The 278487-nt window shown below is 42.9% G+C and overlaps 5 protein-coding genes and 1 pseudogene across 16 annotated transcripts; 4 read left to right on the forward strand and 2 right to left on the reverse strand.

Moving 5' to 3' along the window:
• The first annotated feature begins 36447 nt into the window (after window positions 1-36447).
• On the forward strand, window positions 36448-172167 carry RAI14 (retinoic acid induced 14). Of its 5 annotated transcripts, XM_032851293.1 has the most exons (18): window positions 36448-36652; window positions 59122-59202; window positions 119062-119192; window positions 138934-139022; window positions 148820-148884; window positions 152428-152485; window positions 153208-153278; window positions 154625-154731; window positions 155479-155657; window positions 155910-155938; window positions 157010-157096; window positions 157993-158079; window positions 160669-160726; window positions 163681-163799; window positions 164467-166002; window positions 167125-167274; window positions 170324-170389; window positions 170979-172167. In XM_032851293.1, the coding sequence occupies exons 2-18, from the start codon at window positions 59167-59169 to the stop codon at window positions 171054-171056; spliced, it is 2946 nt and encodes a 981-aa protein (XP_032707184.1). In that variant the 5' UTR covers window positions 36448-36652; window positions 59122-59166; the 3' UTR covers window positions 171057-172167. The 5 variants fall into 5 exon arrangements, with proteins under 5 accessions (XP_032707184.1, XP_032707186.1, XP_032707181.1 ...); XM_032851290.1 differs by lacking the exons at window positions 36448-36652; window positions 59122-59202 and adding an exon at window positions 118811-118932; XM_032851292.1 differs by lacking the exons at window positions 36448-36652; window positions 59122-59202 and adding an exon at window positions 118811-118932 and having other exon boundaries at window positions 160672-160726.
• On the reverse strand, window positions 38310-38685 carry LOC116864399 (annotated as a pseudogene).
• Window positions 172168-179566: 7399 nt separating the features above from the next.
• TTC23L (tetratricopeptide repeat domain 23 like) lies at window positions 179567-223795 on the forward strand. 6 transcript variants are annotated; one of them, XM_032851298.1, is made up of 13 exons: window positions 179567-179598; window positions 181037-181111; window positions 184603-184783; window positions 186700-186823; window positions 198122-198278; window positions 199760-199885; window positions 202541-202718; window positions 204623-204731; window positions 211250-211377; window positions 211690-211839; window positions 213536-213618; window positions 221434-221540; window positions 223720-223795. In XM_032851298.1, exons 2-12 carry the CDS (start codon window positions 181044-181046, stop codon window positions 221513-221515), a joined length of 1386 nt encoding a protein of 461 aa, XP_032707189.1. In that variant the 5' UTR covers window positions 179567-179598; window positions 181037-181043; the 3' UTR covers window positions 221516-221540; window positions 223720-223795. The 6 variants fall into 6 exon arrangements, with proteins under 6 accessions (XP_032707189.1, XP_032707193.1, XP_032707187.1 ...); XM_032851302.1 differs by lacking the exon at window positions 179567-179598 and adding an exon at window positions 179647-179751; XM_032851296.1 differs by lacking the exon at window positions 179567-179598 and adding an exon at window positions 180018-180195 and having other exon boundaries at window positions 181011-181111.
• A 4044-nt stretch (window positions 223796-227839) lies between these two features.
• RAD1 (RAD1 checkpoint DNA exonuclease) lies at window positions 227840-234686 on the reverse strand. Of its 3 annotated transcripts, none has more exons than XM_032851304.1 (6): window positions 234559-234684; window positions 233835-234077; window positions 232881-232989; window positions 231304-231562; window positions 229299-229397; window positions 227840-228975 (listed from the first exon to the last, which is right to left on the reverse strand). In XM_032851304.1, exons 2-6 carry the CDS (start codon window positions 234027-234029, stop codon window positions 228792-228794), a joined length of 846 nt encoding a protein of 281 aa, XP_032707195.1. In that variant the 5' UTR covers window positions 234030-234077; window positions 234559-234684; the 3' UTR covers window positions 227840-228791. The 3 variants fall into 3 exon arrangements, with proteins under 3 accessions (XP_032707195.1, XP_032707196.1, XP_032707197.1); XM_032851305.1 differs by having other exon boundaries at window positions 233835-234098; window positions 234559-234683; XM_032851306.1 differs by having other exon boundaries at window positions 228769-228878; window positions 234559-234686.
• Window positions 234687-234774: 88 nt separating this feature from the next.
• Window positions 234775-243872, forward strand: BRIX1 (biogenesis of ribosomes BRX1). Its single transcript, XM_032851303.1, has 10 exons — window positions 234775-235030; window positions 237699-237810; window positions 239015-239058; window positions 240760-240830; window positions 241105-241154; window positions 241262-241335; window positions 241488-241538; window positions 241682-241783; window positions 243094-243222; window positions 243460-243872. Exons 1-10 carry the CDS (start codon window positions 234872-234874, stop codon window positions 243727-243729), a joined length of 1062 nt encoding a protein of 353 aa, XP_032707194.1. The 5' UTR covers window positions 234775-234871; the 3' UTR covers window positions 243730-243872.
• A 3544-nt stretch (window positions 243873-247416) lies between these two features.
• Window positions 247417-267971, forward strand: DNAJC21 (DnaJ heat shock protein family (Hsp40) member C21). The gene is made up of 12 exons (XM_032851307.1): window positions 247417-247656; window positions 253313-253406; window positions 255297-255420; window positions 255716-255838; window positions 256234-256538; window positions 257348-257499; window positions 259477-259564; window positions 262229-262387; window positions 262804-262846; window positions 265653-265825; window positions 266906-266981; window positions 267485-267971. The coding sequence occupies exons 1-12, from the start codon at window positions 247560-247562 to the stop codon at window positions 267647-267649; spliced, it is 1599 nt and encodes a 532-aa protein (XP_032707198.1). The 5' UTR covers window positions 247417-247559; the 3' UTR covers window positions 267650-267971.
• Window positions 267972-278487: the final 10516 nt, after the last annotated feature.

Below are 278487 nucleotides of genomic sequence, written 5' to 3' on the forward strand. Positions count from 1 at the left end.
ACATGACTCCCGGGGCCTACCTCTGGGATACAGGAACTTTCAGAGAAGAAATACAGGATTGAAGCCTAGGCAGATGCACTAAAGGTTGTTTTCAATAACTTTAGAGCCACGTGAATGTGTTGGAGGTGAGGGAAGAAATAATCAAAGTGAGCTTAGGAAGTTTCATCAGGGAGCAGAATGGGTTAGAAGGGAATATTCTGGAGACAGGAAGACCAAAGTGGAGCTATTTGAATCAAAGCATTGATATCTTGAAATGATGTGGCTATGGTCAACCCGACAACTACTATCTAGAAAAATATAGTTGGTTCAGCAAACGCACTCTACATTAGTCATGAGAGAAACATTTATTTCATAGCTCAGAGCTAAGCCCGAGTATATATGTAAGCTATATAATACTTACATGCTGGCTGTCAGTCTGTCTTTACCAAGTGGTTGCCCAACTTCCTGCTTTGAAGTTAGGACTTGGGGTAACCTAAATTAGTAGGGGGAGACCCATAAAATGCAGTAGGTTTTATGCTGTCCTATTCTAACTACTACCTAGGATGTTATAAATTCTCATTCCCTGAAGCCGGTCAAAATTTGCTTTTCATCTGTTGTTAGTTAATTTGCTAGGTTAGCTGAGGTCATAGTCATCAGTCTAAACCCCTACATGGACAGTTGGCTTCATTCTGTCCTCTGACCACTAACTATATCCTTATGAGGCTCCATCATCAGGTCCAATTATGGGAAGGTTGGGAGAGCAGAGATCAAACCCCTTTGCTGGCATTTGGGGAAAAATTAAAATACCACCACACCCCTGACATCTTTAGTTTCCTCCTGATCACTCATGACTTGCTACTCCCCATGTTTACCACAGTAAACAAGATGGTCTTCTATGGAGCTTTAGCCCTCAGTGTTAGATGTTATAGCTACATCTCCTCTCTTCACACTGGCTTCCACTGGCAATAGAAAAATATTGCTACAGGATCTTTCTAGTGTGTTTTCAACAACCCTGTTAGAACAGAAAACCTCAGTCAAACAAACAGAAAAATTGTATGGCCAAAGACAGGCCCAAGGAAGAGCAGTGTATTCGTTTACAAGGACTGCCATAACAAAACACCATGGACTGGGGGGCTTAAACAACAGCTGTTTTCAACAGTCCTGGAGGCTGGAAGTCTGAGATCAAGGTGTTGATGGTGTGGTTTCTTCTGAGGCCTCTCTCTTTGGCTCACACTTGCATCCCTGGTGTTTCTTCTGTGTGTCCTAATATCTAATCCTAATCTCACATAGACACTAGTCAGATCAGATTAGGGCCTACTCATCTGACCTTATTTGACCTTAGTTACCTCTTTGAAGGCCCTGTCTCCCAACATAATCACATTTTAAGGTACTGGGGATTACGACCTCAACATACAAATTTTGGAGACTGTTCACTCCCTCACAGGTAGCTCTGGGGTTGGTTAATTCCGTGTTTCAGGTCTGGCCTCAGACCCCAGGTGTTGCCATCTGTCTGCTCAGTCGTGCTCAACATGTGGGTTTTATCCTCAAGCTAGTTCCCCTCATGTTGCTCTTCCAGCCATCCCATCCAGAGGTGATGATGCCTAACAGAATGGCAAATTATCTTTCCCTATATGTGTCTGAACAATCCTTTTCAAAAGGACCCAGTGTAGACTTCTTTTCTTTTTTCTCACTGGCCAGAATCTCTTTGTGTGCTCCTGTGAAAAAGAGACTGCCGCAATTGATTTGAGCCAATCACAATTCATGCTCTAGGGCTGGGGCCAGCCTCCCTGGGAGCACAGGGGAGGTACCCACACAAATTCAGGGTCCTCTGAGGAAAAAGGAAGGGGATAAATGGAAACCAACAATGTCTGCTGCAACAGTTTGCCTGCTTGGTTCCCATGGATTATGTTCCTGAATTTCAAGATGACTGTAGACCCTGGTGCTTGCTCGTCTAGGAGCACCAGGTAAAACTGCTCTTTGTCCTGGCAATAAAGAGCATTATCAATAAATAGCACTTTCCCTGGGCTGACTCACTTGCAGTGAGCAGGCTTTTCCAGCTTATACCTTCTCTTCCCCATGCCCATGGCCCCAGCCCAAGTTTAGCTTTGGACACAACCAACACCTTCTACTCAACTAGCAATCCAGATCTCAGTTTCCCTGTACAAATGGTAACAAACCTTGCTCTAGCTATCTGTTTGGCAAATATGTATCATTGAGAACAAGATGAACTGACCAAGAGAATAGGGATCACTTAGCCCAAACTCATCACCAATATGAAGAGAATAACTTGAAAACTACGTCCTGCAACGGTAGGTTATTAGTTGGGACATCCTTTACTTGTGTTGCTTAATAATGGGTAGGTACCAATACCATTCAGAAACTATCCCTTTACCACTGGTAATTTAATTAAGCTTAGAAGGGCTTTCTACGTTCTTATTAGTTTCATTCTTGTATCGCCTACTTCAAGAAAGAAGAATCTGGTTCTGCTCTGTTTTTTCCACAGATCGTCCAAGAACAACTTAAAAATCTAATACCTGCAGTGAAAAACAAACTATTTTTTTAATCTTCCATGAGTCTCTTATTCTTTGACAGCTTATTTGATCTAGAGATGGCTTTGCTTCCAAAAATGAAGATTAATTTGTTTTGGTTTTTGATGAAAAAACAGCAATGTGTAAATAAATAATACAAAAATAAAGCTTGCTATCTTCTATAATTTCTATTTAATATTAACAAATTCTTTCTAAATACGAGCTTGCTGCATCCCTGATCATTTGTTTAAAATCACTTTCCCTACCCCAGCTCTCCTTCAGCAAATAAATGCTACTGGGGATCGAGCTCTTCTTTATGTGCCTATATTTATTTTTCACCCATGTCAACCAACACAATCTCAGTCTTCTGCTCTAGGCATTTGTCTCTGATAAGCATAGAGCAGAAAAATGAAAGGGACCTTTCTTTGGAATGAATTGAGCCAGGAAATGTCAAAGGGAGTTGGTCACAAGAAGCACTGGTCACTGCCCTGGTGCTGGTGAACTATGTGGCAAGCGAGAGAGAGAGAGAGAGAGAGAGAGAGAGAGAGAGAGAGAAGCCAGGACTGTAAGGGATCTGGGAACCAAGCTGTGAGTTTAAACAATGGAAGAAATTAGCCCTGAGAAGAAACGAAAGTCTTGATAGACTTTAGGTGTTTTTCATGAATTAAAAAAAAAAAAAAAGCCAATAACAATAACCACAGTAAGAGCTAAATTTTACTGAGGGCTTAATCAGATGAAGGCTCCAAAGAAGCAAATTATGCCTGATCATGAAAAACAAACATAGGCATCTGAGAGTAGAATGAATGGGCTCCCTGGCAAGCTAGTGCCCCTGGGGTATTCAAATGTAAGCCAGCTGCTCACATGTCAATAATGCCCTAGAAAGGACTTTCCTTTTGCCGTGGGATGTTGGACTAAATGGTTTCCAATTTCCCTTCATGCTGAATCTATGGACCCTTAAGAGTTAGGAGAGCTATTTGATTCATGGCATTTTAGAAAACATTTAAACCAAGCTAAGCTCCCCACCCTCCACCCCAGACGCCACCTTTCCCATCTTCTTGATGCGCCATGCCCAGCACTGACATCGAAGAGAAAGAAGGCTCAGTGGGGAGTCCTTGCCTTCATACACACAGAGCTTTCTCCACTGTCCCAGGCACAATGCCAGGACAAATTCTGTCCCTTGTAAACCTTGCTACCCCACCCCTGACATCAACAAGACCAGACTTTGTAAATAACCACCTTCAACCATTCTATGGATTTTCCTGGCTTTCACAGACTGGCCTCCAATCTGTTATTTCTCTGAAAAATAAATGCTACCTCATTTCAGGATATCTGCTGTGCCTCTTAGTGATCTGCTCTGTATTTTTAACGATAGCCAGTTGGAACAGAAGTTTGCCAAATTAATGAGTGTTGTTGCGTGCCTAGTGATTATGAAACGAAATTGAAAGAGTAATAGAAAAAGGGCCTAGAAAAGACTTTTACCTTGGCTCAGAATAGCTGGGTCAGGATGACTTCATGGGTTATTTCACTCCTAATTTCTAGATTGTTGGATAATTTCAATAAAGATGATGCTGGGCAATTACTGAGTCAGCCGCACACTTGAGTTATTGCCTTCACGACGTTTACAATGGAGTGGAGAGGTGAGTCACATGTTATTGCCGAGCCCTTATGTCTGATAGAACGTCAATCCAGCCTACCATGAAAAAGTCAAGCCCAGAGAAAAATATATCCCCAGGAAGATACAATAGAAGGAAAATGATAGAAGATTATCTTTCTCTCCAAGCTCTGTTTCATCCCCCAATTATTCTTACCTATCTATGAAGGTTTTAGACAGCAGAGATGATCTCAAAATGTGAAACATGGTGTTGACCTCATTTAATGGGATACAGTAAGGCATCTTTTTTTCTTTTTTAAACCGCCAAATCGTGTTTTCTAAATCTTGTGTTAGATCTCTCCATTGTGAGCAAATACATAAAAATAGCTTTCCACTGTGTAGTTGGGTCTAAACCAGTTAATGAGAACAAGGAAATGACTCAGTGGAGAGTCTGAGATATACTCTATATTTTAGAATTCACATTATCCATCCCCCCCCCATACACACAGGCTTATTTAAGAATGGACTTGAGCAAGACCTCAAAAAAGAAGACGGTGTTCCGTTCATGTCCAGTGACAAGGACACACAAGCAGAGTGAATTTTTCTCCATGCAAATTACACTTCCGAACAATTCACTGTTCCAGAATTCTTTTTCAATGCCCATTCAAGTTAATTTTATTCCACTAATGAGAAACCTTCTTGGGGTGATAATTTGAGTTTAATGCCTCTCTTTGAACAATTTTTTGGTTCCAATTGGTGAGCCTAGGCCTTCTAATTTCCCCTTTGATGAAAAGGGCGAACTCTCACTCAAAACATCCATCAATAACAGGGCAGTGAGAGAAGAAAGGGGGAAAACTGGTGATAAGGATGTTTCATCACGTTTAAGAAAGCAGCACTGGGAATTCAGAACAACAAATCTTGAAACTGCCTGTCTCTGCTGTGTTCTACACAGAGCATAAAGCTGTGCTTTAGTTGGACTTATAAAGGACGGATTTGGGGATCTTATTCAAGACAGGTAGTAATCTGGGATAAGCTGAAACTATATAGCAGCACTTTCCTTTTAGAGCAGGAGAAGAAAAGACTTTCTTCATCTTAATCATGCCCCAAACCTCAATTAAACGTGACAGGCATGGAGTGAAATAAGAGCATTGGGGAAAGAATGAAAATAAACAGGGTTTGGTGGAAAAAACAAGGGAGGAAAGCTAAGCAAAAATCACAAATGTAAAAAGAAATGTGTTGGAGTTGTTACAAAGAAAACTAAAAGGAAATGTGTGAGTAAGCTCTAAAAGCAAAGAAAATTAGTGTAGGCGGGCAGCTGGAAACAGAAAGCAGGGACATCAAGAGAAAGACAGAAGAGACGAGATCAGGAAAATAACATACACCATTATGAATGATAAATGGTCACTTCATTTTACATGCATTTTAAAAAGAATAAGCCATTGTATCCTGGGAATTCTAAGACTGCCCACTCCAGAGGTTATATAATCCATTGCGTTTTTGTGTAGAAAAGTAATCAAAACACACACCCAAACCACTAGTCACTGGACAAGCCTGCCTGGCATATTGGTGGGTCTTGGTTCTTCTTGACATGAAAGCATGTCCCTCGAGGACCCCCCATAACCCACAAGGGAGCTTTACCTTTAATGATACTCCACATCACACAGCCACTTGCTAGGCAGACCCTGTGTGAACTATAATTTTTGAGAATTCAGATTCTCTTCTGTATCTATCACCCCTATAGTACAATAATAAAATCTCTGTCGATAATAAATAAATATGAGGGCTGCTATGATTGACTGAGCCTCTAAATTCCAGCCTCACTTCTGGTAGATTTACTTGTGTTTCCCTCATATTGATTTTTTCCAGAAGCCTAGAGGCAGGCTTGTTTTGTGGAGAAAGATTATGTCTGGATTCCCAAAAGAGAAATCTGATACAAAAAGAGACTTGGGGATTAGGAGGCTCAGTGTTTATAAACACGAAAGAGATTTGAGCTGGACTTTTTATTTACAAAGGAGGCTGAAGTTTAGGGAACTCGTTTTTTGAATGGTCAGAATTACCACAGGACCTCTGCTTCAGACAAAAAAGAGAAGTCTTAAGGGTAGCTGGAAAGAGGGAAGGGCAGGGAATCCAAACTAACCAACAATTACTAATGATTGAATAAGGAACAAAAAAACACAAAGGCTTGTTTCGTTGGGCTTTGTTTTTCAAATTACAGGACATGGGTTTAGTGCAACTTTTATAAATCTTTGATTTTGCCTCATGTGATCATGCTATTATATATAATCAAAAGGTGTAATTATAGGCAAATAAAATATCTGGGTAACCTCTTGGCAGTCATCTCTTTAGGATAATTTTCACCTCACACTAGTTGCCTAGACTACAAATCACAAAAACGACTGTCATTTACACCCCCATCCTATCGACCCTTTGCAGCTCTAGAAATTCCACGAGAGTCCAGAAGGAGCCTTGGCTGGGTGTGAATCACCACCTCCCACCCAGTCACAAAACTGGGTCTCTGTAGGACTCTAAAAACACTTCCCAGTCTCGTAGACACTGCTGATGGGAATGGAGATCGGGACAACAGTCCTGCAAGGCAATTGGACAACCTTCTCTCAGTATGCTCATGTCTTTCACCCAGATAACTTATTTCCAGAAAATTATTCTAAAACAGTAGGCATGCACGATGGCAAAAATTTAGCTACATATCTGTTCATCACAGCACTGTTTAAAATAGCAAAAAATGAGTATCAATCTAAATATCAAGCCATAGAGTTTAGTTCAATAAACTGGAAATGTGATTAAAATCATGGTAGATTTAATGTGATGCAGTAGTAAAATATTTAATAGTATGGGATCATGTTCTCAAAATATTAAATGAAAAGAAAAACAACTGTTTAATTCCAAATACAGTGTAACCCCGTACATTTTCTTAAGCATATATATGCATATATGCATATTAAAACGTTAATGATTATCACTTCTTGCGAGTGGGACTATGGGTGATTTTTAATTTTTTTTCTGCTCCTCAGTAATGAAATATGTTTCTCAATGAATATTGCTTCATAATAAGGAAAAAAGTGAGAATTTTTTAAATAAAAATGCTTTCTAAAATAAAAGTTTTTTATCTTTAATTTTTAAAAAGATTTTATTTATTCATTTGAGAGAGAGACAGAGACAGAGAGAGCACAAGCAGGGGGAGAGGCAGAGGGAAAGGGAGGAGCAGGCTCCCCCACTGACCTAGGAGCCCAATGTGGGGCTCGACCCCAGGACCTGGAGACCATGACTTGAGCTGAAGGCAGACACTTAACCATCTGAGCCACCCAGGCACCCCTGAAAGAGTTTTTTAAAAATCCCAATGGTTGTAGCCCATTGGTTATTGAAACTGTTTCCCATCCGACCACGTCTGACACTCTGTTAAATAGGTTAAGTAGGTATGTTGGAAAAGGGCTGCAAACAAGAGACTAGTATTATATTCTAGACTAGTATTATATTCTACTAGTATTATATTCTATATAATTATATTCTATGAATTTTTCCTGACAAGGGGGAGGAACAGCACCAGGCCTCCATCTCACTGGCTTCAACTAAGGTAGAACCTTCTGCCAGGGGGTGGGCAGTACCCTCTGCCCTCGCTAAGGACTAGAAGCTCTGTGATTCCTGTGTAGTCTTTACCCCATACTTTTTTGGATTGGTCAGCAGTATGTTGGCTTATCCCCGAGTTCTTTGGGGAGACCTAAAATCTTGGCAGCACTCTGACCTGTCAGGATCACTATCTCTGAGGCTAATGTCCTGTGACACCAAGCAGACCAGCTGCATAATTTGAGGGGCCAAGTGCAAAATGAACATGAAGAGCCCCTTGCTCAAAACAAGGATTTCAAGATGGCGACCACAGAGCATTAAGCAAGAGCAGGCCTTGCTTAGCATGGGGACCCTGGCCCACTGCTCAGGTCGCACACCAAAGAAGATATCCTGGCACCAGCCTCCTTTCTACTTCTTACCAAGTCTGTCCATTTGCCAAGTGTGGACAAATGAGTTTGTACTTGACTCTGAAAATGGGACCCAGAAACGAAAGCATTTAAACAGGGACAAGTTACCATCCAGCTAACATAATTTATCTTCTAATATCTGAGGACTAAATTCTGTATTGTCAGAATTGTAATTCTGACGTGTTGTAATAATGGCCGCACTGTTCCAGAGTGTGTCTGTGTCTGTTCAGATTGGGGGTCAGGGGGAGCAGGGCAAAGAAAACCTCACAAGTATCAAATCAGCTTCCTTCTCTCCCCTAGCACAGCCAGGAGGCCAGGCACAGGTTTCACACATCCTTGAAATAAAAACAGCTAATTTCCAATTATTTAGCAGCTTTTATCTAATAGGAGGATTATCTTGGCCAATTCATTAACAAGTTAATTAGAAATTTGTTGCTAGGAATTTAGCTGTGATGAGGGCTCAAAAGTGATATGTCATTAGCATTTAGCATTTTCTCTTCTTCCAACTTGAATGTTGCCGAAAACTCTACTAAAAGGCTCTCACAGTGCATGACCGTGGTGGAAAGCCGGCATTGCAGAGTTTGAAATTATGGTTTGAGTTTTTCTGTTATTGAGGCATGGGGTGGTCTGGAAAAAGCTACTTAATGGCTCTGGGTCTTGGTCTCCTCCATTGTCAGCAAAGATAATGATGCTCACAAGGTTGATAGGAGAATAAAATAAAGTAATACAAAGAACTTTGTAATCTGTTTTTTTTAAAAGATTATACATATATCATAATTATTAGTGAGTTATTACCCTAAATAGTAGCCACTGGGATATATAACAAAAAGGAAGTGATTAGGTGCTAAATATGTATCCTGTGTTCTCTTAGAAGGAAATAGGTCGCTTTCCTGTATCTAGGCTCACATTATAAACGTGTACAAAATGTTTCTTTAAAAAGGAAAATATCATCCCTTGTATCTTTCTGCCAAAGGTATGTGATAGTCCTTTGAATTGGACAAGCTTAATAACCCCTCTGCTTTAATGATCATTATAATAAATCATGGGTTAGAGGAAAGATCGTCTGCCCATAGTTGTTGTAGCTCATTTATTTTAAGTGATGTTTTATATTCCAACTGCCTTGCAACAGAAGGTTTTGAAGATGACCTTGAGATATGACTTAACTTATCCTTGGCGTAATTTTCCCAGATACATTTCCCCAGTATAAACCCACATACCACATACTCAGACCCTATGTGCAAATCACCCCTGGGCCACCGAGGTGGTCCTAAAGGAGGGGGCTTTGGCAACATTTTGGAACCAGTGGGAGAAAACAGATCTGTCCATGATGAGCCTACACGGGTGAACTGAAGCATTAAGTTACATTGCTTCTGACTAGAATCTAATAAACCCCATATAAAAATGCCAGTTATCTAGGAGCTCCTGGTTGGCTCAGTCGTTAAGTGCCTGCCTTCAGCTCACAACATGATTCTGGGGTCCTGGGATGGAGCCCCACTCCCTGCTCAGTGGGAAGTCTTCTCCCTCTCCCACCCCCCCTGCTTGTGTTCCCTCTCTGACTGTCTCTCTCTGTCAAACAACTAAATAATATCTTCAAAAAAGAATGCTAGTTATCTAAAGAACATCAAAAACTGATTGGCCTTTGGACCCTTCTTGTCCGGAGAATCCATACTGGTGTGGGGGGGGGAAGAACATAGATTGTTATGAGAAAAACCTCAGAAACCTTGATGAAAAGAACTTGTTTCTTTGGCAGGTTGTGATCTGTACTCATACCTATGTTAACTCATCGTAATCAAGCCTTTTGAGGGTCATGTTTTACAGAGGTATTTAATTACACTATGAAAATTATATTGCGATGGTGATGAGGTAAGGGCCTCATCCTGGATATCTGGTCAATTGCGGACACAGTTCGGGGTTCCCAACGACTCTGAGCTGGTTTCCTCCTCTGTAAAACGGAAGGTCCGTTTTCCACTGACAGTTCCCCAGGTTGTGAGGGTTAAATGAGATCAATAATTCAAACGTGTTTTGCAAACTGTAAAAATAGGTACACAGAGGAGGGTTGAGTCTCGTATTCGATGATTCCAATAGCACCATGTGTGTAAAAGCAATTTAAATTCCTCTGAAGGTGAACTGTAGTTCTAAAACTAAGTGTTTCTAATAATAAATACCAGAAGAACATATTTTGGAATCCTAGGTTTATGTAATATCCTGTCTTAAGAACCACAAGAGAAGCCAGAAAATGAATAGTGAACTTGAGGCACACTTGGAGTCAATTATCTGAAACACACACACACACACTGAAGAAAGTTCCAGAATACATGTTGCTGCCTGTGACTTGACTAAGCAATAACATATGGATGCTGCAACCGGACTAACAAAAGGTCAGCCCTCCACGGCAATAAAATTTTCCATTGTTTCACATGTATCGTTGGACACTTGGAAGTTCTGGTAATGTATTAGACCCTGTTTAGAGCACAGCCCTCTCAAAAAAAAAAAAAAAAAAAAAAAAAAAAAACAAAAAACGAAGAAGGAGGAGGAGGAGGAGGAGGAGGAGGAGAACTGGTACAAATTACAGAAGGGAGTTCTGAAGAATGGGTCTGGAAGTGGGAGGGCGTCCCAGGAGGCATGAATTCAGAGTCAGATCCTGAAGGAGAGGGAGCAAGCTTGGCTATGGCCTGAGAGACACGGGGCCAACCAATTTAAGGACTTAGTTGCTCAGCAAGTCTTTATTGACTACCTGCGGCGCCCAGGCTTCATGCTAAGGCCACCAGGCTGTTTAAAATAAAGTCCCTATCCCCTTGTCCTTACATTCTGTCAGGGAAAGTAGAACAATAAGGCCAGAAAACTAAATAAGGGTAAGACTTGCCAACAGGGCAGAGAGGGATTGGGGCAGGGTTGCCGTCTCTGACTGGGTGGCCTGGGAGAGGCCCCTCCACTCCAGCTGACACTTGACGGATGACAACGGTGGTGACGTGTATGGTGCTAGTCCAGGCGGAGGGGACAACAAGGTCCCAGGCCCTGAGGAGGGAAGGTGTGGCATGTTCAGGAAAGAGATAGAGGTCACTGGCTGGAGCCCAGTAAACCAGAAAAAGGCTGGTGTGACATGAGGTGGAGGGGAAGTGAGTGGCCAGATGTCCGCAGGCCCTGTAGGCTGAGATAAGGAGTCTGAGTGTGATTCTGAGCGTGATTCGAACTATTGAAATGTCTGAAGCAGGAAATTGCTTTATGGCCTTCAAAGATTACTTTGGCTTTGCTGGTTGGGCAGGAGAGGGGAGTGTGCAGGGCAGAGAAGAGGGAGAGAGATGGGTGGAGCGAGCCCGCGGAGGCCTGGGGAGCATGGACAAGCAGGGGAGCTGGCCGCGTGGCCCTGAAACCCTTAGCCTGTAGGCATCTACGTTGATGCTCTCTCCACTGGCTGCGCAGTCTGCGACCCAAACATTCCACCCAGGAAGACCCCCTTCCGGACAACTTCCTGAAAACTGTGTCCTCTGGAAACATACGTCTGGAGGAGGCTGCTGGCGATCACCAAGAGAGACCGTTAGCAAAGAGGGTTGTCACAAGAGGTGCGGGGAGGCCACCGGCCCGTCCTAGTGTCCCCGTCGCTGATCTCGCTCCACACTGACAGACTCGCCAGCGACACCCGCATCACGTCCATTCATTGCTTTTACCTTCCTTTTTGAGGTTATGGATGGAAACTATTGAAGTTAGGCAAGTGACTGGAATAGTCATGAAATTAAGTCCTTACAAAAGCTCCACGAGTGTTCAGCCGCCGGAAGGCTCCCTGGGGCATGGTGAGCCTGTACCTACCTATTCGCTTTTAAAACGTAAGTGAGGAGGGTTCTTTAAATTAATTTCTCACTGCATCCAGAAATTTAAAAAAAAATAAAAATCCCACTTGTCGCTGATCTCTCACAAAATTTGGGAGGAGCTGCCTTCCTTTGTAAGGAGAATTCACATAAAACAGCACTCATTCCTTGGTTCCCCTGTGTTTGGTTGTAATTAAGTGTTTCATTCTTGAGGTTTCTTCTACATGGACTGTCCGTGTAGAAGAAGAGTTACTAGAGGCTTATTTTTTGCCTTTTTGAAGCAGGGGAGAGATCCCCCACCCACCTCTGTCTGAACATTAAATCACAAGCACTACAAGTTGGACTGGATCCCATTTCCCATCCTTTGATAGTCTTCCAAAATCTCAGTGTGCAAGACACCAAAACCAGGAAAACTATTGTAATTTTCTGAATTTCTGTTGTTTGTTTATTTGATTGGTATCTATACCTGGTATTTCTTTCTTTGACTTTCCTAATTCAAGATAGTGCTTGGAAGACAGAGCAGAGCCTGGAGAAGAGTATTGTGAGAAGAATAAGTAAGTCCCGCCAATTTGTATTTTTGGAAATTTTGGGAAATAAATAGAGGAGAGAGATAGGAGGTACTCAAGAATGAGAGCAGGAATTAAGATCTGGAAGAGGCAGAGGATTTTTCTCATTTAAGAAAACAAGATATCACAATGATTTGATGGGTTTGGTGACTCTTGGCTGTGAGATCCTAAGACGTGGTTGAGTTCAGAGCATGTGGATCCAGCTTCTTCTACAGGTTGGGGTGGATCATCTATGCAGGTCCCAACCTAATCCCATACATATGGCAGAAGACTCCCAAAGTGGGTGACTAGAGCCTAGAGATGATACAGACACAGTTTAAATTAGTACATCATGACCCCAAATTAGGATAGAAAATGAACTCGGGCAATCACTTAAGTGGTATGATTTTAAGGACTCTGAAAAGCAGGTTAGCTCAAAAATGTCCTCACACCAGCCCCAAATTCTTTTCAAGATCCTCTTCTGTGAGTTAGTTCCTTCCTATTTCCTTATAAAAAGTCATAAACTATCTGAGATGAGTAAACATGATGTCATTATGACTTAGTAGAATTTTAATAGGACTTGGTTTTCCATATCAAGGGCATTGTGGGGGCAGGTGGAGAATGTAAGCAAGAGAGACAGTGCGGTCTGACATTTTGACATGAGTAGGAGGGATGGTCAGAGAGTGGTTTTGCTACAGGAGAGGCCCTGGGACACCCAGGAGTTGTCCTACTCAGAACCTTGCACACTGCTGACCTGAAAGATAAATCCTCTCCCAGGATTCAGAAATCAATCATTCAGCCCTTACGGAGCACTGACTGTGTGCCAGCCACTATACTATGTTCTGTGGACCCAAAGAGTTATCACAGATAACATTCCTTGGGGAAACAGATAATGAGGACCCTGCACACCCCCCTACTCTGCATTCGGTGACATCGTGATGATACGTGTGGGATGCTAGAGGAACGCCAGGAGGGGTCTTAGCCTAACTCCAAACGATGAGTGAAAGATGGCTAGGAAAGACTTCCCAGAGGGGGTGGTAGCTGAGCCAAATTATTTTCTGCAATAGAGTTTCCCACTTTTCCCTGATTCTAAAGTGCACTCTTTTCTACATTACAACATCTCTGAAACTAGGATTTGTCCTATAATCCACGGAGCCACAGTAGTTGTGGGCCAACCAGGTTACTATGACATTCCTTGTCATTACCTGCACAGGAACAAACTTGCTCATTTTGACATCAGTTCATTTGAGCTATTTTCAATGTTTAATGTGGAGTTTAATTGCTGTTTAAAATGTCTTCAAGAAATTTTCTATGATTGAATGTGAAAGCAAAAATTTATGGCCTACACAGAAAAGTATGGGAACGGAGTGAAAGACCATACATTGGCTTTTAGAAAGCAGATATCACCAGAAGAATGTCCCCAGTTCTGTATTTTCTCACAAAGTGGCACGTATTTTCCTCGACTCAAGAAGATACCCGCAAGCAAATGAAGCTGTTACCTTTTGTTGCTAAGATACCAAAGAAAAACTCGCGGAGCACACACTTAGCAACACTGCTAAAGGCAGGATAAGTTGCTAAGCCCAAAGGAATAGAAACAAGAAAGTGTCAGAGGAGCAGAGGCTAGTGGTACTGAGTCACCCCCCAGAGGACTATCCTTAAGGCATCATGGTATAGTTTAAAAAGCAGTGTTTTTTCCTTTATCGTAACAAATAAAGTAGCCAATCAGCAGTGTTTTAATTTAATATAACACACTATTTGGTTGCAAGGAATAGGAGCCCATTGACTTAGCTTAAGCCCAACGCAGCAGAGAGCTAAAGCCGGCTCATAGAAGCTCACAAAGGGCATATCTCCCTTATTCTGCATTCACTAATATCATGACAGTTTGAAACAGGCCATGGTGGGCCTATTTATACCCTAGATATTGGCAAACACTAAAAATCAATGCTTTGTTGTCTGTTTGAAGAGCTGGTTTACCAGAACACCATTGTCAAGGGGAGACTCAGAATCATACCGGAGCATCTCATGGAAGCTGAGGGTTTGGAGACATGCAATGTAATATCCAGAACAAAGATAACTTATTTTTATATTTTCCTCAGTCTCTCTGGTGCCCCATGGGCTTTTATCTCTTCTTAGATCTACATATTTCTTCATTTTTCTCTGTCCAGATTTCATGGCCACATCTGGTAAAATCAGATCAGGTAAAGTCATATTGTGTGTAAACTCTTCCCCCCTGCCCGGCTTTTCTAGAACTATGACCAGGTAGGTTTTCAAGAATGTTGAGCATCTCAGACTCATTCTTAAAAAAAAAAAAAAGTTAGGGTGAAAAAAGTAAGTTGGAAAGATGTTCTAAACAGTTGTAACTGTGTTTAGAGTTGCTACAGCAAAAAGTAGAAACCAGCTACAGCGAAGGGGTGAGAATAAAGAAGAGACAGGCCTGAGGGCCTCATGCATCACAGTGATGGGCTTAGAGTTTTTTCTGCGCTCAACAGGGTTTCAAAGTCCCAAAGTATCAAGCCTGGGAGAACTGAAATCTAGATTGTTCTAATAGACATACAAAGTCCTGAAAGGCGTCAAGCTGCAGTGTCAAAAGCTGGGTCATAGATGTGTCTATTGATGGACTCCTTCCATTGCTGAAGCAAAGTTCCTAAAGCCTCAGTTTCTCCACTTACAAAGTGGAAATAAGTAATGCCTACCTTCTGACTACCTTAAAGAGTCATTGGGAAGGCAAATGACATAATCTTTGCCGAAAACCTTTTAGGACTGCAAAATATGGTCCAAGCATAAGGTACTTACTCATCTGTAAAATGAGGGGGTTGGTCTAGATGGGATCTAATGTTCTTCTAGTTCTAAAGCTCTACAACTCTATTATTATCCTTATTATCTGGCGATCATGCTAAAATTATGGGTTTTATGGATCTGAAACACCCTTCTCTCATCTTGCCAAGAAAACTTAATGCGAGGCCCTTAGCCTGGGAAATACCACTTCCTCAGTGGTTGTTTCCACAGAAACACCAAGAACCATAAAGTTGTGCAGGAATGTGAGCTGTCTGGGTTTGCATAGGAAGAGGAAATTGATGTATAAACCAGGAACAGAACCAACCCCCTAAAAAAGAATAGAGTTTCTTTCGGTACATTACACATGAATCTGTAACCTAATCCCCCATCTGAAAACTCTCTACTTTTTAAAATACTGCATATCATACTACCACTGAAATGTGGAATGCTTTAAAAGTGGTTTTAGAATCCTGTGATTTGACGTAGAGGTTTAGAACAATGAGGTCTAGAGATTGTTTCATTGCAAAATTGCCCTTCAGCCACAGAGGTTAGTGTTCAGTGACTCTCTGGTATTTTAGAAAGAAAAGAGGAAAAATAATCGTCTTCCTAGAAATATATCATCAGAAGGAAAGCAGTCATGATCTAACCGCTGTTGACAGTCGCATGGAGCTGCCTATGTGCCAGACGCTGGGGTGAGTGCTTTACTTGCTTTTTATTTAATCTTCACAAAATCCTCAGTAAGGCGGGTTCTCTTATTGGCCCCATTATATAGATGAGAAACTGAGGCTCTGGGAGGCAGAGACTTGCTCTGAGTCTTGCAGCCATCCAGTGGCGGGAGCTCTGGGATTCAAAGCCACCAAGCCTGGCTCCAGACATCATCCTTGTCAACACTTACGCTGTTTTGGCTCCGACTCCTTACTCTGAGTTCTTAAAAACAGTTTTTCCAAAGCAAAAGATAACATGATATGTATTGAGGGGCTTTGGGGAAAGGATCTCATTAGTAAGAGAGGCTCTGTGATACTTCATTTACAACAGTTAAAAATGAATAATATGTTGAATGTTCTCCTCAGCACATAAAAACGGTCCATGTTTCCCAGAATGGCCAACCTAAAACATCAGAGGCATCCCATCTCAGGAAAGGCTCAGACTTTCAAAATGCCTTTTGTCCCATAAATAAATAGTAGTCTTCTTACCCCAGCTAGCAAGGATTTGGAGAGGAGGCAGGAATTCTCCATCCCAATCTTGGTCTCTCCTTAGCGGGTGATGGAAACGTCAATTACGGGTCTTTCTTCTCCTGGTTCAGAGTGGTGAGACCATGGAAAGTGGTGAGACCCTGAGGAAAGGATTCTCTCCCCATCTTCCAAGCAAAACCCTTCAATTAAATATCTTTTTTTCTCATACATTTAAACAGACTCTAAAAATACACTTAGAGAAAAACCCAAAATGACAATAGATTCTCCTTTTCTTTGGTTAACCATAACTGTTTGTGAGGTATAAAAGCCTATTGTAGGGAGGGAAATGATCATGAAGCTCAGTAATATGCTACTTCTATTTCTAGAACATAATTACCAAGGAAAGTGATCGAATGGCATGCACTGATGGAGAATTTACTAAGTGTGTTGCTGTATGGGATAGAAGAATAAGGGTAGTAAGCTCTTCATAACAGACCTCTGGAAACCCAACATGGTAAAAACAAAGAAGCAAACAAAATTTCTGTAAAAAATGTGGCAGCAAGGCAGCCTAAGGTTAGGAGAAAATATGAAAGGGATGGAGAATTTGAGGCTATTCCTCTCTTGCCAAGTCTTTTTGGCGGTCTTTTCCTACTCAGGAAAGAAATACCCTCCCTCAAATTCTCTTCACTTTTTCTCACTCAAGAGGACAGTGTGTGGCTCTCTACATCCTGGGCGGGGAGCTAGGAATGCAAACATGGTCTGGACCCCCCTGATGGGCGGGCTCTGATTCCAGGCAGGAGTCACACAGGTTCTATCACTCTGCTCCTGACCCCACCTGGCCAGTCAAACAAATGTATGATGACTGGTCATTCACACCCAGGAATGGATTGGCCATTCACGCTAAAAGGGAACTCTACCACGCTTTTGCACTTTAAGGCTATTTCTTCCAGTTGAAGAAACGGAGTTTCAGATGACACTAAGCATGTTTTGGGAGAAAGAAGGGGAGCCGAGAACCACCTCAGTTCTGCTTATCTAGTTGGGCCTGGAGGTCCCAGCTCAAATGTCCCCTCTTCAGGGATCCCTTCTGTGACACTGGATCTAATGTTGGTCAGCTGTTAGGTTACGCCACCTTGTTCTACTCATAGCACCTACTTTTACTGCAAATTACTTTTTTTTCACTATTGTGAGTTACCCTGCACTTTCCTCTAAGTCCTAGCAGAGATCTTCTCACTTTTCTTTTCTACTCTGTCCCCAACACCTGGACACATCGGCTAGGACATAGATGGTTATCAGAGTACCACTGTTGAGGGAATGAATGAATGAATGAATGACTACGTAATGAATGTATTTGGACACCCGATTTAGATCCTCAGGAGTGGTTGAGAGGATATATACAAGCAGCTAATATTTGACAAGGGGACCAAGAATACCCAATAAGGTAAGGATAGTCTCCTCAATTAAGTAAATTAAATACATTTAATTAAATAAATTAAATAAATTTAGGGAAAACTTGGTAACCACATACAGAAGACTGAAATTGGACCCATATTGTATACCACTCACAAAAATTAACTCAAAATGAATTAAAGACCAAATTCTTTGGAAGACCCAAAACTGTAGAACTAGGGGAAAAAAAAAAAAAACAGGGAAAAAGCCCCTTGACGTTGGCCTTGGCAATACTTTTATTGGCTATGACACTAAAAGAAGAGGCAAAAGTCAAAAGCAAATATCGACAAGTAGGACTACCTCAAACTAAACAGCTTCTGTGCAGCAAAATAAATTCAACAAAATTAAAAAACATGTGGAATGAAAGGAATTATTTGCAAACTACACATCTGTAAGGGATTAATTTCCAAAATATATAAAGAACTCATACAACTCAATACCAAAAAATCCCAAACAACTTGATTTTTAAAAAAATGGACAGGGGAACTGAATAGACATGTATTGAATCATTACCTTGTATCTCTGAAGTTGATATAAGGTCAAGTGTCAATTACATCTCAATTAAAAAGAGACAAATGGCCAACAGGTGTGTGAACAGGTGCTCACTAGTATCACTAATCATCAGGGAAATGCAAATCAAAACAACAACAAGATACTGCCAAACACCTGTTAGAATGGCTATTATCAAAAAAAGAAATAATAAGCGTTAGCAAAGATGTGAAGAAAACAAGAACCCTTGTGCTCTGTTGGTGAGATTGTAAATCGGTGCAGCCACTATTGAAAACAGTATAGAGGTGCTGAGGTTCCTCAAAAAGTTCAAGACAGAACTCCCATGTGACCCAGCAATCCCAATTCTGAGCATATATTCGAAGGAAATGAAAACAATCTTGAAAAATGATACGTGGACTCCAGGTTCACTGCAGTGTTTTCACAAGAGCCGGGACAGGTAAACAACCTAAGTGTCCATCAAGAGATAAATGGATAAAGAAGATAGGGCATATATATGCCATGGAATATTATTCAGCCATGAGAAAGAAGGAAATCCTGCCATTTACAACAATATGGATGAGCCTTAAGGGCGTTAGGATAAGGGAAATGAGGCAGACAGAGTAAGACAAATACTGTATGATATCACTTACTTGTGTAATCTATAAAAGCTAAACTCACAGAAAGAGTAGTGGGATGGGACCAGTGGGGGAATGGGGAGATATTGGTTCAAAGGTGTAAGTTAGAAGATGAGTAAGTTCTGGGGACCTCATATGGTGATTATTGTTAATAATACTGTATTATATACTTAAGAGTTTACATGAGTAGATCTTGTATATTCTTACCACAAAAAAGAAACAACAATTATATGACACGATGGAGGTATTGGCTAATGCTATGGTGATAATCATTTTGCAATATGTAAGTATATCAAATCACTGTGTTGATTTGCATAAGCTCGCATAAAGTTATGTGTCAATTATATTGCAATAAAGCTTGGGAAAAGAGGGATTGGCAGGGATTCGGAGACCTGAAGGGTCACAGGCTGGTCTCTGTGCCCCAGGCCAAGGGTGGGCAAACTACAGGCCAGCTGCTTATTTCAATAAATAAAGTTGTATTGCAACACAGCCACACCTACTAGTTTATACATTGTCTACAGCCGCATTTGAGCTCCAGTGGCAACAGAGATCATATGGACAGCCATCTAAAAATATGTACAATCTGGCCCTCTACAAAGTTTGCGGACCCCCACCTAGATCTGCCCCAGGAGAATTGAACTGAGACAGTTGGATTTCCAATTTGTAAGGTATTGGGGGTGAAAGAGGTAGCACCTCTTTGTTATTGATACATCTTTGTTCCCTTTTATTAGTACACACAATTTTTCAGAATACAACTTTAAATAAAAGATGTTATTTACTTACATTGTTTTAATGTATAATGCATATAGACTATTTATTACATTAATCAAGACAAGCCCAGTAGTGTTGCATTTAACAAACAACCTGAAAGCCTCAGTAGTTTAAAACAACCAAGTTCATCTCCCACTCCCACTACATTTCCCATGGGGGTTGGCAGGGGTTTTTCACATTGTAGTCACACAAGAACCCAAGGCTAATGGAGGCTCATCTCCACTCTGCCTCCATGATTTCCAAGATGGAGGTGGGGATTTTGTGTGTGTGGAGGGAGGGAGAATATAGTGACTCACACACAGAGTTTTAAGGTTTCTACCTGGACGTAACACAGGCCACTTGCATTCATATTCCACTGTCCAAAACCAGGCTTATGGCCACATCTCAATTCATCAGGGTGAGGATACACAGTCTTCCCACAGGACCAAGCAGTGAATATTTGTGGGAACTTTAGAATTACCTTCTCTAAGTACTTGAGTTAAGAGGAAAAGTAGTGGGTTGGGATTAGGACCAGAGATTTTAATCCCAGGTAGAATTGGAGCCATAAGAGTTAAAGCAAGAATGAGGGGCCCCTCTCCAGAGTCCCAAGCCCCTGAGGTACCTTGAGAAACCACAGGCTCCAAGTACCATTGTTTAAAGAAAGAAACCCTAGGAATTTGACCTGGGCTGCAATATTGTATTAGATATGCTATTAACTTTAACATTCAAAATTCTATTGAGACCAAAATAGTCCAGCAAATAATATCAAAACAATACTCAGGAATTTAGAACTCTTTGAGTTATGTTACATTTGTCTTCAAGTCTCAAGGCTCAAAAAGCCCTTCCCATGTCTAGCTGCAGTGGGAGTGCCCTGCATTCCTTCACACTCTGTGGCAGGCCTCTGGTGCTAAGTGTAAGAAATATTTGTCTCCCAAAGTTTCCGTATCTGGGGTGGGGAACTGTCTGGCCTGGGCTTTCAACATCTTATTCATCTCAATCCTAAGAATCATTGCAAGCCCCAGGAACCAAAAAAAAAAAAAAAAAAAAAAAAAAAGTGAGCATGTGTGGTATGGATGGTGCAGGAGACAGAGATCATGACACAGCTGGGGAAAATCAATCTTCTGCCCCACGGGATTCCTGGGTTAGAGAAAGAGTACAAGGAGGAATTCTATAGAAAGAGAGTTGGGGGGAGATCTTTAGAGGTCTCCCTCGGCCCAGGACTGAATGTGGTTATGTCCAGCCAGCCGATGGGACTGCCCAGTTGCTGGTGCAAAGCAGAGCATGGGCATTCTAGAAGAGTCTGAAGGAGAGAACATCGATCTATTTAGACCATGTTATATCAGTTATCTAGAAGATTAATTTTGACCCAGAAAAGTGAAAACTTTGTGTTCAGTGACAAAAAGCAGAGCCTTTTGATAAGTACTGCCAATGGAGGGAAGGGGTACACCGAAAGAAGAAAAGTGGGCTGTCTTAGCTTACTTGGGCTGTCATAACAAAATACCACAGACCGGGCAGCTTAAACAACAGACATTTCTTTCCTTGGAGTTTTGGAAGCTAGAAGTCCAAGATCTAGGTGTGGGCAGGACTGGTTTCTGCTGAACCTCCCTCTTCGGCATGCAGATAGTCTGTCTGTCTCTGCACATAGTTGTCTGTCTGTGCACGCTCACCCCGCTCACCCCTGGTGTTTCTCCGTGCCTCCCCATCGTCTCTTATTATAAGGCTAGTAATCCGATTGGATTTGGGCCCACCCTAATGGCCTCACTTTAACTTACTTATCTCTTTAAAGTCCTATCTCCAAAAACAGTCACATTTTGAGGTACTAGGGGTTAGGGTGTCGACATATGAATATAGGGGAGACAAAAGACAGCCCATAACATGGATTTTTAGCACATATTAGAAAACTGGAAACTCCTTGGTCAGATCACAACAATGATTATTAAGTATGACTGCCTGAACTTTCTGCCCTTTACACATTTCTCCTCTGGAAATTTCTCCCAACACCGTATGTATGACTTTGATGTATTATTCAAAAAATGTGCCAGAAAGTGAGGGTACAAAATCAATAGCTTGATTCCATAGATAAGCACACAGTGTCATCTACTCCGGGTTTTCCTTTTCAGGAACGTATGCACCTGAATAATTTTTAAAATGCTGCCAATGTGATAAAATGTAGGCACAGCACTTTCTATAATTTTTATGATTATGGACATCTGTACAGAGACAGGCACTGAGGATCCCCTGAAGAGGCTTATGAGTTCCCAGAGTATGAGGATATCTTTCTACATTCTTTTGAAAATGCCTTAATTTTACCCCTTTTCTTGGATGATAGTTTAGCAAGGTATACAATTCCAAGGTAATTTATTTTCCTTCATCCCTTTGAATTGTTTCCCTGGATTCTGGATTCTCTTGTTGCTATTGAGAAGACTGGTATCTAATTATTGTTTCTTTTAGGTTAGGGTCTCTCTTTCTCTCTGGTACTTTTTATGATCTTCTGTCTTTAGCTTTCTAAAGTTTCATTATAATGTTTGTAGTAATGAATTTATTTTTATTTATCTTGGCTGGGATTTGTTGTATTTTTCCAATCTGAGAAATCATGTCTCTCACCACTTCACGTTTTTCATTTTTGCTTCGTATATTGCCTTTACTTCCCCTCTGTCTATTCTCTCTTTCTGGAACTCTAATTAAATATATTTTCAATATCTATGTCTTCCTCCATATCTCTTAGCCTCAATTTAATAGCTTCCATACTTTTATCTCTCTGTATGGCATTATAAAGTGATTCTTCAGTCTTTTCTTCCAATTTATTAATTCACTCTTTAGCTGTGGCTCATCTGTCTTTTAATCCACTCTTTGTATTTTAAATCTCAATTACTATAGTTTACATTTCTGGAAATTCTGTTTGGTTGTTTTCAAAACTGCCTATTTATTCTTGATGGTCTTTTGTTAGTTTTTTATGTCTACGTTCTCTCTCTTCATAAATATTTTAAGTATTTCATATTTATTTCTGTATTAGATAATACTATACTTGAGGTTACTGCAATATAATTCTATCTTTTACTGTTTCTGCTGAGCCCAATTTGTGGTGGCTTAATTTCTCGTGTGTTTCTAATTTTTAAAAAATTTTAAAAATATTTTATTTATTGTAGAGAGAGAGAGATAGGAGGGGTAGAAGGGGAGGGATGGGGAAAAAAGAATCTGACGCAGACTCCATGAGGAGAGCAGAGTCCCATGACAGGATCAATCCCATGACCAAGAGATCATGACCTGAGCCAAAGCCAGGTCGGACAAATAACTGACTGAGCCACCCAGACATCCTTAATTTTTAATTTTTGGTTCATATAAGTCTCCTCTTCAATGTAGGACCCTTGAAGGGTCTGGGTTAAAGGTACATCCCTCTCTATACCTGGTACCTTGGGGTGTTATAAACTAGGAGTACTTTTAAGATTATTTTTCTAAAAAAAAAAAAAAAGATCATTTTTCTACCTGGGGTATCCCAGGCAATCTAAGTGGAGCAAACACTTAACCTCCAGGAAGATAAGCTTGGAATTATGAATTCTCAGTAAAGACTTGTTTGTCTGTTTTTCATCTCTTTGACCCAGGCCTGAGACAAACACATTACCCTGTTGGTTTTCTTTTTCCAAAAGGATGAATTCTTTCCCTAGCCCAAACTTTTTTCTTGAGAGTATAGATGTTTGAGACCCCTAGATTTTCTCAGGATCTCGGTTCTCATTCCCACAAAACTTGAGTTCCGCCATAGAGAACCAAGATCCCAGGATCAACGATGCCCCCAAAGCAGCCCTATGCTTCAGGATTTGCTGACCTCTCTGGTTTCAACTTTTTTCTTGCCTCCTCTGAATCACATATACTTTCTTATAAGTTTAACTGGGCTTTTAACCAAGTGTTTGGTATTATTATTCAGTGTTTTTATGTGTTGGTAGGGGAACATTCGTCAGAATTTCCAGTCGGCTCTGTTGCTGGAGGGAGAAACATATTCCCAGGCTCTGGAGGCTGGGGCTTCTGCAACCCCTGAGGCCTTCTGTTGCATGGGAGGTAGCTGGGCTCTTGCTTCAGTTTAGCGGATCACAGAGCCTCCTTTCCTTTGTGTATGCGAGTGAGACTCCAATAATCCATAGAAATATTGTACTGTTTGCCATAAGTAATTGCACTGCAGCAAACAGATCGTGGGGCTGCGACTCAGAACACGAGGGTCCTAATTTTGGCCCTGCCGCTTAGACAAATCCCTAAAACTCTCTGTAACTTGGTTTTTCAAAAATCTGCAAATAGGATAGCGATTAAAGCCTTACTTGTTGCTTGTAACTGGGAGGTAAAATGGGATAAGTGGGTATAAAAGTGCTTTGTGGACTCTAACGAGCGGTATCAATGCAAGCCACTCTGTCATGCAAGTGCAGTAGCAAGCTCACCTTCGGAAGAAGGCACTGCCTAATGAGGAATCCAGGCCCATTTGCAAGGACTAAAAATATACTTTTTAAAAGTCATCTAGTACATAATGTATAACACCAGTCTCTTCCTTCCACTTATCAACAATGCAATACCAAGAAAAAACAAGGGTTGGAAGAAAACAAACTCTTGAATACAAATTGTATATTCTCGCATCTTATGAGTTGAGGCCCTTAAAACATCTGTGCTCATTTAGTCCAATTTATCTCACTCTTTGAGATTCTTCGAACTCTTTTCATAGAGCCCAAGATACCCAAGACCAGATTTATTAGAAAAACACCTTCATAACTGTTTCCTGTTGCACCTGCCCGTCTATCTCACTTTGACCTGGGAGGCCCTTTGAACATCGCTAAGCTCCCTCTATTGCTGCCACATCCTTCCTCTATTAGTGACCTGTCTTTTGGAAAGAGCAGTGACATTCTGTGGATGGCAGTGGGTCCTCTCACCTTCACTCCTACTGTCTATATCTGCCTCCAAAATTTCCAACCCCCAAAGGGTTTGTTCTTTCCTCCAATGTTTTAAAGCTTTGCTACTCAGTCGGCCTGGTTCCTCAGATCAGCAGCATCAGTAGGAACTTGCTAGAAAGGCAGAATCTCAAGGCTTTCTTCAGACCTACTGAATCAGAATCTGCCTTTTCAAAGAGATCCCAGGGATTCACATGCACATTAAAGCTTGAAAAGCACCATTTTTAATGTCATCATCCTGAAAGAACACTTTAAATCAGTAATTTGGTAGCTTATTGTATAGACAAGTCACTTGGGACGTTCCTTAAACACGCAGATTTTCTGACTCACCTACTGGTGATACTGAGTCATTATTTCTGCACATGAATTCATAAACCACACTTTGAGAAACACACTTTTAAACAAAGTATAGCGTCTGCACTATGATCTACATAAAGGGGAGGTGTTTTTAGAATGTTAGGGCAATTCGCCTTTGACACACTTGTCCAGGTGTTTAAGTCCAATAAACTTTAGCTTTTTTTTTTTCCCTTTCAGAATGCCTTCGAAGGATTCCTTAAACCAGACTCCTCCATGTCAAACTTCTTCCTCAGGTTTTCTTGAGGCCAAATGTAGCTATCCAATTCCTCCTGCCTAATGCGTGTCTTAACCTCTGTCTCCAGTTATGTACACTTCGTGGACATTAGATACCTGACAAAGGAACAAGTGGGCACCTTCTTGATATAGCCCTTCTGCCTACTCTGATGGTCAGGGATATCACACTTTTCTCTCTGTACCTGCTAAAGAAGAAGAAGAAAGACAATGGTATTTAAAAGCATGAAGAGGGGCGCCTGGGTGGTTCAGTGGGTTAAGCCTCTGCCTTGGGCTTAGGTCATGATTTCAGGGTCCTGGCATCGACCCCCGCATCGGGCTGTCTGCTCAGCAGGGAGCCTGCTCCCCCGCACGCCTGCTTGTGATCTCTCTCTCTTTGTGTCAAATAAAAATTAAAAAAAAAAAATCTTAAAAGCATGAATAAACCCCCCCTTTAAAAAAAAAACAAACAAACCTGGGTGGCTCAGTGGGTTAATCCTCTGCCTTCAGCTCAGGTCATGATCCCAGGGTCCTGGGATCAAGCCCCACATCGGGCACTCTGCTCAGCAGGGAGCCTGCTTCCCCGTCTCTCTCTGCTTGCCTCTCTGCCTACTTGTGACCTCTCTCTCTCTCTATGTCAAATAAATAAAATAAAATAAAATAAAATAAAATAAAAAATAAAAAATAGTTTTTAAATTTATTTAAGGAGGGGGGTGGCAGGGGAACACAAGCAGGGGGAGTGGGAGAGGGAGAAGCAGGCTTCCCACTGAGTCGGACCCTGGGATCATGACCTGAGCCAAAGGCAGATGCTTAATGACTGAACCATCCAGGCGCCCCGTGAAGAAACCGTTTTTAAAATAGCTATTTTATCAGATCCCTGTCATTTGATTTTCTGCTATCTCCCTGCAGCCAGACTGTGCCCCTAAACTGTCCAAGCTGAGTGTTCAGGTTGGGTTCAAGTCCCAGCCCTGGTGTTTTCTTACTCTGTGACCTTGGGCAAGTTTCTTTTTTTTTTTTTTTTTAAATATTTTATTTATTTGACAGACAGAGATCACAAGCAGGCAGAGAGGCAGACAGAGGAGGGGGGGGAAGCAGGCTCCCTGCTGAGCAGAGAGCCTGATGTGGGGCTTGATCCCACGACCCTGAGATCATGACCTGAGCCAAAGGCAGAGGTTTAAACCACTGAGCCACCCAGGTGCCCCTTGGGCAAGTTTCTTAACCTTTCATAATCTATTTCCTCACCTCTAAATGGAAATGAGTACGTACCCCCCCAAGGTTGTTGTCAGAATCTTCAGAGTTAATGCTTATTTGGCTCTACATTTGCTTCAAAATAAGCACTGATAAATTTTAACCCATTATCAAAAGATGCTTTGGCAGAGAAGGCTCGATGCCAACCCTATGGCATCCTGGTAGTTTGGTGGTTCCCAATGAACTGTGATTCCTGGCATTTATGATTTTGTGTAATTCCTTCCCACTTTGACTCTGGACTTGGCCATGTGATCAGCTTTGGCTAATGGGACAACAACAAGCATGGTGTAAGTATAGGCCTTGTACATTGAGGCTCATCTTCTTGGACACTCCTTGGAATGAAGCCACTAGTCCATGAGAAAGCCCAAGGAACCCTGAGAAGAACTGAGGTCTCATCCAATCCCTACCTGAACTCTAGCCAGGGACCAACACTAACTACCTGTTGTAGGAATGAGGCCATGTTATGTCCTTTGGCCATTCTGGTACCCCAGTCTATACCATATACCTCTATCACCTGGTCAACTCACAGAATCACAAGAAACAATAAATTAAATTATATTGTTGTTTTAAGACACTAAGTTTTGAGGTTCCTTGTTTTACATCAATAGATAGATGCAATATCTATTCTTCCCATTTCTTTTATCAGTAAAACCTTAATTTTCTTTGGTGTACAATGCACCCAGCTAAAAAAAAATCTATATTTCCTTTCCTTTCTTTCAGATGATGGTGACCATGTGACACAGTTTGGCCAATAAAATTGAGATGTTGGGGTGGCTTTCAGAAAATCTCCCTATAGCGTAAACTCTGCCAGCTGTCTACTCTTCCCCTTCTTTCTGCCTGAACACAGGATGGATGGTATAAGTGGACAAGCTGTCTTCTAATGAGGGAAAACGTAGAGAATCACAAAGACCTCAGACATGACCACCTTGAGTCACTGATCTAAAAGCAAGCGACTTTTCAAAATATGAGGGAAACAAGCCCTCATTGTGTTAAAGCCACTGTTATCTGGTAATAGGCACTGTTATCACTGGAACAGACAGCTAATTCGACATCAGCGGTGTGTCAGTCACATTATTTATTAGCATGGAAGCCACATAGCAGTCAGTGTTAACCCAGGCTGCATGTTATACTAGGAATCTCTAAGGGTAGGGATGGGTTACTTATATTTTGGTTCCCCTAACACATTGCCCCCTAATATTTCAGCAGAATAAAAAGGCTCATATTTCCAAGGGTACTTTTTACCAGGTAATATGGCTTGGCAGAACCACAGAATAGCATCAAAATACTAGAAAGCAATATGAACTCATCTTTTGTCTTCTTTTGGTGACTCTTTGTCCTTGTATGTCTATAGACCATCTCTCCAGATAGGTTGGAAGCTCCTTGAAGGTAGATAACACCTCATATGCTCATATGTTTCTTTTCTATGTGTGTTCAATCCTATACCTTATAGATTTGTTGACAAGATTTCCATATAAGACTTAGTAAATAGTACCATAGGAATGTTTAAACTATATGTGATGACATTAAAAAAATTTTTTTTCCTAAGGACTTTATTTATTTGACATAGAGAGAGAGATAGAGAGAGAGTAAGCACACAAGCAGGGGGAGCAGCAGAGGGAGAGGTAGAAGCAGGCTCTCTCCTATGAGCAGGGAACCTGTTTTTGGGGCTTGATCCCAGGACCCTGGGATCATGACCTGAGCCGAAGGTAGATGCTTAACCCACTGAGCCACCCAGGCGCCCTGGTGATGACAGTTTTAATAATGGTTGAATTGATTTTGATATACACCACTATTTTATTTTTCTTTGGGTTCAAAGAATCTCATATGCTTCTTTACATTAGTAATAATTATCAATATTATTTATTTAGCTCTTACTCTGTGCTAGGAACTGTTGTATATGCTTCATGTATATTAGTTATTTCATCTCCAAGATAACCCAAGAGGCTGGTACTAACATTACACCCAGTTGGGAGATGAAGAAACTGAGGCCAAGAGAGATTAAGTGACCTTCTACAAATTGCACTACTTGGAAGTGGAGAAGTCAGGGTTCCAACCCACTGCCTGACAGACTATTTATTCTTTGTTCCCGTTTTTAAAAATTCTTTCAATTTGCATTTTTACTCTATGTTTAAGAACCAAGAGAAAAGGGGCGCCTGGGTGGCTCAGTGGGTTAAGCCGCTGCCTTCGGCTCAGGTCACGATCTCAGGGTCCTGGGATCAAGCCCTGCATCGGGCTCTCTGCTCAGCAGGGAGCCTGCTTCCTCCTCTCTCTCTGCCTGCCTCTCTGCCTACTTGTGATCTCTCTCTGTCAAATAAATGAATAAAATCTTAAAAAAAAAAAAAAAGAACCAAGAGAAAATAAAAGGGAGGTCAGTCATGATTGCTGCCCAGAAGCTGCCAATGGTTTCTGGCTGGAGAAGCCTATTCTCTAGGCCATGCTGGGAGGACTCCTGCCCTCCTAAAGCTCCTCTGTTCTCACCGGTTCTTCTGCAGAACTGACCTCACACACTCCACTCTAAAATTTCTCCAAGGTGTCTCTCTAACCTCGAATCATTCCCACTTCTCTGAATCAAGCATGCAAGTTAGAATGCCCAGACTTGGAGCAGAAGGCAGGCAGTCAAGGAGGGAGAATCAGGATGAGAAGAAACACACTGAATGTTCTCATAATTTATATTTCTTAATATGAGCGAGTTATGTTGGATGAATGGAGAGTCCTCAAGGTCACCATTTAAATAAAAATGTTTCAAAATACTTCCCAGAAGCCCACAAAGCAAATATGAGACCGACTCAGATCTCCACCTCCTTTTCTTTGTCCATGACCCTTAGGTCTTTTGGTGGCAAATTTCCCAGACTAATTCAGTGCCAACTTAGTCTTCTGGTTCTTTCAAATGGCCTCCAAAGTTTCCTTCCTTTTTATATATTTCTAAAGAAGAAACTCCCCTCTGGGTGGCCAACAGTGACCTCGATATCCTTAACACCAGTACTCTGCTGTCCTCCCGTCTATTGGTCTATTATTGTGAAACCAATTTGTTTTCTTGGCATTTGTGCTCTAAGGGTTCTAGGAATCCAAGGGAGGAAGTCACCACGGCCTTTTCCCTGCTTTTACTGGCTTCTGTGGATTCTGTGAACCTTCCTTGTCCTACTTCATCTCTTTTGAGGGAGTGTTTACACTGTGATCTTTCTGGCTCCCCAATTCCATCCTTTTCCTCTCTTCTGGCATATCACAGGACAGTCCAAAACATTTTCATGATCTGAATCTTCTTGTTCTGAAACTCAAACAAGAAGTCTAGAACAATACATTATGGGGCTGTCTTTGAAAAAAGAAGGCAAAGGAAGAATGATAACTTTACCTCAGAAGAACCTCCATCCTGAATGCAAGAAGTCTGCTTACGGCGCATATTTGGATAGTGGAGGAATTTGTATCGAGGCAAAACAAACAAAGGACTTGTGGAATTTTGTTAAATATCTTCACAGTACTGTAGTCATATATCTTAAGCATTAGCAGTCTACTGTGGAAAATGAATCTTAAAAATGTGTTCACTTGCGTAGTTGGAAGACTGATCTTGAGAACAACAAACCATCTACTTCATCATGTCATCTACCAGGGATTTTAAAGAGAACAAACACAAATGCAAAAGTGAAAATGAATAACAGAAGCTAAGTGACCACAACGCCTTTGAAAAACACGAGCAAGAAGCTGTAACAGATGCCAAATAACTCATCAGCAAAAGTAGTACCCAGATTTATTATGGGTGCACCATTCAGATAAGGAAGGAACAAGAATGAAAACGTCTCATTGGCAGATGTTGATCTCAATGAACGCGACAAAATTCTTGGAGCTCAGGTTTAATGCCATAACAGAAAACAAGTGTCCCAGGCCAAGAAAAACAGTGGCTTAGTTTAGGATCACTCTGGCAAGAAGTCCTTCTGGAGCATTGACTTTTGCAAGGCCCTTTGCAAGAGCCATCCCACCCGCTTCACCTAACCTCATTTTTGTTGGTAATGCTAAACCAAGAATGGGGTGCTCCAGACGTGACTGTGACAGCCAGTAAAGCCTGGCCCTATGTTATGATAACCTAGGGAGAGAGTATAAAATACCAATGCCTGGGAGGCACCTGGGTGGCCCAGTCAGTTAAGCGTCCCACCTGGTTTGGGCTCAGGTAGTGATCTCAGGGTTGTGAGATGGAACCCTGCATGGCTCGATGCTCCCTGCTCAGCATAGTCTGCTTGAGATCTTCTCTCCTCCCTCTGCCTCTCCCATTGTGCTCTCTCTCTCGTTCTCACTTTCTCAATAAATCTTAAAAACAAAACAAAACAAAAAACACCCCAAAAAACAAAAACACAATGCCTGGGTCCCACACCAGGCCATTTTAATCAGTATCCTAGGGTATGGGGCCCAGGCAAGTGGTGATTTTTTTAAAGACAGGTAATTCTAACGGGTTGCCAAAGTTACAACCCAGTGGCAAGGAAGAAAGAAAATATGCACCCGGCAAACCCATGGATTTACATCCCATATTATTGCTTGTGCCTGTGGAAATTCATGAATACTTTTTCTCTTAGTCTTCTGCTAACTAAGTAACTGCCTTCTCAATGTTCTTGAATTCCTCATGATGTCCTCCTCCACTGCTTTAACGGGAGAGCATTTTCTGGAATTTCTGACATGCACAGAAGAACAACCAACTTGGTGGCATGAATGGCTATTTGAATTATCTTAAATGGTTTCTTCTCAGAAAGGAGAGACCACCAAGACTGAGCTTTTGGTGCCTGTTGCCTGTTCTAAAGTTGATCTCTCTTGGGTTCCGGTCCTCTTATCCAGGCCTCTGCCAGAATTGGGAGAAGTCATGAGATCAATACATAACTGGTCTATAAATTGACGTGGCCTGAGGGCAATATGGAGTAGTGGTTAGGGGGACCACTCTGGAGCTGGGCATCCCAAACTATGATTCTTTTTTTTTTTTTTAAGATTTTATTCATTTGACAGAGATCATGAGTAGACAGAGAGGCAGGCAGAGAGAGAGAGAGAGAGAGAGAGAGAGAAGGAAGCCGGCCCCCCAATAAGCAGAGAGCCCGATGCGGGGCTCGATCCCAGGACCCTGGGATCATGACCTGAGTGGAAGGCAGAGGCTTTAACCCATTGAGCCCCACAGGTGCCCCCCAAACTATGATTCTTGGTGTCACTTTTCTGGCTCTGTGATTTGGGCAAGTTACCGGATATGTGTGAAACTCAGTTTCCACATCTATAAAAATAGGATAATACTCCATCCGAGTTTCTGTATTAAGAAAAACCTTGCAACTGTTAAATTCTTGATCTATAGTAGGTCTTTATTTAGCGGGCAGTGTTGCACAGCAGTCAAGAGTGAAGGTTCTAGAGCCTGACTGCCCTAATTTGAAACTCAACACTGTCCTTAGCTGTGGGACTTTAGGAAAGTTACTTAATCTCTCTGTGCTCTGGTTCCCTTAAGTGCCCAGAAGGGATAATAATGGGACTTACACAGGATTGATATAACCACAGGGGCCAAGGACAGGCAGCCCTAAGATGGGGCACTTTGGTGTAAAGATTATTATTATTATTTTTTAAAGATTTTATTTATTTATTGGACAGACGGAGATCACAAGTAGGCAGAGAGAGGAAGGGAAACAGGCTCCCTGCTGAGCAGAGAGCCCGACACGGGGCTCCATCCCAGGACCCTGGCACCACAACCTGAGCCGAAGGCAGAGGCCTTAACCCACTGAGCCACCCAGGCGCCCCAGTGTAAAGATTATTTTGAATCAAAAGCAGTAAAAACCCAAAAACTTCAGGAGAAGCTCTTTACCTCCCCCTCAACTGCCTGCCTGTACCAGGAAGAGAGTTATTAACAGAGATTCCTCTTTACCTAAGAAAATTATCTGCATAAGAGGGCAACCTTGTTTTCAAAATGTCATCTCTCACGTTCCTTCTAGTGGTCTTCCTCTTTTTTGTGTCCTCAGACTCCTACCCCTCTCCTTAGCTCATAGAAGCCTTGTGTTATCTGGCTGTCTTGGAATTTTATGTCTGTGGGGGTTCTCTGTATTTCCAAAACTAAATGTGATTTCCTCCTGTTAATCTGTCTCATGTCCGTTTGATTCTTAGACTGGCTAGAAGGACTTTGAAGGGCAGAGAAAATTCTTTCTCCCCAATATAAAGATTAAATGACCTAACATTAGGGTGGCCTTCCATCTCAGTTTGCTCAGGACAATTCCAGTTTATGTTTTTTGTCCTTGTATCCTGGCAGGTTTGGAATTTTCCTGCCCCCTTTCATCTGAAAAGTGTCAAAAGTGGGGGTGCCTGGGTGGCTCAGTTGTTAAGCATCTGGCTTCGGCTTAAGACATGACCCCAAGGTCCTGGGATTGAGCCCAGCATAGGGCTCCCTGATCAGCAGGAAGCCTGCTTCTCCCTCTCTCACTTCCCCTGCTTGTGTTCCCTCTCTTGCTGAGTCTCCCTCTGTCAAATACATAAATAAAATAAAATAAAGTGTCAAAAGTGTCCCAGATTGAATAATTAAGTAAGTGGCCACCATAGTTCTGTAAATAAAGCTTAGAAAAATACATCATATGGAGTAGATGCTAAATGTGTCTTAGATGCTAACTTTAAACGCTTTAGTAGTTTTATCCAACAGAAATATAATACAGTAGTAATTTTTAACTTTCTAGTTAACCACATTTTTTAAAAAGTAAAACAAAGGGCACCCGGCTGGCTCAGTTGATGGAGTGTGTGACTTGATCTCGGAGTTGTGAGTTTAAGCCCCACTTTGGGTATGCAGATTGCTTAAAAATAAAATCTTAAAAAAATTAAAAAGAAATGAGTGAAGTTAGTGTTAATATATTTATCCTAATACATCCAAACTATTAACACTTCAATATGTAATTAATATAAAAATTATTAGTGAGATACTTCTGTTCTCCATCTTATGTCTTTGAAATATGGTATATATTTTGCATGTATGGCACATCTCAGTTTGGACTAATGACATTTCAAGTGTTCAGTGTTTCTAGTCTACTTTATTTTCATGGCCTTATTCAGTTATTAAGGTACTATATTAAAGTTGTTTTATTAATTTCTCCCATGTCGCAATTTCCTATTTGGAAACATCCCAAAGAAAATAAAAAAAGTGTTTTTTTATGAATATTTTTTTTTCTGTAGATCATCTCCTCCAACCTTCTGATTGTGTTTTTGTTCCACTCTCTGGACTGGAGCCAATATCGTCACATTCCTGTAAATCACGCTGCCTCTAACGAGACCCAGAAGTGCAATCAGATCCTGACCAAAAGGCAAGTAAAGCAAAGGGTTACTTTTTGGCTCTGGTGTGATACCTACCTCTATTTCCTCTGTTAGGGACATTTTCTTACTATTGCAACTAGTCTGAGTCCTGGTTCCCCAGACTTAAGAAGTTCCTAATGTGGGGAGAGACAAAAAAAGATAAAGGATGGAGCAGCAAGAAAGAGGGACGTGATTATTTTAATTTCACAAATGAAAATTTGGCTCTAGCAATCAATTCCTTTCAATGGGTCCTCCTAAATCCTGGATGGCAGGATTTTTACAATCTTGTAGGTATGAGAAGACTGACCTGCTAGAACAATTAGAGAAGGATGCTTTGCCATAAAATGTAAAGACAATACTGTTGGGATGGCTCCTCAGATTAAGAGAATGGGTTTAGGATGTTAAAGCTGAAAAAAATTCTCAGAAGCCATGTAATTCAATGCTGTTTTTTACTGATTGGGAAAATGGGACCAGGATTGATTCAAACAGTTGGTGAAGTTCAAATGGCAAGTTAATATAAGAGGGAGCAGGAAACATGGTCGCTTTGGTCTTATTTCAGTTACCTTGGTTTGACGCTAGTTCACCTATTAAAATACAACATGCTGTTACTTCCAAGAATGGTTTTAACAACTATCTTTGCAGTTTAGATGATCATTTTATTCTTGCTGCCTTCTCTCAAACCTTTTTATGTGGGCCTAGTCTCTGTTAAAGGGTGTGTTCAATGTATCCTGAATGAATTAGCATTTCCAAAAGGCCTGGGGAAAAAGCAAACCAAACCAATGAGAAGACTGTGTTCAGTCCTGCAGCTGACCATCAAGTACTCTGGCAGGTGGCACAACTTCATGTGAAGAAGATGTTTGAGTTTCAGGGAAGGAGGGATCTGGAAAAGAATCTTGGCATATCAGCCTAACTGTAAGAGTCCTTCCCTCCACAGCAGCCCCACACCCAGAGTTGGACTTGCTGATGTCTAAAGGTGGGATTATAAATTAAGGAGAATAAGCACACAAATCCACCACCAAGAGCCACAGAGCTGACACAGGCAGGTAAGTTCCGAGGTAAGTGGCCAGGACAGGGCACTGTGGTGGTGTAATAGCAAAAAAAAAAAAAAAAAAAAAAAAGAGAGAGAGAGAGAGAAAGAGAAAAAGAATTATTGTTTAATGTTGCTTGATACTAAATTCCTCCAACTAGTCAGGTGTTCCTATAAATACGTACATGTTCACTTTCAAAGGTGGCATGGTGAACCCTGTACCTGCTTGGAGACTGAGCTGCAGAACAGAAAACACACAAGTGGCCGAATTCGTTCCTCCTCAGTGTCACACCATTAATATGAACTATAGTGAAAACCTGTGTGGTAGAAATGGCCAGCATCAAACAAACCAGAAGTTTGGCAGCTCACATTTCTTTTTAGAGTGTCATTTTATTCCAGAGGCATAAAGGACAGGACAATTTGTCTGCTTTGCTCAAAATGGGCTATTCATCCCTTTTCAAAAGAATCTCTGATGTATGATTTGGGGAAGACCATGCTATGGTTCCTTCACAGTTCACAGTTACAGAGCTTTTCTCCCTGTTTGAGAATTTACCTGTTAAAGCTAAGACGGGTTGTTCTCTTGGGGAGGGGGGAGACAAAGAAATTCTAAGGAGGAGACCATCAAGATGCAGCCAAGACCTTAGACACTCAACTGTTAGGGTGAATTTCACTTCCGTTGGAACTGATTTCTTTCTTTTCTTTTTTCTTTCTTTCTTTTACTTTCTTCCCCCCCCCCCCTTTTTTTTAAGTTCAACTGACTTAACTGTGGATCCCACCAAAAAAGACTCATGTCATTTATTGTAAAAGGCTTCCTGCCCTGGGTAAGGATGCAGAGCTAACCCCGAGAAGGGAGGGGCTTTGGTGAATGAGGACTTTCTAAGCCTGAGCTGGTTAGCCTGACTAGAACGAATCGAAAAGCCGTCCCACATTAAAAGATTGGGAAGGTTGGAAATTTTGAAATCCTTGGAATCACAGGAGGAGTCCATTAAGATTCAAACCCCGGTTTTAGTGGGCTGAGAAGAGGGAGACGCCGCGGGGAGCTTGGGGGCGTGGGTGGGTAAGGCCTTCCCTCCCGGAATCCCAGACGCGACTTCGGGGGGCGTCCCCCATCCGTGCCTCTCGGTCCCGCGGTAGATTTCTCCCAGCTCCTGAGCCGGGCCACGCTTCACGCCGGCACTTTCTCTGCCACCTGATGCGTGCTAGCGGTCCCTCCCCCCGACCGCTCAGTCCGTCCGGAGAAGGAGCGGAATCTGCTTTACTTTCTGTTCAGTAATTCCGGAAAGCATAACCGATTTGGCTGCGGTGAAGAAGGCGCTCGGATCAGTGACTTTTTATAAAACACCCCGACCACCACAAACGACTTTGGAAGTTGCCCAGAAAGGACCAGTCTTCGGGATCGCACCGGTCCTAAGCCCTGGGTTCGAGCACGGGCGCTGCCCACTGACTTCAGGTGTGAGGATGCTGGAGCACAGCCGCGGGGAAAGGTCCCCGAGCCCCGGAAACTAGAAGTCAGCCAGGAACGGCCCGGGCGTGCGGGCGCAGGGGCGGCGGCGGCCGCCAGCACCTCGCGCAGGTCCCGGCCGGGCCGCGGGGCCGGGTCACCTGACTCGCGGAATTTGGGGCCGCGCGGGGTGGAAGGGGAGGGGAGAGGCGAGCACCTCCCTTCTCGCTCCCGCGGGATCCAGGTCGGCGGGGGCCGGCGCCGGGCGGCCACGTGGTGGTGCTGCCGCTGCCCCCGCCCCGCCGGCCCAGCCCGGGAGCCGCGGAGCCCACTGACCCCCGCAGCTGGGGGAGGAGGAGGGACCGAGGCGCAGGAAGCCGAGCAGGAAGCGAGCCCGGCGGCTGCGTTTTCCTGGGGAAGCGGCGGGCGGAGTGGCGCAGCCGGCGGGTCCCCGGAGCCTCCGCCTGGATGGGGTGAGTGCGCGGCGCCGAGAGTCGGGGAGGCTCCCTGGAGCGGGGTCCCGGCTCGCCGCCCCGCCTTTGTGTCTGGGGCGCGGGCGAGGGGCGGCGCGCCGGGCGCTGGAGCGGCTTAGCGGGCTGGCAGCGAGGGTCCCGCCACCGCTCCCTTGTCTGCCGCCGGCCGCCGACAGTCTGCGTAGGGCGGGGAGGATGTGGGGACCCGAGTCCGAGGGAAGACCGGGCCAAGTTGGGAGCGGGCTTTTCTCCTGCCCGACCCCCGCCACTCGCGGGCCGGCGGCGGCAGGGAGCCGGGCAGGGGCGGCGGAGGGAGCGCGGGCGGGAATGAATGGCCAGCCCGGCCGGTCGTCCTGGGGGGCGCGGAGTCAGCACCGGGTCCTACCTGCCTGGCCCGCCCCGCGCCGCCCCCCTCCCGGCACCGCGCTTTTGGGCTTGAGCCGCCTCCGCGCAGAACTTGGAGTTGCTGGTGAGGGAGGCGCGAGCGGGAGACTCCGGGTGGCTCCGGCGACCGAGGGTCTGCTTTTGTTCCTTTTCTGACTCTGGGGAGCTCTTCGGCGGGCCCAGAGGTGCGGGCCTGCTAGTGCCCCTCGCTCGTCGTGTCCTTTTCCCCGCCGCATTTTCGAGGAGGGGGGGCGGGATGCTGGAGTTCGGGCCGACTCGGGGCAGCTGGGACTTCGGGAGAGGGGAGCCCGCCCGCCCGCCATCTACCCCAGCCTCTGCCCAGGTGGGTGGGTATCCTCTCCAACCCACCTTCCCTTAGCTGCCGGCTCAGGCAGGTTGTGGCCGAGCTTTAGTTTCTGCAGTTTTTAGGGTTCGCCTGCTGTTCCCTGGTACACGCTCTCCTTTGCGTTTGGACCTCACACCCCCCTTTTGTGGAGGGGGCTCAAAGCCCAGGGAGGCAGCCGACTGACGGGACAGATGGAGACCAGTGAGAAAGGGAGGAGTTACAAGTGGCCTCCCAGGGACTGGAGCCTGGGCTATAGGTCCAGGCTGGCGCGGCTCCAAGGAACCCGGGTCCGCGCAACTTTATTTCCAGCAGTCAGGGCGTATCTGGGGTTCAAGGCCGCCCACCACGACCATTGGGTTCTCGCGGCCGCAGGCGCACAGGTGATTTGCTTGGGTCTCCGTTTTCCTTCTGGGAGAGGAGAATACCAAGCTGGCTGGGATAGGGAACCGTTGCCAGTTTTCTGGAGAACGTGATTTCCGAACTGTAAGGGCCTTACGGGGAGGAGCTGGTTTGTCCATCGGTCGGGCTCAGCAGAAGCTCATCTTAGAGAGGAGAGCCTCACCTTGTGGTTTGAACTAAGTTGGAGAAGAGCTGGTGTATCACAGGGAGGCTGGGTTTTGATTGCTCTGGCCTCCACCTGTTCACAGGTGTGGCTGGGAGTTTTATTGCTGATGGATGTAATCTGATCTCTGTTCTTAATGATTCCTAATCGGTGTCTTTTTTCCCCCCTTGGGTTTTTGTAAGAGCATAGACTTTAAAGTGAGGAAGTTTATCCAGTTCTTATGATTTTTAACCAGTGCTTGTGCAACACGAATTGGGAGAGGTAGTCCTGTGCTGGGGGATCCCGGGTTTTTTCATCTCCATTCATTGAAATGCTTCACTATTTTTTTTTTTTTCGGTTTTATACCTCTATTTGACAATCAGCGATTAGTTCTCATCCACCTTAACTGTCTGTAGATCTTTGGAAGTGGTGACAGGTGCACAGGTAACCAACCTGTACAGCTTGTTTGGTGAATCTCCATCCTCGTATCATTTTTCGGGGCAACCACAGATGGGTGCGGTATGGGATATTCCTTATTCCTTTGGCCCAGGCAGCTTTGTTGAGCCTGGGGTCCACGCACACATCTGGGATTCCCACCTCCTTCATGGCAGATTTCCTTTCATTCCTCTTGAAGCCGACTCCATGGATGCACTTGTGAATGTCAATGCTGTATTCTCTGGCAGAGATGATGGCAGAATGGCCCTTCTTGCCATTCTTGTTTGAGGGAGCTATTCTACCAGGCCCTGGTTGGAAAGGCTTCATTAATTTATTGTAGCATTTACATGCCTTAGACTTGTTTTATGGCTTTTTTTGGGGGGGCGGTTGTAACCCTATTGTGAAAAATCTTATTACTATTTGTGAAATTGAATAGAATGAGTGGATGCTGGGCCGTGGAGACTCTGTGGGGTCATCATAGTGCCCCGGACATTGAGGCGCTGTCTCCAAAAGCCTCTTCGAGGCAGGTACGCCTTGCATCACCCCCGTCTTACAGGTAGAGAAACTGAGGCTGAGGAAACGTGGTTTGCAGTTAATGGAATATGATGGAGGAAATTTTTCTCTTCCTTTTTCCTTTCAGAATAAAAATAAATATGAAATATTTCACACATGCATAATAGACACTACTTGTGTTTAAGAGTTGCTAATTTAAAAATAGTTGCTAATAGCTCCATATTTGCTTCATATCTCCCTTAATAAAAGTAAACTGCAACTGAAATGTTTTTTTCCATCCCTCCTCCTCTTCCTCCGTTCCCAGGTGACCTCTAAAGTGAAGTTAGTGCACAGTTTCCAAACATGTTTTGGTATTTTGGTATATTCTCTATTCATAAACAATATCTGTGAGCTTGTGTATTTCATATTCTAAGTAAAAGGCATAATTCTCTCTCTATATACTGCTTGCATTTTTAAATTTGTCACTGTTTTGAGGCACATGTAGCTCTTAATTTGTTTTAGGGGCTACAGAGAATTCCAGTGTATAAATAAATCCTAGTATATGGTTTCCTTTGCCAAGAGAAAATTAGAAGATTTCCAATTTTTCACTGTTACACTTTTTCCTCTAAGGACAGTCGAGGCAGTTGCTCTGTTTTCTGTTTTTAAAAATTTTATTTATTTATTTTATTTTTTAGGGTAACAGTGCTATTACAAACATCAGAGACCTGTTTGTTCTATACCTATCCCATTCATTGCTGGCAGGTGGGGTCTAGGTAATGCATTGTTTATTGTTTCATTCCTCAACTAAAATGTAGGGTGTACATAGGGTCTCTCTTGCTTACCTGTTGAATGAAAAAAGTGAATCTGATCCCCCCCCCTTTTTTTTTAGCTCTAAGAGTGTTAGTCAGATTATTTTATTTTGTTTTTACAATTTATATTTTCTTGAGTAAGAAAAGTGCCTCTTAATGGTAAAGGTGAAGCATGAGGTGGAACATGGTGCTTGGGATACTTGTTCCCAAGTGTTTTCTCAGGCATCACCAGCAGCATAACCCCGGATCACCCACTCAACCCTCTTTTCCTCATTTTGTCAAGCTTGGTGACATTAGTTAGAGCAGAGACATGCCTTTGTAAAAGCTTACTTGGAGAGTTTATGAAATGTGTTGACATTTTGCCCCAAATTGTAACCCCTAAATTGGAAGCAATTTAAGGCTTTTAAACACTCTGGCTTCCTCATTATTTCTTCAAATTGCCAGGCACATTTTTGCCTCAGCCCTTGGATTTGCTGTCCTACTGTCTGGACCACTCTGCCCCTAGATCATCTCTGTGGCTGTGTCCCTCAGTCCCCCTGGGCTTTACTCAAGTGTCTGTCCCATCAGCTACCCCTTCCAGCATACCTCGCCCCTCTTCTGTTTTTTTCCTCCCCTCCATGGCACTTAACACCTTCTAGCTCGCTGTATATTTTGATCTGTATTAGTCTCCTTAGTAGAATAGAAACTCAGCGAAGACAGGAACTCTGTCTCTCTTGTTCACTGCCATAGTCCTCATGCCTAGGGCCATGTTGACAAACAGGAGGTACTCAGATGTACGAATGAATATAATGCTCTTTGTGTGTTTTTCTACATAGAACTTCTCTTTCAGTACATTTTGGGAAATCCTCCATGTGCAGGTGGCCCTACAATTGTAAGGGAGTCCCCCTAAGAGGTCGTATTTACAGGTGCCATCAGGATAAGAGACAGAACATCTTATAAAGAAAGCACTCTATTTAAATGTGATTTATCCTACAAAGTACTTATCCATTTTCCTGCCAACACTTGCCGCCACCTGAATTCAGAAGATACCATAAGTAACACGACGCTTGGAAGCACACCCATCTTTCCTCTTCTCGATAACTTCGCTTTCCAACATTTTAAATGTGGAAGACTGTCTGCATTCCACACGGCATCTGCCCAGACAGCCCCACAGTGGTCTCAAGTAATGCCAACCACACTGAATTTCTAGGACTAGAGAGCATATTTCTCTGAACTGTTTGTAGGGGGTATACTCATCTTTGCTGACTGTACATTCATAGTGAGGTCTTTTTGGGGGGGTGGGGTGGGGTGGGAAGATGGTCTTAATCTGAAGATCAGAAGCAACCAGTATATAGTAGGGTCCCTAGGAATATTTTAAAAAATTGTCACGTCGTAAAATCCTTAACTACTGTTACTAAAAACATTCACTGTTCTAGTGTCATGTGTTATTTTGCTAGAAGCCAATTGAGTTTTCTGTACCTTGCATGATGAATATAGGAGTTGACAAAACAAAGCTAAATATATCAAAGGCCTCTTGGGTGTATTTTAAGTGGGTGGATAAGGAAAAGGAGTCTAGGTTTCTTTTCCCTATGAAATATATGGGTATATGATACTGATGGTATCCTTTTAAAAAAAATCACCAGTGTATAAAAGTACAACCATTGTATCCTTTGTAATAAAATTATATTGAAAGAAATCCGTTTATTTTGGACCCAGAGAGGGTTAAACTTTAAGCTGAGAACTGTAAGCTTACAATTATTTATTGTCAAGATGCTACATGATTTATCTTGTTCTTGGTTTATCACTACCCATGAACTGAAAAGTACAGGTGGTTTAATGAAAGGGAAGGATTGTTAATCAGCCATCAATTTCTCAACTCCAACCATCTGCAGTGAACAGAAAGCTAGTCTTTGATATCAGACTCATTGATGGGTATCAGTACATTTAGTATTTTATTTTATTTTTTTAACATTAATATGAGAGCATGCCTGTGTGAGTGCAGAGGTTGGGGCAGGGAGGAGCAGAGGGAGAGAGAAACCCAAGCAGATTCCATGCCAAAGGCAGGGCCCAGGTGGGGCTGGATCTCTAGCCCTTGAGATCAGGATCTGAGCAGAAGCCAAGTCCACCCTTTAGTCAGTACTTTAATAAGTAACTTTACAGACTTAACTATATGTTTCAAAACAAATTCTTCTCTTTGAAGGAGGGAAGTCTGCTTCATTCTTCAGCTTTGTGTTCCATGTGTCCAGTAGAGTATTTGTCACATAGGAAGTGATTAATGTTTATTGAATTACACACACACACACACACACACACACACACACGGGTCATAAAGCTTCCCCTGGAGGTCTTTAGATATTTAGCTGTCCTAGTCTAGAATTTAATGATCCAGTGGCAGAGGAGAGGCATGGAGGTAGTTAGCAAGATGCAGGTTGAAGTTCAGAAGATGTAGGTCTCCTCTTTCCCAAGGTAAAGACATTTCACCTCTCTAAGGCTTAGTTATCTCCCCTTCAGATGAGTCTGCACGTTGTGTTTTGACTGCTTCTCCAGCAGGGTATGGGTGGCAGGTCACCTGGTCTAACCGGACCTGCTATCTGGTTCAGTTTCTTCTGTAGGAAATGGTGTTCACTGGGTATACAGTGACATGCTATATAAATGCCATGACCGTTGGTCACCCCTGGGCAAGGGGAAGCCTTTGGAGTTGTTCATGATTTGTTCATCTCCTTCTAATGATCAGAATCTGATTGTGAGAAAAGCCTCTTGTGGTCCAAGAAGGTCACTTGTACAGTGGGTGAAAACACATTTTTTTCTTTTTTTTTCCTTAAATTGACACTTAGTGAACACAGAAGTTTATTACCAAGTAACCTAACATAAGCAATTCATCTTCTATTGTAGCCATTTCCCTCACAATCATTTATTTACTTTTTTATATTGCAACTCAACTTTTCTTATCCCTGTTAGGTATTGTGATTGGCAAGGAACAAAGTCAGGCTTCTCTTTGCTTTTTTCTTTTATGGTTTCTAGGTGAATTCAGTTTAATCCAGAATGTTTTATTTTTTTCTTTTTAAAATGCTAAGTGACCAAAAAAAAAAAAAAATGAGCCACAGCAACAATCTACTAGACTCTGCTCACTACATCTGTCCAGTTCTTTTTGCTGGCTGCAGCAATAGAAATTCGGCCAGAAAAAGAAACTCTGGCAGAGCTCACTGGTGAGGAGTACAAGGCTGAGCGGCTTCCTTTCGCTCTGGGCAGCACAGAGTAAAGTGTTTTCCTCCAAAAGGAGTCCATTTTGCAAACCAGGGAAGGCCATTTAGCAGTGATTTCTAATGTTTTTGAATCAAAGGTGGACAGTTGCAAAACTGACAAAAGGTTTTGGACCGTTTTTCCTAGGGAGAAATTTGCTCATACACAGTGATGCTATACATTCATAGTCTTTTGTCAGTTTCAAGAGCACAGAACTCCCTGTGTTAAAAGCCCATTTATGAACCTCTTTGGTCTCTCCAGATTAAAAGCCCAAGATCTATTGAAAAAACTTAGAAAATCTTATCAAATGTATGCTGTTTACCTTTAATAGCCATGTCTTAAGCATGAGCAGTACAATTACTAGGAGTCTGTTTTCTGTCACGTGTCACCATATGGGGATGATCACTATATCTGATAACCTGTCGTACATGAGTGTGAAGTATTATACCCTCAGTTGGAAAACCAGTCACTGCCGACCCTCTGACATACCACTGACCAGTTTTAGGAACTGTTTCTACTGGATGCAACAGAATGGCATTCAGAAGTCCTGTGGGGATGGGTAGTCTGACTATTTCACAGAGATCTGATGAATTCTAAGGATGGGTCTTGAGTTTCTCACCCCAAGGACAACCTGTTTCTTGGTCTAGGGCTGGGCCTCCACTGTCTTCTGCTTTCCTGTGGCAATAGTTTCTTTCCTGGCTGTTGTAGTGGGGAATGAAGACGTCCCGGGGCTCTGCCTAACAATTCTCCTAAGCTCCCAGGATAAATCTGGGGTCTGTCTGGTGGAGGAAATCTTCCCAGCATGCTCTGTTCTCTCATCTTGGCCTCCTAGCTTGATGGGGCTGCCTCCAAGAAACCCGAGGGAGACAGGGCCACGTTTCCTAATTGGGAAGCTGACCCTCAGCTGGAAGCCTGCTCTTCCAAAGAAAATTCTTCCGTGGGAGGTAGCAGACGCTGGAAGGAGGTCCTGCCATTGTTAGCCATGCACAGGGAGCTCCTTCAGTCACTCTCCACCTGAGGTGATATCCTCAGTCTCTTCAGTCAGAAATTGGGCCCAAAGGGATATGTACCTGCCTTTAACTGGGCAAGTGATGCAATTAAACCAGTCTGTTCAATTTAATTGAGTACCTTCTCTGCTCTGCACTGTGCTCCTAGGTTGCCCGCTTCTGGGGGTCCAGGCTGGTCTTACTCATTGTCCCATTTCCTGGGCGCAATCCCTGTTGATGGAAACAGTGTTGGAAGATCCGTGGGTGAAGGGTGATAATCTGCCGTCCTGGAGCTTCCCGTCTGAACCAGGCTAACACATTCGCATTGCACTATAGTAGAAGGCAGAGGGTTAGTGATGGGGGAACTCATTTCATAGCTGGACTGAGGCCTAGGGAAGAGAAATGACCCCTTAGAAAGTTACACAGTGAGAGGCAGAGCCAGATAAATCTTCATTCTGGCTGCTTATGGCACAGAGCTTCTAAACGTCCTTTTCTATCTTTCTCTGATGCAGACCGTAACCTTGGGAGTCCTCTGTGTAGCTAGTTCTGGTTTTCTGGTTGATCTCTGTGAAGAAGACTGGTATAGATTTGGATAAGCTGGGTTGGAGACCAGTGGGGAATCCCAGATCCAGCAGATGGCATTGAGCAGGGATCTGAAGGTCAGAAGGGACCAGAACCCAGTCCCTTAGCATACTGCTGAGCGAGAACCCCATGCACAAATGTTTGTCAGGCTTTGTCAGTGAGTTAGTGTCTGTGCTGAGTCTCTTAATTGGACAAGACTGCTCATGTAATTTGACCATCTCCTTCTATAGAAGTTGACACGTTGGTGATGGATCATTTTTCAAAAATGAAAGAGCACAAACCGGCCATGGATGACCATGACCTGTAGTCATTCCACGGCTTGGAGTGGTCTCTTCCCAGCCACCCAGAGGATGCGGGAATGTGTGAGGCAAAAGCTCATGGACAGTGGAGTGCTTCCCCCAACCCTGCCCCCAGCAAAAAGGCAGCCAAAATTAAAAAACAGGCCCTGAGGTCCTGCATGAGCCACCTTGGGTGGTGGCGAGTAGCTTACCATTCTCTCCAGTCGAATTTCCTTTCAGGCCCACCCAGTCCACATTCATCATGGGAGCAAATTGCTTCCAGGGCTCTCAGAACCTTCTTGGATCTTTGTTTCTGTAGACTTAGATTTGGGGCAGGGCAAGGAGCTATATCCTCTCTCTCCCCTGATTAAAAAAAAGTTTCACATTTCTTTCCTAGGAGCTTTTTTAAAATTGGAAAAACTGTTTAAAATATAGGCAGAGAAACTATAACCAATCTCCATATACCATTTGGGATTTCCTAGGACATCTTTTAAAGGAAAAACTCATTTCTGCTGCTAACATCCTAGAGACATCCATTCAGCAATCTTGACCACATCCTCCCTAATTAGATTCTTTCTGTGCTGTGCTACTTTACACCATGTTTGGTGTGCCGTTTGTTTACTTTTTCTATCCCTTTCCTCCAGAGCCTCAGGAAGCCAGAAAGAGAGATCTCCTCAAAATGACTCCTATCCCCGCCTGTCTCCCGGCCCATCTGTTGATGGCTGTTACTGTTTGTGTCTTGTTTGGCGACAAGCTTGCTTTTTTCCTCTTCTTTAAACAACCCCTGATTATTTTAAGTGCATACCCCTTGGAACAAAGAGCATTTGATTCCCATTACATGGCAAGTGGGTGTTTATATCCAAGGTGGCAGAGGGAGACAGAGCGGACTGCTCTGCCTATCCTGGCGATATCAGCATCGGGCTGGGGTGGCAGTCTGCTGCTGGCCACGCCTGCTCCTGGCTTTGGCTTTCAGAAGAAATAGCACCTGTACTCCCTGCCTCCTTCCTGGTTGGCTGGCTGATGGGTGGTAGGATTCTGCTTTTATTATGATATTGGTGCTTTGAATTTTGAAGAATTGCCATATTTCATTTCTGTGTAACTTGGCAAGAGCAATTATACAGGATATTAGAATAATTTCTTAAGGAGCAGAAATGACCTAATCCTAGAGAAGCATCTAAGTATCCAGAAATTCTGCTTTTCCAGATTGTTGCCAAAACAGGGAAACATCCACCCAAAGCTGTAGCTGACCAGCTCAGCTGAGTATAAAAATAGCCATTTCTCTGGTCTGTAATCATTTTTACATTTTGTCTGTTACTGACTTGGTGTCTTTAGGAAAGCTGTATGGAAAAGGACTTTTTTTGACTGGTGAGTTCCTTAAGTGTACTTGTCACGTATAGGCTCTGCAAATGAAAAGGACAAAGGAATAAAAATGCTACCCTCCCCTGGAATGAGGCAGGGGTATGTGTGTGAGGGCCAACAGCCAGAAGAATGCCTTTTTCAAGGCAATCTATTCAGACTTCTTAGAAGGAGCTTTGCGAGTGCCAGCAGCAGATCGGAGAACTGTTCCATCTTTAAAGACAACTAAATTTTTAAGTAGTGAAAAGGTTGTCTCTTGGCTCAACTTTTTTTTTTTTAATTGTCATTTTTACTAGTGTTGCATTTAATAGGCAGCCCAGTGTCTTGGGCTCAGAAGCGGAGTTGAAATCCAGCCTCCGTTTATAAATTGTGCTGTTTTAGCCAAATAAACTTTCTAGGCTAATATTTTTAATATTTATTTTTAGCCAAATAAACTTAACCGGCAATAATGACAATAGCATCTAATTCTGAAGGGGTAGAAGCATTAAATGAGAAAAGACTCATTCATAATGAAATAGCAAAAAAAAAAAAAAAATTTGCGAAGTGAAAAAATTTTGCAAAGTCATCATTTAAGTAAAAGAGAGTTCTTGTGGCTGTTACTCTGCCTCCTAGTGTTAGCACGTTCCTTATCCACCTGCCTTTAAAGAAGGGCTGAGAGACTAACCAGTAGGATTATAAGGGCCCTTGTAACCCACAGCAGGGAGGACGGGTTGCCCTGTCACAAAGACACACCTGCCTGGCATTTTCTGTTTCATTTACAATGTGTCCCTGTATCCTCACCCCTTCATGTAGCCCTTCTATTATTACATCACCAGGTAATGTGGACAAGATGAAGGTATTTTTCCTTTTGTAGTGACTGGTCTTATTCCCAATTGCATTAACAAGTTCCTCAGTCTCGGGGCACCTGGGCGGCTCAGTTGGTTAAGCAAATACCTTTGGCTCAGGCCATGATCCCTCAGGGTCCTGGGATTGAACCCCCTGTCAGGCTCCCTGCTCTGCAGGGGGTCTGTTTCTCGGTCTCCATCTGTTGCTCCCACTGCTTGTGCTCTCTTTCTTTCTCATCTGTCAAATAAAATCTTCAAAAACAACAACAACAAAAAAAACCCAAGTTCCTCAGTCTCTCCAGACAACTTGTCTGGTGTCCGTCCTAATCCAGGCACAGAGCAGTAAAGCTGTGGTTCCAATGAAGATGGTGGCCCTCAGAAAGAAATGATGAGTGAGTTAAATCCCCTGGGAAATGCTCTGCAAAAGCGTCCAGCTGTTGCTAGAGAAAAATCTAGACCTCTTTTCTGGACCGTTGGAGCCGAGTACTCCTTGAGTTTGCCAGAAGTCCATCAGTCTAGAGTGACATGACACCGTTGGTTCATCCTTCCTTCTCCATGTGGCAGAATGAATCTTTTTAAGTCAGAACTTGGAGTATTTACTAGATCTGAGTTGGAGATTTTATGAAATTAAAAGCACGTTGAGCATGATGACATGGTAACATGGGAAGACCTCAGTCCTCACGGCCTGATAGCAATAGGAGCAAGCCACAGGGACAAGCCACACAGGCCATCTTCAGCTTTCTCATGGCAAAAGAAACAAATGAAATGAATTGTAATGAAATACGTGATTTTACCCAGTGTATCCAGAATATTCTCAATATGTATTTGGTGTAAAACTTCTTAATGATAGAGTCGACATTCTCTTTTCAGAGTAAGTCTTGGAAATCCGTTGTGTTTCCCACTTAGCAAGTACACCAGTTTGCACTAGGCTCATTTCAGTGGCTCAGTAACCACATGGGTTGGATGGCACTGATCGAAACAACATGTCCTTGTGTGCTTCCTCTGACCCTAGTACCACCTGATCCCGGGGATGCCCTCAGAAAACACACTGAAGCTTCCCTGAGTCTTTACCCAGTTACCTGGGAGTTTGTCCTTAGCTTCTAGCATTTCTTTAGAGAAACAGAATAGCTTTATCAAAAACTGATTACACGTTGACATTTGTGTTTTGGGTTGACAAATCTGTATCTCTCTGCTTTTGTGCAAGGGCATTGATCTGCATAGACCTCCCCCCGCCCACCTCTCTTGTAGGTGGGTTTGGGTATGAGCCACATTTCTCCATCCCTATGTCCTTGGCCTATAGTTGCTTTTCAGGGCCTATGAGCAAGTAAGACGGTATAGGTTTCTTATTTTTCTCCTTAAATTGCAAGTTCTTGCACAGCCATGACATTTTCCCTCTGTAAACCTTCCTAGCATCATGTACAAAGTACGTGGCTCTGTGGACGTGTAGGGCATGGGGGAACATGTTCAATCCTTGTTCCTTTTCATGGAAGCATTCCCATCTTCCATGTTAATGCTGTTTGTTCCTTATCCCTAAACACAGAAAGTAGTTGGAAATTGAAAGATAAAAGGTCCAGGGTATGGCATTCAGCCTTCACTAGGCAGGTGGTGCTAGCCACCCCCCACCCCGCCCCCTCCATCCCATATGGCACAGGCGTGGAGCCGGCTGGGACTGCTGATGAAAAAAGATTGCAAGGGCTTTTCCATGTGCCCTCGCCGGGTGTCGAAGTGGGGCAGATCCAGGCGGGCACAGCCCGTGGGGTAGGGCGCCTCCATCCAGCCACTGTGTTTGGCTTTGCTCGCAGGTGTCGTGTTTAGACTACATTAGGGTGAGTGACAGCTTGTTTGCCTGCCAGATCTTCAGTATTCAAGGATTAACTGCCTGGGGGATTATCTTTGGGCCTCAAGGCCTCCTGGTCCAGCTGAGCCCCAGCCCTGCACCCCTTACCCCAGGGCAGCTTCCCCATTGTCTGCTCCCCTCCCCTTGTTCCCCCTGTCCTGAAGGTTTTCTTACTCATCCTTAGCCTCAGCTTCCTTGTCTCCCTCCCGGGTCCACCCTCAGTTCTGTGGAGCCAGGTCCCCTGGGGAGCAGAGGGGTAAGGTCCACCTCGTCAGCAGCGTGGGGTCCCTTTTGGACCCAGCTGGTACAGTGGCTTTTTATTTCATGAGGGTTTGAAAATAGTTTTAATGCTATGCATTCACAGGTCAGGGTGATCCTTTCCATTGTGGGCTGGTTCCTGTAGGAGGGTCAAAGGGCAGCATGCTGTCAGAATGGAAATAGCCCAGAAGATCCACACTGGGCCCCAGCAGAGGTCTTCTGGGGGTGACTGCTACAGCAGAGGTGAAGAGTGGAGGGAGTGCATCGGGTAGGGGTGGGCGGGGCCTGCCGCCTGAGGCATAACAGCAGGGAGCAGCTGATGGCCAAATGAATAATAAAAATGCTCTTCTTTACCGAGGGGCTCGAGGGGGGACACGTGGTAGGTCATCTGTTGTGTTCAGCCCTTCTGTAGGTCCCTGAAGTGAATTTAGCTCCTGATCAGAAATGAGCTGATCAGATAGAGGTACAGGTCACCAGAGGCTGTTGAAGTTCTAGGCCCCCTTTGCCTGGGGCATCTGGGATGCCAGCCTGAGCAAGATACAGGAGGTGAGAAGGATTTGTCTCTACTCTTAGATGGCAAGTGACGGACACCCAGCTTGGGCTAGAAGGAGAGTGTCTTGGCTCATGGGCCCCCAGATCCTGTGCTTAAAGGGGATGGCTGCTGCCAGACCTCAGGGATCACTGGAATCAGGGAGCCTCCTTGGTTCTTTTTCTCCCTTCCCTTCCTCCTTCCTCTTCTTCCCTCTTCTTTCCCTCCCCTTTCCCCTTCATCTTCCCTCCTCCTGAAAATCCCAGGGTGGGGGTCTCCCATTAGCCTTGCTGAAGACCCATTCCCATCGCTCGGGGGACAGCTATGGCCAGAATATAGCCTGGCCAGAGGGACAGTGTTTCTGCAGAAGTGGGGTGTGGTTCGCAGAAGAAGGTTGGGCACTGAGGGTTGTAGGCCCACTGCAGCACGCAAGGTGACACCATTCTGTCAAAGGGAATGAAGAGCCTTGCCTTTGAGCGAGCAGACACCCCCTCTCTGTTGGACGAGAGATGAGGAGCATGCTTTTTGGTGCAAAAGGGTTTTGTTTTGTTTTGTTTTGTTTTTTAATGAAAGCACAGGGATGGGACTTGTGGGCAGAAACAGCTGCTGAAGCATGGAGTTTTGAATGCATGATGTTGAAGCAGTGTTCAGACATGACAGTTGGGGCAGCAGAAATAATTCTGTGCTCTCCATCTACCCTCTACTCCTGCTCTGAGGCCCCTAGAGTTCACAGAATCTATATTCTGAGAAGTATTTGTGGCACTGGATTTAATGGGTATAGAAATTCGGGTCGCTCAACAGAGCCATTGTGATCACTGCAATGACATTTTCAGCATTCCAGAATGTGAAGAGTCTGAGTCCTCCCCATTTTGAAACCAATGAAACAGGTGGTAAGTCAATGTTTGACAAGTCTTTCTAGAGTAAAAACACAAATTAAATATAACCATGGATGGAAGCTACCCTCTCAATTCCTCTAAGGATTTTTCACTCTTTAAGTTTACAGATGGCCCTCCTTCTCACTTTTTGTATCTGACATTTAAAAGACCGCATGAGTGTATTTCATAAAATTTACCAGTTTCAGTCCACAGTTGAATCATTTTTGGAATCGTATAGTTGTACAGTCATTACCACAATCCCGTTTGAAACCACTTCCCTTCCCCCAGTGAGTTCCCTCGTGCCCATCGGCAACCTCTGTTTCCACTTCCAGACGATCCCTAATCTCCTTGGTCTCTATAAAGTTGCCTTTTTTAGACCGCGTGCTACAAATGGAATCTCACAACATGTGATCTTTTATGTGTGACCTTCCCTTAGCACAGGGTTTTAAGTTTCATCCATGTTTCAAGGTGTGCTGATGTTTCATTCCTTTTCTCAGCACTGGCTAGCATTCCATCCTGTTGGAAGGCCACATTTTATTTACCTAGCTGGTGGCTCTTTGAGTAGTTCCCACCTCTTGCCAAGCACGAATACCACTGCTGTCACCGTCGGTGTACAACTTTGTGTGGACATATGTTTTCATTTCTCTTGGCGAGATCAAGGAGGAGTAGAATTGCTGGGTTGTGTGATAACTTTTATATTTAACTTCGTAAGAAACTGCCAAACTGCTTGCCACAGTGACTTTTGGCTTTCCACGTTTTCTATTTTTACCAGTACCGTTTGAGGATTGGACCTGTATTCTTAAACTTGATTGGTTCTTTTGGGTTTCCAGGTGGGTAAAGCCCCAGGCACGGACTGGAAGAAGCTAAGGTGCGTAACATGTGCTGTACCGCTCGTGGTTGACGTCAACACCAAAGATTTAGGAACATGGAAAAGAAAGGGCATTTGAGAGATCTAAAAATAATCTCAACGTGAGGGATGATCTCATGGAGTCTTTTTGCCGTAGCATGATTTTTGTATTCCAGAAGTAGTTAGTGTTGATTCAGCCTGTGCTTTTTAAATTGGGTGGATTTAGGGCTTGAGGTAACTTTGGGGCTTTTCCTTGGGTGGGCTTCCCAGAGCACGTGAGTAGCAGGTTTGACCAACTGGACAGTCATGTTGCCAGGGTCCTGGCCGACTTTGCCTCGGTGCCGCTGGCCTGACTCAGTCACGCACCTAGATTGGTTTTGGTTGACAGCAGGTGTGATTTTTAAAGAAGAATGATGTATTTGTGTCTCTGGAGAAACGTCATCCTCTGGATATAGGCAAGTTGTGACTACGTTAGGGGAGATTAACGCTCTCAAGAGAGTTTTACCACATGACTATTACGATACAGTATCCGAATGACATTTACAATTTTAAAAGAATGTGGTCATTCATTTTCTTGGGAAAAAGTGAGATATTAGTGCATTTTAGAAAGGATTCACTGCCAAAATGAAACTATTGCTTATGTCTTTTTCCTTCTAAACTTTTTTCTTTCTTATCATCTGGGCACTCTTTTAACAAGCCTGCACCTTAGTTCATAAAAAAGATGACATCTATAAAATCACCTGGTCCATATTTAATGCCAGGTAGAATTTGTGTGTTTTACGCATTCCTTTATTTATTGGTAAGTATCTGGTTTGCTGAATAAATAAGCCTCCTAAGATATAATCCTTTTTTTTTTGAAGATTTTTATTTATTTATATGACAGACAGAGATCACAAGTAGGCAGAGAGGCAGGCAGAAAGAGAGAGGGGAAGCAGGCTCCCCACTGAGTAGAGAGCCCAACGCAGGGCTCGATCCCAGAACCCTGGGATCACAACCTGAGCCAAAGGCAGAGGCTTTAACCCACTGAGCCACCCAGGTGCCACATCCTAAGTTGTAATCCTAAAGCAGCTTTCTTTAATATCCCACTCTGAATTTTATTCTTTAAAGGTAGTATGTCCCTTGTCTCTGTATGAAATCTAGGACTTCAATTTTAAAAAATTCTGCAATTTCAACTGCAAAGTACCCCCCCCCTTTTTTTAAATTGAGGTATAATTGACTTACCTAATATTGGTTTTGGGTGTGTGGTGTAATGATTCGGTATTTGTATACATTGCAGAATGGTCCCCACCATAAGAAGATCTCTCTCCTCACTTTCTCCTGGCATCTTGCTGTCAGGCCTTGTGTAACTCCCAGGGTTAGGGTGGTGGACTGGGGGTGAGAGGGGTGAGCATGGTGGGGGGAGATCCTCCCCAGTCTCCACACAAGCTGACCCTTTCTGTTACCAGTTTTTGAGCGAAATCCTTTGAAAATCTGCATCTGGTCCTGGCCGCTTACTTTGGAAGGAAATCTCTTCTGTATCTTCATGTTTCCAGTTTAGCGCTTAGTGTCCATTCATTCATTGACTGTTGACTTGTTCAGCCATCGTGAACTTGAGGGTTGACTGGAGAGTCTTGCCGAAGTTGGAGTTGAAGGGTTGCACCGATTTAGGATGGACTTTTTCCTTATTGAGCGGCTCTTTGAGTGGACGTGGTAGAATCTCAGGCCAAGTAACAGAATGGGGGGTGGGGGGCGGGCATGTTGGTTTGGGAGGAACCTTGGCCTGCCCCTTAGGCTCTCCTAAGAAGCTGATAAAATCTCTATCCTGAGAACTTGCCCCAGGAAGTTCTGTCTGATGGTCCTTGTTCTCAGTTGACTGTCACATTCCATTATTCAAAATGGGGGGTTCTTTGGGCTAAGATCTGTGGTTGGGGGGCTGCTCTGTGAGGAGTGTAGCCCAGGAGAGGAGGGCAGGCAGGGTGGTTTAAAAAGGGGCAGCCTGGTAAGACTTCATTGACCAAATGTTGTTTTTTCTATTCTTTTCTTTTTTCAGTTTAGTATCTTTCTGTGTAGTGGTGAAATCTAATCCCGTTGCCTTCACTCAGATCCCAGTGCCGCTAATCCAGTGCATTGGGACCAAAGAGGGCTTTGCCGAGGTCAAAGGAGTGAAGTCTAATGGCTATTCAGGTGCCTAACCCGTATCTTTGTTCTACATATTCATTCATGAATCATTTATTGATTGTACGCTGACGGCCGATGACAGAATATAAGCAAAATGAAAATCCTACCCTAAAAATCCTCCATCCCAAAGTAAGTAAGCAGCCTGAGATGCACATTTTCAAATTTGTGGAAAGCTGATAATGGGAGTCTTGAACCCCTCATTCACATCTAGGTTGTAAAAGGGTCAGAGTGTGTGGAGATTGGGAGAAGATCTTTCCTTGGAAGGACCATACCATGATTCCCACTACATCTACTCAACGCCCCCCTGTCGCCCCCAGAGAAGCTTATAGGACTGCTTAAAGAGATTGGACCAGTGTTTGACCTTCGCAGATCTGAGATGGACATGTCTGTTGTTGGAAAGCTTAGACAAGATGCCCTCTCCTCATCAGCTTGCCCAAACCCTGAGTTTCCTTTAAGGCCATGTTACAAAGATGTCTCTGATTTTTTCCTAGCCCTTGAAGATTTCCACTCTTTGAATTCCTGCAGTATTTGACACTGAATTACGAGATGTCATACCCTTGGTGGACTTTGAATCCTCCTCAGTGTCTGCTGAGCTCTCTCAAAACCTAAATGTGTGTTTAAAATTCCGTCTTACTGGGATAAGCATGTATCTGCTGTGGAAGAAGTCAGGTGAGGGGGAACAGTACTTACTGGCTCCTGGTTCCCATTTGATGTTCTTTATTCCGAAGCCGTGGATAGTCGTAGGCACAGGCAGAGACTTCAAGATCCTGGGAACCATTTGGCTGGCATGAGGTGCTGTGTGTGTTGTCAAGGTCAACTTATGGGGAAAGTTGACCCGGAGAGACCTTTTATAGAATGTGTTTGTTTTGCCAGACTGAGAGGATGGAGTGTTTATACAGCTTTTGGTTGAAATTCCTTTTTTGTTGCAGAGAGATTATTGTCTGAGGAAACCAGCACTTGAGGGGGAAGAGGTAGGTGCTGGCCAGCCGAGAAGTATTTTAATTTTAGTTCCTTACATTTGTTCAAGGTTTTATTCAGTGCTTTGGAGGGTGAATCTGAATTTTCTCAAAAAACCAAACCAAACCCTGAAGCCAATCTTGGAGGCTTAGCATGGGGTAGTGTTACCGTGTTGCTGTAGAAGCCTCTCCACATTCCGTGGTGGAAGGAGTCCGCAGGCAGAGGACCTTGTTCTTTATTCTGCTCCTCTGGCTGCCCCAGTGATTCCCAGGGACTGACCGTAAACTGCTGCCCTTGTGCCTGGTGTGTCCTTGTGATGTGAGAAAACGTACCCCTGCTTGCAGCTGCCATTTGCCTTTGTGCGTTAATAGTACTCCCAGTGGCCATGGGGAGCCAGCTTGGTGCTCTCTTAGAATTTCCAGTGTGGAGGGCTCCCGTCCCCCCGACCTCCGTTCCCGACTGCTGCACACCCCAGGACTGTGACAGATTCAAACACATCTGAGGCTTGATGATAATGATCTCTCCTACCTCCTTGTACCACGTCTCTAGTGAAAGTGTCAGTTATAGGTCTACTATCCCTGGTTCTAGAACAGTGTCTCCCCAGTCGAATTGAACATCCGAATCACCTGAGGAGATTAAAAAAAAAAAATGACAGATTTCCAAGCCCTACTTCTGATTTTGGGATCAGAATACCTGGCTCTTCCAAGAGGACTCTCCCGGGCTGACAGAATTGGCAGCGTCGCCTTATGAAATAATCCGTGGGTCCTACATGGGGGTGCGTGTGGGTGGGCGTAACTTGAAGATAGAGGAGCTTCTTTCTGACCACTTCATTTGGGTGGGTTATGGTAGGGAAATAGCTAAATAAAGAAAATCTAGGAGCAACCACATTTTAGCATTAAGGTCATTGCTTGCTAACCTTTGTTCCTTTGAAGTTCTTTTTTAGTTTGGTCCAGAGATTTCTAACCTGGAATTTTCCTAAGGCTAAGGATGAGGGAAGGTAGTGGAGATCATATCTGTATATATATATGTGTGTGTGTGTGTGTGTGTGTGTGTGTGTGTATGTGTGTGTACGAGAGAGAGAGAGAGAGAGAGAAAGAGAGAGAGAACGAGGGTAAGAGAGAGCGCATGTGTATGCAAGCATGCTTTGTTGAGATACTATTCACGTTCTTTTCACTTAACCCACTTGAGTGTACAGTTGAATAGTTTTGGTATGTTTCCAGGTTATGAAGCCATCACGACAATAGATTCAGCATCTCCCCAAAGGAAACCCTGTATGTGTTGTAAGTCATTTTTAATACTCAAAGAAATCTAACCTTCATGATAAAGCTGTATAGGCTAATATCAAGGTTTTTTGATTCAGGCTAGAATTATAGCTGATAGAGGTCACTCATGCTTAGCTTTGATTGAGAGTTGCATTATTTTTGAAGGGAAAATGGGTTTATAAACCTCGTTTGTTGGATGTTGGCTTTCAGGTGAGAGGGCAACAAGGTTGTGCGTCTCTGCACTGTTCCATCCTAACCAGTTGACTTGATGTCACATGATGACTGGTGACCAGCAATGGAAGCCATGTTTCCAGGACTTATTAGGTTTAAAGATTTTATTTATTTATTTATTTTAGAGAGAGAGCGTGTGAGCAGGGGGAGGGGCAGAGGGGGAGAATCTCCAAGCAAACTCCCTGCTAAGCATAAGCCCCGCCCGCCCTCCAATGTGGGCCACAATCTCATGACCCTGAGATCATGAACTGACCTGAAATCAATAGTCAGATGCTTAACTGAGCTACCCAGGTGGCCCCAGTGATTTCTTCTGGATTCAGCAGGCAAATATTAGTAAACTAATATTTCTGCGCAGTGCGTAGATGTGCTTTATTCTTGGAATAAGAGTCCTTACAACTTTTCCCATATATATGTGACCCTTCGCCCTCGTTTTGTACTATCCTGGTTAGGCTGGTGCACAGCTGATTCACCCTCACTGCAGCTCTTTTGAACTGAGTTATCTTGACCAAGTGACTTGTCCAAGGACTGCTATCAGTGTAGCCAAAATATACTGATGTCACTTGTTGTCAAGACAGGCTATCGCCTAATCTGGGCTTTGGAAGTTTGGATTTGGGAATTGGGGCTATGAGTTTTCAGCAGACCCAAGGAAGTTCAGTTCCTGATTTGCCTGTGGGTCTTCTTGGGGAAGGGAAGATGCAGGGGCACACAGAACCCAGCATCGTGTCAGGGGCAGCTTGCTTCCCATTGGTCATGACTTCCAGGTGCTAGATCCTTCCATGAATAGCCGGAAAACAGTGACCTTTTACTAACTTTAATTACTCCCCGGCTACAGTTCTTGTTTCTAAAAATTACTATTCTGTAGGTTTCCAGAACCTCTTTACCCTTGACCTCTACCTCTTTCATCTGGGAGTTGTACCCATGGACCACCCAGCTATCACACACCCAGACCCATGACTCCAGGAAGACCTGCATTTCACAGCTAATATCTGCTCCTGGGAATTTTGGGAATTAAGTGCTTTATTTACTTAATCTTCTTCAAATAGGAGTTTGCATATTCTCACTGCCCTAATTAAAAAAAAAAAAAAAGACAAAACAAGCACATAGGAAAAAGCACAACACCCACAAAAACCCCCATGACCTCAGATAAACATCTTACCCACCATTGCCTAAGACACTGTGTCCTACAACCGAAGGAATGCTTTGGGTTCTCCCTTGGTGGGCTACCCAGTTTGTGGACTCTGAAAGCCTTGGCTTCTCTTTTCTCCCTTTCTTGTTACATGGATTGGGCTCCTTGGTTATTGACCCTTCACCCAAAGGTGGAAGGAGTTGAACTCAAAGGCTGATTGCTGTTTTTGTGGAGAACCATGAGCCCGTGGTGGTTTGTGAGTGTCTGATTACCATGATTTCTGCTTGGATTCATCAAAAGGTGGTTTGCTTTGACATGAAAAAGGTCTGTTGTATAATCCTGCACTTTGACAGTTGGGTTCCCTGCCTTGTCTGTCTCACTTCGAGATTCTCAGACCTCACTGTGCAAAAGATACAAACAGGGAGATGCCTGGGCCCTGCTCCCTGAAGTTGTTTCCACAGGATGTGGACTAGGATTTTGCATTTAGGATTGTCCCCGGGGCCTTCTGATTCGGATTCATACCTACTAGCCAATAGCGAGAAGCTGTCTTGGAGTTTGTGCTCCGCTGTTCAGGTACCAGCCCAGCCTGTGGTTAAATGCTGGGTAATTAACAAGGTCTAATTACAGCATGTGTGGTTGCCAAGGTAACACAGTCACGCCTGCTCAGGCTGGGAAGATGGAAAAGGACCCCAGTGAGACTGCAGTGGGGTGTGGCCTCCAGATTAATGTCATCTAAGTGCTTTATGATTGCCTGGGTTTGTGCCCCATCCGTCCCAAGCCCTGTTTAATGACAGCGGCAAAAATGAAAGTAAACAATGTTAGAATACAAGCCAGAAAATCGCTGGACGACTTCTGGAGGCCATGATGAGGACCCGAGGAGGGATGAGTGTAGCCATTCAGTTGCTTGTATTTTTCAGTTTAGTCGATAATAAGTTTAGTCTTTAGTCCAGAATAAGATGGTGAAGGAACAGGAGATGACCTTGAAAGGCTTTTGAAAACGAAAGGCCAGCTGCGGTTAAATATTGGAGTGCTCTTCCTTGGTGCTCTAATGGCTCGTACGGTTCAAGTTCATCTGTTCTCACTTTGTCATTGAGGCTTGACGTGACATTTATCGAGTGCTTCCTGTGTGCCGGGAACTTGCACCTAGATTTTCTTGCCCTTTTGGCCTAAATGCAAAGGTTCCATGATCTGTAATTTTCCAATTTTTGAGGGTGGAAAAGATAGTCTATACTATATTTTAGCACAGGATTCTGTGTTTTGGTTTTAGTTTTGAACCTGTAGGGCAATGGGAAAGGCAGTCCGCTGAGCTCAGGTTTCCTAATGTCTCTGAGGTTCCATCGCCACCTTGGGACTTAGCTTGAGAATCAACCATCTTAACTTCTGAAGGGTGACAACCCTTTGCAGAATCCGGTGAAAACTGGGAACTACCTTCCCTGGGGGAAAAAAGTACATATGTATTTTTTTAAAAAATTACATTCATTTTCCAGGAGACATCAGACCTCCTCAAGGAGGTGATTTCCTAAGAGTTTGCCAGCCTCAACTGGGAATCCTTGGGTCCCTCGAGACCTTGGGGTGGGGGATGGGAGCCCTTTTCATTGTTTAGAGTGGCTTCCTGCAGAATGAGGTTTTTGAAGAGGGAGGTTTTGTTGTTCCTGGCATTTTTTACTAACTGCCCTATGAGTGCATTTGGGAGGGAAAAAAAAAAAAGAAGCCACGCTGAGAAAAATAAATAGGGAATGAATGGCATCTGGAATATGAACTGTTTTCCTTGTCACTCCTTAACTATCGTGGCCCTTCAAAAGGAGGCGATGGAGTGATCGTATCATGAACCCTTGCGGCATACAGTTTCTCTTATACAGTGACAGGAAAACTCGTTCTACTTTTAACCTTGGGGAAGCTGAAATTTAATAAAGTTTTGGTGAACTTGAGAGTGTCAGAAGGTTCTAGGGACTACAGGGAGGGGAAATAACATGTTCTTTACCACTTCTTAGCTTCTGATTCCGAACATCTTCCTAACTCAATCCCGATGGCCCGCGGCCAAAAGTTGTCCTCTCATCAGGAGGGAATATCTGTGGGGTTTATTTGGAAACCTAAAGATTTAATTTTTTTTTCTTTTTTTCCCCCCATTCTCTGCTCAGGTGTTGAAGAATCTCTAGAGCTTGGGAAAGCTGACTGGACTAAACATGAAGAGCTTGAAAGCCAAGTTCAGGAAGAGCGACGTAAGTAGGCGGTGACTCACCGTCTGTCAGCTCCACGCTCCCTCTCCTGGGGCAGGCGGCACAGCTCTCCACTCCCACCGTGATAAGGCCCTGGGTTAATCAACTACAGGAACCAGAAGTGCTCGCTGGCCCTCAGCTCTGGGTGGCTCTTGTGAATGGCGCGCTCTGGGTTCCGTGCTGTTTGCGTCAATAGCTTTTGAAAATGACTTCTTCAGTCCTGTGGTCTGCGTCTTGTAGAGAAAGAAACAGTCCATTCCAACATCTTAAAGAAAAGAATTGGTAAAAACCTTGGCATTTCTGAAGCCCCCCCAAATCTGATTCAGAATGTCCGTTTTAGGGAAAGATGGTCTGGTGAGAGTAGTTAAGGAATTACGTGTTAGCTTGGTTCATCTTTGGCTTTAAGAAGGTTTTTGTTTTTGTTTTTTCAAACTCTCTATTAAGGCTTTTGTGGTAAAACAATAGTATCTCTTGCTGCCTGCACCTTGACTCCCCCTGAATTCCTGGGGTTCTTACTCATTTGTTATCCATCGTACAAGATTTTGGGTTGGAGGAACCAGTTCCGATGTCGGGTTATGAAACAAAGTCTCCGAGAGGAGAAACTGGAGAAAAATAGCATAGCATTCTTATACACGTGGTGTCTTAACGCAAGGTCACCTCCGAAACCCTGCTGGGACTCTGGATGCTTTGGGCAGAATTGTTGAACGGGAGAAATTCATGGCAGGACATCAGATGGAAGCTAAGATATGTCAACCCTCATCCAGGGCTTGCTTGGCTCTCCTTTAAGATGAAGTAACCAGAGGTGAACCTGGATTTTTATCGTTTTGCCATGAATTCTAGGACAGGTTGACAAACCCCCATTTTTGTTTTTGTTTTGTTTCGTTTTTTAATTTTTTAAAGAAGATTTTATTTATTTACTTGACAGACAGAGATCACAGGTAGGCAGAGAGGCAGGCAGAGAGAGAGTGGGAAGCAGGCTCCCTGCTGAGCAGAGAGCCCAATGTGGGGCTCGATCCCAGGACCCTGAGATCATGACCTGAGCCAAAGGCAGAGGCTTTAACCCACTGAGCCACCCAGGCGCCCTGACACACCCCTGTTTTTAAAATAAATGGAGGCTGCACTTTTGATGGCTAACAGGCCATAGGCGTACAGCTCCTTTTGGCTGAAGCTTATCTTTTGTGCTGATGGGGCCCAGACTAGTTGAGATGCCTGTGGGATGGTTGCAAATTTTTCTCTTGCCTAGGGGTTAGAGCTAGAAAGGGATTTTAGGAAAAAATTGGGTTTTTTACCTTCGCATTCTTGAGATAAGTTAAGTGGAACTCAGAAAATGTGAAGTGACTTGGCCAGAGGCCTCCACTTTGCCCCTGGCCCCTGAGAGCCTTGGTCATCTGACTTCCTTAGCCTCTTGCCCGTACTGCTCTCCTGAGAAACCCCTTCAGCCTCCCCATCTGCTGGCCCCATGATATCCAAGCCAGCAGAGCTCCTGTGGCTTTCAGTGAGGAGGGAAAAGTCAAGCAGCGGATATGGGTTTGTACGTCGTGTGACCAGGTTAACAAATGTCTTTTCCATCCTAAGGAAATTTGGGTAGCTTGCATTTATACAACCTGAGATTATTTTAGCAAAATTTAATCAGTCTAGAGTTCCGGGATATATGAACAGGGGCAGGGGGGAAATGACAGACACATAAACTCTGGGTTTAAAAAATTAAAAACTGGTGGTAGGAGGGAGGGTGTTGCCGGAATCTAGGTTTTTAAATAAAAATGGAACTATTTGCGCAATTAAGAATCCGCAATAATAACACTATTAAAAGCTGCTGGGATTTGGCAGCAAGAGGACTGTACTTTTGGAATTTGGTGCTAAGAGAAGAAATGTTAGAGGAGCAGCTCGGGCTCCTGGAGCAAAGGAGATGGTTATCATGAGGCCAGACGATATCAAATGGCTTTTCATATTTGACCAAAATATCAAATTTGGGGTCTGTGTATCAGTTTGTTCATCAGCCATGGGATAACTAACCATGAGGAAGGACTGACGTCGGTCAGGTACAATGCAAAGCTCATTGGGTGAAATTCATTGAACCTTACATGTTAGGTATTACCATTAGACTCATTTTACAGTTGGAGAAATGGAGACCTAGGAAGGTATGGTAACTTGTCTGGGTTCTCAGAGCTCTACTTTGTACCATCCATTTTTCTGCCACGGCAGCCCCATTCCAGAGCATAGGTCTCCTAAAAGGAAATCTGGATGGAGAGTTGACTTTGGAAACCGTTGACTCCAGGCAGGAGCTTGGAAGAGTGACTTTGGATCCAGTTTGGTGACCTTGGGCAAGTCTCTTACCTTCTTGACCCTCAGGTTCCTCACCTGAAGAGGGGGAAAATCATGTGAACCTTACCAAGTTGTCATGAAGGTTAAACGTGCTGATGTATGTAAAACACACAGCATAGGGCCTGGCATTCAGGTGATGCAGGGTAAATGCTGATTCCTTTATCTTAATCTGAAATCCCTGATAAAAAAATAGGGTTTGGAAAATGTCTGTGGTCTGGAGGGCAGAATAATCTGGTAACGATTGCTGCCTCGAGGGGGGAAGCCTCGAGTGGAGCAGGTAGGCTTGGTTTTCAATGTGTGTCTTGTGGTTTGAATTTTTTGGCATATGTATGTGCACATACACGTCACTTATTAAGCAAAAAACAAGTTTCAAATGATTTATATTTAGTTAAATGAGCCGAACTGGAATCTTCCTTACCGGAAGTGAGTGGTCTCTCTGGAATAACAATCCTAAACCACCAGCCATCAAATTTTCCTGCTTGTCTTTGTATGAGGCTGAAGGGAGTAGAGGGAAGAAAGGGTTCTTTGTATTTCTGGGAGGTAGGAAAGAAGAAGGACAGCAGATCATGTTTGTGCTTTCATCAAGAGAAGGCAGGTGACCCAATGGTATGATCGCATTTCAGCCGGCCTGTTCCTGGGAGGTCTGCAGCCGATCAGTTTGAGGCCATTGAGAGCAAGGAGTGAGAAAGGACGAGAGTGGCCCAAAGGAGGCCCTCCTGGATGGCCTTAAGGTCACTGTGCCACTCCAGGACCATCATGCGTGTAGAGATTTAATCCTGGAGTCCTTCCCGGAACACTTTTGACTCAGCTGTCTACCCGGTCAAGAGCAGGTTTATGTGAGTATAACAGGAGGACGAGTCCAGTTCTCTGGGCCGTGGTTAGGTACTGTCATTGTCCCGTTGCTCTCCATGCTCACTTGGGAGCCTGCAGTAATCCACAGGAGCCAGAGAAAATTAGGGAGCTCAGTGCTTGCCCTTCGGTGGATGACGTCTTTCACTTGACATGTATAACTTTATTTTGGGCATCCTTAAACTTGGGTTAGATTCTAGAGAACATAGAGGAGAAATGTGAGGTGCGTATCTTGTCTTGAAAAAGCTCACAAACCAAGACAGGAGGAGAAAAAGTCCACGTAGGAAATAACCAAGGTAAAATACAAACCGGATATAATGCAGAGTGTAAAAGGGGCCTTCCGCAGTGATGATACAACCAGTTGTCAGATTGCAGGGTCTGGATGATTAATGCTATCCGTTTTCGGAGGGGTTGAGTCATTGGAAATGGAGAGATTGGGGGAGCTTTACAGAGGGGGAGATTTTTCCCCCCAGGCCTCCAGGATTTGGAACACTGGCTGGGAATGCAGGGGGAGGGGAATGCTGAGGAGGGGAGTGCTGGGGGAGCCAGGCCCAGAGCACAGTGGGGAGGCTCCGTTTCAAAAACTCGCCCTTGACGTGCAAAACAGTCATACTTCAAGAACCCAGGAGAGAGCCCATGGCATGGCTGAGTCTTTTAATAAAAACATTATAAATTTTCACTCTCGTTTTAAAAATGGACATGCTTGACTTTTATGCTTATAAAATGAGCACAGAGTTTTAAATCTTCATTATTTATATCTTTTATGTCTAGAGTTTGAAAGTGGCTTCTTTACCTCTTTAAAAAATTTTTGCAGCCACCAGTACTCGGTTCCACATGGAAAAATGAGCTGTCATCATGAGAAATGAGGCCAAGAAGGTTGGGATTTCTCTTTGTTAATAAAATGCTCAGGCTTCTGGAATTTCTTTGTAAATGCCAATTTTTGATGCCTTGAGTGAAATGGGTGGAGCCTGAGGGATGGGAAATGGGGTTGAAAGATCTTTGTAACGAATCTTGAGAAATGCCTCTTAGACATGACTGAGGCCTTCAAAGTTTACATTGGGGGCGTGTGTTTAATTTTATGAAAGATTTGTTCCTAATTACGTTTTTCATTGTAATAGGGAAGCAGCGGACATTCCATGGGGAAAAAAAAAAAAAAAAGTCAAGGCAGCCAGTTCAAAATGGCTGGCTCCGTGAGCTATGAAATCGGTGGTATTTCTTTAGGTAGTAGCTACTAATGATTGCAGCTTTCAGCCAAAGAAATGCACACAGCCTGTGAATCTTGAGGAACCAGATACATCCTGCTCAGACAGGAGTCTGAATTTGTTGCCCGTTGAGAGAACTATTCTTATGAAGGTCGATCGTCCACACCTCTGCCAAGATGGTTTTCTTTTTTTCCCCCCAGGGAGTTTTTGGTCATTTATAATAAGGTTTTACAGATGCCCGAGTCTCCCTCCCCACCACGTATGCGCGCGCGCACACACACATACACACACAATGGGAATATTTAAAATCCAAGTCTCTCTGTTGACTGAAGAACCTTGGCCAAATCTTTTGTAAAGCTAAGCCTCTTTTTCAGCAGACATAATGTCAAAATACACCAGAGATGACCTTTTTGGGTGGAGGTATGAGTCTCTTGTAAACTTCTGGAGAAAAATTTGATCAGGTTTGTGTCATGCTACATATTTTCCAGGTCTTGTGAGCCCTTCTGAACGGGGAATCTGCCTGCTACCCCGTTTCACCTTGTATTAGTTTCCTAGGGTCGCTGTAAACACGGGCCCAGGGCCTCAAACAACTGAAATGTCTTGCCTCCCAGTTCTGGAGGCTGCAAATCTGGGCTCAGGGTGTCAGCAGGGCTGGTTCCCGGGAGGGCTGTGAAGGCCAGTTTTCTGGCAATCACCGACTCATAGACACATCATCTGATCTCTGCCTTCCTCTTCACATGGACTTCTCCCTGGAGGCGTGTCTCTGTGTCCAGATTTCCCCTTGTTGTAGGGACACGATTCTGTGGGATTAGGTAGGGCCCGCCCTCCCGACCTCAGTTTAACTTGACTCCCTACCTCTGTAAAGACCCCATCTCCAGATTGGGTCCAGTTCTGAGGTGCTTCAGATTTCAACGGATCAGTTCTGGTGGGGAGTTAGGGAAGGGGCGGGGGGCAGTGGAACACAATTCAACCCAAAGCATACCTCCTTGCTTTTCCATTTAAGAGAAGATTCTCTGAAGCTTTGCTGCCCCCGCCACCCGGCAGGCATGCTCGTGACTTCAATGCCATAGTTTCTTGCAGATTATGTTCAGTGTCTAAGAGAGGGAGGCCGGAGTGTCCCTTTTTTTTTTTCTTTTTGTTAATGTGCCTAATGCATAATATGCATTGCAAGAGTAAACATATGGATTGCTGACCAAGGACAACAGAAATGAGGAGAAGAGTTCTCCTTTATTGAATGCTTGCTCCATGCCAGCCACTGTACTGAGCCTTTCACCTGCTCTTTTTCGTGTAACGCTTACCAGACTTTTTCCAGTAAAGACCATTGTTCTAATAACATTTCACAGAGGAAGAAATGAACGTCAGGGAAGTTAAGTAGCTTCCCCAAAGTCACCTATTTGTTGCATGGCAGAGCTGTCTGAACTCTTGCTTTTTCTGGCCGCCAGAGTTTGTGCTGTTGACCGCTACACACACTTGCTGACCCAGGGCATTCTCTTTCCCAAATTCCAAAGCCTGAAACTGCATGAGATGAATTCTGCTCTGTCGCCCTAAGCACGAAGACCCAGGCAATGACTTTGCATCCTGCGAACACTATCTGTAGTGGCAGAGCTCCCCAGCGTTCATGGCATTCCCGGGGCAGAGGAGGATCTGGGAAAATCTTGAGTTGGTTGTTTCCTGGGAGGCAAATACATCGCAGCCTTAACTTTTAAAGCAGGAGAGAACGGATGCTACTTCTCCTCTTCTACAGGAGCTGGTAAACATGTCGATATCACATAACCAAACCAAACACGTCAATTTCTAAATAGAGCTTCCTTGCTGGCTACCTGGTCACAGCTTCATTCTAGCTCCCGCAGACTTTAAGTCCAGGAAATCTTGGTTAAACCTGATCCGTTCCAGATGCAGCTGGAGACGATTGTGAAACTCCAAATCTGGCCCCCAAACTTGGGGAAATCTGAGAGTCTACATAAGCAATGAATCATGTAGGTTTTTACTTCTTATCGCTGTATTCAGAATTAATTACCTAATCATTTGGAACTCTTGCTGACCTCGATGTTGTTTGTGCGACAAATTCTTATATGTAACTTTGCCTTGGGAGTGAAATAAGAGTTGCTTCTGGATTCTTCCTGTGGTGCTTTTCCGTTGAGTTTCCACCCAGAAATCTTTGCTGCGTAGAGGTGGTTATTTTCATTTATACGGCAGTCCGTGTCCGCATTAGCTAAAGGCCTGACATAGTGTATAAGATGAGGCGACTAGCCTTGACTTCCCTTTTGTTTGAGTCCCTGCCTCCTTTTAAACAAGGAAAGTGCTCATGTTGTGATCAGCTTGATGGCCCGGTTCTTAGGGTGGTTTTTATTGCATTAATGAAAAACATTTTAACTTTTTGGACAGTATTTTCTGAAAGGATTTGATTTTGATTTTCTTGGGAAGCCAAATGATCTGATGTTCTCCACCTCCTGCTTTTCCCCTTGGGCTGTCCTGTAGGCTGGGGAACGAAGAGATTTATAATGTGGGACTAGAACAAGAGACACTCTGAGGAACCCCATGTTTTCCTTGGATGGGTTTATTCTGAGATGACTTTCCCAATGCTGACAAGGTTGCTATGGCAACTTTTCAGACTGGGGCTACTTTTTTTGGTGGGCTTTTCATAGGAGTCAGTGTGAATTCATGGAGCTGTCCATTCTTGGAAGGATTGTTTCCTAACTGAAAAGCTCCAGGGTCCTTCTGTGAGGTCCAGTGGACATTTATTATTGATATGGGATAAGCTGTTATGACACAATGTCCTGAAATCCAATGAGATAGAAGTTGTTTTCCTAAAGTTTCAAGGACTCCAGGGCCAGCAGGATAGTGGTGCCCCATAGATTCATCCAGGGACCCAGAACTTACGATGTCCTTTTGCCACCCTCCAGAGCTACACCGTACATCGCAGTAGCCAGTTGCCACATGCGGCTTGTGATCATTTGAGATGTGGCTTGTCCAAATTGAGATATGCTGTAAATTGTAAAATGCACACCAGACTTCAGAGGCTTAGCACCAGAAAAAGCACGTAAAATATCTCAATTTTTTTTTCATTGTTCTACTACTGAAGTGCTCATATTCTGGACATATTGGATTAAGTAAATATATTAAGATTCATTTCATTGTTCCTTTTTATTTTTATTTTTTTAATTTTTAATTTTTTAAAGATTTTATCTATTTGACCGAGATCACAAGTAGGCAGAGAGGCAGGCAGAGAGAGGGGGAGGAAGCAGGCACCCTGCTGAGCAGAGAGCCCAACGAGGAGCTCAGTCCCAGGACCCTGAGACCATGACCTGAGCCGAAGGCAGAGGCTTAACCCTCTGAGCCACCTGGGCACCCACCCTTTTTATTTTTTAAATAAGCCTCCCAGAAGCTTGAAAATCTTGCATTATAATTCTTCTGGGCAGCCCTGGTCTAGGGTGTGCTGTTTGTGTTGCATATTTCTCTGGCTCCTTCAGACTTGGATAGAGTGAGAAGGGAGCTTAGGCATTTTCTTTTTTAAGGGCTATGACTCTGAAGGTTTGCACATCCTTGCCCTCACATGGAAGCGACTGGAACTTAGTCACATGCCCTTGTCTAGCTGCAAGGGAGGCAGGGAACCTCTCCTCCAGCTGGCAGCCACAAAACTGGCTAAGTCCAGAGAGGCAGGTGGAATGGACACTGGGGAAGATGAACTCAGGGCTGTGGTTGAGTTGCCTGCTTCCCCCCCGCCCTGCCCCGAAAAGATATATCGAAGTCCTACCCTTTTTGGAGATAGGAAATGAGACATTTTTGGAAATAGGATCCCTACAGAAGTAATCAACTTAATGTAAAAATGAGGTGATTGGGGTAGGCTGTAATCCAGTATGACTGGCGTCCTTCTAAAAAGCAGAGATTTAGACACAGAGACAGACGTGTACAGAGGGAAAACTGGGAAAGACACTGGGAGAACACCGTGGGGATATGAAGGCAGGGATGTGGGTGTTGCGGCTTAAAGCCGGGGACTGCCAGAGATTGTGGGAAAACCACCTGAAGTGCGGAGAGAGGCATGAACAGCCCTCAGAAGGAACCAGCCCTGCGGACACCTTGATGTCTAGCCTCGGGAACGTAAGACAGTACATTGCTCGTGTTCCAACCATCCGGTTGGGGTACCCTTTTGAGGCAGCCCTAGAAAAATGAGTCTACTGGGCCACAAGCATTCTCCATGGGGAACCTCATGTAGGAGTTGGATAAGAAGGGTGTGCTGAATGTTCTTCGTTTTGATTCTTTTTTACCCCAGAAGGGAATAGTGGTTGCTACTTGCCGATTCCCCATTGTCCTGTTGGTGCAAGACGCTTGCAACATGTCGTTTCAGGGAAATTAATGACTTTTCCATGTTAGAAATGTAAACTGCCCTGAGTGCTACCAGCTGGTGACATTAGCTTATCCATCAGACTTCTTCTTTTGGGTGGGATCCTGTGTCAGGTGACCTGCCTTGATAAGCTCTGGGATTAACGGGATCCTGATGAAGAATGCTATTTTTCAGCTAGCATTTTGGGATTGCTTCTACAGATAGGAACTGTCAAGACCTGATCCACACCTTCGTAGGACAGTCTGGGAATGCTGTCAGCCTACAATTAACCCGATACAAACTCGGTTTTAGGTTACACTGAGCACATGCATTCAGAAACAGAAAGCTGAGGATTCTTGTTTTGATTGATTTCCTCTACCCGTCTGTGCCACTTGGAGTCTTAAACTGTGGGGCTTAGAATTCTGAGCAGAACTTCAGATTTGTCCCCAAAGAACTTAAAATAGTGGCATTTCTATATCCCAGGCATATAGCTTGCTTGATATAAGCTACGATCGTGTTTTTCTCTGCAGCTGCAGTCCCCTCTTGATTCCTATCTGGTTTACTTTTTATTCTTTTCTACTGCTTTTGCTTGCAAAGCCCTATCTTTCTTTTCATGGGCTTGTCCTGTTGGATATTTGAACCCAAATTCAGGGCACTATATTTATCCCAGTTAAAATTTATTGTGTTTGGTTAAGTCTGTTGCTCTAAGTGTGACTGCATCATTTGAAATTCTGATTCTTATAATCACACCACACTGAGTACTCTACAGACTTGGCCGGCATGCCTCTTTAAGTCATTAAAGTATTGAACAGCTCTGCCTTCAGAGATACAGATCTATACAGACATAGAGTTATATATCCAAATAATGGTGATTAAGGCATTGTCCATTTGGAAGGATGTCAATGTGTGTGTGTGTGTGTGTGTGTATACACATATACTTAGTGCTGTATATGTGATAATTCTTGACCTCCTTCCAAATGGACAATGCCTTAATCCATATTTTGTGGCTCTGGTTATAGCCGACCCATTGTACTATTTCTCAGTCCTGTCTTCTATTTTGTCCCAGTTTTGTTTCTTATTGCCTGTGTGATCTTGGGCAAGTTATATCATCCCTCTGATCTTTGGTTTTCTTATCTGTAAAACTGGGTGGTGCCAGCCCTACCCTTAGCATCATCATGAGGATTAGGATAAAATCTGTTAAGTAGTACGTTCTCAGTAAATGGTTGCTAATGTTACCAGTTACCCCAGTGTCTGGTAGCAGTGATGTCTTCAGTGGTGTGTGATGAATGGTCTCCAAAGTTAACTCTCTAGACAACCCCAGGACTCATGTGCATGAAACAGCTGTACAAGGCTTGTGTCCTTCACAACAGCAGGAGTGGCTGAATCAGAAGAATGAAGCTTAATGAAGATTGCATTTTGGGCAGAAGGACAATGGGTGTTTCAAGAGATCAACCAGAAAAAAGGGCCAGGATGAGGGCCTACGCTGGGGTAGGGGCTATTGTAGGGGTAGGGAGGAATGTGGTGCTTTGTGTGGGTGTAGATGAAGAGCGGGGAGGAGATCTGGACTCCTTTACTACACCAGGGGCCACACCCTGTTCTGGGTGTGCCAGCCAAGTGTGAGTGACCCTCATCTCCTGAGAAATCTGGTGTGGGCTTTTTATTGTACTTGCATTTCACTATGCAATTTGGTGGGAAGAGATGGTAGGAAGCTTTAAAAAAAAAAAAAAGAATCCACTTGATTTAAAAAAAATGGAGACTATTTACTTAATATTAAAATGCACTTCTGTGTCAGGGGTTATCTAAGCAATTTAACAAATTATAATTTATTCCTCTTTGTTAGTGAATGGCCATTCATTTCCCCATTTTACAGATGAGAAAACTGACCTGGTGACTTGCTGTGTTAGTTTGCTAGCAAGTAGTACCAATGGATCGTCTTGAGCAATAAAGAGGCTTTGTTTGCACAGTTCTGGGGGAGGGACAGCTGAGATTGAGGTGTGAGGCTCGAGGGAGATACCATTCCATGCCCCTCTGCATGCTTCCGGTGGCCTGCTGGCAGGCGCTGGTGTTCTTGGCTTACGTCTGCCTTCTTCTTCCCATGGTCTCTCTGTCCCAATGTCTGCTTTTGAGAAGGACAGCACTCCTGTTGGGTTAGGAGCCCACCTTCCTCCTTCCAGAATGACTTCACCGTAAGTAATTACATCTGCTACAACCCTTGTTTCCAAACAGTTGCAAGATGTACTGGGTGAGGGTTAAGACTTAAGCAGGAATGATGGAATTCAACCTATAATTCAGTTTCTAACACTTGTCCAAATCCCAGAGGGAATGTTGGGGGGGGAACTTCCTGGGTTGCTGGCAGCAGAACCCCCCCCCCAAGAGGGGGTTGCTGCCAGAGATTCAAGCAAGCAAACAAACAAACAAAAAACAACCCTGATCCCAGCCAGCCAAGTGAAGCCTGTGATTGGATTTCATGGTCTTCCCTACAATTTTCCAGTGGCAACTGACAGGTGATAATCATGGGGAAACTTTGACCAAACCCTGTTCCAGTGAGGCCCGTGAGCCAGACTCAGAGGATTAGCCAGAAAGCCTTTGGTGCCAGAGATAAGAGCTGGGTGGAGAACAGAGAAAGCAAAGTGGTTAGACTTGTTTTAGGGAGGGATGGGTCGATCAGAGCCGGGAGGACCTCATGCAAATTGGACCCTAAGACTTAAGGTTTGTATTGTTTTCTGATGGGAAAAAATCACAAAGGGTATGAATTAGACAAGGCTAGTTGTGGTTGTGAAGATCTGGGGCACCAGTGGTGACCCGGGGTGGTTCCAGGGCTGGGACAGGTGTTGGGGCCCTGGCTCTGCCCTGCCAGTAGTGGGAAGTTGGATGGTTTTGTTAAGCTCTGGTGTGGGTGAGAGTGTTTGGTGAGTTAAGTCCCACGGTTGTGGGAGTCTGGTACTGTGGATTCCTGCCTTTTTGAGTGTAAAGCCCCATCTGCCCTTCCCCCACAGGGACCGTGTGGCTTTGAGTGGCGGGTGGCGTCTGGGTCATGATAGGATGAGCTCACGGCCCCTTCTGTGGTCAGCGGTCTCTCTCCCAGTTCTGGATAACCAGGCACGGAATGAATAAGAGCAACATGAGAATACCCACAGTTCATCATCACCCCTCAGTCCCCTGGCCCCTCTGCTCAGTACTTACTACTGTCCCCATGTCATGGACCCGAAACAAAAGGGCAGGAGGATTTTCTGCATGGGTGCCCTTTAGTATGGTTTGAATGTCCTCTTCATGACTTTTGATTGTACTTGACATTGGCGAATATTATTGGAGAGCCTGGCTTGTTCTGTGCAATGCATTTGTGGACTTGTTTTGTATACAAACTGCGAAATGATTTTGTATCCCTAACTCCTTAGCTCAAATGCTTTGAGGGCTGCGCTAAGGAGACCAGTCAGGAACTTTGGGGTAGGCTCATTAACTAGCCTGTGTTCCATAGGCAAAAATGATCTAGGTTTAAATCCAGTTTACTGACTGCCATCTGTGTGTTTGGTCGCAAGAGAGTCTGATATTATTAAGAACAGGGCTCCTTGTTACCGGAAACAGAACAGTGCTTGGGCCCTGGTTATGATGGGGCAGCTGTTTCGACCTCATTTAAAGGATGTTGGGATTCTTATTCAATTTTTATGGGTCAGTGACTCAGTTTATGAGTCATTTTTGCTAACGTTTGTCAAAAAGATTCTGGAGAGCTTACTCCTAGTTTTGAAAGAATTCTTCAGACGGTTCAAGTAAACCCTCAAGACAGAGTTCTCCCATTTAGGCCCCAGGTAGAATGTAGTGACTGTTCCTTATCTTTGAGATTCTGATACTTTCCAGCACCTTGTGAACCCTGCTTACACATTTCACTTTACCACAAACCTCTGTTTTGTAAACAATACTATTGGGTTAGCCCTTGTTGCAATTTTTGGCCTGCTTAAGGGAAACCATGTGAAGGAACTCATGGGAAACGTGGAGTGTTTTTGTAGTATTATTTAAGAAAAAAAATGGAGAATAACCCATATTTTGCAAATATGGAGTAGGCAAATACATTATATTACATTCATGGAGAAGAATGTTCTAGAGTCCTTAAATGTGTTAAGCTTAAATTATGTAGCAACTGGGAAAGTGCCTATGATAAGTTAAGTGGAGAGAGATTCAAGTTATAAAATTATATGACATTATAATTACAACAAATGAGAAACAAATGCATATGGTATGTATCAACACTTCTACTCAGAGGAATACTAAGGAAATAGGAAAGGGCAAAAATATTTAGTTCTAAGGCTATTTACCAGGGCGATACTTTTACATCCATAAAAACTGGAAATCACATATTATAATAAAGCTGCTGGCTGAGTGTCTTTTTGGAGTACATATTACAAAGCTATTAAAAAGTTGCATAAATCTATTAAAGCAGTTTCATATGTTAAGGGATAAAAGCAAGTGCTAAGCAGATTTGTGATGTTTAAAAAATCTTAATATTTTTTCTCTTCCTAGGAAAATAATCTGGAAGGATATGAGTAGGGATAAGTGGTCTCCAAAGGCAGATCCAAGTTTTGGGGAACCTATAGTTTATACAAAAATACACGGGACTCCTTGTTTATAAAGAAATACCAAAAGTGTGTGTGTGTGTGTGTGTGTGTGTGTGTGTGAGAGAGAGAGAGAGAGAGAGAGAGAGAGATAGGGAGAGAAGAGAGAGCGCACATACTTCTAGGCCTTGGAAGAACCTGTACATGTGAGGGGCCCTGAGGTTTCAGCATCAGTAGCTTAAGGTAAAAAGGTCTAAAGGGTTTAGGTGTACATGTTTGCGTGTCCTGACCTGAAAGTAAGAGGAGGGGCTACAACCGGTGGCATCCAGCACATCTCTGATCCCATCAGTTACTTTTCAGGACTAGTAAATTGCCCTAACAAGGAGATTCTTAAAGAGAATTTGTGTGGTTCTTTTCTTTTCGCTTACATACATTTATCTTTTCTATAGTTCTGTCATTCTCCAAGTGTGATGCTGGAACCATCCGCGATCCTGGAGACCTTGTTAGACGTATACATTCCTAGGTTCATCCCAGATCTACCTCCCCAGAAGTTCTAGGAGCAGGGCCCAGCCAAGCCCTCCCCATCCCCGGCCAGGAAATTCTGGTGCAAAGCAAAGATCAGGTCTAACCTGGCCCTGTAGTTGTCAACCTCACTATAGGGGACTGTCACCTGCAAAGCTTTTGCAACTGCTGATCACTAGGCCCCACCCCCAGATTCTGTATCCTGTGAGAGAGACCTGTGTTTCAGGTGAAGGGTTTCAAGATCATGGCACTTTGAATAAAAATAGATGGGTGTGCAAATGCATACTCCCATTAGTATGCTTTATCTATCTTCTGACCTCTCCTAGGGAGGCAGGATCCAGAATTACTTGACTGGCTGGGCTGGGTTTTGCGAACAAAATCCAGGATCTCCTAAAAGTTAGTCTCTTTCATGAGTTAAGCTGATTCTGTGTGCCCCACTTAACTATCTCTAACTTTCCTGAGCCTGTTTCCTATTTAGTAAAAACAAGAATTTTAGAAAAATACCTCCCTCCTAAGGGTATTGTGAAGACTAAATAAGACAAAAATGCACAAGATACTCATTTCCCTTTCTCAGATACTTTCTATCCCTGGTTATAGAGCTCATCCAGGAAATCTGTTTCTTCAAGAGCTAATATTTGTTCTTTTTCGGTATTCCATAAGCTGGAGTTCATAAAGGTTTTGGGTAATGAGGAAATTATTTTTATCTTCCTATGGACTGACTTTGAGTTTGTTTTGTTGCCTGACTTCTATCCTGTGGGAAGTTGGAAACTGAGATGACTTCTGAGAGGGTGGGTCACACTAGTGTTGTCCATGCCCGTGGCCACCTACACATGTGTCTGTTAAGCACTGGAAATGTAGCTTGCCTGACCGAAAAAGCAAATTTTAAATTTTATTTATTTAATAAATGAACATTTTAGAGTACTCAGTTCAGATATTGGAACACTTGTGTTTTTTTCATATTGGGAAACTTATTATGTTTGGAACAACAACTTGAGTGTGTGAAAAAAATTTTTTTTTTTTGAGGGTCAATCTCATGAACTGTAAATGCATGTCAGGTATTTCTGATAAAAATGTAGCATCGGAATTGAGATGTACTTCCTGGAAACGTGCAAGATTTTGATGGCGTGGCCTGAAAAAAAGAATGTAAACTATCCTGTTAATCGCTTTCATGTTCATTTCATTGTGATTTCATGCTGAAAGGATAATATTTTGGTTTTATTGGGTTTTATCAAATGTAAGTAATTTCATCTCTTTTAATTTTTTAAAATATGGCTATCAAAAAATGTAAAATGTGGCTTACATTATATTTCTTTTGGATAGCACGGTATTAGACCCTGAGAGGAGAACCAGAAATTGAAAAACGACAGCGCTCACATCTGTAGGACTGGATGTGACTGGACACTGGTCACCTGAGCTCTCTCCCTTAACACTGCTGGCTCCTTGTCTTCATGGTCCGGAGCCGACCAGTCCACTGAGGTTCTGCCTTGTGGGACCAGTTTGTGGCCATTTTCCTTTTTTCTTTCTATGTGTGCAAATAAGTTCTGTGTTTAAATAACTGATATCCTGCCATTTGCTATCTGAACTCAAGGGACATTTGAGCTGTAGCTGCTGGTTAAGCCATACTCATTTCAATATGGAGCATCTCAATGAAACACATTTTTTTTAATGTGATTTTAGCCTTTGTGTGTGTGTGGTTTTGTTTTGTCTTGTTTTTTTCTTCTGTTTCAGTGTTCTCGTAGCATAGGAATGTAATTGTTCTATCCCACTGTTTTTCTCTGTCCATACAAGGGAGTTACCATTCTTGGAACTCAGATTTATGACCACTTCCTTATTTTTGTTATGCCTCCTAATATACTTTTAAAAAAGGGACTTGACCTTCACATAATTCATACTTTTCCTTGAAATGTTAAATCGCCCACTTCAGCAGCCTTGGTTTTCTATGACCCGTGGAATGCGTATATCTTCCCATATTAAAAGTTACTCATTAAACTGGACACAATGAGATATCTGATAAAGTAAACATAAATAGAATGTCACTTAAGGATTTTTTTTTTTTTTTCCTGGCTTTATAGGACTTTTCCCATATTTGGTGGACCCTTCCTCAAAAATGTCTCAGGCTGAGTAATGGATTCGAGGCTGATATTTAGACACGGTGTTGACATTTTAAAGCTGGTGCTTGAGACATGGAGTCCTGGATTTGCAGAAGGGATTTTCATTTCAGAACATCATCCCGTTGGTGTTGGGCCTATTGTTGGTGATTCTGTGTCGCCAAGTACCATGAAGCTCTTTACGCCTGACCTGTGTTGCTTGCTCTCTTGCTGGCTTCTATTACAGCAGCAGTGTTTTTGTTTGCGTGAAAGTCCAGGTTATCTGTGCCATTTTATGGGTGCAGAGGTTAATGCTTGTGACCCTCTGGATGGGCCACATGTGGCTCTTTGACCTTAAACTTTGTGCTGTGGATTGCATTTCGTGAGAAGTATCCTCTTTCCACTCCAGAAAAAACTTTCCCTCTTTTTAACAAGAGGCTTTAACTCAATCAAGACCTCCAGCTTTCACCATCCCCCGTCAATTACAGCCTATTAAGACATGATAAATATGTAAAACACGAGGCCAGAGAGGCAAAGAGGCTGACTCCGCCTCTTGCTGTTTCTCCCGGATGGCATCAAGAAAAACTCGGGCAGGCGGTTTTGGGGTCAGAAAGGCGGGCTACGTTTACTGTTCTCGGCTCTGCAAGTCAGTGCCCCTCCCTGGGTTTCCACGTGGGTAAAATAAGGTGCTCTCCTAAGTCTCATTAAGCTTTAAAGTTCTGTATTTCCTGTTCAGGTCTCTTTGTAACCCCCTCCGCTCCCATCCATCTCTGAGTCCACTGGTAATTGCTTCTGTAAATGGAGTCCGAAAGCAGTACATTTATTTTTACTGGAGTTGTGCAAAGTCCCACGGGCATCTGGAAGAAAGGATCTACGTCTTATTTGGCGTGTGTTCAAGGCTCCCTTGGTACCTAGTCAAAGTGTATCCTCCTCTTCCTCTTGCCCATGACATTTCTTGTAATCTCTACGCAGGAAGGACAAACAGGGAGGAAAGAACACGATCCTATTGTATACAGTGGTTCTAATGACCTCCTTTGAAATATGCGGGTCTTTTTTCACGTTTCCTTAAGCAGAAAGCAGAGCTGTAGACAGGAAATCTCCGTCTCTGACCTTCTGTCAAAGGGGAAAAAAAATCAAAGCTTTGAACAAATGTCAAGAGGAGAGAAGTTGAGATAGAGGCAGGAAGAGAGAAAGAGGAAGGAAGGAAGAAAAAGGCTCTTGATGTCTTTTTTGTCTACTGTATTTACGAATTTGTTTGGTTTCTGAAGTGGAGGAAAGAAAAGTTAGCTCATCAAGAGATTAGGTGGTATAAAATGGCTAAGCTGCCTTCTGAGTTTTACCTACATATAACTGAAGATATAATTTAATATATTCTTTAGAACCATATTTAATAAAACAGTTATGAAAGATAATGCCAGTGTTTTTAAGAGGTCTGCAGAGCACTGACCATATAATCATGCCAGCTGTTGAACAACTATCAAGTAATTACCTGGCCCTTTCTACCAAAGCAAAAAACTTTTCTGAAATTTACTTAGAACCTATTTCAGTGGTGGTGGATACGTTTGGATATAGATAATTGGATGTCTTGCCAAGTTGCAATAGTGAAAATATCAGTAGATTTTTTTTTTTAAACAACAATAAAATTTCGTGTTCTATTTAAACTATGGAGGGGTAGGATTGAATATAAATGACTATTATGTCACAGATAAAATTACATGCCTGAGAGCTTGTGTGGAGTCATTTAGTTAAAACATTGCCCATCAGATAGCGGTGGAACAATTATATAGAAATTTGATTTCTAAAGTCAGCTTTCAAAGTCAATGGCTACTTAATGTCAATTTCACAGAGGATGGGTTTTCCTAGTATTTCTGAGTTAGAGGGTTATCTCTTCCCTCTATTTATAAACACACACATACAGCCTTTTACCCATATATTCTTGGGCAGTTCTTAACTCCCTCCAACAGTAGACAAAAAAGACATTCTGGCCTGGGTATTTTTAAGGCTCCTCTGAAGATTGTCCTGAGCAGAAAGTACTTAGAACCACCCATCCAGGATAAAAAGCTGTCCTATAGGAAGGAAGCAATGTTGTAGATCTTCCTGATCTGAGAGGCCTTATAATAGTGCCCCTCCCCCCACCCCACATTGATGGTAAGTGGAGGAACTTGGATTTCAAACCATCCTGGAGAAAGTAAATGCAATTTAAAGCCTACATTTACATTATTTTCAAGTGGTCTTGCATTTGCATTTCTTCTGTTCTACATTCAGAGTTGTGTAGGCAAATACCATCAGTCTTAGACCAGGGGTAAAGAATTTGACCTTGGTGAGGAAATGTATCCCCTATGCCGACTGTATTCATTTACTAGGGCTGAACAAAGTGCCATAAGCTGGGTGGATTCCATGCAATAGAGATTTCTTGTGTCACAGTTGTGGGGGGTAGGTCTGAAATCAAGATGTGGACAGGACTACGTTCCTCTGAAACCCGTCTTCCTCACGTCCTCCTTGTGTCTTGCAGTGAGCAGCCATCTTCAGGCAGTCCGGTCTGTAGATACCTCACTCCAGTCCTCCATCTTTGTATGGCTGTCTTCCCTCCATACGTGTCTCTCTGTCCAGATTTCCCCTGTAAGGACAGCAGTCTTTGGAATGATGCCTACCCTGCTGACCTTGTTTTAACTTCCTGTGCAAAGATCCTATTTCCATGTAAGGTCATCTTCTGCGGTCTTGAAGGTTAGGACTTCCTATCTTTTTTTGGAGAAAATTCAAAACATAACACCAGTAGGTGAAAGACAATCTCTCTTGAATATGTTTCATGCTTTGATTCATTACATTCCGAGGGTTTAATTCTTCACTCATAAAGAAACCTCAAACCATAGTTTGAAATCTTCCATGGAAAGGTCATGCCAGATATAAGTGGTTTCTGATATAATTAAACACCACCCCCCACCCCCACCCCCCACCCCAGCACACACCAGATTTTCTTAGTTTTAGCCTGGGTGTGAGAGCAAATGAAATCAAAACCCCCTGCAGTCCTAGAGTTCATCCATCACATTTGTCCTGAAGCCCTCCTTGGTTTCAGAACTGCTAGGATGGTTGGAGTTAGAAGTAACCAACATGTCCTCCGTATCTTTGTTTGGAGGAAGGATGTCGCAATGGACAGGGGAAACAGTACAAAACGGTTGACTTCTAAATGTTACCAAGGGCACTGTACCTTTCCATCTATAACTTTAATCTTGAGTCCTCAAAGAGAAACCTTTCTATTCATAGGCTAAAGGCCCTCAGTCCACTTCAGGCCACCCTGCTGGAGTGCTGCCTGACGCACTGTGGGTGCTAAGGAGCCTGAGAGACTCTTATATTTGTCACACTCATGTCCTAGTTGATAAAATAAGACTGAAAAATTGGAAAACAATCCTCCTAAAGCTTTCGGTAAGGAAATGGGCTGATTTTATGTGATCTCATTTGTTCGTGTGACAGATCTGGCTGGTGAAAGCACTTGGTTGCTTGATTCATAATTGCTTTTGTAATTTCTTTATGGTGAGGCACCGTTGGTCTCTGTCCCAGGGAGTAGGCCCTCTGATAGAAGTTGCCTCACTATAAGAAAGAACATCAACGTCTCTTGCTGCTCTAGGGAGGACGTCGTGCCTCCGAGGCCCCAAAGCTCAGGAATTTGCAGAGACTGCCCAGTTGGTTGGAAGATTAGATTTCATTGTTTCCCATACTTGCTTGATGATAAGAATCACCTAGGGTGCTTGCTAAAAACAGGGAACCCCAGGTCCTCTCCCTAGAGATTCTGGTTCAGTAGGTCTGGGTGGAGCCTGGGAATCTATATTTTAGTGAGGATCTCCTCTCCCACCCCTTCACCACCCATCCCTTGCGGGTGATTCTTATCAATGAATGAGCTTGAGAAACACGGGATGAAAGGGCTTCTGACCAGTGTTTGAAGGTAGTAGGATTCTAACATCTTTTTCCTTATGGCAGAGATTGCTAGTAGGCTACCCGATATATTTTCTCCTGTTCTTTCTTAGAAATAGGACTCCATTAAAAAAATTGGGGATGCAACATACTCAACTAAAAGACCATATTTTGCAGCATTCTCTGAGCTGGTTTTGGCTGTGTGACCAGGTCCTGGTCAATGAGATGTGACATGGATTGGAGAAAGGCTCCACAAAGGTATCTTATCCCTCTGCTGAAAGCTATATATTTTTTGCCTAATCCATCATCTTTTTCTCCCAACTCCCCCTGCCCCCACCCTGCTTCTTGGAATGAATATTTGACAGTTAGCATTCCAGCTGCCATTTTGGACCTTGAGGTGATCTTAAAGATGGAAGCCTTGTATTAGGTTGGTGGAACAGTTAAAGGGAGACCCAATCTCAGATGTCCTTGGAGCTGTCCTGTCAGGTCTGGGCTCCTCTCAGACTCTGTTTTAATATTTATAGTCAGTTTATACTTCTGTCTTGTTTAAGCCACTATTATTTTGGGTTTTCTTTCATATGCAGTCAAACCTAATCCTTATTGATACAGCTGTAAGTTTGGAACTTTGAGTTTCCTTCAAGCTAAAGTCTTATTAATCAAGTGGCGTCTGTGTCTTCAAGGTAGATTTCCTGACCCTAAAACCTACCTTCCTTACCCCAAGAGTACGATTTGGAATTTATACTTACGGACCCTCTCAGTTCCAAGAGACTGGAACAAGTCCCTTGAAGGGAAGAAGACGCTGAGTCATCTTGTATATTTAGTGTCTCACAGGAACTAAAGAAAAGAAATTTTCAGTTGATTTCATGTATGAACAAAGGAATGTTGAGTGAGAAGTAGAGGGGATTGGAGGAAAGGAAGACAGTGAGATTTTTGCCTTCCTTATAATTTTCCTGCATATGAGTCTGGTTATTGAGGGAGTGCAGTTGTAATAATGTGTTGAAATATAAAATATATATAAATATAAACTATAAAACGTCTTATGTATGTTATTCACTGGGCACTTAGTTATACATAGGTGTTGCCTCAGATGCTTTAGGTTGATTTCTCCAAGTGGCACTGCTGGATGTTAACAGATGTATCAGCGGGAGAAGTTTCCTTGTGTCAAGTAAGTTTCAAAAATGTCCTGTTTCGGTTTCTTTATTACAGGACTGCTCAGTCTCTTTGAGACTTTAATGTACACTGTAAGTCTCTAAGAAGAGAAGAGTATATGTGGGGGGAGAAGTTGTGTGTGTGTGTGGTGGGGGGTGATATGATAATATTTTTTACTATAAAACCCTGGAGTACATACCTTGAGGAAGAGAACAACCTTGGAGAAATGCAACTTTATTGGGGGAGATCACACAAATATTATAAGAACACATATTTAGTACCTTCGATGCAAGGTCCATATGTGAAAAGTGAGACATGGTCTTTGCCTTCCGAGAACCTGTACTTTTCACTGGGGATATGGGATAACTGCATATGGAAGAATTAATATTCAGGGCAGAATCTAAGTGCTGCATAAGTGATATAAGATACATGCTTTAAAGGTTCAGAGGAAAGCATCATCTTTGCAAAGTGGCTTTTCAGATAAATCAAAGAAGCATTTTCTGAGCACTTCCTGAGTACTCTGAGAGATGCCAGGGTGAGCAAGACCCAGTGTCTTTCTTCTGAGAGCCTACAATGCAGGTGGTGATGGAGGTAGGTCAGGATGAGGGAAATGATAACAGGGAATGAGATTGGAGAACAAGGCAGTGGCGAAGGGGTTCCAAGAAGATAACTCCTACCCAAAAGAAGGGTTAGGAAGGGGAAGGACAGACTCACTCAAAGGAAGGATCTTGCCAGATGGGCAGAATTCCCAGAGAGGTGGGACTGAGGTCATTCTTTTTTTTTTTTTTTCCTGAAGATTTTCTTTATTTATTTGACAGAGAGAGATCACAAGTAGGCAGAGAGGCAGCCAGAGGTGGGGGGAGGGGAAGCAGGCTCCCTGCTGAGCAGAGATTCCCAATGTGGGGCTTGATCCCACGACCCTGGGATCATGACCCGAGCTGAAGGCAGAGGCTTTAACCCACTGAGCCACCCAGATGCCCCTACTGAGGTCATTCTTGGTAGAGTCCACTCTAGCCTTCCCAAAGGTGTGGAGGTGGACCGTGTGAGATGTGTCTCCTGGTCCACTCTGTCTGTAGTGAGGTGGCCTTGTGGGAAGATAGTGGGGGAGAAAACGGATTTGGGGGCATCTAGCTCCATGAGTTTCTGGGGTGAAGTGATTGTGTTTCACTTCTTTAGCTAGGGGGTCATTAATGGCTTTTAAGTAATGTCCTGGATGCTTGCCTTTAGGAAATTTAGTGTGGGAGGGGTAATGTAGGTGACTTGGAGGATATTAGGTCTGGCCATAGGGAGAATAGATTAGCAGGTGGTTACTTAGGTGAGAAGGGATAAAAGACTAAAGGAAAAGAAAACTGCACATGGACAGAAAGGACCAGATAGATTCAAGAGGTTTTCAAGTAGACTTGGAAACCCTTTGGACATCCAGATGAGAAAGAGATAAAAGATAGTTCCGTTCTATTAAATGGGGGCAAATGTTAATAAGAGGCAAGAGGAGGAGAAGTTGATTCTTTTGATAAGTTAGGGATGGCAGAGCAGGGTTTGACTGTGGTTCATGCCTTAGGAATGGGCAGTGAGTATAGCAATTGAAGCTGATGAGTTTTGGCCACAAATCCTACAGTAAACTTGGCTTTGTGACAGTATCTCTGTGCCTGCCTTGTGGGTCATCATGAGGTTAAAGGACATGATACGTGTCTTTTGGTGCATGTGAACTCTGGTGGCTGCCATTTCTATTCAGAAGGGAGGGGGGCTTGTGTGAACACATTGTATTCTGAAAAAAAAAAAAACATATGCAAAGACACTGCAAAGAAGTACTGTCTAATACTGGTGTTAAAGAAAACTTATTTTTGTTTATTTTTTAAAGGTTTTATTTGAGAGAGAAAGCATGCATGAACAGGGGGGAGGAGCAGAGGGAGAGGGACAAGCAGACTCCGTGCTGAGTACAGAGCCCGACGTGGGGATCCATGCCACGACCCTGAGATCATGCTCTGAGCTGAAACCAAGAGTTGGATGCTTTAACTGACTGAGCCACCCAGGCACCCCTCCCCGCCCCCCAGAATAAAACTTTTAAAAAGGAAGACACTCAGGTTTGACTTCTTTTTTCATCATCATCATCATCATCAATGATCTGTTTAATAGGAAAGTTTAGATGTTTTCCTTGGGTATAATTTCCTGAGATGATCCTACTCTTCTGATCTTTATTGCTCTATTTGAGTTTTCCTTTTGAATAATGAGGTGTAGTTCTGTTAAAACTGTGTTTGAATTCTTGAAGTAGATTTCTGAGTTTCAACTATAAAAGCTCTATTATCAGATTTCTCTATCATTTTTAATCATCTATTACTGTCATTTTAAACCTCCACTTAATGGTTTCTGTTTCTTAACCCATTGTTCTTTAGAAAAGCTGTTAAGTCACATTAAGCACAAATGAGGTTTGCAAAATAATTTCAAATTTTTAGGGAGGAAACCATGTCCATGTGACATTGGGTTAATTGGGATGGAGAAGGGGAGGGAACACAATTAAGTGTATGTACACAATTCTACTGGGCATTCTAGCCAAGAAGAGAGAATGATTTACTCTTTGATTTTCAGGGCTGAGTGGTTTCACTTCTAGTTAGTTTCAAGGTCATGTGATCTTGCTCATATGTTGACATAAGTTAGAAATACTGGCTTAACTGTAATTATTGGACAGGAAAGGAGGCAAGAACTCCCAGCTTTAAAACGGGTAGTGTGTGATAATAAGTAACCCTCTTTTGTTGAGTTCCATAGCAGAAGTTTTGAACGTGCAATTAGAAATACTATTCCAAATACCTTCCTGGCATTGTCAGAAATTCTTAGCCCCAGGATTCTGTTTTGCACTTACTGCCTGTGTCCAGCTCTCTGATAAGGGACATGGGTGGTGGTTCCTGATTCTATTAAGATTAGAAGTGTAAGAACCCAACCTTGAAAACAACAGCTGGGCTGAAAGGATAAATGTGTAATGAAAGTTAGCTCTGGCCATCAGAGAAAGGGTAGATGGGAGAAGGGGATCTTGGGACCATGAAAACTCTCCTGACCTCTCCCTGCAAGAATGTTGTTTTGTTGGGGTCAGAGGTTATTTGGGTTAGAGATAAAAGTGGATTTTTTTTAAAGTAGTACCCAGGTGTTACAATAGGTGCTTCTCTTTAGCACTTCTATACCTTTGTGGTGAAAGTGGTATTATCTCCATTTTACTGAAGAAACCGAGACTCAGAGAAGTTAATGCCGTCCCCCTGAGGTCCCACAGCTCCGGTAGGTGGCAGAGTCGGGATTCGACTCCAGGCTTGTCTGTTTCAAATACCTGACATCTGCCACAAGAGCAAAACCTAGTAGTTTTGTCTTCAGAATAGGTCCACAAACTGTCCCTCATTGTCCTGTTAGCATCTGGTCCAGGCAACACCCATGTCTTCCTAGGGATTGGGCCTCCCTGCTTTTCCTTTTGCTCGCAGTGGCTAGAGAGATCCTTTTGGTCAGTACCGTTTCCATAGTCCTTCAGCGACTTGGCTTCCCATCCCAGGACCACAAGCAACCCACCCCCACACCATATACACCCTGCCCCCTCACATCCCCCACAGTCCCCACTGACCTCAGTGGGGCATTTGCAGGGTGAAAACACTCATTTGCATTTCCTTGTGCCCTTCTTAGCCTCAAGGCCTTTCCTTGCTGTTCCCAGCCTGGAATGCTCTTCCCCAGGCATCTTCAGGTCTCCCTTACCTGGACCTTTGCTCAGACCCCAGAGAGGTCTTTCTTGATGTCCCAACTTCTCCATGTAAAATTGTATACTCTTGTCACTTCTTATCTTCACTTACTGAACGTGTCTCACCATTGACATAATCCTTGTTTCTTTGTGGTGCATGTATTTGTTTATGACCTGTTTCTTCCCCTAGAGCAGAAGTGCCGTGAGGACGCAGGCTTTGGCTAGCGCACTGCTGAATCCCTGGCCTGGCACCTAAGAGGTGCTCAAGAAATCTTTGTTGAATGAATGAATAAATGGATGAGTGAATCACAGTTACCTCAGTTCATAAATTAGGATTTTCATGAGTCTTCCCAGAATCCTTACAAGGCCAGATACTTTGAAGGAAATGAAGTTTTTAAAATTTTTTTATTTTTTTAAAGGGACTTCCTGGTAGAAATTTATGTATTTGTATGTAGTATTTGGGTAATTGCAGTACAGTACAAGAAAAACAACCATATTTCCTGTTCTCTAGGAATCTGAAGTCCATAAAGAACTCTGACCTTGGAAAGGCCTGATAACATACATCTGGACTTATTTGTGGCAAAAGATGAGACAAATAGGCAGCAAATAGGATACAATCTCTGTATTACAGGAAAGGCATAGGGTTTTTTTGTTTTGTTTTGTTTTATTTAATATGTTTTGGTGGTTGTTTTTGAGAAAGTGCATGAGTGCCTACAGGGGAGGGGTGGAGGGGGGAGGGAGAGTGAGAATCCCTTGCAGGCTCCATGCTCAGTGTGACCCAACAGGGGGCTCAGTCTCAAGATTCTGAGATCATGACCTGAGCTGAAATCAAGAGTCAGATGCTTAACCAGCTGAGCCACTCAGTCTCTCACCAGAAAGGCACATATGTGTGGATTCCCACGCCCCCGTCTTTTGAGATAAGTGGGAATTTGGATATGATAACCCCGGTGAGGCAGAGCCTCCTTGGACGTGATCCGTTCCAGTGGGGCTATCCCCTTGTACCTCTTGAGTCCACATTTCTGCCTCCATTCAGAAAAGACTCCGAGGAAAGTCAGCAGCTCTTCTCTTGTGGATAGCTAATTATACATTTGAAGTTAATTTCTTATAATATCTGTTCTCCCACATTTTGTGACCTTCCACTTCCTCCTCCTGCTTTCTACATCCTTTTTCTTTAGAAGGAAAGAGAGAGAGCCTGGTTAGACCAGAGATCCATGAGACTTGTTCTCTTCAGCCTTCCTCCATGGTTGGGAGGTTGGTGAGGTTCTAGGGAAGGATGGGGGACTCTCAGGCTAAAGCTTCCTCCTCGTCCTCTGCCCAGCCATATATCCCTTGTAATTGGGGCAATGCTTCTTCTCTAGGATGGGGAAAATGTTCTTTGACTGCCTGTGGCTAATATGTGACTCTTAAAAAAGTTCTACATTTATTATGTGGGTGTGTAATGGAGTCTACTCATGTACTTAGTAAGATGAAAGGCTTTTCCTTCACTTACGAATTAAACGGTGGTTAGTTGTTGGGTTATTTTTAGCCTGTATATTTTATTTTATTTTTTAAAGATTTTATTTATTTGACAGAGATCACAAGTAGGTAGAGAGGCAGGCAGAGAGAGGAGGAAGCAGGCTCCCCACTGAGCAGAGAGCCCAATGCGGGGGCTCAATCCCAGGACCCTGAGATCATGACCTGAGCCGAAGGCAGAGGCTTAACCCACTGAGCCACCCAGGCGCCCCTAGCCTGTATATTTTAGAGTTACCCAAAAGAGTATCTTTAAGTTGTTTCGCATGCCTAAAATAAATAATAATAAGACTTAAGAGTTTTAAAAGCCCATTTCTTGTTTTCTTCTCTCCCCACTTCACTGGAGCTGAACAGCTTACAAGTAGAAATCATGGGTTTTGGAATGTAGGCACCATAGATTTAAAAAATCTAGGTGCGATTTTTTTTTTAAAGATTTTATTTATTTATTTGACAGAGAGAGATCGCAGGTAGGCAGAGAGAGAGAGGAGGAAGCAGGCTCCCTGCGGAGCAGAGAGCCAGATGTGGGGCTCTATCCCAGGACCCTGGGATCATGACCTGAGCCGAAGGCAGAGGCTTTAACCCACTGAGCCACCCAGGTGCCCCTAAGTGAGGTTTTAATGTAGTTTTAGGAGTTGGAATTTCTTTGCTGTTTTGACACAGACCAACTTCAGTAGGTATTTTAATTCTCCTCTTTTTTCTCCCCCATTTGGGGAAGAAAAAACCTTGTGGAATGCAGTGATTTAAGAGCTTTGTGGTAGCAGGAGGAGCCTGGGGTTGGTCACATGGTAAGACTTGCATCCCCAAGCGAGGCTTTCTGAAGGGTGTGAGCTCTGAGGAGCAGCCTGGGAAGGGACTTTATCCCACCTGCTCCCCTCATTCCCCTTTGCTCAGGCCAGGAGCGGCCCTCTGCATTTCACTAGGCTTCCCCCATGACTTTGAGAGCAAAGGACTGCGTGACTTTGAGAGCAAAGGACTACGGTGGAGTTGTCTGTCTTTTGTTGAAGGAGGCTTTTCTAAGGAGCGTTAAATACCAGCATTCTTGCCTCCTGCACACAGATCTGATCTAAACTGGCTTCCCTGTCTCAGGGAGGGCCGTGAACTTGCTCAGCATTCCTGATGGGTAATGTAGTTGTTCCCAGATCTCTCACCACCTCCTTCCAACCCTGCAGGAAGTGAATGCTTGCTTAGTAGGATATCCTGAAGGACAGGGGCAGGGCTGGGAGAGGATGGAGAAAGGCTCATTCTTCTCTGGTCGCCATCCCTGTCACTTGCTGCCATGTGTGCAAAGTGGAAGGGCACATACATCACCGGGAGCTGAGGATGAATGCTGGCCAGTGCTCAATGGGAAGAGCAATTAGCAAATTAATGAGTTATGGCTGAGGGGACCTCTCCACTCAAAGCCCACTATTTAAGAGTGATCCCTTGGTAACCACCTTTATTAAATAAACATGGATGGAATGTTGGTCATTAACAGCTGTTTTCCTGCGGTAACAGAGTTTCCAATTTACCAGGCATGAATGTTAATCACACACAAGGAGGTGTACAGTTGGTGGTTCCTGACATATTTAAGCATGAAAACCCTGTTCTGATACAAATCTAGAAAATTCATGGGCCTTTAACTTCTAGCAACTATTTTATTATTATCTGTTGGTCAAGAAGATGTATAACCAATACCAAGATCATAATGAAAACCAAGATCAATAATGTGACATGAATTTGAATTGTAACTATGAAATTTACTGTATTTGCAAATTGTATGTGGCTGGGGACACGTTACACACGATGACTAGTGCTCATGGATTAATGGGATTTTCTCATTCCCCACCCGAGTGGAGCTCTACTGGGAGAGTAGAAAGATTTAAGCCGGGCAGATCATGGGTTCAGACGTCCCACTCTACCACTTCCTGTATGATTCCTGGATAAGTTACGAAAACTTTCTATGCCTCTGCTTCCTCCTCTTTAAATGGACGTCGCACTTAAACCTCGTAGGCTTTGGGAGGACTTGAAGTTTTCTTGTACCTCCCGGCATGCCTGGCACAAGGAAGGGGGCACTTAAGTGTGGGTGTTTCACCTCCTGCCTGCTCATCCTTATCTCCAGGACAGACCCAAGGCCAGAAATGGTTACAATCACATGATTTTTGCTGCCCCTGTATTGAACATTCCAGTTACTAGGTCTGTTTAACAAGTGACAACTAATCTTAGTGGCCTGAGGCAAACATTTATTACTGTCACAGATTCTTGGGATGGGTCCACGGGGTGGGAATCACCTGACGGCTGACTTGCTCATTGTCTATTGCTGATGCTGGCTCTCCGCTGAGACCTTAAGCTGAGGCTTTTGGCCCAAATGCTGACATCCCCTGTGTGGCCTGGGCTTCCTCACAGTGCAGTAGCTGGGTTTCAAGAGAAGTGTCCTGAGAAAGAACAAGACAGAAACCATGTCACCCTTTCTAACCTAGTCCCGGCAATGACGTGGTGTCACTTCTGCCACCTTCTGTCAGTCGGAACTGTCATGAAGTCCTACTCAGTTGCAAAGGGAGGAGAAACAGACTCTGCCTCTTGCATGCAGGTGGCGAAGTTCTGGGAGCAGCTGGGAACAGAAATCTGGCTAAGTGCCATAAAGTGTGCCACAGTATATGAACAGTCTGTAAGTTTATAGGCAGAGGAGCTTCCAGAAGTTTTTAGCACGAGTGTTCCTTGGGTTACTGCAGTAGCATGCCAGCAGATGCACTTAACCAAAAGCCAAGACCTTAACATAAAGGCCTGGAGTACAGGGGCTTGAACTCTGTCCCAGGACAGATATCACTTTCCAGCTTTGAACCTGAGCCTGGGTTTTCAACTAAAAGCCACTGAAATATGTCCGATTGGTAACTGAACTCAGAGGTGCTGGACACACACAGGAAGCCAAGGATGGACTCCTTCCTTCTTCTAGTGCTATAACCATATTTCGCGACAGGAGCTGTTTCCTGTACCTCTCATACCTTGCCCCCGTTAATGAACAGTCAATTACATGTTTCCCTGTGATTTATTTTTTACCTCTCATCATTCTAGAAAAGTTGGAGTGTGTGGAAGTTCACCTCTGGAGAGGAAAAACTGGCTTCTCTGGGATCTGGGTTCTTCTGGTATTATTACTCTCATTTTTCTCATTTTTCCCAGTAAATAATCATTTCTCCACCACCTCTGCCTGCACTTGCTTGAAGTGAGATACTCTTAAAGCTAAACTAAACTCTTGAGGATAAGCCAGAAAAAGAAATTTTGTAGACAAAGAGTGAACACAGAATTTTTAAAATGCACATATATCCCCTAGTTCAATTATGTATGAACCAGGAAGTCGGAGGGATGGATGGTGGGGTAAAAAGAAGCTGTAGTTCTTCTCTTTTCTGTGGGGTACCGTTAGCCTATAAAACGTTCCACTGCTTCCAGACTCTGCAAGTACTTCTTTATGACTGCCTCGGGTTTTTAATGTCAAATAAAAATAATGCTACCTCTGTGAGGTCTCACCAAGCTGTTTGGGGTGCGTGAGGGATAACCGTGGCAAAGAGTCTTGGCCAGTGTGCACGTGTACTCACGGTTGAGTTCTGGCACTTTTTGCCATCAGTCAGTGGTGGGACTCATGTGGTGCAGTGTCACTGAGAAAAGAGGGACAGAGACCTGCCTTCCCAGCCTTTTCTTAAGATTTTATTTATTTGAGATAGCGCATGAGTAGGGAGGAGAGGCGGAGGGGGAAGCAGGCTCCTTCTGAGTGGGAAACCTGATGCGGGACTCGATGCCAGGACACTGCGATCATGACCTGAGCCAAAGGCAGGTGCTTAATGGACTGAGCCACCCAGGTGCCTTCCCTCCATCCCGCTCCCCAGCCTTTCCTTTTCTATTTCTTGTCTTCTTCCTCTTTGGGTCCTCTCTGTCACCTCTTTTCTATTTTCTTGTCTTCCTACTGCCTTGCCCTTATCTTCTTTCTCTGTCTTTTCCAAGGCCTGCAGTGTCCCTTGAATGCCCGCAGATAATTGCCTGTCAGAGCTGGAGACTGAACAGCTCATGGTCAGAACTACATCTTTAATCTCTATTTACAAGGATTTTACATCATGCCCCGCTCTGGACTTAGAGAGGGGTTGGTGGCCGATTTCCTCATTACTGCAGCCTGTGGGGAGGATCATTAAACAGGCTCCAGTACGTCCCTTTTGCTTGCTACACCTCAGCAGGACACAAAATATTGTCCACATGACAAATCAGTGCCTCAAATGAAGAATGTCTGTCTTTATGCCTTGGGTTTAGGGCTGTTATTTAAATCATCTCCTTACTTTCTCTGCTAAAGTTTGTGTTTTTCTTGACCGGATACTTATGACTGCTCTGGAGGAAAGCTGTCCTTCCCCAGAGTAAGTTTCAGGTATGCCATGGAGCATATATGTTAAATCAGATTTTTCCAAATAGGCACAATGTTATGGGCCAAATTTTAGACACCACCCCCCCAATTCATATGTGGAAGCCTAACCCCTGGGGGTGCTGAATATGACTGTATTAGCTCGGGCCTTTGAAAAAGTGATTAAGTTACAGTGAAAACTTTAGTGCAGGCCCTAACCCAGTCCTGCTGGTTTCAGAGATGTGGACACACACACACAGACACCAGGGCTACCCAGGCTTATAGAAAAGACCATGGAAAACACTGTGAAAAGGTGGCCATCACCATCTGAGTGGAGAGGCCTCAGAAGCCACCAGTCTTGCTGGCTCCTTGATCTGGGACTTTCCAGCTTCCAGAATGGTGAGAAAATTTCTGTTGTGTAAGCCACCCGTCTGTGGGATTGGTGGCAGCTTTGGTAAACTGTGCCCTTGAATTTTAATGAAAATCTGACTATGCTTATAAAATGTGGAAACAGCCAGATAAATACAAACTTAATTTTACTTTTATTGGACAGCTGTCCAGTGGTGGCGATGGTCTGTAGGAGTCAGGGCTCTCTAGAGAACTAGCAGGGATAGCACCTCTTCCTGCCTGTCTGCCTATCTGGATTCTGAGGGGTTGGCTAACACGGTTACGTGGCTGGCGAGTGCGAAACCTGCAGGGCAGGCCAGCAGGCTGCAGACCCAGGGAGGAGTTGAGAACACATTTTCAAGTCTGATGTCAGAATTCCTTTTTGCGGGCATCCCAGACTTCTCTTTTATGGTTTTCAACTGATTGGATGAGGCCCGCCTATATTAGGGAGAATAATCTGCTTCATTCAGAGTCTACTGATTTGATTGTTGATCACATCCAACAAATACCTTCCCGGCAACATCCAGACTGGTGTTTGACCCAATACCTGCCTAGCTAAGTTGACATGGAAAGTTAGCCATCACGCGGTGTTAATGCAAATGTGGTAGCCTGGACTTATTTTGGAAGTGAGAAAAGTGGGATTTCAGATGATTTAATAAAAACACACTTTCACATGATTTTATTAATAGTGTTGTGTTCTTACATGGATAGCCTCACTTGATTTTTCTAACCAGCTTTCTGTTTTAACATAGGAGTGAGTTTTTTTGTTTAAATTTTATTTATTTGACAGAGAGACAGCAAGAGAGAGAACACAAGGAAGGGGAATGGGAGAGGGAGAACCAGGCCCCCTGCAGAGCCGGGAGCCCTATGTAGGACCCTGGGATTGCAGACGCTTAAGGACTGAGCCACCCGGGCGCCCTTAGGAATGAGTTGACCACACATTCAAACCTAGTGTGCTCATTACGTCTACGTGTCTGTTCATGATACAAGTAGTAATTGTGATGTCCAGTGTGGGCTAAGTGCTGTTCACATCATGCTTCAGAATCTCAACACTTGCTACAGTTGTTTCATAAGTCACTTGGGCTATGCTTTTTTCGCCTTGGTATCTTAAGCAGAATATAGGAAACCTATGAGACCTGTAGCTTAGTTTTTTTGGGGGGAAGGATTTGCTTCATTATCCTACTTTGCTACCGTGGGAATTCCTGCTTAAAAATCTAGGCCTGTAGTTGAGGTAATGTTTGAATTTTACTTCTGTTCTACTGTCCATTCGATTGAAGCTCAGAAAAGTAGCCATTTATTAAATTGAAGCTGCCTTTCTGAGGCAACAGGCTCTGGTAGAATGGAGAGGTGGGGGTCTCCTAGGTAACCATACTTAGGCAGCATAAATGCCCTCCTTTTAAAAGGGCCCCGGTCTATTTAAAATGTGTTGGTAACTGTTAAAGAAGGAACCGAGAAACCACCCCTCCCCCTACCATCTTCATTGTGATTTAAATCCATCGCTGCTTTTCTTTCTTGCACAAAACTAATTAACACCCTAATTATTTATTTAGAGTGCTTTAAAACTAGGTGACAGGGCTCCCCTTTCTCTAGAAGGGATGGATATTTTTCTTTAGGAGCAAGTGAAAATCTATAGATATTTTGCAAAAGAATTCAAATCATTTAAGAATACACCACTTTTTTGACCCTTCCCCTGCCCCCTTTTTTTCCTAGTGTCTGCGATTTAAGGATCATGGAAGTAAATTCTTGGTTTATAAAAACCAAATAGCTTTCTAAGGATATAAGACTGGAATGTACTTAACACAGATTACTTAGAAAAACTAGAAAAAAATGGAGTTGAATATTCATTATATCTTTGAAAGAAGGAAGGCATTCTGAGCACAGAAGCAATGGAAAGAATCACAAAGTACACTTAAATTAGCTTTAACTTCCTTGGTATTAGATGGATGGGAAGGCACACTGCCCCTCCCCGCATCCTATTAGTAGGCAAATAACAGACCCAGAAAATATTTGTGGCAGAAGTGGCCATCCATCTTTATTATTGTCAAGCCATCAACTCAATTCAGAGCAAGCAGAGGACATCAGAAGACAATTCACAGCCAGTAACTGACCACATTGAATGGTGTTTTCACTTGCCAGTAATCAAACCCTGCAAATTAAAATAAATGAGACAAAAATGTCTTAATCAATGGTCAGAGAAATGTGAGAACTGGTCAGATGTTTGATGATATCAGGAAATTATTCTCAAAAGTCTTAGGTGTAGGTAGGGGCACCTGGATGGCTCAGTCAGTTAAGCATCTGCCATTGGCTCAGGTCATGATCTCAGGGTCCTGGGATAGAGCGCCACGTTGGGCTCCCTGTTCACTGCGGAATCTGCTTTTCCCTCTGCCCCTCTTTGCTTGTGCTCTCTCTCTCTCAAATAAATAACAACTTAAAAAAAAAAAAGTCTTAGGTGTAATAATAATGGTATTTTTTTTTTTAAATCCCTGTCTTTTAATTTAAAGACTTTATTTATTTGAGAGAGAAAGAGAGCGAGAACTTGCGAGTGCCTGAGCAGGGAGAGGAGCAGAGTGAAAGGGGGAGAGAGTCCTAAGCAGACTCTGTGCTGAGCCTACTTCAGGGCCCGATTGCTGGACCCTGAGATCAGGACCTGAGCCAAAACCAAGACTCGGGCGGTTAACCGACTGCGCCACTCAGGGCCCCAAGAAGCCACTGTCTTTTAGAGATATATGCTGAAGTATTGAGAGATGAAAATATACAATGTTTGGAGTTTGCTTCAGAATGGTCTAAGTTGGGAAGGAAAGGAAATGAGTAAAGGCATGGATAAAATAAAACAAGGGGGAGGGAAACTAGTTGATTTATTTGGTAAAGCTGACTGATGTTTATATGGGGATTCATTACATTCTTTCCTCTTTTTTGGTTCAAATCTTTAAAAAAAGTTTGTAATTTTTTATAATAAAGAGTTAAAAATACACAAAACCCAAAGACTCCACTAACTTCAAAAAAGAAGCAACCGATATTTTGTGCTTTCTGATGGAAGTACACGGCCCCTTCCATGAAGTATTTATTGTTGCCCCAAAATTGAATTCAGAGGAAATCAGGACAAAGAGAAACATGTTAAATGTTTTTATGAGATTCAGTCAGCATAAACTCTGTAGGGCAGTGACCTCATTTCTTCAACAAGTAAAGAAAAACAGGGTAGAACAACAAAAACAAAAAAACGGTTGGGAAGTGAGGTGAACCTACAGATTGAGACTGAAGAGACAGAACCACCATTTTCATTGCAGGAAACGTGTTTGTATTCTGATTCCAACAGACCAAAAAAAATCTGAGACAATAGGGAGAATTTGGACATTGACTGCATATTTGATGTATTTAGGTATTGTTATAATTTTCTAAGATATGATAAGGTATTGTGCTCATGTTCTAAAGAAAAAGTTCTTATTGTGTAGAGACATGTTGAAATACTTATTGAAGCTGTGCTGTGTGATCTGGGATTTACTGCAAATGATCTAGGGAGGGAGGTATTTAAAAAATGGGAGTGTAGGAACACTTGGGTGGCTCAGTCACTTGCTGGTCTGCCTTTGGCTCAGGTCAGGATCCCAGGGTCCTGAGATCAAGCCCTGCATCGGGCTCCCTGCTCAGTGGGGGAGCCTGCTTCTCCCTCTTCTTGCTTCTCCCACTTCTTGTGCATGCACTCTCTCTGACAAATACATATTAAAAATCTTTAATCATCAATCAATCAATCGATCAATAAAATGGGAGTACAAATGAAAGGAGACAGCTACCAGTTGGTAGTCACTGAAGAAGATGATGTTACTTTCTTTACTCTTAGGTATATTTAAATATTAACATAATAAAAAATAACTGCTGGTTTTTGCCCATTGTTCTATCATTGTGAACATTGTGTACAGTGATAATAGCCAGCGCTCTCATACTTTTCTAGTGTCCTTTTATGGAAAGCAGTTTTATCTAAGATATCTTTGAAAATGATATGCACAGATACGTTTCTGGCTGTGTGCTTTATATTCCCCCCTTGAAAATAACCTAAATGTTAGACAACAAAAGAATGTGAATTTTTTCAAAATAACGTATGGAATTTTACATATCTTATAAAATAACAATTTATGGCCGTACAAGGCTGCTTTTCTTTTTTAAAGTTTTTGGGTTTTGTTTTTTTTTTTAACTTAAGTAATCTCTACCCCAAACATGGTGCTTGAACTCATGACCCTCAGATCAAGCGTTGCATGCTTCTCCGTGTGAGCCAGCCAGGTGACCCAGGTTGCTTTTAATCATGTCAGAGTGGAAGAAAGCAGGGCAAAAGTCAGTTGTGCTAGAAAAGAAGTACTTAGGAAAGTTGGCCAAAAGGAAATAAAGCTAAGTGTTCAACTTTGTTTTTAGGAGAGTATCAAATTATGGGTGTGGATTTTCCTCTTGTCTCTCTTTTTGAAGTTTTCTATTATGTGGTTATATATTTTTAAAATGTTCAACATGAGGGGCGCCTGAGTGGCTCAGATGGTTGGGCGTCTGCCTTCGCCTCGGGATATGGTCTCAGGGTCCTGGAATCAAGCCCTGCGTCAGGCTCCGTGCTCAGCGGGGAGTTTGTTTCTCCCTATCCCTCTGCTGCTCCCCCTGCTTTTGTCAGATAAATAAAAAATTAAAAAAAAAAAAAAAGAAACTATGTAGTGTTGCGAATTGAGAAAATACACGCAGGTATTTTTAAACTACATTATTTATCTTCACCTAGAACAAAGAGACTTTATTGAACAAAGTAATATTTGGGGGGTTAGTTTCATTTTAAGTGAAGGGTCAGTTATTTTGTAGTTATATGGTCCAGATGAATTCTTGTATAAGCCATTTCTTTATTTGCGTTTTTATACATTTACTTAATTATTTTAGAAAAAGTAAGAGAAAATAGCTTTGGTGCCTTGGAGCCGTGGGCAGTTTTGCATTTTCTGACCTGGCTACGTGGAGGTCACTGGCAGAGTTGTCCTCCATCTTGCTTTTCCATTATCCACTTTCTTGGCACTGAATTACCTAAGTGCTTCCTTTCTTCAGGACTCAAAAGAAAAAGGAAGCGAGAATAAAGAAGAGCAAGCAACATTTTGGGAAACAGTTTGGGAAACCTGAGTTAAGGAAAGGACCCGTTAGGTTGCAGATCCTCTGGTAACCTTTCCTTGTGAACTTTGTTGTCTCCTGTGTCGACAGAAGGCACTTGAAAGCCTGGACATGGCATGGGCTGGGTGAAGTTTGCATGTTTTCAAAGCAGGGAAGTTGAGGATTAACCCAAGTGACGAATGGCCTGACCTTCCAGAAGTCCAGACACGACCCAGGTGGCATGTCGTGCTCAAGGATGAAAGATTGGGGGCGGGGAGAGTGCATAGTGGAGGGAGCGCCTCACTGACCTGCTGTTTTCTGTCTCTTAAATTTGTGGCAAGGAGAGCATCACAGTCCCCACGTGGAGGTGCCTGGGAGATGCTTCGGTGAGACAACGTGCAGGTCCAGCACAGGGCTTAGGGACCGTCAGCCTTCCAGGGACTGACCCAGAGAGGCCTGTCGTCAAGGAAGGTGGCATTTGGGCATGGAGGCAGGGGTTTGCAGTCTGCTGTGCAGTGATGCTAAGCTAGAGCCTACAGACTGGGGTCTTACTCTCTACAAGTAACCAGAAAAATGTGGCCCGTGGATTTGGTGATATACATAGATGGTGACAGTAGTACTGGGTGTGTTGAATTATTGTTCCTGACTTTACTGAGACCATTCTTCTGGGTCTCTCTCACCTGACAAAGTACTTACCATTTAGTTTTACAAAATGTTTACCCAGCTTGATATTTTAAAGTCTATTTAGTATAGCCTGTTTTGGTACTTAGAAGATTTTTCTCCCTGATACCCAAAAACAGTGATAATAAGGCTATAATTGGTGCCCAGGCCAAGCTATTATTGACTTCATCCTCAGCCACGTACCCTCGTTTGAGTGCCTGGTGAAGCTCCTCTGTGTTTGGAAGCTTCCATGTGGTTTTGGGATTGAGTTTCTGAACCACAGGCTGTTCATTTCAGTTTAGTTGTCTGGAGTGTATGTTGCTTAAAAACAAAACAAAAACAACCCAGAACAAAAGCAACAACCCTATACTTAATTTCCAGGATTTTTAGAAGCCAGTCAGTGGGCAGCGTGGAGAGAATATGAGAACAAGTAGCCATAAGGAATCTGAGGCTGAAGAACGTGAAGGAAGTTTTCCAGAACACACAGGTGGCCGGAATTTAGCTTTCCGGAGCACAGGGCCTTTGTCACTCTGGTTCATAGCTCTGTCCAGGGCACAGAAGGTGCCCAGCAACTATCTACTGAGTGAATGAATGAATGGGCCAAGCCAGATTCTGAGCCCAGGCCTAACCCAGTGCGATAAATCCCCTATTGAACACATGCATTTAACTGCAGTCAAGTTGTCAGTATCAAACTGTCTCACGTCTGAGAGGTATAATTTTGGAAAGGTTATTTCTTTAGTCTTTACGTTCAGCCCTGCCAGGCTGAGTCTCCCATTCCTCCCTTCATAACGTGCAACTTCCATAAACTTCCAGAGATGAATCCAGTTTGAAAAATCAATCTTAAAACTGATTTAAATCTTCTCCTTTTTCCCCAGGGCAACTTGACCCTGACTCACAACCTTTGAAGTGAAGGGAAAGTTGAGATATCTTCTTCTTTTGCTCATTCCTCCTGTCACTCATCTGGGGTCTAGCATCCCTCCCCCAGGCTGGGGACAGAAAAGAAGCTCTTGGAATAAGGCAGGGAAGGTGGACATCCCTACACTTCACTGCCAGCAGATGCTGTCTCTTCATGCTCCTCGAGTCTGTGTCTCTGGCTAGCAGCTGGCTCAGCACATCCCAGGTCTCTGCTCCCTGATTCGGGGTCTCTGCCTCTGGTTGGACCCTTCCTAACACCACTCTCTGTGATGGGGACCTCTTACCCCATGGCAGCCATCTTGGTTAGGTGTGAGCAAGATGGCTTCAGGCAGGCGTTGTCACATGGTACTCATTTGAGTCCTAGGAAACTCACTTGACCTTGTCTCTCCAAACTGGATGTGTTGGCTTCTTCCCTGGTGTCCCCTCCCTCCCCTTCTATCTTCCCTCCTATCTCTCCAGTTCCCTTCTCTTCTGCTCTGAAGGACACAGGGGGAATCAACCAATCTCTTGCCTAAGTAAATGGCAACCAGTAAGAGATGTTGGTCTTTCTTCTTGTAGACACCTTCCATCTCTCTGGATGATTCACTTGATATCTCCACAGATTTGTGGGGAGGGGAATGAGCTGGAAAGGTTGTGGAGCATGGAAGAATACGGCCCCCAAGTCCTCAAGAAACTCTTCCTCTCCCTGTCCCCGGTATTCTGAGAGACCAGGAAGCTGCTATTAACAGGGCTGTCTCCATTACTCTGGAGGAGGTATAAGACCTCAATTTAATTAGAAAATTGGGTCACTTAGTGGCTGCTGTCCTCAGCAGTGGGCTTTCATCTCCACTTCTGAGGCAGTGGAAGAGATTATACCAGGATTTTCACAGATACTTAGATACCAGAGGCATTTTGGCTGAAGGAAAAGCACGTATGTTGAGTTACATCATAAGTGGTCTGAAGGGTTAAAAAAAAATTGTAATCTTATGAATTGGGGAGATTAGCTGGCAGGCTGAGAATATTCCAGCAGCATTTGTGCATTGTCTCATTTATTTCTGAAATCACTAATTGGACATGAATGTTCAAAGTTGTTCAAGACAGAGCCGTGAGCCATGTAAAGCTGGTAACAACCTAGGTGCTCATTACCATTTTCACTGTAAAACTTTTGACAGAGCTCCTTACTGTTAGCGGAAAATGTTCAGCACATATTACCTGGTGAGAAAAGTAGCTTATAGGGCATAACATTTGTTATATGCGGAGAAATAAGTTGGGCAAATACAAAAAAATTAACAAAACATGATTCTATTTTATTTTTACTTTTCTGTGGTTTTTGACCTTTTAATAAGAAATCTTTTTACATATGTAAAAATATTTTTTTAAGACTTTTTTACTCATTTGAGAGAGGGAGCAGGCATGCAAGTGCACGGGGTGGGGGTGCCGAGGGAGAGGGAAAGAGAGAGTCAAAGCACTCCACGCTGAGCAAGGAGCCCGACGTGGGGCTTGATCCCACAACCCCAAAATCATGACCCCAGCCAAAACCAAGAGTTGGATGCTCAATGGACTGTGCCACCCGGGCTCCCCCATAAAAATATTTTTGAAAGGAATTGTACGATTAATGAAAAGTTAGAATATATGGTTGTATCCCCTCCTTCATCTTTTTAGATGTCCTGTGTCCTTAATTACAGATGATTTTTTTGGATATTTCATAGTTTCCGAACATTAAAGCTTTTGTTTTTTTTTTCTTACTTGGCCTTGTAAGTAATACTTTATTCCGCAATCTGGTTTATATTTCAACAGCTGGACATCCTAAATATTATTTGGCATTTATAAATGCATGTGGTAATTTGGAAAAATTCCTTTATTACAATATAAATCTTCTGAGTAACTTTAAAATCATGTTATAGCCTTCAGTTTGAGGACTAGAAAATGTGAATACTCTTAACTCGTAGCAAGAGCCTCCAAATGCTGTCTTATAGCCTGACTATTTTGTAATTTAATGGAATCACTAAAATGTTTCAGGGAAATTATTTCCACAGGGTTTAAGTGCCTACAGCTTCATAAATCAGAATGGAGTTTTAGCAGGCAGAGAAATGGTGGCATCACAGATCTGTATCTCTCAGTCTGGACAGTTAAATATCAGCCTATCTGCTCTGGGGGTTAGGAACCTGCATTGGGGTCTAATTTCCTGTGGTACCTCTAGGCCTGGCACAAAGTGAGGTGATGATACAGGTAATTATGACAAGAAGACATTTATTTAGGACTTAATATGTGCAAGGCACATTGTATGTGGTTTTCCTGCATTATCTTGTTTTAGCTGCACAATGGCTCTTTGGGACAGGTGGCTTTTAACCTTTTCTGAAGGGACAGGGACAGAGCTGGATTATGCATTGTAATGTGGGAGAAATCTAAGTATTTTTGTTGCCAAGCTGGCCTAAAATTCCGTAGTTATGGACTCACCTTGGGAAGTCTTTTGATTAGGTATATTGAAATTCAGGTTAAATTAGAGTATTTACATGAAAGTCTGTGTACAGTGTGGGTGTGAATAAATTCAGATAGTGGTGAGAAAAGGCACAAAAAAGTTCCTTAGTGTTATATGAAAAATTTTTTGAGAATTAACTTTAGTTCGTATATTAAAAATCTTACATATGTATTTTTAAAGGTATATTTACTTGAGAGGGAGAGAGTGTGTGCACGAGCAGGGAAGGGGCAGAAGGAGAGGGAGAAACAGACTCCTCGCTGAGCAGGGAGCCCCATGTGGGGCTCAGTCCCGGGACTCTGGGGTCATGACCTGAGCCAAAGGCAGACACCCAACAGACTGAGCCACCCAGGCTCCCCATGAAAAATTTTATATTTTTTAAATTTAAATTTTAGTGAACACACAGTACAGTATTGGTTTCTGGAGTAGATTTAGTGATTCGTCACTTATATAAAACACCCAGTGCTCATCATAAGTGCCCTCCTTAATTCCCACCACCCCTCCAGCCCATCTCCCACTCTCCTCCCTCCGGCAACCCTGTTTGCTATCTGTAGTTATGAGTCTCATAGCTCTTTTTTCTTTTCCCCTAAAAATTTTTTTTAACTTTATTGTGTAAAATCTGTAGAATCCCATTTATGTTCTAAGTATTTAATTGATATAGTCCATACAAATAGAACAATTCTGAGGTAGCATAAGCAGGGAAATCATTCTAATAAAGGGCAGGATGTGCTGGGGGTAGAGGTAGTGGTATTTAAGCTGGACTGCTAGGATTTTTGATAACTTCAAGAAAGTAGTAGTAGCCTAAAATGTTGGAGGCAGGTCCTGAAAACGGTTTGGCTTTTATAAATACTAGGGGGGAAATCACAGGGTTATCTGAATTAATCCCTGTCATTCATCCCAAGATCACCACCTTCCAGCAGAATGCCCTTTATGTAAGGAGAGGGTATTGGTGGAACATATGGCGGTCTGACATTTTGAAACTTCAAGTCTAAAAGTCTGGTCTAGAGTGATGGCAATCAGCCTTGCATTCCTGTTTTCAAGTTCCAAGTGTAGTTTACATCTTCATTGTTTGATAGTCACATGAACAACTTTCTTCTTTGTTATATGACATTTATGTCAACCAAAATTTCTAGATTTTTGTATTCTTATTTTATTCATATCTTGGCTAATTGGACCATGTCTTTGAAAAGTTCTACAGGAGCATTTAAGTAAGGATATTCTTGGTCTTTGCGTGTTTAAGAACGTGTTTCTGCTTTCTGCACAGCTGAAGGAAGGTTGGTTAGATAGACTTGCTCTGTGATGCTTGATTCCTTTCAGAACTCTGTTGGTGGTGGTCCGTTGTCTTCTGGGTATTCAGAGTTTTGGAGAAATGTGAGCCAGCCTGATTTGGGAGACTTTGAAAATAAGCAGTTTCTATCTGGATACCAATGGTTTTTTATCTCTATCCTTCAAATTAAAAAAAAAAATGTCAACAAAATGTGTCTTCAGATACTGGTCTCTTCCCTCCCACCCTCCCCTCTCAGCCTCCCCTCTCACTAATTCTAGCTACTGCTTAGAGACTCATTTCATTTTCTTGATAATCTTTTCTTTAGCTCAGGGTAGTTTGCTTTTATTCTCTTATTTCTTAACTTTGTTCAGATTTCCACGTCATACATTATGTTGCCTGGATCCTTTTAAAATATTTTTTCCTCTCCTCCTTACTGTCTTTTTTCCTTCAAGTTATGTTTGTCCTTTCCTTTAATTTCAAATCTCCTAGATTTCTCTGTCTTCTCTTCCCTGTTTCCAACCCATTTTAAATTTGACATCTCCATGTAGTCTTCTTTGATTCCAAATTGTTCTATAGAGAAATTTTATAGACCTATTTTTCTCCTGAATCTAGTTGAAAGCACACGTTAGGAAACCTCTCTGGTTTCTTAAAGACTCATTCTGTCACAGGAATAAATGTGCTCTGATTCTCAAAGACATTCTCTTCCTTTGGACTGCGGACTGTGGAAGCTTTACTTAGGGCCTGTGCTGTTTCTCTCAGCTAATATTTATAGAGTGATGGCTGTGATCATCTGGAACTGAGGGAAGAGGTGGGTTCTATCAGATATTTTAAGATTCCTTTTCAAATATTTCAGTGTCCCGTTACCCCGCCCCCCCACCCCGCCACCGCCCCAGCCCCGGCCAAAAAAAAAAATAAAAATAAAAAGACAGAAAGGAAACTTACAGTTGTCAGTCTACACTTTGCCATTCGGAAGTCTGGTAGCCTAAGGAGGTTATGGATCAGCTGACTGCAGCAGGAAGCAGGTCTATGCCAAGTTCACTGGCAGTGGAGGCTTGGAATTCACTGGGGCAGCATCCCCTTCTGGGCTGGGCACAGTTGCCTTCCTTAGGCTCTGGCCACACATGCCTGCGCTGCTGGTCCCTTGTGCTTTTTCAGTGTCTTGTTAGCATGTGGTGTACTCCATGGTGGCCCACCCCTGCCATCACCCGTGATCCCTCTGAGTTGGGCACTAGGAGTGGTGTTTTTCTGGGATATCTTCCAGGCATCTACAGGGCAGACAGGCAGCTTGTCATTGTCCTTGGTCCTCTTTCCTTAGACTTATCCCATCTGCCTAAATCTGTAAGAAATGCCCTGAAGTCCGGCTTGTGGATATCCTCTTTCCATAGTTTCCTGTGCAGATACAAGCTTTCCTTTCATTTTAGAGGCTGCAGTTCATTCTAACGGGACACTGATAAGCCGCTCAAGATATTTAAGGCATTGACGCATTTTCCCAGGGTCCAAACCAGGTTGGTAGCTTGGCTTCAAGTAGAGCTGCAGCTGGAACTCCTGGATTGCCTACAGTCTGCTGCGGATCTCATCTGTGCTTTAGCCAGTCAGGAAATCTGGGCTTGGCCTTGGGCGTATACTGTGAATGTGAACATCAGCCAATCCTAGAGGAAAAGAACCACTATTGAAAATAACGGAGTGGGCATTCCCTGAGGAGTGTGAATAATAACCACATTAGCTAACACTTACTGAATGCTTACCACGTGCCAGGCAGTTCTGAATAGTTAGCAGATATTTGATTCATTCAGCTTTCCCGACGACTCTATGATAGAGGTTACTCTGATGACTTCTTATCTTACTGTCAAGGCACACAGGGCTTAGGTCACTTGCACAAGCTCTCAGAGGTGGAACGGAGCTGTTCTGCATTTCAACAAGTGGGACTGAGATTGGAGATCTGATCGTGTAAGGAGTTTGGATTTGTTGGAATGGACAGAAGGGAGGCGGCTGATGGCTGGCAGTGCAGGGAGGTGTCAAGAGGAAAATGTCAAGATAACATTTAAATTGTCACAGTGGAGAAGAGGAAAGACTGCCTTGAGGGAACCATGAGGGCTGGCTACTTCCTTAGTATTTTTACTAGCAACATTATTTTTGAAAAAGCTCTGGGCTTTGCTGGTATCTTTTACTCAGGCAAACACTCATTCACTTGAGAAGCATTTAGTCATCGCTGGCCACATCGGATCCTGTGCTAGATGCCTGGGATACAGATCTAAGGCCTGTGATCCCTGTCTCTGAGCTCACACTCTATGGGACACCAGTAGAGGTACACCAAGTGACTTTTAGTAGAAATTATTTTAAGTGGTAGTAAGTTGTATGTAGCATATCCTGGAAAATGGAGCTTCAAAATTTCAAAAGCATCTGTGTTTTTATTTAATTTTTTTTAAGAGTTTATTTATTTGAGAGAGAGCACAAGCAGGGGGAGCAGGAGAGGGAGAAACAGGCTCCCCGCTGAGCAGGGAACCCAACACGGGGCTCCAGCCTAGGACCCTGGGATCATGACCTGAGCCAAGGGCAGATGCTTAACTAACTGAGCCACCCAGGTGCCCCATTATTTCATTGTTTTAATAATAAATGAACTCATTTATTTTTGGTATATTTTCAAACTGCAGATTCTTGACCTATATGTTAAGGTCAAAATCCATAGCCCAAGACGACACAGTAGAATTCCAGTATTGCATGACTAAAGTTTGTCCCTTTTGGTGATTTTTCTGTGCGTTTACTTGGCATCTAGCTCAGTAATAAAATTCTAAGGCAAGACAGTTCGGGAGAGTCCCTTGTGGTATCCAAAAGTGTAATGAATGAGGCTTCACAAATAGAAACATTGTTGAATTTTCCAAAGTTTTCTGTATTTGCTAGTGTCCTTAGTTTGGGTTTCTCTGTTTCTCTTACCAAGAAATGCACAGTTCCAGAGTCACATGTTCTTGGGCTTTCCTTGGGGGCCCTATGTCTTCCAGGGACTGGGGAGACAGCAGTACAAGATGTCCATCTAGACACAAGCTCGTGTGATGCCTTAGCGAAATCAGACTGATAATAAACATCATAACCCCTCATCTTGTGCTCTTAAAAAACGCTGCCCTCTGCCTTTAGATGTCAGGAAGAAATAACTTCTTGGAACCAGATATTTTCCCCTGTGGGTGGATATTAGAGTTTATTTTGGGCTTGCTATTATTGGAGTGTAGAAAGGCTATAACAGATAGGCCCTTTCTTGAGAACTATGTGTTTTGGCATAAATAAATCAGTGGTGTCTCTGGCCTCAAATATATTAAAATATCCAGACTACTTAAAATTAACCTCTGATAACATTAGACAAGTGTGCTTAGATGTCTGTAGTATTTTGACTATTTAAGTCACTTTAGAAATTTGGAATAGTAATGATGAATTTGGAACAAATGGATGGTCCCCTCCAGTTGGAGGAAAGTTCTCTTTTAATTACTGAGTCATTAAAGAATATTCAGAGATTTACTAGGGGAGTCATTTTGGAAGACGATAAAAATTTCTGCCTTCAAAGATGATCTGTTCAGGGAGTCAAATATTTTTAAATGTACTGCTATCTTCTCTTTTACAAATGAGGAATCGGAGATGTACTAAGTTAAGTAACTTCTCCAGGATCACACAACTAGTAAGTTGTAGAGCCAGGATTTGGATCCAGAAACTCAGAATGCAAGCTCTTAGCCTGGTGCCGTATTGTCTCTCTGTAACAAGAAAAAATTGGGAAAACTATATGCTTTGAATGCTTGTGTAAAACTTTGTTAAAATGAATGGTAGGGAACAACATTTGGCCTTGTTAACAGAGATATGGCAAGGTAAAAATGAGAGAGGAAAAATTACTTTGAGTAGTTACAATGTAGAAGAGGATGGAACATCTTGGATCCTGGAGCGAAGAACTTGGCTAAAGCTCCAAGCTTTAGTGTTGGGGTGTGGCAGGGGCTGGGGCGGGAGCAGGGCAGAGTGGAATTTAAGATTTGAAACTGGATTAAGAAAAGTCTTCAATTGTGTGTAGGAGGGTGCACTAAAAAACATGGGGTCTCCTGTTGGCCATGGACAGCCATAGCTGACTTTATATAGGAAAGTGAGCTAGCGTGGCAGGCAGAAGGCTTTAATTAGCAGGGAAGTGGGAGATAGGGATGGGAGAGAGGAAGGAGATGGGAGAAAGGAAGTGGGGGTAACTGGAAACAGAAAGGCCAGTGAAGAGGTTATTGATGTTCTATTTAAAAAAAAAAAATGTATACCCCTTTTACCCATTTCTCCCCCCCTCCCCCAAGGAGTAAGGAGGGTATACATTTTTTAAATAAGAAATAAAGCCAAAACAAAGCATAGTTTACTCTCATACCTCATCAGGTTAAACAAGCCAACAATTAATATGCCTGCTTTCTGGATGGGGAAAGGAGTCCAGCATGGCGAGCCGGCTTGCCTGCAGTCACGCAGTGAAAGCTTCCACCACGCAGAACCTTTTTTTGGCGGTGGATGACTACAGACAGGAGGAAGAGCTGGGATGCGGGGCCATGGTACCCCGGTTCCTTCTAGTGCATCGCTTCTCCTGCCTTCGTGCTCATTAACTTTATAGATGCTCTGGGCATCGATAGTTTCTTCATTTAGACGTTTTAAAGCAAACGAGTAATGTGAATCCGCTGGAATCTACAAAAACAGGCGGGTAGCTAAATCTGAGTATAAAAGAGCCACGCAAATCAAACAGGGCCTAGGCTGCTGGGAGCCGGCATCCCGATTTGGGAGAACTTCTCCCTGTTTATAAAAACTCTGAGGCAGCCTTGGCTCTGGGGCAGGGTTCTAGGAATCAAGAACCTCGAGAGTCCTGTTTATTGGCCCGCTTTCCACGTAGGAAAGAGAGCGGGAGACCAAAATGGAGGAGAAAGACCCATTACACCTCCTCCGAACTCGCAGGAGCAGAAGCATGGTTAAGCTTCGAACTTAGAAGAGAACTAAAGAACCAGGACAGGAGTCCAGGAACTAAGGATGAAACCACAGTTTTAGTACAACACAGCTTGGCTGCTGGCCTAGAAATAGCCTTCTTCTGCTTAAATTGGAAGAATATTGGACAAAGAAGGTGTCAGTTACTGTTGCTGTGTCACAAATGACCTGGAAATCGATGGCACAAAACATTTTTTGTGTTACGTGCACAGGTGATGGGTCAGGTGTTCAGACAGAATGCCGGAGCGGCAGTGGGGGAGGTCTGTACTTGAAGATGTCAGGGACTCAGATGGGAGGGTTGAAGCCTGAGGGTCACTCGCAGCTTGGGGACTAGAGTCATCAGGATGGATACTTCTTTACTCATATATATGGCAGCAGGGCTGAGATGGTCAGATGGTGCACTCAACCTGGGACGTCTGCATATGGCTTTGCACTTGGCTTTGGCTGCCTCACAGCATGACAGTCGGCAGAGAGAGAGAGAGTGTCCATTCCCAGAAAGCCAGCTGGAAGTTGTATGGCCTTTTCTGACCTATCACTGAGAGTCAGAGAGTATCATCTTAGCTATGTTCTGTTAGCAAGTCAGCTCAGAGTCAAGGAGATGGGACACAGATACACCTCAAAGGATTGACATCCGTGATTTGTTTTCTACAGGCAGTTAGAGAAATTAAATCAACAAAATCTCTCTTGATTATCTTAAATTCAAATGTAAACATTTATTTTAATACCTATAATTAGAAAGACAAATGTTTTATTAAAAACACCAATAGCTAATGTTCCTAAACTGAAATGTAAAGAATTCAAGGCTACTAAAAAGGGCTCATTTTCTTTTTATAGTATTCTGCTGGGAACTTTTTTGGTGGTGATCTGGCTTCACTCCTGCTCTCAGACTTTGATCCAGTACTTTCTGTTAACTCGACATCTGTGGGATCATCTCAACAGAAGGATAATCTTCTGAAATGGCTTATAAAGAGCCCTAAAGGAAAGGTGGGGGGAGGGGAAGGCTACTGGTTTATCAGAGATACTGATAAACCAGGATTAATGTCAGAACCTCTCTCCTGGTGCTCTGTACCTGTATGGAGTATCTGAACCTGTCCATGTGCCCCAGGAGCTTGGGAAAGAGGAGAGCCCCATCTAAAGTGTCTAGCATGATGCCTGGCAAAAGTCCGAACCAAAGGGGTATTGAAGTGAAGCAAGTGCAGTGAAGGCATTGGCCATAGGGATGGAAAGCAGGTCAGTGCAAGGGAACCAGGAGAGCAGCAGTAGCAGCTGATGGACTGGAGAGGTGGAGGGAGAGAAGAAGGGCCCTATGGCTTTGGTGCCTGCACCGCTAACCGAGGCAGGGGCATCGAGCTGAAGGGCTCATCTGAAGGAGGGTGCAGGGAGCTTGGTTCAGGCCCATTTCTCTCTTCAGGAGGGCATCTTGATTGCCCGTGGATGCTTATTAAGAGTGTACATGCTGCAAGATGGGACTGTTGATTCACCGTCTTGTCTAGCTCAGCATTTTAACAGATGCCAACTTGGTTAGTATCAGGCAGGTTTGTCATCTTTGTTATTGTCACAGGAAGAATAATTCTGGCTGAACAGAATCCCACAGAGCATTTTTGAAGTTTGTATTCGTATTTTTTCAAAGAGACCTGGGGGAGTCTGATGTGTGGCCGTGTAGACATGACACCTGGGCATGATCAGGGCCAGAGATCACCCTGATCCTCTACCCTGGCCGTTCAGATACCTGAAGTGCATCTAAGCGTCGGACTTAAGACTTTGTGAATGAAATCATTTCATCTGTGAAATCTGTCTGGTTCCACTTGGGTAAAGAGCAAAGCTCCGGGGTTGTGGCTACTTATCAAACTCAAAAACATGCGAAAAGTACTTACGATGTTTGCTTGAATTCTAGCCACACATATCTCCAAGCATCCTGTTGCTCTGGCTTTGAGATGGTCATTGTTACACATGTACTGCCCTTTAAGCAGTGAGTATTTCTTTCCATCAATCAAATCCCATTTATGTGTGTGTGTATAATACATACACCCCTATACCTATCCTGTATGTGATTATAAAATAGACCTAGACCTGTATTATATATGATTATATAATAAACTCTATTAAAATCATGAAAGAGCTTACTATTCAAGGAGGCCTTTCTGTGAACATGCTTCCAAAGTAAATAATCCTCCTTTAAATGCTTTTGTAGGACTACAGATTTCATGTCTAATAATGTCTGCTTTAGGGGTGGTTCCTGCATTTACAAGGGACTCGGAGCACAGAGTTCCTGGTCACAGTGTCACCAGACTCTGGTCTTGCCCTGTAGCCCATGCAGCCCACCACACTGTGAAGTGTGTTCTGCCTGGTCCTGCTCCACATGATGGGCATCTGCAGGAGGGGGGTCGGGGGCGGGGGTGAGGTACAGCACTGAAGTAGAAAGGGCACCGAAGGTCTGGGCTTTGAATTTTGACTCTTACTTTCTGGCCTTGTAAATTTGGGTGAAATTCTTCTGTTTTCTGGACTTCAGTTTCCTTGTCAGTTAAATGGAGGCTGGAAACCCAAAATCAAGGTGGCAGCAGGGCCGTACGCTCACTAAAGGCTCTGAGAAGACGCCTTCCTTGCCTCTTTAGCCCCTGGTACTCTCCAGCAGTCCTTGCTCGATGGCACCAAACTGCGATTTGTGTCTCTGGCATCACTTGGCCTTCTTCCCTGTCTCCTCTCTGTCTCCATCTCTCTTTCTCCTTAGAAAGACACCTTTCACCAGACTTGGGCCCCACCCTAACCACGATGACCTCATCTTAACTAGATTATGTATACAAAGAGCCTATTTGAAAGTAAGGTTCTTATGTATATAGAAAATCACCGTGTACGTGATTTTTATAATGACTTAAATCCGTTCCTTATGGGACCTGGAAGGGAGGGGCACATAGCAGAAACTCAGCAAATCACATGAAGCCGTTTATACGGTGAGACCCATTCGCTCTCCAACCTCGTGACTCCTAGACCTCATTCTTATCCCTGATCCCACAGTCACTTCACATATCTGCCCACTGGCACCCCCTGTGCTCTTGATCCCGGAATGTCTGCTTTACCCGTCTTTCCAGTTTTCAGTCATCAAGCTAACCACCCCTTGTTTCTGTTCTTCCCAGGGCTTCCAGGGAAAAATCACACAACAGTACCAATTGGTTTATGCATGGAGTTGCCATTCCCACTCTTGGCTGGACTTCCGGGACTGCTTGAAAACCCCTTTATTCATTTAAAGCGGGTTTTCTTTCTCATTCAACAGTCCCCTCAAAGCTATTGGGAACATCGTTCCAGCTTTGTAGCCCACCGTGGACCCCACACACTTCACCTCTTGGTTCCCCAAGAAAACAGAAGCCAGAAAACAAGTCGAGTTCTTCTCCCACCGCATCTTGGTCTCTCTCAAATTAATACAATTGTTTAAAAAAAAAAAAAAGTTGTGAACTCCTTTAGAGCTGAGGTTACTGCATATCCATCTTTCTCTGCCTAGGACTTCCCAGAGTTTCTGCCTTCTCGCAGTCCCCCAAACACCAAATAAATGAGTGCTTCAACTCCGTTGACTTGGGTTAGAATCATTTTTTCCCCTGAAGGGTAAAGGTGATTTGACCTATTGCCAGACTTGCCTCTACCCCCATTAGACTGCTTTTACCTCTTGTGGCATGATTTTTTTTTTTTTAATTAACAGATAATGTATTATTTGTTTCAGGGGTACAGGTCTATGATTCATCAGTCTTACACAATTCACAGCGCTCACTATAGCTTGTGACATGATTTTTAAATATAACATTTTAACATTGGTCAGTGTAGTCAAAGAAACGAATCTGATAGGATTATGGAGACTTTCAGTACCTTTGTAGACTGGGACAAAGGCATCAGTGGAGAAGGGTTTAATCTATAGTGGCTCCTAAGAAGTAGGTGGAAAACAAAGCTGTCAACAAACAGCTCTGAATTGAGCCCTTACCATCTGGCAGGCGGTGGGTGGGCAGAAGGCCAGGGGTTTAGTGGTGAACAAGACAGATGCTGGCCATTGGCCATGCCCTGGAACTCCTACTCCGGTGAGCGGTGGTGGGGGGGCAGTCTGCAGACATCTAAAGATATTTCAGAAATACTACTTAATTACAGTTCTACTGAGTGCTGTGGAAGAGAAGCATGAGTGAGCCTAACTAGGCGAACTAACCTGGTACAGGTTGCTAGGAAGAGCTAGGGGCAGTGGGAAATGGGAGTAGGGTACCTGGTGAAGGGATGGGGCAAAGAGACCAGCCTGTTTCTGGATGGAGGTGCTTAGAATTATGCATTATGTCCAAGACACAGAATTTAGTGTTTGTGTGAAAAGACCTCAGGAATCACTGACACAGTCCATTAAGGGAAAGGGGATGGATTTCGGGATGGGTGACAGAGACGTGTGACCTGTGTGTGTGAATAATCTAAAGTAGAGGTGTGGGGAGAGGGCCAACCCATTTTAGATGAACTTCTTCTTCATAAGTATTGGTCTGAAGTAATTAATATAATTGGAAGGTTCTTTATGAAACTTCTGGGCTCTGTGAAATGGTCTAGTGTTTATGTCATGATGGATTGGAAATTTTCTTGCTGTTCCATTGATTCCAAGGCCTCTCTTGGATCAACTCACTGTTTACTGAATATCTCTTGTATTTTTCAATCATTATGTCTTGTCTTCTCTCCATTAACCTGAATATTACCCACTGCAAGGCATAGTTCATTATCCAGTTAAAAAAACCTTCCCTATCTGCCTACATGAAGTTGACCCTCCCTTCTTTTGTTGTGATTCACAGTGTGGCTCACTTTATCATTCTCATATCCTTTTTTTGTCTTGTTGGCATATTTCTCACATTGCTTTACTTTATCTACATGGAAAATTCAGGAAGGACTATGCCAACTATTTAAAAAGTACAAAATAGTTGTTGGGTGAATGAATGAATGTAACAGCTGTGGAATTTTCTATACTGCTGATGAGAAAATATCATTTGGGCCTGTGGCTTGCTGGTTTCTTGTCCTCTGTCCTAAAATATGAAGGTGTGCTCTTTTTCTCCTCCTCCTCCTCCTCCTCCTCCTCCTCCTCCTCCTCCTCCTCCTTCTTCTTCTCCTTCTCCTTCTCCTTCTCCTTCTCCTTCTCCTTCTCCCTTTTTTCCCTCTGGATGGTACTAATCTGAAAACTTTCCAGTGAAAACACGGTCTACTTTGTGTAACTTTCATCTTCCTGATTATATTGGCAAAATAGTCTGCACTTCGTAAACTAGAGGGAGAAATGCATCATTTCCAAAGATAATCTCTCAAATAAGCTCGTCCAGATGGCTCCCAAAGCACAGCCATACAACAGGAGCTGTGCTAATTGGTGATGATTAGGGTTTTAGTGTTTTTCCTACAGAAAGTCAAAGAAACTCTTTCTCTTCTGAGATTGCTCTGTGCCCTGGGATTATTTTGGTTGGGTTGACCTATTCCAAACGCAAACTTGCCTACTAGCCAGATGTCTGTGACCAATGAGTTTCCACTGGTTTTTCACTTCCTAATGATTAAACCAAAATAAAAGAAGGTGATGCCATGTCTGGCCGACAGCAGACACTGCCAGTCACCAAAGCCTCAGCATTCATCACGCGGTCAACCTGATGTCTGCTACTCTTGCAGGAGGCAGGCAAGGCTTTCCAAAGGCCGAGCTTCAAGGGAAAACTCGTAAGCAAGTAGTGTCATTTGGAAATGATTTGATGAATAGGAAACTTAGAGGCCAGCCATTGAAAATCTCATTTGTGATAAATTAGCAGGAATGTTTGGAGCTTACACTGAAGGTAAGGTCTGCCTTTCCCACGTGCTGCCCTTCATAGCTGACACATTACACATGTCTCCGGAGCATAACATATGGCTTCCTGATCTTGCAAATGTGGCCTAAAAAATGTGCTCTGTTGAACCAGCATCTGTTTAAACAGTCTCCTGGAAAGCTGAGCCATGTTCAATAAGATAGTTAATTTCATGTCTGCGAATGTTTTCTCTAGGGCCCTTTAAAATGTTATTTTTAGGAACTGCAGTAGAAAATTTACAAATTTAAATTTGCACGAAGGCATTACCTGCCTCTGAAAGGGTAATGGACCATCAGTTCTAAGCTGTAAATATTAAAAGATTCATAGAGCATGAATCACGAAGAAACAGCACAGAAGATCTATTTCAATAATAATAGTCACCATTTTTGGAGTGCCTAGTCTGTGCCAGGCCCTTCATGTACATTACATTTAATTCTCGGGATAATTTGCAAGGAAGCGAGATCCTCCCATTTTGCAGATAAGGAAACGCCCATAACCTGCTCAAGATCACTTAGGTGGGAGGTGGGGAGCTGGGATTCCAGCTCAAAAGCACTAACCTCTGAAGCCGTCTCTCATTCTACACCAGCAGTTCTTGGCTTTCGCTTATGGGTGGACTGGGGATAAGGGTTTAAACCAGAGACCCTTATGAATTGTGTGCAAGCTCTGGCGTGTTTGTGCCTTATTCTGAGAAGAGCCCGTAATTTGAGCAGATTCTCAAAGGGATCGGAGAGACCTCTTCCAGAAGCATATTTTGGCTCCAGGCTGCTGCCTTCCTTTTTAGACACGAGGAAACAGCGTGTGTAGAACACAGACTGTCCAGAGGCACTCGGCGCTCTGTTGATTTGGCCAGAAAGTGAACTGCAAGCCTTCTTTCTAAACAGTGCACGTGCGCGAGTGTGAAATAAATCACATATAGAGATAAGTGCACGAAATGAGAATGTAGCATTTAACAAGTGCACCTCTGTGGAACCACTAAACAGGTCACAAGCTAGAGCAGAGGACCCTAGGATACTCCCTGGTGTCCCTCCCTCCTCAGATGGCCTCCCTTCCAACCCCTATTCTGACTCTTAAGGCAGACTCGTCCTTGCTTTTCTTCATCAGTTTACCCTTCAAGCACGCATCCCTAACCAGAGGGCTCTGTCTTCCCTGCTTTCACCCACGTCTCCGTATAGCGGACTATAGTGTTCTATGTCGTGCTCTTTCAGCCATCTTGTTTTTTTTCTCCGTCCCTGTTGTGTGCTGCTGTACTTTGTTCCTTCTGTTGCTTGATAGGTTTTAATGTTTCTTCTGTTATTGGACATTTGATTATTTTTCATTTCTGCCTGTTATGAGTAATGCCTTTATTAAAATTCTTCTACACATCTTAGACACAAGTTGCATGTACGACTCTCAGGGAAAGCATAGTATGTATTAAGCTTTTGTGAGAGACAAAATAGTTAGTCCTACAAGGAGAAAGTAAAGAATTCTTTTCGTCTCCCACCCCCTTCCTTCGTGCTTCTGTGGGTAGCCTTTGCATAATTTCCACGTGTCCCCAGACTTGGACTAAGAATCAAAGAGCACACTTGAACCTGAGTTCAGGAAGCTGACTGAGATCTTGGGGATCAGAGTCTCCAGGATGAGGCATGGGTGATTCTCGTGACTGGGAGACAGTGGGTTCACCCTGATGAATTGATAAGACCTGGCTCGTGGTTATGAAGAGGCTCGGAGAAAGTGTGCCTATGATTAAAATATTGGACAATTGGCTTTAGAATATTTAAGGGAGTAGAATAGTTAAGGGAGTTGGATTTATTTAGCCTATTAAAAAAATCAAAACATGATTAAATAGTTGTTTGCTAAAGAATGAAAGTTTAATAATTGCAAAAAAAAAATTGCTAAGACAAGAGAGATTTAGGTTAAGGAAGAGGAGGGTATTCCAGCTAAAATCAGCAACAGGTACCGAGCACGTGTTAGGTACCAGAGGGGCAAGAAATAAAGGCTGTTGTCAGTGCCTTCAGGGAGCTAAAGACAGGGAAACAAAAACAAGCAGGCACCGAGCTCTGGAACAAAAGACACAATATTTCACCGAGTCTAGACTGTGGGCTTCAGGCAGCTGAGTAGGTGGCCCTCTGAGACACCATGGAGGAGAGAAGCAGACAGAGGCTACCACCTAAGGCTTGAAGAGCCTGTAGGGCTCCGGGTAGGCTTTAGAAGGAAACCTTTTCTTGGGCAGATGGGATGACAGAGCATTCTAAAGCAGTGGCATCCGATGTGTTTTCTCGGGAGTCTCCAGTAAAAATATACATTTTATGTCACCACCTAGGGTGTATACATTATCAAAATCTCATAAAACATTTAACTTTATTAAATATGATAGCATCTGAAGTTTGCTGTTTTTCTCCAAGCTCATTTTTTGTAGATGTGGGATGAACCTGCTTGCAGGTTGATAGCACCATTCTGAGGGGACGGGGAGCCCAGTGTGGATGGAGGCAGAGCTAAGCGGCTCTATGGGAGGGAGTGCCATTTAAAGGAGGGAATTTCCATGGGAAGTGGTGTGGGGGGAATGGGATGTTTGTGTGGTGATGGGCTCTAGAAGCCTGTCCTGATTCTAGAGTATGAATGAATTACATTGGGTTGTTATGGCAAAATTTCCAACTTCACCTATCATATCATCTGCTTCAGACACCAAATGGTTTTCTCTGTACCCACAACCAATCCTCCAACTGTTTCGGCACCAACAAGGTGTCCCACCGGTGCACTTCAGTTCTGACACTAATGACCTTACGGTATCGTCAGACCCCAAGTTAAGGGGCTCAGTCCCACAAAATTGCTCCCACTTCAAATACCGTTTGCAAGTCCCGGGCCAACTGGACATCTGAACAACTAGCTATAAAGTCGGTGGTTGTGGGGGGGGTGTTCCCACAGCCCACTCCTCAGGTTTGATCATTTGTGAGACTGCTCACAGAACTCAGGCACTTTGCTTAGTACTACAAAGTTTATTATAAGAATACAAATCAGGAACAGCCAAATGGAAGAAATGCACAGGGCAAGATAGGGGATGTGTGTGTGGGTGCGTACGTGCACCACTTCTACTCCCTCTCCAGTGTCATCCTCCCCCCAGTGCCCTGATGTGTTAACCAACCTCGAAGTTCAACCCTCTGGTTTCAGAATGGGTTAAGTCTTTATGGAGGTTCCATTTTATAGTCATAATGGATTAAGTCATTGGCCATTGCTGATTGACTCAGTCTCTAACCTGGAGGTGGAGTTAGAGCTCAGAGTTCTAACCCTCTAATAACATGGCTGATTCCCCCGCCAACCAGTCCCCATCCTGAAGCTAGTTAGGGGCTTCCAGCCCCTAATACCATTAGCTCATGTAAGGGGGCTTATTATGAATAACAAAAGATACACTTTGCCCCTATCACTTGGGAAATTCATGGATTTTAGAAGCTCCAGTGCTAGGAACCAGGGACAGAACCAAATCTATAATTCTCATATCACAATATCACAACCTTACTCTGGCCAGCCCTCCTGTGAGACAGTAGATTGGCCAAGATAACTTTTGATGCTTGGTTTCAGTTTAGTACCACTCAGCAGAGGAATAGAGGGAAGAGAAGAATTTGCTTCTGGATTCTCACAGAGCACAAACATTAAAAGTATTTATTAAACATCTGTTTTATCTCATCTTGCTATGGCCATGGAATTTTTGGTGTGGAATGCAGCACTGGGCAGAATGGTTTTATGAGAGAAAATACAGGGATGATCTCCACGGACGGGTTTAGGAGAGGAAGGTGATAGCACCTTGAAAGCCATGCTTTCTGGAAGAAACATGGTATAGCCCGTGCATATCAGAATGCTTACAAGTATCACCGCTTGCCTGGCCCAGAACTAGAGAGCTCAGTCATGTTAACATCACCTCCTTGTGAGTGCTGGCTGACAGTCTGGGTAATGTCATTTCAGAATCTGGATTTAGAGATTAGAGAGAGGTTAGAGAGAGGGTTAGAGAGAGGTTAGAGGGTTAGAGGACAAGTTTGGGATCCTTTTTGCCTCCACTTTTAGCATACTTGGGAAAATTTTAACAGTAAACTCTTACTTCTTTCTCATTTCCCATCCAGTGGTCTATGTTCTCCCCCAGTTATTCCTCAGGTTTGCTCCTGCCTTCCTGGTTTGTTTTGAACTGTTCTCTTGGCTCAGACTCTAAGGCCAATATATATAGCACCCATCTGTTTCCTTCCTGCCGCTTACCATGAACCCCATCTGCAGCACAGACAGGTTGAATGGTGGTGTGGATTATTTATTAAATCTTTGTGCGTGGGTAGCCCATGTTCTGTCCATCTCATCTGTTCTAACAGACAAGTAACTTTGGGCCTGCAATAAGGAGAAACTAGATAAAAGAGAAGCATTTTAGATCTCAAGGGATGTGCCGTTGACCTTGTCCTCCAGTGGTATGTTGGGGGGCATCTTTCTTGCTGTGCCCTCTAGAAACTGAACTCTCTAAATATCCACATGTAACTAATTTTAGGGAATCCGTAGAACCAGATTTTTCTTTACCCGAGTTGAGTGCCTTAGCAGCACTGAAAAGGAAAATCCTTTCATGTGGCCTTTCTTTGCTTAAGTACTTTTGGTCATATCCTCTGAGGCTTAATATCCTTTTGATCTTCCCAATCCAGTTTTAATTTGGTCAGTTGAAATTAGGGAAGGATTTAAAGACAGCACTAATAATGTGGCTTTGGGATAACGTAGATAGGAACCTTTGGTTCTGAATATACTTTGATGAATTTTTTTGTTTTGTTTTGGCTTGTCAAATGCTGTCTGGGGGAAATAAACTTCAATCTGTTTCTTGGTGTTTGCTACGTTTTGTTCTTAAGTAAAACTTCCCATTCTACCAACAAATGCCTGTGCTTGAGGCAGTATATGTTTTGTGTTCTTCTGCTGTAGGATGTCTGGTTTATCATTGAAGATAAAACCTAACGTCGTCTCTGTGAGTGTATTGATAGTTGCAGAAGTGTGGATGACATTGGCATAGATGCGTTCTTAACTTATTAAAAGTATTTAGAGAACTGTCATGTAGAGCTGCGCTGTCCTGTACGATAGCCTCCAGCTACTGGCACTTGAAGTCTAAACTTAACAATTCAATTCCTTAGATACACAAGTCACATTTCCACTGCTCAGGAGCCATCTGTGGCTAATGTGATATTGACCATTTGGGCCTGATAATTCTTTTCTGGGGTGGGGTGAGGGGCCGTCCCATGCCATGTGGAATGTTTAGCAGCATCCCTGGCCCAACCTAGTAGAGGCCAGGAGCATCTAGTCACAACAATCAAAAATGTCTGTCCAGATTGCCACATGTCCCCTGACGAACAAAATCCTCTCTGGGTGAGGATAACTTGCTTAGTTCATCTAGTACAGATATAAAACATTTCCATGAACCAAGACAATACTGTTCGAGAATAATCTCCAGCAAAGTTTGGTTGGGGGGCATTTATAGATTAAGCATTTTGAGCTTTAGAGGAATCAGATTAGTCATCTGGTCCAAAGCCCTGGGAAACTGAGGCACTAAGTGTAAAGTTTCGCAGGTGAGGTAAACACAACACCAGGCAAGGTGGGCGCAAGGCAAGATTTATTAAAGGCACTTTCTGGCAAAGTTTCAGGGCTCGGGAGAAGGGAAGCCAGGAAAGTCACGCCGGGAGGAAGTGGGCATTCTCGGGTGAGGTTCCACGACTGGGAAAGGGGAAGTCGAGGAAGTCGCATTGGGAGGGAGTTGGCGGGGGTCTTTTATCAGGCCAAGGTAGGGCATGGGCTCACATCCATATATGGTAGGGTATTTGGTGATTGGAGGGTATGGGGTGGGGGTCCTGATACTTCTGTTTCCTGCATAGGTATCGGGTTACCTATGGAGATGTGACCTGGGCATACATCCTTTTGTCGGGAGAGTCAGGGGTTAAGGAAAAGGGCTGGGGGGTGGGGGAAGCCTGGAAGACAGCGGGCTGGTGATCCTTTCTATTGTTCCTCCTGCACTCCCTGAGCCCTCAGACCCAACACTGAGAGGTTTGGGTGACTTAATGTCCATAGCATGGATGTATCAATCTAGACTGCTAGAATTCTAGTTCATGCAGCCTAGAGGACAAACTTCTGATTTTCATATCAACCTATTCCCTCATTCCTATGTTCTCGCACTCAGTGGTGGCTCTGGGGAGGACGGAGTCCTGAGAAATGGGAAGGGCCCAGTCCTGAGCCTCGAAACAAATTCCTTACCTTAACCTTGTGCACCTCTATTTTACTCCTCCATGACCTGTGGCTTTCTCTAAGGCTGGGGTTGGAGGGGTGTCTGGGACATCTTGTAGACCCAACTTTGCTATCTCAGGAAGTGGAGCCCTGTTGGGTTTCCCAGTTATGTCAGTGCAGAGAGATTGGGAACATGCTGCTTGGGCCATGGAATGTTGCAGTCCTGTAAAATTTCCTTTTTGTTAACTGTTAAATTTCCAGTATCTCCTCTGTCGGCTTCCATGCAGTGGTCCATGGACAAACCTTTAAAAGGAAATGCCTGGAGGTTTTTGATCTTCAGAGGTCACGAGGAAGCAAGAGAGCCCTGCAGAATGTTCTGGGGAGGGTGAAGGAATCTCTCTAAGGGTGCTGGTATCCACAGAAAGGGGCGCTGGAAAGTAGGCTTAACTAGGAGAGATCTGGAGGGCAGGCCGGCCCGCAGAGTGACCCAGTGACCCCAGGATGTGCCCCAGGATCTCATCTCCCTGAATTAATCCTGTATACCTCCTTCACCTCCCCGTGACTCTTCTTCAGTGACTGATTTTATTCTCTCCTCTGTTCCAAAGGCTTCAGTGGCTCACTGCTTCCTTTTCACATGTGAAACTTCTTGGCCTTCTTCTACTCAAGGCCCATTTGCTCTTGTATGGAGATCTCCTTTTTTCCTTTGTAAGAGTAAAAACCAGTTTTTATGCACATGAAAGCTTTATTGTTGCTGTGGTTCACGGAATGATTCTGTCTGAGGCTTGGGCTTGGCATTGGTGGAGGCTTTGCTCCAAGCCGCTTGATGTTTAAGAGGTCACTCAGGAAGAAGTTTTGTTTCTTTTGTTTCTTTCTTTCTTTTTTAAGATTTTATTTATTTATTTGACAGAGAGATCATAAGTAGGCAGGGAGGCAGGCAGAGGCGGTGGGGGGGGGGGTGGGCAGGCTCCCCACTGAGCAGAGAGCTCCATGCAGGGCTTGATCCCAGGACCCTGAGATCATGACCTGAGCTGAAGGCAGAGACTTAACCCACTGTGCCACCCAGGCACCCCAGAGTTTTGTTTCTGATGATACTGTGTTGAGTTGGTAGCCCGGACAGCTACTTAAAATCATTACGCAGCTCAAAAGTCAAGGCCCAGGGAATAGGCCAGAAAGAGTGGCAATGAAAGCAGGTGAAGAGCTGTGTGTAAATAAACCCTCGAGTAACCTTGGGCTGTGGGCCGGTTTTGTTCTGTAACACCATGGGCCCAGTGAGCTGTGGCCTGGGTCAAAGGCCAGTATCCTGAGGAGCCAGCTGTCAGAGTTTAGCTGCAAACAAGCTAATGTGTAAACTTGCCTCCAGGTCTTTTCGAGTGGCTTCATTTTCCCAGCCTCACTGAGAAGAAGGCACTTTATTTCAGGGTTTGCTGACCAGCTGCTATTCCACTGAACTGTTGATGTTTTCCTTTGGGAAACCGGTCTTCTTGAGTGTCTCCCCAGTGAAGGGGAAGGTATCCGATTTGGGGACAGCTTTTGATTTCAGTGATGGGAGGGTGGGGACCGGCGACCGGGGTCCTGCTGGTCATTGTGACTGTGGCCACTGTTGTTCACCAGCTCTGCGTCTCCCCTTTGCTCCACAGACCAACGAGTGGAACAAGAATGATGACCGGCTGCTACAGGCTGTGGAGAATGGAGATCCTGAGAAGGTGGCCTCCCTGCTGGGCAAGAAGGGGGCCAGTGCCACCAAGCATGACAGCGAGGGCAAGACCGCGTAAGCTCAAAAGATTGGTTGCTAACTGTAGCAATTCTGGCTTCTCAAGAGTGTTCTCTGGAGTCCTTGGGATCCATGAGGGAACTTTACAAATGCCTTGAAGGAGACTTTGTGAAATGACTGTCGTCTCCCATTCCTACCCTTCATGTTAAAATGTGTAGGAGGATATTTTCAATTGGTTCCTGTCTCTTCAAGTTCCAAATTGCACATTGGGCTTTACCCTCAGTGGCTGTATTTGTTTTCAGGTGTAACCAAAGATTGCACCAGAGACTAAATAGAACCAGATTGCAACTAAGTGATACATGGGGAAGGAATTCTGTCCTACATTAGAAACAGCACAAAAGAGGGTTAATTTTTTCATAACCCTCAGGCCTTACTATTTATATTGTTACTTCTTTTAAAACCCCTTCCTTAATGTTGATCAGTGATTACATGAGTGTGTGAATTTTGCATTATACTTTGCCATTGGTGGTACTCTTGCCTGCCATAATTAGAATTATAGATTTGATTAAGGGGTGTGTGTGTGTGTGTGTGTGTGTGTGTTTATTTGTATCCATGCTTACTCTGGTCATATTGTAGAGAGGTCATTGACTTTGTAGCTAAGCAGACTTCTAATCTGGAATTTGTCACTTATGAGTTGTGTAGTCTTTGAATCTTAGTTTATTCAGTTTCAATGGGAGATGATAATATCTAACTACTAGGGTGATTCTGAATATAAAACAAGATCCTGACTTTGGTTAGGCACCTCCAGAAGTAGGTTCTGAGACAAAGATTTGAGTGTGAGCTGTTTCTCTAGCCAGTGCTCCCAGGAGCACAAGGAAAGGCCTGAAAGCCCAATGGTTTGTTACTGACGGGCTCCTGCTATGGGCAGCTGGAACCCTATGCTGCTAAGACCTTTGGGAGTCTCTTTTTAGACTCAGAGGAGGGGTTGGCCACCTCTGGCCCACAGTTTTTGTAAATAAAGTTTTTTGGGGGGCGGTAGAGCCAAATCCATTACGTAGCATTGGCCGTGGCTTCTTCTGCCCTGCAAAGGCAGGTCGGAGAAGTTAAGGCTTACAAACCCCAGCATACTGACTCTCTGGCCCCTTGCAGAACTAGTGTTCGTACCCCGGGTTCTAGGTATGCCTGAGAGTTACCCAACCCAAGGGGTAAGGAAGCAGGGGTTTCTGTTCCTAATCACTTGTCCCTCCAAGGTGGAACGCTGCTTCTAGGGCCCGTTATGATCGCGGGCGGAACGGGTCCAAGAGATTAGAAAAGGGGCACCTTGTAGCTATAGGCACCCTATGTAAAGAGCTGGCGATAGCCCCCAGTAGGAACCTGATCAAGCCAGTTCCCTTTCTTTCTTCTCCTCCATGAGCGGGTTCTCAATCCTGGCAGCTCCTGGCTGAGACTCATTGGGGTACTTTAAAAACATACTGATGCCCTAGGCACTCCAGATGTTCAGAAACATTTCGTCAACGGAGAGGCCCAGTGATCAGTAATTTTCAAAGCATCCCATGCCAGTTCAACCAAAGAGCACCATCGTCCAGAGACGAGATTGACTCTAGATTGGTTGACAGATAGTGAGAATAAAAGGCAAATTTTCAGGAGAAGATTGAGCCTCACATTTGAAAATTTTGTCAATGAAACCCTCTTCCTGGAACCCGCTGAATCCCACAGCCTGGACACCAGTTCCGTTGTTGGGGGTCAGGCTCGGTGATATGCAAGGGGAAGAGGGAAGTGTTCTCACTCGGATTGGAGTCTGGTTCCCTTAGAGCCAGGCTCGTGCTCTCCACTGAAGCCCCAGGTTGAGCTCCTCGCCGTCAGCCTGAGTTTGACTTCCCAACTTTGCAGAGCCCTGTGTCTTGGGTGTGGGGCCCAGGGCCAAGTCCTGGTGGATTCTGATGTGGGAGGCAGGGTGGGCCAATGATCCTGTTGAATGAGTTGCCTACTCAACCTTACATAATGCTTTGTTCTTAACCCTCTTGCAGCCTAGATTGTAATTTCCTTGATAAAAGGGTCTGTTTACCTTGTAGCTCATCCCTATAGTGACACCACCTAGCCCCCTGCTCAGCTTACAGATACTCAAAAAAGATTTCTCCAACGCGTATTACCCTTTTCCCCCAGGAAGCCCCATTTGGAGTCCGGGCTTCTGAGCGTCAGCTGCAGAGGCCACACTCCTAAACCTGCCATGAGAGTTTTGGACTCTTCTTGTCTGCTTCTTGTCCCGCTCGAGCTCCCTGGGCTCCTGTGGATCCCAGCTCCCACAGTCTCCTACATCCCTCCAAGAGAGACAGCAGGTAGATGTTTCTGATAGTTTTGTTCAAGACAATACTCACGAAAAAGAAGGTGGAAAATTTAGGTTAGCAGCTCAGCCACAACTGTGATCACATTAATAAATTTGTACCTTTTGTTAATAATATGTTAATTATGGGTCGAGTAGATGGCCAGGTAGTTAATTTCTCTCTCTTGTGGGAAAATATACATAACATCAACCTTACCATCTTAACCATTTTAAAGTGCTCATTTCATTGACATTAAGTGCATTCCCAGTGTTGCGTGACCATCAACCTTTAATTCCAAAAATTCTTCATTGTCCCAAAAGGAAACCTTGTGCTCCCTAAGCAGTGACCCTCCTCAGCCTGCCTCCCTTCCCCTGGCAACCACTAATCTGCTTTCTGTCTCTGTGGATTTGCCTATTCCGGAGATTTAATATAAATGGAATCATACTATTGGCCCCCTTGGCTGTGTTTTTTTTTTTTTTTTTAACCAATTGTAAGGTTTTCAAAGTTCATCCTTGCTGTAGCACAGATCAGTTCTTCATTCTATTATCTTTTTTAAAGATTTTATTTATTTGAGAGAGAGAGCGAGCACAAGCAGGGAGGAGAGGGAGAATAAGGCTCCCTGCTAGAGCCTGATGTGGGGCCTGATCTAGGACCCCAAGATCATGACCTGAGCTAAAGGCAGATGCCTAATCGGCTGAGCCACCCAGGTGCCCCATTCTCTTACCTTTTAATGGCAGCAGTGAGTACGACAGACCAAAATCACCCCCTCTGTTTTGCAGATGGTAAAACCAAGGCTCACGGGATCTGCCTCTCCCTGAATTAACTCCAGAACCAGTTCTAAGTTCTACCCTTGCCTTCGTTATTACAAGTCTGCTTTTTTCTTTTTTATTTCTTTCTTTTTTTTTTTTTTTTTTGCTTTGGTGACTTCTGTGTAGAAAGAGGAACTATTAAAAAAAGGAAGAGAAGGTCTTTCATTATTTTTTCAGTGGAAGATTTTTCATAAATAATCATCTGTTATTTTTCATAAATAATCATCTGTTAATATTTAACTTTTCTGCTTGGCATAGTCCTTATGATGATTAAAGTTGCTAAGTGATAACTGCAAGGGTTGAATTGTCAGAGGCCCAACGGGGTTCAGTCTGTCTCGCTTCATAGTTTCATTCAAACCTGGTAGTTCTGGTATCCAGAAGAAGGGGGCGCTGTGGGGTTGGACACCATGCCTCCTGTCCCTTTGGTGGCATGGAATCATGCCTGGCCCAGAGCTCTGTTGTAACAGGAACCCCAAGCGGTGTTGTTTCCTTGGCTTCTGTCCCCTCGCCTCCGGAGGTCTGCACTTCCATATTTGGGTTAGTCGAATCCATGCATTCCTGCCTGAGTACACCTGTGTCTCCCTCATGTTTGAAGATTTTTCTCGAGCTGTGGAGACTTCTCCTTTGTCGCCACATGCATTGGTTGGGTAGCATGCAGGCTAGTAACTGAGTCTGTGGCGGAGCGAGGCAACGCGTCCCCTCTGCTGAAACTCTTGGCTGCACTGGCCTCGTGGAGTTTGCTGGCTTAGCATTCGTTTGTGGTTGTGTACGGAGGGGTTGGCAGCTGTCTCCAAAGGGTAAGGCCAGGCACACACTTGGTTAGGTCCTTGTCTCATCCTCTGCCTACTCGTTTGGGTTTACTCTTTGACTTACCTACCTCCCCGCCCAATTAGGCTGGAGGCCCCTTTTCTAACAAGCTTTTAATACTAACCCATTTTATAGTTCTGTTCAGTAATGGACAATGTTTCCCTTTTGCCAGACAACCTTGTCCTGATTTGGGCTTTCCAGGCCCTCCCACTGGCCCTGCCATGACTCCACTTGCCTTCTACTGCCATTACTCTTGTCCTTGACCTTCTTCTGGAGGCAGGGCTGTTGGCTCCCTGCCGTCCCCTCCTGTTTGCCCAGGTTCGGTGTCCAGTCCAGAAGGCCTCTACTCTGATGTTCTCAGTCCTTTTTAAAATTTTTCTTCTCTCTGAAATCCTGGAATCTTGATTACAACTTGACTTATTCTACGGAAAGAACAAGAACAACAGAAAAGGCTCTAGAGCTTTAAAAAATCCCTTTGTTGTCTGAAAGGCTTGAATCCCTTATAACACAGTAAGCTCCCTGAGGACAAGGATCACATGATTTTTGTTGTTGTGTTGGGCTCTCCCACAGTTCCGGGCAGAGAAGAGGCATTCAGTCAGTATTTGTGGATGTGTCTTTTCAGCATGACACTTATGGAGAAAATACTCTTTGTTAGTGATACCTCATGGGTAAATTGATTAGGAGTAGATTAACTTGGGGTTCAAGAGGGAAAGAACTATTCCGGTGGACAGCAGAACCTGAAGCTACCCTTCTCCCCGCTTCCAGTGCAATTGAAAGAGAGAAATACTCAGCCTTTACTACCTAGAGAACCAGCTAGCCCTGGGAAATAATGAAGTGGCAACGGCCGCCATCTTGGTGGACATTCTCCAGAAGCCTCCATAACCCAAGGTCAATGACCAGAAGGGTGGTTTGGTAATTCTTCAGACTTTGAGTTTCTTTCTGCCACATTTCCTTTAGGGAAGGCGAAGAAACTTTGTCTGAAAATTTTCTGCCTCTAAAACTCATCAGAGAGGGGTTAAAAAAAAAATGAAAGCAATCGAATGACTGGAATTCATTTAGGAGCAAGTAAAAGAAGGGTGCTGTCTGGGGTCAGAAGAGAACACAATAGAGCAAGGCAGAGAATTATAGCTGCAGCCTGTGTTTATGGGGTCAGGCTTGGCTTCCCTGACCCATCTGTTCTCTCTCCATGGTGGAGGTGAGGAAGTGGCAGGATATCATTGCCCTAAAACCTCTTACCATAGAACAGCCTAATTGCTTCAAGATGCTTTCCCCCACATTTAGATATGCATTTAATGAAAGTTACGTATGTTTGCCTTAGGAACAACCAGACTAAATAAAATCACTGCTGGGACTATGGTATTTGAAGAAATACCACCCAGGCATGTGTGTATAGACATATATAGGGTGTGGATACGTGGTCCACATTTCAGAAACCTGATCTTTTTGTTTTGAAAGCAAAAACTTGTGCTTGTGTTTATAGAGGACTCTGTGGAGCTTAAATATAAAATAGGGGAGGTAGTCTTTGAATTCAAATCAGGACAATAAAGGGCTTCTCTGTCTGGAGGCTGGTTGCATTGTTTTCCTGTTTTCTCAGAGTAGGGATACAGCAGTTCAGTCATGGACAGCAAATCACGCTGTCTGGGCTGCCTTCTCCAGCTCTCACAGAGGGCCGCCAAACTCATTTACCTAAAACTGCTACATACTTGGTGCCTAACCGCAGCCTTCTTCCCTGGGAAGTCGCCTACATCGTTCGTAAAACCTGTTGGTATCTGACAGAGGGATAAACTGAAGGGTTTAATCACTCTATTGCATATCAACTTTGCTTCGGGTCACATAGATTTTTGAAGGTGATAAAACTTCTGTTCCTACCTGCCACTGTGCCCAAATGTTTGTTCAATTAACCTACCAGTTGGGAGGTACTTACTCCCTTTCCTGCATGTAAAATGTTCCAAACTCTTGTAAGCGTACACAAAAGAAGGAAGAAAAGTCACCTTAGCCCACAAAATACATAGCATCTACGAGAAGACAAGACAAGTGTCAGAGAAGACAAGACGAGTGAAAACATGGGATGATGATTAGGTGTTGAACTACAAAATACTAACTGTAAGGGGTTCGAGCTGGGAAGAGACGGTGCCTCACCGGAGTAGCCCAGAAACCTTTCCTGCCTGAGGTGCGATGTCAGGTGGCCTTGAGAAGTGGACGGGGTGGACTGCGGTGGGTATGGGGTCAAGGAGGACAGTGTAGGTGTTGATCATAGCATGAATAGAGCCTTTCCCACATTGAAAAGGAAAGCAGTGACACCACAATTACGGTTTCCTTCCCTTCTCTAAGAGCTTATTGGAGTTTCAGTGCCATCAGAATCACCGGGACAGCTTTGAAAATGCTGACGTCACCCTCAAACACACCTGTGTGATAGGTGGGGGGTTCAGAAGGTGTGGAGTTTTTTAAAGCACCCAGGTGACTGAGAACTCCTGTTTTAACATTCCACACGGAGACCCCAGGTTCTATAGCCCCCAGCTTCCTGACAGGCTTTACCCAGTGGTGGGTTCCAGGTGGGTTGGGGAACGCCCAGGGAGCCATGGTGATCCCCACCCAACCATCCCCAGCAGGCACACATGTACATATATGTATAAAAATGCTTGTGCACAAAGTAACATGACAAATTTGGGCTTAAGGTCAATTATGTTAAAATAGCATAAGACACTGGGTGTTTAAAGAGAAATAGTATATTGTATGTTAAAGCTGAGCAGATCTTAGTGCAAAATTGTGCTTTGGAAGGAAGACTTGAAACCACAGTAGTGCGAATTGATGAGAATAGACTTGGAAATTAAGAATTACATTGATAGGGTGTCCTGCAGGCTCAGTTGGCAGAGCATATGATGTCAGGGTTTGGAGGTTGGGCCCCAAGCTGGGTGTAGAGATTACTTAAAAATCTTTAAAAAAAAAACAAAAACGAAACTCCAACGTTGATCAAGTATGGGTAGGATCACAGGATTTTTCAGTTTAAACCTTTCCGAAGCTGGGTTAAGGATATTGAGAGTGAAGGACTTCAGACACACAAATGGGTCATTGTGGCTCAAGGTTGAGGGAGTCTGGCTTTACCCTTCCCTCCATTTCTCCGGCCATATCCTCCTCCGGCTGGATGACCCCCACACTCAGAGGTCAGGAGAGCCTGGGAAATCTGGTTCTGTGTGATAGAGAGCAGAGCAGGGGCGGATGGGCATGGATCTCAGTGCGTGCAGTGACTTCTGCTCATTCTAAACCCTAGAAAGAGAGAGAGAGGTGGTGTTGGGGGGCCCTCCTGGAGCAGAAGGTTCTCATGCTGACAGCAGCCAGGCACCTTACAGTCGGAGGCCTGTGAGATCCCTTGGCAAGTGCCCGGCCTTGAAAAACATTTGCACTTTATCACCTGGGGCCCTGAAATTCACGCTTTCCAAAATCCACCCCCAACCACCACTCATCCACCAAGCCTTGGTACCATTCAAGGCCCAGTTTTATGAAGCCTTTCCTAATTTCCAAAGTGGCTGAGCTTGCTCTCACTGTTGCCCTCTTAAACCTCCAGGGATATGATGGGCCTTGGTTACCTCTGTACGAATCTTATCCCTGTTGTTAGACTATCAGGGTTAGAGCCCAATCTTATCCAGTTAATAAGAAAGGAGATGTTATTAACCATGTTAATATTGTATGTCCCACCGCCCGGCTAGGGACTTTTCTGTGTGTCATTCATTCAATAAACAGTTCATTCCTTCACCCATTTTAAGGACCCTGTCAGTTTCCCATAGGTTTTTCTCGTACGATGCTCTCAGTCACCCTGGTGTACTTTATGAGCAGAGAATGTGGGTCAGAAAGCTTTGGGGATTAGTGCAAATCACCCCCATGCTAGGCTCTAGGTTCTAGAGTCTGGGGGTCTTTCATGAATGTAAGAGACAAATCATTGTCCTAATGGAGATTTCATAATGCCCAAGTGCTATTTCCAGACCACATTTATGAAACCAAACAATCCTGCAGGAAAAGAACCAATGCCTAGCTTAAATGTCATGGCGTTTCTTAGCTCTGAGTATGTGGCCTTTCGTCTCAGTACCGCCCCCACCCCACCACCCCGTGCCTCGCTGCCTTGTCCCCAGGAGAGCTCTGTCCCGGAAGCCCCACTGCTGATTCCGTTTGCACATGGTAGGCACTTAAAGGACAGTAATCCTATTTTTATACCCTTTATTTTCTTTATGCCAATCACCTTTTATTATATCTATCTGAAACATCGAGCGGGAGAAGGTAGCCAGTGTTTGCTTTCCTCAAACTTTCTGCCACATCAGTTGCTAACAGAGGCGGTGAGCAGGTCCTGTGGGAGCTGCTTCTGAAATGGCTGGGAGCCACATGGTGGCAGTCCCCTGCCTGCAGGCGTTTGTCTCTGTTGCCTGTAGAGTTGATCGCTGGGATTGGGTAGAATTCTGGTTTTCAAGGCTTTTATAACTAGATGCTCTTAGACAGTCCTGCCTTCCTAACCCTCGGATTATAATCTGAAATGGAGATCCAGATCTTGTAGGATTAAGGATTATCCCCCCGTAGTACCTAGTGTGAGTTAAAACTCGTTAGATCATAGGGACCAGATGAGTACACTGAGGCCAGTGAATTTGAATCCGTTCACTGTGCCATATTTGAGAATGGCAGAGTAGAGACCCAAACCAAAGAACACTGACTTTGAGTTCACACTTCTTCCTGTCATGCAAATATTTTAAAAATGGAATATGTCCCGGAATCACCTGGGAAGGACTTCTTAAAACATATCGCTGCCTCCACCCCAGGGTCTGGACAGGATCCCAAGAATCTGTATTTCTAACAAATGCATCAGGTGATATGATCCTGCTGTTCTGCGGACCACGCTTTGAGAATCACAGTATGATATGATGTTGGGAGACAAAATCAAACTTCTTATAACCTAAGTGTTGAGATTACCACCTGAGAAAAACACCGTCCTGCCAGCTTATGTGTGCCTTGGTTTAAGGAAACACAGCAACTTCAGACTGGAAAATCAAATTCAAAACTAAAGATTTGCATTATCAAAAAAAAAAAAAAATCACATCTATGTGCCATGAAAATTGCAACAGGCAAGACAAAGTCTGTGCCTGCATGGAAGGTGTGGTCAACTGGGGCAGACGACGCGTGCTTCTAATGTAATACCGGGTGTGCTGAAGAGAATGAAGGGGCCGGAGGCCACACTGAATCCACTTGGAAAAGGAGGGCCTCTTTGAGCAGACCCCTTCCCCAGAGCGGATTGCTGAGTGGAATCAGAGGTCAGGCCATGCACTTTCCTGGAACTGGTGTTCCGGGACAGGGCACAGCAAGGTGCAAAGCCCTGAGCTGGGAGAGCATTTGATGTGCCCAGTAAACGGGGAGAGCTGCAAGGTGAGGTCAGAGTGAAAGCCAGGCCCCCTCAGGTAAAGCCTGGAGGATCAGGGGAATTAGGATGACATCCTAATTCTGAATAACTTAGCTTCCTTGATTTAATATGACTTAAAATCCTTTCTTCCCCCTCCAGAAATAGGTCTTACCAAAAGAATGCAATTAAGGGATAGGTGATTTTTAGGTGTTTGGGAGATGCTGAAACACTCTAGGATGATGGAAAGCTGGTTATTATTGCCATGAAATGTTTCTGAACCTCATTGACCAGAGCAACTCCTCTCTGGAAGATAAAGGTTTTGGTTTATTTATTTATTTATTTGGTTTGTTTGTTTCTCTTTTTATTATGTTCAGTTAGCCACTGTATACTACATCATTAGTTTTTGATGTGTTCAGTGATTCATTAGTTGCATATAACAACAGTGCTCATCACATCATGTGCCCTCCTCAATACCCATCACCCTGTTACCCCCACCGCCCCCACAAAACCAGTTTGTTTCCGAGGGTCCATAATCTCTCATGGTTCATCTCCCTCTCTGATTTCTCCCCCTTCAGATTTTCCTCCCTCCCCCAATGGTCCTCTGTGCTATTCCTTACATTCCACGTATCAATGAAACCATCTGCTAATCCTCTTTCTCTGCTTGACTTATTTTACTTCACGTAATCCCCTCCAGTTCCATCCATATCAATGCACACGGTGGGTGTTCATCCTTTCTGATGGCTGTGTAATATTCCATTGTATATATGGACCACATGGAAATAAGGGGTTTTAAAAGGAAAAAAGGAGATGTGGGTTTATTCCAGAGAAACTGCTCTTCGAGCCAGGGCTGAGAATTCAAGTCCTGCTCTTTTACATATTTTTACTAACCTCTCTGAGCCTCAGTGTCATCATCTGGGAAATGAGGATGTTGGATCAGCCTATCCTTCTGGAACCTCCTAACACTCTGGGACTCTGGGTGTGGCTCGTGCCGGTACAGTTTGCTATGTGGTCATTTCTTTGTGTGGGCATGAGGGTTTGCTTGATTTGAGGAGTGAGAGTCGGTTGCAGAGGCAGTGGGAGGGGTGGGAGGGCTGAATGAAGTGGCCCGCCTGTTGCATTCTTGACCCGACTGCCGGCCCCTTTGGGATCGGGAGCTGGGGTTGCAGTGAAGGGAGCAGTTGGGTTTGAGAGAAGTTCTCTATGAATGAGTACACTGAAAAAAACTGGAGTCATTCTAAAAGGAGGCTTGTGAGTTTGTATTTCCTCCAAATATATGCTTCAGCCAGCAGTCAGAAACCAGAAGAATTGTTTATTACTTTGGAAGATAGAAGGAACTTTCCAGGCCATCACTCATGGGCTTCTGAAGAGCAACAGCTCAAATCCTCTTCGGGTTAAGAGACTGGAGAAATATTCCAGCCTTGTTCCAAGGCATTTATTTATTTCGGGAAGGTTTGCACAACTCGCTGAGTGCTTTTGTAGGAAATGGAAGCTCCGTGGCGGGCTGTGTTTGCTTCAGCACTGAGACCGCATTCCCAGCCGTCCAGGAACACATGCAACCCAAATCTGTCCCAGTGAGGAGACTGTATTTGCTTTTTTTGGTCAAATACTTCCATTTTTTTTTTAAAGGATCAACATTGTTTTTCATCATTTTAAAATTTTCATTTATTTATTTTTTTTAAAGATTTTATTTATTTATTTGACAGACAGAGATCACCAGTGGGCAGAGAGGCAGGCAGAGAGATAGAGGGTTACCCGCTGAGCAGAGAGCCCGATGCGGGGCTCAATCCCAGGACTCTAAGATCAGGACCTGAGCCGAAGGCAGAGGCTTAACCCACTGAGCCACCCAGGTGCCCCTCAACATCGTTTTTTTAAAGAGCAGCACAGCTGGTAAATTGCAGTGTTTCCCAGTTTGCCTGTGATTTAACATACCCCGCACGGTGATAACATGCCAGCCGTAGGGGCAGAATGCCTCGGTTAGTTCCCCTCCCTCGTAGTGCTGGGACTTGGGGCAAGTTACCAAACTCCTCTGCGCTTCCGTTTCCAAGTCCTTCTTGGGGGAAATGGGGATAATAGTTATCCTTCCACTGGGCTGGCTGGGGGATGTAATGAGTTAAAGCAGAACTCATTGTGGAGGCCAGGGGTGCTCCAGGTGGCGCAGAGAGAGAGAGAGATCGGGAGTCACAAAACTCATAAGCACAGAAACCTTGGGAACTTTCCAAGTGACAAATGCAGAGAAATTCCTGGTATCAGTAAGCAGCAAAGGGATCAAAGTGGTATTATGTAAATCTTCAGGCTGCTCTGTGTGTGCTCCTTTCAGTTACTTCTCTGTGCAGTGGCCCAGCGGAGTTGTAGAAGCACCGCGGAACATTCCCTATTATAATGAAACTTAAAAGAGTGTAGATTCCTTTTTTTTGTGGAACATACCCACAAGATTGGTTTTAAGCCCAAGGGGATTGTGCCTTCCCAAGAGCTTTGAAACAATGGACAATGTGACAAAAATGGTGGTGTAAGGTTCTTAACTTGTCCTCCACTTAGAGTGGGGGTTCTCCAACTTGAATGTGCAGGTGGATCAGCTGGCAAGTTGTAAAACACGGCTTTGGACTCAGGAGATGTGGCATGGGGACTGAGAGCCTACATTTGTAATGAGCTCCTGGTCTGTGAACTTGACTCTGAGTAGCTCAGACTTAGGCTCTTGGAGAGCCTACCCTGCTGTGTCCCTGGGTAGTGACGAGTGTCGCTGTCACCGGGCTGAGGGGTGGGGGTCAGAGGAGCAGGTAGAAAACTTTTATACCCTTCCTTCCTCTTCCACTGAATTCTTGACCTGTCTGAAGAGAGAAACAAGCCAACAAAATCTCTCTCCTAAGATTCTTTGCTATATGGACTCTTGAATGACGTTTCTTGTCTTCAGAAAGAACGACCACACCTATTTTTAATGAGGAGTAAAAGCCCACGTGGAGACAATGCCAAAGGATATTCTGAATTTGTTCTGCATTTACTCTTTTATATTCCTCTAAGAGGAAATTTCAGCTGATAATTAACTGAAATAACTACTTCAAAGGGTTCATTAAGAAAGACTTAAACGTTGCTTCTCTGGAAAATTTAGGTTGTAATTAAATTCCCATCTCTTAAATAAAAATTTGCCAGGCAATAGCAAGTCTTGGCTGGAATGCAGAAGGATTGGAGCCCTCCTGTATCGTCACTGGCATTGTGAAATGGTGTTTCTGCTTTACAAACTAGTCAGGGGCTTCTCACTTCAGCGCGGGTGCCACTGGGCCAGCAGTTCCACTCCGAGGTATATACCCATAGAATTAAAAACTGGTTTCCACACAAACGCTTGCACAGGAAAGCTCTAGCGGTACGATTCATCGTAACCGACAAGTAGAAACAACCCAAATGTTCATAACCATCAAATCAATAAAGAAAATATGACCTGTCCATACAATGGAATATTTTTAAGAAAGGGATAAAGTAGAGATACATGCTACAACATGGATGAGCCTCGAAAACATGCCAAACATAAAACAAGCCAGACATAAAAGGGCACCTATTGTATATGATTCTGTCAGGCAGAGCCATAGAGCCAGAAAGTAGCTTAGTGATTGCCAGGCTTGGGGGGGACATGGGCATAGGAAGTGACTCCCAATGGGCATATGGATTTGTTTAGGGCAGTGAGAGTGTTCTGGAATTAGATAGTGATGATGGTTGCACAACAATGTGAATATACCGCAAACAGCTGAATTGCACATTCTAAAATGGTGAATTTTATGGTATATGAATCATAGCTCAATAAAAAGATTAAAAGTGACTCATGTTTTCTCAGTCTTTAATGTGTTTTAATAGAATTATATTTTAGCATTATACATTTATTTTTTATGGTTTATCAGAGTTTCTCAACTTGGGCCCTGTCGACATTTTGACATATTGACATTACTGGCATTTTGGACTGGATCATTGTGTTTGGGAGCTGTCCTGGGCATTTTAGGAGGTTTTGCAGCATCTCTGGCCTTTATACATCAGATGCCAGTAGAATACGTCCACCACCTACCACCCACCCCAGGAATGATCAAAAATATCTCCAGACGTTGCCTGATGTCCCTTCGGTAGGGCAGAGTCACTCCCAGTAAGAACCACTGGTTTCTCTTTAGAGATCCATGACGGCTTTGTTTATTTGCCATGTGTTTCTCGTGCTCAGCACACTGTCTGGCACATAAATACCCTGGTATCGTAGTATAAATATATGAGTGAGTTGATTTATTTAGCTATAGCAGTACTTACAAAAATATACAACTCTGGAAATATGAAAACTATCCAATACTTGGGTTAGCTCCACGGCCTGAGAATTAACTTTGTCGAGACTGTTTTGGCGTGAGAGGGTGGCGTTGATCACCTATACAACTTTGCCTCCCCCAACCTCCCCCAGATCTGCAAACTCTCTTTGGAGGTGTTTTCCATTAGCAGCCATCCAGGACCCAGGACATTAGAGGCTGCCAACCACGTTCTTCATTAGTTGTCTGCTCCCTAAGCCTTCAGTAACCCCTAGATGCCCACCTGCAATCCAGACAGGGCAGCCCCTAACCCACCAGTCACCTGGATGGCCGCCACCCAGGACGCCTCCATTTATCAGTCACCAGGTAAGAAAAGAAACCTACTCACTCTCATTTACAAATCCGGGTTCTGCCAGTGACTAATCATGTTTTTCCACCCAACTGAACCCAACTTCCCCCTTGAATATCTTATTAAAAATTGGCCCTGCTTTTTGTTCCCATTCAGAGGCTAAATGCTAATGACTCGCTGCTGCCAAATCCTGTTTTGTGGATTATCACTTCCGTGAAAGGTGCCAGAATGTTAGCAGCTCAAGTGTAAGCTTCAGACAAAGCTGGTCTTTGGATGGCTTTTTTTGTCGTCTACAACTTTGTTCCTGAGTGTCCATTCAGTCAAGAGGCACATCAGTTTTATTCTTTCCCTTTCCTTCTTTATTTCCTAAGCAGTGGTGGTTCTGATGTAACTTCTAGCCCATCTTTTCTAGAACATTGAAACAAATCCTTTTATGAAGCAACACATCCTGGACTCTTAGCCTTGCCTTTTGCTGATGAGATCCTAACAAGTGGTGGTTTGGGGGGGTGGGGGGCGGGCATTTACCACGTGCTTCATATTTTGCTAAGTGCTCTTCCATGTAAGTCATTGATCCCTCACAGCCCATTTTACACATGTGGAAACTGAGTTATGGAGACCTCTTGCCCAAGATCACATGCTAATAAATGGCAAAACACAGACTGAAACCCACTCAGTCTGAGCCCTTAAATATTACATGTCTTACCTCCCCAGTATCACATTTTTTGGTGATCCTTTCTCATCTGACTGCGTATATTTGTCATTCCTCTAAGCTCTAGGAAAGCTGTAATGTTAGAAGGTTTGTTTAATTTTCAAAATCATGACTATTAGGAGATTCTGAAGTTAAAAACCTTAAAATGACTGGTTGTCCAAATTAAATACACAACAATAACAGCAATGTGATTTTCCCATCTTGCCCTTCTGTGTAGTGGCATTTACTCCACTCCTGATTAAGAACTTCTTTCTAGGGACAGGGATGGGGAATGAGAGAAAGAAGACAGGGCTCTATCTTCCAGCCGCATTCTCTCTAAAGAGGATTAAACACAATGGCACAGCTCTTTTTGCTGGTAGTTGGTTGCTGTTCAAGGGTAAGGCAACTAGTTCTTAGTGCTCCCGTGTATAAGAGATGGGTTGCTGGGAGGTTGCTGACAAAGTCATGTCATTGCCTCATCTGTGCCTTATTTCTCTTGCATTTGTACAGCTTACATAAAAACAGGACAAAAGCTAAGGGCACCTGGCTAGCTTAGTGGGTAGAGCATGTGACTGTTGATCTTGGTGAAGGTTGTGAGTTCAAGCTCTGTGTTGGGCATAGAGTTTACTAATAAAACTAAAAAATAAAAATAAAAAAATAAAAAAACTAAGTCAGTACACTGGTCATTTTGGTCATTTTGGTTTTCTTTTATGTGGTAGTTGGTTTAGCAAACTCATGCTATAGACCCTATGTCCCAAGTCAGGCAGTAAAATGATTTTCTGACAAATTCTATGGCAGCGACACATTAGATAAGAGGGAGGTTATTTTAAGGAGTTAGAGTGGTCAACAGATACCAAAATAGCTACATGTCTTGATGGTTGTATTTCCTCTTTCTAAATGTAGCTCACAGATTATAGTGCAGTAGAGTAGTAGATACAGTTAGTATATACTGTGTAGAATACCATACAGTATATAAACAGAGTATAGAATATAGCATATGGTATTGAAGATTTTACTAAACCTTTTTTACTTCCAACTCACTACTGAAGAAATGTTATTCCACAGTGTATGTGCATAGAACTTATGAAGGCGTTCTCAATTTGAGAACCTAGTTGTAGCCCGTACAACTATATGTGCTCATATGTATTGTGGATAGTCTTTCAAAACCAAATCCAGTTTAAAATCTCAATTTTAGCATTTCTTTATTGCACGGTGGGGTATTCTGGACTGCATGTGTTGTTCATTTAAGTCCATTGTTTTCCTGATCCTTCCAGAGCTGTACTTTTGAATGTTTTAAACTGATTTCTACTTTGGCCTGACACTATATCCGAAAACTCTTTTGAAGTCCCATATCATATTCTGTATAATTAATGTGATTTGGCACATTCTCCCATCAAAGCTTTTTAGCCAAAATGCCCGACTCTTTTAAGTAGTGAATTACATGTGGGGTAAAACCTTTTTCAAAAAGCCTTAGTTTGCCCCAGTAAATATTTAATCAAATAATGTCCAGAGGAACCTAACAGTTCACCCTGTGGACGGTCACACACAGAATACCCTGGTGTCAGTGGTGTCCTCTAAGGTTCCAATAAGAAGGAGCACCCTCAGGTAGGATCATTGATGACCCTTTAAGAAAGGAAGTATTTACAAATTTGTGGTCAGGATTAAATCAGCAGGGTTGGGGAAGGAACCTTGAGCCAGTAACAGTGGGAATTTGTTCCAGCATTCTCTCCTCTCCTTCATGCCTCTCTCCCCCGACCTGAAGGGACCGAGAGTATGAGAGAGAGAGAGAGAGAGAGAGTAGTTCCCAAAACCAAGAGAGAGCTACAGCTGTAGCTTCAGGGCAACTGGCCCACAGAGCTGTGAATTCTAGTCTTGAGAGCCAGTGTGTGTCACTTGGCAGGGAAGGAGTAGAAAGGATAATGCCCTGAACTCTCCCTTCTCATCCTCCTATCTCCCATAAGTGCCTCCCATTAGTGGAACCCAACCAGAAGCCAGAGGATAAGGCAGCCCATTGAATGTAGTCCATAAAAGGAGTGCTTCCGGGGCCACTGACCCAGGGGCTAAAGGTGGAGGCCAAATTTGGAGGGGCAAACAGATGATGCACAGCATTAGTAAATATTCCCTAAGAGCAAACTTACATGTTGTGTTTCTTAGCTTTGTGCGCATTTCCTGGAAATACGTACTCAGAATGATGGTCCATAGTGGAATTCTTTGTCTGGAAAAATGAGTTAGAAACTTCTGGCTAAAGTGATCAACTCTTCCCTTTTCTGCTTTTCATGTTCATCCCTTTTCTCTGAGAAACACCTTGAAATCATGATATATTTAATTGAATCACAACAATTAAGAATGATTTTACTAGCTAAAAACATCATGCAGTATAAAATTATAAACATGAATACCTGTCCTTATATAATCTATTTCTAATTATTAGTACTTTGTTCATTTTATCTATAGAGGCGTGAGTGCTGAAATTTTAGGTCAAATATATGGGGATAAAGTTGTGAAAGGATCTCATTATTCTGTTTTCTCAGTAGGACACAATATTCTGTAGGAGAATAGATGGAGGGTTCCCAGAATAGAGGGAAAAAATCACTCCCTGATCCAAACTGTAATGAGAGATGGTACAATGAAGCCATGCACACACACACACAATTTATTAAATCATATGCAGTGAAACCTTAACTAACTGGATCCCTCAATAAAATGTGTTATAGCCATCAAAGATGGGTATAAGGGCTTTTATTTTAAAAAGAAATGTCTAAGAAAGGTTCTGCCTAGGATTGAATTTTGAGCCCAACTTCCTAGCACCTCAGTTCTCCTGCCTTGTTACAATTCTTGTTACAATTCTTGGCCTTCTAAATAAAGATCCTGAACCCTACATCTGTGGAATAGTATTGTACCTTCGTCAGAATGTATAGCAGAAACTTACAATCATGCTTCCTCATCACATGTGTCTGTAATTTCAACCCCCTGGGAGTACTGTATGCAACCCAGTGACACTCCAGGAAGCCTCAGAGTAGGAAAAATACAAATAACACATGCGCTGGGGGGTCAGTAACTAGAAGGGACGCGTGGAGAGCTTTCGGGAGTGCTGGCAGGAGATACAAGAAGGACTTCTGGGTCTCTGGCCATGTCTGTGTCCTTATGAAAATAAAATGGGTATATTCCATTTGTGGAAAATGAGCAGGCTCTATAATTGTGATATGTGACGTTTTCTTTACATATGTTGTACTTTAATCAGACGTTACATATCCGTACACATGTATGTATATATTGTATGTTTGCATGATAATTACTTATCCTGGTACTTTTATCTTTAGCATAGGATAGGGCTGTCTTGCTCAGGTAGTTGATTTAGTTCTCCCCTGGTCATAGAAGATGGCAGCGTGAACATCTTAGAAGCAAACACACAGACATGAAGAAAAGAAGAGAAATATTAATGAATATTAGGGATTAATAATCTGGGGCATGCAGATTAAGAGCCTTAAGAGGGTGAGATCAATAATTGAGGTTCTTAATGGTGACTTCATGTCCTCCAGGGCAATTAAATTATGTAACATACACTGTTACTTATGCTGAAAAAATTTTAGAAACCTTACAGCCAGATCAGTTAAAAGAAACTTTGCCTGAAGGTGAACTTGACTTACTGTAAATTAGGTTAGCGCAACAATGCTGAAAGCAGGGGTTTCTTTTGGTTGAGTTGTATTTAACCAGGAGTTCCATTTAAACAAGTTACCACGGTCCCACATCCCTTCGTATGATCAAAGTTTGACCGTACTGTGGAATCACCCACGAAGTCAATTTGGCTGGAAGGAAACATGACACATAAATTGCTACACAAATGCAGAAATGGTTGGTGTGATTAGAGCCAACGAAGCTAAAGTTTTTAGAGCTGGAGGAAGCAGCACATATCACCTGACGCAAACCCCGCACTTGATAATGATGGAAATTTAGAGTCAGAGAGTCAAGTTGACTTCTCCAAGAAACATAGCTAAGGTATGGCTGATTTGCAACCAGACCTGATGTGTCCTCTTTGCTGATCTGCCCACCTTCACTCAGCCTCATGCTTCAGAGCAGAGGCATGGGGTCAAGAGGACTGGGGTTCTGCATTAGTGTAGGTCATGGATTTGCAATTTGGGTGGGACTCTTGGCCCCAGTTAAAGGTCCTGTCCCAAATACAACCTAAGAGTTAACTCACAGGTAAAATGCTGCATGGCAAGTATCCTGAGAAAGTAACTCCCACAAATAGAACTGAGGCAGGGGAAGAAGTGGAAGGTTCATTAACCTCCTTCTATAGAAAGGAGATCTTCCCAAGGTTTTGGCCTTCTCAGCCTCTGAGCCCGAATGCCCAGTGGAATTGTGCTTTACTTCTGCCTGTAGAAGTGCTCTTCACCCTTGGGATCCTCAGGGATGATTGGTGTGGCATTAGGATGCAATCCCTTCACTAAATGGTGAGTCTGTACATGCCGAGCATGGTTTGAACCCCCAAGTATCAGTGAATACTGGAGCCCAATTATGGGCTTTCCTTTATGCTGTTTCCACCTGACTGAGTACAGACACCTGCCATCTAATGGAGACAGTGACAAGACTCACCCTCCAAAGGCTATTATGAGAAGGAAAAGAGATGATGTATAAAAATGAGAAGGTGGTTGGTACATACTAGCCACTAACAAAAGTTGTGTACAACTGCCATCATTCAGCTACAGCACGACAGTGGATTTGACACTGATGTTGTCCAAGAACCATGACCATTGTTCGGCTTAGGTTTCTCTTTATAGAGTATGTTACTTAGAAATAATGGCTTTGGTGAAAGCACTAGACAACAGAAAAAGTTGATAAATTACTTATTGTTTAGGAATTCACTCTAATTTGGACTCTCATGTTTCTTAAAGAGATGAATGATGTAGTAGAATCTCATCTCTTTCAAGCCTGGTCTGTAGGTTGGAAAACCCAAGATCTAGCTCCTGCTCCCTTACTTAATAAAAAGGGTCACTGAGCAAATTATCAGACCCCTTGGAGCCTCAAGCTTCCTCGTCTTTAAAGCGAGGTCGCTAATAATACCTCCTCACTGGGGGGTTGTGGAGCTCAGGTGAGAGAAAGTGTACATGAAGAGGCAAAAAGTATTATTGGGGTTGGACTCCCGAGAGTGGAGGTCTTAAGGCGATTGTGTTTACCTCTCTTCCAGCTTTCATCTTGCTGCTACGAAAGGGCACGTGGAATGCCTCAGGGTCATGGTGACACATGGTGTGGACGTGACTGCCCAAGATGCTGCCGGTATGTGGTCTTTATCTCTTAAACCAACAGGCCAGCACCATAGTAGGTATCACAAAGGTGAGACACATTCATGGTGGAGAATTTCCAGTCTGCAGATAAATGCCAAAAGAAGAACCTAGAATCACCGCTAATGACTAAGCTCTGACGTGGTTTCATCATTTGTGCCTTTACAAGTGTTTCCATCTTGTATGTGATCAGCCAACTAGAAACTATATGCTTCTTATTCTGTGTTTTAAAATATTATTTTCTATTATTATATGTATGGACGAGGCAATATTTTGTAATTTTTATTCTTTACGAATCATCGTATGAGGTGATGAAATGTGGTGTGTTGTTTAGGAGCTCATTTGGTCAGCCAGCTGAGGTGAGCTCTGTGGATAGAAGCCATGGTCTTCCTCTGGACCAGCTGCCCATGGCTCCTCACCCCTTATTGTGCTTCAGTGCCTCTGAGTCACCCGGGAGGGCGGGAGTAAACCCCCACACATATATACCCACGCTCTCTCTCTTCTGAGATTCAGATTCCATTGTCAAGGTTGCTAGCCAACTGGGATTTTTTATAAAGCTCCCCAGGTGATTCTAATGTCAAGCCAGTGTTGCTCTATGATGAACGAGGCAAATGGAGAGAGAAGAAATTGTAGTCATGTCTTTTATGAACATTGTTCTACAGGAAGGAGCCCCTGGTGTCTCCAGCCTGGAGTTCTGCCCCTGCTGGCTAGATCAAAGCGCCTACTGATGGCTTTTCATTTCTCTATTGTACTTCAAAACCTCTGCCTTCTGATAGGCCTTTGTTAGTTTTTACTAGAATATGAAATCAGTCTATTTCCATAGTCTTTATCTAGGCTTTGCATTCATCGGTAAAGGATCCCTTCCTCCCCACCCCCAACACACTGGCCACCTCAGAGTAGTCATTTGGAAGGGAGAGGTCAGTCATGTGAGAATGCTGGTAATACTCAAAACATGGTTGGAGGACTTTGTTTCAGAATTATTTTCAAAAAGTCTGTGGCATTACTTTTATTTATTTATTTATTTATTTTTTAAATCTCAGTGTTAGGGGATCTTTATCCTTTGAGGACAGATCTGTTTTTTTAGGACAGGCTAAAAGCCACTTAGTCAAGTCAGGTAACTGAGGTATCAAACTTGTAAAACCATTTTTGGTCAAAAATAGGGAGTGATTGAAGCAACAGAATGCTTTTCCTGAGCAGTACCACAGAAAGCTCCAAACAAAAAAAAACCCCCCAAAACCAAAAACAAACCACCCAAAAACCTTTGAGAGTTGTCAATACCAATGAAAGAATGAATGGTTTCCTTAAGTAACTACTTGAAGGGAAATGTTAATTTATGTTGCACTTATTAAAGTCATCCTTAATTTTGTTTGTTTTTAAAGTTAATTGTTATAACCTTTAAAGTCATGCTATGTACAGGCAAGGGCAGTGTGATCGCCTAAGTACCCTTGATGAGAAGTGTATCATTGTAAGTAGATGGAGTTTTCTAAGAAAGTCCTAATCTAAAGGAATTAGTTTGAGTGAATAAATCAGAGCTATAATACAGATTCGTTTCATTGCATTGGATGTTAAAAAATAAATTAAGGTGCACCTGGGTGGAACAGATGGTTAGTCATTGGACTCTTGGTTTTGCTCAGGTCGTGATCTCAGGGTTGTGAGATCAAGTCCCATATTAGGCTCCACCCTCGGTGCAGAGTCTACTTAAGACTCTTTTCTCCCTCTCCCTCTGCCCCTCCACCCCATGTATGCGTTCGCTTGCTCTCTCTTTCTCAAATAAATAAATAAATCTTTTAAAAAAAGAATAGGTTATCTAAAAAAGAAATAGGAATCTAGTTATCTCTATCATAACCAAATATCTCTTCCCTTGTCTTTTTGTAATAGGGAAAATATGTTTCTCTAATGCTCAGTGTAGAAGATTAAAGAAATATAGAAAACTATAGAGAAGTTAACCAGTGCTTCTACTTTTTTTTTTTAAGATTTTATTTATTTATTTGAGAGGGAGAGAGTGCAAGTGGGAGGAGGGGTAGAGGGAGAAGGAGAGAATCTACAAGCAGATTCCCCGCTGAGCATGGAGCCCACTATGGGGTTCAATTGCAGGACCCTGAGACCATGACCCAAGTTGAAACCAGAGTCAGTTGCTCAGCAGCCTGAGCCACCCAGGCACCCCTACCAATGCTTCTACTCTTAACAAGAAGAGAAAACTTTTACTATTTTTCTACATTTCCTTCCAGATTTTTCCTGGCACAGTTTTACATAGTTGAGATCACATTATATAATAAACTCTACAGGTTGCCTCCCCTGCCCTCCAAAATTCCACCAGTATCATTTCAGACACTTAGAGCTCTTAACATTTTTGTGTCATCGTATAACACATTGGGGAGAGTCTGTATTTCCTACCAGAGCCCTAACTCAGTTTTTAAGAGCCTGATGAAGTGTCGGTCTTTGAGACCTGGACACCCTAGTGTAGCGCCCACTGCCTTGCTGACTGAGATGACACCCCCTCCATAAGCCAACACCAGAGGGGACACTGCAGACTCCTACTGGCTGCTCTCTGTGCCAGTCAGTGGGCACTGCCACACTCCCATCGTTTTTTAACCCTGGTAGAAATTAGTGGACTCCACGGCACTGTGTGGGCCCAGAACATTGTCCAGACATTCGATGAGGTAAAAATGTCTCAAACCTGCCAGTCACTTCCCTCCCCACTAATATTTTTAGCAATGAGGGTAGCACTTCGATCTTCAGGCTATCATTTTACTTTTGTCTGAATGAGACACTGACCTCTCACGATTTCTTTGGAAGCATGCAGAGAAATGTAGGAACAAAAGAAGGAAAAGGCTGCAAGGAAAATGTACAGGGCAACAACACTCCTCAGACTTTGTCCTTTGCAACAAACAAGGTAAACGTGACAGCTTTTACTGCCCGTGCCTGAGTCCTTCCAGTTGCTGTATCACCTACCCCCATCTTTCTCTCTCAGGAGAGAACAGCACAGGGGCACCTAGGTGGCTCAGTCATTAAGCGTCTGCCTTTGCCTCAAGTCATGATCCCGGGATCCTGAGATCAAGCCCCACATCTGGCCCTGCTCAGCAGGGAGTCTGCTTCTCCTTCTCCCTCTTCACCTCCCCCTGCTCTTTCTCTCTCACTCTTTCTCTGTCCAATAAATAAATAAAATCCCAAAAGAAAGAAAGAAAAGGAAAGGAAAAAGGAAAGGAAGGAAGAACAGAACAATTCATTAGTCACCGTGCCTCAGTTGGCCGTCATTCATCCAAAACACCTTTTATGGTGGTTGAGGGATGAACTAAATGGCTCAGCTCTTAGAATTGTTATCTTTTTTAGTAAACCTGCTTAAACACTGCCACATTATTAATGAGAAATGGCCAACTTCAATCCAAACACCCACTGAGAACTGGTGTAGGAATCTGTTAACTGTACATCACACTGCCCTGTAACAATTTTGGGGGAAAAACCTTTCAAAATATACTTTGCTGACCCTTTTTATTAGTGTTATCTACCAAGACTACTGGATGACTGAACTGGTATAATTTCCTATTTTTAAAACCAGTGACTAGATTTGAAAAGGGATTTTAAGAAGCAAAGTGTTCTTAACATCTTTTTTTTTTTTAAACACCTATCTTTCCACATGAAACTTTTAGAAGTCTGACCAGAGAATTTTTATGGATGCTTTACAAGTGATCTTACGAGCAAAGCACTGTCAGAAGATAAGGCCTTGGGTATGGTTCCAATACAACAACAATCTTATCATTTTAGATGAATGGCCTTTGAGGCTTCAGTGAGATGGTCAGTGTGGCCATCCCAGTGCCCAGGACACCGTGAGGGCTCCCAGCATTTGGCTTCTAGATGATCGTGATTACTCCCACTTCACCCACAACACCTTTATTACCTTATACACGTGAGACTTTTGAAAAGGTTTCGCATCTTTATTTATGTTTTTTACAATCACCGAGCCAGCTGCTTTCATGGTACAAATCAGGAAAAGAAAACCCAGACTGGTAGAAGCTCGTGACTGTACGATTTTTGTTTTGGAGGTTCCCCCCATTCCTTACTTGCCTGTTTGCCAACACCACCACAGGGGTGTGTCCTGATCACGTGGGGAAAGCCGGCTCCCGAGCTCACAGCGCCATCTTTGAAGTGGATCTATGTTACTTGTCTAGCATCTTTTATTTTGTTTGCTCTGGTTCTTCACCAATGTAAGGATTGGCATTTCTGTCTGTTTCCTTAGAAAACACTTCTCCTGGATAAATAGTAAAATGGGCTCTTGGGATTTTTTTTGAGGGTAGGGAGTGGTGATGCCTGCATTTAGCACCCTGGAGGAGGAGGCAGGATTGAACAGAAGCATGAACAAGAGATTGAAGAAGACCAAAGATTCTTCTGTTTGTTACCAGTGCTTCCCTAAAGCATTAGCTTTCAGACACCCTGTATTAGTGAGTGCATACATTTGGCACAATGGGAGAGGATACCGAAGTAAGAGTGGTTTAAACACATCGAATTTTCTCTCTCTCAGTTGAAAGTCCCAAATGGGTATGGCAGCTCAGCTCTGCCCTGTGAAGGATTCACATGTGGTTGCTCTACCATCCGGGGTGTGGCTCTGGTCCTTGTGGCCCAGGATGGCTTCCCCTGAGTCTGTGTCCCAGTAGCTGCAAGGGTAAGGACAAACACAGCACATGAAAGACACACACTTAGATCTCATTGGACAGAGTGTGATCTGTGGCCATACTCAGCTTTCTCGGAAGCCGGGGATTTTGGGCAGCATTGTGCCCAGTTAAAAATACCAAAGGTTTTGTTACACAAGGAGGTAGAGGCAGGGGTTAGAGGATAATGTTCATTTTGTATCTCATACCCATATCTGAAATTTTCTCTGATCCCTTTGCACACTTAACCTTCAAAATAAAATGTCCTTTCTCACAGAAGAAGAGCGATTTAGGAGAGTGAGAACTGAGGTAGGCAAACCTCAGAATGCATAGTTTTGAGAAGGCGGAATGCTTGAAAACCCTGACTTTTCTCTGGGGTTTCCAAGGGCTTGTTGAGGTTTGGTTTTGATTTCCAGGTGGACTTTCTTGGTGCCCCCCAATCCCACTGAAATTTGATACCATGTAAAGACACACAAGGTAGTATCTATCCATCTTAGAATTTAGGCATTTAAGACAATGGGTTGTTTAAACTGTAAGTGCAAATTATAGCCAAGGAAGTATATTTCATATTTTCATTTGGAATAAGGAAAAACAAACAAACAAAAAAGGATTATATTCTGTAGTACTTTACTTGCTATGGACCTGTGTATGGGCAGTCAGAAAGGTCAGCCATATACAACCATCAGCCTAACCTCACTGTGAAAGTATTTCAGATGGTATACATCCATGCAAGGAAGTCTTTTAATTCCATATGGAATGCTATACAGATCTATACTGGGGGGGACTAAGGGATAATCCCATTAACTAATAGTAAAAATAGTGGTTATAAATACATCTTTCATATTTGGATCCTCTCCTGGGGATATAACAAGGTAAATGGACCTGCACGTCAGTGATGAAAATTTGGTGAAAAGATGAGGATTACTAAGACTAATGATGCTTAAATATATTTAAAATTAGAAATAAGAACCAGATTTATACTTTTGTTGTTTAAGTATAGTCAGCATTCTGAAACTCTGATTTCTAAGAAAATATTTTAAATCTTATCTAGTTGAGTATTATTCTCTTTGTTTTCTTTTCTTTTTTTTTAAACATTTTATTTATTTATTTGACAGACAGAAATCACAAGTAGGCAGAGAGACAGGCAGAGAGAGAGGGGGAAGCATGCTCCCCGCCAGAGCAGAGAGCCCGATGCGGGGCTCGATCCCAGGACTCTGAGATCATGACCTGAGCCGAAGGCAGAGGCCCAACCCACTGAGCCACCCAGGTGCCCCTCTCTTTGTTTTTCTAAAGCTTTTTATATTATCTAAAACTATGATCTTTCAGACTGTGCCCTTGTTAGCTTATCTGTATCTTCTGACTTCATTAGTCTTAAAATTTTTCACATATACTTGAAGAGTACATTAATAATTCCTCTGTTAGTTAATTCTTTTCTGTTTTCTCCAGTGATCTTAAAGAATTGAGTAAATGGTTATTGTCTGAGGTCATTGGGGGGAAGGCGTTCCATGGAGAAAATGGCTGTGCCATCCATTTTACTTTTATTTTTATTTTTTAAAGTCATCTCTCCACCCAGTGTGGGACTTAACACTTATGACCCCAAGTTCAAGAGTCACGCGTTCTACTGATGGAACCAGCCAGGGGCTCCTGGGCCATCGTTTTTAGACTTCCTTTCATTAATAGGATTTTTATACTACCTGTAATAGCCTGCAACTCTTGACTTACAAATAACACTAGTCTTTCTACTTACAGGCAGAGTTCTGCCAGAATGTCCTGGATTAGGGTTGCCATGTTATTTATTTTTGGGATTTTGTTTCCTGATATTCCAGACAGATCCACAGCTGAATGGGGGTCAGACTTAGACACTGTCTCATTGCACTGAGATTCTGTCGCTAACACAATGTATTCTCTCCAGAAAATTTTGCATTTGGAAAGAGGATTTTGTTTTAACCATAGCAGTGAGGGACCTCTTACTTCAGTGTAACGTCCAGAGAATGATGTATTATTTGGATTTTGAGACTATTTGAATTGAAAAGACTGCTGTGCTCCTGGTTTAGGAAAACATGACACGGGGCCAGGGAATAAAAGAATTGTGTTTCTTTAGAAACACAGCACTTACTTCCAGGTATGACTAGAACAGTTGGAGTGCAGTGAAGCCCTGTGGTGTATTTTATTGCTGAGTTGCTTAAATCTCCCTACCCTCTTGTCTCTGGAGAATTGTGTCTTTTTCCAGTGGGTGCTCCTTATGTAGAATAGCTTCTGTCCACCGCACAGACGAAAGCTCACACACTTTACACATGACATAATCAACCTTCTACTTACGGTCAGGAGGGCTTCCAAAAGTTCATCTGCAAGGCATGTGTTTAAAACTCGGGATGTGTTTGTCCTTAGAAACACTACAGATGACAGTTGGCTAGCCTACCAAAGCCTATTTAATGCATATTGTTACCGAACTCTATGATGCAGTATATATCCTGGAAGGAGGGGGTCTCATGCAGTGAAAGGAGGAAGAGGAAGAGAAGAGGTTTGTCTTCCTACTTCCAAGGGTCTCCATTCCTGACCTTCCTCATCCTCACCTGTTTGGGCGGGGTTAGAGGGATTCCTGCCTCTCTGTGTTCTGAACCATCTAAACAGCTCCCCCTCACAATACCCTTAGAATCCTTTAGTTCAGCTGGTCTCAGAAAAGAAGGAATCTGATCTTCTGACCTTAAATGTGCTTTTGTACAGCTCACTGGTGTCCTAAAACCCTTTAATTTTTAAATATGTATTTCCTTGCAGTTTGATTCTCTAATAATTAAAGATTTACAGTCAAGGGGAGCCTGGGTGGCTCAGTCAGTTAAGAGTCTGCCTTCAGCTCAGGTCATGATCTCCACATGCTGGGATCGAACCCCACATCGGGCTCCCTGCTTAGCATGGAGCCTGCTTCTCCTACTCCCTCTTCCCCTCCCTTCCCACTTGTGTGCACACACGTGTGCATTCTCCTTCTCTCTGAAATAAATAGAATTTTTTTTTTAAGATTTCATTTGTTTATTTGACAGACAGAGATCACAAGTAGGCAGAGAGACAGGCAGAGAGAGAGGAGGAAGCAGGCTGCCTGCTGAGCTGAGAGCCTGATGCGGGGCTCGATCCCAGGACCCTGGGATCATGACCTGAGCCGAAGGCAGAGGCTTTAACCCACTGAGCCACCCGGGTGCCCCTGAAATAAATAGAATCTTAAAAAAAATAAAAATAAAAAAATAAAATATTTTTAGTTAGAGTTACAGAGTTAAGACTGTTTTAAAAAGTAGAAATGATATTTGGAGCCTGGACCACCCTGTAAAAGAAATTGTTTTCTCTAAGCCAGTGTTTTTTACCTAGGGTGATTTTTGCCCCCAAGGGGTATCTGGCAATATCTGGAGACATTTCTGATCATTAGAAATGGACATATAATGGGTAGAGACCAGAGGTACTGCTTATTACCCTACAATGTATAGGACAGCCTCCCTCCCCTCAACACACACAGCTTGAAATATCAATAGCACCGAGGCAAAGGAACCATGTTGGAAGCACGTCCCAAAGCATGCGTTGTCTACAGGTGTTACATTGGGCATATCTTGGCCAAAAAGTTTGGGAAATGGAGGATTTAAGAGTTAACTATGTGGGGCGCCTGGGTGGCTCAGTGGGTTAAAGCCTCTGCCTTCGGCTCAGGTCATGATCCCAGGGTCCTTGGATCGAGCCCCGCATCGGGCTCTCTGCTTGGCCGGGAGCCTGCTTCCCTTCCTCTCTCTCTGCCTCTCTCTCTGCCTGTCTCTCTGCCTACTTGTGATCTCTATCAAATAAATAAATAAAAATTAAAAAAAAAAAAGAGTTAATTATGTATGCTGGGTTGGCTAGCAGTGATAATTTTGGTTCCCTCCCCCAAATCACCTCCCCAGACATTTGGAAAGAGTATACCCTCTAATTCAAATTAACAAGTGTGTATTAAGAACCTACTAAGCACCGTCAGTGCTGGACTAGAGATAACACCGGGAATGAGATAGAACTTCCTGTCCTCAGTGAGTTCATATTCTAGTGGGGAAAGAAACACAGGGATCTCCATCTGTGTGTGTGTGTGTGTGTGTGTGTGTGTGTGGTATGTATGTGTTGTGTGATGTGTGTGTTGTGTGGTATGTGTGTGGGGGGGGGTGGCAAGGGAGTGTGGGCCGGTGCTCAATGCTCTGAGGAACAGAAATGAAGCAGGGAGTGAGGATTAAAAGGGCGGAGGAATGAGAATTTTGAAAGCGGAGGCCAGGGAAGACCTCATTCAAAAGCACCCTTTCGGGGGCGTCTGAGGTGAGAGAGTAAGCCGTGTGGTGATCTGCAGGAAGCCATTCCCGGCTCAGCACAGAGCAGCGGGGCAGGGTCTTGGGTGGGAGCCTGCTGGGCTGGGAGCCATACCTTCTGCCCGGAGGCCACCCCTCAGGCCCTCTTCCACAGAAATTCTGTGGCCCATTAGACAGTGGCGAGAGTTGGGTCCAGCATGAGGATTTCCCGAAGCTGACCGCTGAGGCATCGGAGTGCCTCATGTCAGACTGACGTTCTGTGAAGGGAACGTAAAGAAATACCACTTTCATAGCGTATTACTGCTTTTACAACTCTCTCCCTTCTTCCACAGAAGGATTTTGAGTGTCTGAAAACTCCAGGTAATTTCCATGCAGGGGCTGGAGCACATTCGGAGGAGAGGGAAATATGAAAGGTCCAAAATCGGGATTTAAGTGTGTGGGCGTTTCGAATGTTCTCAGCTGAGGTCCGGGTGGCTTCGCCTGGGCTTCTGGGCCTGTGTTGGTCCTAGCCCAGTGCGGACGCAGGACACACTGACAGCCGGAAACAGAGCTGAGCTGCATATCATGAGTTGCCTGCAAGCTTCTAGCCCAGATTTAATGGCACCCCGAGAGAACAGCTTTGGAGTAGACCCTGAATATTAGCCAGTGGGCGGGATACTCTGTGTTCTCCATTCTTTTGTCACTGAACTTTACAGATAAGAAGCTGAGGCCTTCCCCTCGAGAGTAACAATCCCGTCTTTGTTGGAGACCAGTTTATTTCCTCATAGTTGTCTTCCTTACAGGGATTAGAAAGGGATTTAAAATGTGTGACCTTTTTTTCCAAAAAAAATTTCTTTTTATCCTCCATTTAGGACACAGTGCTTTGCACCTCGCAGCCAAGAACAGCCACCATGAATGCATCCGGAAGCTCCTTCAGGTAACAGGAACACCCTCAAAGGATCAATGTTTAAAATGATGCCAGTTTTTAAATTTAAGAGTACCCTCATCTGTGAAAGAACAAACGTGCGCACGCTCCTTTAAATACCATCAGACTCTGCGTGTGTATTAGGCATCATTCTTGAAATGCTAACCAAGGAATGCGTTATTCCCATAGCACTTGCACTGGGAAGAAGTTGGAGTGTCTTCCGGGGATCCAGCCTTTTTCTCTCCTTTATTCAGCTACCCATTTTCTTTTCTGAAAGCCTTATGTCCTTCACACAGTCCATTTTTAAAACATCTTCCTTGCTCTTGGGGATTCTTGCAGGACGGGATTTCCAGTCTCCTGGTAGCCTCTCCTTCCGTCATTGGTAGAATGCAACTCTCGTTGAGAAACAGAACCATTACTTCCATCTGTGTATCTCTTAATGAGCTCTCGGCTCTTAGTTTTTGTTTAAGTTCTTGGTTTTACTTTTCATTATGATTTGAAGCCAACTCCCTGGTTTGCCAAGCTTGCCCATTTCTGATGATCGTGGAGGGGGACGACGTCTGTAAATCTTTAAAGATGAATATTTAATGAACTCCCGATCGCAGTCCATACCGTAACATCCAGTGGTTGCCAGTCAGAATGCAAGCTGGTGGTTTTCAGGAAGGGCACAGAGCAGTAAAATCTGCGCTTGGAGGACTGTTCTGCTGTGCTGTTGTCTCAGCCTTCGTGGGCGCCGTGTGGGACCTGGCATCGTGCTTTAATTTGCTTGGCAATTCTAATGCCTAAATGTGGTCACATTCTTCAACTTGTCGCGCTCTGTTGATCACACAGCTTCTTGTCTTGCATTAATCATGATGCAAGCTACCACCAATGCCGGAAATGCATCACCTTAACAGGTCTTTGAAGTGAAATTCAAAAAATAGATCAACATCTGGGATTGTGATTATTATTTTTGTGTTTATTATGAGGCATCTCTCTGGAAACGGTTCACATAGGACTTCTCTGAGACCCGGCACTCCGGATAAATGACAGATCACTGATTTGTCCCAGCATCCTGCCTCCATACCCTTGGCCTTCCCTTAATTTCTTCTTTAACTTATTTGTCTTTTAAATCTGCATTCCCAGTCTGGCTTGGCTATCCAGACTTTACATCTGGCTCTGATTTTCAGGAAGAATGAACTTGACAAGCTAGAAGTCCTCATTGGCAGGGAACAGATATTCTAGCCTCTAAAGTAATTTTGTATCTGGTTATGCAAATGGATTGGTTTTTCTCTGGAATCTTTGAAGCCTTTAAACACTTCCTTGTGCTAGTCTAAAATTAGGCCAAAGCATGGTAAGTCGTAACTTGATCTCCATTCTTCTTACCACGGAAGGGCAGACAGACATTTCACTCTGACATTGCCTGTTCTTGCCCCTAACTTGCAGACTTGCTGGTCTTCTTTCTGAATAGTTGCTAAAACCTGAGGCTTTGATGTCCTACTAATGGGCTGCTTTCCTTGTGTCCTGGACCTCTCTGGCCAATTCTTCACATGTGCCCTGGCATCCCCTGCCCTCTGTGAGGGGACTCTTGTTGTTACCTCCTGCCCTGCCTTACCCTCTGCACTTAATCCCCTCTAGGGTCTCTAGGCATCTCTTCTCCAGTGGCTGCCATTTTAAAGTTCTGAGCACAGAGGGTCTTGTGAGATTCTTCAAATTCAAATGAACTCTCTCCCTCCCCCAAGAGCCCCCTAGTCCCCCCCTCCTTTACAAGTGCCCCCACAGGCACGATGCACTGTGTCTAATATCGAGTATATGCTCATGAACAGAGAACAGTGCAACCCCTCTCCCGGTGGAACTGGCCATCTTGTAAACAAATCCCCAGGGCACATCCCACAAATTGTACATCATGAAGAAAACTAACAGAGAACTGAGGGAGGGGAATGTTGGGTGGATATTCAGGGAAGGCCTCCTGGAGGAGGTGATATTTAAGCTGAAAATGATGGAAAGAGTCAAGGGAAAAGCATCTCAGGCAGACAGAAGAACAAGTACAGAGGCCCTCTGATAGGAGGGGCTCTAGTCAGGGAGCAAAGAAAGCCTGGGGCAAAACACGTGAGGAGAAAGGAGGACACAGGGAGCCGGCCTGTGTGGCTTGATAGACGACTGTAAGTCATCTGACCACAGCATGGAACTGTGGCTTTTAAGGAAGGCCTGATGATATTCACAATTTTAAAGGATCACTCTAGTCCTACAGAGAATAGGGCCAAAGGCGGAGCTGTGGAAAGCACTGGGAGGTTGCCACTGCTTGTCTGGGTGAGAGGGTGCTGGCTTGGCTGTGGTGGGGGGTGGGGTGGGAAAGAGAGTGGAGAGGGTGTACTGAGAGCACAGCATTGACAAGACATGGCGGTGGAGGGAGGGAGACGATCCCATGGTCTCTGGCCCGTTGACTAGTTCTGTGATGGTGTTGTTGACAAAGATAGGGAAGTGTCAGGGAGAGGAAACCGAAGTTTAGGCTAGGCTTAGGAGGTTTAGTTTAAGGTGCCTACACGAGCAAGAATGTGAAGTAGCCAGTGGGACGTCCAGCTGGGGTCTGGGAGCTGATGTCTATTGTGTGCAGATAAGATCACAGGCTCTAGCCCAGCGCCGTTTGGGAAAGGGGTTTGAATTCTGGCTCTGCCACTTCCTGTGACTTGAGCAAATTATTAACTACTTTGTATCTCAGTTTCCTCAGATGAAGATGCGAGTGTTAATAGTATCTACCTAGGGTGGTGAGGATCCCAGAGACGGTTCTTTGAAGAGTGCCCAGCCCACCATAGCTAATACATGCTATTGTGGTGGTTATTGTTACAATTTCCATTTGAGAGTCATCAGCCTCTAGATGGGTGTGGAGGAGATCACGAAGGAGGAGAGCAGCGAGGAACCCCAAGGTTCTGTTTGGCTAATGGAGGGGGAGTAGCCAGAGCGGGGGGCTGAGGGTTTGGGGGGCAGGCTAGTGTGGGCTCTAGGAGCTGAGAGGAAGGAATCCTTGGAGAAGGGCGTGGATCGCAGTAAGAGGAGGACACAGATGTTTGTTGTCATGGGAAACATGAAGGTCAGTGGTGACCAACTAGGGCCATCTCCATGGAGTCTGGAGAAGAGCACGCAGCTGCCCTGGGTTTGGAGGTGAATGGGAAGTGAGGGAGCATGGGTTGCACATGGGCCGTTCTTGACAGAAAGTTGGTTTTGTGAAGGGGGATAGAGAATTAGGGCAGGAAATGGGGGGAAAGATGGGATCAAGATGAGAACTCCTAGAGCATATGTGTTAGCTGGTGGGAATGGTCTGCTGGTGATGGGGTGCCAGTGTGAGAGAGAGGACAGGCCGGCCAAGGCAACAAAGAGGTGACCTTTTGCCTGGGTGACCATTACGTGGAAATGAGTCCCGTCTCCCCGCCCCAGTAGGAGACTGTAGGCCAGAGCACAGCAATCGGGGCTTACTCCTATTTATACTTTTCCTAATAAGACATATCATAACCTTGCCAGAAAAGGATGAACTAAACAACTGAATTTTGTTATGTGTATTTATTTATTTTTGTCTTCTAGTCTAAATGCCCAGCCGAGAGCGTTGACAGTTCTGGGAAAACAGCTTTACATTATGCAGGTGACTTTCAGTCTCTTATTTATCTTCTGCCACAAAAAAATATATATATACTAAATTTTCCTTTTCCTCAATCAACCCGTGGTCTTTTACCATTTTATTTCTGATGCTGTTGTCTGTCCGCATTCCTAGAATTTCCATTTCCCTCAATTTGTGACGTGTAGAGTTTTATCAACGAACTCATCTAGAATTCACTAGTTGCCTGCCAAACTGTCAGTAAGAATTGTCATGGTTATTACATTTTAATTAACGCAAGCTTCTTATTTAAACTAAGAGGTACTCTTAAGCATTTGCAGATTTCATGTAATGTGTGATACAGACTTTTTTGATTTGGGGCGCAAAAGAAACCCCACTTTTATTTATCAGTGTTCTGTCTTACTATCTATCATTATCTGTCAGCACAGCTCCGAGTACTAAAACGCTGACACCGAGCTCAGGAATGATGACATTTATAAATTTCCATCAGTGCTAGTCATGGACAAGCTAAGTCCTACAAAACGCTAAACCGAATATTTGCGTGAGGGCAACTGGTCTGGAAATATGGAAATTTAACAATAACTGAGAACACCTTACTTAACCTTCTTGATACCATTTCTCTTCAGCGCAACTAGAGTAACATAGGCAAACTGGGTGGGACACGAACGTTCCGTCCTGAAAGTGTTTGATGCCCTTCCTTGTGCCAGCAGCATTGTGATGGGCTGTGGTTGTTTGCTTCCTTTCCCCAGCGGCGCAAGGCTGCCTTCAAGCTGTGCAGGCTCTTTGCGAACACAAAAGCCCCATAAACCTCAAGGATTTGGTGAGTATTGGGCAGCTCCTGGAGGTGGAGATGGACACGGGTTTCTAGAGTGCTCTGGGCTACTCCTGAAAGTCACGAAAACGTTTAGAGACCTAATTGTTTGGCAAGGCTAGTACTTTCCAACCTGGGTCCTCTTCTGCCAAATGGATTCGATTATTTTCCCCATCAGTCCCTAAATCATTAATAAGACATTTTGAAATGTGCATATCCAGATGTATATATTTATTTCTGAGCCTGTCTGCCATCAGCCTAAATATTAATAAGGCTTACTTTCTTGGTTTGTAGAAATAAGAAGTAAGTCTAAACAGAAGTTCTGTTAGTTGTGTTCTTTCCCATGGATCATCTTGGGTACTCTCTTGGTTAGGGTTTCCCAATTTCAAAGATTGCTTCTAGCCTATTTTAACCCTGTTGGGCTATTTTGAGAGTAAGTTTACATGCCAGTCATTCCTGGTTAGAAAGTTAAATTTCCTGCCATAGAATGGGAATTGACATGCATGCATTATACCTAGTGGGGATAGTGCTAGGGGAGTATATAGAATCTGCAGATAAATTCCCACTCCCTGAATCTCAGTACTTCATAACCAAAAAGTATTTTAATTTCACGGAGATAACTTTTTAGAAATGTATCTGAAATTCAATTTTAAATAGAGACTCAATCTTTAAGCAGCAATTATATTTTTTAAAATCCTCATGTTAAAACCACTGGCTATATTTTATTTTTGTCTTTTTTATTTTTTAATTTTTAAAAAATTTTAATTCTAGTGTAGGTAACATAGTGTTACGTTAGTTCCAAGTGTATAATATAGTGATTCAACATCATTTTCTTGTTTTAAAGGAATGCCAGTTGTCATCTTTAATCACTCTTTCCATTGATCTTTTATCTAGTCAGGTGTCAGGAATAGACAGACTCTTAATTTATGTTCTGTTTGGTACCTGTAAGGTCATGAAAGCATGTACCCTCTGAGAAGCAAGTCGTGGGAGGAATGGTAGGAAGCGTGTAGTTGGCTTGGAAGGAGCTGCCACCGCCCTGTGGAAACAGAGTCATCCCTCAGTAAACACGAGATACTTGCCTTGAGACTTTACATACTTGGTGTTCCCTCTCTCTCACATCATCGCCAGACTGAGTGGTGGTCACCGAGGCAACAAGCCACCCAAGAGGCTGAGGTTCCTGAGGAAAAGCTGACAGTTGGTGCCGCTCCCTAAGAAGAACTGTGCCAAATGGCACGCAGTGGGGACACAAACTGTCACAGTGGCAGGACGGCTCAGCAATAAATGTACAAAGAACAAGGGCCTTTGCCTTCTGGCATTGGTGTCTGAGCTACAAAACGTCTCCATTTGTCTCCTAGGACGGGAATATACCACTGCTGCTTGCAGTACAAAATGGCCACAGTGAGGTCTGTCGCTTTCTCCTGGACCATGGAGCAGATATAAATTCCAGGGACAAAAACGGAAGGTACTACAGAAATAGAAATCATGGGATTTCGGTGATATCCACATTCTGGGAGTCTCAAAATAACATAGCTTTCTTTTGGATCATTTGTTAGAAAGTGGTTTTAATTTTTTCATTTTTTGCCTCTTTTTTTTTTTTTAAGTAAGCTCTGTACCCAGTGTGGGGCTTAAACTCACGACCCTGAGATTGAAAGCCACGTGTCCTACTGACTGATCCAGCCAGGCACCCCCTCCTGCCTCTTCTGATTATCCGGAATCTGTTTTGACTTAAAAAAAATTTTCCCTCAGACCACTGGGAACATCATTGAGTCTATGATGAAATTATTGAATACTAAAGTGACTAGGCCATTTCCAATGGCTTTTCGTGCAAAATTAAATAAGAGTAAACATATCGGCTGCTTTTAAAAATAGTCATAATGACTTATAGGTATTTTAAAATGCCTGAGGAGAGAGGAGGACATGATTTGTGCCAGTCATATTAAATTCCATCATATTTAGAAGATTATGTTTAGAAGATTATGTCTATGTTATTTGACCTAATATGGTTTAATGTTTTGATTTAATCTGAAGTTTTAAAAAAAAAAACCTGATTTCATCTTGCTAGCACTAAATTTCAGATTCCCTAGAAGATTAAGTGTATATGTGTTTAACTGCACTTAATCTCTTTCCCTTGTTTTTAAGATAGATGACTTCCCAAGAAAGTCTTTTCCCATTGTGTTAGTACTAATTTGGTGTCTCCTTTTCTCTTTAGAACTGCTCTCATGCTGGCCTGTGAGATCAGCAGCTCTAATATCGTGGAAGCCTTAATTAAAAAGGGTGCAGACCTAAACCTTGTAGATTCTCTTGGACACAATGCCTTACATTATTCCAAACTCTCAGAAAATGCAGGAATTCAAAGCCTTCTATTATCAAAAATCTCTCAGGATTCTGGTATGTGAAAGAAAATAGCCAGTGTTGTTTTAAATTTATCCACTCCATTTTCCCCAAAGGGTAAAGGAATGTGTGCAATATGATCTATTCTATTATTCTTTTAAACATATTCTTGAAGAAAAATGAAGTGTTAAATATTGTGTTTGTTGTATTATGGGTGTGAGTGTGTATATGTGAGTATCGCCCACTGAAAGTGGAAGTGAGTCATGGTTTTTACAGTTTTTTTTTTTCTTCTCATTTTTTCCTCTACAGATTCAAAGACACCAACAAAACCAAAGCAGGTACCTATCTTTGGGGGAGAGTATTTTTTTGGTCATCATAGCTTGTGGGACTTTGAAAATGTCCTGATTAAACCACTCTGTAGTCTACTAGAAAAGTGACAAAAACTATGTTGAAAATACTTAAGGAGTAAAAAAAAATCTTCAGAATAAATGATTCATCATTAGAAGATGGTAAAGGTTTCCTTAATGGTTTACCCTGTTGCCAAAGCATGTGACTTTAAAACTTGCTACTTATATATTCATCTTTTTCTGAAATGTACTAATATTTTCTGTCAGTGTAAAAATGTTTGGTTAACTCTGTGAACAAACAACGATATTTTAAATATTTGTGTAGCCCATGGATTTTAGACCTCTGTCCATGGCAGTGTTACATATTTAATGAACATAAAAGGTTTAGCTTGTCCTTTCATTTTAATTGGAACTTTTCTAAAATGCCATTAGAGTTACAGACAGAAATTGAGAAGATTGCCCTGTGATTTTGGAGTTTTCTCCTAAAAACATCATTAATGTTGTTTCTTTTTTGATGAATTGTATAGTTGGCTATTATATTTATTTACTTATACATCAAAATTCTTGAGAAATTATCATCAACAGGAAATAGTCAATACTGAATTTATTAGGTACTAACTGGGTTACTTATTTATAACCTTCAGAGATGACATTTCCCCTTGCTCCCATATCAACATTCTTTAAGAAAAGGAGTGGAAATAATGCAAAGTGGTGGAAATACCACCACTTTGCATCAAGATGGAAGCTAGATGAGGAATGTATCCTGGGTTCTAAACTAGGGCAGACAGCTCCCCATCTTCCACTTTCCCAGTTCTCTACACCAACTTAATCTGGTTTTGTCTTGTGTTTTATATTTTCTCGCTATTAAAGCATGGGCTGCTGGAAGAACACTTGGAGCATGCATATTACTTATTTTTATGTTGGTAGCAGATGTCAGATCTTGATAAAGTAAGAAATGCATGAACTGTTGAGGTTTTTCTCATTTGTTTGATGAAGCTGTTTGTTCAGACTTTACTAACCGAACTAACCCACATCCGTTCTTTGGACTGTGATAACTTCCAGCATGATCAAGTCTCTAAAATAAGCTCAGAAAGAAGTGGAACTCCAAAAAAACGCAAAGCTCCACCACCTCCTATCAGTCCTACCCAGGTAAAGACAAAAGCAAACCAACAGTGAACAAACCTTAAGCCAACAACAACCAAAAGCTGTGATTTTGTCATTTTGTGTTTAGGCCCCAAAGAAATGTTTTAGAATTGACTCTTAAATGCACATTTGAAGTTTTCCATACTGGTTTTAAATCACAGATAGCGGTATAAAGGATTTTTATTAGTAGTAGGGAAATAATGTTGATTCTTATTTATTGTAAGGCTGAGGAATTGAACAGTGTCTTTTTTAAAAAGCCTCAAGGAAAAAAAAATAAAAATAAAAACCTCAGGGAAGTTTCTCAAAATTTATGACAGAAACCGCTTCCTTAAGTAAAGCGCAGTCTACTTTTAGGACCTCACATTAATAGCTTAAATAATGGCAGGGAGAGTGGGTAGCTGGTGAGGCAGTTAACTGAAGATGAATTTTAGTTTTCTTAAAACACTGCTAAAATATATTTGCCTTTCTAATTACATGCAAAGTTGGCTAATATTAAAAGGGGCTTTCATTTCTGAGCTTATAGTGACTGTTGCCTAGAGGAGGAAGCTCAAATGTCTGTGAAATCTCTCAAGTAGTTGAGAGGAATATCTCCTCTGATAAGTTATAGTAATTATGTGAGCATAGTCTCTGATAATATTTTCAACATGCCACAGAGGTTTGATAGGTTTTGAAAATTGCTTCTTGTGACTATAGGAGCAGAGTTACTTAGTTATACTCTGCAAACTTTCAGAAAGTCTTTGAGGGGCTGCATTAAATTGAAAATACCCTTGAATTCATTGAGACTAAGGACGGTTACTGTTGGATTTATTTGCATTGGTTAAGTAGGTGAATTCTGTGGCACTGGAGAAGAAAAGACCTTGAAGAAGCATTCTTTATCTGTGATTTTCATTTTGTTTTTTAAGTTGAGTGATGTGTCTTCCCCAAGATCAATAACTTCAACACCACTTTCGGGAAAGGAATCCGTGTTTTTTGCCGAACCACCGTTCAAGGTAATTCCCTTCTGTGTCCAATTAATTTTGAATCTTAAGATACATAATAGATGTGATTTAAGTGGTACAACATTGGGCAAAACAGAATAGACTTCCCAGTGATTGGTTCACCACCTTTTCATCATAAAGCACCACTCAAGTTATTTCTCCTGGCCTGGGCTCCACACAGAAAGAGTAGAATGAGTAAATTACATTAATTAAGTAATAACTAATTTTCTTCCTTTTAAAAAAAGGGACAAAGATAAAAACTGATAGCCCGTCTTCTTACTAAATCTAGTTGATATAATGCCAATCAAAAAAGAAAGACATGTTGATTATTCTGTGATGTCTTATTGACAAATAATCATATATTTTTAATTGTTTTTTTAAACTAATGTGCATTAATTTTAGAAAATCCATTCTACCTGCTTCTCTACATTTGCTGTTGGAAAGTATTTTTAGAATTGGGAGGATATTTCAATTTACTATCTGTTTACCTAACCATCCCTAGGAAATTGGGCTTGGAAAGAAAATAAAATTTGTAATTGTTAAAATGAAATTGCAGTGGTATCATTGTATATTGCTTTCTCCCATCTAAGAATCACTAAAGATAAATTTTCTTTGAACTTGGATGCACAACAATTTGAAAAAGATTCTGTCAACATGACATTTCCCCCACTTTAGAGTTTATTAATAAATTCTTAAGATGAATATCTATACAAGGAAAGGAAAGAAAGTTATGTTCTTACAATTAGTACCTTGCTATCTTCTAATATAATTTGGCTCAAAGGATGCAACGCATTCCAAAGAACAGTATCACAAATTATAATTTTCAGAAGTAGAGTGTAAAAAGACTCATTTCTTTAGCTGCTGCCTCCCCGCCCCCTGCACACACACAAAAGATAAAAAGCGACACCATTTAGAATGGCTAAAGTTTAAAAATACCAGATGTTGGTGATGATGTGGAAGAACTAGAATTGTCCTACTCTGTTGGTAGGAATGTAAAGTGGCAAAATCGGGAAAGTGACAGTTTAAAAGTTGATCACGCACCAGCATATGATCTAACCATCCACTCATCGATGTTTAACCAAGAGAAATTAAAATTGTGTCTCAAAAAATTATATACACAAATGTTTGTATTAGCTTTATTCGCATATCCCAAAACTAGAAACAATCCAGATGTCTGTCAGCAAGTGAGTAGATGAGGATAATGATATATGTCCATACGATTAATTATTCCCTAGCCATAAAAAAATGCAGAGCTGTCCCCGCAGCAATGTAGGTGAATCTGAAAGTCATCGTGCTGATTGAAAGAAGCCTGACACAAATTCATACCCATGACATTCCATTTACAGGAATTCTCGATCATGCTAAAAGGCGAGCGGTGGTTGCCTGGGGATAGGTGGGCAGGGTCTGGCTGTGTTGGAGCAGGAGAAAACTTGTAGAGTTGATGGAAACATTCTGTGTCTCGATTACGGTGCTGGTCCCATGGGTGTGTATCTACCAGAACTCCTCACACCGTAAACTCTAAGTGGATGCCGTTTATTGTACCTTAAGGTGGTTAAAAATTAAACATCTATTTTTATAAAGTGAAAAGACAGCTTTTTGCAGAGAAAAGCGCTTGCCAAAAATGAGCCACTTTATTTTTAGCATTTGGGCTTTCACAGAAGTTCCTTTTTGAAAACTTCTCTCTCTTATCAGGTCTATGGCTCATCGGAATGAAACATAGTAATTTCTGGCAACTCCTTGTGTTTTGTTTTGAAATGAAAGCCTGGCTTTGAAGTTGCAAGAATTTTTGCAATGTATTTACCAGACAGATATTCAGGGATAAAGGTTTAGAGGAAATCTTCAGGGGATTGTCAATCCATGACTGTAAAACTTTTTATTCCCTTATAAAATTATGTTTACCTTCCCCGGGGGGTCTTACTTACTCCAATTTCTCTTAGAAATATTAATAATCATACATTAATATCAGTTAATTTATTAAAAAAGTAAAGCTAAAAAAGTACTTCTAAAAGTATTTATTTTTTAAGATTTTATTTATTTATTTGACAGAGAGAGAGAGAGAGATCACAAGCAGGCAGAGAGGCAGGCAGAGAGAGGAGGAAGCAGGCTCCCTGCTGAGCAGAGAGCCCGATGTGGGGCTCGATCCCAGGACCCTGAGATCATGACCTGAGCAGAGGCCCAACCCCCTGAGCCACCCAGGAGCCCCAACTTCTAATGTATTTTAATCAATATATTACCCAGACAGGTGAAACTTGTATTTGACTTCATTATGAAAGTAATTATTTGCCATCTCAAGTTTTAGGACACAGATATAAAGGTATTATAATATTATTAAAAGATATTTGTACTATACTTATTAAGTGAAATTTCCGAAAAATATTTTGAGATTATATGCTCTGGAACCTAACATTTTGGAGATCATATCTCAGTAGATAATTGTCACTTTTATTCACTTATATTTTAAAATATTTTCTTTCCTGGGGATGTTCTCACTTTTTCTAGAAGGGTAACTGTTCTGTGTCAACTCAGGGAGGAATATTTGCTTGCTTCTCTTGTGGAATACTGCAGTCAGGAATATTCTTTTAAGTCATTTTTGCGTTCCAGCAGGCTGAGATCAGTTCTATACGGGGGAACAAAGACAGACTAAGTGACAGCACTACAGGTAAGATGAAGGGGCAGCTGTTTCTGTTCCTTTGACAGGTCCGTAGTCCATGGCTGTTTAAAGAGAGCAAAGGCCAAGCCGGGAGGGAGTGCAGGGAGGTCGGAGAGCCCTGGGGTGCCTCCCAGCCCACAGCTGCCAATACTACACAGACCGACACTTTCTCTACTTCTGGAGGCTTTCACCTGGATTTTAAGGAGTCTCTAAGCGTGGATGTGAAAAAATATATATCTGTTTTCATTTGTCCATCTCTCCAACAAGAGAATTCACAGATAATGTCATGTCACCTTACAGTTACTGCGGGTATCTGGAAATATCATTTACTGTCTCATTACTAGAACTACGGCAGTTATTAGACCTGCTGCCACATGTGGTTATTTGTGTATTACAAAATCAGCTCTGAAATTACAATAGCCTGGGTATTCTCTTTTATGCATTTTATTTTATTTTAAAGATTTGTGTATTTATTTTAGAGAGAGAGTGTGTGCATACGCAAGTGGGGGTGCAGAGGGAGAGAATATTCAAGCAGACTTACAGAGTGCAGAACCCAACCTGGGGCTCAGTCCCACGATCCTGAGAACATGACCTATGTGCAAACCAGGAGTCCCTCGCTTATCAGACTGAGTCACCCAGGCACCCCCCCCCGCTTTTATGCATTTTAAATAAAACACTGTTTTGCAGCACTCCTTGCCAGTGGGCAGCAGGTTATCTACTGAAGGGAGAGCCAGCTGAGCCCCTCCATGGCTGTACAGTCTAACTTTCCTACTTTAGTTTTTAAATAGATATACACAAAGACACAGTGTTAATGAATTCACACACAGTCATACTCTCTTCACCAAGACAGGGTTTAATTCATTGCCTTAAGAGTCCATCCCAGGGGTTTACTCTCCAAGAATGTAGTGCAGTATCCCCAGAGACCATTTAAAATGTCACGTAAATGATTTCAAAAGCTCCTTTGGCTGCAGCCTTCACTTTCTTAACCCTATCATGCATTTCATGTGTTTGGCACTTTTAGCTTACAGAATTTAGAAATACTCATCCTGGCACTGATCCATGTTAATTGAATACTTGTTACATTGGATTCTTTAAAAACCATCCATTTTATTTTATTTTATTTTATTTTTTTAAATTTATTTTAGGGCACCTGGGTGGCTCAGTTGGTTGGGCGGCTGCCTTTGGCTCAGGTTGTGGTCCCGGATTCCTGGGATCGAGTCCTGCATTAGGCTCCCAGCTCCATGGGGATTCTGCTCCATCTGACCTTCTCCCCTCTCATGCTGTCTCTCACCTCTCTCTCTCTCTCTCTCAAATAAATAAAATCTTAAAAATATTATTTTAGAGAGTCTGTGTATGCAAGCAGGGGGGAGGGGCAGGGGGAGAGAGAATCTCAAGGAGACTTCCTGTTGAGCCCGGAGCCCGATGGCAGGGCTTAATCTTAGGACCCTGAGATCATGACCTGAGCTGAAACCAAGAGTTACACACTCAACCAACGAGTCGCCCACGCGCTCCTCCATTGTATTTGAGAAGTTCTTTCTGTAGCTTAGAATTACCGTCATGCTCTCAGTCCTCTGGTTTATTCTAAACTCACCATACATTATGTCAAGGGGACTCTTTAATAAAGCTGTGGTTTAGGCACCAGACATTGAAGTAAGCATTTCTATGAAGAAATGTCTTTTTGCGTCCTTCCATATTAAGATTAAATTTTTCATCTTTGGATTAAATGGCTGTGAGAAAATAATAAAATAACAGTGAAGAATGTAGGTCAGCACCGTTCATACGGTGGTCTGTAAACTGTTGCCAGTCTACAGGAAGTAAGGAGTTTGCACCAGAAAGCCATCCAGCGATACTGCTAAGCACACTGTTTTGTCCAGTAGTCTTTTCTTCTCCCCCATAGGAACACTGCATGAAGGAGGCGGTGTGCTGAATGACATTTTGGAACAAGGTTCTTGTCTCAGTGAGCACGTTGAGTAGCATAGCTTTGGATGCCATTTCAGCATGATAATCAGGAGGATGTAAAAAAAAAAAAAAATCCTACCAAGAGTAGGATTGTGGGATTCAGAGCAGACCGTTTCATGGTGGGGCCCCCAGTCATCGGGTCATCCAATGCCGTGAGGAAGAGGCAAAGTTTGACGTGGGTCCTGAAAGATGCCTACAAGTGACCTTGCCAACAAGTGACCTACCCAAAAGAGATGCTGCAGGGGCAGTCATGTGCAGGAAGAATTACAACAGCAGGTCTTGTGTTAGAATCTAGAGGGGGATGATGGGAAGTTTGAATCTGAGGAAGATGTGTTATTAGAGATCATGGGCCATATGCCTGAAAAAGTACGCTGGCACCAGATGATGGAGACATTAACCCAGAGGAAGGAGTCTGGAGATTAATTCTGGAGAGAGAGAGAGAGTGATTAAAGCACTTGAACCACAGGACTGACCCTATCAAAACATGTTTCAGGAAGATTAGCCTGGGCAAGGCTCTATTTTTACTATTGGGTGAGGGGACACGCGAGAGCGTGCGCGTGCTTTGTTGTTTCTCGGCTGTTTGCAGGGCTTTCGAGCCAGGTGATAAAGTTTGAACTAGAGGAACAGTGGTAGGGATAAAAAGTGACCCAGGATATTTCTGAAAGGATTCACAGAAATGGGACTTACTAGGCATGGGAGGAACAAAAAACAACCGAGATATGATGCTTAATCAGGTGAATGGAAAATGTATGAGCAAATCCCATCAGTTTTCAGATGAGCTTATGATGCCTCCAGGCATCTGGTCCTGTGCTGGGAAGTCCCCAGGAATGAAAGCCCAGGACCTGAGAGTTGCTGTTCATTTACCTGGAAGCTAGGGGCTTTCATTCATCGTCAGGACCAGGAAGAAGCCCTGGATTAGGTAGAAAACCACTTGGTTAAAGGTTAGAGAAAGACTGGTTTGATTTTTTTAAATATTATTGTAAATTGCTTTTCACTTTTCCAAGGTGCTGATAGCTTATTGGATGTAAGTTCTGAAGCTGACCAACAAGATCTTCTTGCCCTGTTGCAAGCAAAAGTCGCTTCTCTTACCTTGCACAATAAGGAATTACAGGATAAATTACAGGTGGGTACAGAGATTGCTACACGGACTCTTTGTAGGGTCAGACTATGGGTTTTTTTCAGGTTAGTCCGATGATACTTTGTTTTAAACATCTCCAGTAGTTTCTTCTTTTTTTTAAATATAGTTAGCCTCAAGTATTTCATAGTTTCAAATTATGTCTTTGTTGAAAGAGGAGGTATTCATTAAGTCCCTTTCTGTAAATTGCTAAATTGGTCAATTATATATGATTATATACTTAGTCTGTTTTATAGATGACATACATGTCTATGTGTGCTTGTGCACGTGTAATTACCCATTCATGTAGTAGAGCTGATCATTTAGCAGATTTAAGATCTTCAGTAAGAACGAGCTGTACTTGTGCCCATTTCCCCTTTTGGTAACTGCAATAATATGAGAAGCAAAGGAAAAATTATGAGTCAGAGGCTTTAGAGCCAACACAAATCTTGTGTTTCGAAAGTGGCACACATCAGCAGTCCTAATAGAGCACAGAATAAGCTTAGTGTCATTAATCTGCCTCTCATGTCCTGGACCATATTTTGTCACGGGGCACGAGTACAAAAGGGACCCTGCGGTTCTCCCATATGGAAGCTCTGGATTTGTTCTCTCCTTCCCGTTGCTTGCTTACCTGACTCCATCTTTGGTGCCATGTCCTTCTTGCCTTTTTTCCCAGGCCAAATCACCCAAGGAGGCAGAAGCAGACGTGAGCTTTGACTCCTACCATTCCACTCAGACGGACTTGGCCCCACCCCTGGGCAAACCCAGCGACACCTCTCCCTCAGACTCCAAATCATCTCCTCCTGCCTTACCACAGTCTGCGAGTAGATCTGCTCTCGACGGCGATGGCCGAATTCAGCAATTACAAGAGATCCTGCAGGACCTGCAGAAGAGGCTGGAGAGGTCCGAAGCAGAGAAGCAGCAGCTCCAGGCCGAGCTCCGGTCCAGAAGGGCCGAATTGGTGTGCGTCAACAGTGCGGAGATTTCCGAGAACGGCTCTGACCTCAGCCAGAAACTGAAAGAAACCCAGAGCAAGTATGAGGAGGCCATGAAAGAAGTCCTCAACGTGCAGAAGCAGATGAAACTGGGCCTCGTCTCACCCGAAAGTGTGGACAGTTATTCGCATCTCCGGGAACTGAGGATCACTGAGGAGGAAATAGACATGCTGAAGCAGGACCTCCAGAACGCGGTGGAAGAAAGTGAAAGAAATAAGGAGAAGGTGAGAGAGTTAGAAGAAAAACTTGTAGAGAGGGAGAAAGATATGGTCATTAAGCCTCCTATAGAAGAGTACGAGGAAATGAAAAGCTCATACTGCTCTGTTATTGAGAACATGAATAAGGAGAAAGCATTTTTGTTTGAGAAGTACCAAGAGGCCCAAGAAGAAATCATGAAATTAAAAGATACCCTGAAGAGTCAGGTCACCCAAGACGCTGGTGATGAAGCCGGGGACATGAAAGAGGCCATGAACAGGATGATAGATGAACTCAACAAACAGGTGAGCGAGCTGTCCCAGCTGTACAAAGAAGCCCAGGCCGAGCTGGAGGATTACAGGAAGAGGAAGTCTCTAGAAGACGTGACGGCCGACTATATCCATAAAGCAGAGCATGAGAAACTGCTGCACGTGACGAACGTATCCAGAGCTAAGGCGGAAGAGGCGCTGTCCGAAATGAAGTCTCAGTACTCAAAGGTGTTGCATGAGTTGACCCAGCTCAAACAGCTCGTGGACGCCCAGAAAGAGAACTCTGTCTCCATCACAGAACATTTGCAAGTGATAACCACGCTGCGGGCGACCACCAAAGAGATGGAGGAAAAAATCAGCAGTCTTAAAGAGCACCTTGCCAGCAAGGAAGGAGAGGTGGCAAGGCTGGAGAAGCAGCTCCTGGAAGAGAAGGCCGCCATGACCGACGCCATGGTGCCCAGGTCCGCCTATGCAAAGCTCCAGTCATCGTTAGAAGGCGAGGTGAGTGTGTTGGCCTCAAAATTGAAGGATTCGGTAAAAGAGAAAGAGAAGGCCCATTTGGAGCTCACCCAGACGAGAAGCGAGGTGTCACAAACGAAAAGGGAAAAGGAGAATATTCAGGCTCTCTTAAAGGCCAAAGAGCAGGAAGCAGACGAACTCCGACAACAGCTCCAGGACGCTCAGGAAGAGCTGGCAGAAAGGAAGAGACAGTCGGAGAGCTCTTCCAGACTGGAGGAGGATAAAGACAAGAAGGTTGGTGAGATTCCATTGCTGTTGCGTTTCTAGCTAGCAGGCCTTTACCCTGGTTAATGTTTTTAGTGTTGGTTAGCACCGACCTGTTGCGAAGGCACAAAAGCTCTACACATGACTCCATTTGTCCCCATGACCACATTAAGAGTAGTAGGTTGGACATTTCTATTTAAAAAAGCAAGTCGTCTGTCAGTCTCCTTAGTTTAAAGCGTTTCACCTATGTGGCACCTGTTTTCCCTTTTAAAATTATTTTACAGAAACTTTGCCTAGTGGCAGGGCTCATGGAATCCAGACATGTTCTTCCATCATATAGAAACCCAAATACTCCCAGACTTCATCCTGCTTCCCTAAGCCCCGGGAGCTTTCCCGAGTCAGTGGAAGAACTGCCCTCCTTGGCTCTCACTGGCAAAGGTGGACAGGAGGGGGTGTGTGGGGAGCAGGTGATTAGACACCAGCTGGGTGTGTTTGGAGGAAGGAGGAAAACAAAGGGGGACTCGGAAAAGAGTGCGGAGCCTGAATGCCCTCTGCATCCCTGGTCCCCTGGGTGTTCTTAGGGGCACTGGTCAGAGCACTGGGGATCATTTATTCCTTTAATATAATGAAGATTTCAAAAAGAGCTTCCAAGGCCAAGGAGGCAGAGGGTCGGAAGGCAGAGGCCGGGTTGCAGGGAGAAGTTGTGACTACTTTGAAGGAAGATGTCCAGAGAAATCAGGGCTCCCAGAACTGCTTCCTGACTGCCTGTGTCAGTGCTACTGAACAAGACATAGCTGTCTCCAAATAAAGAATGCCCAACATTCCTGTTTCTGATTTCTTTTTTCAACAATACCCCCTTTCAGAGTCAAAAAGGAAATGAGTGCCATAGCGTTTGTTACTCTCATGTCTCAAAACACAAGATTTAATCCGGGGCCCTTATTTGAATATAATGGCCTTAGAGGGCCATGTGGGGTTGCTGATTTTGTTACCGATTTCCCTTTATGGACTTTCCTTAAAAAATAAAAAAGAAACTGTTCCAAAGTCTCGAGTCCCAGAAGCCAACAAGAGGCCATTGTTGAAGGCTTAGAATTCTCTGGAATTTTGCTTCGGCAGGCCCTTTCTTGCCTGTTGATAGTTTTCCTTTCTCGCCAGATCAGTGAGATGTCGAAGGAAGTCACCAAGTTGAAGGAGGCCCTGAACAGCCTCTCGCAGCTCTCCTACTCGGCGAGCTCGTCCAAGAGGCAGAGTCAGCAGCTCGAGGCGCTGCAGCAGCAGGTCAAACAGCTCCAGAGCCAGCTGGCTGTGAGTGGGCTTCTCTCTGCTGCCTGCGGTGGGGGTGGGAGGGCGGGGGGCTGGCCGGCCAGGCCAGGCAGATTATGTCACCTGCTCACCTGGGTTGGGGGAGAAGAGTCCCAGGCATCGCCTGCAACAAGGTGAGTCACCTGGATCTCTGAGAAGAGAGGAATCGGCAAGACCGTGGTGCAGGCCTCGTGGTTACGCATCCACTGATTGTGCCCCCCACTCCGGCTTTCTAGCACAGTGTCCGGCAGTGGCAAGAACTTACTAGGGGCCAGGACCTCTGATGGGTGTGTCTCTGTGCACCTGAAGCTGCTGCTTGGCCCCTCTCCTTGTTTGACCTGGGAAAGTCCTCTCATATCTGTATTTATTTCCCATGGCTATTGGAACAGACCAGCACAAACTTGGTTTAAAACAAGAATCTATGCTCTTAAGATTCTGGAGACCTGGGACACCTGGGTGGTTCAGTCAGTTAAGCGTCACTTTCGGTTTTCGGCTCAGGTAGTGATCACAGGATCCTGGGCTGGAGCTGCATGGGGCTCTGTGCTCAGCAGAGTCCGCTTGTCCTTCTCCCCTCCCCCTCTGCTCGTTCCCCTCCCCTGCATCGCTCTTGCTCACACTCCTCTCTCTCTCTCAAATGAATAAAAATCTTAAAAAAAAAAATTCTGGAGATAAGTGTGAAATCTATTTCACTAAAGGCAAGGTACCAGCAAGGCTGGTTCCTTCTAGAAGCTCTAGGGGAGAATCCATTTCCTTGCCTTCGCTAGCTTTTAGAGGCTACCCAAATTCCTTGGCTCATGGGTCCTACCTCCAACTTCAAAGCATATCACTCCACCTCTGGCTCTGCCCTCCCATTTCCTCCACTTTTGCTTCTCTCTTATAAGGACTCTTGTGATTACACTTAAGGGATACCTGCATGGTCAGTATAAACTTTTCTTCCATCTCAAGATCCTTAACTTAATCACAACTGCAAGGTTCCTGTCACCACAGAAGTAATATTCCACAGGTTCTGGGCATTGGAGTGTGGACATCTTCGGAGGGCCACCATTTCACCTCCCATAGCATTTAAGGTTTTAGTTGACATGGGATGTTACATTTTCCACGTGAAGCCAAGTCATGGACTATCACTAGTTTCGTTGACAAGCGGGACCTGGGATGTAGGATTTCTTCAGTACAGACTTGATACTGGTGAATTCAGGTTTCTGCAGTCCTTACACTGGCTGACCAGAGTACAAAACCAGCTTTTTTGCGTTATCAGCTCTAGCAGTGAAGGAGTGATCAGGGGAGGGGAAGAGGCTCCCTGTTGTGTTCCGCAGGTCATTTTTCTGATGAAGTGGTTTTCACAGACTTGTAGACAAAATGCTAATGGTTCATACAATCATTTTTACAATTTTCAACACCTTTAATGAATATTATATATGGCGCCAATGATCTAAAAGTGAATATGACACAGTTCCCGTCTTCACCGAGTTTATACTCAGTGACTTTCCACATTCTCAGTCAGCCTCCACTGGTAGAGAGAAGACCAGCATGCACCAGCATGCGCCGGGCATATGAAGGAAATGTCTCGAAAGGCTTCCTGTAGGATGTGATGCTTGTGCTGAGTCTCGAAGGGATAGGTACGAGGCAGCAAGGAATGGGATGTGGCATTTAGATGGCCCTTGGCAGCCTCGGCAGGGACAGTCCCCGTGGAGTGATGGGATGGAATCTGAACCTCACTGGGCTGCCTAGAGAAGTGACCAAGGAACCAGGTATCTGATGGGGCCGAAGAACCATAGCAGGAGGCAGGGGAAGCCTAAAGTAGATTTGCTGGAAAGAAAGGAGCTGGTGACCAGAGGGTGAGGTCCTCTCTTTAAAGATTTCCGATGCAATGACAGAGACAGGGCTGTGACCTTGAGAGTGCATGGCTGCAAGGAGGAGGAACAAATCATTGAGGTGGACGTTGGGGAAACTGAGAGACCGAGGTGTTTGTGGCTCAGGCATGTGGATATCGCAGTCACCCAAATGATGACCGAAACAAGGATGGAAAGGAGGATGGTGATCAGAAGACGAAGTTTTAAACGATTGAGTGGAGGTATCTAAAAGCTGAGAGGAAATGACACAGAGGGAGGTCCTAAGCCCACCTTCTAATGGCATGAACATCAAAGGACTGAGGTTTCCAGGGTTCTCCTTGAATAGGAAGGGCACCTCATATTCCGACATTCATAGGAAGGAGGTGAGAAGGGTACTGATGGGCTTTTGTAGACTTTGGAAGTAATTTGTAGATGATAGTCTCAATTTTCATCATGGAAAACCATCTCCTCGGAAAAGTTCAGAGCCGAGTGAAGATTCTTGAAACAGTTACTGAGAGGAATTGGAATAATAGCTCAACAAGGAGAAACAAGCATGAACAGCTGTACTGAGGAACCAGCTGAGATTGGTGCCACCACCCTGTTTGTTTCCGGGGTACACCTGTACACCGACAGCTGAGTAACTGAGCTCCCTGGGGGACTATATGATTGGCTGTATAGGGACAGAACAGTAGCTCCTTTCAAAAGAACAGATTTTTAAAATTAATAAATATTTGATTATTGTGGAAAAGTTGGAAAATACAGGAGACTCTGGAAAAGTTTCTATTAATAAAAATGGTCCATAATCCAACCACTCAGAGATGGTCCCTTTTTGCATTTGATAGCTTCTTTGCTCCATTTACTTTGTGTGAATGTGACTGTGCATTTGCATAAGTATGTATACATATATTTTTTGCAACAAAAGTGGGATTACGTAATAACTACTTTTTCACGGATTTTCTTCTAGGTTGACATGCCAAAATATGAAATAGGTTGATTCTCCCCCCCCCCCGAAGAATATCGGCAAATGTTTCCCTGAGAATAGCGATAGGTATTCAGAGATACACAACCCAGTGAGCCCACAATGATTTTAAAAGCCTCATATGCTAGCATTTGCTGAAGGAAATCACTTTGGGTAGCATTTGGCCACAGCTTTCTCATAGGTTTTTGGTTTTGTTTTTTAACGGTCTCCTAAGCTCTTAACACTGTCACATGTCTCTTCCTAGGAATGCAAGAAACAACATCAGGAGGTCGTATCTGTTTACAGAATGCATCTTCTGTATGCCGTGCAGGTATGCTGAATATCCTAAAGAAATACCAGAGCAGATGTCACCTAGACTTCTGTCATTCAACTAGTAGAACAAATGAAAATTCGGGGGGAATCGTTTACATTGAGAAGCTTTAAAAAGCTCATTGCTTTGCTTTGGATTTTGTCAGGAGCCTGACGCCATTGTTGGAAAGTAGCCTCAGCATTTGTTGAGAAATAGAGGAGGAAGGGGCTGTTACCCCCACCAGCAGCAGCAGCCCAGGCTTCGTTTTCAGGCACGCCCGTATTCTCACAGCCGTCAGCACGGTCTCACCCCCATGACTCTTGGCGGCTTGGCTAGCTGGGCTCACATTTGCAGCTGAGACCCAGAAACCCTTTGCTGGTGGGTCTGGTAGACCCAGCCTCATCAGCCTCCAGAGGGGAAAAGCACAGGGCCCTTTCTCTCTCAGTCCTGCACAGAAATGTGGGAATTGATAGGACTAACATTGCTTTGGATTTGGATGATCTGGGGGGAAAGCCAAGGGCTTCATCTCAGCCAGTCATCTCATTCCCTAGGGGAGACTGCCAGGACTCAACTTCCATTCTAATGATTGTCTTTTGGTTGCATTTCCTAGGGCCAGATGGATGAAGATGTCCAGAAAGTACTGAAGCAAATCCTTACCATGTGTAAAAACCAGTCCCAGAAGAAGTAAAATGGATTCCTTGGCAGGACACTGCCCCCTTGTTGTCCATCTTTGTGTTAGATCTGGAGTTGTTGACAACCACTGCCATTGTGCTCACTCGTGGTCTGCACCGCAGCCTCGCAGAGCTTTTTCCCTTTCCAAAGGCAGCTTTCTGAAGACTTTCTGAGGCCCTGGAGAAGACTGTCCTCCTCAGAACCGCTTAGAGACTTCAGAGCAGCACAGGTGACCCACTGTGTTAGCCCTTCAGATTCCGGAGCTGGGGTCAGCCACACCCAGGGGGTCTGGTCCTGGTGCTGGCCGGTGGGCGCCCCCCTCGGTGGCTGACCAGCTAACGGCCTTTGTTGCCTTCGTTCCCGCATTCAGGCCGAGGCGTTCAGCACCGGGGGGGCTCTTCTTGCCTTTGGTTTCCAATCCTAAAACACGATTCAACTTCCGACCCAATTAGTCTGGCTCTAGTTCTGTGGCATGCACGCTGAAGAGCCTTTATCATGATATCCTGTGGATTTTAAAACTCATTCCGTCTTTCCCCCCATCTGCCTTAGAAAGCTCATCGCGCTGCTCGCTGCTCCTCGGTCCCAGGTCCCACGGTGTGGTGAGCCCTGTTCACTCAAATCCGAAGCTGAAGAACAAAAGCCAATTGTCCTGAGAAGTTCTTTTTAAGCAAATTGTTGACATATTGCAGATTTTCTATGCAAACTGGCCTCCTGCTGTTATCCGTGAAGCTCAGGAATCCAGACATTGGTGTTTCAACAAGGGACAGTAAACTGCGTGTTTACAGACAAATGAAATGCCTCATGGTTCTTAACCTCAATTTTTTAAAAGTGTTGTTTTTTTTCTCTACAATATTTTTATTGGCTCTTAAAGATGTTTTCATAGCTAAACCCCCAAATAAGCAAAATCTATGTTAGACTCTATTAACAAAGTATTTTTAGATAACCGTGCTTGCAACTTTTTTTAAAGCCTAACTCTTTCTTCAGAGTTTTCCACTATAGCCAGGGGTGGTTATGTATTTATTCCTATTCCAAACTCTACGTGAGCTGCCACCGGTATCCCTAGACTTTCTGCCATCGTGTCCTTAGAACTGTAGCACATTTCTGAATACGGTAAACCCTCCCTTTTACACCGTATCTTTGAATGCCCCAGCATTACCAGCGCCCATAAACGATCTTGGGAGGGACCGTTAGTACCGATCTCTTTTCCAGTGTTGAAACTGAGAATCCCCATACGGTACACATGATGGTGCAGAGCAAAGGTTGTGTGTGTGTGGCGGGGGGGGGGGGGTGTATTTCTGTTCACTTTACTTTCAGGTTAAAAGTGTTTGAACTTGCCTGCAGCTTCCTTATGGTATTTTTGTTAAGGAGGGATGTCGGCTGAGCACAGACCACTCCGAAGTGTGTAAGTGAAGGGGCAGAGGCCTGGCCCGACAGGGCTCCACACACCGTAGAGCCGCCTGGGCGCACAGGGTGCTTGGCTGTTTGGGAGGATGTGTTCATCTCTATTGGACGAGGACCAAGGACAGCAAAGCAATGGCTTTCAAGCTTGGTGTTACTTTTCTAAAGTTGTTTATAGTTCAGCCGTTTCGAAAATGCTCCAAAGAAATGTGAAAAGGACTTTTTGTCACAGCCCTTAATACAAGCAGCCCTCCCCACTCCTGCCCCCGTGCAGAAATGCTGCAGAGTATAAAACTTGAGACATTTTGTAGGATGCCTGACAAAGTGTAGCCTTTCATCTTGTTTCAGGATGCATATTTATTATAAGTACTCCGGTTAAATATTGAAAAGTTATATGCTGTAGTTTAGCATTTTTGCCTTTGTAATTTACAGAAGGTATTGCAGAAAATAAACCTTGTTTCATTTTGCATCTCTGTTGTTGAGTTTTGGTGCATTCATGAACATATATATGGGGCTCCTGAGGAGTGGGTCATAGCGCTGGGGTGTGATGGTGTTTTTTGCCCGAGTCACACGCAGTAGCAGGCAGTGGTCCTCTGTCACCTCCTTGCCGTGGCACAGCATCTTTAATCTTGGACTTGGACTCCCCCGTCCACTTTAGATGACCCCTCTGATTACATGGCGCCCACCCAGATAACCCAGGAGGACCCTTATTTTAGGTCTGGTGATTAGCACCTCAGCCCCAAGCTCAGCCCCTAGTGCACAGCTGTCTCATGGCTCTTCAGTTCAAAACTGCCTCTCGGGTGTCTGCAGTCTTTGTAACCATTCAAAAACTTCTGCTAGATTGTTTTTTTCTCTTCTTTCCTTTTCCTTTTTGGAAAAGGCAATACACGCACATGCTAAAAAAAAAAAAAAAAAAAAGCCAAATACCTTCTATCAACTATCACATTACAAGGATAATTCTTTCCTTAAAGAACTCTTTAGGGTGAATTCTCACAGGTTGAGTCATAATTAAAACAGCAAATGATGGGGAATCTGGGTGGCTCAGTCCATTGAGCGTCTGACTCCTGGTTTTGGCTCAGTTCATGATCTCATGGGTTGTGGGATGGAGCCCTACATTGGACTCTCTGCTCAGCGGGCAGTCTGCTTGAGAGATTTTCTCCCACTGTCCCTCCCCCACTCTAAAAATGGATAAATATATCTAAAAAAAACAAAACCCAAATGACAATGAAATGGGTGCAATTATTTAAGTAGCTAACATTCTTCATCATAATACAACGGGCCATCTCCCTTCACTCACAACACGGTTCTCCCACACTGACTTCAGCTCTCATCACTACATACCATACATGCTTAATTGGACCTTGAATGCCCCCCCAACCACGAAAAAACAAAAGAAATCCATGAAAACAATGCCAATGGCACATGAAGTTATTAAATATTTTATGTGTACCAAGTGCATGCACCCTGTGAGAACTTACTTCAACGGAGGCCAGCTGTTCAACTCAGATGATGATTTCTTGGAGAAACACCACAACTCAGCTGGGCACTTAACCAAACTACATCCAAACCAGTCTTTTTTTTTTTTTTTTTTTTTTTTTTAATTTATTTGACAGAGGGAAAGCACAAGCAAAGGGAGATGCGGGCAGAGGGACAGGGAGAAGCAGGCTCCTTGTTGAGCAGGGAGCTTGATCCCAGGACCCCCAGATCATGACCTGAGCCGAAGGCAGCCACTTAACCGACTGAACTACCCAGGCACCCCTAAACCAGTCTTCTTAAATAGACAGAAATGCTTCATACCGAAGCTGGGGTATGAAAAGAAACTCCCAAGGCTTGATGACTAGATGTCAACAGAAATACACTGAAAATAAATCTTTCTTCTCCCAATCCTTGGTTCACCTCTCCAGAGGCAACAGCTGTTCCGTTTCTTGGATCACCTGAGACATTGCATGTCTGTCTGTACTTGTAGGCATGTATTTAGCGTTGCCCTTTAAATATAGAAGCATACTTTATACACTCTTCTGGACCATACTTCAAAAGATACTTAAGGGGTCCCTGGCTGGCTCAGTTGGTACAGCATGTGGCTCTTGGGGGTGGTGAGTTCAAGCCCCATGTTGCAGGGAGAGCTTATGTTAAAAAAAAAAAAACAAAACTTAAATTATCTTGGAGAGGTTCTGGTTGTTCTCCGTTGGCACACACACCTAATTCCGCAATAATATCCATCATGTGGTACAAGAATGCAAAGAAAAAAAGGGGAAAAAAGTGCCTGAGTCATCACAGTGTGTGAGAAAGACTGGCCCTTTTCTTCACATTGGTGGAGTAAGACTCATCTATTTGTTTTCCTTACATAAACTTGAAGATAGACTGCAAAGCCTTTAATAATTAAACCCACCCATCTTCAGATAAACACATGACATGCTATGTGTGGGGGAAATGCTCACAGAACGTGTCAGCACAACCCCGCGCAACGTGGCAGAGCTGGAATGCAGGGTGCTGACAGCAGCACAAACTCTCCAGCAAAGACTGGGGTGCTGCTCTGTGAGCAAAGTTAAAAGGTCAACTGCAAGGCAAAGAGGGGGTTGCTGGGCAAAGCAACAGACCAAGGCATTCAGAGGAGCAATTTATGCTCTGCTCAGGGCCAAGAACTCAAGCATGAGAGTTGCCTATCTGTGAAACAGTCCAAGGACAGGAGCTCAACGGTAATGGTTGCAGGAAGTAGGCCACTGGAGCCCCTGGGTTGAGAGAGCAATCGATGGGGGTTCCAGCAGATGGAGAGGCTCCTCTGAAGAGTTAGTCCCCAAGAGAAAGAGGTGAGTGGAGGGAAGACACTCCCGCACGTTCATTATAAACCAAGCCCCCAGATGGGAAGAAACAGGATATTCAAGTACTGAGAGGGGATGTACTGGATTACAAATGGGAATGTGTATGGGAGAGAAAGGAGCGAGACCCCGCCAAATAATGGGAGCTTCTGAACAGGAGAAGGATAGATAGGAAGTGCTCCCTACGTCACTTCTGGATGTTTTTAAACCTAAGCAAATCAAGTCAGGTTAAATACACTGAGAGGCGGTGTTAACAGTGTATTTATCTGTTAAAGCAAGAGGAGTCAGGAGTCAAGAGACTTAAAGATGCCACACTGCTAGATCTGAAGATGGAAAATGAGGCCACAAAGCAAGAATGCAGGTGGTCTAGAAGCCAGAAAAGGCAAGAGAACAACCCCTTCCTCACCCCAAAAGCCTCTAGAAAGAATCAGCCTTGCCCACATCTTGTCTCTGGCCCAGGGACAGCCATCGCAGACTTCCGACCTCCAGAACTAGGACATAATAAACTTGTGTTGTTTTAAGCCACAAAGTTTGTGATCATTGGTTACGGCAGCAATAGGAAACTGATAGACACACTAAGGGGCCAGACTCTCTGCTACTAGAGCATTCCTGAAGACGGTTGCAAGTTTCTTAAGTGTTAGTGAACACTGATAATAAGCCAGACACTGTGCTGAATGCTAAAAGCTCAAGGGTAAATCATAACCACTACCACCCACAAGGAGTTCACAACTGATCAAACACGGCCCACCACCCAGTAGGTATTCAGTATTCATGGGTGGGTAGATGGATATTTAGATAAAGGGATTGCCTATAGAGCCCTGCACACTTTGCTCTTTTGCTGACCCATTCTTCTGTCTCCTTCTCATTCTTAATTGCCTCTTTTGCTCTTCCTTGAACCCACCAAACTTGCTCCTTTCTCAGAGCCTTTGTTCTTGCTGTTATCTTAGAATGCTCTTAAACCTGACATTTGTATTGGTTGCTCCTTTTATTTACTCAATACCAACTTGTCAGAGAAGCCTTCCTTAACTACACTGTAGAAGCTAGCATACCCTATACTTTCTAGATCCTTTATCTGGCTTTGTTTTTCTCCATATAATTTGTTACTTCCATGTAAGGTTGTTTACCCAGCTGAGAAAGTCCTAAAAGGGAGTCCTAAAACACAGCCCACCCTCTGTTCCCATAGCTTTACTGCTTAGGAGGGGCCTGGGTCTGGCTAGAGGAAGAGGGTCACTTTTTTTTTCTAATTCACACAAAGTTGTTGCCTATTTCCCAAGCTCTGTGCCTTTTTCTAACTTGGAGAGATATCAGACTATTTACTAGTGGTTCTGTTTTTCTTCACCTAGAATAGAAGCTCCAGAAGAGCAAAATCTTTGTTTGTCTGTTCACTATTGCTTCCCTAACACTTAGAACAGTACTGGACACGTAGCAGGTCTTCTTCAACATTCATTTTTTCCAGGGTGGAAGGACAGATGCATGGGGAATGTGGGAAACTCACAGAGAAGGCGCCTGGGTGGCTCAGTCGTTAAGCATCTGCCTCCAGCTCAGGTCATGATCCCTGGGTCCTGGGATCAAGCCCCGCAGCATCGGGCTTCCTGCTCAGCGGGAAGCCTGCTTCTTCCTCTCCCGCTCCCCTTGCTTGTGTTCCCTCTCTCACTGTCTCTGTCAAATAAAAAAAATATTAAAAAAAGAAAAACTCAGAGAATGCCAATATAATTGTGACCATCAAGATGAGATTACGGAGGGGGTAGTAAGGGAACTCAGAAGTAAGGTGTCTAACCTTGTCTTAAGAGGAGAGAAAATGTGTTTTAAGAAATTAGATAGTCCAACGTAAAGTTTATTTGGTTTCCTTGTCCTTAAGTTTCACAGTTCTTGGGGTTAAAATAATTTGGAGTTAATCACAGTTTATTTGGGAATGGAAGAATCTAGAAGTACCCTGTACGCATGCTTCCCCTATGCGATTCTGCAACAGCAGTGCTTGCCTCTCCTACCTCAGGATCAAGTGAGGGACTGTGAGGGAACACATTATAAAGGCAATGTCCATCCAGATTACCAGCATCCCATTCCAGAGTTACTGAACAAACCTAGAACACATTTACCTGTAACTAAGGTTTATATTTATATAAACCTTATATATAAGGGTGAAGATGGCAAGGCAAGGAAAAAAAAACCACACACACAGGTTTGGAACTCTAAGAGTTTAACATTTTATTTTTTTAATTTGACTTCTAATTTTACAGGTGAATTGCTTCTGGTCAAAGCTAATTATTATTATTTTTTAAAGATTTTATTTATTTATTTGAGAGAGGGAGTGAGCATGAGAGGGAGGAGGGTCAGAGGGAGAAGACGACTTCCCGCTGAGCAGGGAGCCTGAAGTGGGGCTTGAACCCTGGACTCTGAGTCAAAGGCAAACGCCAACTGAGCCACCCAGGTGCCCCAAGGTCAAAGCTAATAAAATGGAGGCAAAACCAGACTGTCATTTTTAGAATGGGAATTCAGGGCTTGTCCTGTGACCTCACTTCACAGTGATGGGCAGAAGCTGGTGTTCAGGAACCAGAAGTTACATTTCATATACTTAGGAAAAAACCTCCCAGCCAATTCCTAAAATGAGAACATTAAAACTTTTCAGGGTGATGAAGACTAACTTAACAAGGATAAGGGGGAATCGGTGTTAGGGAACAGGAAACCAGCTCTTCATTTTTATCCCCGTATGTGTTAAATACGTTCATACTCACAAAAATCTGCGGTTTGCCACACAGAATCCTGGGGACTGGGAGGGGTTGTGGAAAGCAAGTGCTAACAAATACTCTCATTGTCTGGGCAAGAAAACTGAGACTCCAGAGCTGTGATTTGGCCCAGGCCACATGGAGTCAAAACCAGAGCCCTGCAATCTTGAAGTGGAGCTCATGGCTCTCACCTTTGTTCCATGCTGGGAATTCTCTTAGGAAACAGAATAAAGGGGGTGGGATCTTTCTAAAATTTTGGTGCAGGATCTTGAGGGTACAGATTTAAACCATAAGTTACAATGCCCTTCAGGTTTCACTTGAGAGATATTTAAACAAACTCATTTAAATAGCACTTCCAACCTAACTGCAGAAAATCTATCTTGGCAGTCTTGGATCAACAGCAATTAAACTTCAACCTGGAACTGGAAAGAACAAACAACAAATGTAAACACCACCTTTCAAGTTCTTAGCAAATATTTTCCTTCTTTCTACCGAGCCTGCCTTTTTTTTTCTTATTTTTTTTTCCTTTAACAAGGGCATACCATCTTCAACTTGACTTGTCATAGGGCCCTCATTCACTGTAGGGTTTGTGATAACACCCTTGGGCACCAGGCTGCAGAGGTGGTCCTGTTGGTTTGGGTACTGGCCCCAACAGCCCTGCACCCGTCAAATCTGAATTATCATCATTGTGTACTTCAGGCTCCTGAAGAGGAATGGTCTAAGAATACATGCTGCAAAAATTAGGGCTATGTGGTGTTTGCCCAATGTGCCCCACTCCCCGAGAATATTGTTGGAACTGCTAATCAGTAGCTGAATTAGTGGCCCATTGCTCAAACTATACATTTCTTGCACTCCACTTTCCTGATCAAGCGTAGCTCAGATCTTACCGGGAAAGGCAACACAGACGGTGCTGACACCATCAACAGTTACCTCAGGGCCTTTCCTCTCCAGTCCGGAGAGCCAGAACACCTGGGGGACTTCGGGGATGCAGGGTGCGCGAAGGGGCGCCAAAAGGGGCGCCCATTTAGTCCGGTACGCCGCAGCTTTACGTAAGTGGGGTCGTGGAGCCCAGCGTCCTCTTCTATCTTGAGAAGGGATTTCGCTCCTCTTCCTGCATCTTCGTGCCTGAAAGCTAAAGTCCCTTTCAGAAAAACAGCAGCGGACGACGCAACCGCAGCAAAGGGAAGCTTGGGGACGAGCTCCAGGGTACGAGCGTGCCGCCCCCGGAAACCCTAGGGTGCGGCGGAAGCCCCCGGGATCTTGCCAAAGCTCCCGGGAGCGGCCTGGGATTTTCCGGACCGGAAGTGCCCCGCGTCGCCATGGCTACTGGCACCGACGCTCCCGAGTCGGCCGGCGGCGTTCCGTTCCCATGGCAACCCCATTGTCTCCCGAGCCTGAACCTGGGCTGCCGGCGCGCCAGGCCTACCGCGCAGAGAGCCTCGCTTCCGCCACGCACCTGTGCGGCGGCGCCCTAAACGAAGTCCGCTGAAGCCAGGACGCTGACGCCGCGCGAGAAAGCCGAGCTCTCGGCAGAGGGAGCCGGAAAGGCTAGTTCCGGGGCGTGGCTTCTCTGCACTCGGCCGCGCGGGGGGCCCACCGGCTACCTCCCTTCTCCCCGCGGGTGCGTTTCCAGTTGGAGCCTCTGTGGAGGGGGCAACCACCCTCAAGAAAGAAGCCTCGGATGCCCGCCTGGGGCCCAGAATGTGGCGTCTGGGTTTACGAAGTTGCGGGGAAAGGAAGAAGGAAGCGATTTGCATTTGAGAGAGGGGCCAAAGTTTGGTGTTATAATTTATTCAGGGCCATATGGCATGTCACAGAACAGAATTTATGAGGTTGAGAACGCAAAATTCCTCGCTCTGGCCACAGTTTTTTTTTTTTTTTAAGATTATATTTATTTATTTGACAAAGAGAGAGATCACAGGTAGGCAGAGAGGCAGGCAGAGGGGAGGGAGAAGCAGGCTCCCCACTGAGCAGAGAGCCCCATGTAGGGCTCGATCCGAGGACCCTGAGATCATGACCTAAGCCAAAGGCAGAGGCTTAACCCACTGAGCCACCCAGGCACCCTTCGCCATAGTTTTTAAAGTAGAGATTAGAAAGAGAAATTAATCTTCTGGTGTTTGGATTGTGGATGTTCTGGAGCCTGTGTCAGAGCTACTGAGAGCTCAGGTGGAAATGATTCTGCAGGGTGAAATGAAGAGCGACTTGGTGGGTGTTGATGGTCAGTACATAACTATGCATTCGGTTTAGATTTGATTTAAGTGATAGGGAGAGCTGTGAGAACTGAATTTCGCAAATTATAAATAAGATTTTTGTCCCGAAGTTTCAGCCATTTCCCCCATCAGCTATGGACAATACCCAAATAGACGCATGTGTGTTCCTTAACTAGGACTTCTTATTAATAGTGGGATGGCCCTAGGGACAGGGAGAATTTACTGATACACTGGCTATCGTTCATTTGATGCTTCGAACTGGTTGCTTTGCTTGGTTCCATCTGGCAGAAACAATATCTGACTGGAGTAGGAAAACACAGTCTTCCCCCCCCCCCGCCCCACAAAGATCTCATTTATTCATTTGGCAGACAGATCTCAAGTAGGCAGAGAGGCAGGCAGAGAGAGAGGAGGAAGCAGGCTCCCCGCTAAGCAGAGAGCCAGATGCGGGGCTCCATCCCAGGACCCTGAGATCATGACCAGAGCCAAAGGCAGAGGCTTTAACCCACTGAGCCACCCAGATGTCCCAGGAGAACACAGTCTTGATGAATCGGGAGTTGTAAATATAGTGGCTTTCAGGGGGTAAAAAAAAAAAAAAAAAAAGTCAAGGATTTTGGAGGTACAGGAATAGGAATTAGGAGAAAAATTTAATTCAGAGTTTTAATATGACAAATGCCTTTAATTTCTGCCTTCTAGGTATCTGTACATGAGTGTGGGAAGTCTGTTTATTTATTTCAGATGGGTTATATATTTGGGCAGTTTCAATTTAATGTTAATAGCCTCCTACAGAGAGAAAATAGACTTCTAAGTCTTTTTTTCCCTAAAGCCACTCTGACTTGTAGTTCTTGGCAGTAAGAAGATGAAAGCCAGCCCCATCCGCATTCCAACTGTCAGCAATGACACCGACTGGGACTTCTGCTTCCACCTGTAAGTACCACAGAAGCTTGACATCACCCACAGTTACTGGCCTAGAATACTAGGACCTCCCACTTACGGCAAACCTGGGCTATGGAGCTTTGCATGCATATTATATTGAAGAGGAATTTGAGCTTCTGTGGTGTGGTTTAATTAACAATTCTGCTATGTGATCCATTTGTACTTATGCAAGCCATGCAAGAAGGAACATGTTTTTTCCCAACCTAAGGGAAATTTTATTTTTTATAGATAAGTTAATTATAACAAGATTGATGAAGTCATGGAGAATTAACTACAATAAAGATAATGAGGAAATTAAAATTGTTTCATGAAATAAAGAGGCGATAATAAACTAAAACTTTCACATAATAGATATTACTTACTTACTGAGCAAATACTATGTGCCTGGCACTGTTCAAAGTACTGACATGTATTAAGTCATCTAATTGCCCCAATATCTCTGTACCGGTAGTACTATTATACTATTATAATTTTGTAAATAAGGAATATGAATCAGAAAAAGGTTAAGTAATTGACCCCAAATCCCACAGCTAGTGATTCAAACTGCATACCCGGATTGCAGAGTCAGTTCTTTAACCATTTTTCTATACCCAGGTTTTTTCTATACCAACTTTGGCACTGTTGACATTTTCGGTTGGCTGACTCTTTGTTGTAGAAAGCTGATGTATGTATTGTAGGATGTTTAGCAGCATTTCTGGTCTCTACCCAGTAGATGCCAGTAGCACTGTCGCAGTAATGACAAACTAAGATGTCTCCAGACATTGCCAAATGTCCCCTGGGGGCAATATCACCCTTGGTTGAGAATGATTGATCTATACCAGTGTTATCAAATAGAAATATAATGCAAGTCACAAATGCGAGCCACATATGTAATTTAAGTTTTCCAGGAGCCATAGTAAAAAATAAAAAAGAAATAGGTAGATTGAATTTTAATACTATAGTTATCTTAAAATATCTGTAATATTTTATAAAATAAGTAGTGAAATATTTTTTATTTTTTTCTTTCTCTAAGTCTTTGAAATTCAGTGTGTATTTTATACTTATAGCATATCTCATTTCAGATTAGCCACATTTCATGTGCATAATAGCCACATGTGACTAGTGGTTAACATTTTAGTAATTTTGTACCACCTCATAAAATATCCTGAGGTTAAAAGTTGTATAACTTTAAAAATTGAAGTTAAGAAGTGGCATTCATGGTAGGGTATCTTATAAGTAGTCAGATAATTCATACTTGATATTACTAGTCTGAATTCATATTTATGATGGCATTATAAGAATAAGTTATAAACCTGGCAAGACAGACCTTTCATTCAGCTGCCTATTCTTTTTATTCTATTATTTTATCTTTCACAATATCTGACTGGTCAGTATTCTCCAGTTACCTTTCTTATCTTTCATGACAAGATGTTCAAAGCTAGTTTAGGGCTTTGTATTCTCAAGTCAGTAGTCAAGACCTCAATGTTTCTCCTTCTTTCAAGGTTGCTGCTGTTGAAGCTCCTGCCTTTGGTGTCAGCTTAATTTATCGAAGCCTGAACTTAAAATATTTAGGGCTTATAATTTTTAAGATCCATGATTGGCAGTCCTTGGTGATCCCAGGAGATTGAACTTCTGTTTCAGGTCTATGAAATATGCAGCCTAGGCAAAATCTTCTATCGAGGGACTCAAGTTTCTGTTAGTTTTCTTGACTTAGGATCTGTTGCCACAGATTCCCTCTATCTTCAGTATTTTTCAAGTGTTCTAAAGACTGTGTTTTCTTTTTTCATTCATTTGTGCATTTAATGAGCCATTATTTATCTTTATGGTAAGGCAGATATCAGGGTTTCAGGAACAAATGAGATTTAGCCCCAGCCATGGTAGAGATTATTTTGCTGAGTCAAAGATGAATCAGAAACAAAACAAATGAATTTTGAACATATGACTATAACGTAATTTGCACTGTAGTAGAAGTTTGGAGGAAATTTTTGCAAGTCCTTTGAAGGTTGTCTCTACTTTGCTACTCTAGTACAGGACTCCAGCAGAGGTGACATCTGAGTTGGGAGCATGGAATTCGCCAGGTGGAAAGGAGGCAAGCTTAGCACCCACCTTCTGATCGCCTTGCATCAGCCATGTTCTCTGGCTTTTCCACTGAGTTTGCATGTCTTCTGAAAGCACACTTCTGTTTGTGGGCAGAAGGTTTCTGGGCCTGGAGAAGTGTTGCTTCCCTTCCATGTGACCCAGTTTGCTCATGTGCCTCTGGGTAGGTTATTTAGAACAGGAACTCTGAATGGATATTAACATGTCATTTTTCAAACCTAGCATAAAAGATTACACTTGACATTTGTTTTTCTGCTTTTTTTTCTTTTTACAGTAAACATCTATTACTTATCTAATCAATGGAAAAGGGAAATAAATATTGTTCTTAAAACTATGTAGTGGTTGAACTTTTAAAAGTATAACTTTTAAAATTGTGTATACTAAGGTGATTCCTTTGGAAGACTTGTTTATAATTAATTAAACATTCTGTTGCCACTCTTAAGATTTCAGAATTCTATTTTTTCTGGATCACTTTGATTTTTCTGGTGATGTTAAGACATGGTTATGCCTTTTTTTGTGTAAGATTACCTCCTTTGACTTTTATCTTTACCATTTCCAATTACCCGTTCATAATCATGTTCAGCATCAAAGTTGGAGATCTACATTGTGTATGTGGGACAGGAGAGGGGGCAGGAAGGAGAGAGGGGAGGGGAATGAGGGGGTGGAAGGGAAGGAGAGAGGTAGGAGGGAGGGAAACAAGTGTGTGGGGGGGTAGATTTTCAGCCACTCAGCTCTTTTTCAACGCATTTATTTCTAATACAACTGGGAAGGCCATTTGCTTCGGAATCTATTCTTGACCTGTGGGGTTCCCTCCCCTCTCCTTGTTGGGACCATATCCTCTTTAGTTAGCCACTACTTATAAGAAACATGAAAGAGGACAGTGAAGTCTAGCCTCAAACTATTAATTCCCTTCCCATTATTTCATTATATTGATTTTCTTTCCTGGATTGGATCAGAATTTTAGAATGTAAAAGATCTTTGAGATCTTCCAATTCAACACCTTTGTTTTGTAGAAGAAGAAACCCAGTCATGGAGCTAATAAAATAAAAGTAGCTAATATTAAAATAGTACTTACTAAATAGCTAAGTGATTTATGAGTATCATCTGATTTAATCCAGTCACCTCCTCTGATTGACCTTATTTTACAAAGAAACAAATAATAACTTGCTTAGGGTCATGTGGTTAGTAAGTAGCAGGGCTGGGACTCTGATGGAAGTGGGTGGTTTAACAGATCTGTTTCATCTGAATCACACATTGCTGTCCTGATTCTGGGCTTCAAGGGGGAACGTGAACTTATCTCCAGACTTTATTCCTTCAAGTTTCTGTTAGAGCACATATCCCTACCCCCCTGCTTTGAGATACTCAGAGGTCAAATCTGAATTCACATCTCTCTCTGGTATCTACAGGTCCCAGCAAGCCAAGATCCCAGCATACCAGCAAAGAGATGAATTGTGTTCCTCTAGCGGGTCTGGAGAGAGTGAAGAAGACACTACAGCCAAGGAGAACGCCGTAGGCTGCATGTCTCTTCCTAAAGAGAAATTAGCCCAATCCCAGAAGAAAATAGCTCAGCTGATTAAGAAAAAGATGGTAAAACAAAAACCCCACGAGGTTTTAGTTTCCTTTTAAAAATATGTCCACGAAGACAGAAGCTCTGCCTTCAGTGGACATTGAAGGACTCAAAGTAGGGGAAGTTGTTGTATTTCTTTGTAAGTGGAAGGGAACAAGGCAGAGCATAGTGGGGGAACCGCCCTGCCTTTGGGTTCCACACCTGGCTCGCTCTGCTTTCTTCCATGGAGGGTTTTGTGCTCCTGGCTTTAAACTGAAAATGTATGTTTTGTTTTTTGTGTTGATGTTTGATTATGTTTCATTTTTTTAAAAAAGATTTTATTTGTTTTTCGGACAGAGAGAGAGACAGTGAGAAAGAGAACACAAGCAGGGGGAGTGGGTGAGGGGGAAGCAGGCTTCCCGCTGACCGGGGAGCCTGACATGAGGTTTGATCCCAGGACCAGGGGATCATGACCTGAGCCAAAGGGAGACGCCCAATGTGCCTGAGCCACCCAGGCACCCCTTGATTACCCTTAATTAAAAAAACTTAAAAAAAAAATTCTCCTGAGAGGTTTCAGAATGAGATTTCTTGGGTAACAGGAAGGCCAGGATAGTGAGGCAGGAGACTGAAAACAAGGGCAGCCAAACTGAAGCCCAGGCTCAGATGCCAGGGGTTCAGTGGACTCATAAGCAAACTAAACCACCAGAAAGGGGATGTAGCATCAGAGGTCAGAGTCCAGGGGTGCATTTCTCAGAGTGAGGCAGAGACTTGGTAACTTGGACCTCAGGGCAAGTGCTCTTAACTCTGTACAGAAGAACAAGATCAGAATGTTCAAAATCCAGGAGCCTGAGATAGGATGACGGTGGCCGTCATTATTAGAACACAGGCACCAACACGCTCCCGGAGCGTGATTCATCCACTGAGGAATTCATACACTGACTTCCTGGCCAGGGGAAAATGAGCTTAAATTCAGGTGTGGAGAAAAGGTGTGTAGATGGCTTTGGGAAAGGCTAGGAGACACCTCACAGGCAGATGATAGAATCTGATACCCCTCTTGGGTAGATCTATAAATGTACCTCTGTAAATCGTCCAGAGGCCTTGAGAAGACAGTCGTCTTGGCCTGTACCCATTCATATTTCACAGAGCCAGGCTGGAACGTTTGCTTTTAGAAACAAAGAAGTACCATCTGCCATAGAGGACAACTGAGCGTTTTTAAGGCTTGACAAGTCCTCTGCCAGTTTGCATAATGACGAGATGGAGGCAGAACCTACAGATGGAAAGAGATTCAGGAGACCGATGTCAGTGTATGGACAGGCAGACTGTAAAAAAAAAAAAAAAAATGAGGTAATTATTAGACTTATGAGACTAGATACTGAACATTACAGAATTATTATTAGTATTCGGTGAGAGTGGTTTTCCAGTTATAAGGCTAAGTCCATGTCTTTGGGAGACACTTATAGGATATGAAATGATTTAATATCTGATTTTTCTTCAAAATAATAGAGAGGGTGGGTAGATGAGGAGGGTAGATAGGAAACAAAATTGACCATGAGTGGATACCTCATGAAACTAAGTGAGCCCCTCTTCATGCTATTTTTGTATATTGCTAAAGTTTTTCACAGTAAAATGTTAAAAGAAGTCCCTGTGGCTATGAGGTTGAGTAGACAGGGGGAGGGGCAAGAGTGGGAGCAATTAGGAACAGCTGTTTTGGTCAGCCCCGTGGAAGGTAGGGCGCTTTGAACCACGTACTCATGGCAGAAGCAAGGAGCAGAGCTTAGTGTGAGGGCCTGGGAATAAGGGACAGCCACCAGGCCTTGCTGGATGGGTCACGGGATAGGAAGGGGAGAGAAGAGAAAATGATAAAAGGTGAATTCAGTCCTATATTCCCGTGAGAAGAGCCTGGGCTAGAGCTTTCCCTCCTTTCCAAAAAGCATAATGAGGTCTTTGCTCTCTGCAGAATACCCAAGCAAACAAGGAGCTGATACGCTGTGTCATCCTTTCTCGGATTATTTTTGGGGAAGAACACTGGAAATGTGCACAGGCCGTGGCCAGCCTGGCTTATGGCTACCTGACACTGAGAGGTACGTGGCTTCCCCCACTGGGTGTGGTGGACCAGCCCTCGGGAGCCAAACTACCCAACCTACAAGCATGGTGGGATGGGGATAGCAGGGGCAGGGGATGTGGGGGAGGGCCCTTCCTGACCCCAACTCACACCTCAGCAAAAGGCGGGAAAGTCCATGGATGAGGCAGGCAGTGTGTCAGGGATCTTAGAAATAAAGGTAATGATGATAGCTAATTTATTGAGTACTTAGCCTGTTCCAAGCCAGTCTCATTTAGTCCTTATAATATCCCATGGAGGAAGATAATGTTATTGTCCATAGTGTACACATGAGGTCACCGAGACACAGTGGGCTAGGGACGATATCAGAAGTTCCAGCCACAGGTCCACAGGGGAAGGACAGGCAGGTATGGACACTCAGCATCAGGGCAAGTGCCCCAGTAACAGGACCTGAATTCCGTAGACAGAACTCAAGTTCCTGGAAGGTCTGGCTGAGGAAAAGAGCAAGCCCTCATCCTAGAGAAATGGTGCTTTCTGGAAGGTACTCTGTATGGAAGAACAAGATGGGGATGCATTTGCTAAAACAAACCCAAGTGTAAGATCCACGAGGGCAGGAACTTGGCAGTAGAGGCTCCATAAATACTTGTTCAGACTGACAGAGGCATGAACATGTTTTGGAGCCAAGCACAGGGTCAGCACAGGGCTTTGTGCCCTGTGGCCAGCCGTGACATCCCGCAAGGACTGCATACACTCCTACCACAGATCTCTTTGTTCACATTCATATCTGCTTTGTTTACATGTCTGTGTCTCTGAAACAAAATCTCCCTGAGAGCAGGGACTAGGTCTTCCTGATAGCCGAACACAGTCTCTGGTACACAGTATGGATCAGCAGATGTCCTGCTTGACAGAACTGAGCCACTGGCCTGGGACTTTTTCAAGTATCCCTTGGACCTGGGTCTTCAGGTGGAGCCTAGCTTACCTAACAATGAAGTGATTTAAGGGCTTGAGATGGTTTTGAGGGCTACAGGGGAAGAGAACCAGTGTACCTAGGCCATCAGGAGTCTAGATATCCGAAATTGGAGCTTTTGGAAAAAATTAAAATGGAATTCAATTTATTATTAATTAATTCTGTTAACTTCAGAATGTGTGTTCTTGCTTAGGGCTCCTTGGGACCTTTTGAGCTCATGTTTCTGATGAAATTTTAGATTCATTTGGCCATTGATGTGGCAAGCCCATGAGTGATTCACGTTGGGGACAGTGAAGCAGTGGGCCACAGTGAGGTCACAGCGGGGCTCTTTCAGGCCTTAAGAACACATCTGTTGTGTTCTGAGAGAAGGCTGACATGGCTAAGGGGAGGAGGGAGTCCTCGCTTCCTGGCAGAACAGGCAACCACTTGTCTGTGAGACTTAAGGGACATCAGGAAGGCCTTCGGCAAAAGAAAACCTTTGAATGGAGCTACGTTATTCTCCATTTGGAATTTCTCTGTTTCAAACTTGCTGCCTTCATAAGAGTACAAATTTAGCTTTGTGCCATTGGAGCACTTCGAGAGCTCCTGTGAGAAGTCTGGCGGAACTGTGCTGGACACTCATGATGTGTGAGTGAGCACTGCTAGTCCCTGCCCTCTGGAGACATGGGGATCCCGTAGTAGGCAAGGACAGATGATCATAGAGGCAGGAACACAGTTCTGGGGAAACAAATGAGGCAGATCAGGGGTCTGCCACTATCAGGGAAGGCTGCAGAGAGACGGTAACATTTGTCCTGTCTTTGAAGCATGAAGATGAGTTTACCAAGTAGATTTCAAGGGGAATGGTAGAGAACCCTGTGCTGGGCCTCCGCATGTATTGATCTGAGGACTGGGAGCTGAGAGGGCCTCTGTGAGACTCCTCACAGAACACTATAGTTTCCCTTTGGACCCATGAGGTTAGGGTTGGACAGAAGGCACCTCAGGACAGACTGGTCTTGCCTGCTAATGGGATTGGAAGGTTAATCTGGGCCCAGGTATCAAGGAATTTTGGGAGTTATTAGAAGGTTTTGAGTGAGGTGGTGATGTACTCGGATGTTGTGAAGTGAGAAACTCAGGAGGACGGGTCAGACTGATAGAAAGACTAAAGGTGCCAAACACTCAGGCCGTTATCCTGCCAGACAAGAGGCGCTGAGGGCATTGGCCATGATGGTTGGAATGTGGCAGAAATGACACGCAGAACTGGTGACCTGTAGTGGAGAATGGAGTGAGAAGCTGAGGGAAGGGCTGAATTGAATAGGGCATGACCTGGAAGGGTAGCTGAAATAGGGAGCCAAGAGGACGAGCAGGCTGATGGGGGAAGGGAGGAGAAGCTGCTGAGTTTGGGCTCAGAAGACAGGCCTGATCATTGCCCGCGGGAGGTGGCCAGGAGCGTCACGGTGAGGTACTCAGCCCCCAGCTGGGAAGTGGAGCCCGAGCTCGGGAAGGCGGCCGGTTTGGGAGGATCCACATGCATGGGGCAAGCTGAGGCTACAGCAGTAGATGCGCTTGATCAGAAAAAGTAGAAAGAGAAGGAAAGAGGGCAGAGGAGGGAAGAGGGGAGAATGAGAGCATCAGGCAGCCCGTGGAAGCAGAGCCAGCAAAGGAAATAGGAGAATCCGGAGGGGCTGTGTCAGGACAGCCAAGGGGAGAGAAAGGATTTCAAAAAGAAGTGCAGTGTGGTTCCAGCAGTTTCAGAGAGAGGTCAGATGACGTGAAGGCTGAAGGGAGACCCGTGGGTTTGGCAGCTGGCAAATCATGGCTACTTGATTTGGCACAGACAAATATACTCCTTCGGCCCCCGGAGAGCCCAGATTCAGCGAGACTGTCTAGGGGTTTTTTGCTTAACTTGAGCCTTGCAGTGATGGCAGCTTGAACTGGAGAGGAGGGCACCACCACTGTTTGAGGGGGACATCTGCCTGAACCTGGGCCGGGCCAGAGGCTGCCTCCCTGTGTTTGGAGAGATGATTATGGTAGGTCTGTGGAAGGAAGTGGCGTGGTAGGTTGGCCCTCATCTTCTGAAATCAGTCCATTCCATGAAGAATCACACCCGGACTCCGAGTTTTACTTTTCCAATTAGATTCCAAGTTGGATCAAGATAGGCGATCAGGTCATAGCACAGAAGATGATGAGAACACCATCCTCTTCTCCCTGAGTCACAGTTGTTCTTGCCACACAAATGGAGAACCACATTTGGGTGGTATGTTGGAGGGGGAAAAAAGTTTTCCTTTTACAGGAAGATTTGTTTGTTTTTTCTAGATGGGAGAAACAACATCCTTGTGAGACAGCACCTACATAATAGAACAGTATCCCCCTTGGATCCAGACTTTCTGTCTTTCTTTCTTTTTTATGATACAGACATTGCTGTTTGAGGAATATAGAGTACAAAAGTTTTTTTGTTTTGTTTTTTAAAGATTTTACTTTATTTGACACAGAAAGAGAACACAAGTAGGGGGAGCAGCAGGCAGAGGGAGAGGGAGAAGCAGGCTCCCCACTGAGCAGGGAGCTGTGGGCTTGATCCCAGGACTCTGAGCCACTCAGGTGCCCCACTGTGGGTTTTTTTTTAAGTTTTTCTTTCTCATATTTAAAGTTTTGTACAAAGAGATACCCCTGGATTCTTGTCTGTCTTTCTTTCTCTTTCTTTCTTTCTTTCTTTCTTTCTTTCTTTCTTTCTTTCTTTCTTTCTTTCTTTTTTAAGAATTTTATTTATTTATTTGAGAGAGAGACAGCATGAAAGGAGAGAAGGTCAGAGGGAGAAGCAGACTCCGCATGGAGCTGGGAGCCCGATGTGGGACTCGATCCTGGGACTCTAGGATCATGACCTGAGCTGAAGGCAGTCGCTTAACCAACTGAACCACCCAGGCACTCCACAATACCCCTGGATTCTTGTGAAATAATTTTTTTTTTGAGGAAGTGAAGTAACTTTATTTTTTTAAAGATTTTTATTTATTTATTTGACAGAGAGGTAGAGAGAGAGAGAGAGCACAAGCCAGAGGAAGGGCCTAAGGAGAGGGAGAAGCAGGCTCCCCATTGAGCAGGGAACCCGATGTGGGGCGCGATCCCTAGGCTCTGGGACCATGACCTCAGCCGAAGGCAGATGCTTAATAACTGAGCCAACCGGGTGCCCCTGATTCTAGACTTTCTGAAACCTAACGTAGAGTTTTTCGAGAGTAGGTTATGATCATGACCTTTTCTTGAGAATAACCTCTTTATTTATTTATTTGATTTTTTTTTTTTAGGTTTTCTCTGTTGTTTTTATTTTCAGTTTTTATTGTATTAGGTTAGTCACCATACAGTACATCATTAGTTTTTGATGTAGTGTTCCAAGATTCATTGTTTATGTATAACACCTGATCCTCCAAGCAATCCGTGCCCTCCTTAATACCCACCACTAGGCTCACCCATCCCCCCCTCCCCTCCCCTCTAAAACACTCAGTTTGTTTCTCAGAGTCCATAGTCTCTCGTGGTTTGTCTCTCCCTCCAATTTCCCCCAACTCACTTCTCTCCATCCTCCAATGTCCTCCGTGTTATTCCTTATGCTTCACAGGTAAGGGAAACCTCATATTTCAGTTAGAAGACTTATCCAGTCTTTCCCTGTAAGTTTTTTTTAAAGTTTTTGGTCCATAGAATAAAACAACCCAAGCTTTGAAAAATCACAAACCTCCATAAGGGATGAAGTGCTTGCCGAATTCCACTTAGTTTTTTTGTCATTGACCTCAACTGCTTTAAAATGGACAGAACTTCGGAGCCAGCCTTCTGTGTAGGCGGATGGGTGCGCCTGTGCATGTTGCTGCCTCCTCGTGCGTATGTGTGTTTTGTGGCCACCAGACCTCCTTGCCTCATTTCCTTGTGAGCCTCTGCCAGCCCTGGGGCGTGGGAGTCAAGCCAAAAGGCTGCTTTCTCTCAATAAACAGTCTTCCAGTGAGTTTTACTGAGGGACTTTGGGAAATACAGCGTACAGAGGCAAAGTCTTTGCCTTCAGAGAAGTCACAGCCTTGGGTGGGAGACAGACAGAAGGCACCATGAGGCAGATGCCATGTGATTGATTTAAATACAGGGCGTTCCGGAAGTTGGGTAGAATTATTTCTGGCTGAGGTGGCAAGTGATGGACCCAGGAGGGAAGTGCCATTCAAGAAGGCCTTTAAAGAAGGAGCAGGGTTTGGGTAGACAGAAGGGGTGAGCACCTCTGGTGAAGAACAAGGCCTGGAGGGATGAGAGTACAACGCCTATCTAGAAAGCAGTGGGCGGGCTGTCTGGCCAAGGGCCGGACTCTTAAGAGGAACCCGGAAAGGAGGGAAGGTTGGCAGACCATGGTGGGTCTTTTCATACAAGCTAAGCAGTTTGTGATTTATTTGGTAGGCAAGGAGGTTGACTGGAGATTTTCCAGCAGACAGATGAGTATATCCAAGGGTGCTTTCGGAAAGGTTAATTTGCAACGATAGCCGGAAGGGATGCTATCTGGTGATCTAGAAGTAACATGGCTGGTGACAAATGGAATGAGTGAGAAGCTAAGGATTTAAGCGTCTCTGAAGGACAGATATGTTCATCCTTTATCTTTCTGGGAGTTTTTCTTATGTACACACTTACAAAATAACCAGGATAAGATCATTTTTTGCAGCATTGTTTATGACCAGTGTCCCCATCACCAGAGGACTAATAACCCACAGCAGATTTTATGCAGCTTTAACAAGGGCATGGGAAAGCACCATATACTAGTAGGGGGAAAACTCCGGAATGCATTGTCAGGCAAAAGAGAATGTACAACACAGTATGGGGTTTAATATGCCTTATTTTATGTAAGAAAGAAGGGGAGAGAATCTATGTTTATATTGACATAAAGAAACACTGAAGGATACATAAGACAGAAGCAAAAACCAGTTACCTAGTGGGGCCTTTCAGTGAAAGGGAACAAGAAAGGACATGAGACCTTTCAACATTGACCTTGTCATATAATTTTAAGTTTTGAACCATGGAAATGTATTACCTATTTACAAATAACCTTTTATTAAAAAGACTCTGAAGGAAGAATTGGCAGGACCTGATGTTCGATTTGAGGTTGAGGAGAAGTGAGGACCAACAATGACCATGACGGTCAGGCCCCTGCGGGTGCCATAGAGACACTGGTCAGGAAGGTGGGAGGGCACAGGGGAGAGGAATGGCGGGTGCAGGTTTTGGTGATTTTGAATTGCAATAGAGAAATCCACTAGCATGTTTTTACTCTGTGCTTGGAAATTTGGGACTAGAACTTTGGGGCTAGGAGGAGTGTCGCAAGCATGGAGGAATATTTGAGAGCATAACTGGGGAGGGGAAATGGAAAATTACAAGCATGGAGGCTAAGGTGGACATGCTAGGGATTGTTAGAACTTCTGAGAGGGAAAGAGAGGAGAAAAGGAAGAAACGGAAAGACAGACCCTTGGAGAAGGCAACAAAGAACCCTTGGAAAGAGTTAGCAAAGTAGCAATGAGAGAAGGTTCAGAAAGGAGAACTGAGTTGGTGTAGTGTCGTCAGAGCCAAGAGGAGAAGCCAAGCAGGTCAGGGCATCTGACTGAGAAACTGTGACTGAATGTATTTAGTAGGAGGTCTCTGGGGGCCTCAGCAGAAGAGTTTGTGCAGAGCAGAGGGAGCAGAAGCCCGATCCCAGGCGTGAAGGAAGGGAGCTGAGGCCAGGAGGCCAGACTACGTGTGCTACTTACTATGTATTGAAAAGAATGAGGGAAAATAGGGTCACTGGCGAAGACAGAAAAGTCATGTGAAGATAATTTTAGAAGAGAGAGAGACTGAGACAGTTTCAGGAGTGAGGAAGGAGCCCTTTCAAGAGAAAGTTTGGCAGTTTTAAGAAATAGAGCAATTGTTGAAATGGGGTTCAGGAGTCAATAACACAAGAGAACATGGGGCCTTTGCAAAGCAGGGTGTAAAGGCTGCTGGTTGGCGAACTAGAGGAAGGCACCGGAAGTGGGACTCGGTGGTGGTGGCCCGAATGAGCCCAGTGCTTCAGTGGCCGAGCAAGGGCAGCTATAGAACAATAAGGTGTTTTGTCACCTTGTGCCGAACTGTTTTCCAAGAGTCCAGGAAGGACAGAATAGTGACACGGACAAGCAGTCTCCTGGTCTGTGGCTTATTATTAATGAAGCAATAAATGAGTCATCCTGTTATTACTGGGAACTTTCTAGGGATCCTGGGCTCTATTCTAAGTGTTGCAAAAGTGTAAGAATCCTATGTTCTCTGTCCAGTTGGTTGAAAAGGACAAAATTGGTGCAGGAATAACAGGGAATGATTAGACCTAGGTGATCTGACCTGCAGGAAACCATTCATGCTTGCCAGCAAGGAGGTTGTGTTTGAGAACTCGGCCTTTTGTGGAGATTCTGTAAGCAGCTCGATGACAAAGGTCTGGAGTCAGGGCAAATATAATAAATTGCTTAAGAGAATGGACCCTAGTGGTGGTAGTAGCAGTAGTAATAATGATGATGATGATCATGATGGCTGATATTTACTCAAACTCATTTCATTCCTGTGTGCCTGAATTTTCACAAATTAATTTTCACGAATTAATTAAATTAATCCTTACCAACAACCTACAGGGAAGAAAGTATTTTCATTACCATTGTACTGGTGACTAAACAGTAGCACGGATAGATGAAGTAACTTGCTCAAGGCCACAGGTAGGAAGTGGCTAAGGCAAGATCGGTATCTGGGATATCAGGCTCTAGGCCCTGCTTTTAATCGCTGTCTACGTGAACTTCTTAAATATAGTTGACGATCAAAGGTGACAGCAGCATCTCTAAAGACTGGGTGGGTATCTCCGAGCAGATTCTTTCCGGCCTGAGTCAGAGTGACAGATGTCAATGGTGGGATCATATCTCAAACTAAAGCAAAATGATTTGATATGTTTGGTGGATGATACCAGGGCCCAGTTTCCAGTTCAGCCCTGTCATTTCTGAACCTCAGGCTCCAGACATCCAGACTAGGGCCTGATTTTGACCTCTGTGCTTGGTGTACTCTTGGTGCTAGGAGAAGGTGTCCTAGGCTTGGGAGAAGGGCAAGTCAAGGGAAATGACTTGGTCTCTCCAAGTTGACACTGGAGCTGGGGAAGTGGGACTCGGAGTTAGGGAATGAGAGCACAGATCTATGAGCTTCCTCTAGGGACAGTTAATGTGAGACTTGTGTGTATACATATTTGCAGTGTTATCCTTACATGAGAAGAGCATGTTCTTGCAAATCTATTTCAAATGATTACTGATACTGATTCATACTACTTTCTGTCCTCATGAATTTTCTCATGTAGGAAATGCCATAAAAATATCACAAAGTAAGGAGTTTTTTGAAACATAAAAAGAGCTCTTTCATACTTATAAAGGTTGGGAAACATTGTCCAGAGCAGTGATCTCTAAACCCTTGAGAATTAGCTCCCTCATCACTTCAGATAATTTGAGCAAACTCTATAAATGTGCATTTATTATAAATTATGTCAGTGGTACTAAGCTATTATGTAATATTATAACTATTCATGAAAATAGAAGATAAAAATTGAAATGTTTGTCTTTTCTTTCCTACACCATTCCGGCATCTTGTGTGCTGTAAGGGGTTACATGCCCCCCACTTTGAAGACAAGAGAGGATTCTGGGAGCGATAGTGGAATGACTTTTTTCCCTCAGGGCTGACTTTGAAGTTTAATGAGCCATTTTTAGTAAAGAGCCTAGTTCAGTTTGCTCAAGCCCAGGTGTCACCAGCTCAGCTTTTTCACCGGAAGGACCAAAGTGTGGGGCGTGATAAAGCAGAAACAAGGAACCCTATAATTCATTAGCTGCTGAGCTTAGGGTAGAAGTGTTCCGCTGGGGGTCTCACAGCCCAGCACTGGCCACTTGGGGGGTACATGGTAGGCAGACTGGCAAAGCCTCAGGACAGCTTTCTCATTTGTTTTCCACTCAGGAGCCCAGAAGCAACATTGTGCTGACTCAGGGGTGGTTTTCAGTGGCTCAGCCAGTTTCACTTTTCTCCTTTCTACAGACAGAGGGGAGCATCTAGATTGGACTCCTGCACTTCTTTCTGACACACTTCCAGCACCCACCTAGTTGTAGGAAACAGCCTGTTGGCTAAAAAGTCAGATTTCTCAGTTTCCTGTCTTATTTTCTTGGTCTGATGTCCTTGGCGACTTCAGTTGCTGCTCCCTTCCTCAAGACCTATAAAGACTCCCCATTACCGAACATGGAATCCAACCTCCTCATTTGGTATCCAGGACTCCATCTTATTTTATTTTTAAAGATTTTATTTATTCATTTGAGAGAGAGAAAGAGAGCATGAGCTGGGAGTCGGCGCGGGCGGCAGAAGGAGAAGGAAAAGCAGTTCCCCCTTGCTGAGCAGGGAGCCCTGCACAGGGCTGCATCCCAGAACCCCAAGATCATGACCTGAATTGAAGGCAGACACTTAACTGACTGAGCCACCCAGGCACCCCCAAGACTCCATTTGACCCATCCAATTCTAACTTTATGTGTCTTTACATGTAAACCTCTCCTTCAGTCAGGCTGGTCTCCTTATGCCTTGACACTCCTACCAACCCCGCTCCATCCCACCAGTGTGTGTGTGTGTGTGTGTGTGTGAGTGTGCGTGCACACACAGGGTTTTTGCTTATTCTGTCTTTATGGCCTCAGGCTGATTACCCCAAGTGGACATCCTTCCTCATCCTTCTCCATCAGTCAAACTACCTGCTCTTCAAAAATAAGATGAGACCTTCCTCTTGTATAAAGATTTTACCGAATGCTTCTCCACGTGTGGTCCTTAGACAGCCCGCATCACGTCATCCCCTAGAGTGGTGGTTAGGAATGTGAATCCTCCGTTCTCACCTCAGAATCACAACGGGAAGCAAGGCCCAGGAATCTGCATTTTAGGAGGGTGTTTCTGATGTGCAGGGTAGTCTGAGGGCTGCTGTTACCTGGTAACTTGGGGGCACAGCCCTCTCTTTTGCCACAGACCCGCATTTTTCTCTTGAGTTAAGACCTATGGACAGGCACGTCTGAGTGTTCTACAGTGACTTCCTGGCTTTCAGGTCATTTGTAGGCCTCTCCCAAGGAAGCTCTATTCTTCCTTCCACCTCCCCCTCCCAACCCCGGCCCTTTTGGCAGCTCGTTAAGGAGCTCCTGCACATCTGGAATGTATGAGGGCTGCAGGCCTGAAGACTTCAAGTCATCTTGATGGCCGTTGACCATACCTGCACTGAGAAACCGGGCTCCAACGGCTGAAGGAAGAACAGACTGAGGGCTGGGAGTGTGAAGTGGGAATTAGGGGCACAGTGGGTCTCCCTGATAGGACTGAACATGTTTACCAGCCTGCAGAGAGGAGAGCTGAATGGGAACACCAGCCATGCCCGTCTGCAGTAGAGTGGAGAACTCCTAGGATCATGAGCTCTCGGCTGACCTTCCTCTTTTCTCCAGGCTTTCTCTTGTCCCATCAGGGATCCCTGGACATGAGCTAAGTTGGAAGATGAAGAATGAGGTCTAGAAATTGAGTGTTGTCAAGTCTACCTCTGTCAGCCAACTGGACAAATAGCAATTCCAGTGGGTGCCCAGAAACTCCAGCCTCTAGTAAGGAAACAAGGGGAAGCATACTGAAAGTTCTGTCTGGCTGGAGTTTGGCATTCCCTTTGTCTTCTTAGCGAGGGGCCTCACTGCATTCAGGAATTGGATTCTGTGCGTGTGCGTGTGTGTGTGTGACCAATTAGTATAACCAGCCTCATCTTGGATTCAAAAAAATCCCCAGATGGAAGTAATTGTATTCATAAGCCCTTGTATTTTTAGAATGCCTTTTCCAGAAAGCTCAAAGCATAGCAACACTCTGTGGCATAACCTAGTTTGTTTCTGGACCATCTCCAGGTATTTGGTAAAGGAGCAGCTTCTATAATTACTGTCATTTTACATTTGGAGGATGGAGAAGCTTTGTGGGTTGAAAAGGTCACATGGCATTAGGGGCAGAACTGGGAACAGGACACTCAGCTTCTACTCCTGTCTCGATCAGTGATTTCCAAACAGAGGCCCACAGATTCATGCTGTGATGGCTGCTTAAGAAGCACGTGTGGAATTAATTAAAAATATAGATTCCTGGACTTCCTTTCTCTAAAGATTCCAACTCAGTAGGTCTGGGGTGGGACCCAGGAATCTATATTCTCTACCAGTATTCCAGATGATTCTGATGCACTACCAGCTCTGGAAACGAGTACTCTGGACCATATGCCAACTGCGCTACCCACCTATTTCCTCCCAGAAAGGTCTTTGACTGAAACATGCCTTTTTCATGTTTTTCATCTTGCCACCCACCCTCCAACTCCCCCAGGCCTCCCAGCTCAGGCCAAAAAACATGCTGAGTCCGCCAAGAACACGCTACTGACCTGGAAGGACAGCACGACCTCAAACAAGGAGAAGAAGGAGATCCTGGACGCTCTGGTCATGCTGTACTACACCCTGGGGGTGGCCTGGCTCCTGCAGAACCGATATCCTTCCTTTACTAGTGGGGGTCTGGTGATCGGGGCCTGGGGCCTCCTGCGCCTGCCAGACGGGCTGTCTCACACAGGAGTCGGGGAGATCGAACCAGGCTCCATGGCTCTGTCCCAACAGCCAGCGGCCTCCTCCCTCGCTAGCCTCTCATCTCCATCCAGATAGGTAGGGATGTCCCTCCTCTGTCTGTTCATGTGAACTTGGAGTTGAGCCATGGGAGGGATCTCACTGGTGACACATCCCCTAGCCAGGTGAAAAGTTTTCGGCATCTGTCCTACCTTTCATTGAGCACCAAGAGGATCAGTGTTGGCAGTGAAGACGCAGGCGATGGTGGTGGGAGGAATGTCAGGAAGAGGGAGAATGGGTGGTAATTTACAGCACTGCGGGTCATGCAATCCCCTGGATCCCCTGAGGAGCTTTAAAAAGTATTGCTGTTTGGGTCGCACCCCAGAGGTTGTGACTTAGGAGGTCTGGGGTGCATCTGTTTATTGAAATTTTTAAAAAGTCCCCCAGGTGATTGTAACATGCAGCCAGAAACCTCTGATTTAATGGACTCTTGATCATTTTTGTTTTTCTGAAATGCTGTCAAGAATACTACCCGTGAAGCTGGAAGCCAAGCAAAATAGCAATAAATAAATAAATAAATAAATAAATAAATAAATAGCTCTCTATATCCCAGGGCAAAACTATTACTCTGCCAAATGCGATTTTGACAGCCTTTTGGTACCATCTCTCCTTGAGAACTGTTAAGGGCGTTTCATGTTCATGTAAACCACAGTTGGAGCGGTACAGAGATGAGCGTGGCCTCTGTGGGGGGGGTGCCACACACATTTATAAAACATTCCTTATTAAAAAAAAATTAATCATGAGTTGTCTTTGAGACCATGTGTCCCTGGTCTCTCCTCTTTACACATCCCTGTCTCTCTACTCTTTTGGTCTTGATACTCAGCTTGCAAAAACTGATCTCTGGCCTTCCTCTGTTATGCCCTTAGAAGGGGCTATTGAAAATGTGGGAAATAGAAGGATGTTTGGGAATTGAGGGGATTTCCTGCTGTTTGCTTCTTGCCAAAAACCTGCTTTGCTTGGACTTTCTAAATGATCCAGAAAGTCCCTTTCAGCAGACTTTGTTCCTCTCTTTTATTATTCATAGGAACCAACGTGGGAAAACTGCGTGGCTCTTGCCCGTGGTGGACGCCTGCACAGGAAACATAGCCAAGGGTACAGTTTCTGTTCACACCTCCCATGCTCACCACCCACCCCAGCGCTGGATTCAGCCTACAGCATGGGAAACCTGGGGCTCTGTTTGTTTTCTAAAGAATTCTTGACGACATACACATAAGGAAAATAAAAAATACAGTAAAGTGCCCATTTTCAAATTCTGCTTTGTTTTCCCAAAGGGCCCTTTTATTTGCTTATCACCTGCTGTCCCTGGCAGTGGGGGAGTTGGTGTGCCTGGCCCTTTCCTTGACTGTGTCACTGGCAGAGAGGCTTATTTCAACCTGCAGAAGGCAGAGAGAAACATGAAGGAGCTGAAAGAATTATTTAAGGGAGGTGTTCACAAATCCCAAGTCTCGGAGAAAGACCTGACCATTGCTTTGGGCAGGTAAGATCTGGGCTTTGAGATACTTGGGCTTTGTGAAGGAGGCCTGGAATTACATGATGGTTCCGTGTGTTCTCTATAGAATGGGAGAAAAATACTCAGGATGAATAAAACCCCAGAGCCTCAAATGATGGTAAAAGAGGCTTGTGTTTCTCAAAAGTACACCCCACGGTCCGAGCTTTGTGGGCAGTGCCCTTTAATCCTAAAACACCACTGAGGTCCCATCCGGCATAGTCACGATCTCAGTAGACAGAGGGCAGGGAAAGCCAGGCTGAGAGTAAACATACCATCCACGGTGATGAGCTTTAAGTGTTGGACCCGTGGTCTGAACTGAGGAACTCCTAGCCCTTATGCTGCCTCTCACACTTATTGTCAAATTGTATCTTTTTCTGAATTGCCACCCACATTTGTCATTAAGTATGATATCTTAAAAGACGAGGAAAGAACACTTCATGAAGGCTGTTTATTGGAGGCCCACGGAAGCTACGCACAGCATGTGCATTTTTAAGGAAAGTTCTGTTCCATATGGAAATCAAGTACATGGGATTTGTTTAAGTCAGAACCAGACTTAGCTGTTTTGCAGCTGAGTTAGGTATCCTCAGAGAGAATCATGATATTTACATATGAGAGCGGGCCCATCAGATTATCAGAAGAAAAAACTAAAAGGCTTACTATTCCCTAGATTTCAAAAATACCTTCACACCCTTGAAGCAATTGTTTCCAAATCTGTAAGCACTTGGCGTGGTAGGGAAGGTGACTGAAGGGTAAGTAAGTGAAATACATGAGTCACGTCTGCCTGCTCTAACCATGAATTTAGAAATCAAATGGGAAATGGAGGGGAGGTGTTGGAATGCCCAGAGCTAATCTAACAAGGGATGTAAGTCCACAAGGCCCTAAATTAGAGTGTAGTGAATGTCTCCTGCCATCACATGGGTCAGTGGCTAAGGTTTTTGTGCTTCATGGGAAAGATAGCTGTGTTCCTTTTTCAGAGTGAATTCTAGTGCATAGTTCATTCATTCATTCTGCAATATTTACCTAGTATCTATTTTGTACTTGCCCTGTTCTAAATGTTGGAACATTTACTAGGTATAACTATATCCAAGACACTAGTCTAAGTGCTTCACATAATTTATTTACTTCAATCCTCTACTATAAGCCTATGAGGTAGATATTTTTATTTTCATTTCACAGATAAGAAAATTAAGGCACAGAAAGAGTAAATAGAGGAGATGGCATGTAGATGGGGCATATGAATCCATAGCTCACCTTCTGTACCGCATCTAATTATGTTTTAGAGTGAACAAATATGTAGTAAATCCCTTTTCTCATTTTAAAGGTAGGGAAAATAAAGTGTGACTGTACAGGCCAGACATCTTGGCTAATATCTCCCTACAAGCTCTTGGCGAGAGGCGTTTTCATTCTGTAACTTCTGCTCTTATGGTCAAGAGGTAGTGGTCTGATTCATCAAATATTTTGGTAAAGAATTATCAGATAACAGGCCAGTACTCTTTTGATGGTTAAATTGTAAATTGCAGAATGCCTTATCTAAAATAAGTTTATACACACACATTTTTTTTTTCAATTTGGAAATACAAAGATGGAAGCAAGAGGTGAGGGGGAGGAATATTGATTGTGTATCTGCTATATGTTAAGTGATTTCATGTATAAATTTTAACCTAATCTTCACAGCAACCATGTAATTTGGGTATTCTTAGCCTTGTTTTATTTGGAAGAAAATATAGGCTATTGGAGTTTGACTGTTAAGCCAATAACTTGTGAGAAACAGCTTTGAATTATCATGTTCTCCTTGTATCTCGCTGTGTCTAGAGGGATAAACCTGAATGGGATATTATTTTATTCTCATTTTTAAAAATTCTATTTTGTTTTGGAAGCTTTGAAAATACAGTTATGAAGAAGAAAATAAAAGTTAGTTTTACTTTCACCCCCTAAACATGACTACTATGGGCATTTTAGTTAGATATAGATATAGATATAGATATAGATATAGATAGATATACATTTTAGTTAGAGATAGGTATATAGATAGAAAGATATATCAAGGTCAATTTCTAGTATAGTCATATCACTTTTTTTTAACTTAGCACACTTAATTTTTGCCCATATTACTTAGTATAAAAAAGAGGCATGATTTTTAAAGTATGAAGTATTTTATTGTATCACATGTCATAATTTATTTAACCACTACCTTTTGGAAGGGATATTTATGTTGTTTTCTCTTTCCTTTCTCATTTTTAACTGAGGAGTACTAAACTAAACTAAATCAAACAATTCAAAGCATTAATTTTGCATTGGTTTGAAAGAGAGGGAGCCAGAAGTAATAAAATTTTATTTTGATTCTAGAAAATCTGTGTTTATGAGTAAATTATCCCACCTACATGAATTGCTGGAAGCCATTTTTTCCATTTTTTTTTTTTTTATAAAATTAGACTACAGCATGCTATATGAATGGAAGCGAATGGTAGTCAATGGAATCTGGTTGGTGAAATGCAGGTTAATAGGAGTTTGTTTCTGCAAGACTGGATTCTTAGCTAGCCACTGAAATGATTGGCCTATGAAGGCCAAATTGTTTTGTTCTTAGAATCAGTTCCTTTTGTGTCTGGACAACTCTCTGACTTTGCATCTTTGTCCCTCTTATAGGGCCTCCTTGGCCATCCACAGATTGAACCTCGCTCTGGCATACTTTGAAAAGGCAATTGGCAATGTTATTGCTGCTGAGGGTGATAGGACATTGGATCTGGTCAGTCTATATGAGGAAATCGCTCAGATTGAGCAGCTGAGGAGGAATCATGATCGGGCCATCCAGTACTTGCAACAGGTTAGTAAATTGGCTGGACCCCCAACCTAGAGGCTGTGTTTGGCCCCAGGCCCTAATCTCAGGGCCAGGGAAGCTTGGGCTTCTCAGAAGAACAAGGGGTGGGATGGATTTCCTGCCGGATCACAAGAGCCTTTCCTCAACCTTAAACAACAGGGTCAGAGAACACTGACTCAGGGGTGGGTGTATCTGCTCTTTGACCTGATCTGAGACCAGATTTCCCATCCCAGGCCTCCCCTCAATTCTGTGGGCACTAGGAACAGGTAACCAAGTGAGTCTTGAAAAAAAGCCATAGGAGCAACCAAACTTAAGTCTTTAACAAACACAAAGGGCTTTTTTTTAAATGAAAAAAATCGTGATATTTTGGTGTAATGGTGTCATTTGAAACCTCTAGGCTAGTCTAGCTGTTTGTATCAACAAGTCTAAACTTAAACTGACAAAAAGGTTTTTCACTTGGAGATCACTAATTTGACAAATGCCCAGGGGAAAACAAAACAGAACCGGAAGGAATGTTGAATATATTATAATGAAAACAGTGTAAAGCATTTTTACCTATCATGTACTTGAAACTGCTTGTTGAACTCACCTTTTCTCTCCTCAAATGAGAATCTGGCCTGTGGCTTCAGGTATCTCCCAAAGTCAAAAGTGGATCAAAATATCTGATTTTCTGTATCATAGAACACGTCCAATACAATTCAATGGAATATATGAAAACAGGCTGACATTGTAGCAAAGGCATTGCAGGTAATCCCACAATCCAAAGTTACTAGTATCACACACTGGAGAAATGTTAGGGAATGCAGCTCTGTAAGCATTGGTCAGATCAGAATAGACAAAACAATGTATAATCAGTGTTTCCCAGCAAAAAGTAATAGTTAACACCTATGGAATGCCTTTACTATGTGCACTTGAGGATGTAGCTGTTTAGTCCATGCAGTAACCCCGTGCTGTGGAGGCACTATTATTATTTTTATCTTTTTTACGGGTGAGGAAACTGAAGCAAAAATAGTCATAGCTAATTCAGCTGAAGTTGTGTGGCTAACAAGTGGGAGAGTAGGGATTTGAACTTAGGAAATCTGAGCCCTCAGAGCCTATACTCTTAACCGCTCTGAACTGTCTTAGCTCCATAGTGTTGTCTGATAATCGCCGGAGCTCCTGAAATACCTCGTGGTGTTCACCCTGTGAACTGTGAAGCTTGGGTGGTTTTTGACTTGCTGGTGGAAGCGGACCAGATGGTTTCTCACTTCTTTCTCCTTCCGTTTTAGTATGAATGATAATAGTAATAAAATCGCCACTTCTCTCATGCTTATGACATTCCAGGTGGTATTCTAAACACTTCACGTATATTAATTCATTTAATCTTTTCAGCAACTTTTTGCAAGAGTCATTTCCGAAATTCCTATTTTATATTTGAAGACATGAGTGACTTGCCCGATGTCATAAGTGGCTGAAGTGTGATAGGAACCCAGGCAGGATGGCTTTCCGATCCACATTCAACTCCCCTGCACTTCCTTTGATAACGAGCCTTTGAGAGGCTGAGCTGAAGTTGTGATTGTAATTTTGCTATGAAACTTAATAAGAAATAATAATAGCTAATGTTTATCGAGGACTTACCATGGGATGGTACTATGTACACCCAGCGCTTTGCATGTGCTGTCTCATTTAATCTTTTCCAAACCCTAGTCGATGGAAGCTGTATATTTCTTCTGCGTGTGAAGGTGAAGTTACTTGTTCAAGACTCACAGCTCACAGTGAGGAAGTAGCTGGGATTCAAACTCCTCTCTCTTGTAACTCCATGATTGGGTACATGGAGCTCTCAACTAGCAATTTCATGAGAGCTATTAGAAAATCCTCAGTAAAACACTGTTGTTTGGGTACTTACTTGATCATGATTTTCTCTATTCCAGGCCTATTCTATCTGTGTTTCTTTGTTCACTGAAGTCAGCCCCCAAACTGCAGAGGCAAGCGCGTTACTAGCCAAGGCTCACGCCATGTCTGGAGAGGCCCAACACAGGGGTAGGTGGAGGGGGTAGTTTGCAGTTATCATCATTTCCCTTGGGAGGGAAGCACACTGGCAATGGTCTGTCTATCAATATTGACAGGTTATAATCAGCTATTCATGACTGTAGTGGAAAAATTAGACTGGATGCCATTTTGTATGAAATCATTTACACATGGATTTAGGCACAATATCTCCACAAATTAGTTGGAACATCAAAACCAATAAAATCATCTGATTTCTATTTCCTTTATTCCCTTAGAATCTCAGCAGAATTCACCTGCATAAAGAGTAGAGAGATCATACATGCTATGAATGTGACCAGTGGCATATCGGTTGATGAGGAAATCCAGTGATAAAAGACAAAAACATGGGCTCCTTCTCCCCTCCTCCTTCATTCTCAACCTCCTTGACTCTTTTCCTCTGGCTGACAAGAGAGAATATTTGTAGCAGCTAGAATTTTCATGACCTATATTCAAAAGTGAGGTACTGAGGGTTCTGGAGGAAAACTGAGGCATGACTTCACCCATTAGCAGTGGTCCTTTCTCAGGCAAGGTCATCCTGTGGAAAGTTAGTATATTTGGGAAAGACACAAAAGAACTGGTGAGGAAGGACTGCAGCCCTGCTCAGATGAGATGACTGGGTCAGATTAATGATGCTAATGGATTCAGTGGCCCATCAGGAGGAATTTGGGATTTCTGAAGAATATGTGAAGAACATTTAAAAATGTTGATTTTCTCTGCTTATCAAAGAAATCCATTTAGGTGTACATTATTTTCCAGTTATGTATGAAAAAGAAACAATTATAGGAAAAGTTTTTCATCCTACTTTTTTCTATTCTTATATTTCCCCATGCCATTAAACAATTTTGTTCAATTTTCAGAAGTTCTTTGATATTTTGGTTATTCTTTTCTTTAACATAAATGTTCATTGAAGACTTTCTGATTCTGTGTTTTCTAGCTAATCATTTTCCTTCTTTTAAAAAATTTTCTTGTGTATACTAACAGTATTTGTACTCCATCTATATGTTTGAATTTTTAAAAAATAGTCTTTGTGGTTAAAACACATTTAGTCTCTATTTGAATATTGAGTAAACATTGATAAGTAAAAATTTTGTTCCAATAAGAAAATTTTATGCTTCTGGAGTTGGGAGATTCTAAGGCCGCCTTATTATTTTCTTGTATACTAATTTTTAACTTTAAAGAAGATTTGGATCTTCACCTCCTATCATTCACTAAATTCCAAATGGGTTCCATTTTAACATCAAAACTGAAAATGTAAATTATCCAGAAGGAAACACAATACTGGAATCAAAATTTCTAAAACTAAAAACTGGAAAAGAACTGTCTGAGCACACGAAGTTATACTAGAAAAGAGTTTGGTAGCTTTAATTATAAAAAGATCTAAAACTTGTGTCTGTCACAAAATACCACAAATAAAATGAAAACAAACAACATAATCCAAGATGAACAGAAAACTCGAATAGGCCCTTATTAAAAAAAAGAATTTGTAGTTAACTTTCTGAGAAAGAAATATCAATGTCCATATGATGTCACTGGGTAATTCTACTTAATATTTAAAGAAGGATTAACATCCATCCTACAAAATCTTTTCCAGAAAATTGAAGAGGAGGGAACATTTCCCAGCTCATTTAATGAGGCTAACAGTACCCTAATACCAAAACTGGGTAAAAACACTACAAGAAAAAATGAAAACACAACTATAAAGCAATACCTTCATGCACATAAATGCAAAAAATCCTCAAGAAAATATATAGCAACGTATAAAAAAGAATAATATACCATGATCAAGGGGAGCTTTTTTCTTGAGAATATCAGGCTGGTTCAGTATTTAAACCTGAATGAATGTACTCTACCATTTTAACAGTCCAAAGATGAAAGCACATAATCTTATCAGCTGATGCAGAAGAAGCATGTGACAAAATGCAACATCCTTTCATGATGGAAGGGGAACTTTCTCAATCTGATAAAAGGCATGTGCAAAAAACCTACAGCTAACATAATGCTTACTGGTGAAAGAGTGAGTTTTTTGCTCATAAGATCAGGAACAAGGCAAGGATGTTCATTCTCATTTCTTTTAGTTAACATAATACTGGATGTCCTAGCCAGTGCAATAGGCAAGAAAAAGACATACAGCTTGATTGATCTTAAAAATTTTTAAGTTTAGGGGTACCTGGGTGGCTCAGTGGGTTAAAGCCTCTGCCTTCGGCTCAGGTCATGATCTCAGGGTCCTGGGATCGAGCCCCGCATCGGGCTCTCTGCTCAGCAGGGAGCCTGCTTCCCCCCCACCCCTGGCTGCCTCTCTGCCTACTTGTGATCTCTCTCTGTCAAATAAATAAATAAAATCTTAAAAAAAATTTTAAGTTTATTTAAATGTGGGGATTGAACTCATGACCCCAAGATCAAGAGTCACATGCTCTACTGACTGAGCCAGGGAGGTGACCCTGAGACATCCCAAAACAAAAAAGAAACAAACCTAAAAAGCACACAGTTTGAAGAGACACAGCAAGCATCAGAACCAGACTCAGATATAGTAGGGATATTTGAATGATCAGACTGGGAATTTAAAACAAGGATGTGATGTCCAAAGGCAGGAGATAGGCATCCCAGCTCAAGATTAGGGAGAGAGACTTCACCCTTCTACCTTTTTTTGTTTCTTTTTAAATTCTGTTTGAACCCTCAATGGATAAAATGATGGCCATTCACACTAGTGAGGGCAGATCTTCTTTACTCAGTCTATGGATTCAGATGCTGATTGCTCTTGGAGACACCCTCCCAGATGCACTCCAGAAATAATGTTTTATCAGCTATTTGGGGATCCCTTAGCATGGTCAAGTTGACACAAAATGAAACATGAGAAGTCCACTCCTTGTCAGCTTGATCCTTACAAGCATCTCCTCAAACATACTTAATTTTCTTTTTTTTTTTAAAGATTTTATTTATTTGACAGAGAGAGAGTGATCACAAGTAGGCAGAGAGAGAGGCAGAGAGAGGGGAAGGGAAGCAGGCTCCCTGCCTAGCAGAGAGCCAGATGTGGGGCTCGATCCCAGAACCCTGGGATCATGACCTGAGCCGAAGGCAGAGACTTTAACCCACTGAGCCACCCAGGCATCCCAAACATACTTAATTTTCAAATAGAGATATAATTGTGTCTAATATGGTATAACTACCCTGGGTACTACTGGAAATGTACTAGTTACCCTTTCCCAGAAGAGAGAAAGTCCTTCAATGATGTTTACTCTTCTGATATTCCATAACTTGAAAACTATGATTAAAATGAACAATACTTAAATAGTGATATAATATCACTATGTCTTCTGTTACATGAAAAGGGGATAAAAGAAGAAAAATAAGATATTTGCTTAAATGGGCATATGTACACACAAGCGTATTTATAACAAAATGAGGAAATACAACAGTTACAGTCCTCAGTTCTCTAAGTGGTCATCTGGTTGTAACTGCTGTAACTACCTTTTTGTACTACCTATCCTGTGTTCTCTTTGCCTTTAACAACCACCTCACCTGATAATGATTTTTTACTTTGGTGGGATGACCAAAGAAGCCTTCATTCCTGAAGTGAGTTCCTTGATCCAAAGCAATGCTGTGTGGAAAATACCATGATGGTGGGTGAGGCATTTGTGGGTTACGAATGGTAGTTTTGGTAGAAGCATTGCATACAGGGAAGGCAAATTTATATCCAGAGTAGATATCTCTTCTACTTAAGGACCATGAAGAAAATGGTTCAGTGTAATCAGCTTGCTACCAGGTAGCTGGCTAATTACCTTAGGTAATGGTGCCGAAACAGGGGCTCAGTGTTGCTGTCTGCTGCTGGCTGATTGGGTACTCAGCCATGGCTTTGGCAAACAAATGTCTTTGTTTTTGAGCTTGCTCCTGGTATCAAAATCTGTATTAGTCAGGGTTCTCCAGAGAAATATAACCAATAGGAGTAAAGGGAACACTGGTAAGTCTCAGAGTCCAAAGGCCTAAGAATCAGGAGCTTCAATATTTGAAGACAGAAGATGGGTTTCCAGCTGAAGAAGAAAATTCACCTTCCTTTGTCCCCCCTTTTTTTTTCAACCTGGTAAGGACAGATCTTTACTCAATACTGATACATAGTTGTATCATAGTTGTACATAGTTGTTCATCTCTTCCAGAAACCCCTTCACAGACACACCCAGAAATTGTTTTGGCAGCTGTCTGTATGTGGGCAAGGACATATGGGAAATCACTGTGAATGCAAATTTTCTGTGAATGCAAAACTGCCTTAAAAAATAAAGTTTACTTTAAAGAAATCAAACATCTGAGCAAAGACATTAACATTCAGACACCATAGGAGGAGGTAGACTATAGTTAAGTCTAGGCAACTCATTAAAACCAAATCAAACAAAAAAACTCACAAAAATATATCAGAATCTGTAGTTGCTACTATATAATGTCTAAAATGTACAGTTTTCAACAAAAGAGAAGCATACAAAGAAAACAAACCATGGCTTACACCCAGAAAAAGAATAGTCAATATGTCTTGACTCTGAGTGGGCTACATGTTGGATTTAGGAAAGACTTAAGAGCAGCTATAAAATATCTTCAAAGGATTAAAGGAAACTGTCCAAAAAATTAAAAGAAAATATAATGAAAATAGGAAGTCTCAACAGAGAAATATAAACTATTTAGGAAAAAAACAACCAAATGGAAATTCTAGAGTTGTAATATACAGCAACTGAATGAAAATTCATTAAATGGTCTCAACATCAGATTTGAGATGGCATAGGAAAGAATGAGATAGCTCAAAGGTACGGCACTAGAGATGATCTCCAAAGAGCAGAGAAAAAAGGTATTGATCTAGAAAAATGAACAAAGCATAAGAGAGCTGTGGGACGACGCCTGGTGTATCAACAGACATGTATTAGGAGCCTCAGAAGGCAGAATGAGGCAGCAAATTATCTGAAGAAATAATGACCCCCAGCTTCCCGGGTTTGTTATCTACAGATCCAGAATTCTCAATGCCAAGTAAGATAAGCACAAAGAGAATCACAACTAGGCACATAGTCAAACTGCTGAATGACAAAAAGAAAATCTTGAAAGCAGCAGTGGAAAAACAGCTCTGTTCAGGGAAACAATGATATGATTAATGGCTGATTTTCCCTCAGAATAATGGAGGCTAGAAAGTAATGGAAAAACATTCAAAATATTGGAATAAAATTCAACTAAGAATTGTATATTCAGGAAAAACTGCCCTTTGAAAATGAAGGTGAGACTGACTGGCTGACTGACTCAGTCACTCTGTCTCACTGACTGGCTCAGTCGGAAGAGCATGTGACTCTTGATCTTGGGGTTGTGACTTTGAGCCCCACATGGGTGTAGAAATTGCCTCAATAATACTTTACAAAAAGAAAAGAAAATGAAGGTGAGATCAATATTTCCTGACAAAATTTGTTGGTAGCAGTCTTTGCCTAAAATAAATACTAAAGGAAGGCCTTAGGCCAAAAGAAAATGGGAGCACGTGTTGACTCAAACCCACAGAAAAGAACGAAGAGAACTGGAACTGATATGACGATAATAGAGTATATACACAACCACAAATATTTATCAACTTGTGAATGGTAAACAAAATGTGTATCTACTCAGCAGAAGGAGGAATAAAGTACTAATTCACGCCAGAACATAGATGAATCTCAAAAACAGCATGATGCATGAAAGAATCACAAAAGACTACATGTTGTATGAATCCAATTATATGAAATTTCCAGAAGAGGCAAGAACAGAGATAGAACAAAGATCAGTGATTGCCAGACAGATGAGAGCAGACGTTGCTTGCAACCAGCCATGAAGAGACATTTTGGGGGTTATCGGTATCTTTTAAAACTGGATTTTGATCATGATTATGTAACTATAAATTTACTAAAACAGCATCAGACTGTGTACTTACAATGGTTGAATGTGTGGTATGCCAATTATATCTTAATATAGTGGCAAAAAATGTTAACAGTGCCTGCTTCTGAGTAGTGTGCATGGAGATGATTGTCATTTTCTTTTTGCTTCTATTGTATTTTCTAGACTGATTACATAAACATCTGTTATGTTTGGAATAAAAGACAACAGTAAAAATAAATTTTTAAACAATAACAACTCTATTTAAAATACTTTTGAAGCAAACACACACACACACACCCTTAGCAGGAATCCGAGTAAACACTCTCTATCAGAGTTTAATTTAGCTAAATATATGGTCATTCATTGCCTTGGGAGTTTAATATGGTAGTTATTTGGGGTTTTAGGATAAGGCTATTCAGACATGGCTTTCTTTTCCTACAGAAAAATCCATACCCTTCATCAACAGAATAAAATTACATCAACTGATACCATCGAATTATATCTCAGACTTTTCGAGGGTCTTTATAAGACCTGGAATGAAAACAGGCAATGACTTTAAATATGAAATGTCTAATTGAGCCAAAGCTGTATTACCTACTTGTAAAGGCTAGTGGCCTGCCTTCAATGTTCTCCTTTTTTGGCAGATGCTGTTGAGATATATTTTATAAAGAGTATCAATGCATATCAAGCAACATTGGGCCCAACAGATTATGAAACACTGACAACCATTGAAGAATTCTGCAAATGGCTTGTCCAGAATGGGGAAAAACAGGTAAATCTGAACAGGTAAATCAATAAGAGGCAGTGCAATCTTGAGCCAGGGCCTTAGATTTTATTTGTGTCCATTCCTTCATCTGTAAAACAAATACAATCGTCATGCATGAATTAACGGTTATTATTAAATGTAAGCTCAGAATGTTAATTATTCACAGAAACACATGGGTCACAGTCACAACAGCCTGATCCTGGTGAATCACATCAGTGTGGCGTAGAATGCCTCCTCCATAGAGTTAATGGACTAGAATTGGCATACTCCTTCAGAATTGCCAGGATGATTATAAAACTCTTTTCTTTAACTCCCCAGGAGGCTTATAGACTGCTAAAGGCTGCACTGAAGTCTCAGGTCATCAGCTACGGTGACTGTAGTGAAAAGGTGGCTGAAACTTTTTACAACATGGGCAGGATCTGCTTTGCCAAAGGACAGCTCAGAAAGGCGATTCAGCTGTTAAGGAAGGTGAATTCTGGCTGTCTTTTACATTTTCTCCCAGACCCCTAAGCACAATGTAAGGAGTGATGTATGTGTGTGTGTGTGTGTGTGTTTATTTTCATGCCCCTCCCCTCCCTCCAGCTTCCCTTTGCCTCCCTCCCTTTCTTTCTTTTTTTCCTTCCTTCTCTATTCCTTTTTATTTTTTATGTAAACTAAAAATTCACTTTCTTAGATGTGCTAAGGGAGAACATCATACAGAAACTTTTTTGTTGTGCCCATGCCTGGACCAGAGTCTTTTATATTTATTTTATTTTATTTTATTTTATTTTATTTATTTGACAAATAAAGACACAGTGAGAGAAGGAACGCAAACAGGGGGAGCAGGAGAGGGAGAAGCAGGCTCCCCACTGAGCAGGCCCAACATGGGGCTTAATCCCAGCAGGACCCTCGGATCATGACCTGAGCCAAAGGCAGCTGCTTAAACACTGAGCCACCCAGGTGCCCCTGATTTGGGTCTTTTAAAAAAATATGTTTTTCATGTCCCCACTTAATTTTTCTAATACATGATTAAAGTTACAATAACAGTTTAATATATTTATCTGCTAATTCTAACATCTGTATCAGTTTGGGGTTGATTTTGGTAGATTTCTCTCACTATACTATCTCATGTGAATCATACTTTCCTGCTTCTTTACATGTCTTGCTATCTTTGTTTGGATGCCAGACATTGCGTATTTGACCTTATTCGTGCTGGATATTTTTGTATTCCTGTAAGTATTTTTGAACATTTTCTAGAAGTCAGTTAATTTATAGTTTGGTCCTCTTAGGTCTTGCTTTTTAAGATTGAGTAGATGAGACTAGAGCAGCATTTAGCCAAGGGCTAATTATCCCCCATTCCTGAGGCAAAAGACTTCTGAGTGTACCACCCAAGGGCCCGTGAAAAGTGAGGCTTTCCAGATTGGCTGGTTGGAAAAAAGCACTGCACCAAGCCCTGTTCCCTCCAGCCCCTTCAGCTGATTGTTGCCCCAGTGTTGGCAGTTTTCTCACATGGATGTGCTCATCAGGACTCTGCTGAATACTTAAGGGGGATCCACTGCAGATATTCCTGGATCTTTTTCTATGCAGCGGTCTCTTCTCTTTCACTGTGTTCTGAAAGTCTCCTGGGACTCCCAGCTCCTTCTCCTCAATTTGTGGAGTCTGCTGAGCCTCACTTTGTTCCTTTCCCTGCATCAGGGCCTGGAAATGCTCTCAAAGCAATAATCTGGGGGCAGTCGTTGGCTTTATCTCACTTGTTGCCCTCTCTCAGGGACCACTGTTCTTTGTTAGCTGATGTTCAGCATCTTGAAGATACAATGCAAATTTAGGACCCTACACAGATTTCATTTATGTCCATCCACTTGGTCATAGCTATTTGGAAAATCCTCATGGAAACAATACTGCAGCCATGGTTTGGCCCTGTCCCTTTGGTGATCCGTAGCCACATATGGCAGAGGGAGGTGCAATGAAGTAGAATGATACACATAGAGCATGGGAGTGTGCACAACCTTCAATTTAGGCTCCTTTTCCTCCATGGTTGGGAACCAGGAGGAGATGCTATGCAGAAATTTGAAATGTAAACTTGTGATATCTCAGTTCTACTAGTGCTCTCCTGAGTTTGGTTTATCATGAAGGTGCTTGCCTCCTGATACTCTTTAACCTGCTATGTTTCTCAACTTACCTACAGTGTCTGATGATTCAAATCCTCTTATATGGAAGTGAGCACAGTAAAAGCAGAGACACAAGAGACCTCCTTACCCTATTGCAGAGGTGAGTTCTGGCTCTGGTTATCCACAAGGTCATCTGTGTGGGTATGTGGGTAGCATGGCCCGATTCATTCAGTTAGGGGCGATCACCTTTGTTGTTCTTGCTAGTAAGGCAAAATGCCAACTTGTACTATGGATTTGGCTAAATCCTTTGGAGATAACCAGTTGATTTCTAGTAGTGCCTCAGGAACCAATGTTATGGGGTTCTGCTGCAATAATACTTGGTATTTATAATATCTCTTTCAACGCTGAGCATTGGAACCAAATCCCACAAGGTAGTGTCTCAGCTGACAACTTGTGACAGATCCAATATTGACATATACAAAGTAAATGAATACATTAAACTTGTTTTTTTCTAGCTGAACATACAAAATCTAGGTCCTTTGATATAAGGCAAGTTTTTTGGCAGGGGAGATTTAATTATCTCCAGAGTTAGTAATAAAATAGTGTTTTGTGTAGACTTGCCCCCTTCTTTATCTTCAGCATATCATTGCTTTTTGTTCATCTCAGAAAAATGTTGACCTTGAACTATTCTTTTCAAAGAAGGAAGATAATTAAAATTTGTTGGGTGTAAGCACCTATAACTGAGTTAGGTCATAGTCATGAAGTACTTAATCCTCACAAACCCCTAGTATGATAGCTCTCATCTGACAGGAGGGAACCCAATGTTCTGCAAAGGAACTTGCCTGCATTCACTTAGTCTTAGAGGTTTGGGCGTAAACAAGTGTGGCTCTAAAGGCCATGCGCTTTTCTCTTAGCACCCTCTAATAAGGAGGGGCATTGTTACGGAGTAAGAGTCAGGACCCTGACTGTAGTTCACTGGAGGTGGCTCACAATGAATACATTTCTCACCAGGCTGGACTGGTGAGGGTTAAGATAAGCAGAGAGAACACAGTCAGTGCATCCTATTCCCCACCCATGAGTCAGAGCCACACTTCAACTAGGCCCAACAGAAGACCGTGTCCTGCTCTATTAGTATCCAGAAGAGGGTTCTCTAGCCTCTCTAGTAATGCCCACATGAGGACGGTATATGGGAACTTTGCCCCCTACCTGCTAGTGGGTATGAAAGTATATTTTCCTGGTCAAGAACCATAACCATATATATATATATATATATAGAGAGAGAGAGAGAGAGAGAGAGTTATATGTATATATATAGTTCATTTCAGAAATGACTTTTCAGAAAATAATTAGTTATCTATAGTTATATAAATATTTAAATATATAAAGTTCAGAAATGAACTTTCAGAAGTTCATATATGTGTGTGTGTGTGTGTGTAGTATATATATATATTTTAGGAGGGGGAAGGGGCAGAGAGAGAGAAAGAATCCCAAGCAGGCTCTGCACCCAGGATAGAGCCTGAGTTGGGGCTTGATCTCACAACCCTAAGATCATGACCTGAGCTGAAATCAAGAGTCAGATGCTTAAGACTGAGCCACCCAGGTGCCCCCATAACAAAATAATAGGTGTAATATAGAACTCTTTCCAATTCCCTGGCATTATAAAATATATATACTGTTTCTAACCCTCAAATAATCCTGTTAGGTAGGTGTTTTATCTCCCATGTTCAGGTGATAGAATCAGAAAGTTTGAGTATCTTGTTTAAATCACCTAGCTGGTAAGTGTATTAAGATTTGAATGCACATCTATCATAGTTCAAAAATGCACTTCTTTTTAGTACGGAATAGGGATTCTGACTTTGATGCATTTGAGAATACATATGGAGATACCTGGTTAGCAGGTAAGTCTCCAGAAGTGCATTTTACATGAGGAGAAACTGAGGACTGTATTTGCCCAGGAAGAGGCGGAGCTGGGATTTTGAAACTCTAACACCAGAATGTGCTCTTTGTAGGCAATGTAGCTTACTGTCTGAAGGCAGACTGTTTGGATTTAAAACTCGTGCCCCAACCTCAGCTCTCCGACCTGGGTGAAGTTATTCAGCCTTTCTCGGCCTCTGTTTATTTATTAAGAAAATAATAGTATCTTGCTCAAAAGGTGGCTTTTCTGAGAGTAAGTTTATATATAATACAGCATACTTAGATCAAGTCCTGGCAGGTCTTAAATTCTCAGTGGATGTTGGAATAATAATAATGATGATAATGGTGATAATCTTTCTGAGATGCTGGAGGTATACGTCTGAATGTTTAAGTGAGAAGCTTTTGTATATCATGCAACTATTATTATTTTATTTTATAAGTAATGAGTAAGGAGTATATATTAGTGGATTCATGCCTATCAGCTTAACCTGCCTCTGCCACTTACTAAGTATGTGGCCTGGGGGGAATCACTTAACCTCCTTGAACCTTGGTTTCTCCATCATTAAAATACAGATAATGATATACCACATCCGGTTGTTGTAAATTTTTGATAAAATAATGTGTAGGACTTGCATAGGATGGTGCCTGGCAGAGTACGTGCTCAGTCAGTGTCTGCAAAACAACCTCCCCCGACCCCTTCTCCCTCAAAACTGGAGCTAAAGTTCTACTCAGCTTGTATTTAACAAGAGAAACTTCAAAGTAGCTGAAGTGACTGTACTTCTTAGTAGTCTCAGGTCTTCCTTCCAGTCTCTCACTGTTCCTTGTTTCTTGTCTGTGGTTTGAAAAAAACCAGAGGAGAAGGAGAAATTAGGAGGGGTTGGTCTAATCTAATTCAGACCCCAGGTAGTATGAATTTCTTCAGGTGCATAGAGACTGATCCTCTCTGTAGATGACAGTGAGACCAGGACCTGCCGAGAAAATCCATTAAAGAGGAGAAGTCTTTTGAAGGATCCTGCTGTAGGGGAAATTGAGTCAGGGGAGGTTTTTCTTCCACAGAAACAAGCCCATATCTCATTCCTCAACAATTGCTGAGCAAAGCCATAGGAGTAGCTGCCAAAGTCCAGATGTCAAAAAAAAACAGTACCAAAATTGTTCTCTTTGCTCGAGCGTCTTGCTGGAATAATCAATCCCAGATGTCCTGGAACTCTGCTCATTTTCCGATGTGCTCTTGTGCTTTCTACCCCACCTCCTCCGGAAACCCCATGACAACATTCACTGAACGTTTGTTGCCAGGAGCCCAAATTCTTGGCTTTTAAAGTCTATGCAAAGAAGTGAAAGCAGACATGGTCCCTTGAAGTAGGAGTTAATTCTAAGGTTAAATGATAGTTGCAAGCTCAAGTAAGATTTTAGTGTCTTAAAAAGGCAAAGAACATCTCAGATTTGGGAGTAAACTTTTACCTAAATCACAAATGTACTTCAGTTTTAATTATTTACATATCAAGCTCCTCCTAAGCACTAAAAATACTGATGTTTCAGATAGAGTCCTTTCAGAAAAAGAGACACACTTGACTAGATGACTAGTCTGTAGTAAAACATTAATAGAAATGTAAATAAAGAGGACAAGTAATAAATTGAGAGACCAGAAATATGGGCGGAAACTGTGCACACTGGGGGCAGGCTGCTAGGTCTTCAAAGAATAGTAAAATATCAGCAGGTAGCAGAGAAGCCAGAGGAGGGCATTTAGGTAACGTGAACAAAAGCAGGGGCATGGAGATATTCTGAGGAAACACAAGTAAGTGAGGGTGGCTGTGGTTTAAGGTACATGAAATAAGAACATGCTGGAGATGAGTCTGGAAAGATAAATTAGGGTCAGATTATGTGATGTTTTCTGTGCCATGCTAAGGAGTTTAGAACGTATTTAGTAGTTAGTCGGAAGGATTTAAGGAAGATATGACATCATCAATTATTGGCTCTACAACATTAACTCTAACAGCAATGGAAGAAGAGATGGGACCTAGGGAGATTTTAGAAATAGGGAGATCAGTTAGGAAGCAGATACAACAGTTCAAGGGGGAGGTAGTGGTGGGAACCTTAATTATCTAAAGCCACAGTAGGAGGAAGTTGGGGAGGAAGGATTGAAAAGCAATTTATGATCTGTTCTAACAAGACCTTAGCACCAATTAGATATGATATGTGATGGAGGCAGGAGTCACAGGAGGCTTTGAAGTTTCTAGTGTGGACCATTGGATGAATGGCAATGCTACTAAATGAATTAGTGCTGACAAGTGGAGATCACCTGGAGGATGACTGGAGGGTCTGAGGAAGATGATGATTTCGATTCTGGATATGTTAAGTTTGAGGTACCCACAGTGCATCCACTTGGCAATGTCTGGTAGGCTGAATGGTCCAGGAGCTCAAGAAGATAGATTCTGAAGTGAAGGGAATGGATAAGAAACCCGTGGAATATGTATATGTGAAATGAAAGGGCTTGGGAGGGAACACTTACACTTATTTTAGAGATAATATATGCATTGTGATTTAGAATCAAAACAGGACTCAAATTTGAGCTTTCCCACTTTCAGTGAGACTTCCTGTGTCTTCCTTCCTTCATCTGAAAAAAAAAAACACAACAAAACAAAACTGAAGGGGCACCTGGCTGGCTCAGTTGGTAGAACCTATGACTCTTGGTTTAGGCGTTGTGAGTTTGAGTCCCATGTTGGGTATGGAGTTTACTTAAAAAAAAATTTAAAAATAATCTCAAAAATGTGAATAAAAAGAGCACTCTATTTAAAGTGCTTTACTTAATGTTTGGCACATAGTGAGCTTCTGTGAAATGTTAATTATTGTCATGACTAGTATTATTTTGGAGTCATACAGAAGGAAGACCTTCTGTCTTCCTTGTAGATTTTACTTTTAAGATTTTGTTTATTTATTTATTTATCTAGAGCTTAGGGGAAAGTGGGGACAAGCAGAGAGAGAGGGACAAGCATACTCCATGCTGAGCAGTGAGCCCAATGCAGGGCTTCATCTCATGAACCTGAGATATGACTTGAGCTGAAATCAAGAATCAGAGGCTAAACCGGCTGAGCCACCCAGGTGCCCCTAGATTTTTTCAATGATAGCAAAACAGTAGGAAAAACTCCAATGTCCACCAGTAGGAACACTAGTACATGTTTATGGTCAATATAATGAGGTCCATGTTCATGATCATATAATATGGTCTTTCAAAAACATGAAGTAGAGCTTTGAAGAGTTGTAGAAAAATATTGCAGATATATTATTGGGGTAAAAACATGAAAAATACATATTAATGAGTATTATATGTAGTATCACCCATAAATATATATAAATATGTAGTTAGTAAAGGTAACAGTAGTTATCTCTGGAGATAAGATTATGGGGAACTTTCAACTTCTATATTATATATTTGTGTTACTTGACTTTTTTTTTTTACAACAAATATATATTATACTTGTGATAAAAAGATATATTTGGGGGGCACATGGGTGGCTCAGTGAGTTACTCTGCCTTCGGCTCAGGCCATGATCTCAGGGTCCTGGAATTGAGCCCCGCATCGGGTTCTCTGCCTTCGGCTCAGGTCATGATCTCAGGGTCCTGGAATCGAGCCCCACATCGGGTTCTCGAGCGGGGGGCCTGCTTCCCCCTCTCTCTCTGCCTGCCTCTCTGCCTATCTGTAGTCTCTGTCAAATAAATAAAATCTTTTTAAAAAAAGATAAATTTTTATGCTTTAGAGATTTTATTTATTTGACTTTGAGAGTGAGTACAAGCAGGGCAGAGGGAGAGGGAGAAGCAGACTTCTGCTGACCAGAGAGCCCAATGTGGGACTCTATCCCAGGACCTGGGATCATGACCTGAGATGAAGGCAGATACCCAACCGACTGAGCCACCCAGGTGCCCTTAAAAAAGTTAAATTTTTAAAGTATATGGCATGTGTGTCAAATATTAAGAGACAAGATAATCTAGTGTTGAGAGAATGGACTACAGTCAGATGCGTGGGTCATAATCCCAGCTCTGTTATTTATTAGTTGTCTGACCCTGGACACGTCACTTTACTTCTCAGTTTCCTTATCGATAAAAATCTATAAAATGTGACTAAATAAATTAATGTAAGTAAAACTGCTCAGAAAGAGGCCTGACAGAGTATGTGCTGATTAGAGGTGATGACGAAGATGATGATGATGGTAAGAGAATGAGGACTACTAAGAAGCCATTATGCTGTCAGATAGAGAATCACTAGTGTGATTAGAGCAAGCTATACTGGTAGAGCAGATTTTTGAGATTACCCCAGTAATCCAGTACCTGATTAAACACCTCCCCAAATCAGAAACTCACTCATTACCTGTCAAAGTGGCCCTTTCCAATCCTAGACGGCTCTAATTGTTACAAGAATATAACAGTCAAGGTCATGGACTTTAGAATTAGATGGACCTGTCTTGGAATCCAGGCTCTGCCATTCTAAGTGTCGTTCTATGTGCCATTCTATGTGTCATTAGGCAAGTTATCCTAAGTCTCAGTTTCCTACAGTGAGGACTAGAACAGTATCTATAATATGGAAACATAATGAAGAACAAATGAGATTTTATATAACGCACTTAGCACAGTATCTGGCTCATGGTCAATAAATACTAGCTCAATAAATAAATAGTCAATAAATAATGGCCACTTTTACAACTCGAGCTCATCATCCAGACATATTGGAAGGATGAGACTATGGTACATCAATTTCATTTTTGTTATTTTTAAATGTTTCTAGGACAGCCACATGGCAAAAAGCTATTTCAGTATTACTTTTGAAGGGTCTTAAGATGTAGAAGTCAGCCGAAGCAGCAGGGAGGGCCATCCTTTTCTCTTCACAAGAGGGGAAAGAAGGAATGCTCACTGATCGATTAGTGGTCTGCTGTCCTCTTGGCCATATGACCAGAACAGAATAGCCTCTTCTGGGCTGAGGGACTAGGGAGGGAAAGACAAGGAAAGTAGGATTTGGGGAGATTATCTCCAGAGAGAAGTGCAGCAAGGCAGAGAATAGCTCATGTGCTGTGTCGGCCAGACCAGCCTTGGGCAAGCCTTTTTTGATGAACTTTATGCTGCATCAGCTGGTTTCCTGGCCACTGCATTCCTATTCTTTTCCTGTCATTTATCAATAAATGTTCCAACACTGCCCCTACAAAATTAGGGGGCAAATATTTGGGCAAACCTTGGTGTATGAATGGGTGGGAGGCAAATCTGCTCTTGCATCCTGGTGCCAAGGGGCAGCAACTTGTCCAAATCCGGGTGCTGGGAAGAGCTGGGGGCATTGGGGCCGATGGGGAAGTGAGCCTATAGCTCCTCACCTCAGGGCCTCCCTGAAGAGGAACAGAGGCTGCTAAGTGACAGAGCACTAGTTTGGGGAACCTTGTCTGTAGCAAAGCGGGGGAAGAATTCTACAATCTACAGCCTTCTGCCACGTCCACAAGTATGGATTGATAGGAGGATATAGTGTGGAATAGGGCAAGGAGATCAAATATTTTTCATCTCACGGGCCCACTCTCTCAGTCCTAGAGTGATGCTTGAGGTTCCCGACCAAAAGGCTGGGTTTGGTGAAGCTGATTTATCAGTATTGTCACGGTGTATGGGCAGGGGAATGGCTGACCCACTGTCATACCTTTGCTATTTGGGCATAATGACAAGGGCAGGATACTCTGAGTGAGGGGCACCTCATGTGTGAGGACCAGCTCGGCTGTGAAAGAGCCACATGATCTTTGGTCCCCTCAAAATTCTGAGTCTCTTTCCTCCTCTTCATTCATTCCTTCAACAAACACCTCGTGAGCACCTGTTAAGTGTGAGGTGCAGTTGAGATGCGGGCACTAATAACGATAAATAAAACACGGTCATTACTCTTGAGACAATAATCAAGTAGGAGAGGCAACCATGAGAAATAATGACAATATGAGAGAGTCCTGTAGTAGAAATCTCAGTACAGTGCGAGTGGAAAGGAGAGACAATCTAGGAAAGCTGGAAAAAGACTTCACTGAGAGGGTTACAGCTGAGTTTTTTCTTGAAGGACGAGTAACAGTTCATCCAGGTGGAGAAGAGAAACCGTTCCAGGAAGAAGGAACTGTATATGCAAAGGCCCTGAGGCGTGACAGAGGACAGTGTATGGAAGCAGTGGTAAGTTCTTTGTGGCTGCCATACAAGGTAGTATTTCCTGGAGGGTCTCGCAGGGACTGTTGATTATAAGTGATGAGGCAGGCAGTGGCTTGAGGGGGAGGGAGAAAGACTCTGGGGCAGATCAGTTTAGGAAAAAACAAACTAGGGTAAACAAAGTGACAAACGTTCATTTCCTGGACTTCTCAAAACTTTTAATATACTAAGGTTCCCTATTGGCATGTTGAGAACAAATTAATTTTTTTAAAAAAACACTGTATTCATACCTACCTGGATTCTTTTTGAAATGGTCAGTGATTTAAATTTTGGCAAATAAAACACAGTCTCTAGAACCAAAGGAGAGAAACTATCTAAGATTTGGTTTTATTATTTTTTATTATTTTTTAAAGATTTTATCTATTTATTTGACAGACAGAGATCATAAGTAGGCAGGGAGGCAGGCAGAGAGAGGGGGCGAGGCAGGCTTCCTGCTGAGCAGAGAGCCCGGATGAGGGGCTCTATCCCAGGACCCTGGGATCATGACCTGAGCCAAAGGCAGAGGCTTTAACCCACTGAGCCACCCAGACGCCTGTAAAATTTGGTTTTATTTTAAAGCAAGGGTACATGTAGCACATGCTTGGACCGAGGGTACAAGAATGCTTTTGTAGTTTGGTTAAGAATTTGGGCCCCACTTCAGGACATAGTAAAGTCTGTGAACACGACTACCTCACCAATGAACTATTTTATCTGACGACAGAAACATGACCTCAATACGTCCCTATGAACTAATTTTCCTTTATGATTCATGGTGGTTGAGAGCTGGGTCTGGAGACAGACAAGCCTGGGTTCAGACCCCAGAACCACCACTTTCTAGCTGTAGGTAACCCTGGTATCCTCATCCACAGAATGGAGATGAGAATAGTGCCTGTCTCTTAGTGTTGCAGTGAAAATAAAATGTATGCAAAGTGGTTGTCAGGGTGACCCGCCCTTCAGTATTCATGTAATAACAGCTACTTTTACTTTTACTGAAGCCTGGGCTTTGAGTTTATTACCTTCCAGTTACACTATTGGTGCATGGTGCAAAACAAGAAGGTTAATAACTGTTGTTGGTGAAAAGCTACCACCAAGCTGGAGTGGGAAACATTTTGCTGGTTAACATCTCAAAAATGCGCTGGAGCTTATGAGCCCTTGGAAACAGACAGTCTGACACCATTACTTAAACCCCAAGAAGATAATGTATATCCTGTGGATGGAAGTCGTGTCCTTTCAGTGACCTGGAGATTTCAGGCAAGGAGAGTCCTGCCACCTTGTGGCGGGAGGTGAGCAGGCCCAGGCCGACTTCTAGTTCTATCACCAGCAGAGGTCTCTCAGATTTTGGCCCACCTCTGAGTTTATGAGACCCTGGGCCATTGACTTAATTTGTGCCTAGTTCTTCAGATTTGAAATCACATTATCTCGTGGTTTACTGAGAAGGAAGTTAAAGTGCCAGATAGCTTTCTGTATTTTATGCAGTCAGTAGTAGATAGAGAATGAATCAGTCTTTAGTGGAACTTGCATGTAAGAAAAGTCTCATAAAATTTTGCATCTCATGTTTCTGTGGAACAAATACTTTTTTTTTTCAGGCAAATAGGGGTTATGAAAACCACACTTTGCAGGCTTGAGGTCTAAATAGAAGATGACTGAAGAACACTTAATAGAAACCAGGTTTCTGGACCAGATTTCTTTTGGACCAGATTACTTCTAACTAGCCTGACTTCTTCAGTATTAGGAAATCAGAGTGTGGGAATCTTATTGGCTGGAAATGGGGAAGAAAGATCCTCTTTGTAGCACTTAACAGGGCTTCTGGGCTCTAAGATCTGTGTGTTCATGGGGAGAGACCACCTGAAAATTATGAATATAAAAGACCCTAAATTCTACAAATTTTTCAGCTGTGATTAAAAGCAATCCAGATATCTAAGATATCCTTGGCTGCTATCTGAACTGAAGGAAGAGCTCCCTGCTCTTTAGGGAGAAAAACCAAGACTCTAGAATCATTTTAGAGGCCTATTAGAAGAGTTAGCGTTTTAGGGGGATGGGCACATAGTGAAATCGTCCGTTGCCTCAGACTCAGTCCAGCCTTCTAGCTTAATAAATTAGTGATCTGGATCTGGAAGAGATGGCAAAAACAAAGAAAATGCACAAATGCTTTCCTCCTTTCCTTTAGGTCTTCTGTTATCGTTAAGAGAAAAACCTCTATACTAAGATAGCCAACAATAAAGCCAACCTGTTGATAACAAAAATTCTGGACCACAAGATGTATTTATTAACACTGACAGCAATGGCAGATCAAAGGTGGAACTAAGGACTGTAAAGAAAAAAAAAAAAAAAGAAAAAATGGTCTACTGAGCAGCAGCATTACAGGTAAAATACCCAGGGGCCGTTAGAACACATGATCCTGATCGATAACTTGGGGTGGGGAGGCGGTGGTCAGAAATCTTTTTTAGCCTGATGCTTTTAGCTTCTTAGGGACTGGGATTCCAATACCTTTCTTACTTCCCTTTTATAGCTCAAATTTCATTCTTTTCAGTTCTGGCTTTTAAAGAAGATTCTGCAATATCTAAGTTGTTGGTGGATATTTTAATATAGTGTTTGGAAGTAGTTTTAGTCATAACCTGTTTCAGGTCACTAAAACTGCCCTGTGAAGAAACATTTGATCTTCTGGAAACATTTGCCCTGGTTTCATGCCACGTGAAGGGTCAGAGGGGGTTTTTTATTACTATTTTTTTATTATTATTTCTTATTATAAATGAAGAAACTAGGGATAAGAGAGACTGATTTGTTCAAGGTCAGCCTAGTGATTATAAAGCTGACTTCCTGAATCATACATCTTCCATCCCACTCTGCTGCCCTCAACCCCAAACTGGATTTAAAGAGAAGGAATGTTCAAGGTGCTTAAAAAAAAAAATCCTTACCCCCTGAACAAATGTGTATCTAGGAAAATAAATCAGCAATCTCAGATTATATTCTTTACTGTCTTCTTCACCTACTTAGGGAGAAAAATCAGATTCCTGTGAGTTTATAATATAAGAAACTTATTTTCCCTTTTCATCGATTCTCGGTTACGTTGGCAGATTTAATGGAGCTCAAAGACTATCTTTGGGATCCAAGTGTCTTCTAACATCTCTCCTTCACTCAGTACTTATAAGAACATTTTGGTTCTTCATTCAGAAAATTACTATTTTTAAATTTCAGTCTTTGTTCAGTCTGACCTAATGATCAACCAGAACCCCGAGCAAGGTGTAGTGGTGAGTAATCCAATGACTTGTCTATAGACTGGTAGTCTCCCTCCTGCAGCTGTGTTCTCCCTTAGCTGATTCGCAGAGAGCTTTCAGTTTGGCACTCAGGACTAAGGTCTCAGACTGCAGCCCTGGCTGGAGACGGCTATCGCCCACTGACCTTTACTGCAGTGCTTGTGAACTGGTCACGCAATCTGTCCTTGCTAATTTTGTCCTGCCTGGAGACGGGCCTGCTGTTCTGACCCAGAATATTCTGGACTAAAGTCGCCTTAGAAGAGTTGCTTCCTTTTTTACATATCCAGATGAAAATGGGTTTACAACAATGACTGTGATAAAAAACAAAAGTACCAGACAGAAGTGGCAATTTGGACTCCACTTTGCATGTCACTAAAATTTTTAGAACTAATATTTTGGGAGACCCCAGCATCTTAAGATCTCGACTGACACACCTGTATCAGTAAAACATTAGCATGAAGTGTAACACTGCGAAATAAAATGTTATGGTGCGATCCTGTTATTGCGTTTGAAATTAGTTTTAAATACTTAAATATTTCCAGTGTTTACTGTCAGTGTAAATTTGCTAGTAGTCCATTTTGTGAGATTTTGATGTTAAAATGTTTAATGAAATGGTGGTGATAATGAATGGTAGCTAGTTTTAATTCACAACTTTTAGATTCTTTTAAAATTAGCTAACAGGCACTGAAATTTTTGAGGTGGTTGGGGGTTAGCTATTTTCCTACAATCTCTGCAACAAATTAGAAAAGGGGAAAAAAAAATCAAGCCCAGATCAAACTGCTCCACATACAGATTTTAATAAACATTTATCACAAGCATACATGCAACCTATTCCTTGAGGTCAGTCAAGCCCCACTTCTCTCTTTTGGTAGCTCACCCACCAGTTTCCATGAAAGGCCCACGTAAGGCAAACTTGACAATATTCCAGAGGTGAGACTGTCCTAATCCAGTCAGCAACAAGCAACCAGAAGTCTTTGGACAAGATGGCAGGAAGCAAGACCCTTTAGGGGTCAAGCCTTAGGCACCAAGCCTAAACATACAGGCTACAAGCCTCATTAGATTCTTATGTGCTTTCCATGCACGCATGGGGAACTACTCTGAGGGAATTTAATCATTCCACACATCCTGGATATCTCTAGTTTTGCCAATGAGAGCCACTACTATTATCTATTATGTTGATCAACAAGCTATTAATTTCAAAAGTAATACCAACTTGAAACATTTACTAATTATCAAAATCTCTGGTGGGAACTGTGCTGTGGATAGCACAAGCACGTGGAACAGCTGCCTATGGCATCTCTGAGCAGGACACTAACTGTCACTGCTGGAGACAGAAATGCGCGGGAGAGCTGTCTGCTGCCACCGGCTGTGCGTGGAACCCGACCTGTGTGTGCAAATGCTACCCATGACAGAATTAGGAGAAGAAATAATATACCATTTCCCCAGTTTTTCCGGATCCAGTAGATTTTGTTTCCCATGGGGAGAAGGGGAAGTCAGTGTGACGACATGGAAGGGAAGAAGGGAGTACATTGTGCAGAAAGATTCCGCAGCCTAAACTGTTAACAAATGCCAGATGCTGCCCTCTCAGCAACTGTAACGAATTCTTACCAGCACTACAAAACTGATACACTACAAAACCTCTGTGGCTTCTTATACAAGTGATTGTGTTACAAGACCTATTTTTATTAGAAAAGTAGAATTTTAAAACTCCTTTTATTTTTATTTTGAATCATTTCATTAATTCCAGGTGGAAGCACACCATCATCAAACAGGGAAAAACATTAAAAATGGAGAAAAAGATTAACTACCCATTCCTGTAGTAAGCACAATTTAATAAGAAAATGAGATAAACTTCAAAAAGGCAAAACTAAAGGTCTTAAAAATAAATTTTATTTTTCTGTGTGTGACACATGAAATGAATTTGCCATCACCAACGCGTCCTGGTCCGGCTGCAAAAGCACTCCCCCTAGCGGACCATCATAGGAATTTGAACAAAGTTAAATTAGTAAATTCCTAGGTCCGAGGGAACACACTGAACATGAAATTGTTAGATCAGTACCTTTCCGTTAGGGTGAGAAAAAATTACATTCATTAGCTTATGAATTCTAAAGAGCTAAAGAAATGTGCGGCTAAAATGATGGTCTTCAATGTGCAAAAAGTCAATCTTTCCCTATTAAGCCAATATATATGTTAAATCCTTCACAGGTCTAACTTTTAAAATATATTGGATTAAAATCAATTCAGAGCTAAATAACTGAAATGACAGTGACTAATAAGATGCTAAAAGATAATCTGAAATAAGGTTCTTTCATCTAACAAGTATTTGTTGAATATGTTACATACAAGGCACTGTTGTAGGTACAGAACATACCACTGAACAAAACCTGAAAATAACTGCCCTATTTTAAAGGAAAATTATAGTCCTTGAAATTGACTGATTAAATATTTCATAACTAGGTTTTTATATTTGTCCTGTCCTTGATGTTTATCTAAAAAAGTGTGTGCACAGCATCTAGTAGATTCATCCACTTTCTCTTGAACATGTACCATACTTTATAAAACTCCAACTCTTCTAGCGCCTGCCAGCATCCTGAGATGACTTGGGGGGCTCAGAAATGATCAGGGAGTCACTCTGGGCTCAAAACCCAGAGCTGTCCATGTGCTGGGGAGCAGAGCCCACAACTGTTCTGGGAGTGCTTTGCTGAACTACTCTCCAAACCAATCTCCTCTCATGCCATGTGGCCTATTTTAAGGTAGGGCATTCCAAATATACCCCTTGATGAATGTTTTTGATGAATATTATTCAATGGTTCTTAACCATCAATAGCAGGGGTGGGGATCACAGGTCACAAGGATTGGCATTAGTGGGTATGGGCGAGGGAGGCTAAATGAATCCTGCAATGGGGTGAATTTTTTCCCCATGAAGAACTGTCCCACCCACAAAGGCCAACAGCGCCTGCCCAACACTGAGCTGTATCACACGGTACAGGACCTTTATTTATGTAGTTTTTTTCTACTAGAAAATAAGGCAGATAATTTTAGTATTTCATTTTATTAAATATCGACATGCCATAAAAATTGATGGAAAACTACCCAAGAAAGTGCAAAATCACTTATTAACTGGTTTTCTCCATGTTGGTTTGGATGAGAAACTTTTATAAGCAAACAGAAGATATCTAGTAAGTACTTACTACAGTACTTACTGCACTGAACAGTTGCAGAGAACAAGAAGAAATCCTGTAACTCTGAAGACTGTTTTATATCTTGTTCATTGATTTCTTGAAAATGTATACTTTAAAACTAAATCATGTAATTACTCAGACTTGTTTGGCAAAGCCTAAACTTCAGAACATCAGGGAAGAAATCACATGCAAAAGTAATCACTTCAGTGCAATTAAATACTATTAAAACAACAACAACAAAAAGCATCCTTCAAAACAGTGGTTCTCAAACATTAGCATGCATCAGAATTTCCTGCAGGAAAGTTTTCTTAGGCTACAGATTGTTGCCCCACCTCCAGAGTTTCTGACAAGTTTCCAGGTAATACTGAATGCTGTTGGTCTAGGTGCCACACCTTGAGAACCACGTTTAAGATATATTCTTCAGAATTCAAACTAATAAGCAATGCCCATACGTTGATGCTTTTTCTAATAGTAAATAAATAAAAGAACATTTCCGGTATGGATTCATGGAACTTTACATTTTTAGACTCTTGAAATGTCTCACTTAAATAGATTATTCATCTTGGCTCATGATGAGGAGTTCAAAAGACAACCCCAGGACAGTCCAGTAGTGGGTAATCTATGATTACATGAAACATTTACTTAAAAAATATACAGCAACTCTTTGAGTACATGAACCTTATTCCTATCTCCCTCATGCTCCTTTCCTTTAGAAAACCCAGACTCCTGGAAATGCTACATACCCAGAATGAGAAAGTGACCTATCATGAATGTTCAGGTGGGGGTCACAGGGAAGGCCATACTTAAGACTCTGATTCCGGAACTTCCTCGTCAGGGCAGCAGTAATATTCCACAAAACATATCTGTCCGTCTTCATTTCTAATCATATACTGTAATGAGAGGAATCCTCGGTTATCTGTTCGAATAGATACCTTACAAGACAGGACTAAGGCCTTTGTAGAAGGTTTCAGTAAAGAAATCTTGTATCTGTAGAGGAATAAATAAAAAGCAGTTGTTATTCGGACACACTTGAAGCAGTGCTCATAACTCCAAGTAAAGGACAAAAATTAGCCAAAAACTACCAAGTAACAAACATAAGGATAAAATCAAATACTTATCCAATTTGCTAATATCTTTGTTTATAAAATTTCAATCACTGTCACAACCCCAAGTCCCCAAGTAAACCCAGTACCCTACTATTTATATCTTTAGGATGTTATACCTTTAGCAACAGATTGAAAGTTTCACGTTTATTTAATAGATATGTGATATTCAACCTCACCTTCACCACCAATATATTAAGAACTGACCTGTTGACCTGGGTCTGGTTACAATGAAATGATTCCATCAAATCAGAATCTTTGGGATAATCAAGGTGGGAGCTTCCCGCATTCCCAAAAGTAGATAACCTATAGTTTTAAAAAAGAGAGAAATTCATTTATTCATTGGTCCAACAATAAGCCGTATTAGGATCTCAGTAAAGACACCTCCTTAAGAAGCTCATTCTGGTGAATGAAAGAGATATATAAACAAATGCTCACAATACACTACCAATTATAGTAATAAAGATTCCCGCAGGATGCTGTGGTAGTTCAGAAGATCTAGCAACTAATAAACAGCTTCGGAAAAAATCAATCACCAAAGGAATCCAGGGGTGTTTGCCTCAGTTTCATTAGCTTAATTCTACTCTTTACACTGACGTTTCCTCACCCTTAAATCAAAAATACGTAGAAGGAGAGAGAGTTTGAGGAGTGATGGCAGACCCTGAGCGGAATCATGGGCAAGCCTCGGGTCCTGCTCGCCGTCCTCACCGCCACAGCCCGGAATTCTGGCTCTTCCGCATCTCACACTGCTCTTTAGGCTGCCGCGCGCTTTTCCTAGCTTGGCGGGATCAGCAGTTTGTGTTTAGCAACTTGTTAATGTTTATGTTTGTTTAATCTGCAAGAATTTTTCCATCATCATTTGTTATGCGGTTAACACACTGGTAAGTACCATGTGAGCACAGTGACAGAAGACCTAGGTGTTGGTCTTCCTCAGGTTCCATCTTTTCTCTCCTCTAACTAACCTCTTCTCTGAGCCATCCCGTCCGTAGCCAGCCTGGATGAGGCTTTCACATCTCCACTGCCATTCTAGATGGACGTCCTGAACTCTGTATGTCCAAGTACTCCCGAGGGTCTGAGACACCTCAAATTGAACAAATCCAGAAAAAAAAAAGTCAACTCCTAGTTCCCCACCACGAAATCATTTCCCATACGGGAGATGAAAGATACCAAGATCTATCTAGTCACCTATGTGGAGAGATACCCCTTAGGTGGGCATCTCTGAAATATACTGTTTAAGTGCCCAGAATTTTAATTCCCATCAGTGCTTAAGTAGAATTTCCATTTTGGTTAATATTTTAACCAGTCTTGAGCCAAATTTTTAACTGCTGCATGTCATGATAAGGGCCTGCTGCTTTTCTGGAGTAGATGTAAAAAGAACATACCTCTCATTCCTTATGTATTTTTAGCTCCTTTATTCTTTAATATTCTGATGTGATTCAAAAGAAAACTATTTAAATCCTCTTTCCAAATTGATTCTAATCCTGAAAATTTCATAATTTGTTGGTTCAAAACATTAGGAGCAGCTTGAGAGTTTCTGACATTGTATTTCTGCTGAAAATTGCCCTCCCTCAGGAAGCTTGTAGCGATCAATTCCCCCCTCATTACTCAGGTACTGTTCTCTAAGCGTCTCTGTGTATTATTTTGGTACTTAGTGGCACACAATTCCATTCCTTCTATGCTGTTTCACTTATATTCTCTTCACCTTGATTTTAAGCCATTCCTTTCCAAAGTGCTTAAAAAGGTAGCTATGCACACAGCAGGTGACTAATAGATAGTGAATGATAGAGAGTGAATATGTATAGAAAACATTGGCTTCCTTTTGCATCCTATACTATCTTGAAAGGGAAGAAAAAGATACCACATGATACAAACACCTTTGCCAAAAGTTTAACCCCAAATTTTCCTCGTAATGTCTATCTGTAAGCAGTAAGTGGTAAGCAGTACAATGAAAAGACCACTAGTTTATGAAGTAGGAGACAGGGCTATTCACCTACCAACCAACACTACCTAACTATGAAGCTTTAAATACTGAGTTAATCTTCCTGGACCGCAGATTTCCCGATCTATAAAACTATGAAGTAAGAGTAAAAGCTCTCTAAAGATCTGAAAATTCTAAGAACCTGGAAAATAAGTTCTGCATCCTAAGCAAATGTGTAAGCAGGGAGAGAGAGTAGACTACAGTATTAATTTTCATTGCCCTGCGTTCAAGTACCTGAAATAAGGCTTGTCGGGAGACATGGTGATCTGTAGCACCTCACTTGTCATATCCAATTCAGAAAATGCTTCACGGAGCCCCTCTGACTGCAGAATAATCTTATTGATAACATTGGTGCTGCAGAAATCAAAATCCAGAGTCTCCTCAGGCTCCTGAGTATTGATTTTACAGACTGTCACCACTCCTCCTTCTTCCAGAAATAGCATCAAAGGGTAACCATAACCTTGGTAACACATCCGAAGTGCAGTTAAAGTTCCTGCAGTGGAAATAAATCATATGTTGGGCTCAGCTTTATAATGCACGTTCCACTTCTCCTTAAATGATACATAAAACTCCCGAAGATTATTTTACTCTGCCCAATTTCTAGCACATATGTATGCATCTCTTTCTAAAAAGGGATCATATTTTCCCTGATGACAGTTACATGTAGACAATTCAAACAATAAATAAAACTGGCAAAGAAAACAAAACATAACTCTTTGAAATCATTTTCCAGCTTGCCAAAACACCTCAGAAATAGCTTACTGATTTTATATATGTACAATTTCCAGGATGGAGATTCTACATGGACCATTACTGCAAGTAACAGAATTACTGCAGAACAAGCTATGCTCTTTCTTAAAGGTGCAAGGTGTGCAACAGTGGACTACTTTGATATTGTCAGTACGATAATATCAGTGTATTCATTGTGATAAGGATCTTTCCAACCTTTCCTATTGGGAGATATTATGTACATTTCCTCAAACTAGGAGAAAAAGAGAGGGTGGTTAATGGTGGTGTGGGTTTTAACACTACAAACCACTAGAGAGGAGGAGGAATAGGACTAGACATTCTAGCTCCTTTTCTTCTACTGGATGGAGAGCCACCATGAGGAATGAGGGAAAGCAGATGCTTTTATGAAAAACCAGCTAGGGAATGCTGCATTAGGAAAATGTATGATAATAACGGAATTTTCAGTACAAAATTAAAATATATTTTCTAAAGAACCACACTGAGCTTTCCCTAGCTAATCTCTAGATTCCTGTGAAATAAAATCATTCTTTGGGGGATTCCTTGTAGTTTTATATCCATAGCAACTGAATTCACTATTCCTAAAAAAATGAAACATATATTTTGAACATTTCAGGAAATAGACAATTTATAAACAGGATTAAAGAAATAACAGCAAACACATTTTGAACACAGTAAACTAGGTGTGAGGAGAATTGGTTTCTCTTTTTCTTGGCCACTAAACTGTAATCCTGAACAGGTTAGGGAAAAAAAAAAAGCATTTAATACATATTTTGCAATGTTCAAGTTAATTAACACATATTCAAAGTCTTCTCTTGGTCAGTTCAAATTTAAAACCCCCAAACTTTGTAAATTAAAAAAAGATTACTATAAATACTTTTGCAAATAGGAAAAGAACTATAGTTTCTACTATACTTTCTATTAATGTGAAAAGTTAGAATCCATGATTGTGACCAGTGAGAAATGAATTTGCAATTTCCAAGATATGTTTCTTACTTCTAATAACCTTTCCTGTATTTTTCTGAGCATTTGCTTTTTGTCATTATGATAATAAAATGGTTCACCTGGCATAGGACTTGATCCGAAAATTGATAAACAGTCTAAAAGGACAGTTAAATTTATTCGAAAAGTAACAGACTCTTCCTGAACTATAAACTCTTGAAATATTCCAGCCTGTGAAGAAAAGTAAAAATGAAAATGCATATATATTAATGAAAACTCACAGACAAGGTTCTAGATTTCACTTTATTTGTTTTAAAAATATTGTGCTGACCCCATGAAAATAATTTCTGATTACCCATCAAAACATCTTCAGCTTTTTCAACTATTACCATTAGAATGCTACTACTCAGTAGTTAAAGGTGTAACTGACTTCAGTACCATGCAAAACTTTATGAAAGTCTTTCACCTAGCTTCTTGATCTAAACTATTGCCCACAGGACTTTTCCTTGTCTCATCTTTTGCCCGTCAACAGTGCTAAAGTCATATGGAAAATAGCCAAACAATTTGATAATGCATGAGTGATACTAGTTTTCAATTTCTTTTGAGGCAGGAACCATGTCTTATCTATCCCTCTATACCTGAGGTTACACTGTGCACTTTGGTGTTAAAAAAAATGTTGGATTAGGGGCGACTGGGTGGCTCAGTTAATAGTGGCTGCCTTCAGCTCAGGTCATGACTCCAGGGTCCTGGGATTGAACGCCCCCATGGCATCTGTCTCCCAGCTTAGCAGGGCGCCTGCTTCTCCCTCTCCCTCTGCCTGTCACTCTCCTGCTTGTGTGCTCTCTTTCTATATATATATATAAAAATAAAATCTTAAAAAGAAATTTTGGATTAAATCTGAAATCCTATCTGAACCATACATATATTGCTTTGTAAGGACACATTATAACCAATAAAATGGAAATACTGGTCAAGAGCATATACTGGAAACAAATGTTTGGGTTCTTATCCCAACTCAGCCACTTGCCAACTGTGGGACTGTTGGCAAATCACTTAAAAGATGCCTATTTCCATACCTGAATGAAAGCATTTGCTTGCACACACTTTGCATTTTCCACTGTAACCTTGATTCCATTTTTAGTAGCGAAACACGTAGCATGCTCTCGGAAGTGAATAGCCTTCAAGATAGTGGAGAGATTCCTAACGTTGTCAAGGCTGGCCACTAAGCTGTAGTCATTCTCGTCTTGGATCTGTGGGGTTAGGAGAGGCATCGTCCACTGCACATTGGTCCCAAGGGAGGCTTCCGGAGCCAACACTTGCTGCCGAGGAACACGAAACACCTGATGAAATTCCACAATAAAGCTCCGGTCAATGCGGGCAAGGCCCGCGATGTCAACCCTCGCTGAGGCGAGGCCTGGGCATCGAACTCTGCCGGTGGCACCCCATTTCTGCCTCTTCAACTCTCTGTAACTTTGGGGGAAAATTACTCTTCACTCTAAGCTACGATTTCCTCGCCTTTAGTAAGGGATCAGTAACACAGAAAAAGTTGTGAACAATGAGAACCGGTAACTAACGAGGTAGTTCCACTACGGGGCGGTCCCCCCAAACTTGGATTACGTGTCCCCGTAGAGTCGGGTTTGAGCTGTCCGGCACCCCCAACCTTGCCCCTAACAGAACAGGCGGCGGAGGACGGGCCCCCATTCTTCGGGAGATCCTGGAGTCCCACACAACCCCGTTCCCCAACCCGTCAAGAAACGGCATCTATTTCCTGACCCCGGGATCCGGGCACGGAAACCTTACCTTTCCAGCGGGATCCGGACGCCCGAGAGCCCTTCGCAGCCAGGTCACCGAAGAAGCCAGCCACGACTCTCAGGTAGCTGGGGAGAAAATGCAGCGGATCCCGCCACTCTTTTCAGACCAGAGAACCACCTCGGCCACCGTCACCCCAGAGATAGAGGCGGCCTAGAGAGCCGCGCATGCGCCATCAGAAACCGGAAAAAGGTACCATCGAGCCGGGGGACTGCGGAGCCGAGCGCTCTGTACCATAGAGATCGGAAAGGGGAGCGAGCGGCAGAGCCGGAAGGAAAGCCAAGACCTGAGACGTTCAGGCAAGATGGCGGCGACCAAGAGGAAGCGGCGTGGAGGCTTGGCGGTTCAGGCGAAAAAACCAAAAAGGAATGAAAAAGATGCCAAGCAGCCCCCTAAGCTGCGCGACATGACAGAAGAGGCGGAAGAAGAAGAGAGAGACCGTATCCCAGGCCCCGTTTGCAAGGTAGAGCTTACATCCAGGTTACACCTGCGGCTCTACACGCTTCCCTGGGGCTACTTCCCTGATAAGAGCTTTGGTAATTTCGGAGTAGCCTGTTACCGGAGCTCGGTTTTAGCTCTCGTCCGGGACAGACAGGCTACCGCGCTTACAGCTAGCTCTCATGCACGTGGCCGTCTTCTGGAGGCAGCGGCCGAGGAAGCTGGCTGGCTTCGGAACGGTTCACAGGGAAGCAACCTTTGGGGTATTCAGTCCCAGTGTTGTGTCTTCTGATTACTCCATTTCCCCCATTTGGGGTGGTATTACTTTTCATTAAAGTTAGTTCTCGCTATTGAGTATATATCTTCCAATGGCTACTAGTCCCCCTATTCCGCCATAGTTAGCTTCTCTCATTCTGGGATCCTGAAGCTTGTTAGGCGGTCCTTTTTAAAAAATTGCTGCCCTTGGGATAATGGCTTTGACTTGTCTGATCAGGTTTTTAACTCTTAAGGGTTGACGAAAGCTAGACGAGGTAGAATGAACTTCTCTTGTATTCAAATATTTTTATGTATGTCAGGTACTGTCCGAAGTTAGGTTTCCTCTGGCTTTGGGATTCTAAACTAGAATAGGACTTTCTTTCTGAAGTGTTGGGAGTTTAGAAGAAAACTTAAGAACGCATGTAAGTTCATGGTTTGTATTCAGAAGAAGGTGAACACAAGTTGTTGGGCCTAACTTCCATTCCGTAAGCTAGATCCAGTACTTTGGAGACAGAGGTGGTCTTTGATTTATTTCTGTTTCGATTCTATTTCTACTTCCCTGGCCCTTAGCATAGTATTCTAGCAGGTAGTAGGTGATAAATTACCATCTGTGGTGGAAAGCACTAGGAAGGAGTTAGCTCTGAGGGATGAAAGATGAGTTTAAATTATAGCTCTACTGATAGTTAATGTCCATGTTTTGAGCTCTTTTGTCATCTGCAAATTAAGAGGAAGAAAATGTGATTTACTTTTTGGGAAGAATAAGATGGACTGCTAGAGGATTTTCAGTAGATGTTAGTGCTCCAACTCTTCCCTTAACCTGGAAGGAAAAACAGTAGTATCTATGACCTGAGTCATTGTATGAAAAATTCTCTGGAAGTACAGAAGATAGAAATTACTTTTACCCTTGGACAGTCATGTAAGGGATCATGAAGGATTTATTCCTTGAGTGGATTTCAAAGTAGGGGCACATTTCCAGTATTCAGTATTCAAAAATGAGGGGGAACAGTATGAAGGCAAAGAAGAAAAAGTGATCAAAGGCATTGATGTGGAGGAAAATGCTGAAAATCTAAAAAATAGAGCCAAATTAGCTAAAAGGTAGGGTTAATTTAGGGCAATAGTGAGGTAGAAATAGAAATACATTTTAGAATCCAGTGTTAAAGCTGTGTCATATTGGAGTTTGTTTAGAAAATCCTGGAAGGTTAAGGATGTGATTGAAACAGTGCTTTAAAAAGACTAAGCTGGTGCTAGTCTGCCAGACCTATTGGAGAAACTCTTGTCCGGGAAGGCTAGCCATTTTAGGAGATTTAAGATAATAAGAATCTGAATGCGGGCACTGTGAATAGGAAGGCATTAAGAGAAATTGATAGCATTTAGTAGTGCTTATGATATAGGAGAAACAGGCAAATAGATAATTCAAAGCCGGGGGGATGGAAATGATGGTTGCATCATTAGAAAAACATGAAACTTACTATATTTAAGGTTTAGTATTCTAGAGTTGAATTTGAGGTATTAAGTCAAATACTTGGATTATTAGGAGTGGAGAGAGTTCCTTACCTTTCTATAGATTTGACAATTGAAGTTATGGAATGATTATGAGAACTCTGTTGTGAGAGACCTGAAACCAAAAGAGGACTAGGAAAGAGTTTTTCAAGTCAGGAGGAGGAATTGGAGAGGTGGAAGAAGAAAAACCAAAAATGAAGAAAGTCAAGGAAAGTATTTCTGGGAGGGAGCCGTGGTCAGTAAATACCACTGAGAGATTGTCAGAATTGTTTAGCCTGTTACCTGGAAGTTTTTAATGAATATTATTGTGTCTCTACTTACCTTACATACAAGGAGTTAACTTTTCCATTGGCTGTGTTATTTTATCAGAACCAGGGGCTATCTTTAGCTTGTTTTTTAGATAGGGGATCTAAATTTTGAATATTAAGATAAAATGGGGACTTTTCAAGTTTCCTTTTTTGCATCATCACATGTTGCTATGATGCTTTACCATTTCTATCCTAGCCTATATGACAGATATGTTGTGTTATCTGTCATACAGAATAGAAATGGCAAAGCATCTCAATAAGGGTTTTATTCGGTTCTTGCCTTTGTGTCTTTATTGATTTGCTTGCTTGTTAACGATCTTCCCACATAAGAACAGTGGCTGACTTCTGGTAGGAACCTAGTAAATATTAAATTAATATTAAAGTTTTCTTGTGAAAGGAATATTGACTGAGGAGTTTGTTCTGGGTTCAGGCGTGGAAGGATTCTATGTATAGTGAAACATCTCAGTTTTCTGAATTACACACATGGGAGAGAGGCAGATTTAAGGACGTAGGCTTGATACATTAGAGGGTGATGGAGTATTTAATGACTAGATACTTCTAAAACTGTCTTTAAAAAAAACAAGGTATGAGTATGAGATTTAAAAATCTTAACATTTTCTTTTTCTTTAGGGCAAGTGGAAAAATAAGGAACGGATTCTTATCTTCTCTTCTAGAGGAATAAATTTCAGAACGAGACATTTAATGCAAGACTTGAGAATGTTGATGCCTCATTCTAAAGCAGGTGCCTTTATATCATACACTTTTCAAGTTCTTATTTATAAACTTGTCTCTATATTCTCACTTTAAGTCATTGTTGAACCTTGTCACTTGTTCAGCCTTATCAGGTAAAGAACTCTTTTGCCTCAGAACAGTGACAAGATTTTTTCAATTAATATTTTGTTAGAAATACTTTATTCACTAAACATTCCCTTCACTTTCTTAGATATCCTACTGTTATCAAAACATTTCTTGAAGATCCAGGAATGCCTTAATTGTAATGTTCTCAGAGGTCATGAGCTGGTTGTTCTTCTAAATAACTGAGGACTTCGTGTATCTGCATTTTTTTTTTTTTTTAAAGTTGGCTCCATGCCCAGCGTGGAGTCCAGTGCAGGGCTTGAACTCAAAGCCCCAAGATCAAAACCTGAGCTGAGATTGAGTGTCAGATGCTTAACCACTGAGCCACCCAGGCACCCCACTGTCTGGCATTAAAAACAAAACAAACAGAAAAACCTGTTCGTATTAAAAAGTTAATGGGCTGGAGTGGGATTTCAAGCACCTTTAATTTGGGGCTCAACCTACGTCTAAATGCCAAGATACTCTCTTTAGCAATGGTGTATCTTGCAGGCATGTGAAGTTTCAAGTTTAGAACTGTGGCAGTACCGTCACACAGCTGTTTTTGTGCCTGTGTTAGGAGGAGCTTTTGGCTTTCATTCCTTAGACCTTAGACCTTCTTTAGACCACTGTTTCTCAAACTGGGGTCTGCTCTTATATCTTTATATCTCTGAAACTCAGAAGAGGTTTAATTTATATTGTTGCTTTTTTTTCCCTGTGATAAACTGAAACAGTTTTTTCAATCCATTTCCTTCGGTTCAAATTTTAGTTTCTTCAGTGAGTGTTCCTTAAACTGCAATCCTAGAACATAGCTCAGTTTGTGAAAATGTTTCCATATTTGAAAGGGACATACACAATATGTAAAGTTGACAAGAAACACTGCTTAGATCATACTTTATGATTCTCGAGAACTATTTTCTAGTCATTTTTATAAAAAATGAACAAGATTTTTAAAGAGGTCATGTGTTTTTAGGTCTAATAATTTTGAAAATTAATTAAATCTCTTTTAAACTGAAGATTGTAAAAACATTTAAAATACTTTTTTAGAAAGCATGTGTGGTATGTTTGAAGTAGCTTTGAAATCTTTTATTTACTTTCTTTTTTTCTTTTTATAGATACAAAAATGGATCGTAAAGACAAGTTATTTGTCATTAATGAGGTAATTTTAGATAGTAATTCAAGTAAAATATTCTAGGAACACTAGGAATAAAATATTTTGGAATACTAAAGATTGTTCATTTAAACAATAAGTCAGTTATTCAGTGACTTTTAAATTGTTTTGTAAAAGATAACTCAAATTTTTCCTGACTCCAGTAATCTGCCTTATAAATTTTTATATACTCTCTATATCTTACAGTTTGAATACTCACAGTTTATATACTGTTTGTATCTCACTGTCTGAATCTCACAGTGATTCAAAATATGTTATTTCTTGATCATTCTTGTATTTGTCCTATCTCACCAAACATTGAAATTTCTGGAAGACAAGCATTATATCTTTTTTTCTCATTATATACAATACAGTGCTAAATTTATAATGGGTACCTACTATTTTTTTCAAAGATTTTTTTTATTTGACTGAGAGAGCACAAGTAGGCAGAGAGGCAGGAGAGAGAGAGGGGGAAGCAGGCTCCCTTCTCAGTAGAGAGCCTTATGCGGGGCTCTATCCCCGGACCCTGAGATCATGACTTGAGCCGAAGGCAGAGGCTTAACCCACTAAGCCACCCAGGCGCCCCTATAATGGGTAATTATTAAAAACTATCAACTTGTACAAAATAAAAAGTTCATTAAATATTTTTAAAACCACATATTTTAGAAAGTATTTTGTCAGTATTAAAGGTGATACACGTGGTAATTGCTCTTAAGATACTACAAGTTATTAATAGGTTAACTTTCAAAGTGTTGTTGAAGATACGAAACTTACATTTTAAAGCTAACTTTTAAAAATTTAGAGGAATTGTGTTTTAAGATCATTTTCCTTAGTGATTAGCAAGGCTTCTTTTATTCATTTAGCATGGATTTTTGAACTTCTGTTATAAATGGCCTTATTCTACTGCTGTGGAATCTGTTTAACAGAATAATGCCCCCTTTCATCCAGTGGAGCTTACATACTAATGGGGGATTCAGTCCATGAACAAGTATAATTTCAAGTGAAGATAGGTGTAAAAAAGTTATGAGTTTCTAGCAGTTGAAGCTTGACTAGAAAACAACCAACTTAGTGTTGTTGTTTGTTCTAAGACCAATAAGAAAAACATTGGACCTAAGAGTTTTCAAAGCTGTTAGGTTTAAAGTCTCAAGTAGTTGAGGTTGATGAGTACTATATTAGGTAGTTCATGAATGTTATAGTAGTATAAGCCTTCAAGATGTTGAAGTTTAATTCAACTTGAAATATGTTTTCATACTTCTGCCTTTCACCCATCCCTTAGTGCTTTCACAGAATGGAAATCACAGAAATGAAAAATCTTAAATTTCTTGAGCTTAAAATCAAAATGCTAAAGAGTTAAAAATAATCATTATAATGGATGTAGTTGGCTCTTGAAGGACTCTATTTTCCTAAGATTGATAAGGCTAATTTTAGTGTGCCTTACCCCTCTGGTATCTTTTTTTGCTCTTTGTGGATTATATGGGGGAGTATAGTTGAAGATAGAGGCTCCCAGTAAGCAGAAGAGAGACCAGACTATCTAGTTTACTTTAGAATACCTAAGGGAAACTTTAAATGTTTCTTTTTGTGAATTTACCTAGATTTAGACCTTTGTGGCCTATTAACCTGCTTAAGTATTTTTGGAGGAATATAGATATTAATTGCTTTGGTTCTCATTTTTACTATCTACTTCATTTTTCCATACTTTGCTCTGTTTAGGTTTGTGAAATGAAAAACTGCAATAAATGTATCTATTTTGAAGCTAAGAAAAAACAGGATCTCTATATGTGGTAAGATAATGTGTTAAGGAAGATTTAGGTGGAACTGTTCTTGTAAATGGACTTACTCTTTAAATCTTTTAGGGTATAGACTCCTTTTAGTCTTTTACATAAAAAGAAGGGGCTAGGGATGAAGCAAATTCATTTGATTTCACAAAAGTTGAAACCTTTAAAGAAAGTTAAATGTGTGGATGTTTCAAACATGGTATGGTGTCTTTTAAACTGAGGTAGTAAGAATTTACTACATTCTAAATTCTAATTAGTTGAAAAATTTCATATTTTTCAGGCTTTCAAATTCACCTCATGGGCCATCTGCTAAATTCCTTGTTCAAAACAGTAAGTTGACTCAGTTTAAGATTTTTTTTAATGACAAAATTGAAAATGCTCTTTTGGGACAATTGTGCTAAAGTTATAACTATTTTTATTGGTATATTTTTTTCTAGTCCATACCCTGGCTGAACTAAAGATGACCGGAAACTGTTTGAAAGGTTCTCGGCCCCTTTTGTCTTTTGACCCTGTAAGTTTCTCATTAGTGTATGAGGTCTAATTTTCTTACTCTGCGTGGCTGTTTTTTAGTGAATATGGTTTGTAATTCAATTTATCAAAAAATCTATAATTTTAAACAAAACACTGCTGTTGTCAAATAATATGTTCACTTTATTTTTATAGGCTTTTGATGAATCACCACATTATACTTTGTTAAAAGAACTGTTAATTCAGGTAAATATCTTTTCTAGAAAGTATTTTCAGTAATATAAATGTGTGTCTCCTTTGGACTTTTTGTTAATTTAGCTATCTAAACATACATGATATGCGCTAGAATAAGACATTAACTTTTCTTTTTTCTTTTTTTTTTAAACTAGATCTTTAGTACACCACGGTATCATCCCAAAAGCCAACCGTTTGTGGACCATGTATTTACTTTCACCATTTTGGATAATAGGATATGGTTTCGGAACTTTCAGGTTAGCTTTAATTGATTTTTAATTATACTTTGAAATGAAATGGGGTATATAGCATCTGTAAAAGATGCAAATAATAAGTCCTTTTGTTTTAAATAGTTCTTTGCCCCCACAGACTTGTAGCAGTTAACTGCTGTCTCATACTTTTCCTACTTCTCTACTTACTTTTTTCCAATGGCTATCAGTTGGTTTTGGAGTAAGGGTTTGCAAACAAGCAGCTATATATTCAGTAAGATATAAATTTCTCTCTAAAAAGGTTGGAATCTGTAGGTGGAGGTTGTTAAGACTGAGAAGAACATGATCTCTGTAGAATGCATTCAGTGAGAACTGTGAGATAAGTCATACAGTGACTTGTTTAGGAGGAGAGGTAATTCTGGAAATCTTGAAGCAGGAGTTGGCAGGATAAGAAATCAGAAAGGTAGAGAGGCGTGCTCGCTTCGGCAGCACATATACTAAAAAAAAAGAAAGGTAGAGAGGTGGAAGGAACAGCTTGTGAAGTAATCTGGGCTCTTTCCTGCATGTGTTATGTTGGATACCCTGCATTGTGACTTAAACATAGCCCGGTAGCCTCTGAGGGCAGACATACCTGAACCAACAGTGTTGTGTTTGTATTTGTAGTTCAGAAGTTGCCTCTTAATTCCACAATCAGAAGCCATTCAAAAGTAAATTTGGCCATATATCCTTTTATATACCCTTTAATCTAATTTGAATTAGACATATAAATACAAATTGCGGGGGGGGCGCCTGGGTGGCTCAGTCCTTAAGCATCTGCCTTTGGCTCAAGTCACTGATCCCAGAGTCCTGGGATCAAGCCCCACATCAGGCTCTCTGCTTCTGGGAAAGCCTGCTTCTTCCTCTCCCACTCCCTCTGCTTGTATTCCCTTTCTCTCTGTGTCTCTATCAAATAAATAAATAAAATCTTTAAAATAAATAAATAAATACAATTTAGGAATTGACTTACATTTTAAAAGGGTTATCCATAGGGTGCTTTAATACATTTGTTACAGTTTTAAAAACTCATTTAACCACAGTTTTTCAAGAATACGTGTGCTGTGAGAAGCAAGATAAGGAACAAGTTGAAATTACTAAATTTTGAGAGAACACCCTGGAAAAAGTTAGTATTTTCTTGTGACAACTACCTGTAACTAGTAACATATTTCAGAAAATACTGAGAATTTGGCACTTGCCAAGTTTCACTTCCCCCTTAATTTAATTGGTTCTAACTTCTTTTAGGCATATTTGTAATAAGGTTACAGCCAGTGTAACTTTGAAGAATAGTATATCCAAACTAAAATGTTTCCTCTTTATTAAAGATAATAGAAGAAGATGCTGCTCTTGTAGAAATAGGACCTCGCTTTGTCTTAAATCTCATAAAGATTTTCCAGGGAAGTTTTGGAGGACCAACTTTATATGAAAATCCTCATTACCAGTCACCAAACATGGTAAGCTAATTGTGTTGTTCAGTGGTCCCTTGATGCCCAGAACTTGCTGGCCAAAGTGATTCTGTCAAGTGATTTCTGTTAACTGTGAAACTAATTTTTTTTTTTTGGCTGCATACTGTCTTGCAAATTACTACTTTTTTTAAATGACAAGAGTGAAGGGAAAATAGGGCTCACAAGTGAATGTCCATATGTAGTATGTTTTTATTTTGAAAGCATCTGATATTTTGTTGTCTTTAGCATCGGCGTATTGTAAGAACCATCACAGCTGCAAAATACAAAGAGAAACAACAAGTGAAGGATGCGCAGAAAATGAAAAAGAAAGAACCAAAGACTATTCTTCCACATGATCCCACTGCAGATGTTTTTGTTACACCAGCCGAGGAAAAGCCAATAGAAATACAGTGGGTAAAGCCAGAGCCCAAAGTCGATTTGAAAGCAAGAAAGAAAAGGATTTATAAAAGGCAAAGAAAAATGAAACAGAAGATGAACAGTGGGAATGCAAAATGAATCAGTGGATAACTAACTTTTCAGTAATTTTATATTTATTTTGTATTCAATGTGTAAATACATTTTATTATCCAGGACTACCTTATATCTTACTAGTGTGGCAATTTAGACAAAGAGATATCAAATTAAAATTTGTGGCTTCAGTGGTGTGTATGTTTTTCTAAATGTCACCAAAACTCATCAGTTCATTTCTGTTTTTCTTTTCAAAGCTTGTTTGGTATTACTGAAAATTCAGCACACTTCAGGTTTAGGCTTGCTTTCTTGGATTAAAATTTTGGGTTTAGCAAAGCTGAAATTCAAACAGATTTATTGGGTCATTATTGTAAAACAATGAATTAGGTAGTTTCGGATGATAAAGTGCAGATAGATTGGTAGAAAAAGCATCTTACTGGGGTTGGAGTCCCTGAGTCCCAATGAATGAGGCTTTGGAAAAGCCAATCCTTGATCTTGATTTCTCACCTCAAGAAAGTACAATAGGATGCCTGGGTGGCTCAGTCGGTGAAGCGTCTGCCTTCAGCTCAGGTCATGATTCCAGGGTCCTGCGGTGGAGTCAGGCATCATTGGGCTCCCTGCCCAGCAGGGAGTCTGCTTTTCTCTGTGCTGCCCCCTAGAGTAGGTGTGAGTTCTCCCTCTCTCTCACAAAAATAAATAAAATCTTTAAAAAAAAATTTACAGTAAGTTTTAGGTTCTGAGAATCAAATGAGTTAATACGTGTTTGGAAGTATTTGTAGATATTTAATTTAGAAGCAGTGGGTATAAATGATAATTTACTAGTAAAAGGAAGAAAAGTGGAACAGTAGTTGGAGGGCACTGGAATATCTGAGTTGATATTTGATGAAAGAACTGAGGTGAAGAACACAGGGCTTACCCTCCTAGAGGTCACTTAGTAGGAGGGAAAGACGATTCTGGGTGCTAGTGGCTGTGGACAGGTAGGTGGCCGCTGAAGAGACTGTGAGATGTGCACATATGTATATCATGTGTGTGGTGTTCTGTGACCCACTTATTTTTATATCCTATTAATCACTTCCCCATGTCTTTATTATACGTGACTAATAATTGCATAGTATTCTACTCTGCTATACTGTACTATCTGTCCCTTATGGGATATTACAGTATTTCAGGTATGGATGCTTATGCCAAACATTTCTTGACATAAATTATTTTGTACCACCTTGTGGTTTCCTGTAAGTGGAACTCGAGTGAAAAGATGCCCCCCTGGGACGCCTGGGTGGCTCAGTTGGTTAAGCAGCTGCCTTCGGCTCAGGTCATGATCCCAGTGTCCTGGGATCGAGTCCCATATCGGGCTCCTTGCTCTGCAGGGAGCCTGCTTCTCCCTCTGCCTCCGCCTGCCATTCTGTCTGCATGTGCTTGCTCTCTCTCCCTCTCTCTCTCTGATAAATAAGTAAAATCTTAAAAAAAAAAAATGCCCCCCTAAATACTGTACTTCACCAGAAGTCAGTGTTCATTTATTTACTTGTACCCTTGTATAGTGAAATAACTTTTGTCAGTTTGGTAGGTTAAAAAAAGAATACCCTTTTATGGGTAGATACTGGTTTTTCTTTTGTGACTAATCTTGTTTTTGTGTGGTAGTTATCTTTTACTAATTTGTAAGAACTCTTCTATGGCAGGATTACTCTAGGTATCTTTCCTAGTTCCTCACTTGTATTTTAATTTTGTTTATTTTGAATCTGTAGGCAGAACAATCAATTTTCCATTATATTTCATTTTTTCTTAATTTCAAAGAAAGGTCTTGAATGTAAAATTAAGCCACTTTATTTTGAAATAGTCTAAATTAGGCTACTTATCTTGAAATCTATACTAAGCAGGTAATTCGGTTCAGAGGTTCACTTTAAATACTTGTGCATAGCTAGTGAAGGCCAATTTTGGTTAAGTGCAAGGGGAGAACAAGCTTATTTATTTAAGCAATTGAATACAGCCTGGGATGAAAAGAAGCTGTATTCAGGATTTGTATTTAAACACCCACATCCCAAGAAGTTAATTATAGGTTATAAAATAGACTGGCTCAACAAGTTGTTTGAATGAAGACCCAGACTTTTTAAGATTTTCTGAGGTGTGTGTCGTAGAGTTTTAGTGGCATTGCTTTAACAATTTTGATGATCAGTTTCTACATATTTTCCTGTCCCAAATTACTTCCCTTTCATGATCATTTATATGTGTACCTCATTTGAATGAGAATTCCTTTTTTTCCAACTCATGTTCATTGAGAAGTCAACTTGTTCAATAAAGATAATCCTTTAAACTGAAATTTATATCCAGTGTAATTGTTTCTATATTTCTTTAACTGTTACAGGCAGAAACAATTTCCTCCTCTCTCAGGAGGAAAAATGCAAGTGACTCGGGTTGTAAGCAAAACCAGATGCAGTTGGAGGAAGAAAAATTCTATTGTCTGTCACTTTTTATCCCCCTACCCCTAACCCCATTCTCAAATGGGGCAAGGTTCCATTTTCACCTTTATTCAAACTATCAGTCACTATCTATTGTCAATTTACAAACTAAGATGGTGTATAGTATCTTCCTTCTCTGAAAAAGAGGCAGGTGTGTAAATTTCGAGTACGAGTTGAACAGTGGTGTGTGGAGAAACTTGATGAGGTTTGGGGTTGGTTTTGATTGTGCAGTGGGCATGGTATTAGGGAAGCAAGGAACCACCTTGTACAGTAAGATGTTAGCAATAGAGCCAACCCTTCTCTTTACACATGGTTGACAAAACCTACACCTAACAACTGACATATGTAAACATTCCACATTACAGTGAAATATATTGGTGTGTCTATTAAACCAATGTATTTTAAGGACACCTAGGATACTATTTTGGCACCTTATCAAATTGGAACAGTTGTACGGATCTCCCATGCTGTAGTAATAATGTGTCGGTTCGGTCAACAAAAACTGGTTAAATACTATCCCCTAACAGCATTCTTAACAATCTAGGAAATGCAGGCTTAGAAGCGAGAAAGTGTTAGTGGATGGGTCAACACAATTTTATTCATACTGGTGGTAAAACATTTGGTATGTTATTTTTAAATGTGTTGATGGTCTCTCAAATTTTCCACTTTAAGGCATCATATTTACTGTTACTTCATTGCCTATTAGTCAGAATGAGCAGTATTAGAGATCTCGATAAGTGGCAGCTGAAGAGAATTGAAGTTAAATCCTGCATTTGGTTCACCTGAATCCTGCCATTGATCAGTTGGGGAGGCCTGAGCAAAACACTCGACTACTTCGAGCCTGAGTCGCCTCACCCGGAAAAACGGGGGTCCACTGAGAAATCGTCTTCAGAAGACAAGATGCTTTCCGGAACCTTGTATCAGACTCCTATCAGCCATCCGGTGGCCAGCCCAGTTAGTGCTCCTTACACAGACCGGCTACTGTGCCCCTCACAATGACGCCCGCCGTGGCCCCGCCTCCCACCTGTCGGGGCCCTGCCTTCATCCCGCCGCGGCCCCGCCTCCCACCCACCGAGGCCCCGCCTCCATTCCGCCGCGGTCCCGCCTCCTACCCACCGAGGCCCCGCCTCCCTCCCGCGCAGCTTTTCCCGGAACCGAGCCCTCCCCCAGCCCATGCGAAGCCGCGGCCTCCGGCACCGCCCACTCCGCGCGCCCGCGTGCCGCAGCCCGCGCCGCCTATCGCCGCCGCGCGCTTCCGCCACCCCGCGCCGCTGCCGCCGCCGCCGCGCTCGCTGGCTGGCCCGGTGTGGGCGCCGGACTCCCGCTGCCGAAGAGGACCAGCAGCGCCGCCGCCACCCCTTCGGCCCGGGCCCGGGCCCCGGCCCCGCCCCGGGCCCCGGCCCCAGCCCCTTGCCCGGCCGGGCGATGAAGTGTCACTACGAAGCGCTGGGGGTGCGACGCGACGCCAGCGAGGAGGAGCTCAAGAAGGCCTATCGGAAGCTGGCCCTGAAATGGCACCCGGGTAACTACTCCGCAACCGTCGCAGCCCTTGCAAAAGCCGGGCCCCCGCCACCCTTCGCCCCCCTCTTCCCGGAATAACTCCGGGACCCTGGCCAGTCTCAACCCGCCCGCCCTGTGATTCGCCTCGCCCTGGGAACCCCGTTCGGGTCCCCGGCCAGGTGCCCCTGCGCAGTGCTCTTCCCGCCGGGCTTCCTCCCCGCCCGTCGGAGGACGCATCGCTCACCCCAGGCTTCCCTTAGAGCCCCGGGCGGCCCGTCCCTTCCCAGACGTTTCCCCGGCCCACCCACCAACCCCGGCGCTACCCGCAGTGGCACTTGATGGGGAGGACACATTCTAGCGACTTCAGCGTCTCCTCCCACCCCTAAGCAGACGGGAGCCGGAGTCGGAGCGGGAGACCTGGGCTCTCGAGTTTGGCCCTTGCTTGAGTTTCTGCCGCTCAGCTACCCTTAACTTCATCACGGAATCCCAACTACTCCAGTGTAATTTATGGCCCCTTATTGAAATTAAGACAAAGAAGCTAGTAAATTGTCTTAAATAGCTGTGCTCCCCCCCCTTTCCCAGTAAGCTGTTGAAATACGGACCCTGTACTCCACTTCAGATGTTTTGCAGATGGAGAGTTTTAATTGGGTGTCTTCCCTAGTGAAGTTTGTATGTATACTTAGGAGTATGCTTCCTTTGAATGTTTGATTTGGTCATAGTTCAGGCCTGTGTGACTTCTGTGAAGTAATCTGATCTTTCAGACTGGGAAACTAAGGCTGTGGTTGAATATCAGCTTTTTGAGTTTGTAAGAGGTTTACATATTAGCACTAATCAATAAGGGTGTTTATAGAATCTCCAGTATGTGCAAGTCCATAGTAAGATTCTGAAATGCTAAGACATCCCTTGGAAAACATGCTGTAAACCATGAAAAGTTAAATACAAGCGCAAACAAAATAGCACAACATACATAATTGGTAGTTGGATTAACAGAACAAGTAATAAATGCCCCAGGAAGCCAGGGGAGGGGAGTTCTCACTATGTCATGAGAAGCAGTGAGGTTTCTCCTTGGCAGAGGATCCTAGATTTTTAGCTAGATCTTAGGGAAATGGAATTGGGAAAAGTGACCTGAAGAGTGGAGGGAAGAGCATCATGGTGGACAAAAGGTGGTCTAGGGGACAGTTTGACTGATGGCAGTATTTATTGGAAATCTGAAAACATGGTTTGAGAGAAGAGCTGAAGGAAGGGCCTAGGACCCAAAGTCAAAAGGTAATGTCTGTAGTTGGTGGAACAAGAAATAAAGGTATGGGTTTGTTACTTAAAATGGTAACGATTACCAACAGAGGAACTAAACGAATATATATATATATATATGTGTATATATATATATATACACATATATATATATATAGGAAAGGAAGAAGTAAGGTAAACATCAGAAATTGAGTTAGGAATTAGAATGAAGTTAGGAATTTCTTGACTCTTCTGGCTGGAAAAGTGTGAGGAAGAGGATTAATGCTTGTGACCAAATGCATATATAATTTTGATGATAATATGAATATGTTTTTGAGTGTAGTTTTAAGATTAGATCATAAAGGGTCTTGAATGTTAGGCTAAGGACTGTGAAATTTGTTTTTCCAATAAGAGAGGGTTAAAGCTGGTTTTATTAAGATGTCTTGAGGCGGTACTGTGAGGGTGGCTGAGTGCATTGAAGAGGGACGGGGACAGAAGTCAGGTAATGTCCACTATGGCAAGGAAGGGCTCACACCAGGCTGGGGGTTAGTGGGAGGGAAGGGCAAGGCCTGGTAGAAGAGATGCTGTGAAGGAGAAATTATCAGATTTGGTGATTAACTGGAAATCAGTGCAAAGAAGGAAGGAAGAAGTAGGCAAAAGTTACTAAAACATCGGTTCACTATTTTGAAACAAAACCGGTTAGAAATGAAGTGTTTTCTCTGAATGTCATCATAATCATAACATCCTAAATATCTTTTGTTTGAACATGCCTATACATTTAAGGGATACATACTTTCCAGGTGATACATGATTTTGATATATTTTGCTGTGCTGACTTGTTAATTTAAGTCTGTCAGTCAGCAAATGTTCAATCTCTGTGTAAGGTCCTGTGTTAGGTGTTTCTGAGGTTAACATTTGGGCTTTGCTTCAAAGAATAATTTGTACTTCAAGAAAAAAGGCTGTTCATTTTTCATTGTTAAAGGTATTTCTTTGTTTTTTGTTTTGTTTTGTTTTAAATTGAGCAACTGAAAATAGTTTTCAGTAGGGTCAATGTTATTTCCTAGTGAGATCACTCCTCTTGAGGGGAAGGCTTTTATTTGATCACTGCCCGGAGCACTTTACTGTGTGAATGAGGCAGGAATGGTCCTTGCTCTGCAGGCAGGTAGAGTCATCAGGGAGTCCCAGGGAAACAGGCAGTTTCAGTCTGGCGAGAGAACGGTGGTCTGAAGGCAAGTACAGGGTGGTCTGAAGGCTTATGAGCACATGTGCCTGACCTGGACTGGGTTTCTGTGTGGGTGGGACAGATGTGTATCCCTGAAGAAGTGACCTCTAAGGGGAGACTGAAAACCAGAAAGCAGGGAGTACAGGGGGAGGAAGGCCAGACAAAGCATGGCAGAGTACAGGAAGGGCAAAGAGGGGGCTATGGCCAGGTGAGCAGCAGCCAGGTCTTGGAGGTTGGGGTCAACTGGACGAGGTAGATTGATTTTAACCTAAGGGCAGTGGGAAGCAGGGGAAAAGGTAGGTTGTGTTTGTCAGGTATGGAGAGAGCAGATTAGAGCAGGCAAGATTGGGAGGAGGGCGACCGGGAGGTCAGAGTACACTGAAGTCACCCATGGTGAACATAGGACCCAGGAATGGAAACTCTGAGCCAAGGGCTGGAATTCTCAGTAAGTTAAGGGGGAGTGGTTGAGTGATATGTGGACAGTGAGAAGGGGAAGAAGGTGGGGTTGGCCAGTGGTTTGAATCTGGATGGAATGCTAGTGTGCCCTTGGGGATGAGGAAAGGACCAGCAGCCAGGAGGATGCCAGCTGTGGGATCCTGAGGGCTGTGACTGAGGGAGCCCAAAAAGGAAGTCCTGAAGGGAAGCGGTGTTCTCAGGGAGCCTGGTTTCAGTCGAGGCAGGACTTAAAAGGCTCAGTCCATGGAATTTTCCAGAAGGTAGTGTAAAAAAGTTTGGGAGGGAGTAGAAGAGTGTGTGAGTGAATGGAGAGAAAAGCACAGAGAGTAGTGTGAGAATGCCTCTTAAACTTTGATGACTGGCTTTGCAGTACCTGCAGCCTTTGGGTGTGGCTGATAATAAATGTGGGCTTTTCCTTTATTATTGCTTTTTAACTTACTGCATTTATGTGCTTAGATCTCAGTTTAACATTATAGTCAGCCAGTTCAGGTATATTTAAGTGAAATAAGCCATATGACAGACTGAAAAAAATCAGAAAGACGTGTTAGTAAGAGGCGAGATCTTATTTTCAGCTGGTACATTGATGGACTTTCTATGTTTCAAAGCTTGAGCTTTCTCCAAACTTCTTTGGGGGAGAAAGGAAGGGTGTGGGAAGAAACAGGACAACGAAGTACAGAACTGATTAAAAGGTGAAGAAGAACCACCCACATACCTCCCCCAGTCACCTTTTTTGTTTTATGTGGGAAGATTTATTTGCTGGCGTTTTCTGCCATTCTGCTTTAATTGGGACTGTGCTGTTTTGTTTATGACAGAAAGTTTATGAATGGTTTGATGAAGATGTAGAAATCATGAGTATTTTTGAATCGTGAAAGATACAGAAATCATGACTCTCACCTTGATGGCGTATCTGGCTGTGTTCAGAGCTGCATGTGACAGGAAGGTGGCGACAGTAACTAAAGTGAATAGTTTTGTTTTTCATACTTAGCAAGAAATCCAGGGGACACCCGTCTTGGTAGCTCCAACTCTTGACGAAGCCCTCAAAGACCTGCTCCATTATCCTGATCCCAAGGCTTGAGTGCTTGCACCGAGTATAAGTGATTAAGCCTCAGAGCTAAAAGTTTCTTGCTGCCCCATGTTGTGGTGCAGAGACAGGCAGGTGAGCCACCGTGTAGCAGTTCTCCCCAGCATCTCTCGGGTGGGCCCTCACTTACTGTCCAGGGCGGCCTTTGGCGGGTGGGGTGGGGCGGGTGGTAGGGAGGGATAGGGAGACTGTGAATGGTTGGCTCCTTGATTATTGGTGCCTGTCTTTGGCTGTATTTGAAGTAGAGGATTACGCCGTGCCATGAGAAATGGGAGTATTTAGTCCCGGGAGAAGGACGACTCGGAGATAACCATTGGCCGTCTTCAGAGTGGCTGCACTGTGGAAGGGGATTTAAACCGGCATTAGATCGCTTGCCACTTACAGCTAGGCTGCGGGGGTGGACTTTTTTTCCTTTCAAGTTAGAGTTACCATGATTCTAAAATAATATCGAAAGCTTTTTCTGTGAAAGCATCTCAGCAAAGAGGGGCTACGGCCAATGGCTGCACTTGAGAAAGTATTGTCCGTGATAGTGGTTGAGCAGAAAATTCCCTGAAGGACTGGACATCCCGCGTGATGGTACCTAGAAAGAGGAGGCAGGATGCCCTCGAGGGTCTTGTTCTAAGGCTGCGAAGTTATTCCTAGGAAGTATGTTTCTGGCCTATTTTTCCTCTGGCGTCTTAGAGGGCAAGTATTGAGTTGTAGCTTATAGAATTTTGGTATGCTCCAGAGTGGTCCGAAAATATTTCACTTACTGAGTATATTATCTATTGCTATGCAACAAATTACCAAACGCTTAGGCCTGAAAACAATAAACACAGCAAACATCCGTTATATGGACTCAGTTTCTGAGGACAGAGTGTGGGGATGGCTTAGCTGGGTGGTTTTGGCTCAGGGTTTCTCGTGAGGTGGTATCCTCATTGGGAAAACCCGCTTTTCAATCTCCCTCCCATTGTATCAGGCCTTATTTCCTTGTTGGCTGTGGGCCAGAGGCCTCCATTCTCCACGTGGGCCACCCGAGTGTCTTGCTGTGGCAGCTGGTTACTCCCAGGGCAATCCAAGAGAGCAAGAGCCCGAGGTGGAAACTGCAGCCTTCTATAAACTAATCTCAGAAGTAACTTAGCATGCCATCACCATTTTTGCTGCCTTGCTGTTGGCCACACAGACCAACCCTGGTGACCTGTGAGGAGGCTCTACAGGGTGTGAATGCCAGGAGGTGGAGAGCCTTGGGGGCCATCTTGGAAGCTGCCCGATGCTCTCTGAATTCATAGTTAAGAGAAAAATAATTAGTATATATTTTTAAAGCTTTACAAGATTGTGGGGTCTGTGTTGATAAGAAAGAAAAAACATAAAGACCGTACTAAATAATAACACTCCTTCCATGACTGATTTTACATATATATATTTTGCTTTTTCAAAAAATAAAATGTGTGCTACTCAGGGTTTTCCGTTTGTGGATACCCAGACTGAGTGCTCAGTGACGCACCAAGGCTTAGGGGAAAGCATACAGTTTCTTCTCAAGTAGATACTTCTCGCATATCCTTATTATCAACTCTCACTAGGACCTCTTTGCTTTTTCCTTTTTTCTTTGTTTTGCGAACTCATCTATTTATGGCATTTGTGACGGAAGAGGTCCCTTTTAGATTCTGTCCTCTACTTGTTTGATGACTATCTGGAACTTTATCTTAACAGATAAAAATCTGGATAATGCCGCAGAAGCAGCTGAACAATTTAAATTAATCCAAGCAGCGTATGACGTGTTGAGTGACCCTCAGGAAAGAGCATGGTGAGCATCACGCTGCCCCTCCTATCTTAGTGTATTTTGTCGGGAAGAATTATCAATAGAAGACTTTAAAAAGTGGATGTTTGTCAAATGTTTCGGTGTGTTCTGAGGCATCTGTCCCCTATTCATTATAGAAAATGCAGTATTAGAGTTGGAAGGAAGCTTAGAGGTGACTACTCCAATTATTTCATTTTAGAGGAGGTAGACTAAAGCTTGGCAATATTAGATAGATTGAACCTTGACCCTTGGGAAGTAACTTCTTATTAAACAGGATCTCTTTGGTGTAGGACAAGTTTATTGGTGTTAGGAATGCTGACTTACCCTTAAAACAGTGTTTCAGAGCTAGAATTGCAGGATTTCCCCAAGAACTACTTTATATGAAGAAATGGAGTTAAGCTTCTATGTCTATGACAGATACTTTTAGGTATGATGACCTGATAATTTAATAGCATTTTCAGACAAAAAAATTCTTTTTTAAAAAAAGATTTTATTTATTAGAGAGAGCATGAGCAGGGGAAGGGGCAAAGCAAGAAGCCAACTCCCCACTGAGCAGAGAGCCCAATGAGGGGCTTGATTCTGGAACCCTGGTATCATGACCTGAGCCAAGGGCAGATGCTTAAAGGAGTAAGCCACCTAGTCACCCCCAGACAAAAATTTCTATGTTTAAATTTAAGTTCTCAGATTTTTTTTGAAGATTTTATTTATTTATTTGACTAAGAGAGATCACAGGTAGGCAGAGAAGCAGGCAGAGAGGGGGGGGGAAGCAGGCTCCCTGCTGAGCAGAGAGCCTGATGCGGGGCTTGATCCCAGGACCCACTGAGCCACCTGGGCACCCCGAGTTTTCAGATTCTTGATGAACTTTTTGCTACCAAGGAGTAGGTTTTAAGCCCTGACATGTCTGTGCAAGAGCCTGCTGTTACAAAGAGCAGGTGAGTGTGCAGGGCTGCTGCTCTAGTCTTGTGTGTGTCAAACAGCGTAAAACATGGCAGGCTCTCAAGCAAGAAAGGCTGTAAAAAAAAAAATTTTTTTTCTAAAAATTGTCCTTTAGGTGAAAATCAGAGAGAGAATCCTACATTTTTCTCCTGAAAAATTTGGAGATCTGGACTTAGGAATGTTTTTGCTTTCCTTTAGGAACTTTGAAATTCTTTCCTGCCGCCCTTGGCTCTGTGCCCTTCTCCAGATCTCAGGGGGCCTTCCTGTTCGAAGGGCTCTCTTGTCCTTTCGTGTGAAGGCCCTGCTGTTGACTCTCGTGTTGCCTACAGGGCAGACTGCACAGTTACTAGGAGTATGGTCCTTCTAGTGCAGGAGGCCTGGTTTGGAATTCTAGCGCTGCTGCTTACCGGGTTTGTGATTGTGGATAAATTATTTAGTATCGCTGAGAGTCAGTTTCCCATTACATCTTTGGGGTAAGAACTGACCTTACAGAGTTATTACAGGGAGTAATTGTGTGTATGTGAAACTTATAGATTGTTTCTATAAACCTAGGAAGACCAGTTTTGGTCTTTGTTGGTAAATCTGATCACAAATATATAATCTTAGTCTGTGGAGCAGATTATGTCCCGTGCTGATCAATTTAGTAATATTTCTTACCCGTAGAAATGCAGCTACCTTTCTGGGGGGGGGGAGTCATGGAAATTCCCTGGCTTGTTAAGTTCCTCTGTTCATGTGGGCAAGTAGTGTACAGTGCCTGCCTCATCCTTGAAGTTGCAGTCATAGTTTTAATCAGCTCTGTGAAGGATTATCAAGTCTTTTCATGTTGATATTTAAAAAAATTTTGAGTGTGGGTTGGACATATTAAAATGTCTAATAATATTTTGGCTGTTTCAGATTCAGGAGTCCTTCTGAATTCTCGTTTATTCAGCAATCACTGATGACGCTAATTTGTTTGTTTAGGTATGATAATCATAGAGAGGCTCTCCTTAAAGGTGGGCTTGATGGGGAATATCAGGACGACAGTTTAGATTTGCTTCACTACTTCACTGTGACCTGTTACTCTGGTTATGGAGATGATGAGAAGGTAAATGAACTCACTCTTAATTTCCTGTCAAGCACGAGACTTTCAAACACAAAGAGAAATCATGTAATTATAGGTGAAAGCAGTGTTCATTTTGAAAACTGAAAAAATACTGCCTTTGTATTTAAACTGTCGGCATAAGAAAACTGCTATTTTCAGAAACCTGCATGTACTGTCATGACAGAGCTTGGGCCTGTAATTCTTTAACATTAAAGTTTTTCATGTACGTTTTAAAATTGTATTCTGTGATCGGAGTATAAAAGTATTAAGAATTTGTTTTCCTGCTGCTGTGTTTTAGGGCTTTTATACAGTTTATCGTAATGTTTTTGAGATGATTGCGAAGGAGGAGCTAGAATCTGTGTTAGAAGAGGAGATGGAGGATTTCCCCACTTTTGGAGACTCCCAGAGTGACTATGATACGGTAAAAGAAAATTGCATTGACATTTTATAATTAGCATTTACCAGTGTGTTTTCTCCCCATTTCTTTATTTGAGAAGAGTGGACCCTGGTTCTTGGTCCCACACTGTAACTAACTCTGCCCCTGTCTCCCTTCCTGGAGGGGCTTGTGGCGCCCTCGGAGTGTCCTCCTTTACGTTTCCTGTTTATTGAGCAGGTCCCATCCCATTCAGCACCTCACTCAGTTTGTTCTCAAGGGTGATTTATTCTGCAAAGCCCTGAAGGACTGTCTTTTCCATTGAGTAGTAGTGATGTGATGTGTGTGAAAAAAGAGATGTGTTGCGTCACTGATAATTTGCTGCCTTGCTGGAGAAAAAGAATCTTAAACCTCAGCATGTTACTTGTTTTCTTGGTCTCTAGGTCGTCCATCCTTTCTATGCCTATTGGCAGAGTTTCTGCACTCAGAAGAACTTTGCATGGAAGGAAGAATATGATACGCGACAAGCTTCAAACCGCTGGGAGAAACGAGCCATGGAAAAAGAAAACAAAAAGATTCGCGACAAAGCGAGGAAGGAGAAGAACGAGCTTGTGCGCCAGCTGGTCGCGTTCATCCGCAAGAGAGACAGGAGAGTGCAGGCGCACCGGAAGCTCGTGGAGGAGCAGAACGCCGAGAAGGCCAGGAAGGCGGAGGAGATGAGGCGGCAGCAGAAGCTGAAGCAGGCCAAGTACGGGAGGCGTGGCTGGGCCCCTGGCTCTGAAGAGGTGTGGGGCCCTGGGACCGGGCCTTATGGGGGGGGCACCCCCTGTGTCCTGGCTTCATCAGCCACCCTTGCGCCGCATGTTTGCCTTCAGAGGCCCCCAATACTTGAGATCCTTTCCAGACTCTTCTGAGACATAATAATAATGACTGCCCATTGATCTCCTCCTCTGGATGAAGCCCGGTTCCAAGCACTTTTATCCTAGCAGTTCTGCGAAGTAAGTTCCGGCTTTTCTCCTCATCCTTTTGAGGAAGCCAGGCAGGCAGGCCCGAGATCCCAGAGCTGGGAAGTGGCAGAGGTGGGCTTCGGCCCGAGATGCCATGCAGTGTGCCCATTGTGCCCCACCTCGTGGTCCCGCCTCTTTGATGGCACACTCTAGGGCTTTGGTTCATTTGGTTCATTTTTATGCCTTTAAAGCTTTGTCACTCGAAGTTAGTGTAAAAGCATTGTGTCCAGAGCACTGTAGCATTCTTTTAAAGATGATTCACTTCTTCTAAATTCTACTCGCCCCACCCTTCATTTTTGGAAAATTAGCACTCTACTTGCCACTTGGGACTTAAAAACATCTCAAGACTTTTTAATAACTTGCTAGGAGGTCTAGATTTCAAAACCTGTTGTCTAATAGGGGGGTTAAAACCACCCACATAACAGATAAGCCACTCGCCCCCACTTGAATTCAGCCCTGACAGTGCAGGGAGAGCAGCTCTCCAGGGCATGGGCTGGAGGCCTGTGGGGTAAGCAGGACCAGCGTCAGTGGGGCTGTGCTGTGTGTCTAGACTGGCCGAGCAGTACAAAGAACAGAGCTGGATGACCGTGGCTGACCTGGAGAAGGAGCTCAAGGAGATGGAGGCGCGCTACGAGAAGGAGTTTGGAGATGGATCAGATGAAGATGAGATGGAGGAATCTGATCCCAAAGATGGGCATGATGGTAACTACCTTCATTGGGAAACTTGAGAAAGGGAGTGCTGTGCTCAGATGTCATGCACTCAGGATGCTTGCAGGTGGCAGGCAGGGGTGGCGCGGCGGGGCAGGGACGTGGCTGCATCCTGGGGACTCCTGCGCTCCCTCGCTCCCTCCACTGCTGCCAGCACCGTGTTGCCAGGATGTTCCTGTCCGTTTGCCTTCTAAGCAGAGCTGGAAATCTGGATTTTTATGGGACGTCTTCTGGTTTTGAAATGTGGCAGACAATTAAAATGAAAAATAATATTGTATAGGCCAAGCAAAGGTAGTCCATTGATGTTGACTAAACCCTAGATGATCGGAATAAGAAATAAGTTTATTTGATTAATAACCTCTTTTCTGAGTGTGCTTTAAACAGTCTGGGCTTCTGGCTGCATAAATAAGTTGGCCGGTGGGTATATTGACTGCTGGTTACTTAAAAGCCTGTGATGAAGCCCAGGAGGTCAAGTTTTTATAGCTCTTTCCAGAAAAGCCGATATTGTACAGGAGTCTGTGTGGTGTATATAAATTCTTCCTCTCATTTCTGAGAGTTTTCTCCCACTGTGCTGGGAAGTGTCCTTTCTGTGCGTCTCTTGTGAGAGCACAAGGCCTGTGACTACCTGAACACGCGAGGGATAGGCATTGTGGAGGATAACCTGACCTTTCGCGTAGTCTCTAGCTGTTGCGTGAGGAATAATGTGGAAGGATCAGTTCACCTTATCTATAAATGTGTTGTTGTAGACTAGTTGGTGAATGATAGAATGGTGGACTTTTATTTACTCCAAATGATTATGAAATGAAATTTTTAGAAGTAGTATGTGTGAAAGTCTTGAAAATTATAATGTATTCTGGAAACGTGAGGTGGCATAATTAGAGTTTTATGTAAAATTTATGAAGTGCTTTCACATTCAGGAAAGAGCTTGCTTTACCCTCACACAATACCCCGTAAATTTGTATTTTGCTCATAGAATGAATTTCCTTTTACTGAAGAGGAAAATACGACTCTGAGAAGCTTTGGCATATCGACCTGCCATCTGACCATTTTTAGATCCAGATTTTGACTTCAAAGCTAACATTTTTATTAACTATTTGATGAATTGTTTATATATAATAAAAGGGTATAGGTAATTGCACACTAATGCCATTTATTAAACATTAATACTAGGTAGAATGAGTTTTGATCATTTGTGATTTCAGTGAGAAAGTGTCTTTCGAAATTATGTTAATATCACAAAGAACCAAAATGTAGACTGTAGAAGAGATACCTTGGGATCCTTATTGATCTCATTGCATGATCCCTTTTATTGATCTCTGTGGCAGTCAGTTTACCTGTTTATTTCTTAAGAAGACAGATGGGATTTTACAAGGATTTTCAGTTCAACATTTTAGTTGTTTAGATTTTGTGGACTATATTGATAGTAATTATTTCATTGTAACAAAGTCCCAAGCTTATTAAAAAAACAAGGGTGTAAAGACATGTTAAAGTTTATATATAATAGGCTCTTTTATGACCACCCTGTCAAATAATGATGGAGTGTTTCAGGCTACGTTTATTTAAGCATTTAAGAGTAGATTACAGTTACAAATGTGTTTGCATCGAATCTTGCTCAAGGGGTCAACTGAAAAATTTGTTGAAAAAACTGCTTTGTGGTAGAACTGTCAAAGTGGCATCTGATTTTCTGGACTTAGCTCACACTGAGAACTTTGAGAGACTTTGAGTCTTCTCAGTAGACTTAGGAGAAGAACTGGAAAGGTAAAGTGGTGATTTGGAAGCCTACCTTTATAATTCAGGACTGCTTTTGAAAGGTCAGCTCAAACCCTGGTAACCTTATTTGGTTTTTGTAAGGAAATACAGTTTATACCTTGTGTGCGAAATTCGTTTGTTACTAACGACATGTAATTTGCTAACACATTTCAGATTTGGGTTCTTACTGTAGGGTTCTTACTGTCGGCTTCCTTCTCGTAGGTAGAGACAGTGATGAAGCTGATGATGCTGAGCTGTACGACGGCCTTTACTGCCCAGCGTGCGACAAATCTTTCAAGACAGAAAAGGCGTAAGTTTAAGATCTTTGAACGCCCCTTTTTTTGGAGGTGAACCAGAACACTGAAAGTCCTAAAAGGAAAGTGCTCCTAGCAGGGGGTCACCAGCCCTCCTCTGTGTTCTCTTGGGGGATTTCTTTTCCCCAGAAGCGGATGTAGGATTTGTGCCAGTGGTTAAGCACACTGCACTGATTCTCATCCGCAGCGGCAGTCCTACGTGAGAGCTGCTGCTTAAAACATGGACGCATCTCCATGTCACTGCTTGTCGTGACGAAGGCACAGTCACAGACGAGGAGGCTAGACCAAAGCGAGTCTCTGTTGTTGGTGGCAGACTCCCTTCCAGCTGTCACAGTCCCATGCAGGCCAGTGTCCCGTTTCAGCCTAGGAACTTTAAATGTGTCCTGTCTGAATTACATTTGCTGAAGCAGAGGGACTTTGCCCTTTGGAAACGAGGAAGAAAGAAGTATTTAAGTATTTACAAAGAGAGGAGAAAGAATAGGACAGAAAACAGAAGTAGACTCAGTAAGGGACAAAGAAACAAAACACATGCAGGGAAGGAGAGGGGAGACTGGAGAGTGCAAGTGGGGGTGTGGGAGGCATGAAAGGCGTTGGTGTGGAACCCCGAGGGGAAAAACTGTCAAGTAGTAAGAGAAGTGGCAAGGGCAGAAGAGTTAGAAACGGGAAAACAAAAGCAACAGTGAAGGAGATTTAAAATTGATTTTTTTATTTAAAAATAATGTCAGACTTACAGTGAAGTTGCAAGGAAAGAATAAAGCACCCGATTCACCTGTGGCTGATGTTTTGCCCTATTTGTGTTCACCCCTTCTCCGTCCCCCCACCTGCCCTGCTCCACACAATTTTTCCCTGAATAATTTGAGAGTAGGTTACATACATAATGCTTGTCTACATCTAAATTACTTCTGTATGTAGTCCTAAAGAAGAAAGCCATTCTGTTAGATGATTGATTGCAGGACAGCTGTCAGCTTCAGGAGGCTTATAACCTGGCTGTGGTCCTTTCATCTCCTCTACCGCCTATATTCCACGTCCGTCAGCACATCCTCTTGGCATCCTGTCCCGTGTCTCCTCTACTCCGGGCAGGATCCGGTCTAGGATCAGAGGACGCGTTCATTTACTTGGTCTTGTTTAATCTGGATCAGTTCCCTTGTCTGTGCCGTTGTTACTCCGGAGTACAGGCCCTTCAGAATGTTTTTTTCCTGGAGTACTTGTCATCTTGAGTGTCGGTCTCCTCATGATTGGATTCTGTGTCTGGCTGGCTACTGTGTCAACATGCGGTGCTGCTCTCAGGCCTTCAGTTCTGGAAGCATATGACGTCTGTCTGCCCTTCCTTGGTGGTGAGAGTTTTGATCACCCAGCCAGGACGTCTTCTACTTTTTCCACTGTAGAGTTAGTATTTTTTTCCATTGCAACAGATTTTACTTTATAGCCCATTTAATCTGTGGGGAGACACTTTCAAGTTAGACAAGTGCCCTGCTCCTCATCAGTGTCCTAGATTTGGCATTCATTGATGATTTTAGCTTATCCCACTTGTCACATAATGGTTCCAAAGCGGGGCTTTTCTGGAACCCGTGCTCCTTCTCCGTTATTAGTCCTCAGTAGGCCTTCTGCCATCAGTAAGAGCCCTGCCTCTCCTCTGTCTAGCTATTACCAGTATGAATTTGTGAAGTTTTTCAGTGTTCTATGATTTCTTACTGTACTTTTCATGCTCAAACTTTTCCAGATAGGATTAGTGAGAGTTCTTTCAAGGTGGCTCCTGTGTCCTTTTGACAAGTCCCAGTCATTTTTTTGAGCACTTATTTTCTGGCACACCACGTTCCTGTTTTCTAAGAAACCATGTTATGAAGGAGAATTTTAGTGGGAGGGAAAAGTAGCAAGTGAAGCTAGAAAACCCAAGTCTGAACAGATGAAATAAAGTTGATAGTATGGATGTAAGTTTCCTACTTTCTTGTTCATCTACTGGCTCTGGTACTTCTGTCTTGTCAACCCTATTTTGTGGAATGTTACTTCATGGCCCACAGATGCCCTGAAAGAGGCATGGCTCAGAGAGTTTTAGGCAAAGGGGTGTAGATGTGTCTGAACTCACATTTAGGATGGTGGGAGTGAGAAGGGAGAGCCCTCTTAAGAAGGCGAAAGACAGTTATTGAAAAAAGCAAAAGGGGGTAAACCACTGTGGTACCTGAGGCCCTCACGTCATAAACCAATGGTCTTCTCTTCAAGTTGGAATGCTGTCTTATAAATTCTCGGGATCTTCCAGAGCCCACAGTGCAGCCTGGAACATGCATGCTTTAGGCTAATACTCAGTGATTAAGAGGAAACAGTGGGAAAAAAAAAAAAAAAAAAGAGGAAACAGTGGAGAAGACTTGAATTTTAAGATAATAGAGAATTTAAAAAAAAAAAAAGGTTGGAAGCAAATATGTAGATAAAAGGATGGAGGGAAGGGAAGATGCTGGGATGGAGGGAAGAAGAGCTCAGGCATGGGCTGGCTGTGTCCTCCCGCCTGAGAGGTCCTGACAGGGTTCTTCTGCTTCTCTTTGTAGCATCCCCAACATTTTGCTTCCTTATTGGGAAAAATAAATTTTACCATGGTTGCATTTATTCAGCCACACACTTGGGCACATGTGAATCCTGTTGTGGTGACTAATGTTCGATTGTTCTTCCAGCATGAGGAATCATGAAAAATCAAAAAAGCATCGGGAAATGGTTGCCTTGTTAAAACAACAGCTGGAGGAGGAGGAAGAAAATTTTTCAGGACCTCAAACTGATGAAAATCCATTGAATGCCAATTCTGAGGAAGAAATAGAAGATGCACCAAAACAAAAGTACTTCTAAAAATGCTTCTAGACTTACTTATCACATTAGAGATGAGATTGCATTTAAATGCTGTTTTATCTAAGAAGTTATTCTGTTATGCTAATATTTTCCACATTTTCTTCTACGTAAGGGAATTTGCAATATTGAAACAGGTAAAAACATGATGTCGAGTATAATTTTACAGAATATATTATGATTGTTTTAAAAGCAGTTTTATATCAAGGGAATTGATATGCTAATTACCATCAATGGAACCACTGTTCTAATTTTCTAACAATAATGTGAATATTTTCTTTTTAAGACCTTATGCTGTTAACTACTTTTAAAATTTTACTTCTCTATCAGTAGTGTTTTAGTATTTTTTTTTCACTTAGTAAGTAGTCACAGTTAAATATTTGACATTTTTATTTATATTTATTCTTAGGCTTTCTAAAAAACAGAAAAAAAAGAAACAGAAACCAGCACAGGTATGTTGAAAAAGTTTTATTAACATTTAATATCAAACATAAAGTTGGACTGCTTTTGTTGTTTTAGTATAGTTCATATTAAAGAGAGGGATTTTCACTCTATATTTTAAGTTGATTATAAAATAGATTGAAGGAAGTTGAAAACCATTTTCTTTTTTCATCACTTTCCTCCATTAATGTGTATGTGGCTAATTTACTTAATTACTATTGTCGGTGTGTCTTCAAATATTGCAAGTGGAATTAATTCCCTGATACTAATTAACTGAGTGATCATATTAAAAATCTGGACACATATGATTACTGGGTTTTTAAATCTCTAAGACAAGAGTTAAAATCAGAAATATGTGAAAATCTGAGGGTTGATTATTGTATATCTAGGGTTTTTTTGCCAACAACATAAATGAAATTTTGCAAAAGGAACATTTGATTAGAAATGTGTAATGCTTATGATTCTTGAAAAAAATGTTTCTTAATATTACTCAGAAATGTAAGTTGTTTAAATATGTCACACTGGCATCTAAATCCAATCTCTCTTAAGAATATTTTTAAATTGGGGCACTTGGGTGGCTCAGTGGTTAAGCCTCTGCCTTCAGCTCAGGTCATAATCTCGGTCCTGGGATTGAGCCCCACATTGGGCTCTCTGCTCAGCAGGGAGCCTGCTTCCCTCTCTCTCTCTCTCTCTCTCTGCCTACTTGTGATCTCTCTGTCAAATAAAATCTTTAAAGAAAAGAGAATATTTTTAAATAAGAAGTTATTTTGTTGTTATAGATGCGTAACAATCCTATAGATGTATAAACATACAACGAGCTTCTCCATTTTACTAAGGATATTTGGTGGTTCTAAAGGAAGTGGAATTGATTTCTGCGCTATTTTAATATAATCTAATTACATTAGCTTATATTAAGTATTAAATATTACAGTTCTTTTTGAAAACTGAAAATATTTTTAAGAAAATTTAGTTAACACATTACTGATTTTTCATAAAACTTTAGATTTGGCTTATCTATTTAAATGGTTATATATTTGAAAGTAGTTTTTATCTGTCTCATGTTCCAAAAATGATACATGACACATGAATTTATCACTGTTAAAATTTGTGACTTGGAACTTTTGCTTCAATTATAAAACCACATAGCAAGTTCTGTGTTCCTTTATAAAATGACTCATACTGTCTTCTACCCAAAGACTCTATAATCATTAGCTTAGAACATTTCCTCTCTTGTTTGTGTGTGCTGGAACCACTAGAATAAACACAAGATAAGAGAGATTTATACCTAACCCAAGCCTATCCTGAGTAAGGAAGCGTAGGTCTTATAAGTTGCAGTAATAAATATATTTGTGTTTTCTTACCAATGAAAATGCTTCATTTACTAACCCATTTTTTCCCTCCAAAGCTGTATTCCTTTATAGTAATACCTCTTGTTGATGATTTCCGATTCTGTCATGAAGAAAATCCCATTTCAGATCTAGTTTTATGTAGCACTTTTCCTGACGTTTCCTCAGTTCTTTTTGAAAGGAGGGTAGTGTGGAGATGTGAACCAGTTGACTGAAGAGCAGCAGGCAGCAAACACAGAAAATCAGGAAACTTCAGACTGGGAGAGTTTTCTGTATGGGCAGGAAAAAAAATTTGCATGACCTAATAAGAAATAAGAAAGGAAACCCAGAAAACTGCAATTGAATGTAAACAGAGGACCCTGGCTGACAGAAAGGAGGAGTCCAAGTCACTTTTGAGCACAGTATTCTGAACACCCTCCATGAGAAACATTCCAAAGACAAAATTACTTGCAAAAAAATAAATCTTGTACTTAGTAGATATTTTGGTCTAATTGTAGCCTAAGTGTAGCCTGAATCTAATCATAAGGAGACAACCAGAGGAAGCCAAACTGTGGGACAGAATAGCCGGCATATTGTCAAAATCATGAAAGACAAAAAGTAGGGCTGTGGTGGTTCTAGGACAAAGGAGATTCAAGGGGCATGACCACGACACACAGCATGGGGTCCTTGATTTGTCACACCTCTCAGGGCCCCCAAGGAGAGGTTGTTACTGGGTTGGGAATATGGATTATGGAGCCGACACTTTAAATTCTTGAGTACGAAGGGCATTGTGGGGATGTAGGAGCAAGCATCGTGATACCTGCCTGCAATTTATTTTTATTCTTCTGGGCTTGGGGGCGGGGTGTGTGTGCAGAGAAGAGGGAGGAAGGGAAGGGGAAGCAAATGTGACAAAATGTTACCCCAACCCAAACCAACAAAAATAAACACTCTTCACATAGTGAAGGTATGTTGGCCAAGCTTTGCCTTTTTCGTAATGCTTATTTACTCTTTTTTTTTTTTCTCCTAACTATAAAAGTAGTATGTGCTCATTGCAGATCAGTTGGAAAATATGGAGAACTATAAATATCACCCCTCATTCTGCCTATAGATACTACTTAGTATTGAATTAGATTGTAATCAGACATTATGTGTAATTTTCTTTTATATTTTAGCTAATAATTTGTAGGTATTGTTCCACAGAATTGAATCAGTGTCTTTGCAAACATGATTTTTAAGAGCTTCGTAATTCCCTTCATAATCCAACCGTTCACTTATCGAACATATAGATTGTTTCCACTTTTTTCCTACTTTAATGTTTCTGTAGTGAGCATTCGTGTTTTTAAATTATTTGCTTTTTCTTTTTATTTCCTGAAGATTTCCTCATTCAGAGCGTACCCAACATTATAATTGTTTAGTATAATTACTTGGTATCCTAAGAAGCTGGGGTTGTTACTATAATTATTTTGTAATGCATACATGTTTTATTACCTAGAAGTATGATGATAATTTCAATGAAAATGGAACTGGAGAAGAAGTAAAGGTTGAATCAGAAGATACCAACTTAAATCAAGACCGTGCCAAAGAATTAGATGGGAGTCCCCAAGAAAGTATCAGTGTCACTGAGACTGTCGAACTCTGTGAGGATCCAAAAAGTGAAGCTAAGAAGTAAGTCAGGTTGATGGCGTTTTCTAATTACTGTTGGTGGGAAGAATATCTTTTCGGATCTCAAATTACATCTTTCCCACGGTTGATGAAGCAGAGCAGGTCTTTCGGTGACATGTACATTTATCCAGACAGACGTCCCACCGTAATACAGACAAGGCATGTTGGGAAGAGGATGCCGGAGGAAGGTGCTAATGGACATTTCAGCAACATGGCCCAAATCAAAAAGTCATTTTGACCCAGTTTCTATCCTGTTGAGGTCCTTATTTTATCCTTGATCAGTAATCCTTGAACAAGGAATCCAAGAACAAGTCTCCTGATGAGGCCGCGCCCCACTTGCCTGGAGCGTCTGGGACCATGTGTCTATGCTCAGGGCTGTCCTCCTGTGTTGGGCCCTGCGCTGCAGGTCACCAAGATCTGCATCCACAGCCCGGGGCCTTCCTGCTGGCAGGAGCCTGGAATGTGGTGCCCCATAGGGTCACAGTGGCTGGCCAGAGGAAGGTCTTTTTTAGCGGAGAGAGCATTCCTGGTCCTCTCCTTCCTGCCATGTCTTACTGTCTTGTCTCTGGCCTCCTCTGCTTCTCTAGAGCACAGAGTAATTTCTTATTCCTTGAGGGAAAATCTGAACAGTGAGTAGCCTCCCTGTCTAGGACCACGAGAAGGAGTTCAAACAACAGAGTCAAGTGTGTGTCTGCGTTGCCAGCATTTAGCATCGGAGCAGGGACAAAGGGGTAGGGCAGCACCCTTAGGGGTTTAGGAGCTGAGGGAAACACCATGATGGAGGCCTAGGGTAGGCCTGTAGCTCTGGGGAAGGAGGGCGGGGACATGTGCAATCCTGTAAGGTGTTGTAGCTTGTGTTTCAACAGTTTTAAGTAAATGCCTTAGCTTTTGTGTCACATTTAACATCTACTGTGGTCTTTAAAGTTGCTCTGGAAAGCTATTCATTTGAGATGTGAAAATTAATTAGATTGGCCATTAAAATTAATGAATTAGCCTTTCACTTGAGTCTTTTTGGGAGCAAAATAACAATTAAAAGGGATACATTATTACTGGATTGTAAGAACTCTATAATTTATTTTCCAGTGCTCCTAAACCCAAAGGGAAGAAAGCCAAAGACATGAAAAAATCTGTCAAAGTACCTGCTGAACCTCAGACAGTGGTAGGTCAAAATCTATTGACATTTTTCAGTGGATGGACCTAGTTTCAGCAATATCTTCTAAATTCTTAATTCTGATTCTAAAGCCATCTTTGGTGAGCCCTTGTGCACCTACTGAATAGGTGTGGATCTGTCAACAGTTTTTCTTGATGAATGTAGAATTTATATCTGTGCTGCTGTCCCTGTTCTTTAAAGTAAAAGGCACAGTGGGAATACCAGCTCCAACAGAACAGCTACTGCTCTGTTTTCCGTTACTTTGCAAACTGAAACGGCACTCTCGTCCACACGGTGCATACTGTGGAGTGGCTCAGGACTCTTAATATTGATGCTTTTGGTTGATGGGACTTAACTTTTCACTCTTTTGAGCCTAAGTGGCGGTAATTTTGTTAAAACATTTTATTTTGAATTATTTGATACTAAATCTCAACATGAAAACCTAAATTATTGCTCTCAGGGAATAACATTTGCTCTTACTGATATATATATATATTTTTTCCCCTCTTCAGAGTGATGTTCTTATCAGCTGTGCAACCTGCCATAGTGAATTTCCATCCCGGAATAAACTTTTTGACCATCTGAAAGCCACAGGTCATGCAAGAGCACCTGCATCGTGTTCTTTAAACAGTGTAACAAGTAGTCGAAGCAAGAAAGAGAAACGTAAAAACAGATAGAAATCCTGCCAATGTTTTTTTCTTTTTGATTGTCTCTAGATTTTGAAACCAATAACTGAACTGAAGTCATCTAAAGAGTTAAAATTTCGGTGATCTGCAATTTATTGCATTGTGAAAGATTATTTTTTATCTTGTAAAAACATTTTTTTGTTTAATATATATTTTTTAAACATTTCATTAGTGATTGAATTCTACTTTGCCATCTGGATTGACTTGAATGTTTCAAAACAGGTACATATTGTAAAGTATGCGTTTTTGACTTCTGTTGGCTCACATGGACAGAAATGTACAGGGAGAATTAAATTATTTTAACACATACAAATACTCCTTTGTGTTTTATTTTGGGGATTTCACATAGTATTTTTATATGATTCAGTGCTTTTGTATTCTGTTAACATTTCATGATCTGTCAAAGACTCAGTTTTAAAATCATCATAGTTTTTTTTCTTACCTAGTACCATGACTCCAGTTCTGCTTTTAAAATTATTTATAAATAACCTATTTTTGATTACTGTATTTTTTTTTCCTCAAGGACAGGGGTAGGTAGAAACTAATTGAATATATATGGTTATGTTTCAAGACTTGTATCTCAAGGTATAACCATGGTGATTTGAGATTTTATAGGTAATTCTCAATAAGATATATCTTTTGGTGTTTTGCCCTGATTTAAATTGTGGAGGTGGAAGCAAATCACTGTGTGGCACTTCCTCCTTGGCACGGTGACGGCCGTGAAGCATGACGGAACCAGGGGCGGGTGGTGCAGAATTTGTACTGACTCTTTAACAAAGGATATTCTGCCTTGGGCTTTTTTCCTTCACTATTTTCAGAAGTTTTTACTTTTGTTTTTTTCATCATTTAATGGAAAACAACTTTTTGAATAAAAGTTTTTTCATAGGGCTGGTATTTATGCCATCCATTCTGTAGCAAAGATGAATATTAACTCGAAAAACAGAGAACAGTCGAAAGTGAGTGTGGTCATGTATGTGGATCAGTGATGAGTCGGTTTTTAGGGTGAGGCTGGATTAAATAGGCAATTCTTACACTTGGTCTTGAGAGTAACTTTGAACTCAGTGGCTTTAAATATATACTCCGTGTTTAGTGCAGCTCTCGCCTTATATCCTTGAATCTTCAAGTGAAGGAATCTTCAGTTAGTTATGGGCTCTAATACTTGAGTCTCTTGGCAAAGACTTTTCTGAATGCCTCATGGATAGTACTGAGAGTGGGGATCACGCTGTGTGGTTGACTTGAAAATACGCATTTGTATTTTAATTTTTTCTTCATTTAGAGATTTAGTACATTTTTAAAAAGATTTTATTTTTTGAGAGAGAGAGCACAAGTGGGGGGAGGGGCAGAGGGAGAAGCCGGCTCCCCACTGCGCATGGAACCCAATACAGGGCTCGACCCCAGGACACCCATTGATGACCTTAGCCAAAGGCAGACGCTTAACCAACTGAGCCACACAGACGCCCCATAAGTTTTCTTTATCGTCTTTCTTTCTGTTTCTCTACCCTCTTTCGCTAATTCCTCCTAATTGTCATGCACTACCCCCTTCCCCCACCTTGTCCCTTTCTTGTCACTTCAGGGGAAATAGAGCCAGTTCTTTGGGCTCTTCCTCCCAGGCTTGGTCTGAAAAGTTGCCACCCTCTGCTAGTTAGAACTAGGTGAACTGGCTGTAATAAGAATAGGAGTACTGGGGGCCCCTGGGTGGCTCAGTGGGTTAAGCCTCTGCCTTCAGCTCAGGTCATGATCTCAGGGTCCTGGGATCGAGCCCTGAATCAGGCTATCTGCTCAGCGGGGAGCCTGCTTCCCCCATCTCTCTTCCTGCCTCTGCCTACTTGTGATCTCTCTCTCTCTCTGCCAAATAAATAAATAAAATCTTAAAAAAAAATAGTACTTATCAACAAGAGGGCATACTGATCACATATTATTGTACAGAAGAATTATGAAGTCCTCTGGACAGGCAGAGAATGTCCTTGCTTTCCCTTGTACCCACCAGGTAGGTGTTTGGTTTCTGCTTTGTGTGCAGATTGATTGGGGTTACCGGTCACTTTTATTCTGATTCACAAAACTCAACCATATTTTGAAAGGATCTTCATCAGTTGTAACTGAAAGCTAGATCTCATTTGTAGTCCTGTGCATATATAATGCCGACAAATCATTTAACTTCTCTGAATTTCTTTCTCCTTATCTCTAACACAGTTCTCCGCATCGTATTGTTTCTGTTTATCACACAGGATTATTATGAAGGGCAGATAAAATAGCAGTATTAATCTCTGTACCCATCATGGGGCTCGTACTCATGACCCCAAGATCAAGAGCCGTGTGATCTGAGCCAGCCAGGCACCCCGGGCAAAATAGTATTACGAAAGTGTTTTTTAACTATGAAAGCTTTATACAAAATGTTGTATTTAAAAGAGTTGAATCTTTTTCAGTTAAGATACTTGCAGACTGAAGTGTACATGTTGAATTAAACGTGTATTAAGTTTTTATAGGAATGTCCTTCCTCATCCACTTCTGAAGAGGAAACAGAAACGTATTATGCTGGAGGTAAAATGTTTTTGGTGAATCACAGACATTCGATTTCATTTGTCTAAAGCAAAACAGATAGTCTAAAATATGTGAGCACATGTTTTACACTGACATCATTCAGGGTCAGTTGTGAGCGCCATCCGGACTGAAGGAAGCTGAGCTGTGGAAGATGCAGGGAAGGTGGGCTCTGCCAGGAGAGGCTGAGGGGAAATCCCGTCTTCTCTCTGCACTGTGTTCAGTGGTGCCAGAGCTGGGCTTCCCTAGAAAGCCCGGTGAGACTTGGGTTTCAAAACAGGAGCAGTATCCTTAGCAGAAGTACACTAGAGAACAGGTCTGCATCAAAATTAAAGCTTTTGTAGGACAACAGGCACCCTAAGTAGAAAGCTTCAGCCTGGGAGAAATGGTTTGCAATATTTATATAATGGACAGGATTAGCATCCAGAAGACTTGAAGAAGTACCTCCTACAAATCAAGGAGCAAATGACAGACATGCATTAGTAGAGCAGTTCTCAAACTTTTTGGTCACAAGACCCCTTCCCACTCTCAAAAACTGAGAACTCCAGACAGTATTTGTGGGTGGGGCTTCTATTTATTGATATTTACTCTTAGAAATCAAAATGGATTTAGGAGTATTTATTAAAAAAGAATACATATTAAGTAACAAATATGAAAACTTTTGAAATGAAAGTTTAATGAGAAGAGAGGTTTCACATTTTTAAAAATATTTATTAGAACAAGTTGGGGGAGAGGGAGAGGGAGAAGCAGGCTCCCTGATGTGGGGCTCAATCCCAGGGCCCTGGGACCATCACCTGAGTAAAAGCCAACTAACTGAGCCACCTAGGCAGCCCCATTGTTTCACGTTTTTGAAAACTTCTTTGTCTAGCTTAATGAAATTAAGGACTCATATCGGCTTCTGCGATCAGTCTGTTGTTCCGTGTTTGGTTAAAGTATATGAAGAAAATGGAGCTTCATCTGGGTAGGATACTGGAAAAGGAAGGACTTTGTGGGTCCTTCTGGGTCTCCCAGACCACAATCAGATTAACTACATTAGAAAAATGGGTAAAACATATCAGAAAAAGCTGGAATAAACAATGAAAAGATGATCATTGTTACTGATAACGAGGGAAATACGGCTAAATAATTGTTCTGTGCTTTCAGATTGGCAAGAAGGCAAAATACCTCCCAAGGTCAAGAAGGAATGTTGGTGAGGATGAAGAAATGAGGACACACTCCTTTCTTTTGGAGTAAAATCAATTGAATTTGATGATGTGTCTGAAAGTTGAAGATAAATAGTATAGCCTCTGACCTCAGGCTCTGTAACCTGAGGCACAGGACTAGAGTCTCGGTCCCCAATGCCCTGGCCTGGCCTTCCCTTGGGAGCTCCCTCCTGAAGGCGGTGCTTAGGTCCCACCCTGGACTTGCCCAGTGAGAGTCTGCAGTTAAGATTTCTCAGGTGATTCATCTGCTCCTTAAAGCCCGAGAATCAGGACTGTCCAGAACCCCAGTACTTGTGTGTCAGCCTTATTACACGGATGCTCACAGCTGAATTGTTTGTATCTAGGAAAAGTGGGAAACAGCCTAAATGCATGAACAAGAAAATGGAGCAATTATGGCCCATTTTAAGATGGCAGACAACGGAGCAGTTAAAACGAGTCAACTTGATCTATAGTATCAGTGGATAGCTGTTGTGGAAAGAAAAAAAAATGATGAAAACAAGCTATCAGAAGATGAAATATGCCATTTATGAGTTTTAAAAAGTATTGTTGTTATTGGTGAATTGAAAGCAGGGTAGCGTTGCTGGGAAACATTGTTCTGAAAAGTAATGGCCTCCAGAAAGGGAGGGAGTGCAACGGAAGGGGGCTGTGCCGGCAGGAGCGGCCTCGTCGGAGTCCACTTGATTTTAAGGCCCGAAGGAAAAGATTGGCATTTGTTTGTTCATTCTGGATGCTGGGTAGGGAGCGTTTGTTACTGGTTTTCATGAAATAAACATCCAGAGAAATACGGGTTAATGTTTCCCTTCTTCCCAGCAAGATGCACCCTTACAAAAGGGAATTTAAAGGGTTTAGGATGTACATCTGATCCCTGGTGTGTTCTGTAAGGACATGGTCGCAGAGGCCATCACTAGTGTCTCAGTCTCCTTCTGCCCTCAACTCTGATCTCTAGTTGGGCACAAAGCCACTTAGAACGTGATTACCTTCCAGGCCGCCATGGCAGTCTGGTGTCACTTCTGGCCAGTGACTTGAGCGACTTTTGGGAAATGTCCTTCAAGATGTGGACTGTCCTTATCCTTTCCTCTGGCTATTTAAGTGAAGAGATGGTGGCTGGAACTCTGGCCCCGGTCTGGGACCCCATGTCCTCCCTGGGCTGAGCAGCAGGAGCACAGCATCTTCTGTTCCTGATACATAGTAGAAGACCCCGCAGACCCTAGACCAGCTCCCTTTGCACCCTAGAGAACTCAGACTCCCGCATCACCAAAGCCTCCGTTCTGTGCTCAGGGTCCCAGGTGGCTCAAGCCCTGACTGATTCAGGGTGTGCATGGTTACCTGAATGAGAGGTGTGGCTTCTGCAGTGCCAAGGACGTTGGCTCTGAACTCTGAGAGATCTCTGATGAAATTCCAGCGCCAGCATTAACTAGACAAACTTGGGCAGGTCATTCAAACTCTTCAAGCCTTTTCTTCTTCCTTAATCTGTAAAATAGGGGTGGCTGAGGGATTCATTTGGTTAAGTATCTGCCTTCAGCTCAGGTCACGATCCCAGGGTCCAGGGATCGAGCCCCACATTGGTCTCCCTGCTCAAGGGGGAGTCTGCTTCTCCCTCTCCCTCTGCCGCTTCCCTTGCTTGTGCTCCCTCTCTCTCAAATAAATAAAAATCTTTAAAAAAAAAATCTGTAAAAGATGTGAGACCAACTTGCAGAACTGTAAAGGTTAAAGTCTTCAGGTGTGAGCACAGTGCCTGCACAGGGTAGGCATTCAAAAACTCAGATTTCACTTACTTTGAATCATCTCTTCTGCTAGAAATTTTCCTGCTTCAGCTATTTACTTTGATTTCTGGAATAATCCGAACAGTGAAGTGATGACGTGGAGGGAAATCCATGAGTATATTGATCCTACGGTGTATTAAAAAAGTACTATTGTATATGTTAAGATTCCTGCCTAACTGCAACAAAATCTGTATAGGCTAAAGCTGGAAATACGCTATTTCAGTATGGTGGTATGACACCAATGGAAACTGTTTCACAGATCAGTGATCTTAATTATGTTAGAAGACTTGGCGCATTTGTACACATAATTGCCATTGAAGCCACTCAGGGCCCCAACATCATTAATGTCCTTTCAGATACAATGTGCCTTCTGAAAATAGAAAAGGCTCGCATTATCCTTTGCATTATGGATCCTTCGAATGCCACTCTTAGAGAAAGCTGCTAACCATTTCTAAAAATGAAAAGATCATGATGTCTCTTAGCGTTTGGATAACATGGTATACAGTTTGTATAATCTCTTCAGGTACTTTTATTCAAATTTAATAAGAACTCCTGCTCCTGTGAGTCCAAAGGTAACAGTGGTCTCAGCATGTTATGAAGCAGAATTTCCAACAGAACTCACTCTCAAAAATGTCCTGTTTTCAGAGCACCTCTGTTGGCACTAATTTTATTGTTCTTGATTCCTGAAACGACACTTTTGTTCTAACCTGCCAGCTGACCAGGCGGGAAGTACTTTTTGAACGGCTTACAAGTCGTGCTCTTGCTGGTGAGACCTCCAGGGACAAGTTTTATTTCTGTCCTGGAGTTGAATCTGCATTTTTTCAGAAAGGAGCAATAGTTTTCCAGAAAGTGTTTGAAACTAGGGTGTTTTAGCCATAGGATGAGGAAAGACTGCTTGAAAAACATTCCCAGAATGCTAAAAGGAAGGCAGACGTCACCTGGGATCCCACATGTATCCACATTTTAATGAATACTCCTAAGACTATTTCCAGGCAGATAAAGGTTCGTAAGAACTGAACTTGTCCTCTCGATACTGTTTCGTAACTTCCTTCCCACTTACGCACGTGCCCTATGTCAACTATTATGTATTATGTCAAAGACTGCACGATAAAGGGTTACATATGGTTGATAGAACTGATCATTTAGGTCTTAAAATTGTTCACCACGACACTGGGAAGGTTATATTTAGATTTACCTTTATGCTGCTTGTATTTTTCCCCCTTCAGATAAGCTCCTGGAAGGGGCAATGTTGAGTTGAAGGGATTACCCGCTTGAAATGTTGACCCGCATTCCTGGGCGGCCTTCCCCCAAAAGCCTATCTGCTTGTTCTCTTCACGGTGCATCAGAGGATAACATGGCCAGGCCAAACCACAGAACCGTCCACAACACATCTTAAACAGAAACTGAAGTGAAAGAGTTGAACGTTTTGAGTGAAGTCATTTTCCTCTGTGACAGCCACCATTGGCCTGTGGCTGGCAGTCTGGCGGGTGGCACGTTCTCACAGCAGTGGGTGACATGGCTGCACTGAGGCTCACAGACACCACTCTCACACCCAAGACCACCCAAATATGTAGGCATTTAATGTAACTCCAGAGTTCTCACACAGATGAGGAGAGATCTTAATCGTTTCTGGTTTTGATCTGCTTATTTTTGGTCTGTCTTGGGACCTTCCTGGAACAAAAAGCAAGGTGGCATCAGCCAGTGTGGACAATCTCTCTCGAGGTCCTGTGGTTCTGCTTTGAGCAGTCCATTAAGTGGAGCATCTCACTTCTCAGGAAGCTTCCCTGCCGAAGAGGCTGGCAACGCCCCTGGGTCTCCTGGAGAGGGGCGGGTGATCACACAGTACTTCACACATCGGCTTTCTCCTCAGACACGAATCATGTTTTGGAAAGGTAGCGTGCAGGAAGATGGCAAATTGCTGCAAGGAGTTTTGAGGAGAAATCCCCTCAGCCTGAGAGAAGGTTGTGCAGCTGGACAGACACATCCTCGGTGCTCTTCCTTCCACTCTCTGGCAGTTCCTTGACCTCAGGCCCCTTGGTTTCCAGTGTTCGACCCCCTCAGGGAGCTGGACATGGGCCTGGGATCCAGTGTCCACTCCCTAACCCCAGTACCTCCCTCGCGGGTCCCACCTCGCCCTGCTGCCAGGGGCTACCTGGAGACCCTACCCTCCTCGTGTCCTAGTTAACTGTGAGGAGATCCTCAGAGATGGTGACAATTGGAGAATCAAGCAGGGGGGCAAGCATCCTTTTGAGGCACCTCAAAACCAAAAGATGGGGATAGCTATTTCCTTCACTGAGGATCAGATTGGAGAGGGGATAGGTATGCAAGTTAGGGTCATGTGGGTTCAGATCTCAGCTCCAGACTTTACAAGGTTTGTTAACCATGTGGCATCATGTCAAGTTTTGAGCCTGTTAACTTCAAAGTAAAATAGAAATGATGGCTGCTATGTCCTAGCTTAGTGGTTAAAATCACAACATTTCATCTACGAATGGTATAACAGAGTGCACGGTACACAGGTGCCCATGAACCCTGCTTCCCGGTCCTGTCCCTGTCCCCCGGAGGGCCCTGAGAATCATGGATCTTATTGCCAATCGATCTGCTCCCAGAGCTCCCTGAACAGGGTGTTTTCTTCCCTGCATCTCCATATATTGCCATTTTATGGGGAGGCAGAACCATGATCCTGATTTCATGAGTTCTCGTGTCCTGGGGCCACTGCCAGGGCCAGTAACCACTACCTCCAGTCCTGGGACTCCAAGTTTGCTTCCTTAATGGTCCCCAAAGGGGACGAGCATGACAGAAACACATCGATAATGGAGGCCCTCTCCTCCCAATGGAGACCGCGAAGCTCTTTTACTCTGGAAATGGCACCAATTCCCTGGGATCCTCAGCTGAGAACAGGCATATGTGAAAGCCACAAATTGTCTATTTTACGGCAATGCCTGCAGCGAGGCTGCCGTGTGTCATCCTGTAATTTACTGAAATGTTCTGTATCAGATGGAGGACCGTGTGCTTCCGAGAGCCTGGGCTCTACAAGGAAACACAGGCAGGTTTGAATCCCTGCACTGCCTCTCACCGGCTACGTGACCTTGAGCACATTAACCTTACTGTGCTCCAGTTCCCCCATCTGTAAAAGGAAGGTGAGGGTATCGTATTAGTTTCCTCTTCTGCTGTAATACATCACCACAAACTTGCTGACTAGGAACAAAACACATTTATTACCTTAAGATTCTCAAAGCCAGAGTCTGTAGTGGGTCTCCTACTACAGTCAAGGCATCTGTCTGTAGTGGGTCTCCTACTACAGTCAAGGCATCAGTCCGCAAGAATGGCCCCTTCTGGAGTCTCCAGGGAAGCGTCTGTGTGCTTGCCTTTTCCAGCTTCTAGAGGCCGCCTGCATTCTTGGCTTGTGGCCCCTACCAATTTCAGAGTCAGCAATGGCCACTTGTCTCCTCTCCTCTGACTCTGACCTTCTTCCCTTTTATAAAAACCCTTATAATTATAGGCCCACCTCCCAGGATGATTGCCCATCTCCAGATCTTCCCTCACCCCTGCCAAGTCCCTTTTCCCATATGAGGAAACGTAGGCATGGGTTCAGGCATAAGGAGGTAGATGTCTTGGTGCGGGGGGGGGGGCGGGCGGGGAACACAACATGTTGCCTGCCACAGGCCCCGAGCTCAGCGCTGCAGCAGAGATCCAAGCGGTCATGTCCATGAGGCAGGAAGCACTAGGCACTCAGCCCGAACACAAAACCATCCAGGGAGACGGCTCTGCCCTCCAGCCCCACAGGACAGACCCTCACTGGCTCTCCATCTACACGTGTTGAGATGTGGAGCCATTGAAGCCCCCTGAACAGCCAGGCCAGGTGGAGATTTGCACTAGGCTGGAGTTCTCCCCTGCCTCCGGATTGAATGCATTTCCTCCATCAGTACCGCCACGGTCCTTCTAAAGTGAAATCACACGCAGCTTGGAGTTTTTGGAAGCAAAAGATTGCATTTTTTTTTTAATTTGAAATTTACCAGCTTCCTAATATTTTTCTCAAACCCTCCTGTTCTTTGTAGGAGACAGACTCAACGCAGCATTATACACAGCAATCTCAGGGGACAGGGGTGGGGGGCGGGGGCAGGGGCGTGTGTGTGTGTCTGTGATTCACTGTTCTCTCAATCCTGCTGAGCGTAAAAGTCCAGCCTCTCTCCGCTCCTATCCTCACGCTAGAGGAGAGTGTATGGTTATTTGATTGGTGGGTTTGGCAGAGGAAGTGGGTGTGGGTGGCTTGGCCCTTTGTGCCTCTTCCTCTTTGGGTTGGCTGGTGTCCATGTGGAGTAGGAATGTTCTGGTCTGATCCAGGTCCACAGTGAGGGCAGCCAAGCAGCATGGGCTCTGCTCCCACGGGGTAGCCGGCAGGGAGGCTGGGTGGGGTGGTGGCGAGGCCCGTGGCTGTGAGTGCGGCTGTGACTGTGGTCTCGGGCTCCCTCTGGGCTTTAGTGATAGGAAGCCACTGTAGCCACACACCTTCCACTGAAGGATTATAAAGCTGATATTTTTGATGTTCATTTGCTTTGGTCCATTTTCTCTCAGTTGGGAAAAAGAATACTATATCGTGGGTTCCCCCTTAGGCTCAGAAGTGCAAGGATGCCTTTTGCACTTAGAATTCAGCATGCCGTTGACTTTTGGGGACCTGGGGGAGGAGAACAAATGGGGACTCACATACCAGATGTCAAAATATTTCAAAGTTATAAATCAAGCTAACAAACTGTTAAGTTAAATAAGCTTTATCCTCCTACCCTGCTAATTATAACTTTATAATGACCCAAAATGTCAGGTTCAGATTTTGAGCCCTCGGATTCCTTGCATTCCCTACCAGGGAGTGGTGGCATGGGGACACCAACCCCTGACTTCTCATGCCCCTGTCTTCCCAGCCTCAGCTCTGTCCAGCTTTGTGTAGACAGCCCAGGACCCCTTTCCAAGTTCCTTCTAAATGCCTACAACCAGCTCCTGGTGAGGGGGTTGGGGGGATGGATGGTAGGGAGAGGGATGGTGGGGGGGGGCTGCCCCTAACGTTGCTTTGGAGCCATGGTGTTTAAATGACTCCTTTTCCATGAAGCTTCCCCAGTATCTCCTCAAAGTTTTTCTTCCTCTGAATTCCTCTACCATCTGACACTTACATTCCTCCTCCAGAGCCAAACAGTAGACTTTTGGAAGGGTACCCTCCATTCACCACTGCTGGGAAGCTGCCTCCTGAAGTCACCCTGCCCAAGGCAGGCAGAAATACTCAGGGAGGGCTGTCGTCTGTTCTGATCCTCTAGTCCATTTCCGAATGGAAACTTCAGCCTGT

This window comes from Lontra canadensis, unplaced genomic scaffold (assembly GCF_010015895.1).
Source record: "Lontra canadensis isolate GAN:19392208 unplaced genomic scaffold, GSC_riverotter_1.0 scaffold5, whole genome shotgun sequence".
NCBI classification, from domain to species: Eukaryota; Metazoa; Chordata; class Mammalia; order Carnivora; family Mustelidae; genus Lontra; species Lontra canadensis.

What these genes read in the sequence shown, in the direction of transcription:
- RAI14 (XM_032851290.1), top strand. Translation starts at nt 118,879, where the DNA reads ATGTTTTCCTTTGGGAAACCGGTCTTCTTGAGTGTCTCCCCAGTGAAG. An exon ending in GACAGCGAGGGCAAGACCGC is followed by an intron (nt 119,193 to 138,933) that starts GTAAGCTCAAAA and finishes CCTCTCTTCCAG; the next exon opens with CTTTCATCTTGCTGCTACGA. An exon ending in AGGAGGATAAAGACAAGAAG is followed by an intron (nt 166,003 to 167,124) that starts GTTGGTGAGATT and finishes CTTTCTCGCCAG; the next exon opens with ATCAGTGAGATGTCGAAGGA.
- BRIX1 (XM_032851303.1), top strand. Translation starts at nt 234,872, where the DNA reads ATGGCGGCGACCAAGAGGAAGCGGCGTGGAGGCTTGGCGGTTCAGGCG. An exon ending in TAAATTCCTTGTTCAAAACA is followed by an intron (nt 241,155 to 241,261) that starts GTAAGTTGACTC and finishes ATTTTTTTCTAG; the next exon opens with TCCATACCCTGGCTGAACTA. An exon ending in TATGGTTTCGGAACTTTCAG is followed by an intron (nt 241,784 to 243,093) that starts GTTAGCTTTAAT and finishes TCTTTATTAAAG; the next exon opens with ATAATAGAAGAAGATGCTGC.
- RAD1 (XM_032851304.1), bottom strand. Translation starts at nt 234,029, where the DNA reads ATGCCTCTCCTAACCCCACAGATCCAAGACGAGAATGACTACAGCTTA. An exon ending in CGGATCAAGTCCTATGCCAG is followed by an intron (nt 231,563 to 232,880) that starts GTGAACCATTTT and finishes TTTCCACTGCAG; the next exon opens with GAACTTTAACTGCACTTCGG. An exon ending in AACCAGACCCAGGTCAACAG is followed by an intron (nt 228,976 to 229,298) that starts GTCAGTTCTTAA and finishes ATTCCTCTACAG; the next exon opens with ATACAAGATTTCTTTACTGA.
- DNAJC21 (XM_032851307.1), top strand. Translation starts at nt 247,560, where the DNA reads ATGAAGTGTCACTACGAAGCGCTGGGGGTGCGACGCGACGCCAGCGAG. An exon ending in GTTATGGAGATGATGAGAAG is followed by an intron (nt 255,421 to 255,715) that starts GTAAATGAACTC and finishes GCTGTGTTTTAG; the next exon opens with GGCTTTTATACAGTTTATCG. An exon ending in CCCAGAGTGACTATGATACG is followed by an intron (nt 255,839 to 256,233) that starts GTAAAAGAAAAT and finishes CTTGGTCTCTAG; the next exon opens with GTCGTCCATCCTTTCTATGC.
- TTC23L (XM_032851298.1), top strand. Translation starts at nt 181,044, where the DNA reads ATGAAAGCCAGCCCCATCCGCATTCCAACTGTCAGCAATGACACCGAC. An exon ending in TCCAGAATGGGGAAAAACAG is followed by an intron (nt 211,378 to 211,689) that starts GTAAATCTGAAC and finishes TTAACTCCCCAG; the next exon opens with GAGGCTTATAGACTGCTAAA. An exon ending in CGATTCAGCTGTTAAGGAAG is followed by an intron (nt 211,840 to 213,535) that starts GTGAATTCTGGC and finishes ACTTACCTACAG; the next exon opens with TGTCTGATGATTCAAATCCT.